General features: G+C 37.9%; 15 protein-coding genes and 1 long non-coding RNA gene across 43 annotated transcripts in view; 10 read left to right on the top strand and 6 right to left on the bottom strand.

The window, feature by feature from the left end:
* Positions 1-21,642: 21,642 nt before the first annotated feature.
* col27a1b (collagen, type XXVII, alpha 1b) lies at positions 21,643-94,727 on the top strand. Of its 2 annotated transcripts, none has more exons than XM_017452503.3 (61): positions 21,643-22,085; positions 25,933-26,003; positions 28,994-30,279; positions 33,886-33,939; positions 39,829-39,882; positions 43,287-43,340; positions 43,539-43,592; positions 51,649-51,693; positions 53,991-54,044; positions 56,586-56,630; positions 57,623-57,676; positions 58,346-58,390; positions 60,440-60,493; positions 62,194-62,238; positions 63,280-63,333; positions 63,871-63,915; positions 64,853-64,906; positions 64,991-65,044; positions 65,153-65,206; positions 65,624-65,677; positions 65,966-66,019; positions 66,342-66,386; positions 68,241-68,294; positions 68,472-68,516; positions 68,637-68,690; positions 68,868-68,921; positions 70,877-70,930; positions 72,130-72,183; positions 75,637-75,690; positions 76,198-76,242; positions 76,618-76,662; positions 76,782-76,835; positions 77,154-77,207; positions 77,683-77,736; positions 78,016-78,069; positions 78,157-78,210; positions 78,322-78,429; positions 80,285-80,338; positions 80,436-80,543; positions 80,637-80,690; positions 80,803-80,856; positions 81,065-81,121; positions 81,233-81,286; positions 81,392-81,445; positions 81,528-81,581; positions 81,691-81,744; positions 81,872-81,979; positions 82,085-82,192; positions 82,302-82,409; positions 82,497-82,550; positions 83,399-83,461; positions 83,560-83,613; positions 83,713-83,748; positions 84,027-84,044; positions 84,695-84,730; positions 84,891-84,917; positions 85,053-85,118; positions 85,219-85,387; positions 88,005-88,114; positions 90,249-90,467; positions 91,211-94,727. In XM_017452503.3, the coding sequence occupies exons 1-61, from the start codon at positions 22,033-22,035 to the stop codon at positions 91,355-91,357; spliced, it is 5,085 nt and encodes a 1,694-aa protein (XP_017307992.1). In that variant the 5' UTR covers positions 21,643-22,032; the 3' UTR covers positions 91,358-94,727. The 2 variants fall into 2 exon arrangements, with proteins under 2 accessions (XP_017307992.1, XP_053530502.1); XM_053674527.1 differs by lacking the exon at positions 21,643-22,085 and adding an exon at positions 23,669-25,821.
* Positions 94,728-98,627: 3,900 nt separating this feature from the next.
* Positions 98,628-111,610, bottom strand: LOC108256015 (spermatid perinuclear RNA-binding protein). 6 transcript variants are annotated; one of them, XM_053674350.1, is made up of 18 exons: positions 111,358-111,608; positions 110,126-110,195; positions 109,886-110,048; positions 109,571-109,773; positions 109,116-109,275; positions 108,523-108,667; positions 107,463-107,557; positions 107,056-107,151; positions 106,761-106,872; positions 106,559-106,656; positions 106,355-106,460; positions 106,206-106,268; positions 105,981-106,099; positions 105,559-105,693; positions 102,443-102,583; positions 102,249-102,354; positions 102,027-102,071; positions 98,628-99,401 (listed from the first exon to the last, which is right to left on the bottom strand). In XM_053674350.1, exons 3-18 carry the CDS (start codon positions 109,904-109,906, stop codon positions 99,301-99,303), a joined length of 1,746 nt encoding a protein of 581 aa, XP_053530325.1. In that variant the 5' UTR covers positions 109,907-110,048; positions 110,126-110,195; positions 111,358-111,608; the 3' UTR covers positions 98,628-99,300. The 6 variants fall into 6 exon arrangements, with proteins under 6 accessions (XP_053530325.1, XP_017307960.1, XP_017307962.1 ...); XM_017452471.3 differs by having other exon boundaries at positions 106,206-106,271; positions 111,358-111,607; XM_017452473.3 differs by having other exon boundaries at positions 106,206-106,271; positions 109,886-110,029; positions 111,358-111,607.
* A 67-nt stretch (positions 111,611-111,677) lies between these two features.
* LOC128628931 (uncharacterized) lies at positions 111,678-114,947 on the top strand. Its single transcript, XR_008393208.1, has 3 exons — positions 111,678-111,809; positions 114,035-114,153; positions 114,558-114,947. It is a non-coding gene; the product is annotated as an uncharacterized LOC128628931 (long non-coding RNA).
* Positions 112,703-120,009, bottom strand: cfap157 (cilia and flagella associated protein 157). 2 transcript variants are annotated; one of them, XM_017452479.3, is made up of 9 exons: positions 119,787-120,009; positions 119,026-119,297; positions 118,653-118,806; positions 118,197-118,464; positions 116,979-117,109; positions 116,364-116,514; positions 116,097-116,275; positions 114,490-114,621; positions 112,703-113,063 (listed from the first exon to the last, which is right to left on the bottom strand). In XM_017452479.3, the coding sequence occupies exons 1-9, from the start codon at positions 119,927-119,929 to the stop codon at positions 113,015-113,017; spliced, it is 1,479 nt and encodes a 492-aa protein (XP_017307968.1). In that variant the 5' UTR covers positions 119,930-120,009; the 3' UTR covers positions 112,703-113,014. The 2 variants fall into 2 exon arrangements, with proteins under 2 accessions (XP_017307968.1, XP_017307970.1); XM_017452481.3 differs by lacking the exon at positions 114,490-114,621.
* Positions 119,452-131,698, top strand: sh2d3cb (SH2 domain containing 3Cb). Of its 4 annotated transcripts, none has more exons than XM_017452470.3 (11): positions 119,452-119,617; positions 123,829-123,868; positions 124,594-124,722; positions 126,020-126,435; positions 126,583-126,659; positions 126,748-127,235; positions 129,712-129,827; positions 129,941-130,112; positions 130,191-130,302; positions 130,754-130,954; positions 131,150-131,698. In XM_017452470.3, the coding sequence occupies exons 2-11, from the start codon at positions 123,842-123,844 to the stop codon at positions 131,317-131,319; spliced, it is 1,908 nt and encodes a 635-aa protein (XP_017307959.1). In that variant the 5' UTR covers positions 119,452-119,617; positions 123,829-123,841; the 3' UTR covers positions 131,320-131,698. The 4 variants fall into 4 exon arrangements, with proteins under 4 accessions (XP_017307959.1, XP_053530324.1, XP_017307958.1 ...); XM_017452469.2 differs by lacking the exon at positions 119,452-119,617 and adding an exon at positions 122,102-122,256; XM_053674349.1 differs by lacking the exon at positions 124,594-124,722.
* A 137-nt stretch (positions 131,699-131,835) lies between these two features.
* Positions 131,836-141,677, top strand: tor2a (torsin family 2, member A). The gene is made up of 5 exons (XM_017452533.3): positions 131,836-132,583; positions 134,791-135,056; positions 136,622-136,797; positions 136,976-137,103; positions 139,370-141,677. Exons 1-5 carry the CDS (start codon positions 132,439-132,441, stop codon positions 139,612-139,614), a joined length of 960 nt encoding a protein of 319 aa, XP_017308022.1. The 5' UTR covers positions 131,836-132,438; the 3' UTR covers positions 139,615-141,677.
* A 14,745-nt stretch (positions 141,678-156,422) lies between these two features.
* ptrh1 (peptidyl-tRNA hydrolase 1 homolog) lies at positions 156,423-162,404 on the bottom strand. 6 transcript variants are annotated; one of them, XM_047149791.2, is made up of 7 exons: positions 162,230-162,403; positions 161,982-162,098; positions 161,777-161,841; positions 159,907-160,126; positions 159,657-159,756; positions 156,877-156,922; positions 156,423-156,783 (listed from the first exon to the last, which is right to left on the bottom strand). In XM_047149791.2, the coding sequence occupies exons 2-7, from the start codon at positions 162,049-162,051 to the stop codon at positions 156,508-156,510; spliced, it is 777 nt and encodes a 258-aa protein (XP_047005747.1). In that variant the 5' UTR covers positions 162,052-162,098; positions 162,230-162,403; the 3' UTR covers positions 156,423-156,507. The 6 variants fall into 6 exon arrangements, with proteins under 6 accessions (XP_047005747.1, XP_017306685.1, XP_017306686.1 ...); XM_017451196.3 differs by lacking the exon at positions 161,982-162,098 and having other exon boundaries at positions 161,777-161,909; positions 162,261-162,404; XM_017451197.3 differs by lacking the exon at positions 161,982-162,098 and having other exon boundaries at positions 161,777-161,909; positions 162,288-162,402.
* A 713-nt stretch (positions 162,405-163,117) lies between these two features.
* Positions 163,118-173,869, top strand: LOC108256010 (selenocysteine insertion sequence-binding protein 2). 2 transcript variants are annotated; one of them, XM_017452460.3, is made up of 18 exons: positions 163,118-163,248; positions 163,671-163,753; positions 163,873-164,071; positions 164,281-164,353; positions 164,465-164,667; positions 164,785-164,875; positions 164,958-165,082; positions 166,106-166,246; positions 166,393-166,476; positions 166,549-166,659; positions 168,319-168,442; positions 168,639-168,805; positions 168,906-169,056; positions 169,201-169,345; positions 169,481-169,701; positions 170,187-170,341; positions 172,123-172,291; positions 172,639-173,869. In XM_017452460.3, the coding sequence occupies exons 2-18, from the start codon at positions 163,707-163,709 to the stop codon at positions 172,764-172,766; spliced, it is 2,334 nt and encodes a 777-aa protein (XP_017307949.1). In that variant the 5' UTR covers positions 163,118-163,248; positions 163,671-163,706; the 3' UTR covers positions 172,767-173,869. The 2 variants fall into 2 exon arrangements, with proteins under 2 accessions (XP_017307949.1, XP_047005746.1); XM_047149790.2 differs by lacking the exon at positions 163,118-163,248 and adding an exon at positions 163,314-163,512.
* A 3,834-nt stretch (positions 173,870-177,703) lies between these two features.
* Positions 177,704-191,591, bottom strand: prlrb (prolactin receptor b). The gene is made up of 9 exons (XM_017451230.3): positions 191,397-191,591; positions 186,126-186,297; positions 184,763-184,895; positions 184,001-184,170; positions 181,011-181,192; positions 180,698-180,839; positions 180,272-180,365; positions 179,578-179,647; positions 177,704-178,581 (listed from the first exon to the last, which is right to left on the bottom strand). The coding sequence occupies exons 2-9, from the start codon at positions 186,190-186,192 to the stop codon at positions 177,904-177,906; spliced, it is 1,536 nt and encodes a 511-aa protein (XP_017306719.1). The 5' UTR covers positions 186,193-186,297; positions 191,397-191,591; the 3' UTR covers positions 177,704-177,903.
* A 4,435-nt stretch (positions 191,592-196,026) lies between these two features.
* malt1 (MALT paracaspase 1) lies at positions 196,027-208,552 on the top strand. Of its 2 annotated transcripts, XM_053674302.1 has the most exons (17): positions 196,027-196,538; positions 198,614-198,777; positions 200,198-200,325; positions 200,861-201,008; positions 201,795-201,973; positions 202,239-202,335; positions 202,464-202,517; positions 203,457-203,480; positions 203,587-203,610; positions 204,582-204,785; positions 204,908-205,085; positions 205,270-205,341; positions 205,453-205,580; positions 206,559-206,708; positions 206,861-207,015; positions 207,152-207,271; positions 207,430-208,552. In XM_053674302.1, exons 1-17 carry the CDS (start codon positions 196,387-196,389, stop codon positions 207,877-207,879), a joined length of 2,427 nt encoding a protein of 808 aa, XP_053530277.1. In that variant the 5' UTR covers positions 196,027-196,386; the 3' UTR covers positions 207,880-208,552. The 2 variants fall into 2 exon arrangements, with proteins under 2 accessions (XP_053530277.1, XP_053530278.1); XM_053674303.1 differs by lacking the exon at positions 202,464-202,517.
* A 1,235-nt stretch (positions 208,553-209,787) lies between these two features.
* On the top strand, positions 209,788-217,903 carry emb (embigin). 5 transcript variants are annotated; one of them, XM_047149798.2, is made up of 9 exons: positions 209,788-209,967; positions 210,856-210,918; positions 211,176-211,365; positions 211,934-212,013; positions 212,294-212,421; positions 215,119-215,218; positions 215,324-215,407; positions 215,527-215,551; positions 216,298-216,764. In XM_047149798.2, the coding sequence occupies exons 1-9, from the start codon at positions 209,865-209,867 to the stop codon at positions 216,323-216,325; spliced, it is 801 nt and encodes a 266-aa protein (XP_047005754.1). In that variant the 5' UTR covers positions 209,788-209,864; the 3' UTR covers positions 216,326-216,764. The 5 variants fall into 5 exon arrangements, 4 of the variants coding, with proteins under 4 accessions (XP_047005754.1, XP_017307704.1, XP_017307703.1 ...); XR_001810184.3 differs by adding an exon at positions 216,835-216,973 and having other exon boundaries at positions 209,789-209,967; positions 215,119-215,407; positions 216,298-216,399; XM_017452215.3 differs by lacking the exon at positions 216,298-216,764 and adding an exon at positions 216,835-217,903 and having other exon boundaries at positions 209,789-209,967.
* A 418-nt stretch (positions 217,904-218,321) lies between these two features.
* mrps30 (mitochondrial ribosomal protein S30) lies at positions 218,322-223,493 on the bottom strand. The gene is made up of 5 exons (XM_017452212.3): positions 222,891-223,493; positions 222,653-222,798; positions 220,869-220,974; positions 220,007-220,183; positions 218,322-218,658 (listed from the first exon to the last, which is right to left on the bottom strand). Exons 1-5 carry the CDS (start codon positions 223,465-223,467, stop codon positions 218,399-218,401), a joined length of 1,266 nt encoding a protein of 421 aa, XP_017307701.1. The 5' UTR covers positions 223,468-223,493; the 3' UTR covers positions 218,322-218,398.
* Positions 223,494-224,852: 1,359 nt separating this feature from the next.
* hint2 (histidine triad nucleotide binding protein 2) lies at positions 224,853-227,592 on the top strand. Its single transcript, XM_017451210.3, has 5 exons — positions 224,853-225,011; positions 225,159-225,299; positions 226,902-227,006; positions 227,090-227,162; positions 227,289-227,592. The coding sequence occupies exons 1-5, from the start codon at positions 224,916-224,918 to the stop codon at positions 227,378-227,380; spliced, it is 507 nt and encodes a 168-aa protein (XP_017306699.1). The 5' UTR covers positions 224,853-224,915; the 3' UTR covers positions 227,381-227,592.
* Positions 227,593-230,717: 3,125 nt separating this feature from the next.
* On the top strand, positions 230,718-244,449 carry LOC108255920 (long-chain-fatty-acid--CoA ligase ACSBG2). Of its 4 annotated transcripts, none has more exons than XM_047149860.2 (15): positions 230,718-230,817; positions 232,125-232,187; positions 232,327-232,613; positions 233,119-233,390; positions 234,371-234,459; positions 235,570-235,690; positions 235,901-235,981; positions 236,995-237,144; positions 237,312-237,479; positions 237,725-237,906; positions 238,011-238,244; positions 238,971-239,188; positions 239,433-239,572; positions 239,738-239,981; positions 243,106-244,449. In XM_047149860.2, exons 2-15 carry the CDS (start codon positions 232,135-232,137, stop codon positions 243,195-243,197), a joined length of 2,331 nt encoding a protein of 776 aa, XP_047005816.1. In that variant the 5' UTR covers positions 230,718-230,817; positions 232,125-232,134; the 3' UTR covers positions 243,198-244,449. The 4 variants fall into 4 exon arrangements, with proteins under 4 accessions (XP_047005816.1, XP_053530534.1, XP_047005815.1 ...); XM_053674559.1 differs by lacking the exon at positions 230,718-230,817 and having other exon boundaries at positions 231,957-232,187; positions 243,106-243,241; positions 243,335-244,449; XM_047149859.2 differs by lacking the exon at positions 230,718-230,817 and having other exon boundaries at positions 231,958-232,187.
* An 8,079-nt stretch (positions 244,450-252,528) lies between these two features.
* On the top strand, positions 252,529-261,980 carry LOC108255404 (solute carrier family 13 member 2). 2 transcript variants are annotated; one of them, XM_047149799.2, is made up of 12 exons: positions 252,529-253,298; positions 255,541-255,669; positions 255,754-255,890; positions 255,975-256,183; positions 256,699-256,879; positions 257,428-257,550; positions 258,330-258,539; positions 258,888-258,991; positions 259,787-259,905; positions 260,179-260,340; positions 260,433-260,570; positions 260,671-261,980. In XM_047149799.2, the coding sequence occupies exons 1-12, from the start codon at positions 253,197-253,199 to the stop codon at positions 260,803-260,805; spliced, it is 1,749 nt and encodes a 582-aa protein (XP_047005755.1). In that variant the 5' UTR covers positions 252,529-253,196; the 3' UTR covers positions 260,806-261,980. The 2 variants fall into 2 exon arrangements, with proteins under 2 accessions (XP_047005755.1, XP_017306832.1); XM_017451343.3 differs by having other exon boundaries at positions 252,530-253,298; positions 259,766-259,905.
* A 160-nt stretch (positions 261,981-262,140) lies between these two features.
* The window catches only part of LOC108255926 (uncharacterized protein YwnB), a 5,187-nt gene continuing 3,501 nt past the window's right edge, over positions 262,141-263,826 (bottom strand). For all 3 annotated transcript variants that reach the window (XM_017452298.3, XM_017452296.3, XM_017452297.3), the window contains exon 5: positions 262,141-262,793. In XM_017452298.3, the coding sequence (XP_017307787.1) occupies positions 262,636-262,793 (158 nt within the window). In that variant the 3' untranslated portion in view covers positions 262,141-262,635. The remainder of the gene's footprint in view (positions 262,794-263,826) is intronic.

Here is a 263,826-nt window from a genome sequence, read left to right as displayed (position 1 = left end):
CTCCTACTCAAATTTGTACTTGCACCTGTTTCCCTTATTCTTTCTTATTTAATCTAAAGCAAGAGCACCTCTTCTACTTAATAAGAAAATAAAAATAAACCAAAACAATAAGCTGTTCATGGCTTGTCATGTCCAAGTTCAAATTTGAGGCAAGTGTGTTGTGTCAGCCCCATTAGTGCCATCTCTCTCTGGCTCACAGCCACTACTGAAAAGAAAATGTATGGGTTACGCATGTAACCCTATTCCCTGAGAAGGGAACGAGACGTTGAGTTTAGCATAACACTATGGGGAGCGCCTCTTGCACGTGACCGGCATCTGAAGCTTGTGAAAATCATGCCTATTTATAGGTCTGACATGATCAGGTGACATGGCAATTAAGCGTGTCGCATGATATAAATATGGCACCTGTGAACCGCGCCATCAGCCTCTATTATCTGAACCGAAGACTCAATTCACAGGTCTGCCCTGGTATGACAAAGCTACGCAACGTCTCATTCCCTTCTCAGGGAACAGGGTTACATACATAACCTAGACGTTCCCTTTCAAAGGGAACTTCGACGTTGCGTTTAGCATAACACTATGGGAACGAGAATACCCACTCCGTCATACCGAGGGTACGGCCTGTTCAAAAAGACCCAAGCCCGAGGGTCACTGCAAGACACTCGAGCCCGGGGTGGAATGAATAGCCAGGCTGTAATAACGAATGAATTTGTGTGGTGTAGACCACCCTGCAGCAGCACACGCATGCTGTAAGGATACCCCTTTAGAAAAAACCTTCGCGGAGGCGACCACTCTAGTGGAATGAGCCCTTATGCCCAGAGGCGTAGCGAGACCACGCGCCGCATAAGCAATAGAGATTGCTTCCACTATCCAATTAGAGATGTGCTGCTTTGACACAGCATCACCTCAACTGTCCCTGCCAAAGCAGACCAGCAGCTGCTCCAACTTACACCACTGGCCAGAGCGGTGGATGTAAGTACAGAGAGCCCTTACTGGACACAGCAGGTGCATTCTCTCTTGTTCCGGTGTGAGGAATGGAGGAGGACAGAAAGCCTGCAACACCACAGGGTGGGCAGCCGATGTAGGCACCTTAGGAATATAATCCGGCATAGGATACAGGAAGGCCTTGGATAATCCACGGGCAAAGTCAAGGCAGGAAGGGGCAACAGAGAGAGCTTGTAGGTCTCCTACTCGCTTGAGAGATGTCAGGGCCAGCAGAAGAGCTACCTTTAGAGTCAGAAGCTTCTCTGAGGCTGACTCTAAGGGCTCAAATGGGGTCCCTGACAGACCTTACAGGACCACAGAAAGGTCCCAGGAAGGTATTCGCAGCCTGCAGATGGGCCTCAGCCACCTGACACCATGCATGAACCTCGAAGTTAGAGGATGTTGCTCCACAGAGGCTCCATCAACAGGGGCATAGCTGGCCGAAATGGCAGCCATGTAAACCCTGATTGTAGAAGGAGCCCACCCCACTGAGAAACGTTCATGTAAGAACTCCAATAATGTAACTATTGTGAAGTTCATTGGGTCTAGGTGACGTTCCTCACACCACAGGACAAAAAGCTGCCACTTGAGGGGCATACAATTTCCTTGTGGATGGTGCTCTAGCATTGAACATGGTCTCTACAATCTCAGTTGTGAGACCAGAATCTATGAGCTGGTGCCCCTCAGGGGCCAGACCCACAGTTTCCATAGTTCTGGCCAAGGGTGAGAAATCAGCCCTCTGGCTTGAGACAGTAGATCCACTCTATGGGCTCAAATGGGGCACCTAACAGACCTTCCAGGACCACAGAAAGGTCCCAGGAAAGTATGGCAGATGGGCCTCACCCGCCTGACACCACGCATAAACCTTAAAGTTAGAGGATGTTGCCCCACAGAGGCTCCATCAACAGGGGCATGGCGGCCACGTAAACTCTGATTGTAGAAGGAGCCCACCCCGCTGAGAAATATTCTTGTAAGAACTCAAGGACTGTAGCTACTGCACAGTTCACTGGGTCTACAGTGGATCCCTGCAGATGGTGATCTTCTAAATAGTGCCATCTAGCAGGGATATTATCTCTGAGAATCAGAGCAAGCAAGACTAATACCGCATAGGCCTTGCCCACCAATGCCATGGTGGCCAAACACGGTGGCTTGGATGGCAAAGCCGGCCCCCTAATTACCTACTTTTGATGGAGAGAGGTAGCTCGCAAGCGCCCCCTCCACCTTCAGCATAGCTAAATAGCCATGCCATTCATGCCCCACAATGACCGAATAATCCAACATCGTGGGGTTATAAATATGGCTTATACATGGTTTTCTCCCAGAAGCCTGATATTTTGCACTTGTGGAAGAAAGGGGAGTTTCTGCAGTTTGAGGGATTTACTTTCACTGTGGAGAAAAAGGCTCATCCAGCCTTAGTAATCACTTCAAGCAGCTCTTTATATGCTACTCTCAGTTTTTAGCACATCCTTCTAGATAGAGCAGCGCTCGTCTCCGGCTCCTCTTCCGGATCCATAAGAGATCCCCCGAACCCGAGACGGCTAGCTGCCTCCGCAGCGGTCGGCCCAGATCCGCGAGGCTCTGAAACCCAACTCACTTCAGCTTCCGAGACGAGCACGAGTCACGAGCTGAGCTGCTTAATGTAGACATTACCATGCACAGCCTCTTGAGGCTGCCATCGCATGCTACATCCCTAGACACTTGCACTACTCCCCGTGATGAAATGAGAGCAAGCCTTAACACACTTCCTGAATTCTCTCACTCATATTTTTCTCTCTCGCTCATTCCTTCTTTTTCTTCTCTTTTTTTTTAAAGGGATAGAAAAGTTCTGAGATTTTGAGAAAAGATAACAGGGAAATGATGCGTCTTTTTGTTTCTTTACGCAAACAACTGACATGCAGTTTTTCGCTGAAGATAATAAAGGCTGATGGCACGGTGCCATATTTATGTCATGCGACGTGCTTAATTGCCACGTGACCCGATCATGGCAGGCCTATAAATAGGCATGATTTTACACATGCTTCAGATGCCGGTCACGCGCGAGAGGCGCTACCCATAGTGTTATGCTAAACGCAACGTCGAAGTTCCCTTTGAAAGGGAACACACATACAGATATACTATAAGTAGGCTGCCCTTAAAAATACATGGGTAAGAACGCCTACTCTCTGTCCACAGGTGATGCTTGACCCCTCTGCCACACACCCCCCACCCGACACAATCCACAAGAGGGCAAATCTGCCACAGCCAGGCAGATTCACCAACTGACAAATTGCTAGCTTGTTACTACTAGCTATGACAACAATGTCCAAGATACTGAATTATTAATTGTGTTTAAATAATTTTTAATCTTGTGTATAAAATAATATGATAGGTGGTGGGGGATGACACATTGAGGAAGTTGTGACTTAGAGCCCCTAAATGTTCAGAAATGGTCCTGATGGCATGGATCCAATGTTCATGCTACTTGTACCACTTCCCCAGCCAGAGTGACACACACCCCACACTTCACTACTCTGCAGCAGGACACATCCACCATCATAGTTTAATAATTTAATTAATATTTTCATAAAACTCAGCAATTCATCCCTAAAATGACTAACTGCCACTTCAACACTATATGGTTGGCCCTGGAAATGTATTAACAGTGACACCAGAGGATATTTGTGAACATCCCTATGCACACACCTCACCTTCAACAATCATTCCCAATGCCCCACACTGAATTGAGGTCTGGTTCCAACACAGGTCCAGCAAGTTCTGATATGTACTCCCTTGGATAATCACTAGTACATTCCTGCTCGATCAGGGGAGGCTTGAGGTGAGTCATGGATCCAGACCAGTGTACCCACTTGAAGTCCATGAGGTCCCCATTACCACTTCCAGTATTCCCATTTCTGTGGATGCTGCCAGGTTTTCCTCCACCAGATGGAAGGCCTTGTCAAGGGACGCTGGCCGGTGGCACTGGACCCACTCCACTGTTCCTGCCAGGAGTCGAGTGCTCCAATATTGCTAGATCGAGGATGCCACTAGATGGGTTGTCAAACTCCATGACCATCAGGGTCCTAAAGCATCAGGGATGTTCTTCCGGGGACTGCCAAACCTGCTGCAGCCCTGCCTTCTTTTCTTTACACTCTGGTACACCAGCTACATCCATGACAGCAGCTGCTGAGCAGCAACTGGGCTTCCCCCAACAGCAAGGGGAGGCGGCGTAAAGCCCATTCATCCTCAGGCCATCCCTATGCAGCTGCCACATGCTCGAATGGCTCCACAAAGGCCTCTGGATTGCCCATTGAGGACATCTTGTGAGCATCACAGACAGGCTGACTGGAGCAGCCACAGATGGAGGAGCTCCAGCTGGAGGAGCATTTAGTTGCAGCAGCATCTGGAGCATGTCTGTTTTCAGCCTGCTCCTTAGCAGTGGCTTCGAAATGCTGCTCTTGTGAGGAGTGGCTGCAAACAATTTTGCAAACAATATTGTGGATGTCTAAATCATTCATGAAAAAGTGTCAGACAACCTTCATGGTGTCCAACAATACTATATAACTGAAGCAAAGCTTCTCACATATGACATGCTCCTCCTACAACCAGTCAAATCAAAGGCAGTAATGAGGAAGATTCACCAACTAATAATAAATAGGACTATCATTCACTGCTGAGAGTTATCATGCTTCTCTACTGAGCCACATACTGTAACATTTTAGTCCAAAAACTTAATGTGGCTGGCAACACCCATCATCTTGATGAGAGCCACAATACCACCACTAAGGCAACAGTCAGTTTGCCAATTCTAACGGAGATCTTTGAACAGGATCCTGTGAGATCTAATGGAATAATGACAGAGCCAGCCCCAAATAACTTTCAGAGGGGAGCCTGTCATAGTGTCATATATGATCAAAAATGGTGGTTGACAAAGGCAATAATGTTTAATCCATACCATCAAGATGATCAAACTGAGTTGTTTCCCTCACATGGGCCGAATTTAGATCTCTTTCAAAAACAAGAAAGAAAGGATATTTGATTCATACCTCTTGAAGATATCCTGCTTAAACTAATGGAACCATCATCATCTGTCCATCTGTCCATCTGCCAGGACCAAGGAAATATACCGCATAACCTTTCCACTGAACTCAGCAGGAGCATGTGATTCACCTGTTGCCAAATTTATACTGATTTATATAACTCTCTGTTAGTTTGAACAGGGGTACAGCAAGTAGATTTGCTGCCTCACAGCTCCACGGTCCCTGGTTCAAACCTGAGCTCAGGTTATTGCCTGTGTGGAGGTTTGTGTGTTCTCCCTGTGTACTGCCATGCCAGTTTCCTCTGGTTTCTCCAGTTTCCTCCCACCTTCCATAAATGTGTCAGTAGGTGTAGTAGTATGATATGCAAAAATGCCCCTAGATATGAATGTGCGTGTGTATGCTGCCCTGTGGTCAACTGGTGCCCAATCAAGGCTGTATTTCTGCCTTACGCCCACTTTTCTCAGAATAAGCTCCATAATCATCATGATCCAGATCAAGATAAAGCTGTTATTGAAGATGAATGAATGAATGTATAGAGAATTTCCACAAGTACAGTGATCCATTTTAAAACCTGCTTTTTCATAGCATTTGGAAAACCTTATTCAAAAGTGCTCAGATGAAAGAATTATTATAAATTGTTTTAAAGAGAGAAAATCATGTATATAAGTGTCAGGTAATGTCGAGACAGATGCAAGTACATGCTTTTTATTAACCAAAAAAGGGAATTGAACAAAACAAGAGCTAAGGAAATGTTGCATAAAACACACAAGCTACAGGCAGCAGAAGCTAAGCAACTCAACAGAGATAATGCAGAACTTATGTAGGGACACTAATCAAGGATGGAACACAAAACATGGGCCTGTGGCAGGGTCATGAGATCTGTTGTAGTCTGATGGGGCTGATGGGAAATGAAGTCCAAGGTGTGCATCTCATGGCTAAAACCAGCACTGGCATGACAATCAGTATTGTTTTATTTCTGAAGTGTTAAATGTAAAAGTGAACAATTTATAAACATCTAAAACAAGGACATTCATAGTAGCATTAAAATGGATAAAAAGTGAAATATGATTTGTTTAAAAACATGTAGATCTAAATTAGAAGTTGTAAATGTATTTACCTCTGTAGTTACTAATTCCCCAAAATTAGGAAACTGCATTCATAATGTGGTTCAGCTGGACTAGACACAACCAGGCCTGATTACTGCAAACCCTGTTCAAGCAAATCAACACTTAAATAGAACTTTTAAAACAACGGTTAAGCATGGTGGAGGGAATGTGATGGCGTGGGGATGCTTTGCTGCTTCAGGGCCTGGGCGACTTGCAATAATCGAGGGTAACATGAATTCTGCTCCCTACCAGAAAATCCTAAAGGAGAATATCCGGTCTTCAGTCCATAAATTGAAACTCAAGTGCAACTGGATTATGCAGCAAGACAATGATCCAAAGCATTTGGATTAAATCCTAGTCCTATAAGTAACTGAAAGACTCAGGTATCTGAAGCGTTTGGTTGCTGTTAATGCTGCTAAAGGTGGCACAACCAGATGTTAATTTTAAGGGGGCTATTAGTTTTTCACATTGGTGATAGGTGTTGGATAATTTTTTTTTTTCGCTTCAATAATAAAAAAAAAATTGTATTGTGTGTTTCCTCAGGTTGACTTTGTTTTATGTTGAATTTCATTTGAAGATCTAAAACTATTTAGTATGAGATATACACAAAAATAGAAGATATCAGGATTTGGGCAAATACTTTTTCACAGCACTGTATTTGTGTCGAAAAAAATCACTATATATGCACGCAAAGCCAATTTTTCCCTTTTAAAAGAGATCCAAACCTCAAGTTTATTTTTTTTCTATTTATTAAAACAATTAGATAAATGGAACAAACATAATAGTGGTTTAACTTTATTTATTTATTTATTTAAACCAAAAAAACCCCGAAAACCCATTTTTATAACAGGAATGAACATTGGGTAATTGGAATGTGTGTCCATATGTGAGCATCCCTGTGAGTGTGCATGTGTGTCCATATGTGAGCATCCCTGTGAGTGTGCATGTGTGTGGGTTTTTGTGTGTCTTTGTGTGTGTGTGTGTGTGTGTGTGTGTGTGTGTGTCTGTGTGTGTGTGTGTGTGTGTGTGTGTGTGTGTGTGTGTGTGTTCAAGGTATGTGCTATGTGCTTGTAGTTCTTCAGAGCAAAAAGGTGGAAAAAGAAAAGGGGTGAGAGAGGGAAGGAAAGAGAGAGAGAGGAGTGTCTCACTCCTTCTCCTGCAGCATGCCATGGGTGGGTGTTTCTGGCTCCTGCATAGTATGGGTTCTCTCCATCTTCTTCTACAAAAGGTATGAAAGACAAAGACAAAAAGTTGAAGATGTTATGCAGGTCCTCAGATCTCTGCATTGACTACCAGTACCGAAGATCAGTTTGAAAATATTCTTGCTTCTCTACAAAACACTAAATGGTTCAGCTGCAAAAACTCTATCTAACAGTGTTTTAGCTAGAATTGCATTAAATTCATGAAAAAAAAACTTGCGGGACTTTTTCTAAGAAGCCTTCTCTTTATATAAGTAACAGGACTGAAAGTAACAGGACTGCATTTTTAGCATAGAATTACCAAATACATGAAATATAGCCACATGGCATACATGTTAATAGCACGAGGACACAGAGCACATTCTAGTGATTTACCAGAAATTAGTAAAAATTCTAAGTAAAAAGATCTAAGAAATTATTTAGGTAACAGGACTGTACACTGAGATTGACCTTCTCAGTCATAGTCACAATATCATCAAACATACAGAAAAGAAAATGACAGAACTTACTTTTGGTCTTCCCATGGCCTTCAGAAGATCCAGATGATACAATGTCCTGGTGAACATGTGACTTGTGAAATGTGTTTGGATAGCAAGACTGAGTGAAAACCTGGGGGCACAACTAAAATGTTTATTTTAACTAAAATATTATGGATTTCTTATGGGAAATAAAATATTTAAAGCATAGATGAGATTACAAAACATTTTTTTTTTTAAATTCTGAAGGATTGGTAACAAATGCTATTTTTTCAATGTTCTAGGTAGTTTTTATTTATGTTTTAAATGATATTTTATTTCATTTGCAGTTAGATTAGGGTGCATAAGAATAAAAAAAATGCACAATAATACAATGTATTTTTCAGGTAGTTTTCCTGCATATTTATACATATAACGTCCTGGGGACAAAAATGGCACCCAGTCTGTAGAATGGCTCAAAAATGGTGCTGGGGCAGAACATCTGTGTGGAGTCATTAGATTAGATGATTGCTTTGGAAGGTTGTATAATCGCCCAGGAATAGGGAACTATTTTACAGGACAAGGTGCTCTCCATTAAAAAACAACAACAATGTTACTTCATGTTCCCACATTGTAAGATGATAATGATCCAATAAACACTATAAAACAAACAAAAGAACAGTTTTGTAAACATCAAAATTAAGTTAAACACATTCCATGGCAACTCCAAACATGAGTGTATAAGAAGTTTTTTAACACAGAAGGTAGATTTTACTTCTTTTATCACTGGAAAGGTCCAGTTTCCGATTCAGGAATGGAATCACAAAATGATAGTGATATAATAACGTACAGTACATTACAGCATAGGCATTGTTCTTCAGTGATGTTACTTTGGCATCCTCTATGAGCACTGTCATTGAGGTCAGATGGTCACAGCTGGAATGGATAGAGAGCCCCAGGAAACCAAATACAACTAGAAAATATTCTAAACATACTTTTTTTTTTAAAGCTCTTTTGGCTGATCTGACATAATTAAAATTCATACTGCATTGTACAGGTAAGTGTCAGAAATCATGTAAATTAGATTATTGACTGTACTTTCTGTTGATTGATGCACTCCACAGTACAAGCTGAGCAGGACCAAAGACAGAAATTCCAGTGGAATACAAAGAGAACATTGTTTGATATAAATGTCCCAAATATTAATATCTTAAGAGGTTCTGAATCCAGGATTTGTCCCAAAATGTGGATTTTTCTTTACAACCACAACTCTGTATAACCTGAGAGAAAAAAAATCATTCTTGGCAGTACTGAAATTACTCAAGCATATGGAAATAATAAGCAATGATATGTTGATATGCAGAACCACATTCAGCTCTCTTAAGCCTAATTTATGGTGTGTAATCTTTTGTATATTTTATATCAGGAATTCCCAAAATAGGGGTCACTTTTTTACAAATAGGGTTGTGAAAGAAACCTTTTGTTTTACTTATTTATTTATTTAAAAAAATCAATATAACAAACAAGTGCATGTGCAATTGTGCCCTGCGATGGGCTGGGGTGTCCCCTGCCTTGTGCCCTGAGTCCCCTGGGATAGGCTCCAGGTCTCCCTGTGTAGGATAAGTGGTACAGAAAATGGATGGATGGTTAGATGGATATTACAAATATTGCTCAGAGTTTTTGTGCGACTATTTTGAAATGTTGCTTCAAGTCATTCAGCAAACTGTATTTAAATTAATAATGTGCATACTATTTTAGTCTTTTTTTATTATCCTGACAAGCTGCACTAGCATAGAAATTCAATAAAAAAATAAACAGATTTCTCAATCCACCTATCTTTGATAGTTCCTCCTTCTGTTGTACCCCATTGTAACACCAGAAGTGGGACAACAGAAGTCAAGAAAGTGAACATATAAATATGCTGGACACATTTAATGCATGTGGATTTACATGCCCTTATGAATTTTAAACTGTAATAAAATGTGTAAGGTGGTCCAAGTTTGGGGTCACAGAAAATTCCTGATATCCATGTGGCCTTGTGTGGGGGAAAAAAAGTAGGAACCCATAAAATTTGGTTTATGCCATCTGTGCCATATACAGTGGTTTTACACGTAAACTAACATCAAACGTGGAGTTGAATGTAATATGGCAGACAATTTGTATATACAAACATCCAATTTATAAATGCATAGAACATGCTAATATAACAATGTTAGCACATGTGCATAATAAAACAATTAGGCCATTACTTGTAACTTGGAAACAATTCTTTTCAACATTTGTTTCATCATGGCATGGCAATGCTGCATCATTAGAGACTGGGAGGAGGTGGATGCTGATCAAAGCTTTTCACAAAAGTAATTTCTTCTGCATGTTGAAATTGAGCCTGTCTAAATTACCCCTGGATTCTTTAGTCTGTCAGGTTGATCTTCTTCCCTTAATCCCTGATATGGAACATTGCTGAAGACCTGGAGAGTTGAAAGACGGATAGTAAATGACATGTATTTGTCTCTAAATACACTAGTGTAATTTATTTGGACATTGGTTGTGTTTGTGGTAAGTCTTACTGTATATTCATCCAAAATGATCATGTTTGAATTCATGCTAGAGTTGATGAGAGATCTATCTTCCTGAAATTTACAACCCCAATTCCGAAAATGTTGGTACAGCATGGAAAATGCTCATAAAAACAGCAAGAGTGATTTGTAAATGTACTTTGACATGTATTTAAACAAAAAATGTATAAAGACAAGGTATTTGATGTTTTACCTAATCAACTGCATAGTTTTCTGAAGGGAAACATTTTTTGACATTGATGCATGCAACACATTAAAAAAAAAGCTAGGACAGGGGCAATTTAGAACTAATACATTTACATTTATGGCAATTGCCAGACCCCCTTATCCAGAGCGACTTACAGAAGTGCATTAATAGAGATGTGACAAGTTGAAGTAATAAGGTGATGTGAAACAGGTGAGGCAATCCTCTAATCATAGTATATAAGGAGCCTTCAAAAAAGCCTAGTACTTCAAGAGTAATGATGGGTCGAGGCTCGCCAATCTGCCAACAGATGCGTCAGTGAATAATCCTACACTTTGAGAACAACATTCCCCAAAGACAAATCAGTAGAATTTTGGGCATTTCACCTTCTACACTGCACAATATAGTTAAAAGATTCAAGGAATCTGGTCAAATCTCAGTGAGTAAAGGGCAAGGCCAAAAACCAATGTGTGTAATCTCTGATCCCTCAGACATCACTGTCTTAAAACCATCATGAGTCTGTAATCGATATCCTGACATGGGATCGGGAATACTTTGGTAAAACTTTGTTAGTCAACACCATTCACCACTGCATCCACAGATGCAAGTTAAGGCTTTAATATGCAAAGCAGAAGCCATACATCAACACTGTCCAGAAGCGCCGCCAAGTTCTCTGGGCTCGGTCTCAGATGAGATTGGACAGTAGCACAGTGGAATCGTGTTTTGTGGTCCAACAAGTCAACATTTCAAATAGTTTTTTGGACAAAACAGCCGTTGTGTTCTCCGGGCCAAAGAGGAAAAGGACCATCCAAGCTGTTATCAGCGTCAGGTCCAAAAGCCAGCCTCTGTCATGGCAAGGGGGTGTGTCAGTGCCCATGGCATGGGTAACTTGCACATCTATGATGGCACCATTAATGTGGAAAGAGATGTACACATTTTGGAGCAAGATATGCTGCCACCCAGACATTGTGTTTTGCAGGGACATCCCTGCATTTTCCAGCAGGACAACGCCAAACCACATTCTGCCCAGATTACAAGCACATGTTTGTGTAAGCAGAGAGTGCAGGTGCTAGCAAAGACTGTCCCAACTATTTTGGAGTGTGTTGCAGTCAACAGATTTGAAATGGGTGTATATTTTCCAATTCACAAAGTAAAACATCAAATAATGTGTTAATAATGTGTTTTCAATATAGTACAGAGTGAACTGAATTTTTAAAAACTTTTCTCTTTTTTTGGCATTTACCATACTGTCCCAACTTTTTCGGAATTGGGGTTGTAGTTGAAATGTGCATTTTGAAGTGTACTCTTGAAGTAATAAAACATCTAAAGAAAACCTAATATGCCATGAAAATGTTTATACATCTAAAAACATGCATCTAATCACAAACAATATTTCCTGAAATGAAAAGACTTCTAGTCTTCAGAGTTATTCCTGGCCTCAGATCAGTGAATCCTTCCGTCCTGACACAAATGAGATTTCAATCTTTCCTGAATAGAATTCTGTTTCAAGAGTCTTTCAACCTCTTGGCCTGGAGCCACTGGATAATAAGCCTTCAATGAGTCTTCAAGGTGTTCCTGGATATGTTTGAAGAAATGTTTTGTACCTTTGAAAGATATTGTGTCCTGTTCACAAAGAAGGTTTCTAATGATCTCCGGGTTTTGGAAAGGTTGTCAGTAAATACAAGCCAAAGCATTTTATATATGAAAAAGAAAAAGATTCCTAACATATGTATGAGCATACTGGGTCACAAAAAAGGCCTTGTGTGTTCAAGAACACAAACTATTTTAAAATATGGGTCTCTTTTCGTCATCGTCTCCTAACAGTGGAGTGTGATTACACGGAAAGTGAATCCACCCATTTAGTCAATGGACAGTTGTCTGGGTGGGGTGTGTGAAGAGTTTGGCATGAATTCCTCGGAGTCGGTGAGCAGGTAGTAGACAACAAACATGTCCTAGTAGCAGGCGGCAGGGTAATTTTCGAGGGTGTGTTTGAGTAGTTTGGTGGAGCACTGTGTTTGCAGAGACCGCAACAACTGGACCTAGTGTCAGGACACTGGAGCTTGTGTTTGCCCCCTTTCAGCTAACTCTGGGCTTTTGGCCCAGGTAAAAGCTAATTTGTTCTGGTTTGGTCAGTATGAGCTGGATGCTGTCAGAAATGCCGCTCTGAATGAGGCTTCAGTCCTCATGCTCAGCTTTAAATATTTGCTTTACAAGGGTGATAAATAGTGCATTAGCCATAGCTAATCTGCTTTTACATTTCAGAAGGTCCGGGCTTGAATTCTTCAAAGCTCACCTGTAAAACAATAGATTGTACTTATTTTTATTTTTTTGTAAAAATGTAACACATACTTGGTCTCTTAAAAAAATTCGACAGGAATGCACCTCACCACTGTTTTTTTGTGCTGCACTGCATTCTAATGATGGTATGCCAAACAGAAACCACAAGTCTACCAACATTTACAGTTGCAGAACCCAGGGCAGAGTATCATGTTGTCAAATTACATTTCCGGGGGAAAACATTATTGGTTCTTTTACAAAATTTGCCTTCCATGTCTTATTTAAAGGTTTAGTTCCAAAACTTCGCTGATGACACATTGCACAGATTACCTCTCTGATCCAGAGTTTGCATTGTTTTCTGTGCCAGTGATAATATGGTATCTATACTTTATTACAGGTGCATAGAAACTAGGGATGTAAGTGAATACGAATACATTATTCGGAATATGTTCTAAACAGATTTGAATACAGATGTGAAGTTTCACAGGGCATCTGGTTAAGACTAGAGGACCGGGATCCCTTCATGCGGGTGTGAGCGAGTGGTCAGATCTGACCCTCATGGGACAAAATAAAAACATGAACCTGACACACTACACAATACATTCACATTGTTCCTTCATTCACCCTTAGTAAATGGTCAGGGTTATAGCTTACATTTAGCTACTAGTTTGTTTATATTTTGGAAAATATATTGAACTAAATTTGTTAGAAAATATTGCTGACAGGTACAAACAAAAATAACTGTGTGAGTAGGATTTTTGTATATTTTTTAAACAACAAAGAATTCACATGCACATCTCTATTTGAGACCAATTATGAACAGTCAGAACTAGAGTTCACAGTTAGTTTGAGCAAACTCAGTTTTTTCTGTCTCAAAAATGGTGGATTGGTTTTTAGCGGTTTTCATCACCATGGTTACTTACGCTACAGAGCTAACCTGCTCAGGAGCAGGTTTTATTCTGGGTAAGAGAACTCAAACCCAAATGGTCCAATTAGCTGTGATATAAAGTGATATAAAGTTAACACTTTAGTGTTTGTGGAGGATTCTGTGTAGCTCAGAGCCCAAATAATAATTAGGGCACTTTAAAGGGAAATAACTTTTAGGGAGACAAAATTCCCTGGCTTTTCCCAATGAACACCTGTACGAAAGACATAGATTTTCAGCAGATGGTATAGTTTATTTATACCAGTTTCTTGAGCCACACATTGAACATCTGGCACACTCTTACTGTACCACAAACTGTATGTATTGCTTTGCCATTCTTTGCGAGTGGCAGCCTACATATTTTCATGCGGTGGCATTATTCCTGTCCTAAAATATTTTTACAAATTGACATTTATTTTATTAATATTGAATTTTAAAAAATACATTTAAATGAAATTACATGAAATATGTTTGGGTTATAAATGTTTAATCTGTTTATTCTCATTGTGAGGTATAAAGTAAAACTTACACATTTACACAATCAGCAATGTTCCCAAGCTTTGGCAGCCGCAACGGTGTTGCTTTTTGTGGTTAGTGTAGGTTTAGATTTCTCATATTTCCACAAAATAATTTTTTGCTCTTCAACCGAAAAGTATGCACACCTGCTTCTTTTCCACGTTGGACACCGTTTGCTGCAAACGTCTGGCTTTTATGTGCACACACATGAAGGGTAAACATTGATTCAGGGTTAAAACCTAGGTTGACTGAAAAAGTTAAAACTCAGCATCATGAAACTTATTAACCTTAATTAACCTGGATTGAATTTGTTTGGTCTGGTCAACTCAAAACTTACTCTGCAACTCTAAATTTGTTCAACTCAATTTGTGCAACAAAAGGCCTCTGGCATTTCTACCTCTGTTTTTTTGTCAGTGTTTCTGGGAGCGTAGTGGTATGGTTCGTTAAAAAAAAAAAATCCCCCCAGAAAATCCCCTTTTTGCTTTAGGCCATGCCCACATGTGGTTTAAATACAAATACAAATACAGATATGGATACGGATATTTTGAGTACTAAACAGATATAGATACAGATAGTGGCACTGTGCTACACCCCTAATAGAAACTCATGGAGAGATGAAAAACTTCCAAAACAAAACGGATATGATTCAAGACATTTAGAGACTCTATTGCTGAGTCTGCAAATTCTTTTTGTGGGTCACTTCAAATAATTTTCTGCAAACCCAGGACAACCAGCTAAAGATAGCAAATGGAGACTCTCACCTTTCATGAAAAGCTTCATGGTGGGTTTGGATGAAGATGAGAGGAGAACCAGGCACTCGTAACATGTATCAGCCATGTGAGATCCCCATTGGCTGAATGCTGAGACTTCTGAGGAGGAAGCATTATGAAGGTCTGATTTATGAAGCTGTGAGTTAGCTTTAAATAAATAAATAAATAAATAAATAAATAAATAAGCCCAGATGATGTAACAACACATTCCACTTAGGTGTTGAGATAACTGCAATGAATTGTAATTTGGCCACATTTGGCCAACATGTTTTTTTTTTTAATTATTAGTTTATTTTATTATGCATAGTTAGGGTTTAAGATGAACCAAATTCCTCATGGGAATATGAATGTGGCCTAGCGTTTTCATACAAAGAACACAAATATATCTGATTCATTATGTATTGTGTGATCATTGGGAAATATCACAGCAGTAAATCATGGCTGAAAAGCCACTAAAATGGTTTGTCCATGTCTTTGAGTCTGAAACATTAAAAAAAAAAAAAAAAAAAAAAAGTAAAATACAAAATTCTAATGTCACAAATCTCTTAAATAAGGTTTGTGATTGTGGGTTCTGTAAATCCTGTTTTGGTCAGTCTATTTTCTTCCTTTGCCAATGTAGTGACTCAAACTAATTTGCATTAGTCCAAGTATGACCTGAGAATGCATTCTGTGCTTAACTATGACATTGCTCAGTTTATTTTGGGCTAACTACCAGAACAATTACTTCTTCTGATTAGAAATTCTTGATTATATACTGTATGTAGATAAATTAGGGGTAACAGCTATACAAAAGACCCTTTGCAACAGCCTGAAAGTAAAAACTCATTTCCAAACTGCCAATCTGCCAAAACTAACTGTATAAGGGCTATTCTAGCATAATTACATAATCATATAACATTTTTATGCCTCTGCCATTAGGTGGTGAAGGCATTATATTTTTGAGCTGTCCATCCACCCATCCATTCAATGTTTTCATTAGCACAATATCTTAAGAACAAGTGGCTGAATATGTCACAGATTTCCCCTCACATTAAGTGCATATGAACTGCCCGAACTTCCGGGTTTTCAGTGACTATTTACTTTGGCACTTGTGTTTTGTTTTGATTTTTGTCTTGTAAATAACTATAGTCCAACTGTCCCAGTTAATCAACTGTAAGTATCGACAGCTGCAAAATGACCCATAACATATATTTCAGTACAATATAATAAGTTATAATGTACTGTGTGCAAATATATATGAATATAGTGCAGTGAGCTGTACAGTGATTCTGGGATTTCAAAAGCATCCACTAGGCATTCAAGTCTATTATATGTACAATTCTTCAGTTTCTCAATGAGACAGTGTGTCCTAGGGCTTTGGTACACAACTTTTCCTTATCTTTTCTCTTTGGAATGAGTGGAAATGAGGCAGAATTTGATTGCCCGTAGCTAATAATACATTTCTGACAGCTTTCTTACATTTACATTTATAGCATTTGGCAGATGCCCTTATCAAAAGCAACTTCCAGAATTACTTGAATGTCATATTATCATGCAAGTACAAATAGGTCAGGGTCTTCTTAATGGCTATCGGTCTTGTACTGTGTATTCCCAAACATGCACTGTTAGGGAGTTGCATGAGGCAGAGGTGTATTGGTGTGATGGTTGAATTAAACAGACATTATGTAGGTGCTGCCCTTATACTTCTTCTTCTTCTTCTTCTTCTTCTTCTTCTTCTTCTTCTTCTTCTTCTTCTTCTTCTTCTTCTTCCTCTCTCTCTCTCTCTCTCTCTCTCTCTCTCTCTCTCTCTCTCTCTCTCTCTATCTCTCTGAAAACTGGTACTGTCACACCAATTTTTCATAAAATCCTCCACTGATTCTACTGCTGTTAGTAGTTTCGGGCTCATCTCTAACTTTCCTATTCTTTCAGAAAACTTTAATGAAAGGTATTGTAGTGGCCTCTGCAGAATGTATTTGTATTAATAGTTACTCCTACGTGTTCCTGCTTATACAATTCATCACTGAATCCTATGTTTTTCCTACCTCACTGGTTGGTAATTACAGATCTTGTATTTTTTCCCCCTCATGTTATTCTACAGGGCTCTCTTTTGAGATCTGTTCAATTTTTCATCTACATATTCCTTTATCATTCAGCTGTGTGGTTTACAGTTTAATTTCTACACTGATGACACACACATCTATCATAACAATTCAACCCACAGTTTCATTTAGTTTTGCATAGCCAAGAGAAAGAATATATTAGATATATAGAGGAAAAATATAGCATGCATGTATCATACATCATATATTAAATACTATTTGTACCATCTACACACATTATTAAGCAGCAAGTGAACTGTCAGTGGATTTAATGTTATAGCTTATCGGTGTAGTGACAGTGGTTATATTTGCCTTTATAACCTGTGAAAGTCTGGTTAAAAGCTAAAAAAGCTAATTTTGCTTTATCATAATATCTATAGTAGCTAGGTATTCAACACAACGAGGGCTATACATTTTCCTGATAACATTTTAACAATACTCAAAGTACAGTATATACTGTACTGAAGCATATGTTTGTTCCCAGTTAACTCTAGGCACTTGAGAACAGCACAAATGAACCAAACATGGGCAAACAATTTTATTAATTTGAAAACTCAAATATAAAAATTGAGGGCATGAATAAAGTATCATGATTTTGTGATGTCCACTTAGTATACTGTGGCCATACTTAACTAAATTCTGCACATAATTTACATTGTACATGGACATTGTGCACAGGGTTTTAAAAAATATACTGGTCACAAATTTTCTGGGGCTCCATTGATATTCCAGGTCTTTTTCCTGCTCTAAGTTTTCACGATGAAGACACTTCTGCACTATACTCTATTGCAGTTTCAGCTGGTCAGATTACTTAAAGGTTCAAAAGTGCAAAATCTGCACACAGAGCTATTATTATTTGTTAGGAATCCAGTGTGGTCTTTAAAAATATACATGCACAGTTGATGATTTAAAAACATATGAATATGTATGTACAACCCCAATTCCAAAAAAAGTTGGGACAGTATGGAAAATACTAATAAAGACAAACAGGAGTGATTTGTAAATGTACTTTGTATTTACACAAAACATGTATAAAGATAAGGTATTTGATGTTTTACCTAATCAACTGCATAGTTTGTTTGAGGATAAACCTTTATTTTGAAATTGATGCATGCAACACGTTCAAATTTAGGGGCAATTTAGGACTAATAGCAATGTGAAACAGGTGAGGCAATCGTTTAATCATAGTATATAAGGAGCTTCCAAAAAAAGGCCTAGTAAAGGCTCGGCAATCTACCAAGAGATGCGTCAGCGAATGATCCATGACTGTGAGAACAACATTCCCCAAAGACAAATCGGTAGAAGTTTGGGCATTTCACCTTCTACAGTGCACAATGTAATTAAAAGATTCAAAGATTCAAGGTCTTATCTGAGATGGACAGTAGCACAGTGGAATCGTGTTTTGTGGTGAGTCAACATTTCAAATCATTTTTGGACAAACCAGCCACTGTGTTCTCCAGGCCAAAGAGAAAAAGGACCATCCAAGCTGTTATCAGCGTCAAGAACAAAACCCAGCGTCTGTCATGGTATGGGGTTGTGTCAGTGCCTATGGTATTAAAATGACAAAGTGCATGTTACATTTACATTGCAACACCATATTCATAATACATTTATAATAATCTTAACAGCCTTAAACTAACCTTACTTACCATAAAGCACAACATGATCGACATAACAGACAAACCAAATGAATACTCAGTTGCAAATCAACAAACTATCAATGAAATGTACACATGCTTCCAAATATTAGGAAGATTATAAAGACCTAGGTCAAGATATAAACAGAACTAAACAGCATTTAAATCAATGAGCTCGACTGATAAGTTGTCCCATTCAAGGACACACTGCCAGTGAGGCAGTATCATGTATGCCTACATGTACTAAATTGAAAGCAACCCCTGTACCCCTGTTCCATTCTGTTTCAACGGTTAATAAATTACCGTCTAATGACTTTTATGTAATGTCTTTATTGGCTGGTTTGGCTCTTTATTTGATTCTTTGAAAGTCTGAATATTTTGAATTTTATATACAGTATGTAAAGAGAACTGAAGACAAACGAACAGCCCAGTGGGGCTAGCACAGTAGTACATGATACTTAAAAGCTTTCAAATGCACTGACCACAATTCAGGACAATCTTCTAAATGAATGAGATGGTAAAGGTGGACTGCACCACAGGACAACATCTGTTGCCTGGAATGAAAGAACGTTTAGATAGGCTAATATGTGGTTTGTGGCCCTTCCTGGCACGACCAAAATGGGGGCAGCCCACAAAGAAACTACTGTACTTGTGAGAAGTTGATTGATATTTCAACTAAATTTCCTGTTTACATATGGATAAGGATAACTTTTCATACTCACACAAGAGCACAGCTGAAGTGGATATTTGGGGATACTCTGTGTACAGGTTTTTTTTTTTTGTTTCTTAAATTAAGGCTCAACTTGTCTGAAGATCAGAAAGCTGTGTAGCTTTCTGAAGTGTAACTTTCCAGAAGAAAATCATCTTGACACTGGACACTGATTAGTTTTGTTAACAATTGGAGCCAATTTTATAGCCCACCAGTTCATTCTATACTAGTCAGTTTTGAGTGGTGACTTCACTGGTGGACACTTGTATGGTGGTTTTCACAGTGTTTTGATTAATACAATTGAATTTCTGGCCACACCACTGCAGGAAAATCCTCTCATTTCCAGCAGACATTGGACTTATGATATCCGCTGTGGTACCAGGTCATAAATAGCATCTGTCTTCCATTATTGTTCACGAGTCTGGAATAAGAAACAATACAGCTCCGATCGACACCTGTAAGTGGTTAAATTGATGCCTGTTTTCTGTTTCTTAACTTGTAAGAACATTTTGTATTAGTTTGTTATTTATTAATCCCTCATGTTTTTCATGAGATATTCAAAGAATTTCATATCGATTTTGCACATCATGCACAACTGGAAATGGATATTAGATGTAAGTGGAAACAAGATAACCTGTATAATTTATCCTAGAGTATGAGCGCATTGACTCCAAACGGAGGTGAGACTGAAACAGCCTTCCGACGTGCATCATGCACCCTGCTCAGGTTCAGCACTGAGATGTGAGAGCCCTCTGTGTCTGATGGAGGGATCTGGTTGCGTCGGGCTGAATTGGCGCTCTGTTGGGGCTCTGCTGCACACTCTCACTGCCTGTTTGTTGAGGTCGGGTCAATGAGGGCTCTATTCAGAGGAGGAATTTCACAGTAAAGGACGGCAGTAGCACACCCGAGTCATGATCAGGAAAATGTAGCTTTGAGCCAACTCATGAGAAAATTATTGTTGTAAAAAAATTGTTGTAAGGGTAACTGGTCATTCAAAATGAAATGCTGTAAATGTATTTAAGTTTATTTATCAATTAATTAACAGGTTTATTACCAGGCCCAGGTACATTAAGATTCATTTCACATGTTTAATTCGGGATATGAGCAGCATAGTGGTGCAGCTGGTATCACTGAAGCCTCACTGCTCCAGGGTTCCCAGCTCGATCTTGGCTTTGTGGAGTTTTGCAAGTTCACCCTGTGTCTGTGTGTGTTTCCTCCCAGTTCTCCAGTTTCCTCCAAGCTCCCAAAAACATTCTAGTAGGTGGACTGGCACTACACTAAATTGCCCTAAGGGTGAATATGTGTGCGCATGGTGCCACACAATAAACGGATGTCCATTCAGGGTGCATTATTGCATTGGATCCATCACAAACCTGACAGGAGTCAGAATACAAATTTAACATCATTAATACACACTCATTTACAAAATCATACTGATGTCATTCTGAATATTTCTTCAGTAATTGCTCTGATTTGAACATAGCCTACTTTTATATCCATCCGTCCATCCATCCATTTTCCATACTGCTTATCCTACACAGGGTCCCAGGGTCACCTGAAGCTTATACCAAGGAACTTGGGGCACAAAGTGAGCGACATCATGGATGGGGTGCCAACCCATTGCACACACATTTACACACAATGGAAATGCCAATCAGCCAAGAACACATCTTTGGGCTGGGTGAAACCGGACTACCTGGAGGAAATCCACACAGCACAGGACGAACATGCAGGTTCCGTGGAGGTACGCACGGTGGAGGTGGAGATGGAACTCGAACCCCCAGAGGTGTGAGGCAAGCATGCTGGACACTAGGTAACCATACCCCCATAAAAACCACCCACCCCCGCCCCGCACTTTTATATGTAATCTCCAAACTCCTATATGACGTAGCTTCTATCCAACATAAATGATGATACAAGAAGAAGAACAAGAGGCTTTTATTTATAATACTACATTACATAAACAAACAGTTTATCAACATCAACAGCATTTAGTCTGCTTATTTTGGCCCAGTAAGGACGAAAGCTGTAGTCTCCTTCTGTCAATAACAGATTCTTATTGAAGCTGCTTTCCTGACACCTTCCGTTTTGTTTGCTGAAAACATGAGTGTCAAATGAAAGAATGAGAGCTCGTGTGAAGGAAACGCCGAATGAATGGTTGTTTGTAAGAAGACACACCTTCTGGGGAACTTGTAGTAGCACAGGCGAGCGGGTTGTCTTTCTCTCAGTCAGTTGAGGGCGACAGAGGGAGGCGAGCTTCTCCCTCCTTCACTTAACGGTCCTTTAGCTTCAGACATCGACTCGCGAGCTTCATGTCTTTTTGAGAATCATGTCTTCACCGAAATGGACTTATCTTTTTTTGCTACAGGCTTGAGGAACGCTTCCTTTCTCATGGAGTGGCTAGTGAAGGAAAAATCTTGCTTGGGCACTCAGGAGGGAGTACGAGCTGTAGACGCATACTAGCGCACTTCCACACTTTTCCGTTAACTTGAGAACCTCGTCGAGAACTTCAGGGGATTTGGGGGCATGGAAATGCTTCCCACAAAGCTGTCATGTCTTGGCTGTAGTAAACCCTTTCAAAAAAGAATGAAGTAAACGCAATGGAGCCGGATAATGCCCCGCACTCCAAACTCAGACAGGCTGGAGTCGGGGGGTGAGTATATCCCGAAATCAGTCAATATCAGGAACTTCATGTCATATCAGTGCAGAGTGTGATGTTTACACAGTTACACTGTTACCTGGCACTGCTGTCATGTGTTTATCAAACATCACTGAGGAACAGCGGAATGGATCAAGAGCATGCTTTATGTTTCCAGTGCTGTCAAATCTGCGGCGCCCGCAAATGAATGAATGAAAGATGGAGCTCAAAAATGAAATAATACATAAAGAAAGAAAGAAAAAAATCAGGTCAATCATGTGTGAAGTGAAGTTAGCTGTTCTAGCTGTTCTGTCAGGAGGGGGTTGAATTTATCCTGACATTTTGACATTTTATCCTATATATATATATATATATATATATATATATATATATATATATATATATATATATATATATATATCTCTGTATTTACCCTTGTGAAAAAATAGAATAGAAACCCTCATTGAATGTGTAATGGTTTTAATGGCTATAATGGGAATTGTATTGTTTTTAATGGAAACTGTAATGGTCCCTTTGGGCCTCTACTGGGAATTTGTTGCATTTTATTGGTGGCATGTTATGTCTAACGGATACCATTAAGGACCAAAATGGTTTTAATGGTTAGCTGCTGGCTTGTAATGGTTTCTATTGGTTTTGAATGAAAGAATTGTTATTCCCAGGAGTGTACGGAAATAAACACTGCTCTTCCGTGTCACTGGGATGCTTCCATCAAGGTTACACCTATACACTGTAAAACATGACAGCCCCATTCATTTCTGTGAGCTTCTTTCTTCTCGTTAACGCCAGTTGTCATGACAAGTTTTAGATATTGAACTCAAGTATATAAGCTTTCAAAATTTCAACTGAAAGTAATCCATTGTCTTGACTTAGAAAGGTTAACAAAGGTTATCTTCAAGTTGAGATTACTCAGGTTTGTAAGCTTAACCACCTGAAATGTTTTACAGTGTATCATTAGTAGTATGTATCATTATACCTTTAAGGTACATAATTGAACCTTAAGGACCACCCTTTAAAACTTTAGTCTAAAACCTAATTAAAGTTACACTACATGCAACTTCCTGAGGTCAAAGATACCTGCTAAAGATATAAAGGCCTACCCTTGATGGTAAACACACAAGTGACAAGAAAAAGTACAGTTTGGTACCTTGATTTTTACATACAGATTCATAAATCATTGTGCAATAACATCTGATTATTTACTACTTCTTTTTTATGACTCTACATTTGTGTTTTTACAAATTTTACACATTTTTGTTATTATGCATAAGAGAACAGGTTAAAGATGCCTACTGAATGAACATTATCAACAGTAAACTGTTCTTCAATGTTCCTTAAGAAGGAAACCCACTGTTGTTAAATGGCTAATGGTTTAACATTAGCTAGACTTAATGTTAATAATGTTAAGTAACATTAGAAAGTTAATTAACATCAAGTTAATTGACTTAATTAATTACCAACAAGTTAATTAACATTATCTTTCTAAAGGGAGTCTTTTGTAAAATAATAATAATAATAATAATAATAATAATAATAATAATAATAATAATAATACTCCATTGCTATACACACTCCATTGCTCGTATAGCACTTTAGCTTCATAGTCTTAGTCAGATTTAACCACCCTGTTTTGATCCTGAATTCCCTCTGGCAGTCAGGTAGGCATTAAACTGCGGGAAAAGGCATGAGGATGACTGAACAAAGGTGTATACACCAGTTTCCCAATCCCAAGTGCACATTTACATGTTTTCCTGCCCCAAAGGTACAGGAGACAACTCATCGGCTAATGAATGTAGGTGTGTTAGAACATGTGAAAGGCTCGTTCATTAGACAATTTTCTCCAGGACCTGAAATGGGAAACGTTGGCAGACAGCATACATGAGGATGTGCCAATCTCAAAATTACTTTCCATACCGACTATTAACATCTCAACGAGCTAATGGGAATGGAAAAGCAATGTGATGTCCAAAAAAAATTTTTTAACTGGAGCTTAGTAAGATAAAGATTTTAGATTGAACTTAATTGCAGACATTTGCTCCATAAAGTGCAAATCATTGGCTCACTGTTGGTCATTTACTAGGTCACTGGTATGTTGAAATACCTGTTCTCAGGTCACTTCCTCTTGGTTTCACCCTTAATAAGAGGCAGCTGATCAGTTTCTGGCTGCACTGTGAACAGCAACAGATGTGCGGAGTTTAGAGAAAGAGCTGCTCTCACTGGCCTTGCTGCTAGCCATGTGCTATAGTATTCTTGGAGAGTTGTGGACAGTGGCTAGTCATTCAAATAAGTACTGTAGCACTGCAGTCCAGGCTGGAAGAGGTTGCACTCAGGACTGTTGCTGTATTTGGGATGAAGACAGAGCTGCTGCTAAGTACTGCTATTGGAGCCTTTGGCAAACTTTGGACACTTTGTCTTTTATTTGATTTTATGAGGCATTTTATAAAAGCAAAGACACCTGATGCTAGCATCCAAATATGCTATTGTTGGCCAGATTAGCTGTTGTTATCTGAGTATGACAAAGGAGAAGGATGGGTGTAAGTGGGCATAATCAAAGATAGTTGGTGTTTCACATCTAACCTGAGTATTACTACAATTATGCAGTATAAACATCACCGTAATACATGTTCATAAGACAAATTCCTGCAGGATGCATGGCTCTCATGCTTACATTTATTCTAAAATACAGTCAGCAGAAGAATTATAAGGAACTAAAATTAATACATAAAATAAATAAAACAGGCACTGGCTGATATTTTGAACTGAACCATATGGGGACTCAGTATAGTTCTGCTTATCACAGTGTTGTTGTTTTTGTTGTTGTTGCTGTCCCCAAAAAAACAAAAAAACAACAACAAAAAAACACAGAAATATTGGCACTCTCACAATAAATCTCCTTAGAGAGAACAGCACTGAGCCTCTTCCTATAATCTAACAAAGTTGGAGACATTTATAGAGGGCTCTTGAACATTTAATTTCGAACTCTATTCTTGTGTTCAATAGGCCTTAAAGCCACAATCTAAGATGGCATTTACAGAATATTCAGTGTTAATCTGGAGGTATGTTTGATTCATTATCTTGCTGAAAGTTTACTTTATGGCCAAGGTTTAACCTTGTGGCAGACAAAACCATGTGTTGACCTAAAATATCCTGGCCCTTTCATGATTACTTTTCATGAGAGCCTCTGGACCAACAGCCACGCACACATACAAAAAAAGCTCCAGCCTCCTTCTATTGAAACATAATAGGGTAGATGAAAATTGGAGTGATAATTAGTAAATTCTATGCCAACATTACTGTTACTAAACATTAAATAGCAACCCTCAGAATTAGTATACCAAAACCCAAACCAAATTGGACCAGACGATTTGTATTGTTTGAGTTCTTGGCTCTGTGTCCTGAAGATGGGAATGATTTGCAAGCTTAAATGTACTTACATTAAATATATTTGTACCATGTTGCACTTGAGTGTCACTGTGTATTCTAAGGTTTGGAAGTTATTGCTGCTCGCAGCAAATTTCGATAATGGTTCGCAGAAATGAATGAGTTGCCATGTCAGATCCAATAAACAGTTTGTGCATTTGAGAGATGAGTCCAGAATGCACTTTTAAGTGCGGAAAATTGAACACATTTTATTTTCATTCCAGTTCCAGGAATAATCATGGAAGTGCAGGCAAAGTGACTGGAATAGGACTTTTGCTTGGGGTTGATCGATGATTCTGCTTTGGGATAGAATGTGAATATTATAGATGTTCTTTTTATACAGTGCTTCTACACTTTAGTTAATTTACTGTCAAGGATTTTCCAGAAATTCTTGATCATTGAATAACTTTATTTTTTTTCACAGGAGAATCTTATTTGTCTGCACGGTCCTCTACTGTACTTGCTATCTAGGGTTGGCCCAGGTGCAGCTTGAAGGTAAGTCTTTTTTTATCTTTTCATACACTGTAGTCACATTCAGTTGGATGTAACTTTCATTGAAATTTGTGATAACTTCATTTGTGCACCTGGAATTCATATACTGTACATTGAAATGAATGTACAGTATCTGTGGTTGAAATGATAGTTTGGTGTAGCTGGAGCTTTACCACGTTTCAGCTCCAGGTTTGTGTGGACCTTTGCATGTCTGCAATGTTCCTGGATCCACCACACCCCTTAACCACGATAAAGTAATTACTGAAGATTAGTGGTATAGCTTTGTGTATTTAAGATTTTGATGTGCATAATACCATCTTGGTGCATGCAATTAGTAACACAAATGAAAAATGAGAAGACTTTTATTGCTGTTGAAATTAGCCATTGTTCCTTGTTTCAGAGTTAAAGCCGAGTACTGTAGACACTTCTGTGATCATTCAAATACGCTAATCTATAAAATTACAAGTTTATTTTAGTGTTCCATGAGTCAGAGGTCAGAGAGGTAGCCAATGCTACTGTTTTTTCCGTGGACTACTGTGGTCCACCTTTGCCAGTGCGAACAGTGGTTGGATTTATGCAGAAGCCTCAGATCAGGTCTGCTCTGAGTCTATTTGTTTAACTTCAGAGCTTAAAAAGCCCTCGCTTCAGCACGAATATGCTATCCATCCATCTCAAACTCACCTGAAAGTAGTCTCGTGCTCAAATTCAGATGGCAACAGGGAGAGCCAATGTGAATATTTCTGCATTTGTGGCCACAATGAAAAACAGTCCATGTGGAATCATTCTGTGGCTTATTTAGAGGGTTAGTGAGGAACTAGACAGGCCAAGTCAAGATGTCTGTTTCCATATTTCTTTTCGGAACATGGTGGTGTTAACCATGTTTTTTCACCAAACTTAATCACTGAATATTTTGTGCAGCTAAGTAGCTAGTAGTTTAGTGTAGCAACATGGGACACATCTGGGTAGAACGTGATTTCTTGAAAATTTGACTGATATGTTTGCTCATGTTTGTTTTAACCTTATGTAGGAGACCTTAATGGCTTAATGGACTTCCTGCCACCCTCTAAGGTTCAGTCATCTCCACATCTGTTCTTTAGATACTGTATCCCATGTGGGGGGTCATATCATTCATTATAATGAGCATTTGGCCTCGCTTATCTCTAATGTATTATAAATTCTTACTCATATGTCATATCTCCAGTAGTAAAGCAATTATTGTTGACTCACAGCTGGTCAAATGGCTGACCACAAATTCCCATGATAATGTAACATTTCATGCCAAGTTCTGTTTTTTGTTTTTTTTAATATCTCTGTGAAACATGGTGGAAAATCTAACTCATGGCATCTTAAAGCAATTAACAGATTTAAAATGGTACCACTTTAAGCTTTTATGTCTAATGCTGATGGTCAGCTCATGAAAGATGCTTTTGTTCTGCTTGGAGTGTAAGGTTGATTTTTTTTTCCATGTGTGGGACAGTTCATGGAACATGTTCTCCCACTATTGACCGAATTTTCCCTATTGCCCACGACCCATAACCCTGAATGACTTATGATAAGACTGTCTTTGTAAAGCATGGATAGGGAAGGCTCTAGCAATGCTCTTTTACTGTTAGACAATGCTTCAGGATTATTACTTATTCCAATTTAAAAAAGCAGTGAGTCCTCAGTTTTGACTGATGTTAGTGAAGATATACAGAGTGTCTTTGTGTTTTTGGTTCTGAGACTTGGAGTGCTGAGCTAAGCAGTTCAGATGTGGTCTTTAGTTTCCTATGAATCTACAGACTTTCTGTGGAACATTGATGTCTGCAGCTAGACCTGCAGCCCAGATGCTCTTATGTCTCCTCCACTGCCTTTGGAACATGTCATGTTACCCATGACCCATACAGACAGAATTCTCAGAGTACTGCTTTGAATGTAGCGTTCCTGGCAGCTTTCCACTCATTTATTTGACTGCTAATTCCTGTACTTCAAGTTTTGCTTTCACAATAGGCCTTGTCTTAATTCATATCTGGTTCATATCGTATCCTAAATCGATATCAGGTGTTTCTCAGCTGTTTGGCAGATGATATTTGTCATCTATTTCTGGATTACAATGATACGTGTTGCTATTTTATAATTTGCTCCCAAATGGAGTGAATGCATGCATAATCACCAATACAGATTTTATCATTGTTTTCTGCCTTTCTCTTTCACTCACATACACACATTCCTCATTACAACCGACCAGTTTACAAATGGTCTTTGCTTCTCAGGGTGGCCTTATTTGAGTCTGTTTTCAGTGGGGAGCTGTAAGGCTAAAATGTATAGCTGTTACATAATCAACACAATCAAGCTGTTACAGATGTAGAGTTCAGTGATGTATGAAGTATGATAAAAGGGCTCTGTCTTTTACAGAGTGTAATTTCAAGCTGCCAATCTTGTCCCATATTTCTCTGATTAGGCATAATGCCATATTTGTTTTTTTATTTGAAATAGCTTGCTGGCTACCTATGGTCAAATAACATCTGCCCTGATTGGTAGAACAAATTTATTACTCCATTTCCATAGCATAGTTCTGTCTTCAAAACTGTTGATTTGGCTGAAATTCGTAATTATTAGTGCCACATAAAGCTGATTCTATATTTATTTAGCAGAAAATTGGCATTATATATATTATCACTTCATATTTTAGACATAAGAATAAAGTTGATATACAGTATTTCAGCCAGTCACCTCTTAAGTGTTGTATGAAAATTACTTTACACTTCATACTGATATGTCATGATGCTGCATATATTCTTTTATTAAAGCTAAGGGTCCATATACTGTATCTTAGCTGCAGCTGAGCTTGTTCCAAAATCAGCCACTGGGACTATTCGCTATATATTTGCTATATATTCCTTTGAGGTTTTATTTAAAGATTTTAATTTCAAGGTTTTATGTAACATCTGACCCCTTTTGTTTTGTTTCGTTTTTTTTTTTGTTGTTTTGTTTTTTGTTTAAATTTTTTTTAGATGTGGATATCCTCCAGAAGCTGGGCCTGGTGGGAAAAAGACCTTCATCAGGGACACGATCCACTCCATTAGGCGTAATTCCCTTCAAGTCAGGAGTTATCCTCACCCAGCGGGTGCGAATCGAAGTGCCTGTGAACACAGTGGTGCCAGTCCCACTGAGCACGGAGTTCTCCCTGATCTTCAGCATCTGCTCACATCGCATCAATAATGCTTTCCTTTTCACCATTGTGTCAAAGAGGAAGAGACTACAGCTAGGGGTGCAGTTCATCCCTGGGAAAATTGTAGTCTATGTTGGCCAAAAGAACTCTGTATATTTTGAATATGACATTCATAATGGCCAGTGGCACAACCTGGCTTTGGGCATCCAACCCCAAAGGGTCACTTTATATACTTCTTGTGGGAAGACAAGTGTACATGCAAATTTGCATTTTAAAAATGAGGAAGCTCTGGATCCAGACGGCTTCTTTCTTTTAGGCAAAATGAGCCAGAACTCAGTGCAGTTCGAAGGAGCCATCTGCCAGTTTGACATTCATCCTTCTGCCAAGGCAGCTCACAACTATTGTAAGTACATTAAAAAACAATGCAGGGAAGCTGACACCTATCGAGCAAACCTACCGCCACTTTTGCCACTGCTGCGCCTGGATCCCAATATCTCTGTCACTCTACGGACCCCGATGACCATAACTGAGCTAATCAAAAAAGGTTTTACTCCCAGCCTGTCACAGGATAAAACAAGGATCAATACTGAAATCTCAGGAGGAGTTAATACGTCCATTCAAATGACATCCCAGTATGGTTCCTTGTCTTTGTCTGTGCATGGAACAGTACCACCAAGGTTGTCCAGACCAAACCTTCAGATTCCCACACAGGCCAAAACACCAACTGTTACCCCCTTCCTTAGCACCAGCGTATCCCAAACATTCCCCAAGCCCACCCAGAAGAGCAGTCCCAAAAAGGGGGTAACTATAAAACCCCATAAATCAAAAGATAACTACATGCCTGTCACAGCAAAACCAACCATAAAGAAGTTAGAAAGTGTTCAACCTTCAGCAGCTACCAAACCGTCCAGCATTTTGCCCAACTCGAAAAGGCAGCTGACTACTATAGCAGTGAAGAGATCCATTCCAGAGGTGACCACCTTTCAGTACGCCAAGCCCAACTCTTTTGCACCTGTCACCCCTGCAGCAACAGATGGTTTTCAAACATCTGACCTGGAACCGACACAGTTTTCCTTCCTGGCTGGACCACCTGGACTACCTGGACTAAAGGGAGAGCCAGGACCACCGGTAAATTATTACAATCTCTGTGAAATAAAACCAAAATGTCTCTTTGCACATGTTGAGATGTAAAATGGTGAAAGACTGTCTTCTTCCTTTGGTTACGAGTCAAAAAAAAATTCAGCTTAAATATTTGTCTTTAAAATGTAGGTATATCCTTTTATGTTCTTTGTTCCTCTGAATGAATGGAAAGGGTTTTCCCCAGGAGCAGTGCACGCTTATGTGAAATTTCCGTTCTAACATTCTGCTAAGAAATGATCTGGCACATAAAAAGTCTTCATCAGCCTTTTGGCATCTATGCTGGAGGATTGGCGTCCAGGCGATAGATTCTTTGGAGTTTAGGGAGAGTGAACCATTTTGAGGGAGGGTCAAAGGTAAAAGAGCATAGGTAAGAGCAAAGGTAAAAGAGCTATGGATCTACATATACATCATCAAAGTTATCATCTCACTCTTATTATACCCCCAGCATTATTAAATTCTCAATTCTCTTTAGTGAGAAGATGTTGATTAATTTTGTATAACAGCAGCTCTGACAGTGGTTCAGGTGGTGATCGGATTATATTGATACACTTGTTCTAATATTGTTTCTATAGTAAGAACCCATTCACAGGGGCTTGTATGGTAGACTCTCCAAGACTAAGACTTAGTTAACTAATTAAAATGTATAATTGCTAATACCGCAAATTGTTCTGTTAAGAGATGTTTATTTAACATTTATGGAAGGAATCTCAGGTGTCAGATGTCAGCGCTTTGTAATACTTATGTGAATGGGAATGTTTTCCACCACTGGAGAATCTACAGGACAGGAGTTTGTGCTTTCAGATTTCTCAGTAATATAACAAGCTGCATTTTTTTGGCATATTAACTTTGAGAGAGAGAAACAAGAGAGGTTGGTGAGCAAACAGTTGTTTATACTCAATGTAAGTGACAACAGGAATCAACTTGTTTCACATATAGTCCACAACATTAACTGTAACTATTAGTGGTTGAAAATCATGACATGTCATTCATTGTTCATTGTAATTGTTAGCAAATTGCTGTGGTATAAGTGGAGTAAAACACAAAGGGGCATGCTGTTATAGTAAAATAATCCACTTTGGAGTGATGATGGGCCCCATCATACCACCCCATCATTGATTGTTTTTGTCCTGGTCACCATTATCTGTCTACCAGTCTGACGTGAAAGTCAATACAATAATGTATACTTTTAGCAATAGGTCTACTACATATATGGCCATAAAATGATGAGTTGTAATTGCAACATCAACACCAAAACCCTAGGACACACGACCTCTCTCTTGAAAGTGCAAAATGTTAAAACGGCTTTTAAACCAATAATATATTCGTCTTATAGCAGACAGCTGAAACTCCATGGTATGTAGATAATTTTTTCCTACCCCAAAACAATGTCTTATGGTATCCAGATGGCAGACTTAGCACTTTGATTATTTTAAGAACCTGTGAAATGTGAATTACTGGCCGTAATCATGTGTTTTTAGGCCCATGGTGTTTTTTAACCTTAATATGTAGTGTTTCAGGTTAGATTAGGTAACAAGTAGAACTTAACCCTGATGCAGCACTTAATAAGTTGATTTGAGGACTTTTGAGGACTCCTTCCATTTTTAATACCACTCATTATGCATGGTTTCAGCAATGGTATAACATTGTCTGGATGAAAAGTATAGTATTGGCCCTGGATGGAAACTTCAATGGTGTCATCACTGGTGCATTTGAACATTTGGTGGTCTTGGTTCAAAACCCGTTTAAGTAATCCTGTCAAAACTGTGCAACATTGACTGGTGATGTATCTGGCTATAGCATGCTTACACTCATTTTCCCATTGTTAAATGATGAAGTCACTGGGCAGGGGTTTAGAGAACTTTGAAGGCTGTGACGACCACCTGATGCTGCACAGCCTAAACCAGCACAATGTTACTCTTAACATTGACGCTGGATGAGTGAAGCGATGAAACTGTTAAACGAAGTGCATGGGAATTTGAGCTTTATAGTATAACATCTAACGTTTTAACAGTTGTGAGATCGACCACTGTGACCAGGCTAAAATTCCAACCGTAGTCTATACACCTTCCAGTTAAGGTTTTGCAGATAGAGGGCTGTGTGTAAAATTAAAGCCACTGCTTTACATCCTGAATTACCTGTCATATTAACTATGACCAAATCAGCGAGAAACAGATGTTCTTGTCATTGTGATTGGCACACAGCTGAGTGCTTACTATTGGAGAACCAGATTCGCAGAGAGAGCAACTACTGTAGGCTGGGTTTTTTTCCTGTCCTAATCTCTGCATTTTTTCATGGAGAGAGAGAAAGAGACAGAGAGATATCTTAATACTGTTACTCCAACGAGGAACTGTGCCACGTGGAAGAGGGTCGGGGGCTGTCCTATTTTCCTCCCTCTTTTCCCTCCCTTCTTCCCTCTCTCTGCAGATTCTACAACATGGAGCTTGTTAGGCAAACCGAATGTAACGAATGTTACATGATGGATGCAAGAAATAATGCTAAGAAATGTTTGACTATGCTGAAGGTTTGCCTAACAAGCTCCATGTTGTAGAATCTATAGAGAGAGGTATCCATTTTTTATTTAATTTTTTTTTTTTACTTAATGGAAACCAGGAAGTCTGTACACATTGAGAATCTTCCAGATTCCTACTACTCGTTTTGAGAAATATTACCAGGTATTGTTTTGTTTAGAGATGGACAGATGGAGATATAAATTTCAGAATGTTGTAGGATGTTGCCTGAAAGAATAATAGTTTTACAGCTCCTAGGCCGAATAAATTCTTCCCACATGCATGGATGTGGACTTCAGTTAAGCATGAGGCATTAGATGTACCACAAGCTTTTGTGAACCACAATTGCATTATGGCACTTGAACTAAAATGTATAGCCAGCAATATGACATTCAAGCATCAAGCATAATCCCTCTCCTTGTATCATTTCTGATGGGAAAAATGAAAACAAAACACCAGCCTCTGGAATAAAGGCACCTGATGTTTGAAGGCTGACCTCTCGTTAGATGTGACCCTTTAGTGCTCAGTTATTCCATGTGTGTAATAGGTTTAAAGTTAGATCATTGTCCATAATTAACAAGCGTGCATGTGGCTCTAGCCAGAATTGTTTGCCAGGTACAGTATATGAGGCAGACCTCAGTATAAATTTAGGGGTTTGGCCTCAGTTTACTGGCAACAAGGGGAGTCCCACGTTGGCTCCCTTACACTATATTAAATCTACAAGTGACATAGTCTAAGGAAAATTCCACCACTCTGGGGCTAATGTTCAAACAGCATTTCTTAACGTACAAATCAAAATGCGTGTTTTGATTGTGATTTCATTTTTCATTAATTTAACTTATCATTCTGCATGAACAACAGAAGCACACCTAGATCAATGTTTCATGATGCTGTAAAATTCAACCCTTAAAATTTAGGACACTTTGGAAGCAGTTCCTCACTAACTATGGCGCAAAGCCATCATGCAATTCAGGGATTTGTGCTCTGTGGGAGAAATCACTAAATGTCAGCAGGTAGACATTCAGCATTTAACAGTCTTGCTCTGCATCACAGTATGACTTTTATTTATTTATTTTTTGTCTTTTAGGGACCTCCAGGGGACCCTGGGAAGCCTGGATTTCCAGGGAAAAGAGGGCCTCGGGTAAGTAGCCCCACTGATATGTGTTCCTTAGTCATGCCTTAGAAAAAAGCTATTCAGTGTTTCATCAATGAGTTACTTAAATTAAGCATAACAATACTGGTCCAATGGCGATATTTTAAGTGTTACAGCAAATGGGATAAAATCGACACACCCCCTCATTCAAAGTCATTTCCATTATCCTGAATGCTCTGTTGGGGGCATGGTGGATTAGTGGTTAGCATGTTTGCCTCAAACCTCCAGGGTTGAGGGTACAATTCCTGCCGCAGCCCTGTGTGTGCATGTGCATGTTCTCCCTGTGCTTTGGGGGTTTTCTCTGGGTACTCCGGTTTCCTCCCCCAGTCCAAAGACATGCATTGTAGGCTGATTGGCATTTCCAAAAGTGTCCATTGTGTGTGCATTTTGTATGTGATTGTGGCCTGTGATGGATTGGCACCCATGAGTCCCCTCAAGCATTTGCTTCAATGGAAAGGATAAGTCTCAAGGAAAATACAGCATTTTAGACTGATGGTACACTTAGTCCATGACCTATTGAACTAGCATGAGGATGTGTTTTGATAGAGACTGCAAAGCATTTCTGTGAGTTGCTCTGGATAAGGGTGTCTGCTAAATGTAAATGTAAATGTAATTGTCAATGTAAAAAAATGCCTATAATTTAAATAGGGAAATAGAAATAGTATAGAATTTTGAATATTGAATATTCAAGATATTGAACATTTTCTTTTATTTCTTTTGTTTGAAAATTTGCACATTTCTAAAGCTTTCTTTTGAAAAGAAATTTATAACCAAGATCTCAGACTTTTGGACCCCACTGTATATTTAAAGAAAAAGAATATTTGATCTTACTTTTTTGCTCTTTGACAAATGACTCATGTGCTAAAGTAGATATACAATAGACTAGAAGAGTAAGAGTATAGAAGTAATAGAAGAGTGTAGTTATCGGATATCAGCATATCAGTTGATATCCGCATATATTTGTTCGTTTGTTTTTCTTGGACAAAGGCAACAAGGACTTACACTTGTCACCACATAGAAAGTGATAACTAGTGAAGAGGGAAGAGCAGAGATAGGTCAGCAGTTTGAAGAAGCTTCCCAGTGTGTAGGTTTGAAGTCTGAAGGTTGTGTGTGTGAGATACCTGCCGTAACCCTTTCACAGGGCCTCTCAGGGCTGCACTGTGGGAACCCAATCTGCTATACAGAAGAAAGGGGCCATTGTGGTTGTCTTATTAAAGGCATTTAAAGCTTTGCTTGTGTTCACCAGCTTTGTGGTTCCTCAAAGAGCATGGTCAAGAGGCTCTGGGGAGGTTGGCTTGATAATTGGTTAATGTGGAAACTGCAAATTTGTTGAATCGTTGAAGAACCGTTAAGCCTGAAAGGTGATGTTGAAAATGAAGCGCCTCTTTGTTGATCATTTTTCAGCTAAAACTGCTCTGCCTGGTATTTACCCTGTATGGAGAGTTTGGAATACAATTAGAGCACAGATGCAATTCTTATGTGGATCAAATGCACATGGCGGCACCCTAATTATTTATCCGGCTTTGAAACAGTTTGATTTAAATGAAACCATCTCTCTCTGAGGGTCCATGTTGGCATTACTGCCAATTTTCAAACCTATTTCGAATATGTGTCATGTTTGGGTTTGTTTTTTTAGGGGGGTTGGGGGGTGTTTGGTTAGGCAACTCATCACAAATGCAGATAATGAATTTGGACTCTCGTTTTGTTGTATTGGGTGCTGCATTGGGAATGGATGATGTATGAGAATAAACTTGCATTCTTGCATGAGAATAAACTTGCATTCTTCTAATGGTTCAGTACAGACTGTTGTGTTGTGTTGGACAGACTGGGAGAAAAGCTGTACCCTCAGGAGCCATCTTAACAATTGAACTTCACCCTTGGTACCATAGTGAGATGAAATGTTACTTAGCATGTGGTTAGAGCTTGTAGCTGGCTGGTGTTGGAGTTTCTTGAACTCTTATTAGATTGTGCTTCACAGCAGCTGCCAAGACATCCTGTAAAGTATTTATAGCTTATTATAACAAGTGAAGTACAAGTATTTACTGAATAGTTTACTAACATTTAGAGTAGCCATAATATATCGGTTGATTTGATCTAAATATGGAAAATGCTGGTTGTTTCAGTATTGAGGGACTATTTCCTCATCACTGCTCTTATTCAGATGTTTCCAAAGGGATACCCCAGGGGCGAAGTCTAGACCAAATATCATTCAGTTGACATGGCCCTCTCAGCATTAATTATCACATAGTATTATGAATCAGGGACTAGTGCATGAGATATGTCTTGAAAAACATTGTACATGCCCCTGACTAATAGTAAAAACATTACTTAAAACCAGAATTTCTGCTTTTTCTGTATTTAAAAAAAAAAACATTGGCAGACTCTGCTTCCTCCTGACTTTATTGATGTGATATTTTCCTATGTTGGCTCAGCATATTGTTTGCCATACACCGCATTTCAATTTTATGGGCAGATTTACTGATTTTTCTTTTCCTTTTGGATTGAGTGTTTATGAGCAGAACAGAGTTTTGAGAGAAATGCGAAAGCACTGCATGAATGTGGTTTTCCTTCATCAGAGTTCCATCTTCATCAGAGCTCTCATGTAGCCTCAACCCCAAGCCTTTTGGCTAATGAACCATAAATGTGATCGTGCACGGTATTGTGTTTTGTTATTTTTGCAGGGTCACTGGAGAATACCACTGTTATTCTTTATAACATTCTTTGCCAAGTCTTGATATGGTCCATACATTGTTAATGTTTATAGACTCTTTCCTCATTTGATTGTATCATCCTGCTGAATAATGTCACTAAAGTGGGTTTCCGGGTCATTTGTAAAGGACATTGCTCCATATGTACAGTGCGCACCACTGTAAATCTGGCTTCTGTTTCCATTTATCATGACGCTGGAGATGCTGTGCCAGTCTGAATAGATTTCCGAAGATTAAGCAGTTCGGAGAAAAATGTTTAGAGCCAACCTTATTTAAGAAGTGGAAAAAGTTGTCCTTTTTCCATCACTTTTTCTATTCGATTCCAAGAGGCCAGGTTCCAGCAGTCTCCCTCGGGTGCTTTAGCAGCTCTACATGTGTGGTGTGCACTTGAAAGGATTTAGAGACACAAACCGGTGAAATATATGAGGTGAAATGAGATGCCCGGGTGTTAGCTCACACTCCTACCTGGACAAATTGCGAGATGGGAGGGCTTTCTCCGACTCAACATTGTAAAGGAACATCACTCATGGGCCCGTTATGTTTTTTCGTGTGCAGTCATGCCATAAAAGAAATATAGTTTAAAACCAGATCTTTCTCTTTGGCTCTCTGTGTTGGCTAACTGCTGCCACATGCACAGCATCTAAGCAAATTGCAGTATCTAGAGCAATGTGGCGAACTGTTGAATAAGGAGGAGGAAATCTGTAGATGAGCTCCTGGTAAGCATCTCCATATGGCGAGTATGTGCAGAGTCAGCAGTGGAAATGTGCTTCACTCATGACTTTTCTGTCTGGGCCAGAACAATTCAGGACAAGGAGGATTAATAGCTGCATACACTAATCGCTCTTTGAGGCTCTCCTCGTCACACATTGATCTCTGTTTTCTGCTTCATTCTACTTTGTTCTAAACCTCTGTACTAGGTACATGGCATGTTCACATTTCACTCTATAGTGCCTCAGGATCACCGCAATTATTGGGTTTGACAGCCGCTGGTGATTATTGCTTTCATTTTCTCTCGTCTATTATGTAGGTCATCAGAACATGTTCTCCGTCTCTCACTTTCTCCCCCCACCTCCTGCTCACTCTGTCTTTCTCTGCCTCGTGTGTGGGAGAGGTGACTGAATGCAGAAAATCACATCCATATGCCATAATACAAACAGAGGGCCATTTTGCATATGTAGCACAAAAATGTTCATGCTCACACAGACGGAGATTGTAGATCAGATCCGACCTCCCCTAGACTTTGAGCTGGGAATGACGTGGGTTTTGACGTAAGACAGATCAAATATGTGAAAGCAGCAATTAAGCACGACTATTTACTTGTTTGGTTAAAACACATTTTCAAATTCAAGGGACACACGAAAGCAATTGTATGATTAAATGACAACTTGTACATACAAAGATTGTCAGCAGAAAGTTTCTGGTTATTACCCGGGTTATTATCAGGTTATACCGCAGACAAGACCTTGTGTTATGAAAGCGTCTACTGTGCTTGTGAGTTTCTGAATGGAACCGTTTAAACATGTTGTACTCCTATAAACAAAAAACATTCTGCAAGCTTTTAACTGTGGACATTGGACAGTGCTAAAATATTTCACATCCTAAACCACATGCTTGCTGATTCAAGCTGTACCAGTTAAATTGAAATAGAGACCTGAGTAGCACTTTACTAATTGGTGTTATTCTTAGGGCTACACGACACAATACAGACTGCAACTAAAGGGCAAACCTTTTATTTTGAAAAACAGGTCTCAGTAATAGGTGTTCATTGGGTTGCATGACACCTGCATACTGTAGGCCCTTAATGACAAATAACGTGAACCTGCATGAGAATGCATGGTGGCACAGCAGGCAACTCAGGTTAGTGTCTCTGTGGAGTTTCTGTGCACATTTCACCATGTAGGTTTCCTCAGAGTTCTCTGGTTTTGTCCCACCTCTCAATAACATGCCTCTAGGACTGTGTGAGGACTGTGTGTGCATGATGCCTTGCAATAGACTAGCATCATTGGGTGTGTCCCTGCTTCACACCCAGGATAGGCTCTGGATCCACCATGACCCTGACCAGGTTAAAGTGCTCACTCAGGATGAATGAATGAATGAATTAATCAACACGAACATATATAAACATTAAAACTTACATGATTCCAAAAGGCTCGAAATGTTGTAACATAACACCTGAGTTTAGTGACATAGAATTTTATTGACGTAAGGTTGTGTTCTGACACTTTCGCAACTGGGTTATGTTAGAAGATCATGATACCTGCCTTTATATCTCACTGTACTACTGGTAAGTCAGAGTCAGATAATATGAGGTACCTTACAAGATGTCAATTATTATAACATTCTAACATAAATCAGCCCAGAAAGTGTAGTAACACACATCGTGTGTGACGTGTCATGTGACTTAAGTGTTATACTAGCATGATGTCTACATTTATACTGATAACCAGCCTGAAAAAATTGACAGTTAAGCCATTTGGAATAAATCATTATTGAATGTTAATGCAGGTTTGTCAGTGGTCTTGAAGGGTTTATTTAGCCCTATGAGCACTGTGTTTCTGAGATCTGCAGGCTTGAAAGTTCTAGTTACTTTTCAACGTTTCATTTTTCCCCTTTACGAGAAGCTATACTCCAGCCTATGGTAAACGATCTGCACTTCTATAGCGCTTTTTTAACCTTAGCACTTCTACAAAGCACTTTACACCGGTTCTCATTCACCCATTCACATACACACTCACACACCAGTGGTAGCAGAACTGCCATGCAAGGCGCTAGCTTCCCATCGGGAGCAACTTGGGGTTCGGTGTCTTGCCCACGGACACTTCGGCATGTGGAGCCTAGATTAAGATTGTTTAAAGCTTTTTAATCATTCAATTTGAGAATCATTAATGGCATACAAGAAAGCACAAACACTGTTAGTTGCATGCAGTGTAACTATGCACAATGCTTGAAAATCCCACAGGATAAAGACATGTCAGAGTTAAACAAACAACAGCAGTGCCAGACACTGTTTACCCTCTATTCCCTTTCTTTTCTCCTGTAAATCTTCTCAAGGGGAAGAACAATAGCCCAGGTCAAGGTTCACGGCCCTGTCTATGTTTCCTGCAGTAACAGAACTGTAAACATAGAGGTGATGGCACAAATCAAATGTGAATATATGCTTGTGTTGCAGGGTCCTCCAGGTCCACATGGAATCCCAGGTCGCCCAGGGCCTAAAGGACTCAAGGTTTGTACTTCTGCATGTCTAGCTGTGTGCTGTAAACAAATATTAATCAGTAGTTGCTCTTTTCCTGCTCAAAATGGCAACATCTATTATCCCTGGTACTAAAATACAGTGCATTTACTGTTTAGCTCTTCTGAGACTCGTATATTTCGTTTTTCATATGAAAGCATCTTCAGGAACTGCTATAAATTTATTCAGTATCTACTGTAAAAGTGTAAAAGAGTGAGGAGTGTAAGAGTAGGGGTTAAAGGAGTTAAAGGAAAAATCAATATTTAGAATCAATATGTGATCTTCGGTGATGCAATAGATTTATTTCAGGATTCAATTCTGATCTGACGTTTTTGGTTTCAATTTCTTTCATCAAAAAGGTGCTCTACGTTCAACTAACACAATGCTGTTGGACTGCGTGCTGATAGTACGGCCAATGGGAAGTCATCTATTCATAAAGTGACTGATGCAGCAGCACTTTAGTCTTTTAATATGTCCAGCTGTCTCACCTCCTCATCTGTACACTCTGCTGAAACAGATCAGATTCAAATGCTTTAACTTTCAAGCTGTTATCACTGTCTACACCATCATGCTTATAAATCACTAACTAGACAAATTGATTGTCTGCCATAAATCAGAGAAGCTGGATTGTATTCTGAAACTTTTTGCTGTCTCCACTATCTCTACGTTGGCTTTCTCATTAATATGACATTGAAGGTCAGTGAACAAAAAAAAATTAAGCTCTTGCTCTTTTGTTTTTAGGAGCTAAAAGTAAAATCATATTTGAGATAGTTATATATTTTTCTCTTTTTTAAATGCCAGTGAGTCATGAAACTACATCATCACCCAACAAATCATTACCAGACTCTCTAATCACAAATATTTAAACTTTTCAAATAGTTCAGACTTACATATATCTTTTTTTCCAGTTCTATTTATCTATCTCATTTCCAGCTTTTCCTAGTATTTCTATATATGACCGAAATATTTCATCTGTAACAGCAAGTTTTCTGTCACTTCGTTTCATGTTAAGCCACTTCTTGTAGCACACACACAGACCAATTTCTCAAGAACTCTCTTGGCTTGATAAAAGCCAACAAGTGTACAGTTGCTGTGAACCTTGTGTCCTGAAATAAAGACACACTCCTTCAGGTCAGAAAGCTATGATCAGCCAGAAATGTTTTAGGGATAATAGCCTAATAATTGTAATACTAATCCAAACATGTATAAGCTTTGACCTATTTATAGCTCTACATTATGAGCCATTGCATGTATGTGACTGTTATCAGTCTTGACTTGCAAAACTAAAATTACTTCTGAAATAGGTATACACCATGTTCCTGTGGTTAAAGATGCTGAAGCGATAATGAGAGCATGGCACTTTTGTCCGGCAACTAAACAAGCAAGCACAAAAACAGTTATTATGCTAGCTTTGTGGTGAGTTTGACTGAATAAAACATGAAGACTGAGAGGAGACATGGACACTAATTCAGACTGCCACCCATTGCCTGAAAAGGCAGAAGAATGTGCCTGGTGATTCCCGGTGTCTTTGGCGAGCGTACTGTAACTCTTTCTTGCAGGCATATATGGGCGACACTCTTGTATAAATAACGGACTTGGGTTCAAGAGCATTTGTTGGCCATGTCGCTGTAAACTGCCCTGGAGATTCTCAATGGTAGAAAAGCTGCCTTACAGTTTTCTGTCACTGCTGTTAGTAGTCTGCAGCTCTTATAATGCCGGACTTTGGAATGAAAATAATGCATATCCAGTGCTATAATACAGTAGCACAGGGTATATGGTATGTATCATCTTAATATTGCTGTGTTGGCCATTGTAAGAGTGGTATATGAACCTTGTTTCATCAAAAATGAGTGTGAATTCAAACAAATGGTTCAATTGGTTTGATTTCATACAAAGTTATAAGAAAAGGTACAAACTTTGAGTCCAATTTGCTGTCTCCTCTACTTCTGCATTGAGTTTCTCATTAATATGACATCGAATGTCAGTGGAAAATGCTGAGTCAGGAAAAGAAAGGCTCTTGCTCTTTGGGTTTTAAGAGCTACAAGCAAAATCTGACAGATATCAATTATATTTGAGAACTTAAAAAAATTCTCCTATTAAACGACATTAAATAATGATAATGCATCTTCCAACAATAGTTAATAGTTAATAATTACATATACTTTTTTTCCAGTTCTATTCATCCATCTTATTTCTTAATTCCTCCAAGTATTTCTATACTTAACCTTTGTTAACATTTCGTTTGATTTAAGAAATGCAAATTGTTCAACCTCAAATGGTCCAAATTTGTGTTTCTGTGGGGTTTTGATGAGTCACAGGATTCACATGATCCATTTTATTTATTTATTTATTTATTTATTTATTTATTTATTTATTTATTTTACAGTAAACTCAGGCCTGGATTAACATCCAGATTGGAAGAGTGCTGTATTGGAAAAGAATCAATAATGGGGTGGTGTGAGGATTATTTTCAATAACAGCATATTGAAAATTGGCTTATTCCTCTTATACCACAGCAATTTGCCAAAGCTAATTAAATATTTATTTATTAGAAGGTGACATGTCATACATTGCATTTATAGTTATGTTTAATATTGTGGAATGTCAGCAAAACTATTTAGTCCAAGTTCTCAATTACATTATATAACCATAAACAGTCTGTAAAGAGTCAATAAACAGGACAGAATTTTTTTATTTGTCATGTCCCTGAGAAATTGCAAAGGACACTACAAACTCTTTCATTATAACACTGAAGACTCTTTCCAAAAATGCTAAATATGTCTCCATATGGACAAGCTCGTTTCAACAATTGCAAACTTTTTTAAAACCCGCTTATGTGGAGTGTCTTCCATCCAAATCCCTGTGAACATTGTTACTATAGACATGATAATATGTGAGTAATAACTGATTTTAGAATGATTTCATTCATATAAGTCTTGCACATGAATCTACAGTCAGGGCTGAACTGTACCCTCTGACCAATCATATTTGATTATTCAACAATGGTTTAGTCCACTTGGTTTTTAATATACTGTATGCCAAGGCATAATTATGATTATAATAAGTAATAATAATAACTGTATGTAATGTAATAGTAATAACTGTAGGATGCAATGTTGCAATGTCACAGTGACTTGGAGATTATATTCAGTGATTGATACTGCTCTTTGTGCCATTAAGATTCAATAGCCTGCTGATATTTTTTTATAATAATTGAGTAGTTGGTCTGATATGTGAAAATTGTCATATGATAAGATATTTAGTCTATGACTTGCAGATCAAAAGTGTGCATGCACATTTGCAATATATCTCCCTATGTCGGAGGCATGTTTTACACACACTTACAGTACACATGTATCCTGTAAAAGCCTCACTTGTTTCCTGTTTGTGTGTCATAGGGAAGAAAGGGGGACCCTGGACTCTCCCCTGGCAGAGCGCCAAATGGAGCAAAAGTATGCACTTCCACTTGACTCCTAATGTAGTAGCATTAAGGCATTAGGCAATGTATAGCATTGGGACTTGCAGAAGCGTAAACAATGGAAACACAGATGTGTATAAACTTATATTAGTGCCATCCATGTGTATGCAATTTGTTGTATATTATTGACATAGTAGTTATAAATGTTATGTTATGACATTCACTTTTTCAGGGGGACCCTGGGATAATGGGACCACCCGGACTACCTGGACAAGCCGGTCGACAAGTAAGGAAATTCTTAACTAACCACTACTTGTGATTTCACTCTCCAGGTGCTTGGAACATTTGATTACCCTTAATGGCATGTGTGTTTAAGTTTTCCCAACAAACATCATAGCTGTGGAAGAAATCCAAGCATATATTATGCTATAGTGGGTTCTCAGACCCATCTGTGTTGTGGCATATAAATCAAAGCCGGTAAATGTTCTCCAGGTTTGTGGGTGAGTGATTGCATGTTATTTTATGTTTGGGTTTTTCCATGAAGAGAGGCCTTCTCCGTGATTCAGGCCAGTGTGAAATCCCATTGACTCATCTGAGTGAGAAAGATCCCAATTCAGTGTAGAACATCTGCATTGCGGTGGATGTTTCTTCTCATTTGTTTGGATGAAAGCCTAACAGGCTCCATATACGGCGAGCTGGTGTTCTCTGTCATATTCTCTAACACAGTGGCCAGCTTATGACATCATAAAATTGTGAAATGTACATGTTCATTATTTCACACACTGATTAGGGGTCATTATGCCTGGCAAATAATCTGGCTCACTCAGCACCTTTTTGTCAGCGATGATTGATGATGTCAGTCTTTTTGCAGCTGCATACCTTTGGGTGAAACTTCCCTGTGATACCTATAAAATTGCATCATTATTTCTAAAACCATCCCCTGTGAGTTGTAATTTGTCGTTTATCAGCTGTTAGGGAATGCGATTCTTTCAGTGGTATCAAATGAGCCAACGAGCTTCGTGCCAGTGTAGAAAAGTCATCAGTCATGTTTTTGAGATCATATTAACAGACCAGCACTGGACAGCTTGAGAGGAAACGACTGGTTCCAGCCGGCCATTTTTTGGACTTGAATGCTGAGCGACTCCGCCTGGCGTCATGCCTGTTGCTCGCACTCCAGTGTCCTCTTCGTGCTCACTCTCTCTCTTTCAATGGGGAAAGTAGGATTTTTGTTCCTAAGGATTTTCCAATTTCATAGTCTCATAGATGAAGCAATATGTCATTTGCAGCGGGTCTTTTCAGAGCCTAATGCATGTCCAGTGATGTTTTATAAATACTCTTTTGCATGTAGTAATGCTGAGCAGTGCATAATGACGCACATCACATTCACACGGCAACCTTTTTGAGTGCCAATATGTTTTGAGGCAAAATGACTGCTTGAAACATTGTAAAGTAATGGAATTACCTGGCTGCCTTGTTGCTCACATATGTCCTTAATCACAAAGTTGCAGCTGAAAAAATACATTAAAAGCTCGTGGAAAATTACTTGGAGACACTAGTGCTGCTAAATTACCACTGGCACTAAACACAAGATTATTCCATACAATCCCCCTGTCTAGAGAAGAAGCCATTTGAATGAAAAAAGATGGCACGTGAGGAGCAGACACTAATCAGGGTATAGAGAATGTATGGAGCTGGATGTATTTATCTGCATTGCTAGCTGACAATTAGCTGGAAAACAAATGGTCTTGATTACCAATTGTGTATGTCTATGGATAATTCTTCAGACTCTTTCGCACACATTCTCAGCATAAAAGCAGATGTCTTGTCTGGCAGTGAGAGACAGTGTTGTGTAATAGGACAAGCGCAGGCTAATAATGTCTGTTACAGTACAGTGTAGTATTCCACACTTTTTACTGCAATCTGACTCACTGAAGGCATTTGGAGCTCAGTGTGTCATGCACTTATATGCCACTATATAAGGTAAAAGGGGGATTTTTTTTTTTTTAACGTACTCCTATTGTGAAAGCCAAAACATGACTCAGAAGTATTTATGAAATGCAGATGGAGCAAAAAGAACATCATTTTGTGCTTATCTCTGTCATCCTGATCCAGGATCAGTTGTGCTGTGTCAAACTGATTGAATTTCAGGGACTACGGTGCTGAATGCTGATCTCAGACCAGTTGCTTTACTGAAACATCCTGCTGACAGTTAGCCTCATGGCCAGGCTTAAGAGATATCCTCAGGCTTCATTGAAAAATGGGTAAACACTGAAATGAAACCAGATCAGGGTCACCAACAGAAACGGTTCAAACAAGAGGAGGGGGCAAGCTGACATGCTGACTAGTTTTAGTGTGGAGTTATTTGAGTGGCCAAGGCCCAGTGGAAAGCACATAAAAATAATCAACACTCCTGGGGTTTTAGATGGTGGAAACCATGAAGGAAGCTCACAAATGTGTGGGCAGAAAAAGAAAAAAACTAAATTCTTATGAGACTTACACGTATAACCGTGATTCGTTCCGCCTCGCTTTTGCATTTTTACAATAGTGGGATTTCCCTCCTTCTATTCTTATGTGAATTGGAATACACTTGACTGAGGGGAATGTTGATGTATAGATAATGTTTTGTAGCTGTTAAGGAAACATGAACAAAGGCTAATTTGGTAGGTGTATTACAGCCTATCCTTCTTTTAAGCTCCTATCACACACTCGTATGCTGACAAAACAAAGCCTTGACTTAAAAATGTGCACATGAGTCATGCTAAATCGGGTACTCCGAAACACATGCTGGAGACCTCTGTAGGTGTCTGTCTAAACAGTCGCGACGCAGCTGTCTACTATCAGCTATCATGCCACTTCAGCTTTCCTCAGGCTGTCGCTTGCCCTCGGTCTCACCCTTGTTGCTTTCCCTTGTTGTTTATCCATTCAGATAATCACCCTGATCTTTGTTCTTTCTTCCTCCAATCACAGCCCCTGTTCTAATAGAACTCATGAGTAGCCATAAAACCAAATGTCTGCTTTCAGCAAGGAAAAAATAGACACAAGTGCTGGAAAGTGCTGGTCTGAGTCAGCAAGTCAGAGGTGAATGATCATTTGGGAGGAAGATGGAGCCAGAACGAGACATGCAGAGGGAGGAATGTGAAAAGGAGTAAAAAAAAAAAAAATATGTAAAAACACACTCACTCACACACACACACACACACACACACACACACACACACACACAAATGAAAATCAGCCAAACTATGTTCCCATTGTGTCTGATTTTTAAATGCAAGGAGAATTTTATGATATGAGATATTATAATACTGTCCATTTTAGTCTATATACTTTAGTAGAATAATCCACATATTTTAATATTAGACTTAATACTATTAGAGAATTATTCATTTGATCTTTTTCCTAGATAATATTACTTGGAGTTATAACTCTAAACTACAATCTAAAATCCTTTTAAACACTACATTCGTGTCAGAAATGGGTAGGAAATGTCAGTCACTATACCTCACCATAAAACACGCTTTTAAAATGAATGATCATCAAAAAGGAGCTAGAGTCACTGCAGCTCATTGGCAGGAGATGTTCTGTATGTTTCATGGCAGAAAGGAGTTCATATCAGGCACAGTCCAGTTTCAGTGTATCATTTGTAAGCAGCAGGTTGTTAGAATCATTGTCTGCCTGTTTTATCAGGTCTTGTCCATGTGAATGAAAGCACAAATTTCTGAGGAAGCGCAAGAACTCACAGCCAGGGATCCATCTTGTCTTCATCAGCTGCACTCAGAGCAACAGCATTCAGAGCAAATCCAAGTCGTTAAAAGCACCAATTTATCAGTTTGCTGTAGAAGACAGAGTGCCACACTCACAAGCTCTGCCAAGATTCTGGTCCATGATCTGGATTCCATTATCCCACACACACAGATATTCACACACCTTATACTCTCCTTATACTGAAACGACATGCAAAACACACACCAGGAAAATGCACACATGCCAGCCTTAACAATTTGCTAGGCGTAGAAGATAAGTGTCTTTCATTATTAAAAAAATATGCAATTGTTTGCAAATCGCAGTGCTCCCAGATTTCGGGATTTTGCGATCACAGAAATTGATGAAAAATCAAGCAAACTCTGCAATATTCAGAAGAGCTTGCAGTTTTTCTGTTACCACAGATTTTCTGCAGATTTTGGCCAAGATGTGTCATCACATCACAACACACATTCAGCCAAAGCTGTGGTATAACGCAAAAATATCATATCACAATTTTAACATTTTGCATTACAATATATCATTTTGCTTTTTGACATATTTGGACAAGCAAACAATTGATCCTCTTTGTGTGATAAATGTAGGGGTGTACTTACTTTTTCCATGTGATTTATTTTTTGTTCATTTAAATTGTGAAAACTACTACAAAATGTTAATTTTATGTGTCATTTGATAGAGTGTATCAGGCACTTTCAAAGAGGATCAAATGTTTGCTTGTCCAAATATGTAAAAAAACAAAAACAAAAAAACAATTTCCATGTGGTGTACTTATTTTTTCACATGACTGTAGGTTCATAGATGTTTGTCAAACATTTATTTTATTTTTATTTTTTAAAAAAGGTATTTTATGACAGAATGGAAAGAAAGTGAAACACAATTTTTTTTAAATGTCCAAGCAGTTACTAAGTAACAAAGGCATTCTAAAAACACTGAACTGATGATATAGATAATATTCAGATGCCATATCATGATATTGCTCAGCTCTACCCTCAACTCCTCAGTGTCTCTGGCTTGCAACACTAGAGGGCTGTTTCAGTCTGGGAGATAAAAAATTGGCACTGATGGTTGTCCTGGACTTTCTCATTTTCTTCTCCATTGCTGTGTAGTTTGGCATGGCTGGCTTCGCCACTTTAACTCTTCTCATGGGACTGAGGTAGCCTTATATATACAGTGTATGTACATAGGTGCATCTCAAAAAATTAGAATATCGTGGAAAAGCTAATTTTTTTGCGTAATTTAATTCAAAAAGTTGAACTTTCATATATTCTAGATTCATTACACATAAAGTGAAATATTTCAAGCCTTTTTTGTTTTAATCTTGATGATTACAGGTTACAGCTGATGGAAATAAAAAATCCAGTATCTCAGAATTTTAGAATCAAGAATTTATAATACAGAAATGTTGACTTTCTGGAAAGTATGTTAATTTATGCACTCAATACTTGTTCAGGGCTCCTTTTGTATGAATGACCGCATCAGTGCGGCGTGGCATGGAGGCAATCAGCCTGTGGCAATGTGTTATGGAAGCCCAGGTAGCTTTGATAGCGGCCTTCAGCTCGTTTGTATTGTTGGGTCTGGAGTCTCTTGTAGATTCTCTACGGGGTTCAGGTCAGGCGAGTTGCCTGGCCAATCAAGCACAGTAATACCATGGCCAGCAAACCGGTTACTAGTAGTTTTGGCACCGTGGGCAGATGGATGGAAATCAGCATCTCCATAAAGCTTGTCCGCAGAGGGAAGCATGAAGTGCTCTACAATCTCCTGGTAGATGCTGCATTAACTCTCGACTTGAGAAAACAGAGTGGACCAACACCAGCAGATGACAAGGCACCCCAAATCATCACTGACCGTGGAAACTTCACACTGGACTTCAGGCAACTTGGATTCTGTGCCCCTCCACTCCTCCTGCAGACTCTGGGACCTTGATTTCCAAATGAAATGCAAAGTTTACTTTCACCTGAAAAGAGGACTTTGGACCACTGAGCAATGTTCCAGTTCTTTTTAAAGGCTCAGGAAACTTTTGCAGGTGTTTTGAGCCATTATTTAGCTGATTATAGCTTCTCAGGATGACATTTCTGTAATAAAAAATTCTTTATTCTAATATTTTGAGATAATCTTTTTATCCTGTGTCATTCCACTTTATTGCACATAACTTTATTTACGGACTTTAATGTTGTGAATTCTTTATATTTGCGGATTTCTTGAGTTAATACCGATGTCTGGTGAAAATTTCATGTGAATAACCTCATTGGAAATATATTTACTGAAATAAATGTTGATGCATTCAATACTTATTTCCCCTATTGTACATCATTCAGGGATGGACTGAACATTGTTCTTTGTCTTCATCTCCACAGCAATCATTTCCAGTATAGAGATGTTACACACTGTACATGCTTGCTTTGATCAGTATTTCACCCCTGTGCCAGCTTATTATTTATGTTGTTATTTTGCTTTGAAAGGAGGCTACCATAATTGCATGGCCTTTCAGGACCTGTGTGTACTTAGTAAAGAGATTTGGCCTCCCACCATGCTGTCTTGTGCAGTAATTTGCTGTTGATGGATTGATTGGCATTGGCAAAGTAGCAGCTGCAGGGTGTGTGTTTGTGCAGGCGGTAATCCTCATCAGTGTTGGAATGCTGAGACATACATACAGCAGCCACAACTATGAAGGCCTGATGCACTGTCTGTTCTAGGTGTAGACAATTCCTAATACACATGTTGTCTGCAGCTTTCTTCCTTACTGCCTATATATATATACACACACACACACACACACACACACACGTAAACGGTTATTACTTCTTCTCAAATATAAATGTGCCAAAAAAAAATTAGGTGCCAATTTACATTTAAAATCATTGTTTACATACGCATATTTGTGTTTAAATAAAACCATCCAGTCTCCCTGTGAGTTCAAACAATCACTTTCAATCACTTCCTTGCACTTGCCTGTGTTGCTCTTTTTATATGTACACTATATGGCAAAAAAGTGTGTGGACACCTGACCATCACACCATATGTGTTTTTTGAACATCCCTTTCCAGATTTAATCCCCTCTTTGCTGGGAAGGCCTTGCTCTAGATTTTGGAGCATGTCTGTGAGGATTTTCCATTCAGCCACAAGAGCATTAGTGAGGTCAGGCACTGATGTTGGGTAAGGAGGCCTGGCACACAGTTGTCATTCCAGTTCATCCCAAAGGTGTTCAGTAGGACTGAGGTCTGGGCTCTGTGTAGGCCACCCATGTTATTCCACTCCAACCTTGGCAAACCATGTCTTCATGGACCTCGATTTGTAAGGAAATTCTAATGCTACAGCATAAAAAGCCATCCTGTACAATTGTATGCTTTCAACTTTGTAGCAACAGTTTGGGGAAGAAGCACATATAGGTGTGATGATCAGATGTGTACATACTTTTAAGCATATATTTTTTGCTCATGTTCATGCTAGGTGCCAATAATGGAGGGCACTATATACTAGCAATGATTTTAAAGTATTTTTTGTGGGTTTCTGGGTAAAAGGGAATTACAACATGAATGAATAATTTCAGCTACTGTTAGTTTAAAACAGTGCCTTGCATAATTCTTCAGAATGGTTTGATTTGGTTTCTTGGCACCACAAGAAAAACCAACCTTTTTAAAAAATTTAAAACACACCTCTTCTAGTTCAAAGTTTATCTACCCAAACTTACTTTTAATTACTGTGAACATGAAGGTGATTACAAGTTACTCTGCCAAGGCACACACTGCTGCGTTGCTTCTTAATCGAAAACAGTTCATTCAGCAAGGCTTACCCGAGTTGGTTTTTGTGACTTACCAATACAATATTTGCGTGATATTTTAAATGTTACAAAATCATATGCATAATTCTTCATATCTGTACATAATTATACATAATCCTCCATAGATGTCTTATTGCTCATATTTTAAGACCCTCACGTCATTTCCCTAAGATTGATTGTGCACTAAAGCAAGCCTGCACAATTCACTAGTGTACTTAACAATGGCTTTAATGATGATGACCTCCAGAAGCTCAAAGAATATATGGGGAACTGAGTTGACTCTCCAAGTTCTGGATGACATAACATAAAATCTTCCTCGGGAGAGTTTAAAGGTGCATTCTGCAATTATTATGATTGGAAAGTGGCTCCAGATCTGCTTATAAGGAATAACTGTTCTGTACTTAAACAATCATTGAGTTCCTTACCACTCATTGCTTTTCCATTGCTGGAAAGATTTGTAACAGGCTTTGTACGGGTCAGTTTTGCATGTTCTGCATGGAAACTACACAGTGGGCTCAGTAGGAGTTTCCTTTAGAAGAGTCATGATCTCCGTCTGGTGCTGAGTTACAATCAGCTGACTCAAGCCATTTAATGGGCTTTGTGGTGATACTCCTACAATGTTAAAAAAAAAAAAAAAAAAAGATCTCACTATTCATGAACAGCTCTTTATGAAGATAACAGTTTTTCTGTTTTTTCCTCTTGTAATTATAGTCATTCAGCTCCTTTTCTTGGGCCCCTGCTGATGACCAACACTGTTTACTGGAATGATCTCTCACCCTATTCTCATTTTTTCTCTCTTCAGGGACAAAAAGGTCATCCTGGTCCACCTGGCCATCCTGGAGAGCCTGTGAGTTTTTAATACTCCATTATCTTCCTTTATGTATAACATTTCTGTTTTCACTTCAGTAGAGAGATGACATCAAATAGTTCTGTAAACTCTGTAGAATGTTGTCCAGCTACAGAGACAGTTTTGATATAGAAGAATGGACAGAAACAAAACCACTGCATGCTAAAAATCACTAAAGATGCCATAAATGAATATGTGTAGCTATAATCGGTTTGGCCCGTTAATATTAAACTTGGCCAGACTGCCTGGTTCTGTGTGCTTTCTTTTAGACTTTATAATGGACATATTACACACAGTGAATACTTGTGCTTCAGTACTTTGTTACACTTTTATAAGACTTTTTTTATGTAAGTTTATGTTTCTTAAAAGTTATAATAATGCTAGTGCTCTTTAAGTAGCTTTCCATTGCTGCGAATATCCAAAACATTTTTGTCAGAATGATTCATAGCCCTTACTTAGTAGATAGCATACAATTTCATATAAATTCTTTCCTTGCACAGTAATTGCATTTGGCTTACTAGCCCATACAATACATCATAAAATGACATTCATTGGGTGGCATTACAAAGTTCCATAAGCTGAAATAATAAAATGTACATATAAATTATAAAACTTAAATGCATTAAAAGAATAAGCCTATGTCCTTGGTTTTGGCTACTTCCAAATGCACCTATACACATATATGTCATGTGAAAAAAATAAGTATACCACATGGAAATGGTTGGCTTTTTTTTTGACATATTTGCACAAGCAAACATTTGATCATCTTTGAAACAGCGCCTATTAATGAAGTTGATATACTTGAACAAAACCACAAGGAAAAGTATCATTTTCAATCATTTATTCAATAGAAATATCAATAAATGTGATATTCTTCTGTGGAAAAAGTAAGTACACCTTTGGCCTCAGAAGCTAGTATTGCCAACTTTAGCAGAAATAATTTCTTTAGAAATGATTCCATAACCCTACATTTCTTCCTTTTGAGCAATTCATTGTTAGATGTGCCAGATCATTATCCTGTTGAAAGGTCCACTTTCAGTTCAACTTCAACTTTCGGACAGATGGCCTCACATTATCTTCAAGCACGCTTTGATATGATGCAGAATTCATAGAATTCATCAATGAATGCAAGCTGTCCAGTCCCTGAGGCAGTGAAGTAACCCCAAACCACAACATTTCCACCACCGTGCTTCACAGTTGGTATGAGGTGCTTCTCCTGAAAAGCTGTATTTGGTCTGCACCAAACATATCTGCTGTTACTGTGGCCAAACAACTTTATCTTTGATTCTTCTGTCCAGATCACATTATTCCAAAAGACCTGGTCTTTGCCTATATACTCATTGGCAAACTGTAGTATTGCTCTAATGTTCTTTTCATACCGCAAAAGCTTTTTTCTGGCACAATCCCAATGTAGGTCAAATTTGTGCAATCTCTTTCTGATTGTAGAAGCATGCACGTTGACACCAGTTGCAAGAATTACTAGCAGATCCTGTGATGAAATTTTGTAGTTCTTGGAGATTTCTTTTTGCATCAGATGTTCTGCTCCTCGGCTGAACCTGGCCAGTCCTGACAACCAGTCCTGGAGAAATTGGCAGTCGTTTGAAATCTGCACCAGATGATTTTCCTTACAGTGGAATGATGTATTTCAAATAATTGCCAGACTCATAGACATCCACAACCATTTTTCTGAAGGCCTTACGGAACTATTTAGATCCTGGCATGATGACACCACACACCTCAATAGCAAAGGGAACACCAGACACTAAATGTGAGAGTTTTAAATAACAGCTGCACTCCCTAAGCAGGTTCTAATCACTGGCACCCAATCTTGAACACCTGATTATAGTTTTATGGATTTGAAGGTGTGATAAATGTAGGGGTGTACTTACTTTTTCCATGTGACTGATTTTTTTTATGTATCATTTGATAGTGTATCACCTGTATTAATAGGATAAAATGTTTGCCTGTCCAAATATGTAAAAAAACAAACAAACAAAAAAACAATTTCCATAGGGTCTACTTGTTTTTTCACATGACTGTGTGTGTGTGTGTGTGTGTGTGTGTGTGTGTATACATATAAATAAAATGGGGAAAAAGCTATTTAATATTAGGCAGGTGAGTGACATGTAAATTTACCAAAAAAAATCATTGCTTTCCTCAGCTCTTTCTACATTTCTCATAATTTATTATTTATAAAAAAAGTGAGTTGTTACTACTAATCACATATGTATTGGGATGAATTCATCTTTTCAGTATTTCTGTCACATCAGTCTCTTTCTTTCTATACCATTCTTCAGGGAGACCAAGGGCCAGATGGAAACCCGGGTGCCAAAGGTTATCCTGGCAGGCAGGTGCAGTAAATTTCCTGTTGTGCTGCTGGCTTGTACAGTGGTCTTAGAAATGTATGCACAAAAATTCTGTACAAAGCTAAAGATAAAGCCATCAGCTCTTTACACATGCTCCATGTTTGACATTCTATGACATGGAAAGTAAGTTTGTCTTATAGGCAAGACTGACACTACACCACATCATGCCTAATCTTCTTTGAACAACCTTAGGCATGAATCACATTCCCAAGCTCTGGAACATTGTTTGGCACGTCTCTTATGGCAGCTCTCAGCATGATAATTTGTGCTCTGGTTCATCCTCATAGACTCCAAACTCTGCACATCTGGCGCAGTGATTTGAGTTTGGCTTTAGTTGAAATGTTTATTATAGCAGAGATTCACAAATCTGGACAATACTACTGCATTGATTATTAGACCTGCTTTACAAAGGCCAGCTGGAGTGTTGGCCAACATGGCAGATTACAGTCATACTGTTGTCTTCGGTTTAAGTGAAGATGCTCTGTGATTTGAGTTTGTTTAAATGTACCTGAGCCCCATATGTGAAATGCAGAAGAGACCCAGAAATGTTTCTTTCCATGAACTGCCCCCTATAAGTGATCTCACATCCACAAGATTTACCATAGTCACTATAACTACAACATTTCAGTGTTCCAGAGCGCCAGTCATTTACATTGTGGCCTGCTTGAATTGGCTTCTATTAGTGGAATTGTAAATATTTGAAAGAACGTTATATGGAACTTGAGGTGGTGTTGATAGGAAGTAAGGAAACATGGCTGGAGATGAGGTTTGTAGTTTACAGTTATCAGTCTATTCTTGTTTAAAAAAAAAAGCCACGCTGGTTTTCTACTACAACTTTAATAAAAAACAGACAGTTTGCACATGACTCTTTGCTTCATCAGCACAGTTATGTTTCTCATTACAGCATGCTAAGATCAGCATTGGCTTTGTCAAGCTTGATTAGTTCTCAGACATTGCTTTATTGTGCATGGATTGCAATTGCATTAATGTTAAAACATTTGATACACTTTCTGATAAATATATGACAGTAGATATGTGTGGCGGTCTGAGAAAACCCAGCCAATGGCATAGTTGTTGAATTCTGGCAAACAGCCTATTAGGGTTTTTGGGGTTTTCTGCCTGTACCATACTTTTACCCCATAAATATACTGTATTTTACAAAAATTATGTGGAAATTTACTTTTTAACCTAGTCTATCCTGCTGCAAATGTGTTGTGCAAGGAGCCAGTTTAACAATTGCAAAGGTAAATGTAGTCAATCTGCCTAAAGATGTCTAAAACCTTGCTAGTTAAGTGTTATTTCCTCACAGAGTGAATGTTATGCTTTGATTGATATCTAACAAGTTGTTGGATACTGAGTTGTCATCAAGAAATAGACATATATCTGAATAATTTAGTTTGTAATCAGACATTAGCTGTCAGCGTCAGTGATGATGGAGCGTGCCGTGAGCATGGAAGCTTTAAATGCAGTTTTGTCCCTTGTTCACCACTTGATGGGGTTTCCCAGCCCGCTACACATTTATTAATGACTTAAATTGCTTGATGTGGCTCAACAGAGCACAACAGAAAAGCATTTGCCATGTCCTCAGGAGACTGTGGGTCCAAATCCCAACAAAGCCACAGCCATCCATGGCCAGGAGTCAAGGGAGCAAAAATGGCCATGCTACAGCTTTCTGTATGTAAGAGGGTAGATGGCACTATCCTCCAAGTGTTATGTGGACTGTGAGACAGCAGTTTGTAAAGACGTGGTTGGCCTCTTCGAGGAAACCCACTTGGTAGTTGTCATATGATGGGGAAGAGCTGGATGGGTTGGCAGGTGACCAAACTGGGAAGAAAAATTATCATTTAATAATAATAATAACAAGAAGTACAATAATAAGAAGAAGAATCACAATAATAATAATAATAATAATAATAATAATAATAATAATAATTGCCTGACCCTGCATACATTAATTATATAATATTAGACTTCACTTTAAGTAATCATAGGGTTTCAGCAAAGATAGCTATAAAACATTAAAGACAGATGTGGACTTAACATTGGTAGTCTCATGAAAGATAGACTGAAATGAATGCAAATGCAGTTAGTTTATTAATAGAGCTGACAAACTAATCCAAATCGTGAACCAAAAGTCATAAACAGGAAACAGGTAATAATCAGGTGATTAGCAAACCACAAAAATCCAAAAACCAGGTAGCAAAACAAGATCAAGACCAGACTGTCAATACACAGAATGAACGGCTTGGTAAGGTCAGGTAAACACACTATTTATGGTGATTGGGAACAGGTATACATGATTAGAAATCGGGTGACTGTGAACATTATAAAGTTCATGTGTTTTGGGAGGTGTAGTCTGGGGTTACCATGTTTGTAGGCCACACTGCATTCTGAGAAGTGTTGTTTCTTGACAATACTGGAGTTGACTTGACAGGCACCATTATCCTAATATCGATGTGTGCATAGTATTATGAATGATTTCAGCTGAAAACCCAAAATGCTACTTCACAGTTTTGTGTTTTGTAGGGGTTGCCAGGGCCAATAGGAAATACAGGACCAAAAGGAGTTCGGGTGAGTGACTTCAAGGAAGTCAGTTCTTATGTATTTCCTGTCTTTGGCTATAGGAAATCTAATGTATTATACTAAATAGATAGTTGGACTCCAGGGCAATAGCATACACTGTGCTAGATCTTTGCTTGCTTTTCTTGTTCATACAATACATAGTGTCTACTGACATGAGTGCAATTCATTTTCTGGACCCTTTAAACATATAACCCAGTGTCTTAAGATATATTTATTTTTGGATGATTGCTAAAACATAAACAGCTCCTAGTCATTAGCCATATTTTACATTTCCAGTCCCTTAAATAAACCCAAGTTTTACAGAATACTGCATTATTTAATGTAAGAAGCTTTGAAATCATAAATCAGCAGTCTATTATGGTTATGTAGAGAAGCACAAGACTGTAAACATCTTATATTTGCCTGTTTTTGGTAGTCAGAGTTGATTTCCCTTATAAAAGTATCAAAGTATAACATTTTATTAGTTCTATATGTATATAGTATGCCTGCATTATCAAATGTTTAAACACATGCACACACAGTTTGGAAGATTGGTTCAGAGTAAGATTTACTCTGTGATGACTCTTGAAACTTTGAGAAAAAGACATAAGATCGTACTGTACTGAGACAATGCACAGTTTGTTTGGTTGTCTTGTCATTTCTGTATATCTTCCCATGAAGTTTCATTACATATTGTTGTATTCATTCATGAAGTCATCATAACCATCATTACTGTGTCTTTAAACCCAGTGCCACCCAGCTGCCCAGCCTCAGTGATCCCTGGCGTGAGGGTATGTGCCCTTGGACTACATCGTGGAAGCCAGCACCATGCAGTCCATGGGCATATACACTTGCCTCAAGGCCTAGGTCTTCATGAAGAGTCACCATAAACTGAGGCTACCTGCTGGACTTCTGTAGACTTCATCTGAGGCTTTAGTGTAGCTCCAGACATTAGAACCACTCATGCTAACAATTCCTCCCATCATTCTCTCCTTTTATAGGGTTTTATTGGAATGCCAGGGCTCTTTGGTCTCCCAGGACCTGATGGAGAAAGAGTGAGTTTAGTCTTTAATTTTGACCTTTAGCCACACACATGACATGCACATGACTCTATCAGTAGCATGAGAGTTAGCAGTTAAAACATGTTCTAGTGCAATTTTCGTACTTATTGAAATTCTGAGACACTGAATCACTGATACTGCAACCTTTTTAATCCCAATCATAACATAGTAAGGAATAAATTTCCTCCAGAAACATGCGGTAGAGAGCCCTGGAGCAGAAAGTGGCAAGTTTTATTGGAGAAAACCTTGTGGTTTACTTTATTCCCATGAGCACTTTACTCATTTAGTCCAGGCACTGTAGAAAGCTCATGCTCATGCTGAGGGGCATGCTCAACTAAAACCACACAGACCCTCCCAGCAACGGTGGGCACTCGTCACTCTCCCAATATTTGCCCATGGTCTTTGTGCTGTCAGAATTCCTACGGTGTGGGAATTATAAGCCTCTCAGGAGATGGAAAAAGGTCTGCCACGGATTAGCCAGATCAGCTCTCCCATTTTCAGGCATGGACAGAGCGAGCGTGCTGTGCTCTGATAGAGTCTCTTTTGTGCAGGAAAGAGAGCGTTTTCAACAAAGACTCAGCACATTACATCCACGATGATCACTGATTAACTGACTCCCTTTGTTCTTTTTTTGTTCCCCCCCCTCACTCTTTTTTTATGCAGGGTACTCCTGGTGTTCCTGGGAAGAAGGGCAAGATGGGTAGGCCGGTAAAGTTTTCTCTCACCATTCTCTCTCTACAAGTCTCTGTGAATGGTGTGTGTGTGTGTGTGTGTGTGTGTGTGTGTGTGTGTGTGTGTGTGTGTGTGTGTGTGTGTGTGTGTGTGTGTGTGTGTGTTAAAAATCACAGCAGTGTCAAGTTCTGAGTTGGATTTCTTAGCTAAGATTTTATGGATGCTTGTTCAAAGACCATACAGTGTTTCCCGGCTTAAAATGACTTCCGTGTGTCTATATGTCCCCACAAGACATCATTGTAAATCAGTCCATGTACTGCCGAGACAGTTGAGTCCTAGTGCTTGATGGCCAAGCATTTTATAGCCTTTGATGCTGCCTGGATTAAGAGTCAAAGTATATGTTGTTTTAAGGATCCTAGCCATAGAGCTGAAGTGAATGAACTGCAGAATTTAACACAAAAAAAAAACCCTAACTAGAGCTCTGTGAGAACCTACAAGTTTTAACACTGTGGATTTTTCTGTAAATGACAGTTTAAGAGAAAACTCAGTAAGCATTAAGTATATATCCAGATGTTAATTATAAACAGAAAACTGATGAAAGCAGGCAGTCTTTCATAGCATCACATTCTCATTTTTGTGAGTCATCCACAGTGCATATCCTCCTCCTTCTTGAATCATACACATGGGCTAATTTGGCAGTAAACTGGGTCATTTTCTTATCTATTCTGGTCTGTTTTTGGCAGAGAAATGACAAGCGAACAGCACTTTCTCCTTTCCATTTTAACAGTCATTACATGGAAATGACCATTTTCTCATGAAACAGCATGTTTTGAAAATGAAAAGTATTCTGTTTTCCTGGCGTTTACAATTCTTCATCTCAGTTCAGATTAAGAAAAAAGAACACAACTTTTGTCATGTTTTGTAACAGAGAAGCGGTTCCTCAATGCTGTGGTGTCTTCTCATATACTACTACAACTCAGAAAGATGTCTGAGATATTCCTATGCCATATATGTCCTTTATGAGACAAAGCGCTCTGTGTGGTTTGAGCGTGGCCCGCACACATCCAACAAATGCCTCCGTATGACATCACGACCCCACATTGTAAATAATGAAATAGTAGATGGATGTGAAACCGTGCTGTCAGCAGATCCCTCTTTCTCACTTTTTTCTCCATGCACTTTGTCAGCCTAAGGAAATACACAGCCAATGGTATTTCCTGTATGGCAAAATGACAGAAATGAGCATCATTACGACAAGCCTTAGTGTTTCACCACAAGTCACAGCACGGTAAAACATTTTAGTTAATTATACATGCTGTCAGAATTTGCATGCATTACTCGTCATACGGATGTCATTCCTATATTAGCAGTTTATATATATATATATATATATATATATATATATATATATATATAAAAATATATATATATATATATATATATATATATATATATATATATATATATATATATATATATATATATATATATATGTATGTATGTATATTGCCCTCTGTGTGTATTGGCTTGTATTAAAGATCAAAGACCTGCTGAAATACTCATTTAAAGCTGAACATGCAGTATTTATCCTCTACTCCAGTTACATCTTGGCAACCACACTAGTTCTGTTAAAGCCATTTTAATTTTCGCTCACGCTGCTGTTGAATTGTGTATTCACATGCAGGGATGTTTTGTACTGCAAGTCAGGAACATAAGTGCTTTAAAAGAATATAAGTCTGGACCAAGAACCTCCATCATTAAGCCCAGTGTTCCCAGGACAGGCTCCAGAACTGGATGAAGTGGATACTAAAAATGAATGAATGCTTAATATAGACTCCAAACACGTCTGTTCCAGTGACAGCTTGGTTGAAAGCTTTTCCTTGGGTTCCTAGTGATGTTGCGCTAACCTACAGGACATCAATTTGATTTTAATTTGAGACTAATTGTGGTGTCTGTCCTTAAAGAATGAAGATGTTGGTTTGAGGACTGATCCTACATCAGAGCCAATTGGGCAACGATTTGGCAGATGCCTGCTCAGTTGTAAATATATTGCAGTGTCTCAGTGCCTCCCTTTCCTGTGTTTAGGGCTTTACTGGGGATTTTGGCGAGCGAGGACCACCAGGGCCTGACGGAAATCCAGTGAGTATCAATATTCTGTGACCTGCAGATATCTGAATTTACTATCTGTAGCACTTTATAAGGTTCTATCAGACCTTTTTTTTGTTTGTTTTTTTTTTTCCAAAAATGAGTTATAAGTATGTATACAAGTAGGACACTGGATATATGTGAGAACTTTTACACCAACATTTTGCTTAAATATATGAAAGAAAAACAAAGTTGAAAAGTTATATCTGAACTGACCTTTCATTGACAACCTTTGACTTAATGTCTTAAAGTATCTTAAAGTAACAAAACCGACAGGTAGAACTATATAATCTCATAGTCTTGATTTCCCATATAATAAGCAATCTGTACTAATTGCCTAGAGGTCACACAGAGAAGCAAGGATCGGATTTAAACACAGTATTAGTATTAGATATATTTAGATAACAGTATGATTACTCAACAGCCTTTAACTTTGGGCAAGACCATCTTAGCCATAGGGCTTACATACGGGTACCTAAACTTTGAGCTCTATGAGAACCTGCAGACTTTAACACTGCATATGTTTCTGTAAATGATGGTGTAGGCGATAACTGGTAAGCGCTCAGATGTTACAGTGATGGATAACAGTATAATAACATGATTACTGAAAACACTTTAGGCTTTATCTTTGCTTAAAAGACCAATCCAGGCTCCCTGACCTTTTATTGCACCATTCCAGCTTGTCCTGCACCACTTCTAAAAGCCAAACTGAACACAGCAACCACCACATGCCAATAAATACAACCACTAACTGCCACCACAGTCACACACACACCAGGCTAGTCAACGCCATATCACCAGTTCCAGAGCAGACCTGGAAACACTCGTAATGAGAACCGCAGCTGTCGTTACTGGAACATGCCACAGAAAAAAAATGGTTTTGCCATCTGATAGATCACTTTACTTCTAATGACTTGTTCATAACTTACTTTTACTTTTTGTTCCATGTTTTATACCTTGCCTTTGATTATGTTACATATTTGATTTTTTTTTTATTTAACCCACTGATAACTGCATAATTCCTTGATTCATTCATATTCCATGACAGCATTCATTCATATTCAGATTGAGAATATCCGATTTTTATCATATCTACAATGAGCATGCTACACAAGATATTTTACAAATGCACACGTGTAGAGTAAATACTTTTTTCTGAAAGTAATGAGGCATTTAGCTTAAGGCATTTAAACATGAGCTTCAATAGAAACATTACAGCAATATTCTGACTGACTGATTCTGACCCTCTTGACTTTTTTCCCCTGTGTAACCTTAAACTTCCTTTTTACTCCTTTCCTCTCAATCCCGCTCCTTCATTCACAAGTTATTCAGTAAGGGCTGCCAACCCATCTCCCTTCTTTCAACTCACATAAAAAAATAGGAGAAGGAAAACACACACAGGGGATGCTTTTGGCAATAGAGGAAGTAGAAGTGGCAGCTAGCAGCAGGCCAGGCACGCAGCAAAACAAGTCTTTCTCTGTGCTTCACAGCAGCCTTCTGTCCAGGGCAGATACGAGCCACAGATTAGTCTGTTATCAGGGGAGAGAGACTGAGAGAGACACCCCTGTGTCACTCTACTCTCGCCTTCTCTTTATCTCTCAACTCAGGCCGGCCTCAGAAACTCTGAACTTTTTATTCAGTGTTTAAAATAGAAACTAACGATTCTTTGTTTCTGCATTCTGCTCTCTCCATAGGGAGAACTAGGTCCACCTGGTCCTAGTGGGGTACTTGGCCTTATTGTGAGTATAGCTGTGCTTTTATATAACTCTTTAAAAATTCTTATAGAGTCCTTATAAAATTTCTGTCTTTTGTTATAGTCAGTCTTTTCCTTGTTTAATACCAAATACTTTTTCCATTCCAAATTCAGCTATAAATCTGTTTAACTTTTGTCAGATATATGAATCGTGTAGTCGTCAGCAGCTAGAAATGTACTTTCTAGAGCACAAAATGCCATATTGGATGTGATTTATTAAGTAAGGATTAAAACATGATGGGGTGTGCCGTTATAGGAAAATAATCAGTGGCATACACTAATCAGTGAGTACTGCGATGCTATTATCACACTGAAGTTGATTATTTTGCTTTAACAGCACTCCCTGGAGTGCTTTATTCTTCTTATCCCACAGCAATTTGTCAGTGATTAAACTGATAAAGAACAACACATGATACTTTGTATCCATCTGTAGTTATGTTTAATGTTGTGGAACATCCAGTAAACAAGTCAGTTACTGTTCACACGTACATTATAACATCTATAAACGTTCATAAAATCCAAACTGAGAATTACACATTACAATGTTATACTGGATTTTGACTATTTTCCTTAGTTTTGAAAAATAAGATAAAAACCCAGCAAAAAAATATGCTCATTGTCTACTTAAAATATAAATGTGGCATTAATCAAAGGTTTGCAATCTTCACTTTCTAAACAACGTTTCTGTGTTTCTATTAGCTACAAAGGAGAAATCATTCGTATATAAATAGCAACACGTATCTTGCGGAACACTGATGATAACAGACTGGACTTGGATCTATATATCTAATAATAAAATAACCTCTTCTACTTACGAACAAAATTGTGGGATCAAGTAAAAGTTCGGAATTTGCACGTTTGATAAACGGGCAAAAAATAATGAATATAGAATTAACAGCACTACAGTGTTTTGTTGCATAGCACTGTTAATACAGAACTATACATGGTCTAATATTTGTGTATTTGTGTGTGTGTGTGTGTGTGTGTGTGTGTGTGTGTGTGTGTGTGTGTGTGTGTGTGTTGGCAGGGGGACATGGGACCTCTTGGAATCATGGGTCTTCCTGGGCCTGATGGACCCAAGGTAATTAATTAAACATCTTCTCAACTGTTTTATTTGGACATTCAATGAATCACATCTATGTTTTATACTTTCCAAGGAAAACAACAATAAGGTAGTGTTTCATCTTCACTGAACTGCAACTGTTAGAATTTCTTTCAGGAGGACACATTAGGCCTGAACAAACACAAGCACACAAAAGTCTCATGATGAGGTGAAACTGATCCACCTCCAGGAGCGCGATCTCTAATCACCGAATTGTTTTTGGAGTTAGGAAGCTCAGTGTGCTCGTCTCACTTTAGATCGTTTCTCACGCTGTACTTTTCACATCAGTATAATCTAATCTATCCCATGAATTTTTGGGCAAAGGAACGAATATTCCATGCAAATCTATTATTTATTTATTTATTTAGTCACCCTTCTTTTAGACTAGCATTTGTCCAAACCATCACACAAAAACAGTGATTAATGCTCTTCTGTTTTAAGCTTTAGGACATTTGTGATTTCTGTTTGAGGGAATGAAAGAGGTGTTCATCCTTTACCTCAACGTTGTTTTTTCAGGGGGTATCAGGGAATCCAGGAGAGCCAGGACTGAAAGGTGATAAGGTGATTTGAATACAATTTATTAGCTTGTATACATACTGCACATAATATGTATGTGATGTGTCCTCACAAATTTTAAAATCCATACTTTTGCAAGCTTTATCTCACTTACACCATCACTTACAGTTGTTCAAAGAAAGGTTTATGAACGTATGTTTTGCTTTGCATTATTGATTTTGAAATACTACTAACTCTGTAGTAACTCTAACTGATGTGTCTAACTATGTGTCTATTATGTCTAACTGATGTGATAAAAATTAATGTCTGTGCTGACGTTAATGGGACATCTAAGATATGCAAAAAAACAACTAGTATGTCATATACAAGCCATCACACATAATAGCAAAGACCAAAATATGTGTTTTGGGGATCAATCAAGCTAGACCAGTAGTGACCAGACAGCCCCAGTAAATCCACATCTATCTCTGGTCAGTCACTGAGTAAGAGCTCCCAATAAATGAATTAATGCACACCTGCCAGCCAACCATAAACCTTTAGACCCTAACTATGAACTGCTGCAAACCTATTAACCGTGTTCAGCATTTGAGCCCATTATGTTGTGTTAAGGTCTGGCAGCTGAGCTCGGGCTAAAGAATGGGACATTTGTGCTTGATTAATAAAACATGGCGTTCATGACCACCCCAAAGCTTTTCCATTTTCAAAGCTCAGACAGCAAGATGGCAACCAGTAAGCCTGCTTTTTTCCTGTGTCTGCTGCCCCATTGCTCTGCTGTGTCCAGCTGGCTATGATCCTGTCTGCCCATAAGATAGAGTGTTTCATAACACTGTACTGTCAACATGTCTGCAGTCTTTTCCCAGCTTCTCAGTGTTGTTTTTAATGTTTTGGGATAGAACATAGTTGTCCATTGATTCTGCATAAACATCATATGCTTTCCACAGTCCTCGTTAGGGATGTGACATCTGGCTCTTTATTTTGTCAGGGGGAAATTGGTTTGCCAGGAGAGCCTGGAGAGCCTGGATTCCAAGGTGACAAGGTATTTAAGTTGGCTCCTTTCACCTTTCTATATAACTGTTTTGTTGCTAATGAATGTGACCTAATAATCTCTTGAAATGTTCAGGGTATTCAGGGTTTGCCGGGAATGCCAGGCATCCGAGGGAAGCCAGGGCCACAGGTAAGTCATTGCCAAACATTACCTAGTAATTAGCACAATGACATATTTCAGGTCTAGATAAGTGGGGAAAGTGGACATAAATCATGCTCTTTTTCTGTATCCTTTTAGGGGAAACCTGGAGATCATGGACCAGATGGTTTATCTGGCCCTCCAGGCCCAGAGGTAACTGTAGCATTCAAACATGTTGTCCTATAGATGAAAATACTTGGCACTTTAGAGAAGTATTCACCCTATAATCACAAGATCATGAATTCTAACCATGCCACAGTTATCGATGGCCAGGAGTCAAAGAAAGCAAAACTGCTCTTTCTCACCCTTGTCAATCAGAGAAACACTGGCCAATATGGGGCATCAGTGAGCTTTTGTTTGTGGAAGAGGGCAGTTAATACTTTCCACAGAGTATGTCACGCTGCCCTGTGATATATGCTGTGTGGCTTCATGATCCTGGTTGGTAGCTGTTGTGTGATAGGAGAGAAGTCGCTTGTGGTTGGAACTGGCAAATGACAAAATTGGGAGTATATTGGATTTTTTTTTTTTAACAGAAAAAGGCCATCCAGATTAATGTTTTTTTTTCTTCAGGGATTTCCAGGAGATATCGGACCACCAGGACAGAATGGCCCAGAAGGCCCAAAGGTTTGTTACTTGTTCCTGTCACAAACCTTTCCAAATACTACCGTTTCATCCTACCTAGTTTATTATTAAATTATGGAAGTCAGCATATTCTGACTCAAATTATTCTGAAGATGTTTGATAATTTGGTTATTTTAATGTTTCAGTGTATGATTATTAGTTGAGTGTTTGTCCAAACGTAACAAATGTTTCAAACTTAAACCATATACATTATCAACACTGGTCATTTATACATTGCTAGCAAACTGTTTCAGCAGCTCAGGTGTACTAAACGCAAAATATTTTCTCCAGGGGAAGTCAGGAGCGACGGGCATACCTGGTCCAAGAGGAGCACCTGGACTTGAGGTTGGACCTTTTCCATGCACACAATGCAATATTGTGCTGGTATTAATCTGGTATTATAGGATTTTCACACTAACTGTTCATTAGGGATTTACACCAAATTCTTTTGTTTGGGTGCCAGTTGGACACCATGTTCTGAGGACAGATATTTTACAGACTTAGTATGTGGGTGGACTAGTTTGTCATAAGAATCATTCACATGTGCACTTTTAAGATCATTAACTGGCTGAGGCTCACTCATAGTTTAAAACCATGGTTTTGTAAAAGCTATTAAATGTGGTTTCAGTGAAGCAGTCTTTTGATTGGTTCCATTCTGGTTCCTCAGGGAGATGAAGGACCAGTTGGACCTGCCGGGCCCCTAGGACTGGAGGTGAGTGCACTCTGTACACTGCTTGTAGCACATTTACCACAAATCAAGCCAATAAATCTAAATTGTAGCAGCAGCATGAAATTGCCATTACTACTTAGCCATGCTTTAAAGCAGACTCAAGGTGGTTAGGAAAAACTTGTAGCAAAGCTATTAGAGCCTTCCTCTGCCATTTTGGGATACTGTAACACAATTTCAGTGTGCATTTTGTAAAGCTTAAGAAGATTGGATGTTGAAGGTGGTTCCAAATTGTAATTTCCTTTCATTGAGTACCTGTAGAGTCCAAATCGAAAACACATGGACAATGGAGGAAAGGACAGAGTTTTTTTTGTTGTTGTTTTTTTTTGGACATTTAATGTAAAACCCAGTCTTTATGTGTGCTGTCTAGAGCACAAGTGGCTTATTACAATTTATGCATTGTGTAAAAGTTATTAAACCCTGACCATTTTATTCGTATGTGAGAACAGGTTGCTTAGGAAATTAATATTGCTATTAAAATATAATACATGAGCACATGGTAAAGTTATTGTTTGTTAAAGTATTTCTGCTCAGGGATCCTTTTAATTAGCTGTTATGTCACATCAGTAAATCTAGTTCAATAATCATTTCTGTTTTCAAATCACAGTTTTTTTTAGAATATTTTTTATTCACATTCTAAGCAAACCTGGGCAATAATGTAAGAGTCAAGACCTGAACTTTCTCATTTGATTTCCCATTACATTTGTATCCTGCAGTGTACAGTAATGTAGAGTGAGGGCCCTGGGTGTCCTGCTTATATATACGTCCAAAATGTTTGCCACCCTTGATGAAAATGGGCAAAATGTCACACTGGGTAATGTTTTGACCTCAAACATGCTATATAGTTTTAAATATATATATGTTTTTGAAATACAGAATAAGTTTTTTCTTCAGACAAGAAATAAGCAATTATCAAAATTATTGGTAACCCTCTGGTTAATATTAGTCGATGCCGCCCCTGGAGAATACAGTAGACCACAGGTTTTCATTAGAGTTCATATACAAAGACGGCATTACAATTTTGTGTTCCCACAACCACAACAATTGTGAAATATCTGTCTTAACCTTCTGGCAGAGGTAACCAGGTTATAAGAAGTTATGAGCTGTTATGAGAATAGTTTTTGGTAGAGGAAAAGGAATGGTTTCTCCAGTTGTTTCGGTGGAAAATTTTTAGTTATTGTTTGCTTGGAGGTGTGCCAATAATCTTGACTTGACTGTTTTTGTATGATAATACAAAAAGGAAAGATTATGAAGTCTTGATCAGCCTGATGTGACTTTGGTGAATTGTGCTACTCTTTAGTATCTTTCATTTAGATCTGCTCTGAATACATCGGCCGAACTTTGGACCTTCCCCAGATTCAACACAACCTTCAGAATAACCTGGACTTAGTCCAGACCCAATTACTTCCTCAAACTCTGCATGATAGATCACTAGTAATGATGCATTAAACACTTCCAGTATTCAAATCTACTTCAATCAAAACCAAATAGACCACAGCTTAAGATGGACCAGAGGCACAGAAAATTTAGCTAATGAGGAAGGGAAATTCAACATTAGCTGTTAGCTGTCAACACAGAATTGATTCATGCTCCAACATAAGCACAGCGGACTTGTGATCTGTGAGAGAATGGAGGCCACAAGACAGCTTGACACGTTAATGCTATGGTTGTATTCCTGTGCATTTATTTCTTTAAAGCCATTCCCTGGAGGGAGCTGATATGGTTGTGGATGGTGGAGGTTGGTGTCTGGTACAGCAGCTAATGAAATGTCATGGAGGTCCAGGTGTCTAAAAGAAGGAGAGAATCCAGTGCTATAGGTCATTTCTGTTTTTTGTTCAGGGTAGGCCTGGGACCAAGGGATTCTCAGGAAAACCAGGAGCAGATGGGCCCCAGGCAAGTTACCAGAATTCATATTTATGTGTACAGTTTCTCTTTCGGTTAATAGTCGTCTCGTGGATGCCCAAAAGACACTATAATGCACGACACTGACAATTGATCAGATATTTTCTTTTATTAACGATACAATGTTTACATAAGTGCATGAAACACTAACTAGACCATCTACTGTAGGGCGAGCCTGGAGTAACTGGAAATGTTGGGATGCTTGGAGAGAGGGTAAAGGTTTTTTTCTTTCTCTTTTTCTTGTACAAATATTTGCTTGTTGAAATGTTTTGGCTGCCTGCATATATTTAATGAGCTTATGTAGATTTATGATGTTTTATATATGTTTTGTAGGGACTTGAGGGGTTTAAAGGGCCTCCCGGTGAGACTGGGCTTCCTGGAGAGAAGGTCAGTAGGTCTCCTTAGATTTTTATCCAAGCAGTTTTGGGTCATCTGTTGTTTCATCTCTCTACAAACGTTTCAAGACATGTTTTTGTATTGCCTTGGGTTCTTGTTTGTATCGTCTCTTTGCACAATGTGCACATCATCTATTGCAATGTTTATTGTTTGTGTTTGTCTTCTTAGGGAGCTCGGGGAGAGACTGGGCAGCCAGGGCCACCTGGAGAAAATGGAGCGATGGTAAGGAGTAAGTCTGGATCTTGTCTCTGCTCTCAGGGGCATCTCTTTTTACTCACTCAGGCCTTCTCATTTATTGTAGTGTGGCAAACTACTGTAGAAATGGGTTTAGTGTGGGAAAATGCTGGATCAGCTGTTTTACAGTTCACCAACAAGACCATGAGTCATTTCCTTTCTATGACATAAGGAAATTATAGCCATTTCTTTACACACTGTGAGGAAAAGTGGTTTGGCACTAAATTCAAAGTCATAACAAAAAAAAAATACAATGCAGAATCCCAGAGGCAAAATTCAGAGATTGACAAAGTTTGACACATCTAAATGAACCTTTTCAGGATAACTACATAGTGTGTGGTCCAAAAAACCTGACATGAACCTTTCACATAAAAAAAAAAAAAAAAATTGTACACTTTCTGGAACATTCAGTTTACATGTGTGCATTTAATAGTATTCATTTTGAGTTGATTGAATAGATTGTGCTTGACTGTGTGGACAAAGTAACTTTTGCACATTTTTTTGCTTTTCAAAAACACAAAATGACATTTTGTGTATACCTGGCTGACTAAACAACTTCATCCGTATTTCTAGGGTACTGTGATGTAATGCCTTTGGCCAGTATTCTTTTCTTCATCTGTGCTTGAAAACCTTATCCCTCATTACACAACAAGGAACATGGAACAGACTGTGCAGAGATTAGAAAGACAGCCAGACTGATAAAGTGCTCAATATATATCCCCAGTATTAATTGGTGAATTTAATGAAAAGCTCTTAATAAATAGACTCAATTGGCTGGAAACAATTTGCAAAGTTTTATTTAGTAATTGTTATTTAACATGATTGGGTATAAAAAGAGTATCTTAGAGAGGAAGAGTCTCTCAGAAGTAAAGATTGGATGGAATCTGGATGGAAGCATATGTACCTGTATATACCTTTCACCATTGATGGTGCCTTTCCAGATGTGCAAGCTGCCCATTCCATAGGCACTAATGCTCCCCCCATACCATCAGAGACTCAGGTTTTTGAACGGACATGGCGTCTATGGTTTCCAAACCAGAATTTCAAATTTGGATTCGTCTGACCACAGAACAGTTTTCCACTTTGCCTCAGTCCATTTTAAATGAACTTTGGCCCAAAGAAGATGGCAGCATTTCTGGATCATGTTCACATATGGCTTCTTCTTTGCGTGATAGAGCTTTAACCAGCATTTGTGGATGGCACGGAGAACTGAGTTCACAGACAATGAGTTCTGGAGGTTTTTCAGAGCCCATGCAGGGATTTCCATTACAGATTCATGCCTGTTTTTAATGCAGTGTCACCTGAGGGCCCGAAGATCACGGACATTCAATATTCATTTTCATCCTTGTCCCTTGCGCACAGAGATTTCTCCAGATTCTCTGAACCTTTTGATGATATTATGTACTGTAGATGAGATATTCATAGTCTTTGCAACTTTATGTTGAGGAACATTATTCTGAAATTGTTCCTCAAATTGTCAAATTGTAGATGCAGTTTTTCACAGATGAAAATGGTGAACCTCTACCCATCTTTAATTTTGAAAGACTCTGCCTCTCTAACATACTCTTTTTATACCCAATCATGTTACTGACCTGTTGCCAATGAACCTCCAGCTGTTTCTTTTTAGTAACATTTACTTTTCCAGCCTTTTGGTGCCCCTGTCCTAACATTTTTTAGACGTGTTGCGGCTATCAAATTCAAAATTACCTTATTTTTTCCTTAAAATGGTACATTTACTCAGTTTAAACATTTGATATGTTTTCTATGTTCTATTGTGAATAACATACAGTATGGGTTTATGAGATTTGCAAATCATTGCATTCTGTTTTTATTTGCATTTTACACAGTGTCCCAACTTTTTTGGAATTGGGGTTGTAAGTTATTGAAAGGTGCACTGCGTTACTGGGTTATTTCAGTATTGTTCTAATGATTGTTATTTTTAGGGACACACAGGAATACCAGGTGAGAGGGGACCACCTGGACCACCAGGAATACCTGTAAGTACATTATAAGAAATGATTCGTCCTGCAACTCACAAACAATACAAATATAAATAATGCAGATTTTCTATGAGTTCAAAAAAAAAAGAGTCACCGATTATGTCAATTTATAATCACTATTAGAATTTAAGTGAAAAAAATCATTAAGGAATTCAGTGCTTTAAATTTTATCTAACTGTGACCCTAGCAACCCGCTTATTATCTGTCCGGTCCGCTGCTCCACTTCCACTGAAAATGTTCATAAAACGAGAATGTGGCTGATTCATCCATTTTTGACCACTACGTGTAATAATTATGACTTTAAATGTGGCAATGAGCCTACTTCCCCATGATTTTCTTTCAACCAGTGTTCACTCAGAAATGTTAATTAGGATTTCAGCTGAATTTAAAATGTATGAAGTTGAGAATGACCCTATGGACAAGTCATGACCAAATGAAATAATATTACAATCCTTCCTGCCCCTCTTTTATGGGTTGTTCCACAAAAACTGAGCTTTACTGAACCTCATACAGTGCTTGTATACAGTACATGTCTTGAAATAGGCATCTGACGTGTCTCCATGACTATCTCATATACATGCCAGCAAAAGTTTCCACAAACAACATCACCATGTCTTCTGTGTCCCTTTGAGTAAACCAAAGAAACAGGTCCCTCTAAGGTTCAAGCCTGTTTCATTTAAAACAAGACACATTTTGACTGTAGGAAGCTCTGTTTATGTCCAAAAGACTGCACTGATATTGACCTTAGAGAACCTGAATTTGACCTGCTACAGACTCTCAGATAATACTGACACCAACTACCTGGTTTGAACAGTAGTATGATTGATAGACTTTGTAAATCAAACCCCAGACACCCACCCTTCTGCTGTGTTAAGCTTCGCTGCTTGAGCTCTCCAAAATGTTGACATCACTCTAGCTCTGACAGGAAATGCCTTTCAGAGGCACTCTGGGGAGCCTCAGCTGAGAGCAGTGAGTGCAGAACAGACAAGCATAAACATAAATACAAACCTTTGAAGGACCGAGATTTCACTCCACAGCTTAAATTTGGTCAGGTTATGTCCTGTATTTAAGCACACTTGACACGCACTCACTGGGTCTGGACGCAGTGTTTTAAAAGAAGGTTCTCATGTTTGGCTGCATCAACGTGCCATTTATTTTTTTTCTCTTATTTTATCTTTTCTCTCTTGTTTCTTCAGGGCCCTCTTGGTTCTAGGGGTCTCAGTGGCACTAGAGGACCCAAAGGCAGAAGGGTAAGAACCAATATCCAGTTACTAATATTGCAAAAGTCACATATTTTATGCACAAAGAGGCACAGAACCGTGGTGTGCTGGTGTCAAAATAACCAGGAAAATATTTTTAATCAGTCAAGATACACTAATATTAATTGTAGAAGCCATTTATGAAGGTATTGAGATCCTCCCGCTGGGTTGTTTTGTTATCATTGGGTTCGCTTTATTCCTTAAGTTCTAGGAGGCTCATTTGGTCATTTACCATAGAGTGATCAGGTTGAGTCATTTTGGGTAGAAACACATCTTATGAATCATCTAGTGGTCATGTCTACCATTATAGGTCTTGAATAATGGTGTCATTACTGTAGCTCTGTTCTCAATGCCACAAAAAATATTTACTGTATTATGAAATTATTAATAGTCTCATTCATTATTGGAAATGAATAGTATGCACTTAGTTTCAAATTGGTTTGAAGATAGAGAGTAATACACAGTGTGGGACAACTCTACTGCAATAACTTTTAAAATCCTTTAAAAGTTTTTCACAGTGGTCTCCAGTAATGGTAATGACTGTAGTGAAAATAAAAATCCCATTAAAGAACTCGACACATTGACGTTTTATTCATTAATTGCGGAAAATTTTACTTTGCCATTTGTCATGCAGGAATGTCTTGCAAATACATTTATACTCAATTGAAAACTAATATCTCCAGATGCAGGGATTCCTTAATAGTGAATCAGTATCTGTTTAATAAGATAACACCACCAACGAGGTCCTGCATAGAATCAAGAGGAGTGTCAGTGAGAGGGCAGGCTAATAAAGGAAATATGGAGGTCTGGTCTTATCTTATAGGGATGTTTTCTTCTAACAGCCTTGAAACATTTGTATATAATATATGGTAGGCACTTTGATGAGTGATTTGCTTCTGGGTGTTGTAAGCTTGTTGTAAGCATAATGTACAGGACTGTAAGGGAAGAAAATACTAAATACATACTACCAGATGGTCTAATTGTCTGTATTCAAGGCATGAAAGAAGTGCAATTCAATCATCTGATTTATCATCATCATCATCATCATCATCATCATCATATATCCACAGCAACCACATTATTCAATCAGGGACGTGGTAGATCCAGAGCTTATGCCAGCAGTACTAGGCCAGTCCATCACAGGACACCAAGCACACAAACATTCACACACTTGGGCAATGTATATTTTTGAACATTGGGAAGATAACTAGAGAACCTGTAAGAAATTCCCACATACAAAAGGAGATGTGAAACTCCACACAGACAGTAGCCCAAGCATAGCATCAAACCCAGGACACTGAAACTGTGAAGCGGCAGTCCATCCATCCATCCTTCTTCAGTAACTGATTCATCCTGGATGGGATCCCAGTGGATCAGAAGCCAGTTCTGGAAACACTGGCCGCAAGACAGGCGAATTCACCCCAGACAAGACGCCAGTCCATCGCATGCCTGTCATCATCAATTTCATTTATATAGGGTCTTTTCTTATAGCACAAATCCTTTTGTGTTAAGCTCCAGGGTCCCCGATGCTGAGCTCAGGTTATACTGTCTTGTTAGATTTGGATGTTTGCCCCGTGGCTGCATGGGTTTCCTCTGGGTTCTCCAAGTTCTCCCTCTCACATCTGAAAAACATGCAAGTAGGCGGACTGACAATGTTAAATTGCCCCTAGTTATGAATGAGTGTGTGAACGTGTGTGTGCATGATGCTTTGTGGGGAACTGGCATCCCATTCAGAGTATATCAAAGATCCATTGCAACCTTGGCCAGAAAAAAGCTTTTACTAAAAATGAATGAATGAATGAATGAATGACAAACAGAAATCAGTAATAGAATAGAGGGTCTGGGGAAGTCAATTTTGAAATATAGATAACAAGCAGTAGTGGGCCAAGGACCAAGCCCTGGGGAACACCATTTTAATCGTAATGCATTTATTCATACAATTCACACTCAAACTCCTCTGTTGATATATGTGTTTATACTGTACCTTCAAATGTACACAATATTGAATGTGCTGTTGATTAAACTTCCTTCAGTAGCAGTCTGCACTGCTCCATTTACTCAGACAAACACTTTGATGGCCTGCTGATTTCCAGTCATGACTCTCATCGGTCAATATATTCTCATCTTCCACACAAAGCCAATTCATTAATGTGGCTACTACAAATACACAAATCAAACAGGGAAGCCCTTTAGCCCTCACATGGTATATTCGATGGAAATGATGTTGAACGACCACTTTCTCTTCCTGCCAGATATGTGGCTAGATTTTATTGTCTCATCTCTTTCCAATGTGCAATGGTAGGTTTTTTTGTTTCCCATAGACACAGTGCTCAAAGAGAGACTGTCTCCATTTGGCATGAGTTATTGTACCATATCCCAATATTTCTGCACTCCTACACCTAGCATTAGCTTGTGTCATTTACTCTTCACTTTCAGTGCAATTCAGTGCAATTTACTTTGAATTTTCCTACCTTTGATCTCTCTGACATTCTTTACACGTCACTTAACCCATACAGGGTTTTCACTACTTAAACATTTTTTTCTTTATAACTGGCATATTGGAGGTGTCACTTGAGCAACTGGAAACCCTTACCTTTGAACCTCAATGCACTCTTTCTCAATTCACAGTGAATCCTTGAGGAAGAAAAAGTCCCTCTTTTTCATAAGCAGTATGCTGAGTGCAAGTGCAAATGTTGTGATTGGCCCTCTGAAAGGTCAGAGGTCCCTCCAAGTGACATCAGATCACAGAGAACCACAAAGAACAGAGGTAGCAGTGTGTGTCTGTCTAAAGAACCCAGTGTGGTTCCCAAAAGACATGTGGTGCTTTTAGCAGAGAACCACATGTCTGTTCTTCTGCATAAACCACTGTGGCTGCAGCCATAATAACGTCTCCATTCATCACTCTTTCCACCTTCCAGAGTGAAGCAATCATTGAAAGTCGTAAGAAATCACCCGGCTTCTGTGTTGGTTTCATGACTCTTGTGAATTACTGCAATGGAAATATAACAGTAAATGTCCATTGTAGCTAAACTTCCATGATGTCAGCAGACTAGTGTTTTACACTTCTTGAAAGTTGCATTCATGCCATATGTGTGTGTTTTGTGCACTCGGACAGTGTACTGAGTCAGAATCCCAAATCACTCCAGTGTATTCACTCCAGTGGACTGTATGCACACTGTACCTGGTGTGTCTGGGTATGTTAAGCGTTGACACATGGTTATAAACACACTACATATATATTTAAATAATTACATCCACTAGTTCCAATAAGTCTAGAAATAGTGGTTTACATTCTTGATTCAGTGACCTGAGTAACCCTGCTTTCTCCATGTTTGTATTTGCAGAAAGTGAGCCCTCTGCTGTTCACCTAGTTATTTGCCCATCTTTTCTCTCTCTCTCACATCTTAATCCCACAACATTCTCTGTGCTTTCTTTGTCATACAGGGGCCAAGGGGGCCTGAAGGACCACCTGGGGAGAATGGGTCAGTGGGGCGCAAGGTATTTTTTTTTATATACTAGACCTTTTAGCATAAGATGAATTAAAGTTTAGGATGTCTGACCACACTGCTGAGCACCACAGGCTAGTTTGACATGAGGTATATTAAAACAATAAAACAACTAAAACAACTCTGGGCCATGCGTTACAGAGATTTTTTTTATCACAGGTAAGGGTTTTGGAGTTCCTAAAGCCCTCTCACATGTGATAAAAACCACTGTAACACATGGCCTCGAGTGTCTTATTGCTTTCATAAAATGGTGACATATGATAAACAATGATTCACAATTCTTCTGCCACAGAGTGTAGTCTGTTAAGAACTTTCGGCTGTACTGTAACCGTAACTGTAATTACGGTTTGTTTTCCATTTTATAAACGGATTCAGTGTTTCAATAATCTGTTGAAATCTGTGTCACATTTAAATGTCTAACCTGACAATAACATCTCTGTTAGTTTTCATAATTGAAACCTACTGCTAGCTCATGGAGAAATCTCCCCTGTCTCTTCAGGGTCTGGATGGTCCACCAGGGAAATTGGGTTTAACAGGCCAGAAGGTATGATGGCACATTTTTGATTCCCCTTCTGTTTGTTGTGCGGTTTTGCTGCTTCCACATGTGCATGAAAGTCTATTTGAAACTATCCGATTATGCAGATCATTCTTTTTTTCATTGGCATTGAAGGGGCTGCCAAGATTTTGTGGCTTACATTAGCATCTGTTTTGTTATAAATAGAATATTTATACTCTCAGACTCAAGAATAGACAATGAGACTCATTACAGAGTTGAGGCAACTCGAGCCCTGAGAGGTTGCATAATAGCAAGCCAGGTCGTAATTCCAATTTGGATCATATAGCATTGTGTATTGTATGTTTCTCCTTGGCATGGCAAATGGAATCATGGACTGATCGCTGTGTCTATGTCTTCAATCAGGGAAAAATCGGTGAACCAGGGGAAGCTGGACCACCAGGATTCCCAGTAAGTAATTGGATCTCTTTGGAGCATGAACATAGCCATAGAACAATATTAGGTACTAAAATAATTAAGTGCTCAGTTTGAGATGTTGATAAATCCATTAAGACTTACTATATTTATAGGGTATCCAAGGACCCTCCGGAATACCAGGAGCAAAGGGAATCCCAGGAATGCCTGTGAGTCTCTTGGGAAATTGTTTGCAGCTTGTATACATATAATGATACATCTAATAAACTGCATCTTAAAACAACTGGAGCTTGAAACAAATCAGTAGGTTAGCAATACAGAGTTTGCAAATAGATTTTTGTTAGATTAATTTTTAGTGCTTTAGGTTATTTGGAATTACTTAGAAAAGAAAACACTCATGTAATTTATCTAACTTCTCCTGCCATGTAATTTTAACTAAGCTTGCCTGCTTGAGGGTATGTTTGAATCATTTTTACTACTATGTTAAGAAATAAAATAAATTCCCTAATAATTTGGCTTGTTTACAGGGACCTTCAGGGCCATCAGGAACAATTGGCCCTTTGGGTGAGATTGGCTTGATGGTAAGGTTATCTTGAATATCATTTAAATATTTATACAGTGAAAATGATCTCCAGTTAATGTACATAACAGGATAGTGAATATTTCACACCCAGTATAATTGGTATCATTATACTAGTATAACCCAGTATAATTCAATCTACTCCCCTGTTACTGATCTTTCAGAGGGTGGAGGGGGGTTGTTAATTTCCATACAGCATGTAGTTGCCACATTAGAAATTCTCTTCTTGATTCCTATGTACAGTGTCATATTGTCATACAGGACTAGATGCCTCATTACAGGCTTTGCTTATTGGTATAATAATTTAAAAATGGTAGCTCACAAGCCTTTCAGCATTTCAGCACTTCTGCTTCCAATTACCCGCATTGTACAACACTCCAGCACACCAGTGAAGTAGAACACTTTCAGATGTGATTAACTAATGGTTGGTAAATTCCAGTGTGGTTTCATAGGCTGTTTCCTGTTCTGTGTGACAGGGCCTACCTGGAAAAGTCGGGGAAGTGGGCTTACCTGGAGAACTTGGAGAGAAGGTGAAGCATTTATGCGGTTTGCCATTTATACTCATATAATGTTAATTAGTCATATGGACCTCTTTGTATGGGAAAATATACACTATATAAAGATTAATTGGTTCCATAATAGAGCTATGAAACATGACCAGCAGTAGTAGTCTTCACACATTGATGCCTTTGGACTGCTGATTCTAGATCACTAATTGTAACACTCTTTCCCAGTCATTTCTACATACTTGGAATGAATTAATTAATACACTTGTGGCAATGACAAGTTCACATGTACACATTTTCTAGGGAGCTGTTGGGCCTCCTGGAAACATCGGTGAACCTGGCTTGATTGGAATAAGAGTAGGTTAATTCAGTGATCATGAAATACTCAACTTGTGCTCGCTCGTTCATGCAGATCAGTAATAATTAATAAGTTTCTCCTTGTAGGGCGAGCATGGGCTCAGCGGAGAAACCGGGCAGAGCGGCCTTGATGGAGCCAAGGTTAGAGAAATCCATTTATAACACCAGCATGTGTTCAAAATGAGCTGCAGAGTTATTCCTCAGGCTAGCGTAGATCAGTTTGATCAGTCTGAATTGTTCTGTTGCATGCAGGGCGAAAAGGGGGACATGGGAGTAGAGGGCGAGCAAGGAGAAAAAGGAGAAATGGGACTGAAAGGAAAGGAGGGGCCACCTGGAGATCCTGGCCTAGTTGGCGTCAGGGTAAGTTATTTTTGGTGCTGTTCTAATTTGGGTTATCTTATTAGTGGTGTTCATAGGGCTACAGGCTGTCTTATGACACTACGACAATGGCTGTTAAGATAAGATATCTTATTTTGCTGCTGTTCTAATTTGTGTTATTTTATTGGTAACACTTTATGTTCATATGGCTGCATGACACTTTCATAACAACTGACATAAATCTATGCAAACAAAGCCTTTTACCAGTAAACAAGTAATGTAACAGCTAAGTCAAGTGACATAAGGCTGGCACTTTTGGTTAACATAAGATTGTCTTATGACACTATGGTATATTTTGTCAACATAAGGTTGTCTTAGGACATTGACATTTTATAATGATAATGAGTCTTTATTGGTCACATATACAGTAGAGCACAGTGAAATTGTTTTCTTCACGTACCCCAGCCTGTCAGGAAGCTGGGGTCAGGGCGCAGGGTCAGCCATGATACGGCACCCCTGGAGCAGAGAAGGTTAAGGGACTTGCTCAAGGACCCAATAGTTGCAGCTTGGCAGTGCTGGGGCTTGAAAACCCGACCTTCCGATCAGTAACCCAGAGTCTTAACAGCTAAGCCACCACTGCCCGACATAAGGTTGACATAAGGTTGTCTTATGATACTATGACCCTATTTGGACACATACTGTAAGGTTGTGCTATATCACTATGCCTCTATTTGTCGACATATGGTTGTCCTTTTTTCCTGCTGTTCATATTGTCTTATTGGTAACACTTTCTGAACGGTTTCCATCTGGCTACATTATACTTGCACAAACTTTTCATAACAACTGACATAAATCTACGCAAACATTTATAAAGCCCTTTTCCTATTAGCAGCAGCTGTCATAAAGACTCTTTCATTTTGTTGTCAGTGTTGATGACATAACAGTTACATCAAGTGCCATAAAGTGGACAAACTATTTGTTGACGTGAGATTGTCTTATGACATGGACTGTCTTTGTCAATATACTGTTGTCTTATGACAGTGATACTTTTTTGTTTACATAAGGTTGGCTTATAACATTATGGCACTTTTTGTAACTGTAAGGTTGTCCTATGACTGCTACTTTTTGTCAACATGAGGTTGTGTTAGGACCCTATGAAACATTGTGTGGTGACACTATAACTCTTTTTGGGACATAACATATAATGACACTATGACACTTTTTACATAAAGTTAAGATGCTGACATTTTTGGTTGACTATGATACTGTGACACTTTGTCAACATAAGGTTGTTAAGACATTTGGAGACATATGGTTGCATTTTGACACTATGACACTATGCCGTGACAAGGTTGTTTTTAGGACACTGGCACTTTTTTGTCTATATAAGGTTGTCTTGTCTTAGGTTGTCTTACTATCACACTTTTTGTTGACATGAGGTTATCTTAAGACATTGTGACACTTTTGTGACATAAGGTTGTCTTATGATACTGACACTTTTTATTGACCTAAGGTTGTGCGATGACACTTTCTGCACTGACTTACATTAGATATCTGACTTTGTAGCTCAGTGTACTTCTGGTAGGTTTGTGTCACATATTGGTAATGACTTGACATTAGTTGTCAGGTGAAATTAAAATGGTAAAAGGATGCACTTTTAAAGGTACACACTTCCCAAAAGATGCTTTGCGGTGTCTCTGCACTTGATAGTAATAATTATGAATAAGAAAAGCTGCTGTGTAATACTGTCAGATAGTGAAAGCTCTCACTACCCTTAAGTAAAGTGTTACCACATTTTTTATATGAAGGCAGATTAAAGGGCAGAGTATCTTATTCAGTGAACTCTTCTGTCGTGTAAAATATGTCAATTTTAACGATGCTGTATCTCTGTGATCAGGGTCCTGAAGGCAAACCTGGCAAAATTGGTGAAAGGGGAAAACCAGGAGAGAAGGTGGGATGTTAGCATGATGCTGTTTATTATTTCAGTTCACCCTTTCTGCACTTTGTTTATTTTGAATATACTATAATGAATTTTGGTTTTGCTCCAGGGTCACAAAGGTCACCAGGGTCACATTGGCGAGACTGGACCGGTTGGTGAACGGGGTCCTGTGGGTTTCCCAGGATCAAAAGGAAACAGAGGAACCATTGGATTTGTGGTAATGTCACACTTTAAAGGCTGAATTACTAACAGAAGACTACAGCAGCTTATATTTCTAACTAACCAAATTTGAATGCTATTTAATTTTTAGGGTGCACCAGGAAAAATGGGCCTTGAAGGAAATCTGGGCCTGAAAGGATATGAAGTAAATGTCTTCATACAAGCATAACAACAGCTATTCCATTAATTGTATGAAGTCATAGGAATCGCATTAGTACTGTATGTCTCATGTTGTCTTTATTTGACTTTGACTCTAGGGACACCAGGGAACTCAAGGTCCAATTGGCCCCACAGGACCAAAAGGTGCAAAGGTAAATTTTCACATATACTGTAGCTGATAGTGTTGTGGTTGTCTATAAGTTGTATAGAAGTAACCTATGTAACTAAAAATAAGATCATTATGGTTGGAATAACAAGCTGATACATTTTTTTTTTTTACTTTATTGGTATATTTTTCAGTAGTCACCTTTGTCAAATAATTTAATTAAATAAAATGAATGGATTTTCTACTCTCTGCAGGGTGAACCAGGGGATGATGGGAAGATTGAAGGCCCTGCTGGTCCTCCAGGTGACATCGTGAGTCAGTCTGATGGGTTTTAGCATGGATGCTCTTGTTGCCATTGTTATTGTTATAGGGGGATTCTACTGAGTTCCAAACAGATCATTGTGTGCTTTATTTGGATTCAGGGCCCTGTTGGTCCAAGAGGGGTCAGAGGAGAACCAGGTGACCCTGGCTACCCAGTAAGCACAACGCTCCTCTGTCAAAATAAGTACTAGATCTGTCACTTAAAATTGAGCTTTAATGGCATGAATATTTTCTGACAAAATTGTTTTGTTGGTTGTCAGGGTCAGCAAGGAATAGATGGAGAAAGGGGCAAACCTGGAGCTCCTGGATTACCTGTAAGCACATGTACATTAGATGTAAATCATGTCATCAGCAATTTCGTTTGGTTTATTTCTAATGGTTGTGCTCTTGTCACAGGGAAACCCTGGTCCAAGAGGCATTCTGGGATCCAAAGGATCCAAAGGCGATCGAGTGAGGACAGTTCTCCATACTGTTTCTAATATTGTCGTACCACATTCTGTGTTTGGCAAATTACATCTATTAGGTTATGTTAATCAAATTGTTTTTTTTTCTTTATCAGGGCCCAAAAGGCAAAAAGGGTGCTCGAAGTGAATCTGGCAGCAGAGGGCCTCCTGTAAGTGTCAGTCTGATGCCTGCTGTAAAGAAAATGTATAATAGAACAGACTGACTGGTCATTTTAATAGAGAAACCATAGAAAACTATGATCAATCATTCCCAAACATGTTTTATTGTATTTTTAGGGTCCTATTGGTCCCCCTGGTCCCAGAGGTGTCGTTGGTCGAGAAGGACCTGAGGGAAGTCCTGGCATGGATGGAGCTCCTGGAAAAGATGGGCCTAAAGGAATGCCAGTAAGAACGTTGATGTATTCTCTATAACCTTAGATTCATGCAAATTGTAGGTTACCTGATTGTTTACATTTCAACTCTGCATCTTCTCTTGTGTATTTGTGTTAGGGGGAGCAGGGAAGTGATGGAGAAGTGGGTTTACCTGGAAAGACAGGGCCACATGGCCAAACAGGGCAACCTGGCTTACAAGGGAGTCAAGGATCCTTTGGACCAAAGGTAGTCAAATAGGAAATAATCCATACAGTGACAGAGAAGACTGTAGTGTCAGCATATATACTGTAGATGGCAATTCTATGATCTCTCATGGCTCTTCTTGCTTTGTTAGGGTGAGAGAGGCCCACCAGGTGAGATTGGACCTATTGGCAAGCGTGGAATCCATGGAACCATGGGGATGCAAGGGAAATCAGGCAACCATGGAGTTAAAGGCCAACCTGTGAGCGATAAAAAAAAAATTATTTTTACTGGACAGTCGTACTCATTTTTCAGAGACAGTAAAATGTCATTTGTGTTTTTTCGCCAGGGCGATCCTGGCGAGAGGGGATTGTCTGGACCTCTTGGACACTTTGGACCTAAGGTGAGACCTCTTCCAGTCCTTTCTGATTATATGTAATGCATGTGGGTCAAATGCAGAATCCATATTCACCATGGCTTCTCAAGCATCCAGTGATAGTATTTTCCTGCACTCATAAATACATATAGAAAGTCAATAAGATAGTTAGTTCGTTAATGGTTTATACATTTACCGTGGTATTTTAAAGCCTATCGTGATTTGCTCTCATAGCTTTGGCTTTTATTTGATTTTAATATTGGTACTTTCCGTTCATCTGAGCCAAAGGTAAATCATTCCCCAGATTGATTTACATGCTTAATTTTCATTTTAATTGTCATCTTGTTTTGTGAAATGTTGGTAAATGGTCTTTTAATTTAGGGAATTAGTATCTGGCAGAGCCTGCACAGTCTGAATGCGCAGGTGAAGGCCAGCTGTGTAAATATAGGCTTACACATGGAGTCTGTGCACACAATTATTCACCCAAACATTATGGTGATTTGATCATTGTATGATGGTGACTAATTAGCTGCCGCTAGTCTGTTTCAAGTTCTTTTCAGACAGGTATGTGTGACTACTGTGTGTGACATAGTTTAGTTAAAGGGAAAATTCACCCAAACATTGATAGTGTGCCTAGCAACGGATAACGGCTGAAGTGATGACATCACACTAACTGTCAGTATTAGTATCTATTCATTATTAAACATATTAACATTTATTTAAGCTCTTTAATCATTAGGTAACAGACAGTATGACACAATCAATACCATATACAGTACAGTCTGATATACTGTGTATGATCTAATGTAAGCTGGCAAGTGGATACATGAAGTCTAATTTGAACTTGAAATGGAAATAGATGTGTTATTTTATAGGGTCCACCTGGTGATGCTGGTCCTGCTGGTATCCAGGGACCACGAGGACCACAGGGTTTGATGGTAGGGACCACTATGAGCTCATTTATAACAACTCTAATGAGATATCCCACGGCTGCTCTGTCAGCAATTACTGCAGGCATTTCTTTTTTTTTTTTCAGGGATCGAGAGGTGCCATCGGACCAGTTGGAATCATCGGACCCAGCGGTTATCCAGTACGTGCTACAAAATCTTTTTATATTTCTTTAGATTTTACTGCAGGGGATGTTTAATGTGTAGCACACAGTCTGAAATAACTCACCTCTGTCTGTTAGGGACCTCACGGGGACAAAGGAAGTCGAGGGGAGATGGTGAGTGACCCATCCATGGGTGCTTTCCTGTATATACAGGTGTGGTGTTATTTTGGGATGTGTGCAAAAAAAATTAAAGCCTAGTGCTTACTCAGTGCGTGCTGATGTTCCAGTAAAAAAAATAATGGATCCTCTGTGTGTTTGGGTTAATTTCAGCCAGGAGCAATATGACAGTTATAGGAAATCATCACACAAACATTGGTTGTTAGTATGATGTGCAATGAGCTGTAAAAGTATATTTGATCTCATATTATTTTTTTGTCTTCTGTTTTGAATAGGGGGTACCAGGACCAAGGGTAAGTTTATTTAAATGATGCATAATTTGACTAAGATTTTAACATGAACTTTTTTACACTGACTTGCCTGTTTATTGTGTACACATTAGGATTGGGAATATTTAAGCCTCCTATGATTCCACGCTGCAATCATGAAGTGATTTTCGGTTCTCGATTCTACACTTTTTTACTTTTAAAAATATAAAGCAAAATGCTGTACCATGGCTACAGACTGTACAACACTTAGCAAAAGCCCAGATTTTGTGAACCTGTGTAGGATAAGCGGTATGGAAAATGGCTGGATGGATGGATGGAAGGACATTTGTCTTGATATTTTTGGTTAGCGGACATTTCATAAGCCTCTCTTACCAGCATCACACACAATAACATCTGGCACTGTTGTGACGAGAATGGTCCACCACCCAAATAATATTCAGACAGATAAGATGGTCTGTTTACACTGATGGATGGGGTAGAGATGGTTGACAAACTGTGCATGGGAACAGATGCAATCATAAATGGCAGATGTACCTGGTAAATGTCCAGTGAGCTTAGATACACTTTAGTTGTACCTAATAAACTGGCAACCCATAGTATGTCAAGTGTTAACCTAGATCTTTTGCAAACATATGGAACTCTAAATGAACTCATGTTGTGCTGGTCTTTTTTAGGGCCCTCCTGGACCTCGTGGCCCACCGGGACCCCCAGTAAGCACATTTATAATTTATATACACTGTGTAGTATAAGTCTATAGTTATATAGATATATACAATAAATATATAGTATATATTGTATATAGTATATACAATAAATGATCACTTCTTTTTTTTTTTATCTTCAATGGTTTAACTGTACTTTGGTGTCTAGGGTCCCCCTGCTTCTTCTCTGTCTCTTGTAAGTATATTTCTGTGTATATTCCAAAAATGTTACACACTGGGGAGGTCCATGTAGCCTTGGCCCACTGTGTTTTAATAATTATAGGGGTTAAGCATTTGCACAAACACTGCATTTTTCATTGTTCTGGTACAGAAGAGTGAGGCACTTGGTGCTGCTTTTCAAGTCATATTTGATTCCTACTCTGCACTGAGGTCTGAGGTGAGTCCCTTAAAACATATCTTAAAAAGGGCTCTAAGAACATATTAGTTAAAGTAAGGAAAATAGAAAGATCTAAGCATGTCCATCTTCTGTGCTTCAGACATACTCAGACATAGACATTCCCATGCTGGACCAGGGAACCGAGATCTTTAAGACCCTTCACTACCTCAGTAACCTGATCTACAGCATCAAGAACCCACTGGGAACGCAGGAGAACCCAGCCAGGATGTGCCGGGACCTGCTGGACTGTGAGCACAGAGTGAAAGATGGTAAGGAAGCATCTGCACCTTTAGATTTCCACTGCTAACATGCCACCTCATTTATCAGTCTTTTAGTAAAGTTGTGTTTAAATGTTTGCGTAAGCCAAACCGAACTGAAATTTTTCGCCGGATTTACAAAAGTATCAGGAAGGCTGATTTTCTTCGTACTCGCGTGCATATGTTAAAGTACAAAGCATTCTCTCCGCAGCTCATTTGCATTTAGTGGCACCCACATTGAGTGATTTTCACTAAGTTCTCTCGATGGTATTCTTAGTCCCTCTAACCTAGTGAACTGGCATGAGGATGAGTTTTTGATAGAGTCTCCAAAGCACTTCTATAAGTCGCTCTGGTTAAGTTCATTTGCAAAATGCTGTAAAGGTAATAAAAATAGCCTAAGTGTTTTAAACTCACCGGTATATTCGATATATACAGTGCTGTGAAAAGTATTTACGCCCATCCTGATTTCTTCAGTTTTTGTGTATATCTCATACTAAATTGTTTCAGAAATGAAAACAAAATATGAGATAAAACAAAGGGAACCTGAATAAACACAGAATACAGTTTTTAAATGATAATGTTATTTATTGAAGCAAAAAAGTTATCCAATACCAACTGGGCCTGTGTGAAAATGTATTTGCCCCCGTAAGTTACCAATTCCCCAAATCTATGAAACTGCACGAAAACCCTCCAGTGTGGCTGTACTAAAGTAGTTCTGCAAAGAAGACTGGGACAAAATTCCACCACAGTGCTGTGAAAGTCCTAGTCCTAGTAAGTGAAAGACTGATCTTATCTAGTTATCGGAAGTGTTTGGTTGCAGTTATTGTTGCTAAAGGTGGCACAAGCAGATTTTAAGTTTATGGGGGCAATTCGTTTTTCACATGGGTGATAGGTGTTGGATAACTTTGTTTTGCTTCAATGAAAAAAAATACTTATACAAATACTTTTTCACAGCACTGTAAAAGTGCAATAATCCCTGCAAATTATATTATTTAAATTCAATCAAGTTAAAGTTTACACACACACAGGAGCATGTGAAGAATATGAATTTTTCTGAATTTACAGCATTTTCTTGTTCATGTAAATCATTGTGTAATTTCTTGTGTAAACACAAGAATTTCTTGTGTAAACGCTCGTACGAACGATTTACACATAAATCTGTTCATCTCCAGCTTGATAAATGAGGCAGCTTATGACCCGCAAACAATGTAGTTGCATACAGTATCAGGTGTGAACAATTCATATATTCATTAGCTATCCCTCTGGGCAAGTGAAAGCTCCAGTGTGCTTGCCCAGTCCCATGTTGTACAGTACTTGCCTGGAGGCATAATTAACTATGCTAAAAAGTGGCAAATAACCTAATTTAACACAAGTATGATGAGCTAATTATGTGCATTTATACAGACGATTGAAAATAAGCGAGTATTTAAATCCCTGGCAGAGGGCAATTTATGTAGCCAAAGTACACGATAGGCCTCTTCATTCAATATTAGTGCCTCCCCTCACTAATGCTCTTGTGGCTGAATGAATAAATCCCCACAGCCAAAATCTAGTGGAATGCCTCCCCAGAAGAGTGGAGACTGTTATAGCAGAAAAGAGGGGACCAACTCCATATTAATGCCATGCCTTTTTGAATAGGATGTTTAACAAACACATACGGGTGTCATGGTCAGCTACTTTTGGCCATATAGTGTATTTCTCCTCTCCTAATAATGTGCTGCTGATGAAGCTTATCCCCTGTGTTTGCACCTTTGACAAAATGTTTTTGGCTAACATTTCAGCTATGAGCTGTGGCGTTCTCTCGTCACTAATAAAAACATTACTTGAGCGTGACTAGCGCCTTTATTATCGCTCGATGAAGTGTTAAAATTCGACTGTGTGTTGTGCTAACATTAGAGTTATATAACAGGTTTAGATTTTGCACTGTACTGTATTTTCCTCAGTTTTGTCACAATTTCCACATCCCGCTTCTGGAAATAATGTCCAGCATCAATGCAAGCCAAATAATATGCCTAGTAAAATACTTCCTATGGCATTGAGGTGCTTTGCGTTACCAAGAAGTATAAAGTCAAAAGTCAATAGGGAGTAGAGTTCTTTTCTCTGATTATTGGAAGAATTGTCTGCCAGGGCAGGGCTGCCAGGGTATCAGTGGGTTTTATGCCATATTGACAAGTTTTGAAACAAGGTTCTGGCTGAAAAAAGTAAGACAGCAAGTGGTGTTTTTTGGCTAGTTTAAAAATAGTCCATGGTCACCATGATCTTGCTTTATATCAAATAATTGTAATTAACTTGAATTAATTTGATAGGTAAACAAACAGGCAAACAAAGGGAAACTGTAAGTACAGACAGTGTACCTACAATGTACAGAGCTATTTTTTTGTTGTTGTAATATATATTGCAAAGATTGGGATTAAGGAAAGGGATTATGGAATGGATAATGGCTGAACCATGTGATAAAACAAATAGTTGTATTGGAGATACAGCAAATCAGACATGTGTAAGCACCATGGTGGCCATGTTTCCCATGCAATGACTGAGAAAACGTTCCCCAGGCTAGATATTGTCGACCCATGAACATTGTTTCCTGAATTACTAATTAGAACTGTGTTTTTTTGTAATTTGTCTAAAGGCACTTATTGGATTGACCCAAACCTGGGATGCTCCTCTGACACAATTGAAGTCACCTGCAACTTCACAGGCAGAGGTCAGACTTGCCTGAGGCCGCTCACTACATCCAAGGTAAACGCTCATTACTCTTTTAAATGTAATATTTCTTTTGTATTTTCATATTTAGAAACTTTAAATGAATACTATGGGTTTTTCAAGCTGCTCTCTACCTACTGCATCTGTGTAACTTTGGGATATTTTCCTGTGGAACCCTTTTTTAGTTTAAAACACTTTGAAGACATCCCTTTAATGTCTGTTTTCTTTGGTAGTTTGTAGACACTCCCTATGTGTAGCCTATGGAAAATAACCTTCTTTGCTTTATATACACTATATGAGCTTGCACAGAAAGCTGACCCACTTAGATGTATATTGTATTTTGTCAGAATGCAAACTCAAAGGTTTAAGTCTTAGAAATAATGTTTTGTTATGCTAGATGAAGAATTGTGACTTTAACTAACAACTTTTGTTTCCACTGGGGCTTCATTTCATTTGGCTACTCACTTGGACTCATCTTTACTTTTCATCTTTTCCATTTGCACTCTACAGAATTTCCTTGAGATCTCAAGGGTTTATTTGTCTTAATGAAGGTAGATCTCCTGACAATACACTTCCTATTTTTATAACTTAAAGTTTGTGTTTATTATTATGGGAAAGGATTTTTTGCTTCCTTTAGGAACCACAACAGCAATCCGTCTTTATTGAACCTAGGGAATTGAATCTCTTAAGGGATATGTAGATTAAAACTGTGTACACTGGGTGTAAGCAATTACAATGGATATAAAAATTCTACACAACCTTGTTAAATGGCAGGTTTTTGTGAAATGAAACTAAGATCAATCTTTTCATCAATGTGAAATTATAACATATAAAAATTAGGTGAAAATAATAAGAAAGATTTTAGGGAAAAATAAGAAAAAGAAAACAGCTACAATAACCTGGTTGCACAAGTATGCACACCCTTTTATAATTGGGTGCACATTCACATTCAATCTCATGTTCAAAAGTAATTATCATACAGCTGTCACCTTTATTCTGATTAACCCCAAACAATTACCAGCTTTTTCTGTATGATTTTCTTGACATCTCCTTGGTTTCATCCGATTCCTGAAGCCATGCTCCACAAAGATCTCGCAAAACATGCATGTTATCTCACTTGTTGAAAGGTCAGGAAAAGGGTATAAATTAATTTCCAAAACATTATATATACCACGGAACACCGTGAATGCCATCATTAAGAAGTGGACAAAATGGGCTACCACAGTGACATCACCAAGAACAGGACATCCATCCAAAATTTACAGAAGAACAAAACAAAAACTTACCAGGGAGGCCACCAAGAGATCTACGGCAATATTAAAGGAGCTGCAGGAATATCTGACAAGTACTGACTACTCTCTGTATGTGAAAATAATCTGTGGTATTCTTCACATATCTGGGTTATGGGGTAGGGAGGCTAGATGGAAACCTTTCTCATAAAAAAAAATCCAAGCCCAACTAAATCACCCCAAACCATGTGTCAAAATGTGTTATGAGACCAATTCCAAAAGGTTTAATAATTCCATAATTTCAAAAGGTATGTTTGATGCAAAAAACACATGACCAAAATATTACAATACCCACGGTGCAGCTTTGTGGTGGCAGAATCATGCTTTAGGGCTGCTTTTCTTCAGCCATAACTGGGGCTTTTATCAAGGTAGAGAGAATCATGAATAGCTACAGATACCAGCTGATTTTAGTGCAAAACCTTCAGGTGTCCGTTAGTAAACTGAAGATGAAAACGGAATTTCTCCTTTCAGCACGACCCAAAGCATACATCCCAATCAACAATAGAATGGCTTAAACAAAAGAAGATCAATGTTTTTGAATGATCTAGCCAGAGCCCAGACCTGAATCCAACTAAAAATCTGTGGGGTGATCTGAAGCAGGTTGTACACAGGAGATGCCCTCACAATTTGATGGATCTGGAATGTTTTTGTAAGAAAGGGTGGAAAAATATTGCCAAGTCAACATGTGCCACGCTGATAGACTCTTACCCAAAAAGATTGAGTGGTGTAATAAAAATCAAACTGATGTGATATACTCTAACCCAAATGTTCACATTTCTTCTTACTAACTGAATATACTGTGTGCCCCATAAATCAGGCTTTAATCCATAAATATAACCTCTAGACATTGTGACTAATGCTGTTTATATGTTGTGCTGCAGTTAGAGATGGGTGTAGGAGTGATCCAGATGAACTTCATTCACCTGCTGAGCTCAGAGGCAGTGCAGCTTCTCACCATCCACTGCCTGAACGTGTCTGTGTGGGCAGAAGGGGCATCCAAACCTCCATCCCACAATGCTGTGAGCTTCAAGGCCTGGAATGGAGAGATAATCAAGGCTAGAGGACTCATTCGGCCTGAACTGCTAAAGGATGAATGCTGGGTAAGCTCAGATTGAACAGCATAGAAAAGGTTATATTTGTACTAAATGCTGACAGCACATAGCATACTTTAAAATGCCCAACACATCCTATCTCCATCTCAGTTATTATCAGATTATACCATAGTGCTGTTGAAATCTCAATTCTCATTGGTCAGAAGGTGTTTACCAGCAGCTCAGACAGAATTGCTGGCTATAATTCAAATCACAGATTTCTATGAATGTTTTTGTTCTAATATGTTGTTTCTGAAGTAATAACTTACACAAGAACTTGTGTGGCGAACTCATGGATGTTCCACAACATTACTATTAACAGGTCAAATGTGTGATGTGTTGTTTTTTTTAATAAAGAAAAATATTTAATCAGTGGTATCTGTTGTGGTATAACAGGACTAAAACACTTCAGGAGATGCTGTTATTGGAATCAGGGTGGTTGGTTATATTTTGCTTGTCTTGTCTTGTCATATTTTGCTTAATATTGAGGAAAACTGATACATAAAAACTCATTACATGCTTGGTGATCATGCTGAAAGCAGATGGGTGTGTACAGGCATGAGTGATCTTTTCATATTGTATATTTACCAATTTCATAGTATTCGTATTCATTTTTCCTTTTTATTTCATTATTGGTGGTAACCACCTAAGTGCCATGTTGAATTAATAACTTTACTATTGTTTAGTATTGTTACAGATTAATATTGTTATTGCTGCATATTAACACTTGCTACCACTCCACATTTATTCAGATGACAGACGGACGGTGGCATCAGACCCAGTTCCTTTTCCAGACACAGGAGCCCAACCTGTTGCCTATAGTCGATGTGCTGAACCTCCCAAACAAAAAAGCAGGCTTTAATTATCACCTGGAGGTGGGGCCTGTGTGCTTCATATAGAGGACAGAAGGAAAGAACAGAGAGGAATAGGACTAAAGCTTTGTGCTCTGTGATTTTTGGGCTCTCACTGCTCAGACCTGGACTGCAGACTCAGCGTGAAGGAAAATGAGATCCAGAGCATCTTGAAAGTAAACAAGACTTCTCAAGCTGGAGGCTTAATGGACAAAAAGCTATTTTCTTTAAAGGACTACTTTTTCTCTTCAGCTGTTTCTAAAAGAAGACTTAAAAGAAACTTTGAGCAATCCGTCTCAAGCTGCCAAAAGAGTTAATTTATTCACACATTTGTGCTTTACGCACAAGATTTCCTGTTACAGATGGGTGCCGAATTGTTCAACACATATTTGCATTTACAGTACTTATTTTGTATCTTTTTTTTTTTTTTTTTTTTTTTACACATGAACATATGTATTTATATGTGTATGTATATTTTTTGTAAAGTGCAATGTGAGAAAGATTTTGTTGTATAAAGGGAAATCCTATATTTGGCTGTTCAAGTGAATCAAGGTTTACTGTCACTCATATTGACTTTTTTCAGGTTTGATGCATGTGTGTGTGTGTGTGTGTGTGTCTGTCTGTCTGTCTGTCTGTCTGTAGGTCTTGTTCTAATGATACTTGGTGGATATTGGATTATACAGTCCCATTTGAAAGAATTGGAATGGCAAGGCCAATTTCTTTAGGTTTTTTTGCTATAAACTGAAGACATTGGGGATTGAAATCAAAAGTTGAATATGAATTGATAGATCAGAATTTCAGCTTTCATTTCTTGATATTTACATTTACATTTATTCACTTAGTAGACGCTTTTATCCAAAGCGACTTACAAATGAGAAAAATACAAGCAAAATATTACAAAAGATATTACATCTACATGTGTTAAGCGACTTAGAACATGGCAGCTTTGGTGGCAGACCACCTAATTTATAGGTGAACAAAAGTACTGGAGTAGATAGTTTTAAAGAAAATTCGAGTAAATAACACTTCGTATTTGGTTGCATATCCCTTGCTTGCAATAACTACATCAAGTTGGGTGATCCACTGTTGCATTCTTCTTTTGTGATGCTTTTTCAGGCTTGTACCACAGCTTCTTTCAGTTGTTGTTTGTTTTGGGTGGGGGTTTCTCCCTTCAGGAGGTGAAATGCTGCTCAATTGGGTTAAGGTCTGGTGATTGACTTGGCCAGTCTAAAACCTTCCACTTTTCCCTTAATAAAGTCCTTTGTTGTGTTAGCAGTGTGTTTTGGGTTATTGTCTTGCTGCATGATGAAGTTCCTCCCAATTAGATTGGGATGCGTTTCTCTGTAAATTGGCAGACAGATTGCTTCTCTAATCTTCTGAATTTATTTATTCTACCATCACTGCTACCATAATGAGTTACATCATCAATAAAAATTTGTGAGCCCATTCCACAAGCAGCCATGCAAGCCCAAGCCATGATACTACCTTCACCGTGCTTTACTGATGAGCTTGTTTGTTTTGGATCATGAGCAGATCCTTTATTTCTCCACACTTTGCCCTTTCCATCACATTGGTAGAGGTTAATCTTGGTCCTAGAACTTTTTGTACTGCTGATGAGTGGTTTGCATTTTGTGGTATGGCTTCTATGTTTCTGCTCTCAAAGTCTTCTTCAAATGGTGGATTGTGATACCTTCACCCCTGCACTGTTGAGGTTGTTAGTGATGTCACTGACTGCTGTTTTTGAGTTTTTCATCACAGCTCTCACAATGTTTCTGTCATCAACTGTTGTTTTCCTTGGCCAACCTGTTCCATGTCAGGTTGTTAGTACACCAGTGGTTTCTTTTTTTTCTCAGACCATTCCAAATTGTTGTATTGGCTATGCCCAATGTTTGTGCAATGGCTCTGATTCATTTTTACCCTCTTTTCTCAGCTTTAAAATGGCTTGCTTTTCTTCCATAGTCAGCTCTCTGGTCTTCATGTTGATTTATCCTTTTTAACAACAAATGCAATCTTCACAGGCAAAACCCAGGTCTCAAACCAGGAGTAGACATTCACAGCTGTTAATTGTTTAAACAATCAATCTAACAGGGAAAACTTGTGCAACAAGAAACCCTTGAGAATTGGCCTTGCTATTCCAATACTTTTAGAGGGGACTGTATGTTAAGGTCAGGAATAACTGTGCATGAATATATGCATCAACACATACACATACACTCAACATACACATCAACACATAACTCATGTAACTTATCAGGTTTAGTTAACATTGACGGAGGTGGTTTCAAGCTTGAAAGTATCATTAAATGTCTACCTCCAATCTCACATTTTTATGGTGCTCTAGGAATATCAGCTTTTAACAAATAAAAAACTATATGCGTCTTCTGTGGTTGCCTTTGAAATATAGTTTGTTCTGTCATCCAACAAGTGTCTATAGATGAAGTGCCTTTTTTTTTTTTTACTTTGAAAGGGAATATTTTTGTATGAACAGAAAAAAGAAAAAATAGTGTCCTTTTTATATGCCATCTTGCCTAGAACATTTTTGATGTATGCCTTGTGTACAAATCCTTGAATTCTGCTAAGAGCTTAAGAAGAAAAAAAGAAGTGTTTTATGTTTTCATACTTTATTCAGCGTGAAAGCTGGATCCATCCAGTGTTTTATTACCTGTACTACTAAACATGGTCTACATATGAATCCCCATTGCTATAAAATAATAATCAGAAATGCAATGTCTCCTTTTGGCATGTGATCCATAAGCCCTGTCTGACTGCACACGTGATCATTTGACATTAAAAAAGTGCTCTTAATAAAATGTGTCTGTGCACGAATAAGATACACACTTTTCCATGGATCATTCTAATTGAAATTAAGGGCACTAAGCCGTTTTTCCTACAAGTAGCTCTTAAAGCTGCACCCATGACCCTGATTAGAAATGTATTTTTATTCAATTACATATTTTTTCTTTTCTTATTCCCGCCAATTCTGACCAACTTAGAGATACATGAAATATTTGTGGTGCGAACAGCTTTATTGTGAGCCATGTTATCTCAACATGAGGGGGTGTTCAAGGCATTTTTGTTCTATTGTGTGTACATTTTAGGTTTCTGTGTTTGTGTGCTCCTTTTTACAATAACCCATGTGTGCTATGACTGTATTTTCCCCCCACAAATACCCAAATTATAGCCCTCCATGTCTGTGAATGTTTTCCATTTCTTCCGGTATGTTTTATGGATGGAATACCTCATGTTGCAAACCAAGGAATGTTTTTTTTTTTTTTTTTTTGGTCTCCTGAATTTGTGAACAGAAGGTTGAAGTCATAATCATAATCAAAATCCTCCTCATGTCTGTACCATCCTGAATATTCCTCAGTCATTTCACCCTCTTATTTACCTCTGAATAAACAGCTGGGTGGTCAGTAAACGTCTATTCTATTAGTTAAATTGCATTTCCGTCTACATCCAGACCCTAAAGATGAGCTTTGTAAACTAATGCCACAACTGCTTTATTCCTGCTATTGAGTATCAACTGTTTTAAGCTCATTTCTACTTAGTAGCCAGGAGGGGTTGCTGCTGCATCATGTTAATAATCTGTGCAGTGCACTGACCATTTCCCATTTTTATTTTGTGATAGAATAGATAATAGAACAGAACAGACATTTTCCAAAGAAAAAGGAGAATATAATTCAGTGACTGAACAAAATGTCCAAATACTCACACACTGTTGTGGATTACTTTATTGACGGTGAAACATGGTTTCAGTGGTTTCAGGGATGGATATAAAGCATAAATAATATCAGCTAAACCGCCAGGCAAGTAAAAGCTCCAGTGTGTTCCCCTGTTTTGTGAGACCGTAAACTTACAATAACTGACTAGCCTTAAAAATTGTAGCTATGTAACATAGTAACCTATTACCATCTAGTTAGCTAGTTAAGTGTGTTAATACAAGGTAAGGGAAACAAATGAGTATATGTAGCATGGTAATAGCAACCAATTAAAAATTCCTTGAGCTGTTAACTGATTATTTAATTATGAGCAGCGTGACTCCGGTTGATGAACCTACATGTCTGCTGGGCAACTCTGACTAACAGGCTGGCTAGTGATACAGCCACCCCATTTCACTGCCAGTTTTTTCCAGTAATATTACACTGAGAGTATATTGTGTTCAGTTCTAATACCAGATTACATCTGCTGCATAATAGCTTGTGTAGACCTCTCAGCCACCATACTTTATTATGAGTGAGTACAGTGTGGAGCACCCTGGGGAAGCATTTACCCTCATCAGCAACAAACACAGAGATTGAGTGGCTTTGGGAAGGATGAGAAGGTCACTGCTCTGTTGCAGGTATTGACGGAGCTAATTGAGGACTGACCGGACTGAAGTAAGATTGATTAACAATCTCTGATCTGAGATGTACAGGCATGTCCCTGAACACCGTACTGGGCTTTTATGACTGAATGTGCATAATGAATGGGCTGAAACACCAGCATTGTCATCTTTATAGATTGTCATAAAATTGCACTCATAATCTGGGCATTATAATAGAAATTGCATTTGAACTAAATTCAGAGGCTTCAGTCAAACTCCTTTCTTAGACTTAAAGGTGCTAGAACACCATTTAATATTGTCTTATTACCACAAATAATGTGAAAATAGTTGACACTGTAGTACTCAAGACTAACATGGTGTTTATATATATATATATATATATATATATATATATATATATATATATATATATATATATATATATATATATATATATATATATATACAACATTATGGCTGGCTTTTCCAAATTTAGTTATTTTTTTTGCTGGAAACAAAAAAAAAAAAAGCCATTTTGCTATCTATAACAAGCCAGCTAAAGCTGATACATTAACAACGAAAGCTTACACTGCTTGTAAACTAGCTCCAGTAACAAAGCTAATTTAAATTAAGCTAGCTTGCCCTTATTAAGCAAACTAGCTACTTGTAACCAATGAGAGTGCAAATGTTTTCCAAATAAAAATAGCTCAGCCCAGAGGATAAGAAAGATGGTGGAGGAAGTTATAAAGGCAAAGGGTAGGCAAACAATATTACAGAATATTTATATAATTCAAAAAGAAATAAGTGATTTTTAAGTGAGTTTATTTTCCACTATGAATATCTTTAAAAAAAAAAATAATAATAATAATAATAAATAAATAAATAAATAAATAAATAAAATCATATAAAAAACTAATTTAATTACATGTGCTAATGAGGAACATCTGTGAATCCTAACATACTACATGTTTTATTGGTATTACTTTTCTTGCACTCTCCTGTACATAGCTAAGTTAGCTATCTCAGGTAACAAAGCAAAGGCTGCATTGCTAACCATTTGCTAAGCTAGTAAGGGTTCTAAGGGCTGTTGGGGCTTGTTGGGATGCTGTAACCCTGGTATTGTGAAGTTAAGATCCTGTTTCTTGGTTATTGTTGTTTTGTTTGTAAATGTTCTGCAGCTTTTAGAAATGGGGTTGCTGTGTGTATATATTTTGTATGTAGATTTTATTTGATTAGCTTGTGTGGATGTCCTGTAGATTTTATACAGTTAGCTAGGTGTTGGAAGATTAGCTTGCAAACTAATTTTAATTAATTGTGCAGGTCATCAATTTTTGAGTGGTGCTTCATGTACATGGGCATGGATTTAAGATCTGGTTAATGCTTAAAAAAAATCTTTGCACTTTACCATTAACTGCCAGAGATCTACTTCCACCCAATGCCTCCTCAAATACTGTTAACAGAGAGAGAGAGAGAGAGAGAGAGAGAGAGAGAGAGAGAGAAGACAGTGAAGTTCAAGACCAAGGCATTTATCAGGACATTTATGCACATGACATTCAGCTGAACAAGCAACCATGCAGTCATCACTTTCTAAGCCTGATATAAAATGTGTCCCATCCCACATCACACTGATTTTTGCCACTGCTGCATAGTCTGGCCTCCTGTGTGCCCAGTGTGTGTGTGTGAGAGGACCATCTGTCTGTGGAACGTGAAGGGAATGAGCAGAGCCTTGTGCCATAGTAAAGAGAAGAGGTCTCTGCGCTTTACTGAAGCTCATATTTCTACTATACAATATGAGATGCCCATTAATGTGTCCTCTTTCAAAGTTCCCCATAAAGCCTTTAAATTACACCGTGTTTGTATGTGCTGTTTTAATGTAGACTTGTGTATTCAAATCTTGTTACACTGATTGGAAATCCAGGGACATTTTTAGAAAATGCATCGCGAACGGATATTCCAGCAGGAGGGACCACCAGGACACTACAGGAAATTCAGTCCGGGCCAGTTCAGCTCTCATCATGGCTGTGTTCCAGTTTAGAGGAATGCTTTTTCCTTTTGCCTTGACTTCTGCAAAAAAGAGCTCCTGGCAGTCTGAAGTACCATATTCTCATGCTTAAATAGCAATAGTGCCGATTTTGCTCTAGTATTGTCACTAGTATAGTCTAGTCTAGGGTCTGTACCCCTGCTTATTCATGTAATTATTCAGTCAGCCAATCATGTGGCAGCAGTACACTGATTAATATATTGCACATTCAGGTCAAGAGCTTCAGTTAATGTTCACATCAAACATCATGAGCAATGAGGAAAAAATGTGATATCAGTGACTTTGACTGTGGCATGGTTGTTAATGCTAGACTGGTTTAATTATTTCAGAAATTGCTGATCTCCAGGTATTTTAACACACAGTTAACTGTTAATGCACTCGTTAAAGAGTACATAGAGTGGTACAAAAAAGAACAAAAACTTCCAGAGAGTGGTAGTTCTGCAGACAAAATCATCTTGTTGATTAGCACAGGCTAATTGAAACTGGACTGTTAAAGATTGGAAAAAGTCTTCAACTGTCCAGTCCAAGTGAAATAATCCTAAAGAAATTGAATGTCTGACATACTCTTTTAAAAGCACAGAGGATGTCAAGGGGGCACACACATTATGCCGTTTGCTGTCAGTCATTTATTTAATTACATGATCAGTCACTCAACACCTGTGTTTAAATTGCTAACTTCAAAACTTCCCAATTATATTTTACTTAAACCTCAAGTGTGGCACAGCATGAGTTAGGGGACCTGTCAAAATCTTGACACTGCCTTGAATTGTATTTGCAGAATGCTCACCTTACATAATCTTACAGTACATCTCCTCACCCACTCTAGTCTGCCTAAAAATATAAGACCCCACACACCTGACTCATAAATTACTCACAACCCCCTACCCTGCTTCTTTTCAGTGCATCGAAAAGATGCTTCCACATCCAAAACCAATGTGCAGTAATAGACTACAATACAATAGACTATGTCAAGGTTTAATTAGGACAAATGCCAAAATCATTGTTGATAACACTGATAATGATAATTTAATGATGTTATACAGTTATTACGTGAATACAGTAGGTACATTAACACATCCACAAACTCACACACCACATTTCAATCACATTTCAATCGTCATAGAAATATTTGTGCAGTCTTTATTACAAAACACTGTATGTATATGTAACTATCTGCATTTACGTGCATACCGTTAGTTTATAACATGGTGTTGGATTAAGTATGTGCCATGTTGTGGATGAAGGAACTAAATTACACTGCACTCCATTTGATACATTTTGTCCTAGTATAAATACAATATTATTCATTTCAAATACAAATATACCATAAATTTTGGACTTACAGCATTATGGAATATTGTCTGTAGCCTATCAGCAGTGCATCTAATTCATTATTGCTAATAGCACTGATAAAATATTGCTTACTGTGAAAAATATGTATTCACAAAGACCATATAAACGCAGCATAAATGCAAACCATTTTTTTCATTTATGTCTTGAGTTTCCTTGAGTTTAACAGAGGATACTACTGATCCATGCTAAAACAAGGAAAGTTTCCTCAGTACCAGAAAATGACCCTGTGTTAAGTAATAATGATGGTGAGTCTGGTCAGGCCACACACAGCTACAGGCCACTTCAGACAGAACATTAAATGTAAAAATCAGGGCAGAAATCCTGTGCTCCCAGGTGAAGAAAAACAGGAGTGATGGTCTGCGGAGGGCAAACAGGACCGTCAAAATACAAAGCACCTGTAGAGGGGAGAGAGAGAGCAAGAGAGAGCACTAACAGCTACACATGTGATTTGGTTTTATATGTATGTACACACACACACACACACACACAGAGGATATGAACACTCTCACATTGCCTCAAATGAATCAGGACATCAAATTAGAAAATACCTTGTATTAATTTTATAATTTTTTTCTAATGAGGTGCAATTTCTCCACAGAAATATAAGGAATTAACAATCATCAAAAAAGGGAAAGTTTAAACCCTTACAATTACACTTTTTAAAAATATCAGATTTAGAAGTAGGGTTGAAAGGAGCGGAAGGGAGGAGGAAAGATATGACATGGAGGGTGCATGGGTCGAACATGGAACATGCAGGGTACAAATCTACCCCCTACAAAAAAAGAAGAAAATAAAAAATACATAGATTATTACAATGAAAACGTGATAAATGACTATGAATGGGGATGAGTGAGACTTAATAATAACTGATCAGAGGAAACTACTGTTGAATATTTTAGGAGGGAAATCTAAATCCTAAATCGATTTCATCTCCACATATCCGAGCTCAACTCAAATTTGAATAGTTCTAATGTTTTGTTAGCTGTACACAGAGGGTTCAATTACACCAAAACTCCTGAGGGTCCCACTACTGGCCAGTGTGCGACCAAGTGGTGACGCAACACCATAACTCTTATTTCTGTGTGTTTTAATATGCTGTATTGCAATTCACAAGTAATTTTTTTTTTTTTTAAAAAGCAAGCGCATGGTAGTGCAAGATTATAACAGCAAGGCAAACGTGTTTGTGTCGAATTTCCCTAAGAAGAAATCTGCACCAGATCTGGTCACAATCGAGTGTCAGAAAATCAAGGTGATACAGACCTACTAACTATGAAGGTGTTCACCTGAGTGAAAAGCTGGGGTAAACGTGAATGTGGACAGCTTGTACAAAAAAGGACTCTACTTTCTGAGGAGGTCCTTTGGAGTGTGAGGTCAGCCGCTACAAACATTCTACCTATGCTGCTGAGTGCTGGAGCGGCATCACTACCAAGGACACAAACAGGGTCAACAAAATTAAAAGAGAGCTGGATCAGTCATGGGTTCCAGACTGGACACAGTGGAGATGGTAGTGGAGAGGTTTGCTTTACCGAGCGGGAGGTTACTCCTGCCTCAGGGCAGAAAGGAGCACTTTCACAGGTCCTTTCTCCTTGCAACCATCAGACTGTATAGCTCCAAACATAACTTCTCTACCTGAGAAAGCACGTTGATTTTTCTGCACTACCTCTTGTAGGATAGACATTATATTTTAAAAATTTATAGGAGCATTTTGTCTGCCAATTTACAGAGAAATATATCCAAGTTAATCAGGAGGAACATTATCAAGCAGCAAGACAATAATCTCAAACACACTGCCAACTCAACAAAGGACTTCAACAGGCTGGGGAAAGTGGAAGGTTTTAGACTGGCCAGACCTTAACCCAGCATCTCCCTCACCTGGAGGGAGAAAACCCACAAAACAAACAACTGAAAGAGACTGTGGTAAAAGCCTTCACAAAAGAAGAAACCAACAATTTGGTGATGTCAATGAGTTGCAGGCTTGATGCAGTTATTACAAGCAACTGATATGCAACCAAATATCAAGTGTAATTTACTTTAACTTTTACTTATCTGTTCCTATACTTTTGCTTGCCTAAAAATTGGGTGGTCTGATACAAACTATTCTATGTTTTACGTTGTTTAACATGTCTAGATGTAAATACCAGGAAATAAAAGCTGAAAAAAGCCTAAACTTTCGTTTCATATCCATCTTTTGATCTCCAACCCAAATGTCTTTGGTGTATAACACAAACAAATGAATTGGCCTTGCCGTTCCAATAGTTTCCAGTAGTTCCAAAAGTTATATTCTGACCCATTTTGCATATAATCTATACTCTGTTTAATTATTTAATACAGTTTTGTATACTGAATAGTTTAAATAACCTGCATACAAGTATATCTTGTTATATTCTGTCTTATTTTGCACATTATATGCTTCAGTATTGTACATTTGTGTATTTTGGCTTATTTTATGTTAATACTCTCCTTCTGCTATATTGTCGTTTCTCTGCTGCTGTAACACTGGAATTTCCCACCTGGGATTAATAAAGTGTTATTTTATCTGATTACACAACAATAATACAATAGTCGGGGTCATAATTTCATAAATATGTCTAGTAAGGCCTATTGCACTGTTTATTCTATTCTAGTAATCAAACTGTATCATTTAATGACCAAATACAGAGACTGTGCTAAAATGGCATAGAATGAATTGATAAATGAGGGAGATTAGAGCTGCATATCCTTCAGCCTATATTAACTACAGGCATGAACACACTTATTGTGAGAAGAGCGAGAATCCAATTGATTAGTACAGAGAGTGCAAATAAAAATGAAATAAATAAAATGAAAAAAGTCTGTGAAAAATTATTTGAACACACTATAAACTATGGAACATTTCATACCTACAAAAGATACTCCAATAATATACTTAGGAACTATGTGACGAATTTTTTGATGACAAAAAAGTGGTGTACACAAATGGAAAGACAAAAACAGGAAAAAAAATAGTAATGCTCTATGGACTTATCAGACAAGAGACCTACCGTGTGGTGGAGGCACCACTGGACCATAACCATACGGGGTAAAGCCTGCAAATAAATGCACACACACACACAGACACACACACACACACACAGACACACAGACACACACACACACACACACACACACACACACACACACACAATACAACATGTGTCTGTGATGGTCTAGAAAAACTATAATGACTTGCATTACATAAGTGAAAAGATTGTGAAAATATATACCTGGTGTAAAATACGCAGGGGCTGGAGGAAAAATAGGAAGTAGTGGCCTGGGTATTGTAACATTCCTCTTTGCTCTGGGAAGTCCATTTACAGCTGATGGACTCACCTAAAAGAGCATGAAAAAGAACACATAATGCTGCAACATAATATCAGTAAACTCTACAAGGTTTGGAGATGTATATGCCTGAACTTACTTTTGTATATGGCTTCTTCCTCTTATTGTTGTTTGCATTGTGTGCTGAAAACAGCCTTTCTATTGCTGCCAAGGCTGCGTTTGCCTTTGCTACCCTTTTATTAGGCCCACATCCTCTGAACCTCAGTCCATCCACTTCCACCTGATATATAGCAGTAAAATAGAAGCTGTATAAATAAAACAGAAGCCCAGCACTTCAGAGTATTTTATATATACATATATATATAGTGCCGTGCACTAATACTTGCACCCTTGTTAAATAGGCTGTGAAAAATTGTCTTTATTGTTTAACCTTTTGTTTAAAAAAAAAAAAAAAAAAAAAAAATCACAAAAATACTCTGCTCTCTGGAGATCAAACAATTGCAAACAAAACACAGGTTTATAAAAAAAAAAAATAATAATAATCTTGGTTAAATATAGGTGTGCAACAATTATTGGCACCCTTCCCTTTGCCAAGAGTCTTCTCCTATAATGCCTGATGAGGTTGGAGAATACAAGGGATACAATGGCAAGGGATCGGAGATCATTCCTCCATACAGAATCTCTCCAGATCCTTCCAATTTCAAGGTCCACGCTGGTGGACTCTCCTCTTCAGTTCACCCCACAGGTTTTCTATGGGTTTCAGGTCAGGGGACTGGGATGGTCATGGCAGGACCTTGATTTTGTGCTCAGTAAACCATTTTTGTGTTGATTTTGATGTATGTTTTGGATCATTGTCCTGCTGGAAGATCCAACCACGGCCCATTTTAAGCTTTCTGGCAGAGGCGGTCAGGTTTTTATTTAATATCTGTTGATATTTGATAGACTTCATGATGCCATGTATCCTAACAAAATGTCCAGGTCCTCTGGCAGAAAAACAGCCCCAAAACATAGAAGATCCACCTCCACATTTAACCGTGGGCATGAGGTACTTTTCCATATGGCTACCTCTCTATGCGCGCCAAAACCACCTCAGGTGTTTATTGCCAAAAAGCTCTATTCTGGTTTCATCTGACCACAGAACCAGATCCCATTTGAAGTTCCAGTAGTGTCTGGCAAACTGAAGACATTTGAGTTTGTTTTTGGATGAGAGTAGTGGCTTGTGCTGATGTAGGTGACTTCAGATTGTAGTTTTGGAGACTTTCTGACCCCAAGATGCAACTAACTTCTGCAATTCTCCAGCTGTGATCCTTGGAGATTTTTAGGCCACTCAGACCATCCTCCTCACAGTGTGTTGAGACAATAGAGACACACGTCCAATTCAGGTTGATTCATAACATTTCCAGTTGACTGGAACTTCCTAATTATTACCCTGATGGTGGAAATGGGCATTTTCAATGCTTGTCCTATTTTCTTATAGCCACTTCACATTTTTTGAAGCTCGACAACCTTTTGCCAAACATCACATCTATACTCTTTGGTCTTACACGTTATTATGAAAGACTAAGGGAATTTGGCCTATGTGTTACCTCATATTTATACCCCTGTGAAACAGGAAGTCATGCTTGAAGAATTTCCATTTCCTGTACCTGTTTTTCAGTCACCCAAGTGGACTAAAAAAAATGTAAATATCAGTGGGAATATACTTCAAATATATTTTTCTCATATGAATTCATAGGGGCGCCAGTAATTGTTGCATACCTATATTTAACAATGATTTTTTTTTTTTGATAAACCTGTGTTTGCAGTTGTTTGATATCCATGAGAGCAGAGTATTTTTGTGATTTTTTTTTTAACAAAAGATCAAAAGGTTAAACAATAAAGACAATTTTTCACAGCCTTCTTTGGTCATATTTACCAAGGGTGCCAATATCAGTGGAGGGAACTGTGCGTACACACACACACACACACACACACACACACACACACACACACACACATATATATATATATATATATATATATATATACACACATATATATATAAAACACCTAAAAAGCTGGACAGGCCAAGACACATCCCTTTGAGACCTCTATGACCTCTTTACATGAGTAAACTGAATCCCATGTAGACCAATTACAAGCTGTGTATGTGTCTTATAGTGGAAAGTCAGAGCAACAGGAGTTGTGTTTCACCCACTGGCTTCATCAGGTTTAGTGAATAGTTCGTCCTAGTTTTGTGGATTATAAGGATTTAATCGTCTCTACATGATTTTACACTGACACAATATCCAGTGATGTTTATGCTGATTATATTACCAGACCTAACAACCTTTACAGATTTTGTGTAGGGGCTCCACAATTTAACATCGGAGTATGCTATTATGAGCCGTCACTCAAAAATATACCAAAAAGCACCATATCTTAAATGTTTTGTGCAAGTGTTTTGAACTCTCTGATATTAATTGACATCGCTTAGAATCCCTGAACCTGTCCCCCATCTCACATTGTCTTGACTGGACACGTCAATGGACGTCAATATACAGTGTGTTTGACTTAGCTAACATTAGACAAGTATATAGTTAATATTAGTTAACTGTGTATATTTATTACGGATGTCACAGAATAATTGATGGAGAAAAAAAGATGACAATTTTGACCTAAAATGCAGATTACAGGGAAAATGTTATGTTTTTTTGTTTGTTTCTTTTTACTGTTTATTGCAAATTACTGCAGAATAATGTAAAAATCCTCTATCCAGGTGGGTTTTCACAGTTGCCACTGTCAGCAAGCAGTTCCATGCTCCAAAGCTGTTAATATTATATATATTATAATATTAAAAACTTTGCAAAAAACCTACTTCACCCCCTCAGATAAGTGTTGAAATGTTTTCAAACTGAGACATGATTTTCAAAAGGACATAGCAAAATCTATCTGCATTATTATAGATTTTTTTTTTGTTTGTTTATTTCATGCATGGTGAATATATTCCATTTGAATTTTTGGCATTAACATAGGTGATGCATAGGAAAAAACGTAGTCATGTAAAGTCACGAAGCATCCAAGTCATACAGCTGTCACACAACATGCTAGAGACAGATTTTAGTGTAATAGACATGGGCAAAAAAACCTTTTATTTTGATCTACAAATATAATATTAGAAGCTTTCCCTAAAATCTTATGTGTTTCATTGCACTTGCAATGAAATGTACTTATGGATACATTTTGTAGAAAAGTATAAGTGAATATTGCTGCCACCTCGATAATGAAGCGCTGTTGTTGGTTCTCTCCATTTTCAGTGATGAGGTTATATGATAGGCCTCTCCTTTTCTCATTTAGCTCCATTACTGGGTTTTTGCCCCTGGCTGTGAGAACAGGGCCCTGAACTTTAACCTAAAAACCATAACAAACATTATAACACTCATGATATTCTATAAAGAACTAACACCACTGTCTCAGTATGTGTGAGCTCTGTTCACAAAGGACATTACAATGTCATGAGATAAGGAAATTTATATGAGTATTTTCGACTGAGTTATACAGGACATTATTGTCACACGTGACAGCAGTGATTTGGACACGATCATTCCAAGCTGATTAAATCGATCCAATTGTGCTACCTAATGGGAAGTAAATTGTAAGTACACATAATTGTTCATATTAACAGAATCGCTTTTTACCTTGGTTGATGAAGAGCCATGTATGGATTTGTTGCTGGAGCTTTTGGACAGAGTTTCCACTTTTCCCTTACAATCTGATTTGCCATTAGATGTTAATAAGCCTGCACCAATACCTGAGACTAAACAGCATTGCACAACCGTTAAGGAATCTTATATGGACAACTTAACCCATGCGTTTTAAAAGATTCAGAAAATAAAGCAAGAACAAAATGCTAATATGCTTACGGATCTTCTTGCTTTTAGGTTCGTCGGCAGTTTCATCTTCATGGAGTCTTTTCAGAGACGTCCCTGCTGAACAGTGACTCCAATTTCAAACACGTCTACAAGGAATGTGTGAAAGATCGTATTATACTAAATCACGTCAAAACACCAACCTTCTCCGTCTGGTAATTTTGGTTCCGCTGCAGGTTTAGCTGTAGGAAGAGGATCCACCTCTAGGAACCTGTGAATCTGTCCAAAAGCTAGAAGCCTTAGCGCATGCTGAGAAAAATGTACAGAACATGACTTTATTTTTTGGTTCAAACAGTTCATTCAATTTTCCCACATGACATCTTTGTCCCAATGAGGGAGTTTTTAACCTGTGCAGTATAGGTAAGAAGTTCAGCCTGATCGTTCATCACAGCCGACAAAGTGTCTACCTCTTCTTTTTCACACGGGTCATGTAGTCCAGGTCCACCTGAAGGGAGAAGAAACTGAAATATGTAGTTATGATTCCTATTCACATCCATATCCATGTACTAACCTCTGATAATGACCAGCTAGCAACTTCAGGGAACTTACCTGGCAAGAAGATGCCTGAGGAGATACATTCCAAGACCCGTCTCAGAGTTTCACTCGGTCCGAGTGGCCTGTAACTCGTAGCAAAGGCCTTTTCACAGATCAGCTCAACTGGCTGGATAGACACAATATGTAGAGTTAATCATAAAAAAAAACCCCAATATAATTATTTTAAAAGAAGACAAACTATGCAGATCCTAATACTGAACTCTGAGATTTCTCACAACAGCAACAGAAGACAAATGCCTTGCATATTGTCATTGAAATCTAATTACATTTTTATACATTTTATACTCACCCATCCTTTAAGAGGTGCCCAGACTGGCCTTGTATTGCATATATCCCTGAGGATCCGCAGAACTATGAGACAGGATCTCTTCCCACTCAATCTGACCTGAGGAAGTCAGACCACAGCTTAATAAAAAAGTATTTTAAAAAAGATGTACAAATATGGGACAAAAGCAAAAAATGTCATGCAATTCAGAAGCATAAAGCAAGGAGGAAAGGTGAGTGCCGCAATAAAGGTAAAGAGTGTTTCAGTCAGTTTGGGTCATTCAGAGGTGGAATGAAAGTTGTCTGATTTTGGGAGCCTGAAAGGACAGTGTTGGATTTTTAATATCAAATTGTTCCAAGCTGTGAATTGATTCTTGTATTTATCCATGTCAAAAGGCTACAACAACCAAATAGTGCAAACTGATGGCCAACCTGGAACCATTTGGCATGGCGCAGAGAGGCCAGAGCAAGCAGGCATCTCTGCTGGTCCAGCAGATCAGACGGATCTGTCACTTTTGTGTTTTCCACTGGTGAGAAGAACAGAACAGGACACACAACAGATTCGCCATGAGCTTTTCTGTCAGGATGCACTGGCAGAAAAGTGCAATACTACAGTTAGGATCCCACTGATCTGACTGAGTTAAAACATGGTGGAGAGTAGTTATTTCATGCAACAACAAAAAAAAGTCAGATTTTTGTCATTTTTTGCCAACTCAAGATGCAGATCAGAGGCTTGTGCAGTGAGCAGACCAAATGTGTTCAAATAAGCAAGAACTAAAAATACTAGCATGAGCTCTGAACCAGAAGCCAGGAAGCTGAACCCCACAATCACCATGAAGTTTGTTATATAGCCACATTTCTGTTGAGGTGTGCGTAGGTACAGCAATTTGATTCTACTCATTTGTGCTTCAGCAATTTATCTACATGCTGGTATTTTTTGTCACATTTGGTCATGTTTATGTCATCCCAGGAAATGTCCTGAGAGAACAAATATTCTAACAAGCCCAACTGTGAGAGCTCATTAATATAAGCTGTAAGATTAGCAACAATACAATGCTAGTTCACATCACTAGTGCCCTTAGGAAATAAAAAGGATCGTGCCATATTCCCAAAAAGATAAGCGAGAAGAGGGAAAAATCAATGAAGTAAATGCTTCTGAAAAATTTGTTAAGAGTCAATTCCATGGTGTGATATGAGGGTGAGAGGAGGGGAAAAAAGGAGGAAAGAAGGGAGCCCGGATCCCAGGGCTCCCCGACAATAACACACCAGCTGCTGCGTCAAAAGAAACAAGAATCCGGTAGCACCAGGCACGATGCCAAGACAACTCGAATGTCAAGTTGACTCATCAAGAAGCTATATCAGCCTCCCTTGCTGAATCAATACATAAAACTACATAACAATTTGATCAGCGAATGATGGTTACTGTGGGCTGTACAGTATCTGATCCTTTTTATCAAGGTTGCTTAAGTTATGTGGTCGGAGTGGCTGTTACCTTGGTTTTTCTCCAGCTCCTGGCTTTTCATCTGCATTGACGTAAGGATGACCCTCAGAGGCAGATCAGGTCTGCTGCTTTTGAACACTAGAATAGCTGCTTCTGGAATGCAGGGCTGCACTGTGTGCTCATCCTCAGACAGTTTCTGCAAAGGAGGAGAGGACAGAAAAGACACAGCTACATACCTTATAGCCCATAAAATGTTACAAAGTTAGCTCCTTTAGCAACACATTTGTTTATACGGTATAAGTGTACTTATGGTAGGAAGTTAATACAAGTAATCAAGTTAGCTGATGGTATAGTCTAAAATGAGGTAGTAAACCTAAGACGCAAAATGGTTATGTCGTTTAATCAAAGCCCAGTATAAATGGGCTGTTTTGCAATTAGACTCATTTTCTGCAGCTTAACTACGTCCACTGGAGAGTAGCCGATGGCTAATTACATTCCTGAAGTAAGTTGCTTCACTGAAGCATTTCAGGCAGGTTGGTTATTTTGAGAAGAGCAATACACCAGCAGCAGTTTCAGTCCAGTTCTAAAGGAAACAATTGCTTGCAGAGGTCTCAGGGGGAATGCTCGAAATAAAACTAACAAACCTTCATCTGCAGTGGCAAGTTGGTGCAGATCGTGAGAAGCAGATCTTTAGTAGGCTTTTCTCGGCAGAGCAAGACCAGCTCTAGGTCCATCAGACCCTTGATGAGGAGGCCTTTAGCCACAGATCCAACACGCATGACGCCAGCCAGAGGCCCACCACACCTAAACAAAAATGACTGGTAGATTAGAAGATTCTGAAACAACCTCAGTTGGAAAATGCTACAAAGAAACATGGGAAATAATTCATACATACATACATACATGCATACATATACACACATATATATACATATATATACATATACACATATATATACATACATATATATACATATACACATATATATACATATATATACATATACACATATATACACATATATATACATATACACATATATACACACATACATATATATATATATATATATATATATATACATAAGAAGGAACTAACTTTGAGTTGGGTTCTGCAGGTTCAGCAGATATAGGAGCACTATCCTTGGTGGAATCAATTAGCCATTCGGAGACGTACTTTAGTCCTCTCTCCACCGCTGACACCAGAGACTGGACAGCCTCCAGCTCTTCAGCTGATGGGTACACGGCTGCGTGTTTGGCCATCACATAACGATCATTGTTAGCCAACGATTCAGGAGAGCACTAGACAACACGCACAACGTGACAGTGTGACATTAGGATAAATGAACAGCATTACCAATAAATGCGAGCACATGCTCACACACAACCAACAAAAAGGATCAGTGTAACTTACATCAGCGCTCTCCACCATCATGGATTAAGCAATGTTGATCAGCGTGTTCCAAGACAAGCCAAAGTCTTCATTTATCAACCGTTCACATCAACGTCAAACCTCCCTTGTGTGTTTCTGATCCAGCTGGAGAATTTCAAGGCCAATCTGAGAATAATGAGCAAATCTGTATATGCAGGTCAATATTGTTAGGAAAGAAAATGGCATAGGAGTGTTAAGCAAGATCTAATTCATAGTTACTACCCTGCTGTTAAATCCAGTTCAGTCTGTCCAGTCTTTGAAACGGTAGACCATCTTTGCCAGATGGTAAGTGCTGGTACAAAGAAAACAGTTACTGCTAAATTACTGCTACTGATGCGACATTGTTGACATAGCAGTAACTAGCTATGAGAAGGCAGTCTCGGAAGGTGTTGCCTTTTGGGCATATACCATGTTTTATGATAACGATCAGGCACTTGAGGGGAAAAAAGCTGCCACTAGTCTGTTTTAGCTAAGATGTAGACAGTAGAAAAGTTTACACACACACTTTCATATTAATTGCTCTACATCTTTTTCATAGAATTGATTGCATTCATTTTTTCAATGAAAACAGTACATTTTAACATAAATACAATATACAAAATAATCTCAGTCATCATTGAGATATTTCAAACAGACAATTTACTCAAGGTAAAATCTTGTTCTTTAATACGAACCTAGTATTATGGTTGAATTATTAATTGTATTATCATCACTTATGTAGTACACATTCATTTTTTTTTTTCAATGTTTGACCTCACTAGAATTTTAATCCAGGTTATGACCACAATCGCAGTTATTATTTCTAAGAACATAAACAACAGAAAAGCAAACAGACATTCTTAATCATCATTTACTGATCAAAAGAAGTTGGAAAATAAGCAAAGACTTGACCAGCTAGGGATGTGTTTTGGCAGCTAGTCAGACCAAACTGGATATTATGAAGAGGGGTATTCTTGAAAGCTATAAATTAAAACATAAACATTTAGTAGGCTATTAACCTGAAGCAAGGTGAGTTCAAATTATAGTGTCATGAGGAAGCTTGTGTGCTTCCATACCATTCTCTCATTTCCTGGACCATTTTGTTTTCATAGTCATATAGGTCAACAACAAAAAAAAAGTTTAGGTTTAGGTCACATCCTGATGGTTTTGGAAGCTTTTCATTTGGTCCCAGCAGCTCTTCCATATCTAGCTAAATGAACACCCTAGCTTGGATGCAAGAACAAAAACATAAGCACGAAGCTGGCGATTGAGTCAATGTGTAGCCTACATTTGAATCCCGACCAAGTTGAACCGCAAACAGTAGCGTTTAGCAGTGCGTTGATGAAATGCTGCAGCGTTGACTCACAGCCATCACCAGGAGTTGACAACTCGACTTAGAAACCGCGAGCAAACTACAGCAGTACAACAGTGTGAGGTGCATTTCCTCCTGATCTGTAGCTCTGAGAGACGCTTACCTGCTAGAAACAAACGTGCACGCGACACAATGCCTTGTCTTTGTGTGCGGAACTTGCTGTCGGCGTGGATCATGTAATAAAGATCCTCGGATACGTGCTGATGATGGCAGGCTGGTGCAGTAGGCTCTGCGTGTGTGTGTGTGTGTGTGTGTGTAGATGAGATGATGAGCTATACAGTATGTGCGCGCGGGTGGGCGACGATACCGCAGCCGCAGCGCGTGCGTTCACGCAGCAGCACAAGTTTCACGTGTCGCAGCTTGGTGTAATACGAGTCCATCTACTGCAAATAAATGACTCAAGTTTGGTGATGGGAATGCAGTCCTCCCCTTAATTTCTCATACAAATGCTTTCCACAATCATCACCCTGTAGTGTAAATCAGACTGGTGCAGATAACAGAGTGTGGAGTCTCAGTGTTTCCACACACATACACAAAAAACGCTGATGAAAACGGGTAAGTCTAATGGCCTACTGAATATAGCTCTATACTCATGCATTTTTAATCCCTTTCCCGGTGGTGAGACATCCAGTGAGGATTGATTTCACTTCAGACCAAGTGGAGGAGAACTTAAGGTCAGAATTGTAAGAAAAAGGTCCAGAATGTGACTCAACCCATCCTTTCTAATAGGGGTGGGTTGTTTTGTTTGGGTTTTTTTTTTTTTTTTTGGTCAAGTTTTACAATCATTCTAATGCCATAATCTGAAACAGGACAACTTTATAAAAATAAAAATAAAATAAGATCTCCCTCTTCAAAAGAAAAGGGGGGCTATCCCCTTTGAATGGTGCTTCTTAGGACCTCTGAACATCACAACCTGTACTTTTGTATTGTTTCATAGGACAATTAATTTCTTTACTCTACAAATCATTTATTTGGCCTGTAATATTCATGCTTCATCATTTGTTAATGCAACACCAGTATGAACTTTAATCGTTTTGACAACTGGAAATACATCATGAAAGAAAACCGCTTCACAAGGAAGAACTCAAGGTCACTGAAGTATACGTCAATGTTAAGAGAATCAATCTTCCAGTTTACCAATATTCATTAGAAGTACTGAATGTCTATTTTAAGATGTTTGGCAGGGGTAGGCCCTGTAGCCATAATCATGCAGTATATCCACCAGATTAAAACTGTAATGCTCTGTTCTGCCTGGATAATCCTTGTGTGTCATAACTCTGGAGTGGTTTCAGGTTTGCACGCAATAACAAACAACACTGGCGTGCGAAGTGACAAAATCTTTAGCACTCTTCTCGTTATTCTTTTTTCTTTTCTTTTTTTCTTCTCTTAAATGTATTCAATCTTTTTTACTCAGCTATACCTCCAGGACTGAGTAAACACAAATCCTCTGACAGCTCAAGATCAAGTTTATTCTCAAGAACAGGTTCTACAATAAAGGATGCCATGCCGCCATCTAGTGTTTATATTTTATCAGTCAGGACCAAATAAAATTCTAAATAACATGATGGAGATGTAGAACATTTACAAATGACATAAATGATTGATCAGACTGTACAGAAGTTGTCTGTGTTTTTCTCACTCATACCCTCCACACACAATTATAAGGTGATGCCGTTGTGGATCCAGAGTGGCTTTTCTTGCTTTAAAACGTTGCTTGACTTCCTCTGACAGATTCAGGCTGCGGGGGAAGAGTGTCCTTCTCAGCTAAAGGCTTTTGAGGTATCATTCCCTTTTTGGCTCTTCTGTTTCCTATGGGAGAAACAGAACAGTTTTAGCAAACATTCTCTAGAACAAATTCTATGTCAACTCCATTATTATTGACACCCTTCAAGAGGTTATGGGAAAAATATATTGTATGACGTATAGATGCATCCATCCATTTTCTATACCGATTATCCTTACTGGGTTGCAGGGAACCTGGAGCCTATCCCAGGGGGCATGGGGCACAAGGCAGGGGACACCCAGGATAGGGTGCCAATCCATCGCAGGGCACAATCACTCACCCAATCATACACTACAGACACTTTTGGACATGCCAATCAGGCTACAGCGCATGTCTTTGGACTAGGGGAAGCACTGAGAGAACATGCAAACTCCACACACACAGGGCTGCGGCACACACACCCTGGAGGTGTGAGGCAAACACGTATAAATTAAAGGATTAAATTTTACACTCAAACAATTTGACTAATTTCCTTTACTGAAAATAATTTACCTCATTAATAAATTATAGTAATCTTTAAAAACATGTAGCAGCATTAGAGGCATCCCTAAAAATTAATTCTCACCTGTGGGTAAAATTATATTTTTAAGCTCAGCAGTGGATCTGAGGTTAGCTAGCTAGGTTTTTTTGCATGCAGTTTGACGCATTCCTAACCCAAACATCATATTGTCACCTAATGTTTCTGATGTGATTATTATGAGCAACATTTCTGGGCTTGGTACATGTGTGTGCTATGACAATTCTTTGGGGTGCTAAAAGTGGACAAGTTCCCCCAGCACCATAATAACACACTGCTCAAAAGGGTGCACAAAAGAGGCCCTTCCTTAAAACAACCAACAAAATGCAGTGCATTACTCCATCAATCATCATTACAACTCCAATATCTTGTGTTGGGGTTAGAGAAGACCAAACTCAAGCTTCATAGCGTTGGCATGTCTAACAATAAAAAATGAGACTGCATGCAAGGATTATTAATACATAATACACTGTTTTGCAGTTGGTGCTACAGCAGAGTTCCTTGTGAACACTCATGGCATCAAGAATTCCACTTAGTACAAGAATATTTTAGCCCAAAATGTGGCTGTCTCTGCCAGGACGTTAAGATCTTTCACCAAGGTAATAGCCTACAGTAACATACAGTACATCCGACTCAACATAAGAATGGTTGTAATCTCAGCCTGCAGATTTAACCTATACTGAAAACTAAGAATAAAGCAGCTAGGCATGCTCTGTATGAAGGAAAAGTCTAAGATCCCTCTCAGTGCTGTAATCCTCTCCACATGTTCAGGCTTAAAATATCACTCAATTCCTCAATTATTAAGTTTTAACTCATTTTCAGGAAGAATGCCAAAAGTTCTGGGTTAGACTGTAGATCCTGTAATTCTTCCTTTTATTTTTCCATTGTGCATCCTCAATATTTATTAATGCAAGTTTTTAATATGTATAAGCTACCTTTGCAGACTTTTGGGGAGGTGTGGTCTTTTGGACATAACAATGTTTCTTGTGTGTGTTTGCTGTAGGACGAACCCCAGGTCTCCAGGCTTGATTTGAGAAGTAGCCTTCTGTGAGGCAGCTAGACCTGATCTTCATGAGTAAACAAGCAAAAAATGAGAAATATGGCAGAGATGACATCATTGAATAACACCTCTCAGTTTGCAACTATAAGACATTATCCTCTAATTCTTTGTTTGGAAAAATGAACATTAAAGTTAAAAGTTTAAATCTTCTGCTATCATTTAAAAATATTGTGTGTTAGTTGCAGTAAATGATCAAACTATGAGAAAAATGCTAGAATGTGTAGGACTAATTTGACTAGTAATTAGACTAATGTGCTTTGATGCAATATGTGAAACACTCCTGTGTATTTTGTTGGTTACTTGGCTCTTACGGTGGTTTGCAAAAGTATTCAACCCCCCCAGAACTTATCAGGTTTGTCTGAATAAAAAATGATATATACAGATACTTTTCCTTGAGTATTTTTATTGCAAACTCCTCTGACACTGAATATTCAAAGTCAAAATTAATTATTGGTCAGCAAGTATTTCAAAGAAAATCAAAAAATGAAAAACGAGGCTTGCATAAGCATTCAACCCCCCAGGTTCCAGGAGCTCCAGATGAAAGATATCATCTTAACAAGGACACAAACTGTATACTTGGCCATCACCTCTGAAATATTAAAACAGCGTTGTCATTGTCATTGAAGAGACAGGTATGAAAATGAAATGAAACCATGGCTCAAGAAGAGCCATAGGAAAGCATGAGAGTGGCCCAGTGATGATGTGTTTTTTGGTGTGATGACATCTAGATCGAGACAAGTGTGGTGCAAACCTAACACAGGGCATAGCTCAATTAGCACCACTCATACAGTGAAATACGGTGGTGGCATCATCATGCTGTGGAAACGCTTTTCAACCTCAGAACCTGGGTTTCTTGTCAAAATTGAAGGGACAATGGAGTTATCAAAATACAGGGGAATATTTTAAGATAAGATTACATTTTAAGATAAGATTACAAAATTACTGCTTCAGTCTACTAAAAAAAACTACAGCTTGGAAGAACCTCCATCTTTCAGCAAGACAATAGTCCCAAACACCATGCCAAGCCAATACAGGAGTGGGTAGAAACAAAAAGGTGAATGTTCTACAGTAGCCAAGTCAAGAGAACCTGTGGCACTGTTCAAAAAATGCAGTAAACAATGAACATCCAACCAACCTGAAGAACCTGGGGCAAATCTTCCAGGACGGATGGATAAAATCCCTGCCAAACAGTGTGCAAAGCTGCTAGGAACTTATCCCAACAGACAGTTTTACAGCAGCAGAAGGTGGTTCTGCCTAGTACAAGGGGTTGAATACATACTCAAGTAGCCATTTTGCAAGGTTTTTTTTTAAATTATTTTATCTATTGACAAATAATGAATTTTGACTTTGAAAGTTTACTTTAAGGGTATATTGTTTTGCAATAGAAATACTGGATGAAATGATCCATATAAGTGTCATTTGTTATCCAGAAGAATCTGATGACTTTTAAGGGGGTTGAATACTTTTGCAAGGTATATATACCTCTCCATGCCTGCTGCTGTTATAAATTCATGAGAGTCTTCTGTTGTAGGGATGAAGTGAGAGGGGGCAGGGCCTTTGCTGATGGCTGCAGCGCTGTCCAATACGGCCAGCAACTTCTGCATCATCTGATTTCTCCGGGTGAGGGTCTGCACTTCTGCGTCCTCTTCTTTAGGCACCTCCTGTAATAGCAAAACTAATAAAACTCTGTTCAGTGAATTTTTATAAATCAGTTTTATTATACCATGACTGCCTGATCATTTACATTACCCTCAATGCTTCCTTTAAAGCCATAGCTGCCTCTTGGAGGACTGTCTCAACCCGTCCTCGCCGTGTCCTCTCCTCCTGAAGCTCTGTTGTCAGTCTTGCAGCTTCTGCTTGATTTTGGTTGAGACTGTCCACAGCAGATTCATGTTCCTGTCTGAGATATCAGTCAAGCCAATCCTCAGATATAACAACTACAACCAATGACCATTTAATGTGGATGTGATAATGATATAATAGAGCATATAATAGAGTTCTCAAACAATTATCCCTGGCTAATCCTACTGGGATGTTTTGTAGGTGAGAGAAAATAGATAATAACCAGAGCTTATAATAAAAACCACAGAACCCTGATGCTATGAAGCGGCGTTGCTACCTGCTACAACACCGTGCCATGATTTCATAATTTTGTGCTATGTATATAATGTACAGGCTATTTGTATATAAAGCACATTAGGTGAATTTTTCCATCATATTTATTTAAAGGCACCATTAAAGCTTTTAATTCTGCACTTTCCACTTACAGAACCATTATCTAGTCTTATTAAAGATTCTTATTAAAGATACTACGCTCTACAGGAGTGTGGCTGGCATAATTGTAAACCCATTCAAAACTCAAACCTGAGTGCATCATGCTCTTTCTGTAGCATGGAGTGATTGTTCACCAACTTTTGGTGTTCCTGTTTATGTCTGGTGTAGTCCTCAAGTTCAGCATGCATTTGCTTGCACTTCTCCGTTAACTGCTGTATCACCTTCCAGGGCAAAATAAAAAAAGACATATATATATATTTAATCAACCTTTTTGTTCATTTTAGTGTTGCCCATGAACGTACATAAAAGAACTCATCAGTCCCTCCAGGATTTCACAATTTTAAAATCGCACAAATTAATGCGAACTCCGAAATCAAGCAAACTACGAAATATTCGCAATTTTAACTTGCAATTTTTCAAAATTACCGCAGATTTTCTGCAGATTTGTCCAAGCTTCATCATGTGACCTCATCACAACACAAATTCAGTCAAAGTCCTCTTCGATTCACGTGCATCGAACAGGAGTACAGCTAAAGGGTCTCATTTACCAACAAACATTAATGAGAAAGACCATCCATCCATCCATCCATCCATCCATCTTCAACCGCTTACTCCTTTTCAGGGTCACGGGGAACCTGGAGCCAATCCCAGGGAGCATCGGGAACAAGGCGGGGTACACCCTGGACAGGCTGCCAGCCCATCGCAGGGCACAATCACATACACATTCATACACTGATGCGAAAGACCGTGCAAAACAATTCTGTGCAATTGCAATTTGTAGTTTTCCACCAAAAAGCAAAAAAAAAAAAACAAAAACAAAAAAAAAACCTGAAGTTGCATTGCACATTTTGAGGGGAAAAAAAAACGCAGTCAAATCGAGCCTTTTTGGCTGCAACAATCACAAAAAAATCTCTGTGAAATCCTGTACGGACTGACTCATGGCAATTAAGGATAAATAGTTAAAAGGTATACACAGCGATTTTGACAGCTTATAAAGACACAACCTCTAAAGACAAGCCTCAAAACACACACTTAGTCTAGAACACTGTAATACTATCCCAATAGGGGAAGCTTTTTAAATGTACAGGCAACATGATTGACAGGAAGCTATAAGATGCCTCGTAGTCCTAATTGGTTGAATGTTGCTAGTCCATTTGTTTTCCCTTGTGTACTACAGTTGATTTTCCTCTGTGTGTGTGTTTTATTGACAGCTGCCAGAATGTGAGGAAAGTTGTCAGATATTACAAAAAGTGTCTTTAAACATTTCTGACCATACTTTCAAATATTGGGTAATGTGTTTGAAGCAACCTTTTGATTTGCAAGACTTTTCCTGGTCATCTCATTCAATAACGGCTCCATGATCTCCATTTCTCTTTTGAGTTTTTTCTCTCTGGCATTCAGAGCATCATTCTCCACCATCAGCTCTTTGCACCTGTCTGAAATCTGCCTGAGTTGGCTCGTCACTAACATATTCTCGTGGATTGCCCTCTTCGTTGTCTCTGGCATCTTTTTATCCGAGACTTTGTGGAATTCGGTAGCGACGGCAGCTATGTGCTGCTGCATCTCTTTCTTCAGTCTGTCCGAGAAGAGAAAGGATATGTTTGAGAGTCAAAACCCAGCTGTAGTAAAATGTGAACTGCTTGCTCTGCAGTATAGCTGGAAACTAATTGTAACGGCTTGATTTGAAGATTTTTTCCTTAAGGAAAATTTGCATGTAAGGAAGAACATTGAGCAGTAAGGTTGTTTATTCATCATCACACTGACCTGTAGTTGTCCAGTACAGCTTTCTTCTCCAGGTTGTAGATGACAGTTTGGTGCTCTTGCTTCTGCAGCTCTAGTTGTTCTTTCAGAGACTCCATCTGACCCATAAGTTCATCCTTCTGCATCTGGAAATCCTCGAGAGATGCAAGTTTTCCCGCTGCCAACAAAAAACAAGGCCTGATCTGAGGATCCTTGTGAACTTATGTAAATACTCTGATACACCATATTATCTGTGATAAAGGTAACTGCTAACCAGTCAACTGCACAACAGAAGGCTGGATACCAAGTTTACTAGCATCAGACATACTTTTGTGCAATCAAAAAGATACTTTGAATCTAAATGAGTGGTGGCTTGGTGTTTTGTTTTGTTTTTTACCTAGGACCATGTTCTCAGCAGTAAGTCTGTCCTTGGTCTCTTGAAACTCACTGCGGAGCGCGTTCAGTTGCCTGTCAAATGATTCCTTCTCTGCATCTTTGGCTGCTTGTAGCTCCTGAAGCTTCTCTAAGATATCAGTGATCTCATCCTCTTTTTGGGCCAAGGTACGCTTCAGATAGAGCACTATGTCTCTCTTCTCTCTCACTACATTATTATAATCGGTAGAAAAATCCTTCTGGCGAACCTCCAGCTCATCACATTTGTGCTGATACCTTTGAAGAGAAGGATAAAGGATTGAGCATGGTGATTGTTTGCAGAGGGATGCATTTCCGGTATGACTACAATGAGTCAGTTTTCTATGGCATGAGGTGTGGCAGCAGGTTAATTATTATGCTTTGCAATAGACTGCGATCTAAGGTCTTGGTTTCCTTCTAACTTCCTTGTGCGCACTGACAGAGAATGAACAAACAGCAATTCAAATTCACCTAGTCTTATCAGTTTATTAATAACAGACAGTAATTATGAATCCATGCGTTTCCTATATTGGTTTTGGATATTGAGTAACAGTCTTCTGATTCCTCAAACTTGTCAGGTAAGTCTGCATACCTATACTACAGAGGACTATATGGCTTCAGGCTAAAACTTCTTACAAAGGATATACAATGTCCCGAGTCAGGAAATAACTCTATATTCTATACACAGAGCCTGTTTCTAGCGTCCTAGTGACTATGTTTTTGCTAGCTAACTCCAGGTTTCCTCACTTTTCCAGTCGCTCCTCTAAATCTCGTATTTGAGCCCGGTAGAATTCTTTACTCCCCTCGGATAAGGCATCATCTGGAGCGCTTTTCTCTCCGAGAGTAGCTGTTCTGTCGGCATTTTGCTTTCCACCTTTTTTAGGAGGCATAGTTATCGCTCCTACTGTCTAATCAAGTTTAGAGAAACTCGGCAACAATAAACAAAAGCAGAGGTTGCCCTGTGTTACCAGAGGGGGGGGGGGGGGGGGGGGGGGGGCATGACGTCATCGCAAGAGAATTAAAGAGGTGGAATGTAGACCTGCTAGCCTGAATATGAGATTATTAATAGGCTAAATAAAGATAGTGTAAATGCTTTCATGTATAAAATCGTTCAATTTTACCAGTGGGGTTACTCTGGGGCGTGACGTCACTGCAGTAGAACGCCGTAAGCCATTACACGCATTTAGATCATAAAGTTTATTATATTCTATCTCATATCTAGGCTACTTCAGTGTAATTTTGTGTAGATTGAGATCCAAAATAAGCAAGCCAGAGGTGACATTGGCAAATAAAAACTCACTGAGACATTAGGAAGAAATCTTGACTGAAAAAATAAGAAATCCTGTTCTGGGGATTAAACATCACTTTTCCTACAACTGTGTGCTACAAAGTCAAGCAAGTTTGAGTGTGCATCATAGTCTGTGTGATTACAGTTTCAGTTCTGAGGGAGTTCTGAAATATACAGTATCCAGGTGAGATTATCCACTGAAGCAGGGGTGACACTTGGGCATAAAGTTTTGAGAGGTGCAATTCTTTATCTATGTAGAGTTAATTAAGTATCTAATATAGTTAATGGATACTGCATATCACATAGGTTGGTAACCTTGTATAGGTTATAGCCTATATTTCTCTAAAGAATGCTATATAGTCAAAAAGTTGTGGACACCTGACCATCACATTCCAGATTTAGTTCCCCTTTGCTGTTATAGTAACCTCTATGTTTCTGGGAAGGCTTTCCACTAGATTTAGGAGCGTGGCTGTGTGGATTTGTCCATTCATCCACAAGCGCATTAGTGAGGTCACTCACTGATTTTGGGCGAGGTGGCCTGGGGTGCAGAAAGTGTTCCAGTTCATCCCAAAGGTGTTCAGTGGCTCTGTGTAGGCGTCTCAAGTTTTTCCACTCTAACCTTGGCAAACCCTGACTTCATGGAGCTCTTTTTGTGCACAGGAGCATGGTCATGCTGGAAAATGTTTGGGCCCCTAGTTCCAATAAAGGGAAATTACAACATACAAAGACATCCTGTACAATTCTGTGCTTTATGGCAACAGTTTTTGGAAGGCCCAAATATGGGTGTGATGATCAGGTGTCCTCAAACTTTTGGCCGTATAGTGTACCTAATGCACTAATGCATTGGTGCAATCTAATGGTGGTGTGGGAAATAATAACAGTAAAAGAGGTTGTGTTCTTTCTCTGAAATACAGATGCCATTACAGTCATTTGGTCTGGTTCTGACAAAGACACTCTGTTATGACGTTAATGGTCAGAAGGGAGAATGCGCTTGAGCTCTGTACTGAGGTCTATAGCCTACCCTCTGCTCGCTCCAGTAGCTCGGACAAAGCCATGGCTGTAGGGTCTGTTTTACAGCTCATTTTCTCATATGACAAATATGCAAGAAATGTTCCATTTCCACAGTGATAAAGTTAAAATTTCATAGTACCATGAGTGGATAGGCTACCTAAAACCTCCCCAGTCAATTCATTAAAATTCCTCTATGTGCTAGCTGTTTAGAAGTTCCTGCATGCTGTTTTTTTCACATTCGTGTACGTTTTATTACACTCCAGCAGGAACACAGGCCTACATAGTTTCTCTCTCTCTCTCTCTCTCTCTCTCTCTCTCTCTCTCTCTCTCTCTCTCTCTCTCTCTAATCAAATATTTAACAGGAAAAACAATGGTTTAAAAAACCCCAGTAAATAAATAACACTACTAATAAAAGGCACAAGAAAAAGGAAAATAGGACAAAATATATTAGTTGCAGTAATAATAATAATAATAATAATAATAATAATAATAATAATAGATAGATAGATAGATAGATAGATAGATAGATAGATAGATAGATAGATAGATGAGTGGATGGTTGGATGAATAGAAAAACTGTGACAAAGCTAAATAAATCACAGTGGCTACGTCCAAAACTACATAATTGCGTAATCAATGATATCCCAATAGCAACTATTGCAACTGTTATTTAGTAACTCACTGGAGTTATTATGATAATATTCGTTTTTGAAGTTAACCAATAGCGTTGCTCGCGAGCAGCGTTAACCCCGCCTCCTGCGCTCGCGGAGAAGCGGAGTGACGTCATTGGCGGGGTTAGAAGAAGCGCCGCGCTACAAGTGTCAAATCTGGCAGAAGAAACCAAACCGCTTCTGCACCTGACCATGCCATTACCGGAGCTTAATAAAACTCCACTGCTTCGTTTTATTATTCCGTAAGGTAAGATCCTGACGTGTAAATCCTGATATTTAATCGCATTTGTTTAATCTTTAGCGGTCTCCATGATTGTCACTGCGCAACAGACGGGTGTGTGAGTAACTGTGAGTAACTGGTGTTTGTTTTCAACAATGGGGAGCAGAGATTTCTGGAACTTGTGTAATCCTTGATCTGATCTTGTTTGTGAAAACTTGTAGAGTGTGGCATTACACTCTCTACTCTTCTGGGAAGACTCTACACCACACACACACACACACACACACAGAGTATACACAGTGTATACATTCACATCACCTGCTGTTTGGAAGGTAGCCAGTTGGATCTCATATGGGAACTGTAAGTAGGAATGAGAATCTGATATGTGTCCAGGGAATATCCGTAATGTACTTAAATATAAATAGAGAGTGAATACAGTGCTGGTGCAATATGCAGCTGTTTCTCAATAAGCTTTGTGTAGAGGTGAACGCTTCGAGATGTCCTTGGTACAAAGCCCAAGCTTGTAACTGTTTATAAACCTGGCGCATTAGACTTAGACCTTGATTTATGCGCTGACAGAGTTTCCTTTACCGTGACAGTTTTGTCAGGGTGACATTTCATTTCTCAGACTGCCTGCTGACTGTACAGGTGACAGCTTTACTGCTGTCACATTCTGTATCATTTTCTGTCTATGACAGAAAAGACAACCTTAAATTAGCCCTTGAGCCTACAAGATGTTACTACTGCTATTTCATATTTTACCTCATAGGTCATGCAGAGCTTTGGCTGTTTATGCTATGTTTACAGCAGGACTGAGCGCACAGCTTTGTCCAAACACATCTGTAAAGTGTTGAATATTTTCCAACACTGGCTGCGAACCAAGTGCATTGCTTTTTATAAAAACCAAATGCTGTCTTCATTTGGTTGTAAAACTCCATAAAAGAAATGTTGCAATCGCAAAAATATCCAGCCAGTCCATTTTATGTCTTGGAAGGGTCCAAATGCCAACACAAAATCAAATGCAAGATATTCCTAACCTTGTGTGGTTTATTACTGTTTTATTTGACAAAAGACTAAAAAGGTTTTAAAAATTTTTTTTAAAAAAAACACTGAAGGAGCCAGTTATTATTATAGGTATTGAGGTTAAGGTTGGCGTCAGATTTCGGCAGTAGCATAGCATTAATTAGTCACATTAATCATTATTAATGCAGTGGAAGGTCCTCGCAAAATTAGTAAGACATGTGTGCGTGTGAAAGTTTGAGAAAGATCATTGCTGTTACTGGGGGCTGTTACATGTGTCTGTGTCTAACATAACACTGGCTAAAACTATAAATGTACTGCATTGCGCAAGTCCATCCCTGATGCACAGAGGATCCAAATGGTCATGGGAAAGAGCAGCACAGGCTGTTCCTCAGACGATTTCCTGTCCTGCAGCCCCTGGCATCTTCACACAAAACACTGTCAAGCCTGCACAAATATGTGCACATAGGCTTATGCATGCCATATTATTGAAATGTTTTTCTGATATTACTGATTTTTTATAACATTGTATATAAAATCCATGTTCAAATTTTGTTGTTTTTTTTTCCTTATCCGTAGTCATTTGGATTCCATGGAAAACAGAGGTGAATATGTAATGGTGAGCATGTTTCTCTCTTTTTTTGGCTTTACATTCTGGTTTCTTTTTAGCATCTAAGAGAAACTGTTGAGTGTTTGTTGTACTGAAATTCCTTCACACAGCCTCAGACACAAGGAAGAATCTGAGGTCTGAGCAGTGAGGCTCTAATTGAGTTAAGATGCGTGACACAAAAGGGCTTGGATCATTGCCAGTATGCTCAGAATGCTAGTAGTCAGCCTGGGTTTCTACAGACAGCCACCCACTGTTGATGTGCTTATTTTATTGTAACTGAAAAAGTGGGATGCTGGCTTTTATGCATGGAGTCCTCATCTTAGGAGCACTGATAATTCTTCTCAGCAGTACTGTCTGGATCTTTTTTGACTACATAATAGTTAATCAACCTTTAGGGCGTGTTCCCAGTTTAAATACTCACAAAATTAATGTTCATCATTGATGTATATCAACATATCTTTGTTTTAGGGTACAGAGCAACCCTCTTTTGTGCCCCTTGAATGAGTCCATGTAGTGATGCTTTAGATAACCTACTGCTTCAGTGATATATTGGCCCATTAACTAGTGGAACACAATGATGTCACCATAACAACTGGCTAGTACTGTAGATGTGAGGAGCCTGTCCCGTGAGAAGGCTAGCCTTGCTCCAGAGAGCATAAACAAGCACAGAGCTTCTGGTTTCTTTTGGAAAAATGGTTTCAAGACAGGATCTTTATTTTTTTCTCTTCTGGAAGTTTTCAAAAGAGACGTGCCTGTTGGACACCGCATCAGAGAAACTGAGGAAAGAACTGGAGGAAGAGCTGAAACTCAGCAGCAACAACATACAAAGTCATGGCTGGTACCATGGACGTATACCTTGGGAGGTGCGTTAGATCTTTACACTGGGATTATATTAGTTGAGTTTTCAGCTTTCATTTGACTTGAAATGCATTTGGCCAGTTTTCCAGACATGGCTTTACAATCTAACATAGCATATATAAAAATTGTATAATAACTTGTACCACAGCACTGTTGAATTCTTAATTCTGTAGTAGAAATTCTGGTCAGAAAGTGTGGATTCATTGTCTATAACAGTACAGCTCTTACAATAGTTCCAGCTGTGATTCAAATTACATATTTATATTAATGCGGTCCTAGAGATATGTTGTATATGTTTATGTAGGAAGTAGGCATTCACAGAGACTTGTATGGTGGGTACACCACATAATCTAAAACTAATAATAAGCTGATTAAATAATGTGTTCTTATAACAAAGAAAAAAAATATAACCATTGATATGGTGAAAATTACACTGAGGAGACATTTATTTAATATTTATCCGATGAGTCTCATATGTTGCTCTTTGTAACAGTCAGTATGTTTCTGTCATGGGAAAGTTTTCAGGACAGACTTTTCTTTTTTCTTGGTAACATGCTGCATTTTGATTACTCTGAGAGAGAGGAAAAGAGAGGGGCTGTTGAGGGAATGAATGTTTATAGCTGCTGTAACATGGTGATAACAGGAATTTAATACTTCAGACCAATGTAACATAAATGGTTATAAGTATGTGCCGTTCATAAACAAAAATTTTTTTTTAAATGTAATACTTGGGAAATTGCTGTGATTTATGAGGAACAAAATTACAGAACAAAAATAATGAACTCCAGGGTGGTAACAGTAATTTCACTTTGTTGCATCACACTGTCCCATTGTTATTTTTATTTTTTTTGCTGTTTTTAACAGCATATCGTGTTATTTTTTTTTCTGCACTTGTGTGCCTACACCATGCATTTATAACTGCCTCCAACCTCTTGAGTATTCTCTGAGCAGCTTTTGAGTCCTTTCAGTTACAATATTAGGCTACCATATCATCCCGCAGCATGACTTCCTGTTATTTCTGGTATAACTCTACCAGAATGCTTTGCAAATATTTGCTAATGTATCTGATATAATTCCGCCAGAGATCATTCTCCAGATCAAGTCTGGATGATGAGATAGCAAAACCTATTTTTCAGAATTTTGTTCTGTTGATTTTATCCTGTTTTGGATCGTGGTCTTGGTGCAGGATACACTCACAATAAATTGTAAAAGTTTTCTTTCATTCCATTAAAAAACCCACAAGGAAGCCAATTTTATGTTTATCTTGGGAGCTATAATGTTTCAATGTTTTCTGCACTACAGGTTTCAGAGTCTCTGGTGTTACAGGATGGGGATTTCCTGATTCGCGATTCTTTGACCAGTGTGGGAGATTACGTCCTAACCTGCCGCTGGAATCAGAAGCCCCTTCACTTCTTGATCAGCAAAGTTCTGCTCAGATCCTGCGACACATACACACGAATGCAATATGTTCTGGAAGGAGAGCAGTTTGACTCCATTCCAGCATTGGTACATTTCTATGTGGGCGGCCAGACGCCACTTACCCAACACAGCGGGGCACATGTGATTTCCCCAGTCAACAGAACTGTACCAGTGCGTTATCTGGAGACAATGTTTGGTCAGACTAATCAGGAGGTGACACCATTAAACTCACCTGTTCACAGGAAGGGAAGTCTAGTAGCGACAGAGGCTCTGGCATTTGAGTTAATAACCCCTCAAAGGTGAGATGAACTATGATAAGGTACTTAAATATGCACTGATCAGATAACAGCAAATGATTTGGTTTCACTTTTGCTGTCCAATGTAGAGCCATAGATACTGATATGGTTCAAGTGATATTTTGGTGTAATTTCACTCTTTTCTCACAGGGAGGCAGTCAAGAGCTTCGTTGGAAGCTTGGAACAGCATGTTGTCGTGACCTCATCCCCAACTCCACTGAACACAAGTAAGTGTTGTTATCTAGGGTACATAGTGTCAAAGTGTCCGGAACATGCTGCGTGCTTAAACTATAACATCTGTCCTCTGTTTTTCAGTCTACAGACGTAGAAGAAGTCCATCACGCAATAGGAAGTTTGTTGTAGTCCCATCATCGCCTGTTTTGCAAAGACCCAACACCATGCACCTTTGTACCTCTCCAACTGAGAGTGCTGTCATCTATTTGGAGCCTACAGACAACATGTGGTCTCCCAGTGCTGAGTCCAGCCAAAGCACTACTGCGGACCCCAGTGACATGCAATCCAACACAGGCATTTATCCACACAGCCTTGCTCATATAGAGTCACCCATCAGTGGACAAGAGGACCAGACAGTGCCGGGTTTCATGGACGAGGACAATGAGGATTATTTAATGCCACTTGTAATTGAAACAGCCTCCAGTTTCAGACCCAGCATGTACCAGTCACCGCTGCTCCCTGCAGAAAATAAACCACTAGAAGCAAGAGTGTTAAGGAGAGCAAAGGAGGTGCTTGTTGATGCTGATACAAAGACGATGGCCATGCACATCACCAAAATCGACTGCATGGTAGGACTGTTCATAGTGCCCACTACTGTGTATACATTATATGGCCAAAAGTATATGGACACACCCTTGCATACCCTTAGAACAAAATTACAAAGACAAAAACATTTATTTATAGCAACAAGACACTTGGTGTTTCAGGTTCTTCATTAACACAAGTAACAAAAATTGATAAATAGTGTATGTTATATGTATAGTAGTGTATGATAGTGTTGGAATGGCAAATCCAGTTCTTTTGTTTTTTTATACACTGGAAACCTTTGAGATCAAATATGAATAAGATAATAGAGTTATAGATCAGAATTTCAGCTTTCATTTCCTGATATTTACATCTAGATGTGTTAAACAACTTAGAATATGGCACCTTATGTGGCAGACCACCAAATTTTGGGTGAGCAAAAGTATAGGATGGTCTGTTTGGTTGCTTATTTGCTTGCCATAACAGAATCAAGCCGGCGACCCACTGACATCACCTGACTGTTACGTTCTTCTTTTGTGATGCTTTTCTAGGCTTGTACCACATATTATTTATTTATTTATTTATTTATTTACTTACTTTTTTTTTGGGGGGGGGGTCTCCCTTCAGTCTCCCTTCAGTCTAACTTCAGTCTCCTTTCAGCTTCCTTTCAGTCTCCTATTCAGGAGGTGAAATGCATACTCAGTTAGGTTAGTGTCTGGTGATTGACTTGGCCAGTCTAAAATCTTCCACTTTTTTCACCTTGTGAAGTCCTTTGTTGTGTTAGCAGTGTGTTTTGGGTTATTGTCTTGCTGCATGATGAAGTTCCTCCCAATTAGATTGGATGCATTTGTCTGTAAATTGGCAGACAGAATGTTTCTATAGACTTCCTTGTATGTTTTGGATCATGAGCAGATCCTTTCTTTCTCCAAATTTCCATCACTTTGGTAGAGTGGTTCCAGAGCTTTTTGTGGCTCACCTCTGTATTTGGAAATTCCAATCTGGTCTTCTGATTTGTACTGTTGATGAGTGGTTTGCATCTTGTGGTATGGCCTCTATATTTTTGCTCTTAAAGTCTTCTTTGATGGGTGGATCATGATACCTTCACCCCTGCCTTGTGGAAGTTGTTGGTGATGTCACTGTCTGTTGTTTTTGGGTTTTTCTTCATAGTTCTTACAATGGTTCTGTCACCAACTGGAATTATTTTCCTTTGCTGATCTATTTGATGTATGGTTGTTAGTACACCAGTGGTTTCTTTCTTTTTCAGGACATTCCAAATTGTTATATTGGCTATGCCCAGTGTTTGTGCAATGCCTCTGATTGATTTTAACTGTTTTCTCAGCTTCAAACTGGCTATTTTTTCTCCCATAGACAGCTCTCTGATCTTCATGTTGGTTTATCATTTTTAACAATAAATGCAGTCTTCACAGGAGAAACCCAGGGCTCACAGTTTGAGCTATTAATTGTTTAAACAGTCATTCTAACAGGGCATACCTGGGCAACAAGAACCACCTGTCAGTCATATGTTACAATATTTTTGATCACTTGAAAAATGTGTTAGTTTAAACAAAGGGTGCCATTTTCAAGTTGTTTGGAACACATCTAGATGCAAATATCAGGAAATGAAGTCTGGAATTCTGATGTATCATCTCATATTCACCTTTTGATCTCAAACCCAAACATATTGAGAAAAAAACCTCTTTTCAGTCAAAAACCAAAGACACAAACTTTTCTAATTGTATATTGACAGTCTGACAGTTAGGTGATCTGGGCTTCACTTTTTCGCATTATACATTTTTTATTTCATCCACTTCAGAATTCAACATTTTAAGCAATACATGAATCTTTTATAATGCAGTGCTGTAGGATTTATGCAAAAATTGTCAAATTACATGAAAATAAATGTTTTATGTAGTGTGTAACTTTGTCTTTGTGTAACATGAAAAAGACCAGAGAGAAGGTTTTTTTTTTTTTTTTTTTTTTAAATCCCAATCAATTTATATTACAAGGTATTAGTTTGTCTTTACTAACAACAAATTTTATGCATGGTCTATGAAATATGAAATGAACTTTCATCTTATCTTTTAATAACTGTCTTTACTGCCTTATATAGAAGCATTTACAGCTACATTTATTTAAGCAGCCTGTGTCTCAACCGAATGAACAGGAACGGAATGGATATTTCATAGATGTTTCAAAGCTTTATGAATACGTTGTTAATAAAAACAAATTAATAACTTTCAGATAAAAGTAAAACTTTCATTTAGCATCTTAAAATCTTTCTCTCTTCTATATAAAGACAAGTTTTGATATAAGCTTTTCATAACTCATCCAGCATTGCATTATAAAGGGTTATACAATTCCTATGGCTTATGGGTGTATTGTGTAGGCCCAGTGTAGGTATTAGGAAACGGATATCAACCATTAAATAGGATTAGTGAAAAAATATATAGCTTTAATTTGTAAAACATTTGAGTCCATGTTTGCACATGCTAGACTCTTTAAACCAATTTTATTATCCAGGTTGCTCGCATATTTGAATTATCCGGTGAGAATACAAGAGGGATGGCTGTGAGCTCGGGAATGGAGCTGCTCACACTTCCACATGGTCACCATCTCCGACAAGACCTGCTGGAAAGGTATATTAATGCACTCGGTACTAAAAAGCACCTTGCTCCTGACACAAGATTTAAAATACCTTAAAATAAACATAAAATAAACAGGACTGCGTAAACACAGTTCCCTTCCTCAGGTTCTATACCATGTCCATCATGCTGGCTATGGTGCTGTTGGGTTGCACGGGCAGTGTGGAGGAAAGAGGTTCCCTACTGCACAGAATTATCTCCCTGGCATCTGAGCTGAAGACTAACTTGGGCAACATGTTTGGCTTTGCTGCAGTTATGAGAGTATTAGAACTGCCACAGGTAGAGATAAAGCAGTAAACAGAAGAAAGATGCTTTGGTGAATAGGCAATAAATGTAACACATCCATTCCATCTCTAGATTGTTCGGTTGGATGAGACGTGGATTGCTTTAAGACAACAATACACAGAAAGTGCAGTTCTGTATGAGAAGACCTTGAGGCCTTCACTGAAGAGAATGAATGATGGAAAAGGTATTATCAAACTCTTTAACATGTAGCAAAAAAAAAATACTGAAATTCATCAATTTAGCTTTGTCTCCTATTGTCTGCAGTTTTTCTCTGTTTAACCTTATGTTCTGTTTACTATGTTCTTAGAAAAAGGGGTCCTTGAAGTGTTCCTTAAGTGATTTTAGCATCTTAAAGGGTTTCTGGTTTGGAATCCTTTCTGATATGAAAACACTCTGTTGTAGGGTTCTACATCGAACAACCTAAAGACAACCAAACAACCCTTAAGCATTCTAGATTTGGCTTTAAAAAAAAAAAAAAAAAAAAAAAGACATTTAGTAGTCATTTAGTCATTTAATATTGCTCCAGAAGATTTCCATATTGTCCCAAACAGAACAGAAGGGTTAACACATTTAAGGGTTCCCACATTTAACAGAAGGGTTAACTCACTCACTCTCCCTTCATATTTTCTTTCAAGAGCTCTGTGACCCATCTGAGACGACTGTTCCTCATGTGCTCCCTCTGTTGCTCCTGCTTGAGAAGAGTGCTGTGATTCTTGAAGAGTCCTGGGAGAGTCTCGACTCTGGAATGGATTCTGTGCTGTGTCATTTAAATTCTGCTCGTAACATTGCATGCCATGGAGAAACCTACTCTTCTAATGCCAAGACAAAACTACAGGGTAAGGAGAACCTCAGTCTGTGTATATCATTAAAACATGCAATAATATTTGTTATTTGAAATCCCATATGTGATTGCGATTGTCATTTGAAATATATGAACTGTTCAGTACATGTATTTTTTGTTTGTTTGCTACATGTGTTCATAATGTATAAACGTGCTAAATATGGAACTAAGGTCACTTTCGTACGTACAGGTCTCCATGAGCAGCCAGACGTACTAGAGGTTTTCCTGACTGAGTTCCAGATGCGTCTGCTGTGGGGGCGCCGGGGAGCAGAGGCGAGCAGGGAGGAGCGCTATGAGAAATTTGACAAAGTGCTAACAGCCCTGTCCAACAGACTGGAACCTTCTCAGCAGGCAGAATGATACACACTGTACATGTCTCACTCTGAAACATGTATCTTTCTTTCTTTCTTTCTTCTTCTTCTTATTTTTATTTTTTTATGAATGCCATGGGCTTACATAGAGTGATGCAACTCTGTATGGTGGAATAACATTTCAAATTCCTTCAAACGTTTATATGGGTTTGTAAATAATGTAGATAAAACTACTATTCGGATTTGTATTTCAAAGTATGATTAACATTATTTTGGTTTACTTCTGTGAAATGATCAGTCATTTCTTTGAGTTGGATTTTAAATTATGTTTATATTGTTATAACCAATATATGCGCTTATACTGACTATTTTTTGATGTCACAACCTTTTTATTTTCTCAAATTAAAACCGGCTCAGTTGTGCATCCATATACTGTGTGTTTTAATCAAACATTGAATCACAAAACATAATACACCATATGTTCATCTCAGGTTTTAGCAGCATAAACAATATTTATTGAAACAGACACACACAAAACCACCATATGCTCGGGGATATTCGTAGTGGCAGGTGTTGTTATAAATGATACAGGAAATTATACAGGGTCTAATAAGACCTTTTTTGTTTCAGCTTTGCAAATACTAGTTGTTTTTAATGCATTTCAAAATGGCATAAACATAATGTGTGTAGTATAAACATTATCTCCAAGCATGTTGATATTATATGAATATCATCAAACAGATCTGTCGATATAATGCAAGCTTTCGCGTCTCTCTGGGAATAATATGTGCAGAGGAGCGAGTCCAGTGTATGAAATCATGCTGATTATTGAATCATTTTAATTGATAAGCTAGACAATTTGCATTTAATAAAATTGTGTATCAGTTGTACAGCACATGATTTCCTCAGGCTCAGACACTTTAATTGACTTCTTATCTTAGACTTTGTAACTGGGTGCCAACGTGTAGCGTATTCACGACCAGAGAGAGTGAGTTATGACAGAAAATTTATTATAGTTTTTTTTTAAAGTTATTTAATACTATTTTAGCGACTCGGTGTTTATTTATTTATTTGTTTATTTTTAAAGCTTTGGAATGTACACGGAGTTTGAGAAGCATGGACAGACGCCCCCTAGCGGATAAATAAATCCTCCATCCACTACCTCGCCATGGATCTGTGGTGTAACCGAGTTATAATGATATTTACAATGTTGTTGATATATGGTCTATCAATAAGTGGTTGTTTTGAGATGAAAACGATATATTGCACAATAGCTGACAGCTGTGACTGCGACTTTAAACCAAACATACAAGGTACGTACAATGAATTAATGCAGTAAATATTGGACTTAAAAGGTAGCTAGCATGCTAACTGGGTAACGTAACAGTTTGGCTTTCTCTCTTAGCTAGCTAATAAGACAATAAGTCTTGCTAGCTTTACTCCGTATAACAGTTGTTTTTTGTTGTTATTGTTGTTGTTTTGTTTTTTTAAGGCTCCAAAAATGTTAATTTTGTGTATGTAGCTGATAAATAGGTTTTCGCGTTGTTAGCTGTGTTGCTAGCTACAAAATTGTAACTCAGTTGCTATTAGGTAGCTAGCTGGTTCATAAACGAAGCAGTGCATCAAACAATAGCTAGCTGGCAGTTTTTAAGGACTGTCTAAATATCGTTCCTGTCCAGTGGCTCTAAGTCTTAACAAGGAGTAAATGATCCACAAATACAAAGCAAAACTGAAACCTGTCGAAACTGAATGAGCTCATTTCTTCATGCTAAAACATGGGTTCACAAACTTATTGCACCACCTCCTTTAACTGTAAAATAAATCCCACGGACCTCCTGAGTACAGAGTGGTTTTATGAACATACTTGAACTTTTCAAATATTAGACTCTTTTGTAATATAAACAGTAATATTCTGGATTTTTATTTGTGCCATAGTGCTGTCTGTTCCTGAACTTTCCACATTAGGTTCAAGCTGTTCATAGGTCTGGTTGTGCTTAGGGTTAGGGTTAGTTATTGAGTTGAAGGACTAAACCGATTCATTTCAAGTGATCAGTCAAGATCTTCATCTTCAGTTTATCCTGGTCAGAGTTATGGTGGTTCTGGAGCCTGTTCCAGGAACAAGACACACTCTTATTCACAGCTAGATCAATTTAGTGTGGCCAGTCGACCTGTGTGGATGCGTGTGGAAGTGGAAGGACACCCTTGTGGACATTGGAAGAACATAAACTATACAGACAGAATCCCAAATTCAGGATTGAACCAAGGACCTGTTCAGATTGATATTATTCTGTTTAAACATCTTTTTCTTTTTTTAGGATTCCTCCATCAGGAGGAAAGCTATTGTTATTGTCAGTATTCTTCTTGTTATTATTCTCATTATCTCCCTAAAGTGCCCAATAACTGAATGGTAAAAAGTTTTGAAATTTGGCACATTGATACTAGAGGACATGAGGGATTCCCACACCATAGATAGCCCATATCATGCCCAAAATCTGTCTGATTTTTCCCTCTGCCCATAAGTCCAAAATGTCTGAAAATTGTTATACATGACTTATTTCTCATGGGGAACAAAAAAAGCCATAGGGACCCATAAAGTCCGCCATGATGGATTTTCCAGTACATTTAAAAATTTGTCCAAAACTACAAAAATCTTCTCGTTCTGAAGCGTAGGTCCGATTGACTTGAACTGTGGTACGTACGTGTGGGATACATGTCTTTATATACGTTGATAAGCAATATAGGAGCAAATTAAAATTGGCCGAACTATTCGCATATTGGTGAATTGACAACTGTTGCACATATTTCTTGTGTGCATAAATCAATGGAACATTAACCCATGGACTAGATCTGAGCCACACACAAAGAGAACACTACAGTATGTTACAATGTGTGATGGCAACCTCATATTTCCAAAAACAATGCCATTATAAGGAATAATTATGTATCGCTAAGGCTAAATTGATGCTTTACACATCCGCTAGTCTTAAAACTACTCCAATTCAATAGCCAGTTCATATCTAAGAAATGGGTGAATGTAAGATGAAAAATAGATTTATTGCGAATAAAATACACATGTTAGGCTAAATGCTAGTGCACTCTGCCAGTGGATGTCTCCCTTCCTCCACAGTCCGTGCATGCTTCAAAATTCTCATTGCCTCCTGATTTATCTCTACAACGATCATTTGTGGAAACCTACAACAATGAACTTAAAATCTGGCATTGATCCAAATGTGTTGAGATGTTGTATCTGTGGGATACATTTGTCTACCACGTCGATTTTGAAATGGTCTGCAATCTTGAGGAGGAATCCGCCATCGCTGCTTGCAGCTATATTTTCATTTAGTACCGCCCTTCAGAAGCTACGTAAGATGTAATTATCTTACGTATTTTTCATTATTATTAACATTATCCAGATTCTGCAAGGCGTATGTAACCTTATGACCTCGACTGTATATGCTTCTGCTCAGGAAAACTAGCCTAAATAATCCATCTATTGCTGTTTATTTCTGCCTTCACACAGGCTTGGAGTGGGACCTTTATAAAAATCTGTATGGGCAGCATCTGGTGCAGGACATTGTGTCCGAGTCAGTGGCAAGCTTCCTGCAGAAGCCGAGTCCGGAAAGGCCGCTGGTTCTTTCCTTCCATGGAGCATCAGGCACTGGAAAGAGCATGGTGAGCGCCATGCTGGGCCGTCATCTGTATGGTACCGCCATGGGCAGCCCTTACATCCATCAGTACGTGCCCACACTGCACTTTCCGCTCACTGACCGCGTGGAGCAATACAGGGTATTGCATTTTTATTACTTTTAGACCATTTTTCATGTGTATCTTTTGTTAGGTCAAGATGACTCCAAACTACTCGAAAAAAATGGAGCCATATTAAAAATGATTATGTTAATGTTTTTCTTAATACAAAACAAAACATTGTTTTTTTGCTTCTGGGTACATTTCATTGTACCCAGAAGTCTGATATTTCAGATCCAATACTCCCGACTTACAATCTAAATGTTTTCCAGTGCTTCTATTGGGAAATTATGGATGCTGACAAACAGCTAATGTATGTGTGTAATATTGTGGAATTTGATAAACATTATAAGCAGACATGCATTTATTGCTACAGTATTACAATATTTTACATTTTAATTTCTTTCAAACACTTTTTTGTCCACCAAGTGCCTGAAAATATAGGAACACATTAACGTACATTTTTTCCCCCCATTTCTTGAGTAATGTTGAAAAGGAAGTGGTAGAGTTAGTAGTCTGTAACATCAGGTGTTTTTACATCAGCAAACTTGAGCAAGGAAGACCTCACCCAATTTTATGATTGGGAATACTGAACCATGTGACCACTCAGTTACACATTTTCTGACCTGACGTCATCCTTTTCTGAAGTAAAATGTCCCTCTTAGAAAATTCTGCATCGTAAAGTTTGAAAAAAGGTGCCACAAAATCGAGCATTCTTGGCCACAACGATCGGGGAAAAAAAACTGAAAAATCCTTCACATACTGATTGACACATTGACTTGTGTAACATCCTCAGCTATACAACAATCAGAGAACGTAGCAGATCCATGTTACACCATACCCACACCAGCAACAACCTGCATAAATGATGGCACGTTTCATGTAAAAAAAAAAAAAAAAAAAAAAGATTCCTTTGACTGTAAATTGGGGTATAGCATAGGCATACAGCATGTAAATAAGGGACTAGTGGGCAGGCGCTCAATATTCAATCACTTTATCCATAATTAAAGTCACGGGTTCTACAGTAAGACTTCCCCAAGAATATATGCATAATGCTTCACTGATGACAAACCAACCAGACATCTACCGACTGTAAAATATAAAGGAGTAACAACTTAAGCAGTGTTCACAAAGGACTTCCTGGAATCTGACAAAAACCCACCTGTTGCCATTGATTTGAATGAGAAAGATGTGTTTATGCACAACATGTAATAACACATCACTTACTGTTAATTGATGGAACATGATATGAGTCAGTTAATAGAAGACAGGCTGTCAAGACTTTAGTCATTAACACCAGTGTTGTGGAAGAGAAAGAAGAAACTATATGTGGATATCTGATATCTGTGCTAACACAATACTGAAAATATGCACGTGCAGCTCATGTAAGTCTTGGATTGTAGCACAAAAGCTTTACATTTCATTTAAAATCTATATCCACATAAACACACCTGCAAGATATCAGCAACGCATATTAGTGCATATATTAATGCTAAAACTTTTTTTGTGAGCAAAGATTTACTCTCAGTGTTACTGCTTGTGAAGCCTTTATGTTTAACTTAAATTGCCTCTTATGTAACCCGTTTGCTTTTTGCTGTTGTACGCAGTCAGATTTGAAGCACTGGGTACAGGGGAACCTCACAGCCTGTGCTCGCTCTGTCTTCATCTTCGATGAGATGGAGAAGATGCCTCCTGGAGTGATTGATGTTCTGGAACCGTTCCTCGGGCCTTCACATGTTGTTTTCCAGACCAACTACCGCAAAGCCATCTATATTTTTATTACGTACGTCTTACTGAGTGACTCAGTGTAACATCTTGCATCATGCAAAGTTGTTGTAAGGATAAGCAGAGAAACATACGAAATGAGACTTGTTGCCGTTGGTGATGTCTTGAACAGACTCTACTTCAGCATCATTGTGGCGCCTGCTTTTCTGATATGATGTTTTCTTTGCTCTGTCTAGTACGGCAGGTCAGGAAGTCATTAACAAAGTGACCCTGGAGAGCCGACAGGCAGGACGAGACAGGGAGGAAATTCAGGCAGAGCCACTGGAGGAGGCTATTGCAGACGCTGTATACAACAATAAATATAGTAAGTGTGCAACGCCATACAATACAGATCAGACCCGTTTTCTTAGGTTTTTAACTGAATGTAGGGAATGCACTTGAGATTAGTTTATACTGTAATCTGTTCAAAAACGGGTACATGGTCCTGACACATCCTGCAGAACCAGAATATAAATTGCCATAGGAAACACTAAGCAAATGAATACAGGATAAAAGTTTCTGGAATTATTCATCAAGTTTATAATGAGATGAGGTGGTATATTTTAATGTAGCTTTCTTCCAAATTGCACATTGTGTATAACATTACAAATGGAGAATTAAGTCACTTTTTAATATGTCATTGAATATGATTAGAAGGTTTATAACATTATTAATGAAAGTCTTTGCAAATGTATTTTCTTGCTAGCTAAAACCAATCTGCTTTATTAACCCTTAATTGCATATGTATTGTCAATCATTATTACATATTTGACCCGGAGTGTATATCTAACGTGGATGGATCTCTAAATGTCGTAGTATTTTATTAACAATTACGAAATAATAAAAACCAGCATATTTCATTATATTTTGACATTTTATGTGTCAATAAACTGATGCATATATATATATATATATATATATATATATATATATATATATATATATATATATATATATATATATATATATATATATATATATATATAGTTCTTATATATATATATATACGCTCTTATAATTCACGCACTAAAATAGTGAAAGTATTGTAGCATTTTCATTCAGTTGTTTCAGTCACCATAACATCTCATTATAAACTTGATGAACCAAATTAAAATCATTACAGTAGTTTATATTTTCGTAATTAAAGTCATTTTATCATCTATAATTAACATGGTCAAAAACAATATTATCTAGTAATACTATGATGCGCCAGCTTCCCCCGGAGCTTCCCCCGGTAAATTTAGCATCTGGCTCATATTCGGGATCTGGATCATTCGATATGTTACTCTCAATAGGCTACTATCGTGTTGATAATCATAAAAATCAATATTTTGTTTGCTGACAACTTCATCATCAGATCCACCATCAAACTATGCTAGTATTTGATTAGAAACTTATTCTGCAGTAAATCGCTGTTTTACTGTAAAAGTTTTGTAATGTTTCTTTTATGTCTGGGGTAATTATGATTGACACATTACATCATCACTATTTACCAAATATTCCCACCTCAGGAATTAAAATGAATTGCACGTATTGAGCCCGGAGAAATTCAATATTGTTGCGCAGAAAAATGTACTTACACTATTAGGTATCTCGGGTCGGTAGCGACCCTATAACCTTTTTACAATAAATGAATTATAAAACAGATATTATTCAACAATTTGATATATTTTTCTTGTTATGTTGTTGATAATAAGTAGATAGAAATAGAAATAGTAAGAAGGTGGAGGTCTAATGTGAAAAAATTTACGAGGGGGAGGGTACTGGATGACATCCCAGGTCACTAACGACCCAAGGTATGTGTTCTATACAATATTTGTAATATACAGTACTGTGCAAAATTCTTAGCCACCTATTTTTTAGTACAAACTTTATAGATTTTTATTTTATGGCTACATTATCGGGTCAGTACAAAAACATTTTAGATGTCCACACATTACTTTTTCAACACAAAATTAAATGTTACATAAAAATGTTCGTATGTCAGTAAAAGAAGCAACATATTAAGTGGTAAGAGACACTTTTCAGACAAAAACACAATGAAGGCTGCTGGATTTTGCTGCAAAAATAAGAAACAAGTGCAATAGTTAAAGTCTCCAGTAGAACTGTGTCTGCTTCTGCAAGATGCTCAATAAAATTTACAGCTCATTTCCTTATAAAACTGCACTAATTCTACCTGAGACTTTTTTTTTTAAGGTTGTCACACCAATTATTGCCTTTGTTTCATTTATTACTGTTTACTGCTCTTTATAATATTTTTTTTTAAGGAGAAACAACATTATTTTCATTATTTGTGAAGGCACCTTTGCTCTACAGTGTTTCTTTGGATGTGCCTAAGACTTTTGCACAGTACTGTACCTTCATTAATTCATTCGTTCCTACTCTAGGTGAGGTCATATTAAAAATGCATAGATCTATAGGGCACTATTTATGCAAGATGTGAGTCATTTCCAGCAAACTATTTTTTAAAAAAGAGTGGGAACACTGAAGTATCTTAATACAGCCTGATAAACAGGTTGGGGGTTCTGGAAAATGAGATAAACTTTATCTGGATCGTTTTATTAAGCTTCTGAATGAACTTTGTTCCTTAGGTGGATTCTACCATTCGAAAATAATCTCCGCAAAGAGAATAACCCACTTTGTGCCCTTTCTGCCCTTGTGTCGGCGACACGTGGAGCGCTGTGCCCAGCGGGACCTGTGCCAGCGCGGCGAGTGCCAGCGCAAAGATGTGTCAGCGGCAGTAGGGGGCGCCATGTCCTACACACCACAGGATGGGCAACACTTCTCAAGCACTGGCTGCAAACTGGTACCTGCTAAAGTCAATCTCTTCCTATGAGCCATGGGAGTGATAGGAGTGGACATAGCAGGAACATCGGACCAGCTGGTGTTCATCTGTGCCAGTGCGCAGGAGCAGATTTTGCTTTTATAAGGACACTGCTTCTGCATGAGCAGGCCCAAAAATCCGAAGTACAGTTCGGAAGACCGACTCTAAGATAAGTTTACAGAAACTAATAAAATGCTGACCATCAGGGAATCAATCAGTTTATAAAGATGCAGGACCTTGCGGGCGAGGGTTGCTTCTATGAAACAGAAAGTATTTCTGTGTGTACTAAACACACAGCAGTTCTGCTGTGATCATTGTAAGAGAACAGATGCACAGAGCTGCAGTCAGCTGACTGGACAGATTTGTTCAATTAAAAGGGAATAACTGTCTAACTGCAAGATTTTTTTAGCTGACTGTACAACCTTTAAAGTGTTGTTTATAAATCAGAAATATTGGTGAATTTAATTAGTGAGATTATAGAAGGAAAATGATACCAATCCAATGTTTGGACATACCTATTATCAATCATTTATTTATTATTTTATTACTTTTGTCTCATTTTAGCATGCTAGAAAATTATACAGTCACCAAAAAACTGTTTTAAGTTTTATCTGTTCACCACTTTTGTGTTGGATGGCATGTCCAGTATTTCAAAATTTAATTCAAAAACTTATACACAGCCATTAATAGTGTGTAGCTATTTGGATATAAATTCACTTCAATCATATGTCTGCAGATTCATAAACATGTATTCAATCAGTTTTGTGAAACTTTTGACTGATACTGAATATGGCAAATGAAATACTGTCTTTTACAATAAGTGCAAATATTCATTTGTACTGCTCGAAAGTGAGATGCCTCGGTTCTTCTTTTATTGTGGATTTTTAACTCGTGTATAAAAATGAAGATTATTGGAATGTTAATTCCTCAAAGCATTGTATGTTGTGGACCATTGAGATAAGATAAGAGTATTTTTTTTAGGCTAAACAGTCTGAAATGTCGTGTGAAATCGCTGGGCTTTCGATCAGACGAGCCTCTGTCTCATTGTGAAGACTGCGATCAGCCACATACTGTGTCAAAAAATATGTCTTGGTTAGGTATGTAAACAAAGTACTAATTTAGCCTCACAGTGCACGGTTTCATGCCAAGCATCTGAGAAGCTTTAACAGTTCAAATTGGGACTTCTAATTCAACTGTGCTATTTTTATTCCTTAAATGTACTGATAATACAAGCTGTCTTACTTGAACACAGTACTGAACTGAACTCAAAATTCTTTTTTAGTGTTTTTTTTTTTTTTTTTTTTTGGTCATCATGGGCAGAATTGGCGAATGCTGTCAACATTATCACATACACTATGTTCACTTGGTCCATGTAATTTACACTACCGCTCAAAAGTCTGGAGACACGCCACTGAAATGTTTGTCATGATGTTAAAAACCTTTTGATCTGAAGGTGTACGATTAAATGTTTGAAATTTGTGTTGAAGACAAAAATGTAATCGTGCCAACATAATCATTTCTTTCATTATAAAACGAACATTTTATTTACAAAAAATTTTTTTTTTGAAATGGACGACTCATTCGGACGAAATATTTGGAAAAGCAGCCAATAAGAGTCCAGCATGGTTGGGAAGTCCTTTAATACTGTTTAAAAACAACTAGGGGAAATTCCTCAAGAAATCGGTTGAGAAAATTCCAAGAATACATTTCTGGAAATTCTAGGTAAAAAAGGGCTTCTACTTTGAAGATGCTAAAATATTAAATTATTTTAATTTATTTTGGATTTTTTATTATTTTTTTATCACAACATAATTCCCATAGTTCCATTTGTGTTACTCCAGAGTTTTGATGACTTTATTATTATTCTAAAATAATAATATTTTAGGGGTGGAATAAAAATAAAGAATGAGTTTGTCTAAACTTTTGACCGGTAGTGTATGTTGATTTATGCTGATTTCTCTGTCAGGGCTACCGTGTTATTTATTTGAGCTGATTTAATGGGCGTTAACGAAGTGGAGAAAGAAATAATGTAATGTGCCTGAAACAGATTAAAACTTGAAAATCTTTTTTGCCTACTCATGGGTTTGATTTCTTCAGTCTTCATAAACCGTTTCCCTTCATCACATTGTCTGCTCAGAGTGTGTGATTGTGCTTGCTTTTCACATCTCCCATGATGTAAACTCTTCAGTGAGTGGATGAGTTAAGATGTGCTCCAAATACAAAGTATGTGAGGGGAAATAAGTTTTCAGATACTAGTGGTGTTTAATATACTTTCTGGGCATATAATATCCACTTTACATTTGTACACAATTTCACAAGGTTACTTAAATTTCCCAAGGTTACAATGGTCTCTATGATGGGCTCGCAATTTCAAAATTTTCCATAAATCAAGTTAAGAGATTGGCTAGGCCATGCAAGCACCATCACCTTCCTTTTTTTTTAGAAACCAGTCGTCAGTTGTTTTGGCTGTTTCTGGTAACTGTCTTGTTGAAACGTCCAGTTTCAGTTTCTTTGTCGAGGAGATCAAATTCTCCTGTAATATGTCCTGGTACATCACTCCATTTATGTTTCCTTCGAGGACGTGTAATGCCACAGTATTACTTGCAGAGAAGCAGCTCCATATGATGATTTCTCTCACCTCCATACTTCACTGTGGGTATGGTGTTCTTAGGAGCAACCATTCTTTCTCCAAACAAGACGAGCTCTGAAGAGTCTAAATGCTTTTAGACACGTGTATGTGCTTTTTATTTAGCAGAGGAGTTTTGCATGAGGTGTTCGAATGGATATGATTGTGGTGCAGGTCATTGAATATTGTTCTCTGTGTAACTGTTCTTCCTGCTGCTTTCAGGTTGCCCTGCAACTCTTTTCAAGTGACTGCTGGCCTCTCACTCTTACCTTCTTTATCGTTATGCTGAGCGCGCATTGTGAAATCCTGTACAGTGCACCTGTCCAGGGACAATTAGATGAACTTTCCACCTGCATATTATCAAACCAATTGTATGGGTATAGTAAAAGTCAAAGGGGGTGTGTAAATCTGAAGTGGATATATGCACTGGACATCTCTTAAACAGAAAGACAAAAGTATTGGCATACTTATTTCCCCTCACTGTATGTCACAGCAATCACAGATCTTCTCTCTTATTTCAAAGATCCTTGATTTGTGTAGTTGCAGAAAACAGTATGTCTCTGTATCGGTTTAAAAGTGTGTTTAATCCTCCTATTATGTTGGGGGGAAAAGTTACATCCATTAAGTTTTGGGTCAAAATGACTTCCACAGAGTAAATACACATAAAAACAGCAAAGAGCAGCTTAAAACAGTAAAGCTTTATTATGACTTGTCTGAGACCAGCCATAAGAAGAAATATTTGAATATTAGTTCATGACCCTAAATGAGGAATGCCAAAAGATTTAAAAACGAAAAAGAGAGATTAACCAGTATATCTCAAATGTGGAAATGGGTCAAATTTTCCCATAACATAATAGGAAGGTTAAAAATATGATTCCTATGAAAAGCAGAAAGTTCCTAGAAACTGTAACTTCATGATTCTTTATTAATATCATCCCAGCTTTCATCACTAAGGGATGATCTTTGGTCAGGACCCCCATTTTGCCAGCTGCTGCAGGAAATTAGTGATTTCTCAACAGGAAATGAAGAGGTGTGAGATGTTGTGTGGTGGTGGTCTTATGAGCTGGAGATTCAAGCTGACTTAAAGCTTTTTTATAGAAGGACCTATACAAAGGTTTCTTAGCAGAGGATAAAGTTCTTACAAGTTAGCTTTTCTCTCCATTACACCTGCATACAAAAGCCTAGCATAATACCCACTCTGACAACTTCATCAGTCCTCATCTTTATGTACAGGGAGGAAGACCGCAGTGAAGCACCTCACTCTGAATGCCCTTTCACCTCAGGGTAGCGTTTAAGGAAGGATTTTCCAATGTTGCAATGTCCTTACAAAACAATCTGGCTGGGATAATACCACTGTGACCCCTGTCCACTTCTCCACACTTGGTTTGACCCTTGTGCACCGGTTCACACGCTCTCCAGGACGGCTGTCCTCCCCTGGCCTCTGGCCCGTCCATTCACACACCTCTCCCTTCCATCCCAAATCAGGTTTAAAAAGGCACCTCACCACCTCCCCCCAGCAACAATGGCCCACAGCTTTCCCCTCAACATCTGTGAGTTCCCCTCTGTCTCCTCATTTTCTCCCTAACCGCTCCATTATTAGGTCCCTTTCACTTGTAAATGTGGCTGGTCACAGTGCTGATGCTGCTTTCATATGCGTGGCCGGGGTCAGCGTAGAGCCAGTGGTCGGCCAAGGGGTGGGACAGGGGCTGGAAGAGGCTCTGTGTGGCCCAGGGACGAGTGAGCATCGCCACAAAGAGGGAAATCCTTTTGAGGTGCAGTCAGTCGGGACGGTTGGCAAAGGCAACTTTTGCTTTCCTCAGCTCAGAGCTGTGCTATGGTACAAAAGTGTGTTGAAACACTGCAAGATAACTATTGACATGCAGTTTCTCTCACCTAGGACTCTGTTATGGGACACTGTCCCTTTCCATTTTCATCAGCCAATCCAAAAGTGTTCATTAAGCACCATTGTAAAGGCCAGTATTAATTTAGTCTCACATTGAAATGTTTACACTGTATCTATCCTTTGTGTGTTCATTGGGGGATTGTATGCCATTTCGTTTCCATTAACGCAACAATGGGTGGTCTTGGTGGCAGTGCAGTCTCCAGGACAACAGGTGAACAAAGGGTGAAGGGAGGAGGGAATGCTGGGAGAGGGCTGGAGGACGCAGTCAGGATGCCCTTGGCCTCTATATGGTCAGTAGGGGATATGGGCCTCTCAAGGACATGGGAGAAAATGACTGTCAAAACAGGTCCCTCTTCCTATAGCCCAAAATGATTGATAAGCATCCGCCCCTGAGGGAATCCCCCTCAAAATATAAGGAAAAAAAAAAAGCTTTGACATTGTCACATTTCTCTCTTTCCAGATGATATATTGCCTCGTTTACTCTCAGGAGAAGTCGCAATGATAAGAGTATCCATTGGCACAGCAGTAGGTCAGCGTTACTTCTCATTTCAGCTCACTGACTCTTTGCATAGAATGAGGTCGTAAACCTTTCAAATCAGCACTGCTAGTGCTGAGGAATAACATCTGTGAGGGGGTTCATTCTCTTTTAATGTTGTGTATATTAGTTTACGACTGAATAGCTTTAGGAGAAGTGAATGATCATTTAAGGAATAGTGGCGTGTGCATTATTTGTTATATAGCATGGTGTATTGCAATTAATGACATTGTGTAAGTATATAATAAAATTATTGTCTGGAGTGCCAATCAGGACTACCTGCGGATGCCAGGTTTGTGGTGCCATATGTAAAAAATATTACTATAGAATATTTATGTATATATGTATGTTTCTTTCCAATATTTATGATATATTTTTATTCCTGGAACTTAAATGATGAGGTGTTTTATATTAAATGAATTATATATATATATATATATATATATATATATATATATATATATATATATATATATATATATATATATATATAATTTTTTTTAATGTAATTGATTTTATTGTATGACCTTGGAACTGACTTAATAAATGACTAGCCAGTTCTAGAACTGCCTTAGAATTGGCTATTCATTTTTTATTACAAATAACCAAAAATGCACATAGATAATAAATATAGAGAGGGTGTCCAACTTCAGTCGGGACAGGTGTAGGCCTACAGAGATTTGTGCTTTCCCCTCTTCTAATACATCAAATTCAGCCCAAGATGGTTTTGATAATTAGCTGAATCAGGTGTGTTAAATGAGATATAATGAATAAACTGCAGTGCTCCACTGGTTCTACAGGACTGGAGCTTCACACTATAGTGTGCATAGTCTATACTGAACTATATATAAAGGTAGGAACCAATGTAGTGTGGAACAGTAGCAGGAATTTTAGACGGGCGAAAAGAAAGTGGGACACAGGAAGCAGAGAGCCTATACAGCTCTGTATCCTATGTGTGAGTTGGGTTTTTTTTTTTTGTCCTAATTTTGTCTCAGGGTCATTTTCATTTGATGGTGATTGACTTTTATTTGTAATGGGATGAACAATTAATTGATAAATAATGAGTATGAATTAAATGTTAATAAGGCTAATTATACAAAGGTACTGTCAGTCTTATTACACCTCTGTTCAAGTGGAAGACAATGTCTCTAATAGGCTGCATCTCCAAAAGTGTAAAATTGTCATTTTCTAATGCACCCCTTTACACAGATCATTGGGAATTACAATTCAGTATGCATTATTAGTATTAAAAATGTGGCATCTTGCAATAATTCAGAATAGTTTCAATGATGATACATTTATTAATTTTTTTTTAAATGAAGTTTAAATGTGTGTGTGTGTGTGTGGGGGGGGGGGGGGGGGGGGGGGGCTGATGTAATTGCTCCTAAAAAGCAATACTGATAATGTAATCAGTAGCCTATATGAATGATCAGAGGTGAATAATCCGTTTTCTGAATATTGATACTCTTTATTTTTGCCCATATACAATAGGCTTCTATTTATACTATACTATATTATTTGTGTTATTTTTCCCCCTAATATATATTAATATAGCTCTCTCATTGACCCAGAAAATCTCCATAACACACCGAATAATTAAATAAAACACGAACATTCACTGTAGGTCAGTATAAAGTAAAAGTCTAGGGTTTTGTTTGTTTGTTTGTCTGTTCGTGTGTTTGTGTGTAGTTTTAAATTCATCACCAGCAAACTATTATTCAAATTACGAACCAATAAACCATCGAAATAAACAAAACATCTGCATATTTTCAAATTAGGCTTTATTTTACAATATTTGATGTAAAATCGCATTCATGAAAAAAAAAAAATATATATATATATATATATATATATATATATATATATATATATATATATATATATATATATATATATATTGTGCAGGTTTAAAATATACACTATTTTTATTTATTTTTTTATTTTTTATTAGCGCAATATAGCCGATTTTTGTCCCGTTATGTTTTAAGCCAAATAATCTGACAAATGTGTGTAGGCCTAATCTGCTTTAATCCGATTGTATTCACACGCCTAGTTTAGCCTACTTAGATTCTTTCTCTTTATTCAGTGTCAATAAATGTGACATAATTATTAAATCGCCCCCAAATAAAACCCACATATTTATGAGATGCATGCTTGTTCTATTTGCGACATTTCATGCATTATAAATATATAATAATAATAATAATAATAATAATAATAATAATAATAATAATAATAATAATATAGGGTACATATATTAGGACAAATTTCGCAGAAGTGAGAAGGGAGAGTTACAAAAAATAGTTTCTTTATTTATTTAAATACAAAAGTGTGTACAATATTGTTAGGTCTTTTAAGCTATTCACCGTTCAAAAAAAATCTTGCTAAATTTACAGAATCTTAAAGTATAATTTATGGCATGAGAACAACAAAATAATAAATACAAACAAATCAAATCCGAAGATGTTTTGTTTAATACACATCTAGTGTATTGCAAGATGTGCAAATCATTTCCTTTTTTTTTTTTTTTTTTTTTTTAAAGTGTGTAAACCTTTAAGAAATTAGATTTGTGCACATGAGCGTGTTTTAGTAGTCTGGCTTTAACAAATTCTCTCAAAAACATTCTACAGTGTTTCAAGCGTTTTCTGATGCTGAAATATTTTCCTTCTCAGACATTTTTACATCATAGCAGTTTGGACATTTTTTCCTGCACATCAGTAAAAGGCAAGGCGTGAAATAACATCATGTACACCGTGTGAAATGATGAAGCTGATGTAAACAGTAGCCTACATTTCAGGTGAGGATTGTGTAGTTTGTGCGGAAAGACGCAGAAGTGTGAACCAGCAGCAACAGATGTCCATGCACAATTCTCGATTTACAACTCGACAGTCACAAGAATTGCGTTTGGACAATCAGTAGCTCAGGCTCATATACACCGCAAAGACAGCACTCTTAAACCAAAAGCATTCACAAGCACATTTCCATGGGTTATTAGGAAGATTCCTTGACACAGCATGGAAGTAAAAACAGGCCTATAGAGACCCTATCTGCAATAGGTAATATAGCTAGGTAAATGGCTATTTTTTTTGTAAAAAAAACAAAACAAAACAACAAAAAAAAAACATTATTCTGTTCATTCATTATCTAAAAAATTAAAAAATCCATCTTGTATTATTATTATTATTATTATTATTATTATTATTATTATTCGTTTCCCAAAATCCTGCTGAAATAACTGAAAATTACTTTTTTGAAAATTTATATTAAAAAATGATATATAAATAGCCTATAGGCTATATTTAACACAACCTAAAATATTATTTACGCACTGTAGGGTTTTGACGCAAATCCTAATCCAGTTCTAACTAATTGTTTCCTGTGGAAGAATATATCATCATAAAATCATAATAATAATACATTAAAAAAAAAAAAAAAAAAAAAAAAAAAGGATTTTGACTCTGCATATGAGATTTGGTGATTTTTTACCAAGCGAATTCGTTTCCGTGGAACCAACCATGCATTTCGTTCTCGTCGACCCATTTATTCTTTACGAAATATGAACACGGTGGATAAAAAGCTGAGTGGAGATGATTGTTAAAATGCTATACTGAGCATCCCATGTGTCGGTGCTGCAGCGTCGCGAGCCGTTAGCCGTTAGCATCTAGCACCGGAGAGCCGTTCGCCATTTCTGCACCTGTTAAAGATGCTCAGTGTCTCTGTCAGCACAGCAAAGCCTGTTTCCCCGGTTCTCCAGCACGCGCCCGAAATTCCTTGAGGCGTCGAAATCAGATCCTTATCTCTAAATCATCTGGTGCCGTGAGACCGGGCAGAGGGGCAGAGCAGGGGGGAAAAGTTCTTCAGCGCATTCCAGGTAAAAAAAAAAAAAAAAAAATGCGTTAGTGCTCGGTGTGTAGGCTGGAAGTGGAACAGCACAGAGTTATCCCAGACTGAAGGAGCTCCCTTGCACGAGGCGAGCTATAAAGCAACAGGAGAAAGCAGCGCGAGCGGATCCGTTTCAAAGGACGCCAAAGAGACTTCCGACGTTGACGCGCGCGCGCGCACGCGAGAGAGAGAGAGAGAGAGAGAGAGAGGCGCTGGTGCTCGCATGGTACGAGCTTTCAATGACACCATTAAAATGGCCATTGTCAGGAAGAAGGGCTGAAGCTGCTCTGTTTCATTGAGAGCCGCAGCTGCCCCTTAAAGCCACAGAGCAATTACAATCCAGCACTGTACACTCGGTGCCAATTACGCATTGTGCAGCGCGGTGACGTTTGCCTCTGCTTCTGCGCCCCGTACAAAAGGATTACCTGACACTTCCTCCACAAAGAGAGCTGTTCTTTAACAGTTTGTATAATGGACTGGGTTTTGTTTTGTTTTTTGTTTGTTTGTTTTTACACGCGCGCATTAACGCGTTTTAAATGGAAGTGTCATTCTGTAAAGCACTCATGGTTAAAGCGTGCTCCCGGCCAAGCTCTTCATATCATCAGGATTGGATTTATTTGTTAATTTGATTTATTTTTGTAATCTTCTGTGATTTTTCGTCACACACACCCACACACAAAAATCGAGTTAAATGATATATTTTCCCGAATCATTCGATTGCACATTGATTTCACTTCAAGTCTAATCAATAGGCTTTATTGTCATTGTCATTCTCTTCTCAGATAGATGTAGCCTAGTGTTAGGAACGAAATGTATAGGCTGTATAGTTCCATTCAGAATCACTGACAGAAAAATATTCAGCAACAGTCAGTAAACACAATAAATACAAACAGGGACTGATTTACTGATTTGGGGGCACTAGGCAAAATATAGGAATGGGACCTGGATTTGAGTGTTTTAACGTTTATATTTAAATTTTCAGCATAGCTTGTTTAGCATTAATAATTAAATAAACATATATATCATTTGCATTTTTAGGGGGCCCTTGGGTTCTGGGGGCCCAAGGCGGTTGTCCAGCTTTGCCACCCTGAATGCAAACAATAGTGTATACAATACACTATAAACTATACACTAATCAATGCAGCAAACAGTAAACAAACATTGCACAGTAATATTGATAATGCAAACACTGTTAATAATCCTGGGCAGCAGTAAAACATGCAATGTAACTTGTGCTTGTGGATTTGGTAAATATTTAGTCTCTCGTGTAAACTATCTAACAGTATTTCGAATTTAGTTTATATAACCCGTTTCAAATTTTTACTTAAAGTTGAACCATATTAAGATATATTTTTTTTTCTTACATGAAACTTTATGTGTTCGGCTCGTTTCCTGAATATAAAAAGGACAAGTTTACTTTTTGGTGCATTTGCTATAACCCCCTTGATAATTGTATTACACTGGTTATGTTCTGATGGTTTTAACCTGAGAATAGACCGATTACAAAGGAAAAGTGTTGAAATATCAATTAAAATGAATTTTTACAAAAATAAAACAAATATGTGAATTTGCACTCTATATATTATACATTACCTTTGCACTCATACCTGATTACAGAAAAACGGATAGAAGACATCCCTCGGTTTAAGAATTTTTTGTTTTTGTCTTTACTATTTCCCAGAAAATATAGATGTATTCAAGGGTTTTCATTTCAAATATTACTTTCTGTCTCAGCCTCCCGAAAAGTCAATATGATCAGTAAACAGCAAATATCTAGTGCTATGTAACAAATGTAACACAAAGGTTAATCAAACACTTTTAAAACTGTACACATTGTCTATAAAACAGATACCTTTCTAGCATCTGAAAAGTTCTTTGTTTACCCCTTCAGAGTCCCTCAAAGGGTTCCGTGAGCTTCCTTTGAGAAAGCTTTTAAGTAGAACCATTAACCATCTAAAGAACCTCAGAGGAACGATTTTTGCACATAGGTAAATCAATTTAAGATTTAAGTATTGAGGTGTGTGTGATTGTGACATACACTCCATAATAAAAATGGTTAAGGGTTCTTTAGTTGGTTCTCTGTTGTTTCCCAAGAGAGCCCCTTTAATCAACACAGTTAAAAAATGTTTGCACAATTCCCACTTTAGAAATGAAAGAGAAATTAATATAGCGTTAATTTGTACAAGGCTTAAATGTTAGATCATTATAATGGAATATTTATTACAATCAAATAATTACACAATAATAATTGAATAATGATCTATTGAATATTGAGTAGTGTACAGTTGCAACTTAAAATCAAAGAACTCGCTTAATTTTGTTTGTCTGCTTTTGCAAAAGTCTTTATCTAAACTGTGGAGACCTCCAGTGAGACACACCAGACTCTCTACTGAATAAATTAGCAATTTTCTATTAGCCTAGTGTCCAGCCGGCCCATGACCTCTGACCTCGTAGGGAAGGATTGGTGAAGTATGATTGATCTGACCAACGTTGCCACTCACTGAAGCTGGGAAAAGTGTGTGAAAAAGAAAAGCTCAAAAGAGTGTTTTTTCAAGGCTCTGAAGTGAGAATGCAAGAGATCTATCATAAGTATTAGAAGTGAGGCTTGTTTTCCTTCCACTATTGTCTCTTTTAGTGAAGGAAGGGCTTCAGATGTCTGATCTTGAGTTTCATTTAGATTTACTGCTAGACTTTGATGAAACGCACTGGTTTGAAAGCTTGCACACTTCATCATGTGTTTCAAATGACTAAAACACCAGCTTGAATGTATGAGTGCATGTTATTGATGATTTGGATTACAACACATTTGGCACCAAAAGAGTTGCGTGAATATATAAAACGCACTATCTACATGCTCGGAAAAAAGGTTTAAAGCTATAGAATATTAAACGGTTCTTTAGTTTAGATATATAAAACCAACAGAGGATTCTGTGTTTAATCATTTTATCTTTAAAAAAAAACCCCACAAAACTATCTATCCCAAGAACCGGTGATTAACTTGTGAAGGGTACTTTCTACGAGTGAAACATGGATAAATGGCTGGTGAATTACTCATGTTTTGCTGCTGCAACAAATGAACATAAACCGAAAGATTCTGAACAAAGGAATTAACTGTGCTTCTAGCCTGTGGTTCATCTACGTTCTTTATAAAGGTTGTTTGGATAGTTAAGGGTTTTACATCAAGAACACTCTCAAATAGGGAAACACTCTGTTTTAGGGTTCTTTGTTTTTAGAGTTCCTCCAGAGGGACTACTTGAAGGTGCTAGATGAAACAGTGTGAAAAAGGGTCCAGAAAAGTGATGCTACTGAAGAGCCATTTTTAGCTTTCAAAAGCACTTTTCCTTGAATGGATTTTTAACCATTTTTGTTGGTGTCACAATAAACTGATTGCATTATAATTATAATTGCATTGGCTCAAAGGAGTAAGTCTGGGTGAATCGTACTCATCTAAGGGGTTTTCTCAGCTCTACTTCTCCACAATGAGTAACAAACAGCTTCATGTTGTTTGGATTACTTGGATAATGATTATGTTTTGCTGTGTTTTGCTGTTAGCCTTAAAAAAGAGATTAGTTTCTCACTCAGCATTTCCCAAAAACCTTCAAGCTCATATTAATGAGAACTCCAGTGTAGAGGTAGTGGAGACAGCAAATGTTGGACTCTATAACGTAATGCAGTTTCTCTAAGTTACGGCAGAGACTCGGCGCTTGTATCTATGAATAAGAAGACAAAGGTGATAGCATTGATGGTGGTATTAACATGAAAGATGAAGCTTTGGAACCTGATCCGTTTCCGCAGTGTATACAGATGAGTATTTGAGGGAGCTGGACAGATTAAAAGACTAAAGCGCTGCTGCATTGCTCTCTTTAGGAAAAGATTAATTCCTACTGGCATTATCAGCAGGTAGTCAAACAGCACTGTGTGTAATATGGGAAAGGAAAAAAAAAATAAATTTTTTTTTTTAATAAAGATTATGCAAGTTGGCCAGGGTTGATTTTTCTTTAAGTCTTTAAATTTTCTGTATTAACTGCTACATGACATTCAGAATGACCCGGATAACGGAAACCTCCAGAGAAACAATGTGTAAGGTATTAAAAATTTATATAAGAACAACGGTGCTTTATACATGGGTTTTTTCCCCCTCATCTTATCTAAGGGAACTTACAATGTGTTACAATGGCTTAGATGCATTGAATAAACCCCAAAGTTATTGCTGTTATTCAAATTGCCAATTACTGCTAGCAGATGATAGTGAATCCATAATGAATACATAAATGAGCCATAAAACCTTTTCTCTGCATGGCCATCCAGGCCTAACACACAGTATGTTTTTCCTGCTGTTATTTCCTGATACTTCTATATACCGGTCCCCTCATACACACTCATACATGTTCTGCACATCCCCTCAGAAACAAAACACATGTGGAATGTACTGAGTAAAAAGTTGTTTTTAAATGGACAAAAGAATGTGTACTTCCATTTTACAATTTAATTTTAAAAATAATAATAATTGTTTATGTGTCAACAAGACAACAATCTAAATCAAAAAATCAAAATCAACAGAAAAATAGTGTTTCAGCAAAGAACCAAAATCAAGTCAAAGTTCTACTTCCTTATATTGTGGACCACCAGGGCGGTTTACTTTGGAACTAGTGGAGCATTCTGCCATTTGCTTATTTAACTGTCCCAGTACCAATAACAAAGTCGTCACCTTGTGAAACCATGTGAATAGATTATGAACAATCTGTTCATCTCTCATCTTGCTGAGTAGTTGAGGAAGTGGATGATACAAAAAGGCGGACCAACTATGACCAAATGATCCTTTGCTGTTAAAATATCCTCCACTCTTCATGGAAAGGATTTCCACTAGATATTGGAGAGTGGCTGTGGGATTTGTGTTCATTCAGCTACAAGTGCATTAGTGAGGTCAGGCACTGATGTAGGGTGAGGAGGCCTGGGGTGCAGTCAGTGTTGCATTGTCATGCTGAAACAGGTTTGTGCCTCTTAGTTCCAGTGAAGGGAAATTGTAATGCTACAGTATACAAACACAATCTAGATAGTTGTGTGCTTCCAGCTTTGTGGCAACAGTCTGGGGAAGATCCACATATGGGTGTAATATCCACATACTTTTGGCCCTATAGTGTATTTATCAACACATTTTTTTCGACTATTTGTTAATTGTAATAATAAAGAAGCACCTGTGAATCGCAGCATGCTAAATGTATGTTTTGTTTGTCTTTTTTTTCATTTTGTCCTAAGACATAGATTCCCAACCCTGGTCCCAGAATATCCCAGTCCTACAAATTTGAGTGTTTTCTCTACTCCTAATACAAATGATTAAACTAATCAGCTAATTCACAGCCTTTCCTGATTTGAACTGAGAGTGTTAGAGCAGGGAAAACACTAAAATGTGCATGACAAGGGGTTCTCCAGGACCAGGGTTAGGACCAGGCTTGTCATGCACTTAGTAGAAGCACCTTTAGATTTTATCACAGCATTCAATCTTTTTGCGGAAGAGTCAGTCAGTTTAGCCCATCTTGATTTAGCAGTTATTTGTCATTCGTCATTTGCAAAAGCATTCTAACTCTGTCAAATTGGCTGGGTATCTCCTGTGCACAGCCCTCTTCAGGTCACCCCACAGAGTTTTGATTGGATTTAGGTCTGGACTTTGGCTGGACTCATTCCAAAACCTTGAACTTGTTTTGGTGAAGCCATTCCTTTGTTGATCTGGAGGTTTGCTTTGGGTCGTTGCCATGCTGAAAGGTGAAATTCCATTTCATCTTAAGAGTTTTAGCAGAAGCCTTAAGGTTTTGTGCCAAAAATTGACTGGTTTTTGGAGCTATTCATTATTCCCGCCACACTGATTAAAGCCCCAGTTGCAGCTGAAGAAAAGCAGCCCCAAAGTATGATGCTGCCACCACCGTGCTTCCCCATGGGGATGGTGTTCTTTTGGGATGTGCTGTGTTTTTTGTGCCAAACATATCTTTTGGTATTATGGCCAAAAAGTTCAACTTTGGTCTCATCACACCATAAAACATTATCCCACATTTTTGGGAGATTGGATGTATTTTTATTGATTTTTTATTTTGTTATAAAAGGCTTCTGTCTTGCTACCCTACCCCACAACCCAGAGATATGAAGAATTCAGGAGATTGTTGTCACATGTAGGGATCAACCAGTACTTGCCACAAATTGCAGCAATTCTTTTAATGGTGCTATAGGCCTCTTGGCTGCCTCCCTGAACAGTTTTCTCCTGATCTTCTCATCAATCTTAGAGGGATGTCCTGTTCTAAGTACTGTCATTCCATATTTTCTCCACTTGTTGATTATTGTATTCACAGTTTCATGGTATATCCAATGGCTTGGAGAAATTTTTGTAACCCTTTCCTGATATTTTTCAACAGTAATGAGATCCTGTACCTGCTTTGTAAGCTTGTTCTGGCCCATGGCTTTTCCAGTTGGATGTTACCAAGAAGATGTCAGGAAAATCCTACAGGAACAGCTGTACTTTATTTAAGCTTAATGAGTCACTTTAATTGATCACAGGTGAATACTAATTAGTATTTAACATGAGTTTTAATGTGATTGGCTGATACAGAACACTGAGACATTCCCTATTATAAAACAGTGTGCACACTTCTACAAGCTGGGTATTGGGAGTTCTTTGTTTTTCTTTTTTCCCCAAAAACATTTCTGAGTGTTTGTCACTTTGTTTCTTTTTTTTTTCTTTTTCTTTTTTTAACATCACCATTTTTCAAAAACCTGCCATTTTAACAGAGGTGTGTAGACTTTTTATATCCACTGTATGTAGAATCCTACAGAGTGTTTCTCTATCAGAAAGGGTCCCAAGGAGAACCCCATTTACAACACCAAGACTCCTTAACCATAAAAAACCCCCGTAAAGATCACTTAAGTATATTATTTCTATATTATTGATGCAAGTGAACCTTCTTAAAAGTTTGTATCATTCTTTATTTGTCAGTCTGAGTACTGAGTACTAGTATTTATTCCATCCCTCACATTTAGACATGTTCTTCTTCGTACAGCTATCGCTCACTTGTTTCAGACGGTAGAACTGGTGTCTTGCAGCACTTGCCACTGTTGGTTCACTGTCAGTTCCTTTATCAGCTCTACACTCAAATTGTATTCACTCTCATTTTGTTATTCACTTTGGATAAAGTGACTGCCAAATAAATAATGCCATTGTAAAATACACCACTCTGGACAAACCTTAAAATACAGCAGAGGCTTTATTGAAACCGTATACAGCAAACATACAGTTTCAATCCGGTCACCCAAATAAATTAAGAATCTGTGTTCTAAATTTAAAAAATAAAAAAATTTAAAAAAAAAACAAAAACACAGCAATTGAATGGAAAGATTTTAAAATAAGGGCTAGTCTCTGTTATTCCACTTGTGGTAAATATAGACAAATAAAGTCAGGGCCAAACACTTGACTACTCACAAAATGTGCTATTGATATATAATTCTTCACTAGCAAGATATACAGCACTGAAACCATGTCTAATTTGGGGGTTTAAAGCCAATAAATGAATACATTTAAGAGGAGTTGATGAGTTATTGGTCTACTAAACTGATTTTTTGGTACAGCTCACTTGGCATTGGACTGAGTACTGGCTGAATGTAATGAGTCCTGTTGCCTAAAACCAATCTGACACCCCTGGTTTAACTAATACAAATTTTTACATTTTTTTTTTTTTTTTTTTAAAAACCTATCATATCTATTTTTAATAACTGCATTATTATCATCAGAACCCTAAAATAAGTTATATTGTTCTCAGGAATGAGGAATTTATCTGTATGTGTTCATTATACCCCCCCCACCCCACCACAGACACTTCTCACCCTGCTGTATATCCACTTAAAACAGAATAGTCATTTATTCAATTTTACAATACAAACACCCACATTCAGCAGAGTCATGAGTTTATAATCGTTAGCTTATTGGCAGCTGAGGTCAGTTCTGTGTGGCTTTTCCTCAGGTTCCTGCACTGCGGAAGGTGTCCTCTCTTTCCTCTTTTGTGTTGCTCTCCTGCCCCCTGCTGGAGTTACTTTGAATTTTTGCTCTGTGATTTGCGCCAATAAAAGTTCCACACTTTGCTCCATTACAGAGCTTAAAATGGTCTGCTCTTCCTTAGAGAACCGCCCCAAAACATGTCTGTCCACTGTTGTGTTTCCTGAGGGTCGCCCGATACCAACTCGTAGCCGTGGCATAACCTGGCACAAGTTAGAACACAGTAGGAAAACTTCAGAGTGACCTTTGGTATTTTTTTTTTCTGATATTGGTTGTCAAATAAATCCGAGACTTACATCAGTATGAAGGCAGTCGATACAGGACCGGACACCGTTGTGACCCCTGTCAATAAAACAATAAGAGAAGCTCAAGTGTGACTGCAAGTACAATCATATTTTATTGTATAATCAGCACCTGACTCACAGATACCATTAGGATGATTAAAGACCACTAGCTTAGTGCTAACACACTAAATGTTTGCATGGGACTATTTAAAAATAAAAAAATAAAAATCCCCACTCCCACATGCTCCTGAAGGAATTCAGACCTGCTCCCTGCTCCCACAGTTACTATTTCTGATTGTACCAGCCATTGATATTCTCTAATAAATGTAGTCAGTTCTAGTACTCAAAATATAAAGAAATAAATAACTGATCTGTATGTGTGCTGGGAATTTATCTGTATGTGTGCAGGGAAATATTACACTTTGAAGATTAGTAGCTGAAAATGACAAGTTACTTCTGGAATGACGGTGTATTCAGTGAACAACACATTTATGAAAGAATGTCAGTCTTTTCAGCCGTTTTATCACTAAAGAACTAAAGAGAGAGGTGAGTGGAGGTGTTTACTATAATCCAGTGACCTGCACTGATTGGAAAAGGGAAGCTCTGATCATCTAGGACTACGTTAACATGTACGTGAAATTCCGTGTAACGTCTATATTCAGGTTGCAGCCATATTCTGAATACGATGTTTAAATGCGTACAGGCATCACAATATTCCTGTATACATGGTTGTTGTAAGTATGTCTGCATTGCCATTCCTAAATACCGAGCCTACAGATAAGCACGTTTTAGCATCCACAATGCGTTGAGGACTCAACATGTGCATATATTCTCCTTTCAGTGGATTTTCTGAATAAGGTGTTTACATGCAACAAAGTTCCAATTAAAACAGGGATATTCCAGGGGTGGGAATCATAATTTGGAGAATATTGTCTTAATCTGAATCGGGCGATCGGATTGCGGCGTTTACGTGACCCAATACTAATCAGAATAGTGCCAAATTCAGATATCAGAGTATTGATGTGCCTGTAAACGTAGTCTATGTCAAGACTTCCTATTAACCTTCACTATTACACATTTTCAAAAATAATGTAGCTTTTATATTTGATATGATATAATCAGGTTTATCGAATGTCTATGAATTAAAAAAAGAATAACATGACTAAATCCATGAATAAAAGTTTCTAATAATTTTAGTGTACTACCCTAAAGGCTAACTCAGATCATTAAAAAAAAATTGTTCTGCACTAACAACAGCACAAAAATGCAATTCAGAGACAGAGACAGAGACAGACAGACAGACTCTGGAAACTATTAGAGGATTAACAGTGGGATGCCTCATGATAATGAGTGTAAACTGCAAACAGGTGAGAATGTAACAGGGAACCATGGTGACAGCTGGGTATTTGGGTCTTTATGCAATCTAGTGGTGAATCTCGGGATTGCTATGTTCAGATGTGAAGGTACGTTCAAGCTATGCGTTCCTACTACTGGTTGCCATAGTAACATTTAATCAGTGGAACTAGTATTCCACTTTTGACAGTGAACCAGTTTTCTTGCCGCTAAAATGAAACATTCTGGAGGGACAGTGTTTGTATATAAAATTCACCAGGGTATATATGCATCATATCCTACAAGATGAAGGAGAAGCAGTGTGGGCTCTTTGCCACAGTGGCCATCTATATGCAGCGACAGCCCAAGCACTGCATCCACGAAAAAATTCGGATTCGCAGGCAGCATGGCGGATCACATGTGCTCTACTGTCTTCACTCTCATTAGTCTTCGCTGCACTAAGTCGCTCCAAATTTGCATAAACTTTTCTCAACTTTGGTGCGTCGCTGGACACGCCCACATCCAGTCGCGAGCAGTCGCTGTCGCTCAGTGAAAATGAATGGAATCCGGTTGCTTTGTCGCTGCAGGTGTGAATGTATCTTGACACGTACACGTAGGATGATGAGGTTAACTGTTATACAGTATATTACTATAAATCTTTTCTATACTGTATGTTGTTAACACATATGAATACTCTTTCTGAAACCCTATATTTTTAGCATGTTTGGTTATACAAACAATAGACTAATCTTAAATACTATAAAATTAGAAAATGAAATTAAATCATATCTGTAAATGAATAGAAAAACATGTGTTGGGGTATATTTTAATGAAAATAACTAGGGTCGGAAAGCGTCTGGATCTGAAAACGACACACATTGGTCTCACAAAAGATGCACTTTCCATGAAAGAAAACTTTTAATGGCCTTCTCAGGCTCCTGTACCATTCGCATTAACCCATCTGGAATGATCAGCAGTGATAATACTGGCATATGCCATTTCATCTCGGATTTGTTTAAGGGCCCAAGTTTAATAGGTGTTTGTTTACTTCTATGTAAAGTATAAGGTGTCCAAAAATCTCCATACATAGGGGAAATTAACATTTTTAAAATAATGTACATACATAGTTTATATTATTATTATTATTATTATTATTATTATTCTTTCCAGATAGCCTTTAATCACGCCTTTGACAAATGAAGAACGTATTGAAATCGTTCTCGTGGCTGGATCGGGAAGCTGTCGCAAGATTGCGATGGATTTTAACAGGAAACATGGCGAGCACATCACACACGGCACCGCTGCCAAACTTATTAACAAATTCAAAAAGACCGGAAGTGATGCGGATGTCCACGAACATCCGCTGACGCAGGCATGACCGACGTGGTGCTGGTATACACAGTCCCCCATGTATGGAGACTTCTGGGACACCATGTATTTAAAACAAACGTGTTTCTGACCTTGCACTTCCTCCATGTTTGATGGCAAGCTTCCCAAGTGGTTTGTCAAGTTCATCATGTACCAAGACGATGTGCTCGGGTCGAACAGAGAATTTGCTTGCTGAAAAGCAATAATCAAGAGATAATTCACAGATGTTTGGCTGTGCTATGTAAACATTCGTTCTGCAATACAGTGATGCACTCATAAATTTAAATTGTGAATATTAAATATATTCTTTAATAATTCATGTATGAGGCAGCTCTCACTCACCTGCCTTCGCCACACTCACACCGTTCACATTCATGAGCAGTTTTGGCCGGAGAAGCACGAGTTGTGTGTCCTGATAAACTGAAACAATAACCTCTCCTGACAGGTGTCTGTCTGATTTCCACTGATCAGACACTCCCAGGCGCTCTGCCAGTGCTGCGATCACGGCCATGCCGACGCTGTGCCGTGAGCCGGTCATACCGGGGTTACCGAGCCCTACCACCTGAAAACATAAGATACACAGATCAGATCAGTGAGGTCCTCCATGAAAGCTTTACTCAGCTCTGAACTGTTCATCGGTCTGGTCTCAGTAAAAGAAGGAATAAATTAAATAAGAAATAAAACATGACAGGGCGTTCTGTTATAGGAAAAGCAATCACGGATAGGGTAGCGTGATGGTGCCAACTTTCAGGTCATTTTCCCAACCCGAAGTGTTTTATTCCTCTTACACCACAACAATTTGGCAACAACTAACTTTTTAACTTACTAGTGATTTATTTGTCATATTTTTGACCTGTTTATAGTTAGTTCCTGTTATCACTTATACTATAGCAGTTATTCACTAAACCTCTTTCTTTCTCTTTCTTGACGTTAATAAGACCAAAAAAACAAATTGTCATGTTACAGAGAAACCGGATGACATAAACTCCTATCCCGTGATTGTAAAAACTTCCTAACTGTTACAAAGTGCTGACACTGGAGATTCCTTTCCTTAAACGTTACATAAGCGTCTCCTAACATAACATGTCATCATAGCAGTAATTACACACCTTCCTTCGTTAAACAACATGTGTCTAAATCTGTTTATTATTAGTCTTAGATTATAAGTTCCAATCTCTATGATTCGTAACAAAAGAAAGAATAGCATAAAAGAACAGGCAAATGAATATAAACTTATCCTTTATGTTACAGCCGTACTACTGTCAGAGCATCAGGCACCGCCATAGTTCATTACGTTTCAACTTATCACAGGTCAGAGACTTTATTTATTCAATAATATCAAACATTTTGGAGAATTAATACATTTGTTTACTTACTTTTAAGATATGGTGAACCTGTTGTACATTTTGTTTACAACCAAGTTGAACCTGTTTGGAGCCGTGTTTCAAAGGTTAATCATGTTTATCATTTAGGATTATTTAGGTCTGTTCAGTCATACTTTTCCTTCATTCAAATTTTGTTCGAGACATATGGAAGTGTGACCTCGAACACACCTCTACAGCTCAGTAGTGCTGTGGTATTTAAAAACACACACACACACAATAGAAACCATCACAGAAATTCTAATGGTTTCCACTACAAATACCATTACAGCCCATCAGTTAACCATTAAAACCATTATCATTACTGGTATCCACTGGACATAACATGCCACCAATTGAAGGCAACAGATTACCAGTAGAGACCCTCAGGGACCATTACAGTTTCCATTAAAACCAATACAATTCCCATTATAACCATTGCAACCAATACAATTCCCATTAAAGCCATTAAAACCAATACGATTCCCATTAAAAACCAATACAATTCCCATTATAACCATTACAACGAATACAATTCCCATTAAAACCATTAAAACCATTACAATTCCCATTAAAACCAATACAATTCCCATTATAACCAATAAAACCAATACAATTCCCATTATAACCATTAAAACCAATACAGTTCCCATTATAGCCATTAAAACCAATACAATTCCCATTAAAAACCAATACAATTCCCATTAAAAACCAATACAATTCACATTATAACCATTACAACAATACAATTCCCATTATAACCATTAAGACCAATACAATTCCCATTATAACCATTCTATATGGGTTTCTGCTACTTTACTCAGCAGGGAATGTAGAAAACAGACACCTACCAGTTTTTTCCTCCTGGAAGTGCTGGCTGTTGTTTCACTGGACATCTTCTCACAGTGTAAAGTACCTAAAGGGCCCAAAAGCACTCGACTGACCAGCTGTGTTATGATCCGTCTCATAAGTGACATGGGGAAGCTGATGAAGTGTGACACACAGGTCCAGAGTGTGAGTCTACTCATTGATGTAAAGCAAAGCTCAGGAGATTACCTTCAGTTACATCAGCAGCTGTTACACTGTTAACAAATACAGCTTCATAACACCATGTGAGTCCACACATTCATAATTCAGTACAATTCTTCGATAATCAGCCAAAATGTTCCTTTTCTAGTTAAAAAAAAAAGAAAAAAAAAGCCACATGTAAAGAACGTGACAGAGGTTAATATGACCGGAAAACAGTGGTTGCCAGACACCACACATTAACAAACCCTAACACTGTGAGCAAGCATTTCACCTACATTTGAATGTTTAAAAAGATTTCCACCTTACAGTTCGTCACTTCCGTTAATCTCGTACCCTTTGTACTGCATTTTCTCTTGATCAAAGTCCCGCATTAAAGCTGTAACACAGACACCTATTATTCTTTTCTCAAGACTTGGCAACTTCACACAGTACGCCATCAGACAGATCACGAAGAAAAGTAGCTGGGAGACGCTGAACCTGATACCGCCCTCTAGTGGTGGCGCATGAACATTACAAAGCACAATACAATGAGAAAGTAAAGTCAATTAAATAAGTAAAGTCACTTAGTAAAGTAAGTAGGTAAATAAATAAAGCACGTAAATAAGTAAGTAAAGTAAATACAGTGGAAATAAGTAGTCTACACACCCCTGTAAAAAATAGCAGGTTATTGTGATGTAAAATATCAAAGCAAGATAAATCATATCAGAAATTTTTCCTCCTTTAATGGTATATAATATAGCACCAAACAAAATTCAAGTGAAAAACCAACAGGATAGATTTCCATCTTTGGCTAACGTTTTATTTTATTTACTTACTGTGAATTAAAACTAGTTTAACTTGACATTTGTGTTTATTATTATTGTTGTTTATTGTATTATCTCTCTATTTTAAGCGAATTATTTAATTTTATTAGTTGTTTGATATTTTAAAAAGTCGTTTCACATCCTTGTCTCTTCCCCCATTAATTTTCACTGAACCTGGAGCCTATTTATTAATTTATTTGTTAGTTTGTTTAATGGTTAATTATTTTAATTACTATTTTAACATTATTCTTTTTTTGCATTCTTGCATATATATATATATATAGATATATATGGGCTATATATAGTTGATTTATTGTACACAGTAGAACGTGTGTAAATTTAGCATTAGCCACTTCCGGTATTTGTACTTTTTCAAAATACGGGTTCAACAGATGGTGGTGTTATTTGTCTGCTGAAGTTTGACCTGACTAGACAGATAGTTGTAACTGCTCTTACCGGATATTTATCGTTAATATATTGCGGTCAGATATGTAAGTCAGAATCCAGCCTGTTAAAAGACAAATGTAATTCTGACATTGTGTTTGTAGCTCGCTAACTGCAGACTGAGAGATGGCGCAGTATTCAGATTAAATGATTTTCTTTAGCGTGTTAGCTAACCAGGCTACCGTGTCTGGGTTTCTCAGTAAGACAGACAGGTTTTAGCTCACAACTGCAAGTCTAGCTAAATATTTGACATGTATATTAAAGATAATAGCAGCCAGCTAGTCACGTGAACCAGCTGGCTGTCTTGCCAGGTAACTTGTGTTAAGGTGTTACTCAGCTTGTTTTCAGTGTGAGGAACAAGGATAGGAGAATAATAAATAAATAAACTGAGTGACACTCGAGCAAACATGTGCAGTCTGTTGTGATTTCAGATGATAACCTTTGACCTTGTCCTCCTTCTCTTCCAAAGCCTGATAACGCCTGTGGAACAGAAACATTCAAGACTATGACCGACCCAACACAAACTATCAAAATGCAGGAAAGCGTGAGAAGGTGTGTGTTTTGTCCTGAATATATTATTATTATTATTATTATTATTATTATTATTATTATTATTATCTGGCATGAACGAACATTCAGATGTCTGACTTTTTCCTTGGTTTGTGTTTCAGACCCTTATCACGAGATCGACAGAGCTGGTCGTCTACTGAAAACTGGTTTGACAGAAGACGGCAGCCAGGAAGAACAGACAGTAGAGGTTACAGCGGACCAAAGGGACTCGTTTCCAGTAGCTTCCAGCATCCAAGAGGGAGCAGGAGTCTCCACAATGACCCCACCCAAAAGGGAGCCACATCAGAGCTCACTGGAAAGGTGCGTTTCGGTCCGTAGCTCCTCTTCAGTCGCTGTAAATGTTGTGCATGACTTAATACTCAGCTCAAAATAATGTCCTTGTGCTCAATAGCATGTTTTCAGTTTATTCAACAACAAAAAAAATGTGATGCAACCAACAGTCCTTAAAGGATATGATTTGGCTTTTCTTTCACTTTGGCATTTCTTGTTTGAATGATTTAATCTCACAGCGATCAACGCAAAAATCTGAACCGCACAATAAAAGAAGAATAAATGGAAGATCATCAGACACAACCAGAGGAGGTAATGTATTAAAGGAGGACACCCAGGAATACATGAGGTCCTAGACAAACTAAATAATCTCTACCACACTCCTTTCTGTTTTTCTTTCGTTCTTTTTTTTTTTTTTTTAAGGTTATAGAGGTACCAGACCTGCTCTAAAATCCGAAGAGAGACCCACGTCTCAAGAGGTTGCGAAAAGTAGCACGTTTGAAGTGAAACTGTCTGATTTTCCTGAGCTGAGTGACTTCAAGCCACTCGAAAGCCCTGAAGCTCGACTGTGCTGGGGTTCAAACAACTCGTCAGCTCTTCGTGATTCACCAGCAGCCACCGTTAAGGTGCAATGGCAGGCAAAAAAGATTCACAGGAATGCTCGGACATACCGTGTTCCTGGTACTTATACGGTTAAATGAAAAGCTCAGAGTAAAATCTGATCTTGTGTTGATATTCTTTAGGAGACGTCAGGACATAAAGGACCAAAACAGAAACCAATACAGCACGTCACCTCAACAGAAAAGACTCCGCAGAAATCGACTGCCACAGCAGGTCGAATTGACATTTTTATACCACTCTTTATTAGGGTGCTTTCATGGAAGTGTGTGGTTGTGTAACATGTTACTTTATATAGGTGCAGATACTGAGCTTGTGTTACCAAACCCTTATGGATCACCAGCAACCTCCTGGGCCAGCATTGCCTCTCAGCCTCCTAAAGTCACGCAAAAGAGTCCTGCCGCGCAAGACACATCCTCTCAGGTAAAGCGCACTTTTACCAATTAGTCTGTTTGCGAATTCTGAAAATAGACCCGCTTTAATCTTCCATTCACTGATGAGAGGTATGGTGATGGAAAGTGTTAAATGAAACATTTGCAAGTACATGTAGAAAGCATGGGAATCAACCAAAGGAGACCTGGAGCTGGTGTTAAATAAATAAATAAATAACCACACAGGTAAATATTATTAATGCATTAGATTTTAAAATACAAATACTATTTCAAAACATCAGTATTTTGTGAACTTTGTCTGTATTTGCATACAGTCAAGGTCATAATTTTACATACACCTTGTAAAATCTGCAAAATGTTACTAATTAAAAAAAAAAAAAAAAAAAGAGGTTTCATAAAAACTGCATTTAGTTTTTTTTATTTTATTTAGTTCTGCCCAGAATAAGCTATTTCACAGATGTTTACATACAGAATAGACCACAAAACATAATACTAACTGAATTTACACAAATGAACCAGTTCGAAAGTTTACATACGCTTGATTCTTAATACAGTGTGTCATTTCCTGGATGATCAATGACTGTTTTTATGTTTTCTGATAGTTGTTCACGAGTCCCTTGTTTGTCCTGAGCAGTTAAACTGCCCACTGTTCTTCAGAAAAATCCTCCAGGTCCTGCACATTCTTTGCTTTTCCAGCATCTTCTCCATATTTGACCCCTTTCCAACATGCACTGACACTCAGGAAGGCAACTTTTGAACAGGGTGATCAGTGCAAATTATTTTTATTTTGTTCATTTTTTTTTTTTCTTCATTTAGTACTGCCCTTCAGAAGATATTTACATGTTTCCCAGAAGACAAAATAATAACTTCCACCGATCATCCTGTTCAAAATTTTACCTCCATGACAAACATAAAAACAGCCGTTGATTATCCAGGTATCAACACTTTGTGTGTCCCAGTGGAGCTACAGCACACTGTCATTGTAGATACTGCAGGAAATGGATTGATAATTACAGGATAATATTAATCATTAGATTTGACGTTTTCTATCTAGGATGATGTGTGTCAGGGAGAAGGTGAACAAACTGCGAAGAAGAAAAGGAAGAAAAAGAAGAAATCTAAAGTAGTGTGTGAGAATGGAGAGCAGGAGATACACAATATGGCACTGATACAGCAGGAGCCTCCCAAGTTTGAGGTGAATAATTAGATCATTATCTCATGCATTTAACCTTATGTCACAAAAAGGCATGTATGTTTCATTGTTTTGTTATTTCATGCTTGACATGTTTGTTAGTGACACCAGTTCAACTTTAAACTTTGCTCATATAATTTTGCCTTTAGGATGAAGAGGAGTTTCCGGATCTCTCTCTTGCTTCTGTTAATCCAAGCAAAGGACCGAGGCGTTCGTCAAATACCAGAATACAGGTAATGCCTTTAAAGTAAGAAGACACTGACTGATGCATTGTTTGGTCCTCACTTTTTGTCTCTGTTACACAGGAGAATACTGGGACACCTGAGAAAGATGGGTTGGTTCCGCAATTTGAGAATATAAACAAAAGCAAAGCCATTGACGCAAAGTCTGGGTCTGCTGTTTCAAAGAAAGTACAGGTTAGATGTGAATTTATTATTACTTGGTCCATTGTATATTTGGGAAGATTTTCTAACACACAAGGTAGACAGGTCCATAAGTATTTGGACAGTGACACAATTTTCGTAATTTTGCATCTGTACACCGCCACAGTTGATTTGAAATGAACATTCAACAAAAATATCGCATTAATCGTTTAGGAATTTCGGCCATTTTTTACAAAGTCCCTCCGTTTTCACAGGCTCAGAAGTACAAACTAACAGAAATATTAATATAAGGATTATTTATAATACTTTGATGCAAATCCTTTGCAGTCAATGACTGCCTGACGTCTCGAAACCATTGACATCACCAAATGTTGAGTTTCCTCCTTGAGATCCTTTACCAGGCCTTTACTGCAGCCGCCTTCAGTTGCTATATGTTTATGGGTCCCTGACTTCAGTTTTATCTTCAGTAAGTGAAAAGCATCCCCAATTGGGTTAAGGTCATCAGACATTTTTGAACATTTAATTTCTTTGCCTTAAGATGTTGCTTTGCAGCATGTTTTGGGTCATTATCCATATGTACTGTGAAGCACTGTCCTATCCTTTTGCAGCATTTGATTCAATCTGAGCTGAAAGTATATCTCTATACACTTCAGAATTCATCCTGCTACTTGTATCATCAGTCACATCATCAATAAACACCAGTGATCCAATTCCATTGACAGCCATACATGCCTATGCCTTAACACGTCCTCCACCATGTTTGACAGATGATGTGGCATGCTTTGAAAAATGAGCCTTTCCTTTCCTTCTCCATACTTTTCTCTTCCCATTATTCTGGTACAATCCTGGTTTCATCTGTCCATGTTCAACACCTTGGCAGGCTTTTTTAGATGTTGTCTAGCAAAGTCTAATTTGGCCTTTCTGTTCTTGAGTGTTCTCAGTGGAAATTACGAGGAAACAGGCCACACCTGGGCATTAAACAGCTTGTCAGTCAAGTGTCCAATTACTTTTGAGCCTGTGGCTCAAAAATGGCGGTAATTACTAAATTGTTCATTCATTATTTTTGTTAAACCCGTTGAATTAAAGCTGAAAGTGTACACTTCAATAACATATTGATTGCTTCATTTGAAATTCATTTTGGTGGTATACAGAGGCAAAATGATACAAATTGTGTCACTGTCCAAATACTTATGAACCTGACTGTGTAACACTAAATCTAATGGGTTGATGAAATCTTTAGTAGTACATACAGAGACGCTCAAACGAATACAGGGTAAGCTAAAATAAAATATCCAGGGTGGAAAAAGAGAGAAAGAATCCATACAGCAGTTCAGAGTAATCTGCTATTTGTTGAGATTTATTAATGACCATATGTTGGCAGAAATATACTGATTCAGTCTCTTGATTAACTTGATAAGCCATATGCTTTGCGACTTATTATCTAACAACCCTAGTTCTCAAGAGGGGTCTGTGATTTTATTTTATTATTTTCTTACAGTGGGAGAAATCGCAACCCAGCATTGTCGGTTGTTATATTTGTTATCTAGTACTTTTGGTTATTAGTCACTTTAATTGATTGGTTTAATCTAAACCTCAACAGCAAATAGGCTAACACACAATGTCAACTTAAATCTAATGAGCATTTATGTTAAGTGTTGTATTCATGTCACGTTATATTTATCTCATCACCAGCCAGTAGGTCAAAAGAAGAGCAAGGCACTTGTTCAGCTTGACCTAGGGGACATGCTGAAAGTTCTGGAGCAGAAACAACAGTCTCAAAAGTCCAGACAAGATGTTAAACCACTAACTCTTACAGGTATTTCGGTGAGGAGGGCCATTCGGTTAGTTTAATTGAATTACTAGATTCATTTCCAAAGCTCTTAGGCATATTATAAGTACTCTTGGAATACTCCTTCAATAATTTAGTGTTGATATTTATAATTAAAAATTGATTAACTTTAATAATTTATTGTTATGCTTAAAGTTTGCTATTGCCCCCGTGTTAAATTCAGTAGGAGGAGCCCTACCAGTTGTCCACAAGGACCCAACAGCTCAAAAGAAGCATTCATGGCAGCAAGAGAGGATAGCACACAACCCTTTGGATTCCACCTGCCCTTTAGTGAAAAAGGGAAAACAGCGAGAGGTGCCTAAAGCTAAAAAGCCTACACCTCTTAAAAAAGTACGTTATTTCTAGCTGTTTAATTATTTAACAGTCTAAAGGACCTGTAAAGTCTTTCGTATACTGTACCACACAATCCTGAATCGCATGCACTGCACAGGTCATTTTAAAGGAGAGAGAAGAAAGGAAACAGAACCGCTTGCTAGAAGAAAGAGATCCGACACGAATGACTAGTGAAGCCACTCAAGAGCCACAAGCCAGTGAGAATCTTTCTGAGAGCAATTCAGCGCAGCACTGTCCTGAACCAACAAGTAATCATGTCTTTATGTCCTATATACATACCTTTCTGCGTGTCTATTTCAAATCATCATGTAGATTTCAACCATTGCTATTCGTCTTAAAGGAATCATTAGGCGTAATAGCATTGATGACCTATGGGTTCATTTTGATCTCAGGTGACCAGAGTGGTGCTGAGGAGGCTGATCAAACAGGTTCACCTGAAGACCCGAAGAACCTTGAAGAAGATAGCGCGCCGTCTAAAAACTGGGATTCAAATTCCAACCCCAGTCGTCCGAAAATCCATAGCAGGAAATTCAGAGAGTAAGGGCTGAAAAATGAATTCTTCACAAATATCAGGTTAATGCATGAAACCCAGTGGTTATGTACTTATATAAAGGACAATCTGACCTAAATATCCAATCAGATATTTAAAAAAAATCAATTTGACTTTGACAGCTACTGCAGCCAGATGCTAAGCAAGGATGTAGACGAGTGTGTGACTGTTCTGCTGAAGGAGCTGGTCAGGTTCCAGGACCGGCTTTACCAGAAAGATCCCATGAAGGCCAGGATGAAGAGGCGGCTGGTCATGGGTCTCAGGGAGGTGCTGAAACACCTAAAGCTCAGGAAAGTCAAGTGTGTCATCATCTCTCCCAACTGTGAACGTGTACAGTCTAAAGGTATTCGGACAAACAGACCTGTTTAGTGTGTGTGTGTATAGATTAGAACGTGATGTTCAGTTTGTGAACCTATTACTTCTCTTAAGATACCTTTACAATATATTCTCTGTCTGCTGCATCTGTAGTACATGTGAGATTAGAGCAACAATACATTTTGACAGATATCCCTATACTGAATCCACACCTAATAATGGCAGTTGTCGGGGGCATCATTTAACTGGTATCACGTGATGGATGTATTGTTGCTCAGAATTATGTTATGTTCATGAGCTTATTAGATTTGACATGGATTCTCTTCCTAGTAGTCTAAATTTCAGATAACCGTCTGTGTAGTTTAACTAAATTTGCAGAATTAATAACATTTATCACTTGCATTAATATTAATAACTGGGGGGGGGGAATAAACCAGACAAATAAACAAAGTAAATGGTTTTCCGTGTGTATGGATTCTAAAGACATTCACATTTGGTGTATTTCCTGTCCAGGTGGTCTCGATGAAGCTCTACACACAATCATTGATACATGTCTGGAACAAGATGTTCCTTTTGTCTTTGCCTTGTCAAGGAAGGCTTTGGGTCGCTGTGTGAACAAAGCCGTTCCCGTCAGTCTGGTGGGCATCTTCAACTACGATGGAGCACAGGTATGGGCGGTTATCTCCTGCTTCCATTTCAGTACAGTTCCACAATTGGAAGCCACGGTAGTCTCTTTCCTCTCTCCTCTATAATCAAACACTGTCAAGACTAAATGTAAGTATATTAATAAGTGTGCTACATTTTTCTGCAGCAATATTACATTTAAGTGATCTGTGGAACATTCACACTCTTTATTACTCGTGTTATATATACACTTTATTAGGAACACCTGCTTGCAGTTATCCCATCAGCCAATCATGTGGCAGCAGCACAGTGCATACAGTCATGCTGATACAGGTCAAGAGCTTCAGTTAATTTTCACATCAAACATCAGAATGGGGAAAAAGTGTGATCTCTGTGTGTTTGACTGTGGTTGTTGGTGCCAAAAAAAACATTGATCGAACAACAGTTCTGTGGGTGGAAACACCTGTTGATTAAAAGAGGTCAGAGGAAAATGACCAGACTGGTTCGAGCTACCTGGAATGGATATAGTAACTCAAATAAGCACTCTTTACAACCGTGGTGAGCAGAAAAACATCTCAGCACGCACAAAACATCAAACCTTGAGGTGTATTTGCTGTAACAGCAGAAGAACTCATCTGGTTCCACTCCTGTCAAAAACAGTCAAAAACAAGAATCTGAGGCTATCATGGGCACAGATTCACCCAAACTGGACAGATGATGAAGATTTTAAAAAATCCAGTCTTCACCGGTCCAGTTTGGGTGAGCCCGTGCCCTTGATAGCCTCGGATTCTTGTTCTTGGCTGTCAGCTCAGATCAGTCTGGTCATTCTCCTCTGATCTCTCTCATCAGCAAGGTGTATAAGCCTGCACACAGGATGTCTTTTGTTTTTCTCACCATTCTGTATAATTTCTATAGACTGTTCTATAGACTGTTCTATAGAAACTGATCCCAGGAGATCATCAGTTTCTGAAATACTCAAACCAGCCATTCTGGTACTAACAACCAATGCCCCAGTTAAAGTCACAGAGATCACACTTTTTCCCATCCTTATGTTTGATGTGAACGTTAACTGAAGCTCTTGACCTGTATCTGCATGGTTTTTTGCATTGTACTGCTGCTACATGATTGGCTGATTAGATAACTCTAATACAGGCATTCCTATTATAAGTGGATGGCGAGTGTGTATGTAGAAATGCTTAGACGAGTATCGTTCAATTGCTAAATCAAGCCTTAGGACATGCAAATAATAAGCTGAATATTGTTATACTGTCCATTTATGTCTTTATAAAATATACATAGTTAGAAAAAAAATTGCTCTTGCAGTTTAAACATGTTTATGAGAAGTGTAATGTAAATGGTCTCACAAAGTTTCAGAGTACTGAAGTGGTCTATAAATTAAATTGTTATGAGTCAATTGTTGGCACATATTTTAAATAGTAAATATTTCTGAGCTGATCATACGCTGCATTAGACAGAACAAGATCGGTTACCCATTGACTTGAACTGAGTTTCTAAATCAGCTAAAGTAATGATGCTTGTTCCTCTCAGTTGCCTGAAATGTGCATTTCAACACATCAGTGTATTTAATGCACATTAAAGGTGTATTTAATGTATACACATTTCCCTATTTTGCTTCTCAAGCACTTCTGTAGTGCATCCCGTAGTGTCCTTATGCTTCTCTAATACACCCGACTCAGCTCCTGAAGTAATGATCAATATTGGGGCGGGGAGAACAGTAAAATGGACACAGGACACATATAACTTGAGGGTCCCAGCAGGGAAAGTATTGGGAAATTGTACAATATTTGTCTCATCACCCACACAGGACCATTACCACAAAATGATTGAGCTCACATCACAGGCAAGGAAAGCCTATGAGATGATGGTTTCCAACCTTGAGGAGAGTGTACAGAAGGAGCCGGGAGAGGAGAATGAGACACAGCAGCTAATGGAGCCGCCATTAGACACCCCGGAGGCAGAAGAACCAGAATACAGTAAGATTTAGTCTTTTTAGATAGTCCTTGCTGCAGAACCAAAAGTCCAAGGACTGGAGCTGGACCTGCTCCAACTCCTCCTCTAACCCTAACCCCTAACCTGTATGAAACGATGAAATGCATCAAACATCGAACAACTCAACTATCGCACGTATCCAGCCTGAAACGCTCTGAGATGTCTCCTCACCTGGACTTTTGGATCGACTCCGCCCAGGTAGGACGAGTTAGATAAGGTCTGACTCCACCCCCTGAACTTGGTTCTGCAGCAAGGGGCGCTTGAGTATTTTCTAAAAATATTTGTAAAAATGTTTTTTTCTTATAGTCCATGTCCTTGTGTATTGTTTTAGTTAAAGTTTGGAAGAAAATGCTGGAGAAAGACTACAACCACCAATTCCTGCCTTTCGAGGAGCAGTTTGCTTCAGTGACCATCAGCGCAGATTCAGACAACCATCTGCATGACCTTGGAGGAAGCTGATCATTCACTAATGGAATAAAGATTTGTGAATAAGGGGGTATAACGATACACAAAATTCTAATTTGATACAACGCGATACAGTGGTGTCTCATTATGAATCATGTATCAATACAACAAATGTAAGCATTGTGTGAATATGTGCCTTAGATTTCCATTTGATTCAAACATTCAACATTATTGAATTCACATTATGTGAATAATGACAGTGGTTGTGTGATCCATGCAGATTCTCAGCAGCATATAATAAAACAAAAGCTGTGAATTAGAATGTAACAAAATGAACACGTGTCTAATTAAACATTAGCTGTCGGGCCAAGCTGGGAAGACTCCCAAGTGGGCGTGTCTGAACTAAAGCACTGGGTTTTTATTTATTATTTATTTTTAAAATCCTCGTCGTGTTTTCATTCCCCTTTTTTAACTCCTTATGCTATCAGTCAAAGGCGAGTAGCTCCCTGTAGCACTAGGCTAGACGTGTTTATGAATCCTGCATTCTCCACCACCGACACAGAAGGATGATGTCGAATGTGTTTGTAGTGAAAACAGTCCACATCTCCCTGTCCGTCAGCGTTATAACTTACAGGGAAGCCAAAGTGCTCCTGTAAAAGACTTGGGGGAAATTTTCACAGCCCTTGCTGCTTTTCTTGAAATAATATGCTAGTACGCAATTAAGTGTATTAACTTGTGAAAAATAGTGTACTTAGGATAAGCACACTATTGATTTTAGATAAAGCGGAAGCAATTTTTTCAGAGGAGGGAGTAAAAAAAATTATTACACCTCATAATGTAAGCATTATTTTAGGAGAAATAGCCTACTTTTATTATGTAGCATGTTGAATGTATTTTTCAATACACAGACGTATCGATTCGAGAGACTTGTATCGAATTATATGATGCGATGCACCATATCGTTACACCCCTACTTGTGAATTAATTAAACACGATCACATGATCTTGAATATTTTTGTCGATTTAAATGTTTACAAATTTGCACAAGAAAATATGAAAACCTGTCTTATAAGTAAATGAAGTATCACTGCCTCTAAATTAATGTAGCCGATGAGCAACTTGTTTTCAATTCCCATTAAAATATTTAGATAAAACAAGCTTAACATCTTTTTATTTCTCCTGAAGCACGTTAATGTCATTGTAGGAATCTTGTTGATCTTGTATGAGTCTGGGTTTTTTTTCTTCTCTCTTTTCCTTCTCCAAATGTATAAATCAGCCATATGTGTAACCCAGGGTGCAATATATGTCTGCTGGACAGCATCTGGTCACTCTTGCACCGTGTTCTGTGCATCATCATCTGGTGGCACTGGCCAATAAACGTTCTATTACAATCCAAACCATGCTGTGAGTTCAGCTCATCTAAGAATAAACCAGTTGGTCTTAGATGGGTTACAGAGGTTGAGGCATATCAGTTGCTAATGTCAATGAAAAACAAGAAAGCACATGTCTAGTAGGCAAAGGAGCATTAAAACTGAACCACTGAGGTGTCTGGTTGGATGACCCCAGGTTCTTTTTGCACTATAATGATGAAAGGTCAGAATTTGTGGCAAGTAGTATATCTGTATTACATCAAGAGAATCAGACCCTATCTCACTGATCAGGCTACACAGCTACTAGTCCAGGCTCTTGTCATATCAAAACTGGACTACTGCAACGCACTACTCTTGGGCCTCCGAGCCAGCTCCATCAAACACGTCAAATGATTCAGAATGCAGCAGCATGTCTTCAACCAGCCAAAAAGAATCCATGTCACACCCCTCTTCATTTCCCTCCACTGGCTACATGTAGCCGCCCGCATCAAATTCAAGGCCTTGATGCTCACGTGCAAGACCTTGTCTGGAACAGCACACTGCTACCTCAACACTCTCCTTGAAGTTTACGTTCCCTCACGCAAATCTGTGATCGGTTAACAACCGACGCTTAATAGTACCTACTCAATGTGGCTCGAGGTCCCTTTCCAGAACCTTCACACCAACCGTCCCTCAGTGGTGGAATGAACTTCCAACCTCAATCCGGACAAGAATTTGTCACTATTTTCAAAAAACTGCTAAAGACCAACCTCTTCCATGAGCACTTAACTAACCCCTGAGACGCCAACCCCCACATTGTTTAAAAAAAATAAAAACTTACTCTGGCACTTACACCTCTACTCTGCACACTTTGCTTTTCGAGAACTCAATTATAAATCTTGTATGGTAGCACTGCTTGTATTGTTCTCCGCTTGATCTATCGCTTTGCTTGTTTATCCTCATTTGTAATTCGCTTTGGATAAAAGCGTCTGCTAAATGAATAAATGTAAATGTAAGTAGTAATGCTGCATTTGGCTGAAGGTTGTAACTTGTAATTTCTAACTTCTGACTCGCAAAAACAAACAAAATGTTCCTTCAACTCGGATGGTCTACTCAACATCCGAGTTCAGCAAGTGACATCAAATTGACAATGAACAGTAAACAAGGTAACAACTTTTACTTTCAACGAGTTATACTATGTATGCAAGTATTCACTTTAGATCAATCAACATATAGGCATACACACTTGTTATGTCTATAAACACTGACTACACAGTTTGCTGTTTTGAGGAGGAAATTATACAGCGCTCATCACAGCTGGCTAGCTTGACGCTAACAAAAGATCAACTTGGAGGCATCAGTGTTTTTTTCTCACTTTGTAGCTTGAATGCACAGAGTTCAAAAAAACTTCATTCTGAGATCCTACTTCCAAGCCTAAGAGTCCATGGAGCTTGTTTGGTGAGAAAAGTGCTCGCTGGTGTGACGGTGTGGAAGTGTTTCCTTGGCAGACACATTCCCTGGCTCCAGAAGAATATCAGAATCATATTTCATGTCCGAACATTGATTTGGTCAGCAATAAGATATAGTCACGTCAAGTCCACGCTCAAATGGGCACTTCCAAAGAAGATAACACTCCATGTCACAAGGTTTCAGAAACATGGAAGTCTGTGTTTCATTCATTTCATTATTGATGTTTTTTTTTTTTTTTTTTTTTTGGTGTAAACCTGCAATGCAATAATTTCTGTATTGCACACCATTCTTGCACATCTAACACCTTGTAGAATCCATACACTGGTGAATTCTTGCTGTTCTGAGTCACAAAATGCACTAGATAAGTGTGTCATTATTTACAAAGTCATTATTATTATAGGCTGTAGCAAAGATATTTCCACACTGTAAAAAGTATTGAAGTCTATATTATCCTTACATGAACCTCTAGCACCTTTTCCAGTATAACAAGCAAAACCTGAACAACAGAGTGGCTGTTTATTAAAACTGGTTATGGATATAATATACAATAACATTGTATTAGCTGGGATGGAAATAATTAATTGGCTGGAAAAAATGTTGTACTCACATTTCTCTGCAAAACTTTCATTCTTTCATGGTAGTGAAGACTATACTACAAAATTTAAGCCTATGCATTTTCATAGATTTTTTTTTATGTATTTGCACTTAAAGGCACCCTGTGGACAAGCGTTAAGCTACCAGAGAGAAGAAACATACAAGTATTAAGTATCTGATGCAATAAGTGAGCAAACTCACAAAGCAGCTCAGTCACGAATTAAGGAATGGGTATGCTTGAAGTGTTTTTCCTCTTATATGTTTTATCAGTTACATATGTCATATGTTGTATCAGTTATAGTTACATTTAATGTTGTGGAAAGTCTGCATCACAATTTAGTTCATGTTATCGCTTGTGTAAAAGCAGCTATAAACAGTCATACCCTCCCCAGCTTCGCTTTTAGACAAAAAAAAAATAAAAAATACTCTGCTTTTTAAGTTACTGAAAAACCAGAAAGTGCCCTGTTACAAAGCTCTGACACTGGAGAGTCCTTCCATAAATCAGTCCATACAGGATTTCGCAGAATTTGATTGTTGCGGCACAATGCTTGATTTTGCTGAAGCTTTTTTCAAAATGTGCAATGCAACCTGTGGCGTTTTTTGTGCTTTTTTTTGGCAGAAAACTACTTGTATTGGAGAAATTGTAATCGCAGTAAATTGTTTTATATGGTCTTTCACAGTGATGTTTGTTGGTAAATGAGACCTTTTAGCTGTACTCATGTTCCACGCTTTGGCTGAATGTGCGTTGTGATGATGTCACATGACACGTCTTGGCCCAAATATGTGGAAAATCTTAGTTAATTTAGAAAAATTGCAAGCTCATCCGAACACTGCGGAGTTTTGCTTGATTTTGCATTCATTTCTGCGAGTGCAAAATCATGGAGGGACTGATAAATGTTACAAAAAATCATCTTCTCCCTCATATCAACAACTAGACCTTTATTTTTGATATATAATATTATTTAAGGTATTTATCTAAATAGCAGCATGTTTTTATTTTGTTTATTAGTTTGAGATTGTGTGGCGTTCGTGTGAATTTGTTGTTACTATAGAAAGATCATGCGTTACAACAAACATATTAATATAAACCTGTGATTTGAATTACAGTTGGTCAGAACTGTCAGAATGGCTGTTTTCGAAAATGATTCAACACCTTCTGACCAATTAGATTCGAGGCATTAAGCGCTCTGTGGAGTACATAAATATCCATCCATCTTCTATACCGCTTATCCTTCCTTCAGGGTCCAGGAAGCATGGGGCACAAGGCGGGGTACACCCTGGACAGGGTGTCAATCCATCACAGGGCACAATCACATACTCATTCACACTCCCATTCATACACTACGGACAATTTGGACATGCTAATCAGCCTACCATGCATGTCTTTGGACTGGGGGAGGAAACCTGAGTACCCGGGGGAAACCCCCAGGGCACGGGGAGAACATGCAAACTCTGCACACACAGGGCCACGGTGGGAATCGAACCCCCAACCCTGGAGGTGTGAGGCCCACGTTCTAACCATTAAGCCACCGTGCGCCCCGTACATCAATATCATGCCAGTCTTTTTCATTCAAAGTCTGTTGTTAACAAAGCAAATTTTATCTGTGGCAGGTCTGATCAACATACAGGTATTAGTACTATTTGTATTACTAATAACAATGCACAGAAACATTCACAGAGATGTACCAGCTGGAACTTCTGAGATATAAGTAAGAAAAAAGCCAGAATTTTGATCATGGGCCAAATCTCAGTTCAAATTTCCCAGTTCAAAACATATCCTACAATGCAGCCACGTATTCCTGAGTATCTGTGGAGTCTTTAGCTGAGGAAGTGGTTTCGTTTTTGATCTTTTTGCTTGGATCATTATCATTGTTCGTCTTTTTGTGTCTCTGAACAGGGCTGTTGTCCTTTTGGATCACAAGGACAGTTTCTCGGTAAATCCCACTGACTTTACTGTAGTCTTCCTCTTGTTCTATTATGAGCATCTGCTTACAGTCGGCTCTCTGCTTTTGTTCAGCATACTCCATCAGTCCATCATTCTGCTCAACATTCTGCTCAACATTGCATGTACAGCTGGTCGGAGAGCTCCTTGCCATGCTTTTATGAGATATGACACAAGGGCCATTTTGGTAAATGTCAGGTTTATGCTGAGTCACATTTGAGTGTTGGGATGTGTTTAAAGCTGTAGATTCAGGATCCGAATCTTGACAGTTGTGTGCTGGTAATTTCCATTGATCACTGTGATCAGTGATGTTAAGCTTATTCCATGTCTTCTGATTGGATGTATTCTGGTCTGTCACTTGTCGTGACTTGTCCTGACAGGCTTTACTTCCAGGATTCTCACTGGCTTCCTCACTGTCAAGCACCATTAGATACTCCACCTGATCAGGACACTCTGGTGCTGGGAGGATGCTCTGGAAGTTGCAGGTACTGAATATATCTTCTGGTTTTACTGTCTGTGAATGATAGCACATAATATATGATATTGAGGTACGAACTTATTTAAGATTATAGCTATGACAATATATCTATATGACGGTATATTGTGATAGAACTGTAGTAGTTATACCGTTAGCGTTGTGCATAGTGTAAAATGGGATTGATAGGTGGGGGTGCTATACTTTTTTCAAATTTGCCAACAATTGGATTAGATGTTATTACACAATTCTCAACACTGATATCATTAAAATATATTGCTTCTGTTGATATTTCTGTTCTTAGAACTAATACCAAATGTGTGCCAAAAACATCTTGCAAACACATGTGACAGTGAAGCCTAGTAAAATAAAATGGAATTTTGCTTTAATTGCAAATATTGTATATGTATGTTTATACTGTATGTATATACAGTTATATACACAGCAGTGAACAATAAGCTTGCCTGCTTGCTTAAAAATTCAGAGTGAGACTACATTACTCATTAATATTCTCACCATTGTGCCATGTTATTATTACATTTCCTGAACTTTGCTTCATTTCTTGCACTCCCCCATATTTTGCCCGATTATTATTACTGGTTAGACAGTACAACCACATTAACATTACCTCCAGCTGTGACATGTGCTTGAGCTTTTTAAAACACGATAGGCTATGTTTTAAAATATAAAAACATACCAGCAAAAGTCAAAGAGAATGGGAGGTTTTAATGGGAATTAAATGAAGAAAAAAAAAACAACACATTTCACTAGTCAAATCATTTAATGCTTGTGTGCCAGTACATGTCACTTAGTGCCACCTTGAAAATGTGATTTTATAAGCAGATACACTGGTATCCAAAAAATGATGAAATTGGCCTGTATGGTTATCAAACTATTAGCTTTTCCATCAGTTTTATTAGTTTTAAAACACCAGACCAAAATAGTTATATGATGTTTTTTCAGTCTGAATAAAAGCTAGAAATGTTTATAAAGCTACACTGAAATTGAGCGTATGCTGTGGAGATTTTGTACTACCTTTAAAACGTGCCTATCAAAGCCTGTGATCTTTGGTCCTGGAACAGGGGGAAGTAAGAAATGCTTAACACTGGTGGAGAGAAGAAGCAAAACATTAACTTAAATGAAAGGTTTGACCATAAATTTACATTATTTCCTTTTTAAGCCAAGTGTGCTTGATCAACCAAGACAGTGTTTAGTTTCATTGTTTGCTTTAGTTGTTTTGTATTACAGCCAGAAAGCACAGTATGTGAGGATACATTTCCGAATAAAATAATGTTTAGTATTCAAGCTGTATTACTTAAAGAAAAGAAGAAGAAAAAAAACAGTGATAATGTGAATTGAGGACCTTTCCATAGCGTTCATTACTGTTGGCAACGCAACCTTGCACCTGAAGGTCAAAACTATAAAACAGTATGACCTTATATAATAGCTTGATTGATTGGTTAAACTTCAGTTAAGTAGAAATTCAGACCTATTCCTTTAAACATTAAAATATTCTGAGACTGTAATAGTAAAGAATCACAAGGCAAAATGACTGCAAATTAATTCAAGATGTGTATATGTGCTGCCTCTATATGCTTATGAGTTAGTTATTCTGTTGCTCGGAGAATTTATCTTTTGCATACATATCCATAAAACAACATAAATCTTGTAACTATATACACTATGAATTGAGTTTTGAAGGGGAAAAAAAGAATTGTGCAATGCTTACTGTTTTCTTTTGGCTGTTAGTATTCCAACCATTACCAACACAATTAAGGCACTAATAATAATGAAGATCAAAACTGGCTTCTCTTTTACTGAGTCTGCAAAACAAAAGTGAAAAGAATTCAGTTTGATTTCATTAATAAAATGCAAATTACAAATATTTCAGAAAACTGTAGGAAGTGCCAGAATCAAGATTAGATGCATGAGTCTACCAATAAGAGACATTTCTTGGAACATCAACGTGTTTAACGTCAAAGTACCAGTATTCAATATGGGTTTGCATTGTGTCAAATATCCTAAGCAAGGAACATTTTACAGGGCTGTGATGGGAGATATATTTGTTTACCATCCTTAGGTCAGATAGAATGTATGTTAGAGCTCAGCTTGAATAAATACAGAACGGGTGTGTCACACTGTGCTCAGCTCTTACTGTTTGGTATTTGGATGAACACAGGAGGAGTCCACTCACTCCACAGGCCTTGGTCTAGTCTACAGCGCACTTGGATAGTATAATTTCCTCCAGGTTTGGGACTGAAGATGCTCAGTTCCTTTTGCTTACCAACATTGTACACCTATGAAACAAAAATTAAGGTCCGAATGACCCCGTTGAATCAATCAAAGGACAAAAAGATTTACTAACTGAGCATAATTGCAAATAATGTTAATATTTAAATGTGATCAAAATGAAATTAGATTAAACTACAGGAAGATGCAATGTCATTACAGTAGGATTTGGGACACACCTCCCAATAACTGACTTGCTGCTGGCCCCCATGCTCCTGTTTTACACGCACTTCATATTTGAGAGTAACCCAGCCAGAACGAGTGTCGATGTCATGCGCGGCCTCCCACTTCACCACAAAATATGGGTTGTCCTTCATTTCCATTAGAGTCAAAGTCAAGTTTCCTGGCGAGTAAGGCTGGACTGCATGAAAAACAACAATATAAATGAAGAAACCATAAAAAGGCCTATAGACTTTTTAAACTAGCCAATGACTTGGTCAATAACAAAATGCCACTGTTGTCATCCACAGTAATTTAAGTGGCCTGGCTAGGATGAATTTAAGCAGTTTCAATTAAATGTAATTATTTCAACTCATGTTTGGTTGTGGCTCTACTTTTGGCACACACTAATATATAACATGTACTGCAGTACTATAATGAGTTATAATATATACTGCTATATATGACAGACGTGTTGTTTGAGGAACATAATCAATGACAGGGTGGTGTGATGTGGCCCAACACAAACTGGAGTTAATGTTGCCACCCCAAAGTTGATTATTTTTAGAGTTGGGGTACTCGAATCCCCAGATTCGGACTCGAGTCTGATTATGAATGGACATTTTGGACTCAGAAATTTTTCTGAGTACAGTCAAGTCCCCATCATGTGTAACATGTAAGGAAAGATAAAAAATAAATAACAACATAAAATTAAGATAACAAGATATGAATTAATATCTCCCTTGCTGAACAGGGGGCTCATCAAGCCGCCTCATCTTGCGTGTACCGAACTGAGTTCTCTTTAGTGGCTTATCACTCTTGGACGGTCAAATAAATACACACACATCATGTCAAAATGCAGGTCTGGCCAAGTATTTATGCAAACACAGTTGGTTATGCCATAAGTGGATGTAAACAGTTGGGAAAAAATTGGAGGTGTGTCAATACAGTATATTGGATCTGTGCATTAGGTCTTAAAGTGACAGCAGTCTAGTAAACCTGCTGCTGTCTGTGTCATTAATATTAATCAAACAACAAAAGAGAAAATCACTCATTCAAACATTTGACTGAATAACTTCAGTAAATTTAATAAGAATCACTGTATATGTCATACAGTGAAGTCTATCTTATTTTACATTTAATTGCTCTATTCAATTTCCGTAGTATTTCTTACTTGAATACATACTGATAGACCTACCTGAAAAAACATATCGTTATGGTGAAATAAGATTGTAGTCATATCGCCTGCCCTAAACATTAACGTTTGGTGATTCCAGTCTTGAATCTCATGTAAAATGTGAAATGTACTTCTTAATGTAGTAAATATCACAAACCCTGCTGGTAGGGATTTTGTGTTCAGAACAGCTGTGTTCAGAAATGAGTTTGTTGTGATTCATAGACAGATTAAAAGCAGTAATAAAGAATGAAGCTTGATGTTATGACCTGTTGCTAAATGTAAATCTAATCTGTAGTCTCTCTCTCAGTCTATATAACTGTGGGGGAGACACATCAAATAATTGAAATGTCAACTCGGTCTGGAGGACACAATATAGTGTGATACAATAATAGAACAGGTTCATTTGTATTTGTATGTACTTGTAATATAATAGTTCTACGTATACCTCTATATCCCCTTTTTTCTTCGAAACCACTTTTTGATAGGAAACTAGTTGAGGTGCTGATGACATGAAATAAAAATATTAAATGCAATGGCAAGATGTAATAGTGATATTTTTGTTACATTTATGTTGCCATTGGGTTGTGAAGGTTAAAATATTCATTTAACAGCTCAGTGTTGAGTTTAAATTGCAATTTCAAATCTTTTTAAAATTTAATTACTTTCTGCACTCGGCCGAACTCGACTCGGACTCGATTGGACCCCTTTTGGACTTGGTCTCGATTCGAACTCAACAAAGGTGGACCCAACACTAATTATTGTACACCAACAGGATGTCCTGAAATGTTTTACTCTTCTTATACCATAACAATTTACCAATGCTAACATTTTTTTTTAATTAAAGAAAGACACTTCATACTTTTTTCCATTTACAGTTACATCTAATGCTAAAATTCCAATTGTAGCGATAGTTTGAGAGCATTACTACAGCAGAGATACCGACATCATCACCGGACAGGACAATAAATTTTGACTTAAAATATGACAGCTTGTCAGATGAAGATGGACAGGAAGAAGGGAAGCACCAGAAGAACTTAACGGAAAGGTACAAATCATTATTATACAATATTTTATTGTTTATAGAGCTGTTGTATGAAGCAGTCAAGCTGTTATACTGAAGTGCCACTGTTCACTCTTGCTCATGCGATATTGCTTAATTAGAAGTGCATTAATATACGTGTGATTTGCTTTACAGCCAGAACTACTATCCGGGCCACAGTTTATTTATAGAAAATTAATCAACGCCTTCTGACCAGTCAGAATCGAGAATTCAACAGTGCTGTGGATATAATATATAATGTATATAATGTGGGTTATCCAAGAGAGATATGAAACAAGATACATTCCTTTAAAGGTGCAATGACATTCCACTTTATATACATCTAATTACATCAGACTATATTCTCTTTCTAAAGTCTCAGTACACAGATTTCCGTGGTTATTGCACCCTGTATACAAAGCAGTCAATGTATTACACAGTGTTACAAGGGTCAGGTTTTATTATTCCTGCATTGACCAAAAGAGAATTACCAGCCCTGTCTTACTAGCCATATTGAGATGTTTTTAAACTCATCGAACTAAAAGCACAATTATTGTACTTATTCTGTTTAGCCTACATAAATTGCCTCAAGAGCGTACCCCCCCGCCTTGGTAAGCCCAGCTTGACTGGAATGACTTTTGTTAGCAATCGTAAAAGCGGTGCCCTGGAGATGTTAATACATCACACTTTATTATGTAAATGCTGAATACTTTAACAGTATTAACCGATTTGAGTGCTGTATTGAATTCCAATTGACTAACACACATACACACACACAGACAAAATGAACTGACCGATATCCATGATGTCCACTTCTACTGGCTCAGAATAGGTGTTGCCAAAGCTATTAGAGGCCATGACTGTGATATTATAAAAGATCCATATAGATGTGTGGGCTTTGTCAAAGAAGCACGAGTTGTTCCCTGCACTGTGGTAGTCTGGACATTCAAAGACCTTTTCAGATCTGCAAAAACAAAGAAATTAATATTCAAATGAGAGTAAATAGTATTTTTATTTTAAATGTCAGGTGATAAGATGTATATTTGTACAGTATTTTTGTGACAAGAGGTGTGCGTTTCTTGCAAAATGGGTCGAAATGAGTATTTATTAAACATTTAAAACAAAGTTTTCACAACTTGCCATTTTAACATGTATTGAAAACATCATGTGACGATATGCTTTTAATAAAATTGGTTCTGTACACACTTATCCTGTATGCAAGTTATATAATTTCAGTGCTGGCACTGGACATGTTATTCTCAAACTTGTCCTGAGGGCTGCCATGGTTTACCGCCATAAGAGGCAAAAACATTCACGACCCATGTTTAAACATTAAATACGGGAATGCCCATCAAAATCAACAACCATTATTTATGTTTGGGGTGAAAAGTGGGACCATAGGCAATATGCAAATTGTTAAGACCACCTGAATTGTGGGAAAATTAAATAATAATTTATTATTTTATTATTCATTTATTATTTGCTCCATAATAGTAAATAATTAAGGAGCAGACTGAGTTGCAGACTGAGTTAAATTTAAAACGTAACCCTCTTACCTCTCTTTTCTGTAAAATAGACGGTGAGTAGTTGGTAGTCCACCAGTTGATCCAGGCTCCCACCAGCAGCTGAAGGTCTCCTTATCAGGAGATCGACAACCTGTAAGTTTGGGTCGTCCTGGTGGTGAGTGACCTGTGTAGCCCCACCATACAGAATAGTTACAATCAGCCAGGGGTGGAAAGTACAGTGTCAAAATCTTACTCATAATCTCACTTCTACTTTTAATCGTACATTAAATGTAGAAGTGTAGACACAGAAATGTACTGGAGTGAAAGTCAAAAAGTTTAAATCTCCATTTAAATAAGTTTAAGTAGAACAGATCACTAGTTCATCTAACTCGGGCAAACCTAGAAACTGGTTTGTCACTAACATGCCTGCAATAACCCTTTTTGGAATGAATGATTAGGCACATTAGCAACTTAACAAACAACTTTATAAAACTTAACTAGCTAGCTAATTTAACTAGCCAAATTTTAAAGGTAAATATTTATTTTCTTTCTTTTTATTTATTTATTTTTTTTTTTTACATGAGGGATATATGAGACATCCCATTGTGTACGAATATGTAACTCCAGCAGAAGTCAACATCTTACTAAAAAAAAAAACTAAAAAGGTTTGTAACAAGAGATGTGACAGGTACTCTGAAAATGAATTTAAAAAAAAAATAGTACATAAGTACGTTCACAGAATGCAATTACTCAAGTAGTTTCCACACTTGAAATCAGGATGCCATGTATGTAAAAACATCTGGTGTAGATTATAGTAGCAAATTGAACCATTAATGCATCCATTTACTTTAAAATGTGTTACAAGCTGTCTGTATAAACTATTATTTAGCATAATACTGTATTTTTTTAAAAAAAAAAGGACATCATAGATCATTTGTTGGCAATTTGTCAACCCTCTGATTTTAGTTTTCTATATTATATTGCGTCCAAATCCATAATATGTTACTGCTCAGTTTTCGTCACATATTGCTGCTGAGCCACAATGAACGCCATATGCTTCGACTTTGCCTTTAACATCCACCACTGACAAGAAAACTGGCAATTGATTTTGATTTGCTTTTTAAAATCCAATGACACCATGTTCCTGTCTGTACTGTGAGCAGTGGTTTATGCACAGCATGTCCAATCCAATTTACTCCATTTCCATTAGAAATATGAAGGTTTGTCAGGCAACAAGCTGAGTGGAACCCTAAACTGTTTACACCTTTAACCAATGTTTCTAGGTGTGTGTTGTGTCTGCTCACATAGCAAATCCAGATAAATTAACAGATAAAGTCATCTGGAAAGCCGATTCTTGCATTTCTGATCTATGCATTTTAACCTCCTTTGCTGCAGGTTAAAAACCGTCACTCACACACACAAGGTGGAATCCAGTAAAGTAGGAACACTGCAGCCAGGACTCGTGAAGCATCGCTCTGCATGTTGCTTGAGGCCCAGCTGGGGCACAGACGCTCGTCGGGTTGAGGAGGTGTCTACATGGAGCACATCACCAGCTCAGCAGGACTGTTTTGACACCAAATATCAGTCTAGTAGTGGAAAACAAGCATTTAGCATGTGTAAACACCACTGCAATTTGGCTTGAGATAAGCCAGGGGGGCAATTTTCATCAACAACAATAAAGAAATCTGCTTGTTGGATTTGTAAATGTTGGAGCAGAACATTCAAATATATAAATATTGTATAATAATTAGCAGTAAGTGATAGTAGTTATTACTGTATATCTTTGGCACTGTATTATTATTATTGCACAATAAAAACTGAAAAATAAAAGTTGCATTATGGACATTTATAATGCATGTACAGTGCCTTGCATTAATATTGATCAACTAGTAGTGTTACAACCTGGAATTGAAATGGGCTTAATTGGGATTGTATGTCATCAATCATAGAGTTTGTTACAGAACATACCTAAACAGACAAGATCATCAAAGAGCTATTAAAATGTCGGGGGGGGGGGGAAGAATCAGTCATGGTTCGGTTATAAAAGATATCCCAAATTTTTAATGTATAACACTTTTAACTCCATTATTTAAAAAAATGGAATAGAACGTGCCATCCAAACATATCATCCACCAAAATAAGTGACTGGGTAAACAGAGGATTAGTCAGAGAAGCAATAAAGAGGCCAAAACTAATTATTGATTGTACACTCACTGTACACTCACTGTACACCTTCACATTCAAGTAATTATCTAATTAGCTAATCATGCAGCACCAGCACAATGCATAAAATCATGCAGATACAGATGAAGAGCTCCAGTTAATGTTCACATCAAACATCAGAACAGGTGCAAAAAACAATAGCAATAACCATATCTGCATGATTTTATGCACTGTTATGCTGTCAGTTGCATGAATGTATGGGGGTACAATTCATGTATTTAAAAAGAAATATATAAATCTGTCAATCTACAGTAATTTGCTTTGGATGAAAATGTGTTCTTGTTTCTAATTAATCTCACAACAAGAATGGACACATTGTAGAGTTTATTGTTTATGGGCACATGGAAATGTCCAAGCCTGTTGTATATGCAAAGGCAGTGGAGGTATGGAAAGCCCAGAGGTATACCCTCCTTTATAGAAAAAAATTACAGAATAATCTTACAGGCCTGTGAAAGATGGCCTAGAAAACTGTTTTTTCCACAATGGTTTTCAGATACAGTGCTGTCAAAAAGTATTTGATTTTTTTATTTTAAGTTTTTATTTCTTTTGTTTTTGTATATCTCTCATATCAAATAATTTTAGATCTACAAACGAAATACAACATGAAAAAGGCAACCTGATTAAACACAAAATACAGTTTTTAAATGACTGAATGTTATTTACTGAAGCAAAAAAGTGATCCAATACCAAGTGGGTCTGTGTGCAAATGTATTTGCCCCCATAGTTACCGATTCCCCAGATATCTGAAACTGCATTCAGAATGGGGTTCAGTTGGACTAGACACAAACAGGCCTGATTACTGCAAACCCTGTTCAATCGAATCAACACTTAAATAGAACTTTTTCAATAGCATGAAGTTGGTTAAAAGGTCTTACCCAGTAACACACTATGCCAAAATTGAAAGAAATTCCAGAAATTATGAGGAAGAAGGTGAATGAAATACATCAGTCTGGGAAGGGTTACAAAGCTATTTCAAAGGTTCTGGTATGCCAAAGAACCACAGTGAGAGCCATTATCTCCAAATGGAAAAAAAACTTGGCACAGTAGTGAACCTTCCCAGAAGTGGCCAACCAAAATTCCTCCAGGAGTACAGCAACTACACATCCAGGAAGTCACAAAAGAGCCAAGGACATCATCAAAGGACCTACAGGCCTCTCTTGCATCAGTAAAGGTCACTGTTCATGACTCCACTATCAGAAAGACACTGGGAAAAAATGGCCTCCATGGCAAAGCGAAAACCACTGTTAACCCAGAAGAACATTAGGTCTCATCTGAATTTTGTGAAAAACACGCCTTGATGAGAAGGAAAATATCCGGTCTTCAGTCCATAAGTTAAAATTCATTTGGATCAAAACTATGCTCCAAAGAATAGAAATAAGTCCAACTCTGAATGGTGTGGCACAACCAGATTTTAAGTGCAAGGGGGCAATTAGTTTTTTTTTACTTCAATTAAAAAATAAAATAAAAACTGCATTGTGTTTACTCAGGTTGCCTTTGTTTTATGTTGTATATTGTTTGAACAACTAATACTGTTTAGTATGAGGTATACAGAAAAACAGAAGCAATCAGGATGGGGACAAATACATTTTCACAGCAGTGTATGTTATACAACAGCTAATTACCCATGGCCAGCAAATGTACGTTCACTAAACACTTTATTAGAAACAACTGTACACCTACTCATTATCTAATTAGCCAATCATGTAATGCATCAAATTTAAGTTACATATTTGGTCCCTTAATACTAATCAATCATTGCTTGAATGCCACAGTGTATTTGAGTACTGTTGCTGAACATGGCCACAATTTATCCATCTCCTTATGGCTACTTCCAGCATGATAATGCACCATGTTACCAAGCAATGGTCCTCCTAGACTGGTTTCATGAACATTATAATGAGTTCAGTGTTCTTCAGTGGCCTTCCCAGTCAGCGAATCTGAATCCAATAGAAGACCTTTGGGATGTGGTAGAACAGAAGATTCACAGCATGAAAGTACACCTGCAAAATCTGCAAATGTGTGATGCAATCATGTCAACATGGACCAGAATCTCAAAGGAATGTTTCCAACATCTTGTGGAATACACGCCATGAAGAGTAGAGGCTATTATTAGAGCAAAGGGAGGCCCTACCCAGTATTAGTAAAGTGTTCCTAATAAAATGCTCAGTGAGTGCATATTTGTAAACTTATTCAGCTAATTCTGTCTGGAAAAAAATCTTAATGGCCAAAGGAATGTTCAAACAAATCATATGCAGTCTAAAAATGGAACCCATTGTCATTAATAGTTGTTTATCCTGAAGAGGAAGTAAAGTACAAATTAAATTTAACTCTCTGCTAAGAAATATTTAATCCTAATAGCTTTCAGCTCACAGGGTTGTAAAATAGTGGAATGTCTAAGTGATCACATGATATGCTCAGGTCCATGGAGTAGTTCCCATAGACTACAAGCAGAAGGATTTCTCTTCTCTTCTTCTCCATTCTTGACATCATGGTGTATACATTTATCATGTAAACCCAGTGTTTTCAGCTTATGGCACGGACAGCTGATGTCAATTAAACATTTACACAACAAAAATGATGTCACCCTGTCTCTCTTTCATATGCACATACCCACATGTCTTCTGTTGCTTCTCAAATAATCAAATGTGTGAGTGAGCATTCATCTTTAAAAAGGTATGAATTATTTACCACATTGTGGCACTAATTATTTAGAACTCTTTGGCTTATACAGAAGAGAAGGGCAACATTTACAAGTAGCCTGGCTGAACCAGGACTAACCTCAAGTCCTCCAAAAGACATTGTCTGTAGGTTGCCTGTAATCACAGTTACTGCATGATTGTATAATCACATATTTATATTGTGATGTGCACCTAATATATGCTGAAACAGTGTGCCACTGCACAAAACCATGTACTAAATAGCCTGTCAAACTCTTATATAATATATTCTAACTATTAATAAAACAGTAGTATGATCTACATTTTAGTCTGGTAGTTTTTGGTTTGGGACAGAGCCCCAAAGAAAGAAGCTACATCTCAAATTACTTAATTTATGCAATAAGCTATTAGTATGAGTAGTGTGTTCACACTGGAAACTCTATTATTAATACCAGGATTAGACACAAGAACATGCTAGTTTGAATAAAATAAAAATAAATAAATAAATAAATAAAACTACTACTACTACTACTACTACTACTACTAATAATAATAACAATAATAATAATAATAATAATAATAATAATAATAATAATAATAATAATAATAATAATACATTTCACTAAGTAAAAAATGTTTTGGCATGTTAATTAGTCATTTAAGTCCAAGGATCTCAAAGTGAGATTCAGGAACCTTCAGTGGTCTGTGAAGCATAACCAGGGGTTAAATATTTAAACCATTAAAATAATTTACGTTTATTATTAAGTTTAATATTAGCCAATTTGACTGTTCAGTTGAACTGAATGGGTTTCCTCAATAACTTAATAAGAAAGGCAGTCAATATATATTTTCAATATTCATATTAACAAATTGTGTAATGTTTTAGTGAATGTTCAGGAATAAAATTGCTAAAGTGCCAAAATATGATTGAAAATATTTAAAGAACAAAGCTATATTTGATTAGTTGGATGATATGGATTATGGTTATGTTGATTTTGCTGTATATATAAATATATTATTTAGGCTGCACAAATTTTGAAAACTGCTTATTTATATTTAATAATGGCTGAACTGAAATACTTCAAAGAGTATGTTTGGGTAGTAGATGGTCAAGTAGCCTAAATAGTGTACATAGTGTAAGTCTAGTAGGACTATAGTACACAGCCAATGACTTGTTAATCCTGGACTAACAATCATAGGAATAAAAAAAAAAGTCACATAATTGTTTTACCAGTGAAAATTCTAATAACAATACAATTTATTTATTTTTAACTCACAAGCATTTAGGTACACTATATGGCCAAAAGTATGTGGACACCCGACACTTATATTATATTATATTATATTTTTGCCTGGTAAAAATTCCATTGTTCCTTACACACACAATTATTTACTACAATGAAAGGATCGCATAATAAAGACTTATATATTTATGAACCCAAGCACAGTACTACTATTTGCAGTATGTGCAGTACTACAATTATTACAGTATTATTATAGCAAGTTGTGCAGAAAACCAAGCAAGTCAAAAACAAATAAACAATCAAAAGAAACGCATGAAACAGACAGCCAAGGACTTCAAATGCCCACATCCCAGGAGTATTAATAAAATACGGAAAACAACTAAGCCATTATATACATTTACACACATGTAGATCATATTTTTACATTCATTTCCAACTTGCATGATACATAACAGCGAATGAAAGCACACTTCACATCTGGTTAGAGGAGAGAAAATAAACTGAGCCATATTTAGTACACATTAAAAATGTGACATTATGCAGTATAAATTTTTTGATTACCGTGCTTATGTGTAGATGTCAAAAATCCCCCAGTATCCAGCTGTAGTTTCTGAAAAAGCCAGTGAACTGCTGTGTGTGTGTGTGTGTGTGTGTGTGTGTTTGTGTGTGTGCGCACGCGTGTGTGTGTGTGTGTGTGTGTGTGTGGACGATCAGGGAAACAGTAACCAGTGGGTCCTGTGGAGTCCTGAAGAAGGAAATGGGGACAAAGTAGCAAGGAGAGAAAAGCGACACCTACAGTCCCTGTCCTGAAATAATCCTTTACTGTCCGACCCCGCTGCATTTAACACACGTTTAGCAAACCATCTTATATCTACAGAGCACATTATCATGGAATAAATAAGATATTTTTGAGAACCCTGGTAAATCAGAAAATCATTACCTGAATAAACCACTGTACTGTACATTTACTAGTACCTTTAATATCCATTAATCTTGTTAATTAAGCTGTAAAGCTGGAGGAAAGTTGTTGCTGTATAATCCAACATTTCTTTAGCTTCATTAACTGGATTAATGCAAATGTACCAGTAAATCGCCATGTTACTTCTGTATATGGCCAAACATGCAGGTCAGTTAGTTCATCAGTGGGCAGTTTAAGTTGTTCAGTAAGCATATGTTGAAATGCCAGTTCACAGTGTAGTGATTAACTTCTAAGTACGACATATTTATTTGGAACCAAAACTTAACTTAGGCTATTCATTAGTCAGTGGATAAATAACAGAATAACAAGCTATTAATTAGCTACTCTTGATGCAAAATGTTACCATTATTTTAAGGCAACTAACGCATTTAGAAAACATGTATTGATCAGTGTAATCAAGTAATAAGGAAGCTTATTGAGGCGAAATGTTTAGCTACACATACAGGCTAAAGACATTCAAACTCGATTTTTCATAATTCCACGTATTCCATGTTACCATAAATTCACTGTGTTAAGTGCATAAGGATATTTACTTTATATCCATAAGAGGTCAGTTTAAGATAATAGCTATAAGACAGATTTATTTCAGATTTAATGTACTTTATCAGAATTACAGTGGGTCAAATGTTCACATACACTTTGTTGTTATTTGGTGGCATTGCTTTTTAATTGCTTGACTTTGAATCAAATTCCACAAGCTTCTCGTTTTTGTTTTTTTAGCTGGGAATTTTTTTGCCCATCTTTCCTGACAGAACCAGTGTAACTCAGTCAGGTTTGGGAACCTTTTTGCTCAGACATACTTTTCCAGTGCAGTCCGCAAATTCCCTGTGGAATTTAGGTCAGGGCTTTTCCAGCAAAACACCCCCCAAAAAAACATGATGCCTTTAATATGATGGATTTAAAGCCTTACTCTTTTTCCTCAATACACAGCACTAACCATTATGAGCAAATTGTTGTTGTTTTTTTTAATGAAATTTCTGTTTCTTCTGACCAGAGGACACACCTTTGAAAGACTGGTGATCACCTGTGTTTTCAATTCAGTGACGTGCAGTGAGGTTCGTGGCTGGGGAGGCCTGACTCTTTCAAAGTCAGATTTACAAATATATGAATTCAACAGAGTAGCATAAATTCACCATTCAACTGGCTGCTTACACATTGACTACTGGTTATGTTTCAAATCCCATATCAGCATTCTTTACACACACATAGGTAAGGTACATATTTGGGAAAAGAAGAATGTTAAATTTATAGCAGCTCAGAAAGAGCGCATTTGCTCTGCACCCTCCGTGTGTTCTTAATTTGCTATCACAATTCATACAATTCAATACAAATGAAAGTGTATATACAGTCCACAACAAAAAGACAAATGTAGTTTTATACTTTAAAATAACTTAATTTTTTTCTTAACCTTTTTTATATAATTTTTTTTATTTATTATTAAAAAAGGGCTGGTCTTTTATTTTTGTCGTGGACTGTATAGATAGCAGTGTATGCATGGTCTTACCTTTACTTGTCTGTCATTACTCACATCATCAAATACCAAAACTTCTCCCTCACTTCAAGGATACCTCACTTTTAGCCACATAACGCAAAATGTCAGATCTGGGCTTTATTTGTGACATCCGTTGTCTCGTCTACTTCTACAGCAACAAATAGGGCTGCATTAATCTCCTTTTTTTATATATAATTTCTAATCACATCACTTATTGCTTCAATTAAATCGTTCTGAATTCTGTTTGATAAGCCAGAAAACACAGTGGATGTCTCCAAATGTCTAGCTAACCCATCATCTTTCTCAGCAAAAGCATGTAATAGTTCTACATAGTTGCCACGATTAGCAGAGGTTGTACTCTCATCGTTAGCATGAAATGCTAATTGCTGTTCGGCTAGGAAACAAGTTGCATTAATAAGGTCTTTTAAAATTTCTCGTTTTTCCTTTACCTTAACATTGTGGATGCTAATATTTAGTCTCTGTTGTTTGTTCAAAGCCAAATCTATCCTTGTGCTTCCAAAAGTTTTTAAAGCAATTTAGCTTTGAATGCGAGTAGTTGAAGTTCATGTCTGCTGAGGCTTCTTGGTATATTTTTCAAGTCACAAAATCCCGTTGTAGTCCAGACACTGTCAATCGTTGAGAACAAAAGGCAGGGAAGGCAGAAAAGGCGGTTTCTCGTAACACAACCACACAGCCAGTGTTTTCGGGTGTACCACACCGTTTGAAAAGAGCGTGTTATCTTCTGTCCCGTGGTTTGAAGCAAATCTTTTAGCTCCGGCATCGGTCTTCCATTATTTATCACTTCCAGTTTTGATTGAAAGTCCAATTTTGAGAAATGTTTTAGATTATATAAATAATCTTCCATTTTTACAGTCAGGGCATAAAATAAAAATGACTGATGCGGTGCACTTAACTTACTCTACTTGACTTTTTTTTAGCTATTATATTACCCACAATGCCATTTGTCTGTAATATGTGAAGAGGAACAATAGCAGAACAAGCCCGTATGCTCACACACGCCCCCTTCAGTGAGACAGAGGTACTGGCTGCCTCCTCTTCTGCTTTTTCACTATGGCGTTATGTCAGATCAGCAAGACTAATGTTATACACATACGTGAAATACATGACCTAGACTATGGAATGTGAGGACATATAATAAAAGTGTGTACAAACATTGCATTGGTGACATACAGAGAGATCAATTGCACTTGTTCAAGTTGAGCAAAAAAAAAAAAAAAAAAAGAGCAGCTCAATCCAGTTTGTGAGGGATTGCGCAATCCAAGAGGAGGCTCAGCTCGTCTCTGCCTCCCTTCGAGTCTTTCCCCGTATTTGAACAGGAAAATACACAAATTCATCGATACTGACTATAAAAATCATTGGAATTATTGGAATCATACAACAATTACATTTCTATCACAGATCAGTGGACAAATATTTATTTATTTTTTTAAATCATTATTTGTTTTTTACATTTCATGATGACACAGGGGAGGCACTGCCTTCCCTGCCTCCCCTGACCGCATGTCACTGTTTCAATTAGCTTACAGTTGTTTATACAGATGCTTGTCGTACCTTCATTTGTTGGAAATTGCTTGTAAAAAGAAAACAGGCTTGTGAAGGTCCACAATTTCTGGCTTAGATTTTCCAAGATCAAAAAGGCAATGTCTCTAAAAACAGGCCCTTTTACAGCCAGAATTGCAATCCTAATGAACTTGTCAATGTTCTAAAAATCATTACATCCACTTCTGGAACCTTCAGTCAACCTGTTGTATGTAAACTTCTGACCCAGAGGAATTCTGATATAGTGAATTAAATCTATAAAAATCTGTCTCTACCTGATTGCTTCAAATTACCTTGGATGCGAACAATTATATCCCCTAATTTACTTGCCTAAAGAAATGTATAGTGACTTGAAATGTGTAGAGTTGTAAAAACTAAGATTGTATGTTTATAGCTTAGGCTTTTGTCAAATTTTGCTCCTTATCTGTACCAGTCTGACCAGTTTGACTGTGTTTTGGCAGCTGGTAGCCAGTCAAGCACCTCATAACAGCTGTACTATAATGCATACATTTATGTACCTATTCTTACATATCTCTATTTCATTATACTTACTTCATAACATATTTTGTTAATCCATAATTAAGGTTAGTTTAAACTCTTATCTATATCTCACGGGATACTCATTCTATGAATATTCAAATTAGCCACGCCCACAAACTTGAGGAGGGAAATACGTTATCATACATAGCCTATAAAGTGTGTGTGTGTATATATATATATATATATATATATATATATATATATATATATATATATATATATATATATATATGAGATGCAGAGTAGTACTCCACTAAGCTATATATAGCCTAAAACATGTATTAAAACATTATGTATATATATATATATATATATATATATATATATATATATATATATATATATATATATATATATATATATATATATTTTTTTTTTTTTTTTTTTAATTTGTAGAGTTCTTGGTCCTTTATATGTGGTGTTTGAAGGATCCTGGGTCTTGAGTAGAAATGCACCTCCGTCAGAGAGAGTCTAAGTTGAGGAAGTGGAAATTTAACACGCATACAGAGGCTCAGTTACAAACCGCTGCTTAGTTTCTGTGTAAGTGCACTAAGAAGGGTATGGAATAATGGTTACTGCAGCCTTTGTAGTGGATCCTTATGTAGTGTAGTGAGTTATTTGGGACTGTGCCATGTTCTGAGGTATATGTGGATTTCCCCACCTCGACCCGTGCAAGGAAACAGCAACACTGTTTCACCTGTACAATGGTGATGTGCAACATGTTTGGGCTTTTTGTTTTATACCTTCTCTGACTAATTTCGGATGCTTGTGCTCTTTAAAACCAGCTCGTTCATCGCTCGACTAATGGCGGGTCTTTTCGGTTTTGCGTTTAAGATCTGTTTGACATCTTTTTTCGACATTTTACGCTAAACTCTACAGTACACCGAGTCGTTTCCGTCCTTAGCTGAGTGCGGTTCAGTCAGATTCTCTAAACGCACAGGCCCCGCTCTTACCCGAGTAACTTATACCAAATTATCAACATGTCCCAGGATTATTATGACGGTTCACTGAATATAAATGCTCTAAAAGAATCAGTGTTAAAAAGACTCGGGGAGGCTCTTGATAAAGCAAACAGCAAAGGATGGCGAAAACTCGGGGAGACTGTGAACAGTGACCGGCGCTTCAGAGTCAGGTAAACACCTCTATCACTACAACAGACAAATACCTCTATCACTACAACAGACAAATACCTCTATCACTACAGCAGGTAAATACCTCTATCACTACAGCAGGTAAATACCTCTATCACTACAACAGACAAATACCTCTATCACTACAGCAGGTAAATACCTCTATCACTACAGCAGGTAAAGACCTCTATCACTACAACAGATAAATACCTCTATCACTACAACAGATAAATACCTCTATCACTACAACAGGTAAACACCTCTATCACTACAACAGATAAATACCTCTATCACTACAACAGGTAAACACCTCTATCACTACAACAGGTAAACACCTCTATCACTACAACAGGTAAATACCTCTATCACTACAGCAGGTAAAGACCTCTATCACTACAACAGATAAATACCTCTATCACTACAGCAGGTAAAGACCTCTATCACTACAACAGATAAATACCTCTATCACTACAGCAGGTAAAGACCTCTATCACTACAGCAGGTAAACACCTCTATCACTACAACAGATAAACACCTCTATCACTACAACAGGTAAAGACCTCTATCACTACAACAGATAAACACCTCTATCACTACAACAGGTAAACACCTCTATCACTACAGCAGGTAAATACCTCTATCACTACAGCAGGTAAAGACCTCTATCACTACAACAGATAAACACCTCTATCACTACAACAGGTAAACACCTCTATCACTACAGCAGGTAAATACCTCTATCACTACAGCAGGTAAATACCTCTATCACTACAGCAGGTAAAGACCTCTATCACTACAACAGATAAATACCTCTATCACTACAACAGGTAAACACCTCTATCACTACAACAGGTAAACACCTCTATCACTACAACAGATAAATACCTCTATCACTACAACAGGTAAACACCTCTATCACTACAACAGGTAAACACCTCTATCACTACAACAGGTAAATACCTCTATCACTACAGCAGGTAAAGACCTCTATCACTACAACAGATAAATACCTCTATCACTACAACAGATAAATACCTCTATCACTACAGCAGGTAAAGACCTCTATCACTACAACAGATAAATACCTCTATCACTACAGCAGGTAAAGACCTCTATCACTACAACAGGTAAAGACCTCTATCACTACAGCAGGTAAACACCTCTATCACTACAACAGATAAACACCTCTATCACTACAACAGGTAAAGACCTCTATCACTACAGCAGGTGTTTAACAGCAGTCTTCAGTCCACAGCCAGTGTTACTGTAATTATCTCTCTCTCTCTCTCTCTCTCTCTCTCTCTCTGTGTGTATCTCTCTCTGTGTCTCACTGTCTCTCACTCTCTCTCTCTCTCTCTCTGTCTCTCTCACTCTCTCTCTCTCTCTCTCTCTCTCTCTCTGTCTCTCTGTCTCTCTCTCTCTCAAGTCAGTTCAACAAGCTTTATTGGCATGACCGTATACATGTACAGTATTGCCAAAGCATTACAGGAACGTAGAACTGTTGTTAATAAACATTGTGTAAAAAAGAACAATGTATACAATGTATAAAAATGTAAACATATAAAAACAACAAAAAAAACAACAACATAGAAGACAAGCAGGGCTGTGTGTGCTTGGGTGTGTGTGTGTGTTTGGGTGGGTTACTCACTGTCCCTCAGGTTGTGCAGATACGTACTGTCCTGCTAAATCGCAGCTCTCCTTCATTTCTTCTAACAGCACAGGCAGTGTGTCCATGTTGGGCAGATGGGAGAACTGGGGGGGTGTGGATTGAAATTTTTTAAAAAATATATTTTAACATAAGTGTTTGAATGTATTACACTAGTTAGAAAGTGCAGCTCTGTCTCCACTGTGTTGCTGTTGCACTGTGTGCACACTCTCTGCTCTGTAGGGAGCCATATCTCTCTCACTCTCTCTCTGTCTCTCTCTCATTCACTCTCTGTTCTCTCTCCTCTCTCTTTCACACACTCTCTGTGTTCTCTCTCTCTCTCTGTTCTTTCTCTCACACTCTCTCTCACTCTCTCTCTCTCTTCTCTCTGTCTCTCTTTTATCTCTCTCTCTCACTCTCTCTCTCTCTCAGTGTGGGGGACATGGAGATGTGCTCTCTGAAGGTGTTGGAGTTGGAGGGAAGCCCATCCCGCAGTCTGCTGAGACTCATGGGAGACCGAGGCTGCACAGTGGGGGACCTGGTGGAGTTTCTAAAAATGATGGGACACACTGAAGCCCTTCAGTGTCTTAAATCAGGTACATTCATTTATTCCATTATTCATTCATTTATCCAATGTCCTGGTCCATCGTTGTGGGTGTTCCAGAGCCAATCCACACTGGGAGTGAGGAGCTAATACACCTTAGATGAGAAACCAGCCCAACACAGGGCACCATACACACACACACACAGACAAATACACATGTGCTTTCTCACTTAGGGGTTATTATTTGACCAGATCAGCTTGTTTTTGGGAGGTGGTTGGATTCCAGAGAAATCAGGTATATTTTGAATTTGAAATTCTGGTTTGTTTGGCAACGCTAGTAGACAACTCGGTAGCATATAGTGGCCTCCACTAATATTGGCACCCTTGATAAATATGAGCAAAGAAAGCTGTGAAACAATTTTCTTTACTGAGTAACCTTTTGATATTTTGTAAAAAAAAAAAAAAAAAAAATTCACAAAAATACTCTGTTCTCGAAGTTGAAAAATGTGCAAGCGTAAAGACGACAAGGGCCAAATTGGTATGGTGTTCCCTAATGTCAGTGGCTTCTTTCAGCAGGATAATGTGCCCTGCTACACTGCAAAAAAAATTCAGGAATGGTTTGGATTTGCCCCCAAATTCCCCAGATCTCAGTCCGATCAAGTATCGGGGTGACAGCAGATAGTACAATTATAAATAATTCCCGTCTATAAATGTACTAATACTACATGGTCAAATAGTGCAGTTGTGTAACCAGGAAAATCCATTAGAGTTTTTACATGAAGTCTGTTTTTTGAACATATCCACTGATGGAGACTTAGGTGCAAAACTGTTTGTTGTAATTGCAGTGCTAAAGCTATAATAGCAACTGTATTATAACTTAGCATAACTGTTCATATGAATTGCCATCTTTATGGTTTTTAAGTGGTACCATCCTCAGCAATCTCAATGATCTTTAGGCTGCATGTAACTTCCAACTGATGAGAATAACAAAAATAAGAGTTTATTTAATACATTTCCTTTTCCACACTATTCAGAATAACAAATGGCAGTGTTTAATAAAGGTCATTCAAAACAAAAACAGGACGCAGCAAAATGTTAAACTGCAGTTTGCCACATATGTTTTCATTTACAAAGAAATATTAAAATAAGGAAAATCTAATCACTAATGTGTTTTTGCTTTTATATATATATATATATATATATATATATATATATATATATATATGTGTGTGTGTGTGTGTATATATGTGTATGTGTGTATATATATATATATATATATATATAATATATATATATATATATATATATATATATATATATATATATATATATATATATATATATATATATATATATATATATATATATATACAAATGTTGTAAAGCTCCATATTGATCAAACACAGATATGCACATGATAACCAAGCAAGCTCTATATTTTGCTTATGAATATTTTGAATGGCTGTCAACAGGGATTCAAATCATCATCCAGCCTCAGTCTGTGGCTGTGATAGTTGGGCACAGAGTTCGCCTCAGCTGCTATGCTGCAGCCATCTCGAGCTCCGCCGTGCAGTACCAGTGGTTCAAGGCAAAAGAAGAGGTACATTACTAGAGGAAGTATTTGCGAGTGTTATACTAATCAAAATACATACGTGGGTTTGAATGAGAACTAAACTCAAAAACATTTTTCACCATATGTACATTGTATATCAGAGTATATCATGGTATACTAGACATATCATAGTTGGACATATATCATAGTGCAGTATATGACATGTTTATACACATATATCCATATCGCATGGAGACAACATAAGGCATTATAAAATTGTATGAGATAAATGCCAAAATCAAAGTGCCAGAATTCTTTGATGAGGGTAATACAAAAGCAAAGAAAAATAAGATATTATAAGAGTCACAAGTACAGCTTTTAGCATGGTTAAGAGTCACAAGTACAGTTTTAATAGATGTTGTAGTGAATGAGAGCAATTTTATTGTATTTTGTACTGCTAACCCCACCCCTTTCCTGAAACATAACATTTTATATCATTTGGTTTCCTTTAAGTACATTCTTACAAATTTGCAATCATGGCTTTCATTCAGTATTACCTTTTTTTGGCATTTAATTCCTTCAGGTTCCTGGTAGTTCCTCTTCAGACCTTGTGCTGAGTCCTGTCCAGCTGAGAGACGCTGGCTTCTATATCTGCAGGGTGAACTGCGGTGACTCCTTTGAATTTAGCCACTGGGTTCAGGTGGATGTGCTGGATGTCATGCCAACATATGGTAAGCAACTTGATTGCTCTGCACAGTTAGGAAATATTCTTTGCTACATTATAAAGAATTCCCTTTTAGCTAGCGTAATAGTCTGCAGAGAATATGTAGACAGTGCAGTAACACAAAAAGATCAGTATAGGTAACATTCAGAGGCATAGGTGGCAGCTCAGTAGGTGTTCTTTGACTCAAGAACCCTTAATATATCAAATCTATACTTAAGCTCAATTAAACATATTTACAAAAGGCCACCCATACAAGCACTATTCCAGGTTATGATGTACATTTAAAGGCAGTGTCCCAAAATGCATACTGACCTACTAAACAGTACAGTAAAATAGTACACACTTTAACATAAAAAAAAATCTGTATATTAGTTTGAGCTCTCAGCTCCTGGATCAGTGTTGAGAACATCACCGTGCACATATAGATGGCAACCTTAGTTTTGCTTATTCTGATACTACAGACAGAAATACACCGCATTTATGCACAAGTATTTCCCATTAGAATGTTTTGTGGGTGTACATTGTATTTGACATATCATTTCTTAGTGAGAAGATATCTGATTTTTTTTTTTTTGGTCAAATGGGATTTTGCGCATGTTCTTTAGCTGGTTATATAATGTCTTATATTGTCACAAATTTGTCACCAATGAATTTCACAAGTTGGTGCCTATGTTCAAAGTCTAATTACAACAAACAAAAAAATTACATTGTAAGCTCACTCCAAAAAAATAAATAAATTTGAGGTAGTTTGATGTCTGCATAGTAATTTATGAGGTTTTTTTTTTTCTTTAAGGGTTGATGTCTATTCCATCCGAGGGAAGGCTGAGAGTAGTTTTACAGCCCAAGCCTCAGTCTTTGCTAGTGGGAGATGCTCTGTATCTGGAATGCGGAGCTGTGGGAAAACCGCTGCCACGCTACCAGTGGTACAGAAATGGGGCTCCTTTAAAGAATGCCACCAAGAGGAAACTCAGTGTAAGAGACGAGTTAAGATCATGCACGTACTGTACATATAGGCTTCCTTTACGTATGTTTGTGTCCAGCTTCTCTAGAAACTTGTGGCTCAATAGCTAATGTGAAGCAAATTTGCTGGGTTACATATTATATGAGTGTAATGCAGGTTATTGCATTATTATTGCATAAATAGTGTCACTTTTTTTTTCTTCAGATAAAGGCTTCGTTATAACATATAGGCAATCGATTGAGTGGAAAATAATTATTTTATTGTTTGTTGGATTAGATCCCATATTTGATGTTGGAGCACCAGGGACGATATCGCTGTGAAATCTCCTGCAACAACGAGCGGACCTGGAGTAATGAAGTAGACATCCTCGTAGGTATGGCAGCTCAGAAATACCTCTCAGCCTGATTTAAAGTGATTAATAAAGCCTACCTGGACTATTATAGCATAGCTCTACCATCAACCTTATAGAGTTCAGTCCTCAAGTAACTGCTCTTATTCTAGTAAAAGGGCCGAGGACAACCTTCCAGTTTTCAGGGGCAACGGAATGCTCTGAAGGTATTAAGTAAGACATAATGTCCCTCCTTCCTCTCTCTCTGGGGATTTTGGTCATTTACTCCATTCACCCAATCTGAATCTGGACATCTCTGAAACCAGTTCTAATCAACACATACTTGGTGCAACGTTATTTCCATGCTTTTTTGTCAATACCCTCGTCAACACTCTTTTCTTATTTTTCTGCTGACTGGTGGGATGTGGTAGCAGCAATAAAAGATCCCACTACGGAGCTGAGCCTCTGTTCAAAAAGCAGGATATGGTGGTGAGGAATAGTCATTTGTGTGCGTGCATGCATGTACCAAACCTGAAATATGTTTTTTTTTTTTTTTTTTTTTTTTTTTTTTTTTTTTTCTTTCACCTTTGAATTCTTTTAATCTCTCATTTCGTTGACACTTTCAGTGCATGCAAATATGACTCTTAGAAAAAAAACAATATCTACTGTGGATGTTTTAAGCATTCTGTGGTTTGTCCATCTGTGGAGACCCTGAAATAACCCTAGAACCGAGTGTTTCTCCAGCAGAGAGGGTGCCAAGTAGAAACGCTTTAGCATGCGAAGAATCCTTAGCTACCCAGAAACCCTTAAAAATATATATTTTTTTTTCTAAGAGTGTACTAGATACATCTATTTCTAAATAATGAGATAAGAAAGCAGGAAACCACTGGATAAGAGTTTATCATTCATCTAGACGTATTTGCGTAGACCAGACTTTCCTGTTCTCTACTCTTGCAATGAAAGGTCTTCAATTAATGAAATGAGCAAGTTAATTAAACAAGAATTCAGATTTGCATGTCAGTTCTGATATGGGCTGCTACTTTTTCATCTTTTCCTGCTTTGCTTTTCTCATTGGAGAAATGAGAAAAATTTTTCTCATGTCAAGTCATATCGAAATCGTATTTCAAATACTTCTTCTTTTTTTTTCTTTTCTTTTTCTTATACAGATGACTTCATAGCCATTGGACAGTGTAAGTGTTTTTCACTTCTACAGTTATAGACTGGTTAATCAAAACCTGCACTCATGTTTAGTTATTTTTTTTTCCATAATGGTGTTTTTGTGGGTTTCATTTTCAGATAACAGCCTCGAGAAGCCTTATGGTAGGTAACGTAAAAATTCAGTCCACATTTTAGTGTAGCAGCATGTAAACTTCCTGAGATTTAAATATGCAAAATATATACTAGATTGTTTTTTTAGTGGAGTGATATTCCATTAATGACGACAGGTATTAAATATTATTAATTCCACACCACTGTTGAATGCTTGACACTGATTGGACGCTGTCATTTCTGTAGTAACAGCTACTTGTATGGTTAAATTCTTAGGTCGACAAAATCTAAAACAATCAATAATAGATGCATTAAAAAGTGTCGTATAAGCAAAACATTATAGTTTATATTGTAGTGATGCATACTATTTATTTTACATTTGTGGAAGGAGTCTCCAGTGTTAGTGATGCATGTTTTTTTGTCTTACTAACTTTAACTATTATCTTGTTAACTAAAGAAAAAGAGAGGCTGGTGAGGGGATGACTGTTTGTAGCTGGTATAACAGAAACAATATTGTTCCTTAGACATTTCACAAATATCAATATAAAGAATGCCATTTTTTTAAATGAATAAAAATTGTGAAATAAAAAAGCGTTATAAGGCTGGTCACGGAGCCTGTAATAATCAGTCCATACAGGATTTTGCGTATTTTTTTTATGTGCGATTGTGGCAAAAAGCTTGATTTTGCTGCATAATTTTTTCAAAATTTGCGATGCAGCTTGCAAAGTTTTTCTGCTTTTTTCGTGGAAAACTACTCGAATTGCATGAAATAGTTTTGCATGGTCTTTTGTTGGTAAATGACATCATTCAGTTGCATATGAATCGAAGAGAACTTTGGCTGAATGCGCGTTGTGGTGATTTCACATGATGCGTCTTGGCCCAAATCTGCAGAAAATCCGTGGTGAAATTACAAGTTCCTTAGAATATTGCCGCAAAATTGCGAAATGCTGGAGGGGCTGAATGATGCCACTTTCTCAAGGTACTTCTTTGCATAATTTGAACACCTTTTGTTTTTGTGACAGCCACAGACAAAGTGGCCTTGCTGATAGGGAACATGTCTTATCAGAACCACCCCCAGCTGAAGGCGCCCATGGTGGATGTGTACGACCTCACCAACCTGCTTCGCCAGCTCAACTTTAAAGTGGTCTCACTGCTGGACCTGACTGAGTCAGAGATGCGCAACGCTGTTGAGGAGTTTCTCTCCCTGCTACACAAAGGCGTTTATGGTACTGCAGCCTCATACAAAAGTTGTAAAACCTTTGAAAGCATTGCCTAATGAGTCTTGGACTAAACTCAGCTCTCCATTATTCAGGTAAACTAATGGTTAAAAATATGTTCCATTGTACAGGCTTGTTGTACTATGCTGGACATGGTTATGAGAACTTTGGAAATAGCTTCATGGTGCCGGTTGATGCCCCAAACCCGTACCGATCAGCAAACTGCTTGTGCGTGCAAAGCATTCTGAAACTGATGCAGGAAAAAGAGACCGGTCTCAATGTCTTCCTTCTTGATATGTGCAGGAAAAGGTAAGCTGTAATTTGTAGAATTGTGTAGCTATAATGGTAAAATAATTGGTTACAACCAATCCAGTGTTTGTGTATTTATATGTGAATATAAAAATATTCTTTAATACCTCGTTACATATTTCCTCTCTATTTGCTCATAAAGTTTCATCTTTCTGTACTGTAAATGCTGTAAATGTCCTTTCAGAAACGTTCATGATAAGGACATGCCAAATGTTATGCTCAAGGTCACAGCCAATATCGTGTTTGGTTATGCTACGTAAGTGTCAGGTTTCAAGCCATTTTTTTGTCATTTCTGTGAAGGATTAAATCTTAAATGCAGAAAATTTGGTCCAGAAAATCTAATTGTCATAATATCTTATCATTGAAGCTGTCAAGATGCCGAAGCTTTTGAGTTAAGCTCCAGCGGATTCACCAATGGCGTCTTCATCAAGTTTCTAAAAGAGCGCCTCCTGGAAGATGAAAAAATCACTGTGCTCCTGGACAGTGTGGCAGAGGGTGTGGAGATCTTACTATATACTGTACATTTTCAATGAGTAAATAACATTTCATTTTGAACCGATGCATTATGTAAAAAATAAAGCTTGACAGTGTGTGCTAGTCAGCATCCGGGTAGTGTGCTAAAGCTTGGCATGCTGCAGAGCTTCACATGTTTTATTCCTCTTATAAGACAGCAATTTGCCAACAACTGAATGTTAATTTATTAATGAATGATATACTTTTTAACCATTTATAGTTACGTTTAATGTTGTTGAACACCCAACGAGACAAGTTATCACATACAGATGGCAGCTATAAATAATTGTTCCCTCATCAGCCTTCCTTTTTTCTCTCTCTTGAAGTTAGTAAGACAAAAAAAAACTTTTGCTGAGAAACCAGGAGCAACAAAGGAAAGAATTGTCCATGGTGGAAAACTTACTCACCGTTACAGCACTGACACTGGAAACTCCTTCCATAAATGTTACATCCCAGGGAGGGCAATGACTATCACATGCTTCCTCCGAAACACATGAAGCCAGTTGACTGCATCTTTTTGAACTGCTGCACACTCGGGAGGAAAGCGCTATCCCCTCACTTCTGTAAATCGTGAGCTTACTGGTACCCATGATTGGCTAGTGTTGATGTAATTGATAGGAGATAGCATGGTTAGTTTTGCTCTCTTGGGCTCCTGGCCATGGGTAGGTGTGACATCATCAGGATTTGAACTTGTGATCTACAGAGGATAGGGTGAACACTTTTTTCTGTTTAGGCTTGGATTATGCGGAGCATTCGCCTATAACTTAGCCCCTTCTGACCAATCCAAAAGCATGTAATGGCAAGATTACATGATAATCTTGTGACAGAAATCACTAACTGATGCTAAAAGATCTTGGTAATTTTGATAATGTCTAATAAGAATAGAATTTGGTTTAGAGTGGTGTTATTCTGGCAAAAGCACCATTGTAACTCTTAATGTGTTGTTGTGTTGTGTTGTAGACATGGGCCAGTTCGATCCCACTAAGGGGAAACAGGCTCTTGAGATCCGCAGCAGCTTGTCAGAAAGACGCTCCCTGACTGACCCAATCCTACCTGGAGAGTGTTCAGACTTGGTCCAAGCTCACAGCCTCCTCTGGGCTAAAGCACACGGTAAATTATTGACCAAAAAAACAAAACTGTCATCAAATCATGAGACGGCGACTGTGTTATTAAAGAGATGGTGGAAATTCTGGCAGAAAAAAATATTATGTATATCTGAAGAATGCTAATTTTGTGTTTATTTAATGTTTATTGCACTTCAGAGCTACCAGAAAGCATGACTCTGGACTTTGAATGTGGCGTGCAGCTAAAGATGGGCTTTGCGGCCGAGTTCTCCAATGTGCTGGTCATCTACACCAACATTGTAAAGAAGCCAGAGGAGATGTCCTCATGTCAGGCTCACCTCATCAACCTTTCAGTGAGCATATGGATGATGTTTCAGTACATTCTGTCCAAAAGAAATTAAATGAAAAGTTGTTTCATGTGTTCAGTTTGCTTATCAGTGAAAGTTTAGGCAACAGAAAATGGTGAAGCATTTGTATCTGTTCCTGCAGGACCTCGACCCTAAGATGATGAATAAGGAAACCCCAGAGGAAACAGGAAGCTACCTGCTCTCAGAAAGTCTTCCCCAGCACTGCCTTTATACCAGACTCAGTTCCCTACAGAAGCTTAAGGTAGGACTCATACGGATCATTGGGCTTGAAAATAAATAACTAGTCGTTGAATAAGAATGCATTACTCATCAAAGTTGTTCGACACGCTTTGCAAATTACTCTGACTGTGTCACCTCTCTTGACTAAAAGCATTTTCCATTTTTTCCCCCAACCCACAGGAGAACCTAGTCTTCACTGTCTGTCTGCAGGCTGAATTTACATCTCTAGATGAGCAGGTACAGTGGACCAAAATGGTGGACATCGGCAAGCCCCTAATAGCAAAGCTGGACCTGCACCGGCCCACCAGGAGGAACAGCTGTCAGCAGACATGCCTCATGCCCCATAGCCCATCCACCAGCCCAAGCCCGAGCCCAGGAGCCGAGCGACTACTTGGGACCCCATGCCACCACCCACAGTCCGACAGCCCCTTCCTTCACGTCTGTGAGCCCTTACACGGAGCCACTGCGGCTTACGGAGACTCTCTGCACAATGATTATGCATATCACTATGAAAATAATTCATATTCACCTTATATGCCTATACCCAGTGTGCCCATTGAAGCTACTGAAGACATTGAAGATATGCAGAATAGATTCATGGACAGCTTACATTTATACAACCAGCCTTGAACTTTGGGGACTGGGACAAAAACTGGAAAATGAAAATATTTACTTACTTGTAAGACATCTTAGATTATGTGATATTGTTGTGTCAGCTGTTATATATAAATTGTGACATTTTCTGTTAGACAGAATGCACTTTTATATGGTAGGCTATATTTTGAATAATATTTTAATCTGATGGTGGTTTACAGTCCTTACTCATGTATGTAATAGATGAACAAATTAACCCATTTATACTAACGTATTGCTGGTGACCATTTAACAGGTCTAATGTATTTCCCTAAATGTTTGCATTGTTGTTGATAAGGAAAGCTGCATGTGAATGATGCTACATTGCATCATTAATTAGAATATATTCTAAATAAGTGACTAAGCAGTCACTTGTAAGGCTGTCATTGTACTTTATATATATAATATATATATTAGTTATAAAAACAGTATCTAAGCAGACATATTACTCAAATTAAAAATATATAGATTGTTCCTTTGTTTTGTAATAAAGCTAACTAGTATCATGTCAAATGAACTTCAGTACCCAGAACACAATGCAGCCTACAAACATGGCCACCATGTACGACAACACCCAGCAACTACAGAGACTGTCACATTCAAGTTCACACGCTTGTCTTACATTTTGGATTATCTTGCAGGTTTGATTAAATACAGCTGTTTACCTGCATTTTCCACCTGGCAACTAGATGCAACTACTCCCTGAAAATGACTGAATGGGTGTTACATTTACTCATAGGCTTAAATTAGTTAAATGGATAAGAGCATAAGCCATTTCACAAAAAACAAGAAGTACGCAGATCAAATAAAGAATAGGTTTATACAAGCTTCAGTTGCTGTTCACATCAAACATCAGAATACAGAAAAAGTGTGATATCTGTGTCTTTAACCGGGGCGTGGTCCCCCCCCCCCCCTTCAGCTGTCCAGTTTGCATGAGTCTGTTCCCATGATTGACTCGAACGCTCTGATGCACTAAATGCACCCTCTACGTCTACGTCTGATGGAGGATCAGTTTTGTTTTTTTTTGTTCAAACTGTTCTTGCAGTTTATGAAATACTCAAACCAGCCTATCTGATACCAACATCTATGCCACAATCAAAGTCACACAGATCACACTTTTCCCCCCATTCTGATGTTTGATATGAACATTCACTGAAGCTCTTGGCTTGTATCTGCATTACTGTATGCATTGTGCTGCTGCCACATGATTGGCTGATTGGATAACTGCATAAATGAGCAGCTGTACAGCTGTTCCCTGTAAAGTGCATGGTGAGTGTTCATTTTTATCCAATTCTAATACTTTTATTACGAATGTAATCAATTTGAAATGTAGTTATTTATTTATTTAGCTTTAAGGTCATCTGCCACAGGTCAATATTATCTCCCATACCACTATTCTAACATTACATTGTATTATATTAAATTACCTTTTATAAGCTCTACATTTATCTACCACGCTTCACCGCTTCTGATGCCAAAACTTTGGTGTATTTTGGCCATTTATCAATTTCATTCAACAAAACAATATAAAATGACATTTTGGAACACTTAAAATTTTATTTTATTTTTTAAGGGAAGGGGAGGGGGGTATAAACTTCAGTCCACAGATATCAGAAATATATTTGGACTTTGTAATTATGCGCCATTGTTCCCCACAGATATCCCACAACACACTGCTTCTTTGCTGAGAATGCTACGTGACTTGAGCATGCTGCAGGATCATTTGATACAAGCTGCGCTCTAGCTAGCTGCCTCTATCCTCATGATTCATTTAAAGCAAGCAGATCTCACTGCTGCCGAGTCACCATGGCTGCAGAGAGAGAGAGAGAGAGAGAGAGAGAGAGAGAGAGGGGAGGGGAGGGGAGGAGAGGAGGAGGAGTGTGAGAGAGGTTGAGTGTGTGTGCGTGTGTGTGCGCGTGTGTGTGTGCAGTACAGAGGTGCTGTAGTCTCACCAGTCCCGCATCCGAGCAGGAAGCAGTGAAATGCCTCAGTCTGGACAAACACAGAGGAGCTACAAGAGAAGCTTTAATGTGAATGCTATGCATTTGCTTCTTGTTTTGCTGTATTGGGAAGGTGTTAACACAGGTACAGCAGCTATATGTATATTTCCTAAGTATAGGCTATATATTATTTATTCTATAGTTACATTTACATTGATTCATTTAGCAGACTCTTTTATCCAAAGCGGAAATAGAGGCGATATATCAAGTAGAGATCAAGCGATATATCAAGTAGAGAATCTTTAGAGTACCAGTAGTGTTATCACACAAGATATTTCACTGAGTTCTAGAGAAGCAAAGTGCGCAGATTCGAGGTGGAAGAGCCAGTGTAAGGGTTTTCCTTATTATTATTTTTTTTTAAAAATTATTATTATTATTATTATTATTTAATAAATGTATTTTTAATAACAATAAGTTAGGGGTTAGTTAAGTGTTTACGGAAGAGGTGGGTCTTTAGCCGGTTTTTTGTTGTTTTGTTTTGAAGATAGTATGATTCAGGTGTGTGTGTGTGGGGGGGGGGGGGGGGGGGTGTGCTGTTCAAGGTCTTGTACGTGAGCTTCAAGGCCTTGAATATGATGCGGGCAGCCACAGGAAGTCAGTGTTGGGAAATGAAGAGGGTTGTGAAACGTGGTGTGACATGGATTATGAAATTTTCTCTACATTAAGACTGAGGAAGGTTATTTTAGCTTTAGAATCTGATGCTATGACCTTCTAAATAGAGTAGGTTAAAACTGTGTGAACAGATATGTCTCTATATATTAGATATACTACATTTGGAATGAACTGATGATACATTTATCCTTAATATAACACAATAATACTATTCTTAATACTTAATCCAATCCCTTGGATTCATTACTATGAAACTGATTTTGAAATATGAATTACAGTAAAGGGAATAACTAAACTGTAACACCTTGCCTTTAACTATAATGTCATTTTGTGTGTGTGTGTGTGTGTTTTTTTTATATAGAGACCACCTTCTCTCAAATGACTAACGATTCTGATACAACACTTAGGACTATAGTACATAAAGGTAAACTGTTTACCCTATTTAGATCCTTCTGTAAACTTCATGTAACATTTGAGTTATTAATTAAGTATTTTAAAATTATATATATATATATATATATATATATATATATATATATATATATATATATATATATATATATATATAGCATGGTAAAAATGATATTAAATGTTAATTATCATTCATTATTTTTCATTGTTGTCGTTGGTGATGTCCAGAGGCATATTTTGCTCATAAGTCTGTAATCTTTCAACACACAGGTCAAAGTCATGCCACTGTTGAAGTGCTTGAAATCCTGAAACCCCAACGCATAGAGCTTTTGTGTAACCTGACTGACATCCCAAGTAAACCCTCAAACATAACGGGCTTTTGGAGAAAAGATGGTGGTGAAATTGAAAACTCCCAACAAACTATTTACAGGCACAATGAACATTATATCCTTAAAAGGATGTACGTATGAATTGGATTAACTCTTTATTTTCACAGTGTATTACTCGATACCTACTATTCATTATTTACTAACTAATAAAAGCAAATAAAAGTGTGAGGAACCCAAATCTGATGAAGGCTTCAGGGTAGTTTACTGCATTAAACAATGTAGTCACGTCACCGTAAAAAGGTTTTGAGGACTGTGTTAGATGATTGTAACAGTAATTTAGGCTAATAAATGTCGATTGTAAATGTATAAATTTACAAACAAATGTATTTATTCTGTCAATGTACTATACTTATTAACTCTAGTTAATAAGTATAGTACATACTCCAAGCAGAGTATAAAATCAGCGTACCACGAGACAAAAAAAAAAGAATAATAATCAGCGGCATGTCTAGAACTGTAGATAATCTGAAACATTGTACATTTAAAGGTTTTTTGTGTATACAGGTATTTTTAAAGTGCCCAGCAGACAGCATTCTCCTGATATGTTTACACACTGTTTAGATTGCACAGAACTGTCCTATATTTGAAATGATCAATGTCAGTTATAGTATATTATCACACTATTTTACTTTTTTTCAGCTTTAATATCCAGGAAAGTGATCTAGGAAATTACTCATGTATCTTCGGAAAGGAGGAACAATTTACTTTTGTTTTAAAAGGTATGTTGGCAAAAAGCACAGTCATGTTGAAGACCTACCACTTTTTATTCAAACCTCCACCTTTACGTACCTCTTCTTAAATCAGAGGTACTAATAGGGGACTCCCTGCACTACACATATCCTGGCTCTAATGCAGTATAAACCATTCAAGTACTCCACAATCAGCCAGTGTGTTTAATTTGTTACACTGAATCAGAGAAAATTCTAATGTTACTACTGTGAAGGTCATGTGAGTGTAATAAAACTAAAAACTATTCTGAACTGTGTTTGTTTTGAGTAGTGCCTGCCATTAAAGACAAGCGAGACAGGCCCATAGTGAGCTATGTTGGCGATTCAGTTGTATTGGAGTGTGGCCTCAAGCGTGAACCGAACACCTGGGTATGGTACAAAACCAATGATACTGACAAGGTAACATACTGTCCATTTATAGTAGTTATCTCTAAGCACTGTAAGTGTAACATATACTGTAGATTGCTTAAAAATTCAATATTGCACAATATTGCATCACCTGCATGAATTTGTATCCAATTTTAAATAATAAAATAAATAGCAAACAGGACACTCTACTACTTGTGGATGAATGGAGTGAGAATGGAGTCTCTCTTTTGAGAAACTTTTGGCACCCTACGATTAATTTGATCAGCTCTAGTGACTAGGCTATACTCTAGGAAATTCTGGATTGTAAACAACCAAATTTGGGTAGCTTTCATCCATACAGCTGGATAAATATTGGTTAGTTGGGTTAATTTAACCCAGTAAGATGGGTTATTCATTTAAACCATTCCAAGTGGGTACACATTGACCAATATAATGGGTTAATTTTCTATTGTATCTAAACAATGGAAGGTAATGGTAGGTACATGGTAAATACTTTCCGTAAACATTGGTCCTCATTAATCTTTTCTTAGTGGAAAATTTTTAATGCTGTGAGACATTCTCACACAAAACGCCTCCAAGTCGTGTGTGTGATCACGTTTATACATTTTTAAAATGTTTAGATGTTATTGTAAATCCTGTTTGACTCAACCAAACTCCATATTCCTTAAAAGCTATATTCCTATTAAAATTCTGCTCATATAAATGAAATGATTATTTGAAACAAACACACTAATGTACATCTACACAGACTTTTGAATGCATATGTGGTATAAACTTGATACAGTATCTCACAAAAGTGAGTACACCCCTCACATTTTTGTAAATATCTGATTATATCTTTTCATGTGACAACACTGAAGAAATGACACTTTGCTACAATGTAAAGTAGTGAGTGTACAGCTTGTGTAACAGTGTAAATTTGCTGTCCCCTCAAAATAACTCAACACACAGCCATTAATGTCTAAACTGCTGGCAACAAAAGCGAGTACACTTATAAGTGAAAATGTCCAAATTGGGCCCAATTAGCTATTTTCCCTCCCTGGTATCATGTGACTTGTTAGTGTTACAAGGTCTCAGGTGTGAATGGGGAGCAGGTGTGTTAAATTTGGTGTCATCGCTCTCACACTCCCTCATACTAGCCACTGGAAGTACTAGCCACTGGCACCTCATGGCAAAGAACTCTCTGAGGATCTGAAAAAAAGAATTGTTGCTCTACATAAAGATGGCCTAGGCTATAAGAAGATTGCCAAGACCCTGACACTGAGCTGCAGCACGGTGGCCAAGACCATACAGCGGTTTAACAGGACAGGTTCCATTCAGAACAGGCCTCGCCATGGTCGACCAAAGATGTATGAGTGCACGTGTTCAGTGTCATATCCAGAGGTTGTCTTTGGGAAATAGACGTATGAGTGCTGCCAGCATTGCTGCAGAGGTTGAAGGGGTAGGGGGTCAGCCTGTCAGTGCTCAGACCATACGCTACACACTGCATCAAATTGGTCTGCATGGCTGTCGTTCCCAGAAGGAAGCCTTTTCTAAAGATGATGGACAAGAAAACCCGCAGACAGTTTGCTGAAGACAAGCAGACTAGGGACATGGATTACTGGAACCATGTCCTGTGGTCTGGTGAGACCAAGATAAACTTATTTGGTTCAGATGGTGTCAAGCGTGTGTGGTGGCAACTAGGTCAGGAGTATAAAGACAAGTGTGTCTTGCCTACAGTGGTGGCAAACCAACACTCCCAACATGGTGGTGGGAGTGTCGTGGTCTGGGGCTGCATGAGTGCTGCCGGCACTGGGGAGCGACAGTTCATTGAGGGAACCATGAATGCCAACATGTACTGTGACATACTGAAGCAGAGCATGATCCCCTCCCTTCAGGCAGTATTCCAGCATGATAATGACTTTTGACTTGCTAAAGAAGCTGAGGGTGAAGGTGATGGACTGGCCAAGCATGTCTCCAGACCTAAACCCTATTGAGCATCTGTGGGGCATCCTCAAACGGAAGGTGGAGGAACACAAGGTCTCTAACAACCAGCTCCGTGATGTCGTCATGGAGGAGAGGAAGAGGACTCCAGTGGCAACCTGTGAAGCAGTGCTGGAAAATAATGGTGGCCACACAAAATATTGACACTTTGGGCCCAATTTGGACATTTTCACTTAGGGGTGTACTCACTTTTGTTGCCGTTTAGCGGTTTAGACGTTAATGGCTGTGTGTTGAGTTATTTTGAGGGGACAACAAATTTACACTGTTACACAAGCTGTACACTCACTACTTTACATTGTAGCAAAGTGTCATTTCTTCAGTGTTGTCACATGAAAAGATATAATCAAATATTTACAAAAATGTGAGAGGTGTACTCACTTTTGTGAGATACTGTATATTCAATATCTTTGTCATTTGAATACAAAATAGTAGAACTTCAAGGCCTTTAGGAGTTTCTGAGTGTGAATTACACACCACTTTTTGGTTTTATTTTCGTTACAACTATTTTCCACTGAGGAATTTCAGAAAATCCATGCTTCGTTAATAATGGCAAATGTAATTGGTTTAAATCTAGTATTTGCAGATAATAATGTTCACAAGATGTTTTGATACTCATCTTTATATAGTTCTCCTCAATAGTAATTGAAATGTCATTGCGTGTTATTATACGTACTATAGTATGTATTATATGTTGAGAAAATCACAGACAAATCAAAATGGCTAATATGTGTATCCATTACCTAGGAGCTTATCAATGCCACTGCTGACCCCACGCACTACAAGATCCACTTAGACAAAAATATCACCAAACTAACCTTGCTGAACTTGACTTTGGAAGACTCAGGTAAATACACATGCAGTGCAGTTTTCGATATCAAACCCACCGAGTCGCACTTGGACCTCAAAGTTCTGTCCTTCACTGAGCCACTCAAGCCTTTCATGATCATAGCTGTTGAAGTCGTCATCCTCGTCACTCTCATCCTGCTCTATGAGAGACAGAGCCAAAAACGGAAAGGTTCCACTGGAACCACAGGTAGGCTATAGAGACTCAGTGAGTGTGTGTTCAGTTCTCAGACAACAAATATGCCTGAACAAATATGTACTTTTAGTGTGTTTTAAATTGAACACTAATGTCTTGTCTTAACTTGACAGAGAACGGACTGTATGAACATACACCGTGAGTATAGCTGTGTCTGCATATGGCTTTCTTTAGGCTTGTTTAACACAATAGTAGTTTTGTAGATGCCTTGAGATCTCATGTTCAGGTTGAAAAAGTACTAAACATTTTCTTTCTATTTTCTTTAAATTATCTGTCCATCAAAGCAACGTTTTTTTCCCTGCAGTTTCACAGTTTTTAAGGAAATGTTGGTGTTTTTGTGAACTGTTTAAGTAAAATATTTCCATCTTTGGATAAAACCCGATAAAGAACAGGCAGTGTTTCCTGAAGGCATCACAGCACAGAGATCCTTGTTAAATGGTAGAGCAAGCATCACATTAAACACACTTTCTGTACCAGTTAATTAATAAATTAATTAAGGCATTGCAATGTCACAAAGTGACCATATAAAATAGTATTTTATATAAACACCATTATCATATGGCTGTTCCTTGGAATCTTTCCCCTGTGTTACCAAACCCACAGACAGGTAAACTGACTGATGGTGCCAAATCATTCCACCTACAGTATTTGGGATAAGAGTGGAGTAGAAATCAAGGATGCCGGCCACAAGCAGCAATATGTGGTCTGAATGCTGAATTTTGTGCAGTGCAGACAGAATCAATGGGAGGTGGAAATCTGTATTTGTTGGCCAGTGCATCCTGACTAGTGGAGTATTTAACTCCACAAGAGAGAAGCACAGTCAACAGTTGGTTGATTTATGGAGCTCCAAATAACCAAAAATTTATGAAATACACTCACCACAGTTGTGAACAGATTGAAAGGAGAAGTTAAGAGATGATGGGAGTCGATTGCCAAATTTGGAGGACGGGTTACCTGTAGCTCCAAACTCACAAGCTGTTAGACAGGTAGGTCCAAGGTGCACACGTTCCAACTTGTGTACGAGGTGAGAAGAATAAAGGTAACAATGGCCGTATGACAACGATATTTATATTGAATAGTACATCATATGGTCACTTCATGAATTTGTTGAAGGTCTCAGCATGTGCGCACATGCTAAAGAAGGTATCCTGGCGATTCCCAACACCCCTGATGGTTAGGATGAGTGAAATAGAACATAGATCTTTTAGAGAAACTGGAAGCACAGATCATTTCATGGTTGCCAGGACACCATTTTAATATTCTGCATAAGCTGATGTTCTAATCTATAGCATGTGTAATTGTTTGAGGCTTAAAAGTGTGTGTGTTTGGGGTGGTGGTGGTGGTGGGGGGGGGGGGGGGGGGGGGGTGTTGGGTGCAATTTCTCTAGACATTAATCAAATTATATTGCTTGTTTGCTATAGGACACAGGAAGAGAACATCACAGAAGATGGAGGGACCACAACCAGACAGAGGAAAGTGGAGAACTAACATAGCCATTTCATTCGTTAGTTATCTTGCTGTTTGACATGCTCCAAAACATCCAGCACACTAAAGTTACATATCACTTTAGTATTATAATGTAATAAGAACAATAAAAGAACATATCGTCCTCTTGAAGAAATTCGGGTGCTATATTTAGAACAGTGTACATACTATAAACTAGTCAGGATCACTATGCTTGAATCCCATGCACAATACTACAACATAGTGAAGCAATATTAAATAAATGATATAATATAGTATATAAATTATATAACAATAATAAACACAGAGTCAAAATGTTTGTCCTAATGCTCTCCGTGATGTGATGTTTATTGTGTTTGACTTCAAAAATCTAGAAGAACTCCACAGGGTTCCAGGTTGTGTGAAGATAATTTCTAAAGCAATTAAAGCCATTTAAAAATGTGAAGCTATACAGTAGAATTGAATATTGAGCTTTGGACTTGAGTTATTGTACAGAAACAGTAACATCTGCTTAGCGTTCTGGGGACTTTCCATGACTATAATGTTTAAATGTCATATCATTGACTTGGTTGCTTTATTAGCAGACCGTTGCTTATTTCCTGTTTTTGGGGTTTTCAAGCATGTGAAAGCCTCATAAGACTCTATAACATTTCAAATGGCTTTTTACTATCAAAGGTAGTAAAAATATACTACCTGCAATAATATACAGCAAAACTACCAGTATTAAATGGCTTGCAGTTAGTAAATATTTTTCCTTATTTTCAATGATTATGATTCAATCATTTAAGATCAGTTCAATGTGAGTTTTGCTTACTCATGGTCTAATGATGATTTTGGGTTTCTGTCCTTGATGATGTCTTTGTCAAGGAGTTTTGTCTTAGGTTTTTCTTTACTAGCATTGGGTATGTTGCTTGCACATACATATGAATATAAAAGCCAACTTTTTCGAACTTATGTTTAGACTAAGAAACGATGTATCGCCCAGGTGGTCTTTGTGTGCATAATAAACCATCTATTTGACTTATACCCTGGCTCTTGGTCTCCTGATTCTTCAAGCATCTTACTTCTGGTGTAGCTGAAGCATTTTGATATCCAGAAAAAAATTTACATCACAGTGTAATGTAAAACAGTGTTTTTGCGTATCGTTGTATTAAATGACAGCTGGGACGTGACACATCACTAGCATAATAAAGTCAAAATGCTGTCTTACCCGCATTTACATGTGCAATAATATGACAGCCTTGTGAAATAGGCTTTGAAGAATGTTCAAGAATCCACCGCTCCAAACTTACTAAACATTTAAATTATAATTCATGTTTTTAACTTTAATTAAAAATAAAAGGTCATCCAAAACCAGTCATTACATTACACTGGTATTTAATTGATTTAATTGTGAATGTTTAAATTGCACATGTGCTCAATTTCAAATAACTGCAACACCAAGTGGCGCATATTATATTATATTTATTTTCTATTAGGAAAATGCCACCAGATTTCCACACTCAAGCTCTCTTGATTAATTTATGGCTTGTTCAGCAGAAACTTTACAAGGAGCTTAAGCACATCGTCATCCCAGCCGATCACATCTCCATCTGTGATTCTTTCGTAGAGGCGCAGGCTCTCTGTGCCCCAGCACAGGTTCTTACGTGGGTTGTCGGGAATGGAGAACGATCTCAGGGCCAGCGTGTTGAGCTGATAGCAGAAGAAAGAGAAGTACTGTCCATCGGTGATCACAGCCTGAGACACAAACGGCCTGCTCACATCCTGTTCACTCCAGAAACCTAGAGAGAAATGCAGAAGTGTCGAGCATAAGACACATCTTTCATTTTGTTTGTCCTTGATCAGGTGACATTTTGTGTACTTCCTTTTTCCTCCATACTAGTTCACTGTATCGTATTGCATGACAGATACCAACCTGCAAGAGCGAGTCTAGAAGATGATTCCTTCAAGACACATGGAGCCACTGCATCCTTTTACTGCTAATGTACAATCACGAGCCTCTATGAGCTTGTATATGCAAAGGAGGGTAGATATTACTTACTTCTGAGTGTGTTACACTGCCATGTGATGCAGTGTGAGCAGCAGTTTGAAAAGAGATGATTGGTTGGCTTCATGTATCTCAGAAGAAGCTTTCACACGCCCAGGTTGTTAGTTGTCATGTGATAGGAGAGAACTGGGTGGTGGGTACAAACTGGCAGGTGGCAATCATTTAGCGTGCAATGGCCATTAGAAGCCGGGTCTTGCTCAATACAGTCACTGTTTTATCAGTCTGTACAGGATTTCGCAGAGGGTTTTTTTTTGTGATTGTTATGGGCAAAAATGCTTGATTTTGCTGCGGCCTTTTAAAAAAAATTGTGATGCAACTTACAGAGTTTTTTTGTGCTTTTTTTTGCAGAAAACCACATGAATGTGGCCTTTTGCAGTGATTGTTGGTAAATAAGACCTTTTAGCTGTACTTATGTTCGACGCAAGTGAATCGAAGAGGGCTTTGGCTGAATGTTCACTGTGATATGTCACATTACGCATCTTGGTCCAAATCTGCTGCAATTTAAATGTTAATTTTTTTTATTTATTTTTTTTAAATTGCTCACTCCTCTGAATATTGCAGCTCTGCTTTGATTTTGCATTCATTTGTGTGATCGCAAAATAACGAAGTCCTTGAGGGACCGTTTTATGATCACTCGTTGAAAATGGTTTGTTTAACTGCATTCAACAATTCAAGTAAACTTCAAAAACTCTAATCCATGTCTAACCTTTAGGTGTGAAATCTAATCTTTTGTTAGATCATATTAGAATTAAAAGGTCTATAGGTTAGTCAATAGAAATTCACACCTCCAGTCCTTCACTGGATTAGAGATTGAAAGTTAATTTGCCATAAATGATTTTTTACACAATCAATACAAAATGTCTGATATAAACAGAGTTCAATCCTGACATTATAAGTACTGCCTTTAACATGGAAGCTGATGTGATTGCTCATGATGTCACACAGAGAAGTTAGAGCTTTCCAAAAACTTGCCAATTATGAGTCTGACTTAAAGATTTAAAGTCATAAGTTCATAAATCCCATAATTGTGACGTCAACGTGAATGGAAGATCATAAGAAATACAAGCGATATATAAACTCACCCTGATACATGGCCTGTGCTCCTGTCCATGCAAAGAGACTTGCAATACCGTTGGCCCTCAAAAACACCTCGATATGATCAGAGAGGTTTTTTTTAATTAGTTTGTCCCGGCGGAACTTATCAGGGACCATGTGGAACTGTGTGTGCCCATAGCAGCAGGGGTCTTGCAGTTTAGCACCTATGCAGGTTTAAAAAATAAATAAATAAAATAAAATAAAATAAAATAAATAAATTTCAGAACAAGACTGTTGAACATTTCTGCATAACACTGACACAAACTCATCTCTAGATGAATGGGCATTTCATCCAACACATATATATAGTGGCTTCCAAAAGTCTGTAATCACACTGAAAATCAGGGATTTTTAAAGAAATTTAAACTGGAAATAAACGACGCATTTAGAATTTTTAAATATTTACAACAAATAAAGTAAAATGTTCAATATCTTGAATATTTAATACTGAAGATTCTGCACTATTTCTAAGTTCCTATTTAAATGCAAACGAATGTGTGTTACGGACCACTTTAACTGTTTAACACAAAAGTTCAGGTTCTCCTCATGCTTAATTCTCTTCTATTGAAGCACACATTCAGACGACGCTCTGATGGATTCGATCTAAAATGGATCAGAAGGTTTTGCACAAATCCTGATCTGATCCTGATTGGAGTCTTTGCCAGCTTGTGCACACTGCCATTAAAACAAAAATGGGACATACCAAATACTAAAAAAATCTGAAATTCAGTTAAATATTTCAAAAAAGATTTTAGTTTTCATTCAAGCTGTTATGAATAATATAATTTGTCATGAAAAGAATGCAAAAGAGAAGCATTCTTTGTATATGATCATAGAAGTCATACAAACCTGTAGAGATATTATTGTCATACTGTCTCCGGAACAAAGGGAGGCAATCAGGAGCCAACTGCATTACTGGCACTTCAGCAGCTACCTCTGTCTCAAGTGGCACAAACTACAAAGAGACATTCACTGAATCACTATTTAAGACACAACTGATCTTACAATGGAAGTGAGTTTTATGATTTTACAGTGTATATCGTACAAGATAGATTTTGATCTTCAAACGAAATACAACATAAAACAAAGGCAAGCTGTGTAAACAATAGTTTTTATTGTAATTTTTTTTTTGCAACAATAACAAAAGATATCCAACACCTATCACCCATGTGAAAAACTAAATGCCCACTTAAACTTAAAATCTAGCTGTGCCACCTTTAGCAGCAATAACTGCAACCAAATGCTTCCGATAACTGAAGGTTTCACAGCGCTGTGGTGGAATTTTGTCTCAGTCTTCTTTGCAGAACTGCTTTAGTTCAGCCACACTGGAGGGTTTTTGAGCATGAACTGCCCGTTTAAGGTCCTGCCACAGCATCTCAATTGGTTCAAGTCAGGACTTCGACTAGACCACTCCAAAACTTTAATTTTGCTTTTTTTGAGTCATTCAGAGGTGGACTTACTCCTATGCTTTGGATCATTGTCTTGCTGCATAATCCAGTTGTGCTTGAGTTTCAACTTACGGACTGAAAACCGGATATTCTACTTCAGGATTTTCTGGTAGAGAGCAGAATTCATATTTTCCTAAATTATTACAAGCTGTCCAGGCCCTGAAGCAGCAAAGCATCCCCACACCATCACACTTCCACCACCATGCTTGACCGTAGGTATGATGATCTTCTTTGTGGCATTCTGTGTTTGGTTTATGCCAGATGTAACAGGACCCCTGTCCTCCAAACAGTTTCACTTTCGACTCGTCAATCACGAAGCATTCTCCCAAAAGGTTTGAGGATCATCAAGATGTGTTTTGGCAAAATTCAGACGAGCCTTAATGTTCTTCTGGGTTAGCAGTGGTTTTCACCTCGCCACTCTTCCATGGATGCCATTTTTGTCCAGAGTCTTTCTGATAGCGGAGTCATGAACAGTAACCTTTATTGATGCAAGAGAGGCCTGTAGGTTCCTTGATGTTTTCTTTGACTCTTTTGTGACTTCCTGGATGAGTAGTTGCTGTGCTCTTGGAGGAATTTTGGAAGGTCGGCCACTTCTGGAAAGGTTCATTACTGTGCCGAGTTTGTGGTTCTTTGGAGTCCTAGAGCCTTTGAAATAGCTTTGAAACCCTTCCCAGACTGATGTATTTCAATCACCTTCTTCCTCATAATTTCTGGAATTTCTTTCAATTTTGGCATAGTGTGTTACTGGGTAAGACCTTTTAACCAACTTCATGCTATTGAAAAAGTTCTATTTAAGTGTTGATTCGATTGAACAGGGTTTGCAGTAATCAGGCCTGGTTGTGTCTAGTCCAGCTGAACCCCATTCTGAAAGCAGTTTCATAAATTTGGGGAATTATTAACTACGGGAGCAAATACATTTTCACACAGGCCCAGATGGTATTGAGTAATTTGTTTGCTTCAATAAATAACTATCATTTAAAAACTGTTTTGTGTTTGCTCAGGCTGCCTTTGTTTTTTATTAGATATTTGCTTTAATTTCTGAAAAAAAAATTATATGGGATATAGACAAAACCAGAAGAAATCAGTACAGGGCAAATACTTTTTCAAAACACTGTACACTGGCATGCTGATTCTGTGTGCAGTTATGCATTATCAAAGTGAGGAAAACCTTCTGAGAAGATCTACCTCAGGGAGCTGCTGCCGGATACGTATCTGGCTGTGAGGTCTATCATCAATCTGGAACCTCTGAGGCTCGACTCTGCCACGCCGGTGTCCTCTCGGAATAGTCCTCTCTCCGTTCACCCAGTAAAAGTTGACATAAGGAGACAGATCTGTAATCAGACCAACCGTTTATTTACTTATTTAGCAACACACTACTGGATGGATGAGAATTATACAGCATGTTAATGATCAGGAGTCTTACCAAAATTAGACAGTCGGAGCACAGGATTTCTGCTGGCCAGTGAGGAAATGAGCCCAGACACAGTGTTCATCAAAAAGGGTGCAGCAAACTGCGCCTGCTCTTTCTGGAGGAACGTCCTGCCTTTCTTCATGTACCAGTGCTCCTGTAGGAGACTGTCACACACTGTGGAGCACAGATCAGACACCAGAGTGTCCTCCAGCTCAGCAGTGCTCATCTTCTCCGGAAGACCGGGCAGATACGCGGTCTTGGTGAAATGCTGGTACCATTTATCCGCTCCTACAGCCGGAGTCTGAGGGTAAACCACATACTTCATGCGCTGGATACGGGTGAGAGCCCGGATCTTCTCCTGTGGCTCGACTGTGCGCAGCTGCTCGAAGAACTCCAGTAACACTCGCCTTTTCGCTGATTTACTCTTAGCTGTCCGAGACGGTAAAAGCGCTGGATATAACGGGTTCGCTTCTGTTTCACTTTTAACTTGTACATTTCTGGTGCAGATCACACGCGATGTCTGAGTTGATAAAAATAACTGCAAGGGTAATCTACTGCACGCCGCCATGTTGGTTTTTTTGTATCTCATGCAACCTAGTAGCTCTTCTTCTTCCACTTTTAATGGTGGTTGACAAATCTAGTATTTGGTGCATTGTCGCCACCAACTGGACTGGAGTGTAGAGCTGTGCGTGTCGAGAACGCTCACCGGCCACTTTAATAGGAACACCTGCCCATTCATGCAATTATCCAACCAGCCAATCATGTGGCAGCATGCACTTCATGCACATACAGGTCAAGAGCATCTCTGTGTGTGTTGAGTTTGCATGTTCTCCTTGTGCTTCGGGGGTTTCCTCCAGGTACGCTGGTTTCCTCCCCCAGTCCAAAGACATGAAGTGTAGACTGATTGGCATCTCTAAATTGTCTGTAGTGTGTGAATGAGTGTGTGTGTGTGTATGTGTGTGTGTGTATGTGTGTCAGAGACAGATTGTGTTGGTGGATGTGATCTCTGTGACTTTGATGGTGGCATGGTTGTTGCTGTCAGATGGGCCAGTTTAAGTATTTCAGAAACCACTGAGCTCTTGGGATTTTCACAGATGACAAATTCTCTAGAATTTACACAGAATGGTTCAGTGTGAAAGAGAATTACCAGACTGGTTTGAGCTGACAGAAAGGCTTTATAAGAACCACTCTTTATAACTGTGGTGAACAGATAAAGCATCTCAGAATGCACATGTCAAACCTTGACGCATATGGGCTACAAAAGCAAAATGATTAAAACATTGGGTTCCACTCGTGTCAGCCAATAACAGGAAACTGAAGCAACAGTGGACACAAGGTCACCCAAACTGGACGGTTGAAACCCCCCAAAGAAGTCAGAGTTTAAGTCAGAATTTGGCATCAGTTGACCCAACCTGCCTTGTGTCAACAGTTCAATTGGTGCTGGTGGTGTAATGGTGTGAATAATATTTTCTTGGTACACGTTGGACCCCTTAACACCAGTCAAGCATTGTTTAAATCCCACAGTCTATCTGAGTAACATTGCTGACCATGTACATTATTTTATTTGCACAATTTTCCCATCTAATAATGTCTATTTCCAGCCTGATAATTCATCACGCCACAAACCACACAAGTCATCTCAGACTGTTCTGTCTTCATTGTAATTACTTCAATGGCCTGCCCAGTCACCAGATCTATATCCATTTTGGGATGAAGGATATTACAGAGGCACTTCATAAAATTTTGATTGGTTTATGTGAGATTTTGTATTTAAAATGGCATGAAATTATATATGTTCATATAATGGCATGAAAAAAAATATAGAACAGTGCACGGTATTTTCTTACCTAAACAATAAAGAAATGAAAGATTCCTTTCACTTGAAGGCGTCTTTACAGTTAACTCAATTCAAATTAAATATTTTAAACAAAACAACATTGCAATGAAACACCAGGCAGCTTGCTTGCCTTAACGTCACGTGACTCTGTTGGCACTGCGCATGCGTGTAGGATATGTGGGCGAACTGGAGTGAAACATATGAACTTTGCCATGATCTTGCGCACTGTTATACAGAGACGAGGCTTATTCTTGCCTTTTGTGTATAATTTACAACGGCGAGCTATAACAGTCCAGGTGTTTATATATTATTATTTATACAGTCAGTATTTCCGGGTTCTGTAAGGTTACTTTTCGTGTTAGCACAGCTAGCTCGTTATGTTAGGCACTGTTAAAGTGCTGTTCCTCTGTTGCTTTGACTTGTGCGTGTTGTGTTTGTCTCAGAACCTCTGCCTGTCTTCACACAATGATGAAGTTCACCTGGCGGAGGAAGCCAGCAAGAAATATGGAAGTCCTACTCCGACTATATTTTCCAAAATTATTGACAAAACAATTCCTGCAGACATAATTTACGAAGATAACAAGGTAACTGTCATGAACACTTTTTTCCAAACTAGTGACAGAGGCAGGATATAGTTTATAATGTTATTTATAAGCACAATAGCTCAGCAATCATATACACTGCATAAATAAGGAGATAATTATCTACCCAAGGTATTAAGGTGCACCTATTATGGTTTTTCAAGTATTACATTTCATGTAGTGTGTTATAGTGCTGTTTGTGAATGTGAAAACGTCTGCAAAGTTTCATAGCGCACGATAAACGGAGTTTTCGACTCCCAAAAGAAGGAACCGATTCTGAACAGCTGAAACGAGTCATTATTAATTCCACACTTACTTCCTGTACTAACCTACATAATTTGGTAACAAAAACCCACCTCTGGTCTTCATTGGGTGCTGTCTGACAGCAGTTGACCAATCAAAGCAGAGTATGCTCTCTGAAAGGGGGGGGACCGGTAATGCTGCAGTTTAAATTATGTGCACGTTAAAGTGTTTTTTGACCTTGGATGCATATAAATCTATTATTAGACCTCTAAAACAAAATAAAGCATGTTTAAAAACCATATTAGGTGCACTTTAAGATAAACAAGCAAAAGTTGTTGCAAAAACAATTAGGAAACACCTTGTTTGCCTTTTAATTTTGGCACATTTGCAACTGGGCAGAGGTTTGGGGGGGCGTTCACCTTAAATGCCCTTGGTGGGGTGCAAAATGCACAGACAGGGTTGTCTGACCCCCCCCCCCCCCCCCCCTTTTTTTTTTAGAGAGACTAGAGGTGTAGGTAGGAGTAAACCCACAGAGACATAGTGAGATCATGCCAAACTCCACATAGGTAGTGATCTGTACTTAGGCTTGAACCTTGAGGCCATGGTGCTCTTAGGTGGAACTGCTGCAATGATTATTTGTGAAAACAAATAACATTTGTTTAAAATGACATTTTACTCTTTGGGATCAGCCGATTCTCATTTTCTATCATTTTGCCATAGTATCAGTATTTTGTCTCCTGTTCCTCATTTGTGCTTAATTTTAATTCGCTTCTTTCCTACTTGTTAGAGGTCGTAGATTTTACCGATAACTTGCGCAGTACCTGCTGATAACCGATTAATAAAATTTTTAAAAAATTGATATTTTAAAAATTTATATTCAATGAAAACAAAGTAAAATATTGTTGAACTTTATTACAAAAAAAAAACATACAGAATGTACCAGGAAAATGTACTGTAATTTTTTTTAAATGAAATAAATCTATAAACATTAATATATATTAAAGTAAATAAAAAATATGCATCCATACTGATCAAAAAATGTAGCACTCCAAATAAAAACAGAGACATCCAAAATGAACAAAATTAGTCAGTGATAGTTTTTATTTAACATCTAGAGGCCGCTCTCGTTCTGTGTAATGATGACAGCAGACCGTTCTCAGACGCTCACACAACGGATGAATCCGGGAAAAACTATCGGTGTGGATTTTTACAAAACTGATCAATCGGCCGACCTCTACTACTTGTTACTATTGTTTATTTAACATGACACATGGGGCTTTTTCATATTAATTAAATCCATGTTATTTCCACTTCTATTGAACTTGATCCTCAGATAATGCACTGCTGTAACATCTCTTTCAGTGTTTAGCATTTCGGGACATCAGTCCCCAGGCTCCCGTGCATTTCCTGGTTATTCCCAGAACTCCTATCCCAAGGATAAGTGAAGCTCATGATGACGATGCACCGGTTTGTCTCTCTGTGCTCTATTCTTTCATTTTGTTGTATCATTCACTCTGAAGAAATCAGTGCCTTTATATTTTTTCTTTCAGCTCCTTGGACATCTCTTGGTAGTAGCAAAAAACCTGGCGAAGAAAGAAGGATTAAGTGAGGGATACAGATTGGGTATGTTTGTAGTATTGAGCATAACCCATTATTCTTACCATTATGTACGTTTTAGAAATATTTCAATTTGACATTTTTATTCGTGGTGATCATATAAAGCTTACAGACTGTGCGTTTCCGTTACAGTCATCAACGAGGGGAAACATGGGGCTCAGTCTGTGTATCACCTGCACCTTCATGTCCTTGGAGGGCGACAGATGCAGTGGCCTCCAGGATAGATGACCACTCCATCTATTAGTATAACCGTGAAGAGGACATATATTCAATTTACATAAATAGCTAGTTACAGCATATCAAAAATAATAGAAATGATAAGATAAAGAATGAGGCAAGCAATATGGTTTGTTTGTTTTGTTTTTTTCTTCTGAGAAACAAACAGAAATGATTGTCCAAAATAACACAGTAATAATAAAGTAAATATATTTTTAAATGGGTGTTGCAGATTGATGGACTATGGAGTATGTGTTCTAAATATTTCAAAATATTTTCACATTAAGTTTTAAAATTCTAAACTGTACCGTTAGTGTCAACATGGTGGAGTGTAACCTCACTGCTCAGTCTATTATAGTTAATATTGAATGTTGCTCTCGAACAAGAAAGTTGCTATTGGTGCATTACGTGTCACTCCACAAATGCCTAACTGCAAAAAGGCATTTGACCTAGTTTCCTCTGACATTAAACCTGTACCAAGCTACCCCCAGTGCTCGGACATTTTATCCGGTGCTTGACCCCACACATGGGCACTGTGCCAACTAATTCATCAGTTCCACAAACAATAGGAAGAAATAAATACCCCCATTTGACCCTCAGCTTCCTCTGATCTTAAGCCTTCTACAACATTTCAGCTCATGTTGTTTGTGTAGTAACAGTATTGCTTTACTATATTTACATTTATGTGTTTGGAAGATGCTCTTCTTCAGATAGTACACGCAAGGCAGAATACAGCACAGAAATGAGCAGTTGAGGTAGAAGACAAAAAAAGCCCTTAAATTTATTCAGTTAGCAGATGCTTTTATTCAAAGCAACTTACAAATGAGGAAATACAAGCAAAGTGATATGTCAAGCAGAGAACAAAACAAATAGTCCTACAATACAAGATTTATAATTGAGTTCTAGAGAAGCAAAGTGTGCAGAGTAGAGGTGTAAGAGTCAGAGTAATTTTGATAATTTTTTTTAATAATGTGGGGGTTAGCATTTCAGGGGTTAGCATTTCAGGGGTTAGGTAAGTGCTCACAGAAGTGCTCTCCAGACAAGGTCTTGTACGTGAGCATCAAGGCCTTGAGTTTAATACGGGCGGCTACAGGAAACCAGTGGAGGGAGATGAGGGGTGTGACATGGGTCCTTTTAATAGTTATGATCAAAAATGTGCACTATTAAGTCTTAGTGAGGAATAAATCTTAAGAATGACGTATGACAGTGACTCACCATTACTGTACTAAGGCCCAAAAATAGTGCACAAGAAGTATGCAAATCACAATTAATACCAATGCTGAATTCACCATATTAAAAAAACAAAAACTACAGCTTGATTGCTGAGTAAAAATATCAAAGCATAATGCAAGATGTTTGGATGCAATCAATCACTATGTGTTGAAAAAGTCATATTATTTGTAAGAATGTTTTATTTTTTTAATGTTTATGTAATAAATTGCTAGAATCACATATTCGTTCACTATTACTCGGCTCATAGCTTTAAGCACTCAGACTTGCCTATTCATCACACAGATGGTGGATTCGATTGAGATCTGGGGAATTTGTAGGCAAAGTCAACACCTTGAACTCTTTACCATGTTCCTTGAACAATTTGTGTACTGTGGCAAGACACATTGTTCTGTTGAAAGAGGCCACTGCCATTAGGGAATACCGTTGCCATGAAGGGGTGTACTTGGTCTGCAACAATGTTTAGGTAGGTGCTACATGTTAAAGTGACATCTACATGAATGCAAGGAGACAAGGTTTCCCAGAACATTGCCCAGAGCATCACACTGCCCCTGCCAGCTTGCCTTGTTACCATAGTGCATCCTGGTGCCATCTCTTACCCAGGTAAGTGACGTACACGCACCCGGCTGTCGACATGAAAAGAAAAAGGAAATGTAAAAGAAAATGTGATCAGACCAAGCCACCATCTTCCATTACTCCATGGTCCAATTCTGATGCTCACGTGCCCATTGTAGGCGCTTTCGGTGGTGGACAGGGGTCAGCATGGGCACTCTGACCAGTCTGCGGGTACATAGCAACACATGAGCAAGCTGTGATGCACTGTGTGTTCTGACACCTTTTTGTCATAGCCAGCATGAACTTCAGCTACAGTAGCTCTTCTGTGGGATCGGACCAGACGGGCTAGCCTTCGATCCCCATGTGCATCAGTGAGCCTTGGGCGCCCGTGACCCTGTTACTGGTTCACTGGTTATCCTTCCTCAGACCACTTTGGTACGTACTAACCAATGCATACCGAGAACACCCCACAAGACTGTTTTAGAGATGCTCTGACCCAGTCGTCTAGCTATCACAATCTGGCCCTTGTCAAAGTTGCTCACATACTAATGCTTGCCCATTTTTCTTGTTTCCAACTCATCAACTTCAAGAACTGACAGTTCACTTGCTGCCTCATATACCCCACCCCTTGACAGGGTGCCATTGTAACGAGATAATCAACGTTATTCACGTCACCTGTCAGTGGTTTTAATGTTATGGCTGATCAGTGTATGTTTATGAAACAGTTGTGACTGATCATTGACTATTTTCCTATAGTAAAAAGATGGCTATAATGTTTTTTTTTATTTAATTTAATTTTATCAGTACAGTATTGGATTGTATTGCACTAGCTTTCCCTTCTCCGCCTTGCACGTTATCTCCTGGATAAGATCCTGTGTTTTACACAACCCTTGGTCATTGTAAATGAACAAAAAGACCTTGAACCATTAGACCATTAAGTGATAGTAATGTTCCTTTAATTTATTCTACTGCAATGTTTTCTTAAATTCAATCATTTTAATTGGAAACTATATTTAAATAAAATATAAAGATAATATAGGAGACAAGGTATGACCATGGTCATGATGCATGAGGGCATAGGAATAGATACAAGTAAGATAGCATTCAAATGAAAGGTAAATCTGAATGAAGGAAATAATTTGATAAACTAACAATGTCTTTTGTTTCCAAAGAAAGATCACGTTATAGGCTATTATTCAGAGACGATTTTAATGCACTAATTATTCCAGTTCATATAAAGATTATAATAGTTACCAATAGTAATATTAACAATACTAATTTGATTGAATACCAGACAGTTTGTGAAGAGCAGATGGAAACATTTCTGTGTCCACTGGGAGATGTATCACCCGTCAACACCCCAAAGAGCATCCTAGCCTACTAAACAGTGTGTTGATATAGCACACCACCAATTACTGACTTTGCACATCGCCATGGCGACATATACTACTGTACTAAATAGCATGCCACCTGCGGACCTCGCGCTGTTATAACCTACCCGAACAACCACGTCACGTGACAGCCTTATACATGATCCCACAATCTCCAGATAATAATTCACTCTGTCTCTCCTCAACCTCCAAGTGTGTACCTGAACCTAGTGCCAAGTCATCTGTATCTCTGAATAGTTAACACAAAACGAGAGAAATCCTGCCAGCTTGTAAGTATTGCATATGTTTTTCCATTAAATTTGTATTGTAATGAATCTGTAAATTAACATTGATTTGTTCAAAGAAGTAAACAAGGCAAAGTACAGATATATTCTCTTAAACATAGCCTTAAATGCGTTAAATATGAATAAATATTAGCTGTGAGTATAATACAAGGAAGTTATTCTTCTGTGTAACCCTTAATGATATTAATGAGAGTGAAGAAATTAAAACAAAAGCTCAGTTAAATTAGTCAGTAAACAATGTTGACGCTGATGTATGTCCTGTAATGCCATGATGTCATCTGTTTTTTTGCGATTATAAAACAAAACAGGTTTTTGTAGTTCAGTGTAGTATGACGGTTATTATTGATTGGTTAGTATAATGTACTAGCTGTAAGAATGAAACAAATGTGCACAGCATCTGTGTCTTATAGCATGTGTGACCTCCGTACCAACTGAATGTGAACTCGAGTGAACTATTAAGGACCCCTGCCTTATTTCCATAGTAATTCAGTTTCTGCATGCTATTGCTGTTACATTTCACTTTGCACGTTGAATGTGGTCCACGGCATGTAGCAGTTTGTGCAAAAGTCTATTCGAGAGCAGACCTCGATGTTGCCACACCAGTGTTGTAATGAAGAACTTTGTCCTTTTGCCCTCTCACACTGGTGATGAGGATGTAGGTTACAGACCCACCACTGAAATGGGAATTGGTTGGTTAAACCATTGGGAAAGAAAGCAAAATATGTGCCCTTGCTGTCCAAAGTGTGCTCAGGTCCCATCCTTTACAATTTTCATGATCTTCTGTTGAGCAGTTCTCCTGCTCATCTATAATTGCATTAGCTCTAAACATCTCTAGATGGCACCACTGTTTTACGTTTTCAGTTTTCGGTGAATGTCCAACCAATTGAACATGAACTGTTTTTAAGCAAATATTCACATATTATCCCACTGTCCTTGAAGTGGAATGGTACTGTGGTGAATAGATATGGGTGAAAGGCAGACTGTTGACAGTGAAATACACCATGCCAGCTTCTAGCACCATGCTTTCATCACTCTTCTGCTCCTGACTCAGCATTGGTTTACTCAACACACAATGTCAATGTGTTGCAACAAGATGCTCTCATAAAAAGCGCACCATTAGAGTTAAGTCGACTAGTATTTAGGATTAACAGCAGCACAAACCTGGAAGCTAACTTATTTGGTTCAGATCTTATTCTTATAGTTTATACTAACCGTGTTTGCAAATATTTTGTAAAGAAGAGGCTGGACTTTTTTCTCTAATAAATGTATTTTTTTTCTTTGCTATTTTAAAGCGATTCCGTAATGTCAGTCAGTGGACCCAACCTTTCAACCACCTTGGAAAATAATTCGGAGAGGTACGTAGACTTGTTGTGTATTTTTTTGTCTAATCTATACATAATAATTAAAGAAATAACATGGATTATATGTCACGTGTTTGTCGCCAAGTGAACAATGGTAATCATGTTTCTTTTGTTGCTCTGCTGCTACCTCTAGCACTATAAATGATGCTCAGCACCATCTGAGAGCAAAGCAGGCACTCCAAGACTCCAGAGCACAACCTAACGGCAACTGTATGACTTCTTTAATGGGAAACAATATCATGATCCCGGTGGCAGACAAACTGAAAGAGATCAGTTTATCAGATGATTCCGGGATTGACAGCCCAACTGGAGATGTGAATTCTGAGATTTCAAGGAAGATGAAAAATGAGGAAGCATATGTCGAGGGTTTTGAGGAAACTGCAGCTGGTGCTACTGGTGGAGGGGCCTGCAAGACTGCAGGTAAAATTCAGCATTTATGCTTGTTAATGTCTGCATCAGAGTGCTGATAAGTGCTGACATTTCTGATAAGCGCTGACATATCTGTCCTTCAGCAGAAGTCAAATCAACAAAAAGTACTATTTCATTATTGATGTATTTAGAGTTGCTGTAAATTTAGAGCTACTATAAATGATTATGGATTTATTAATAACATTTGAAAAGCAGGACTACACAGCATCCTTATTATCTATGTGTGAGTGCAGAATTTAACAAGCCAGTTTGTGTAACTTGGCAACAGCCTCGCCTACATTACGTTCTCACAAACAGAAACCTGATTGGTGCAATCAGACATTCCATATCCTTCCTGTAACCCAAGCTTGGACTAGCTTCTAGATAAACTGGTTTAGAATTATGTGGCAGGTGTGAGTTGACAGAAGTGTAACCATATTTTGATGCCTCTTTGAATACCTTTTTGAAAGCCTAATTATGCCGAAGTGTTGTCCCAAATGCTGTTCTGGTCCACCAGATGATGAATCGATCGCATTTACAGGGGAAGTGCGCTTGGCTCCAGCCGAGCAGTTCTGGTGTACAACAAGGGATGAAGCAGTGAAGCTAAGGATGAGTGAGTCGGGTCCAGGCTCTGAGCCTCCTCTTACCATCCATCAGATGTTCCAGTGGACGGTGGACAATTTCAGCGATCACCCAGCCCTCTGCTCAAAGGAGGACGGAGCTTGGGTTACACTCACCTATAAACAATACCAACACCAGTGCCGGGCTGCAGCCAAGAGCTTTCTCAAGGTACGAGTATAATAGAAGAGAATCTTTATTGTCATTACACAAGTACAGTGAATCTGGGTTTGCAACTTCCTTAGTAGATGCTATATAAGATATAATACATAAAGAATATAATAAAAAATTTTTTTAAAAGTATGTATCCACTGTATGCAACTGCAGCAACAAAGTAATGTTATAGACAGTATAAACAGTGTTTAGCAGTAATTGTGCAACAGCTTAGATGTACAAAGTAGCAAAAAACAAACAAACAAAAAAACAGTACATTATGGGAATGTAGGTATGGAGTCTTCAGAAATAACACAATGTGGATAAATGTATTATTCCCTTAGAACTGAGGTTATTAACTTTAGCAGCTGTCATTGTTTTGTAGTGCAACCCTTACTGTAGATGTGACAGTGAAAGACAGTTTCTTGTTCAGATGAGATATTCAAAGTGCACAGATTATATATAAAGATAGATATAGTTCAGAATTTGAGGTAAATTCAATGCATGTCAGCTCAACAGACTTTATTTAAAACAGCCTTATTCAATATCACCTCAATTCTCTTTCAGCCTTACTGGCTACTAGATTTTCTGTGTATTACCAACTGACTTAATACAAACGTTTTGCTGAATACATTTACAGTTCAGTTCTTTTACCCTCATAAATCTTAATGTGTCCTCAGCTCCTTTGACACTGGATAGACAAGATTACCTAAACAAGTTTTCTCCTTGTAGTATCCTGGCCTCCAAACTAAAGTATTTTGTAACCCAATAAGCCCATAACATCACAAAGAACAAATACAAAGGAACCTACAGTCCAGTTTGGATAAAAAGGATCGTTTAAATGAAATGCTGAGTTCAGACAACATAAATGTAAACTTCTGAATTTAAACACAGTGTAATATTTTTGCATTTAAAATAAAATAAAAAAGCTTTTGCATTAGTGAGCTGAAACTAAAATGCGTGTGTGTGTGTGTGTGTGCGCGCTTGTGTGTGTGTAGTTGGGACTGGAGCGCTTCCATGGTGTTGGAATTCTGGGATTCAATTCTCCTGAGTGGTTCATTGCAGACATCGGTTGCATCATGGCAGGGTACTACTTATATTCCTGTTCTATATTCACACATATTTCTTTGTTCAATATACATATATGTCCAAACACGTTTATATACAGGACATACAGTTATGTGCAAGAGTTGCGGCATCCCTGACCAAATCACATATTTTATTTATTTTTGAAGTAAAAAGAAGTAAACGCAACCTGTGCATTTAAAAAAAAAAAAAAAAACAAACAAAAAAACTGCAAATGTTAAATCACAGTTACTGTATATTTGATGAACTTTAAAAAAAATAATTAAAAAAAATAGCAAGACAAAACCCCCAAAACAAATAATTATGACGTGTGCAAAAGTTCCCATTGTAGTATGAGACCTTAATTAGTTAGGAATCATTTCTCAAATATTGTCATTAGCATAATCATCATCATAAATTCCCTCTGTCTCTTGAAACCTTGTGCTAAAACTCAACAACTATGAGCTCCTCTAAGCAGATTACAGAGGATTTAAAATTGGATCTAACTGATTTCTCTAAAGCACAGGAAGGCTGTAAAAATGATATCACAGCACTTCCATCTCCCAATTACCACTGTCTAAAATCTCATTAAGTAATGGCATTTAAGAGAAACTGTGGAACCCCAATGCAAGAAGTGGAAGACCAAAAGGGAGCAATCAGATAGAACTACCTGCAAAGCAAAAGCCCCAAATGACAGCAAGTACCTGCAGGAAGGTTTAGATGACACAGGAGGTACATTGTTCTACTCTGCAGTATTGCTTGCAAACATGATCTGCGTGGAAGAGTCATCAGAAGGAAACCTTACCTGTGACCTCATCATAAATGTTGACATCTAAAGTATGCAGAACAATATTTAGAGAAACCAGAGGCATCTTGGAAATAAGTGCCGTGGAGTAATGAGATAAAACTTTTTATCTATTATACATTAACATTTGCACACAAAAAAAGTATTATTATACAAATAATTGCAGAGGTTGTGTTTACTTTTTCACTTTAAAAAATCAACAAAATATGTAATTTGGTAAGGAGTGCTGAAACATTTGCATACTGTATATGTCAAGCTAATATATGAAAAAGCATGCATGATGTAGTCATAGTTAAAATAATGAAAGACCATTGTTTTGTTCTTCAGAGGCCTTGCTGTTGGAATCTACACCACCAACTCTCCAGAAGCCTGTCACTATGTGGCTTATAGCTGTGAAGCCAATGTTTTAGTGGTTGAAAATGACAAACAACTAGCAAAAATCCTCCAGGTATTTAGCTGATAAATGTATTACAGTTACAGAAACCCAGTTTCCAAAAAAGCATATGGGGCACAATATCCCTACCAATGAAAAGATTTACAACTGTAATGAAGAAGGGGGGGGGGGGGGGGGGGGGGGGTTGGGGGGTGGACTATTCTGTGATAAACTGCAATTGAAATAAACAAGTTTTGCCAATTGCTGCCAATGTCTGTTTCCCAGGTTAAAGACCAACTACCACATCTGAAGGCAATTGTTCAATACAAAGGAGAAGTGAAGAATAAGATGCCAAACTTATACACGGTAGGCTTGAAGTTAAATAGCACTGCCTATGGCACAGTGGCATGTAAATGAGGTACTCGTACATCATGGGTCAGTCATTTGCAAGGTGAGTCAAATGACCTCCTCATGTAACAGTAGGTGGCTCTTAGCCATGTTTAGTGATGAAGAGGTCTAGAGTCTAAAGAAAGCTAATGAGACTATTTACCTGCTAACATTAATTTCTCCTTATGTGGCTACTATTAAAATTATTTTAATCATTGTTTTTGGGGCAGTGGCATCCACGGAATTTCTTTAACTCACAAACATATTTATGAAGTTCCTGGGGTGTTAAATATTTACTTAATATATTTATAATTATTGAATATAATAATGCAATGTAATATTATTTAATATACAGTTAGTATTTATAGACAGATCAGTTGTATACATGAGTTTATTTGATTGTTTAGATAGTGTCATATCACATCAAACCAGTGACTACAATTCCCATCCTGCACTGCGGCCTAAAAACCTGGCCGTCATCGACCGCAATTTCCAGAATCACAACCACAGATTAAAAGGACTTTCACTGTGTTCGCTTTTTGCTAAATATACACTCAGTTGCTGTTTGTCTCGGTTGGTTACCAAGTCTTGATTTTCGAGTTTTGAGTTTGCTTACGTTTTTGACTTTATCTCGTTGACTTTTGTGCTGTTTGCATGACTACTTGACCTCTGCCTGCCCATGATTATTGTCTTCTGCCTTATCTTTTGGACGTGTTGTTTGATTAAATTGTCATACCTGCACTAGCTTCTGTCTCAGCCTCCATAACGTGACCGAGAGAAGCAAGTGTGACAGCCACATTCTCTAGATGAACTGTAGCAAGTTCTTCAAGATGCTTGGAATATTGCCAGAAAATTTCCTCTTAAAACTACACGATAGTCTAGCTGAAATAGCTGTTTCGCTTTTAAAGGGAAGGCATATCGGAAAATATTCATAGCACACAAAGGTTCATGTGATACTGATTGCACAACTGATGAACTGTCTGTTCTTTTAGTGGGCTGAATTTATGAAGGTTGGTGAGGAGGTTTCAGATGATGATTTGGATGCAGTAATTAACAGTCAGAAGGCTAATGAATGCTGCACCCTGATCTATACGTCAGGAACCACAGGAAACCCTAAAGGGGTTATGCTCAGTCATGACAATGTAAGTAATAATTTAACTGCTTTCATGAAAGAGTACTGAGATATCCTTCAACATAGCATTGTTGGTAACAACTGTTAAAAAGCAAATAAACTTTTTTTCCCCCATGTTCAAAAGAAGAGATTAGGTTAATTAATACAGTTTTAATCTGGTGCCCTTCTTCTGGTCAGATCACGTGGATTGCAAACGCATCAGGATCTGTGGTCAATCTAACCAAGGGGGAGGATTCTGTAGTGAGTTATCTGCCCCTAAGTCATGTGGCTGCCCAAGTGAATGACATGTGGCTCTGCATTAGATTTGCAGCCACCACCTATTTTGCCCAACCAGATGCACTGAAGGTTAGCACTGTATTTAGTATTGTATTTATATAACTGCATTATTTGTCCTTATCAATGCAGATCAAATTTAAGGGAAACATAAACAATATTATTAATTGAATTTAGTTTTAGAAGCTAGCTATAATGCATGCTAAGAAATTGCAGTGATCGTACAGGAGTGTATGATGTACTATCATATTGCAGATGTCACACAGTTGTTTTCTGCTAGAGTAAGTAGAGGTGGGATAAATGTTGTGTCCCTGCAGGGTTCTTTGGCCACCACGTTGAGAGAAGTGCATCCCACAAGCTTTTTGGGTGTTCCACGTGTGTGGGAGAAGATGCAGGAAGCAATGAAAGACATCGGTTCAAAGTCTTCATTCATGAAGAAGAAAATTGCAGATTGGGCCAAGGGTATAGGACTTCAGGCCAGCTACAACACAATGAACAAGTATGTTTTTTCATAAATCATTACCTTTTAGGGGTATTTCTTAATGTTTCACATATTTTACAGAAATATGTGAATGATTAATGTACTTATGCTCTGATCTCCAGTAATCCCTCAGTGCCCTGGGGCTTTATGCTAGCTAATAGCATTGTCTTTAAGACGGTACGTGCTGGTCTTGGGCTGGATCGCTGCAAGCTCTGCCTTACAGGGGCAGCACCAATCACTAAGGATACACTGGAATACTTCATGAGTCTGAACATCCCCATCTATGAGGTGTATGGCATGAGTGAGAGTACGGGCCCTCACACCATGTCCTCGTCTGACAACTTCCATATTATGAGGTCTGTCCCTTAATTCACTTCCTGTAAATGCCTTAGATTGTTTTTGTTTATTTTATGTCCACAGTAGGGTAATCCTCTCCACCAATAGCTGGTGTGTGGTGGGCGTTCTGGTGCACTATGGTGGCTGTCGCACCATCCAGGTAGATGCGAAACACTAGTGTTGGTTGAGGAGGACCCCCCACCCCACCACCTCCAAGCCTTTTTAAAGTGCTTTTAGTGCCTAGAAAAGTACTGTCTAGATTAATTAATTTTTCAGTGGATCTACCTGATCCATATTCCCCCCCCCCGTCCCCCGAAAAATTTACGTTTCACCACAATAGCTGCTTTCCTACCTGGCCATAAACTCCTTGAAAAAGGATTTGTTGTAAAATTCAAAACTGACATACTGTTTAAAACGTTTGCACACATGCAATCTGATTAAAAAATAAATAAATAAATAAATAAAAATAAAAAAGCCACCTGATAACAGCTTTGTCTTTAGGAATGCATAAAATATTGTAGCATGGTGGCTGCTATAATCAGATGTTATTAGTAGGCATGTAAATGCTCTGTGATAAAATATGTTACTGAAATTACTTTTAAAACAATGTGAACTTTTTAAATATGGCCTATTACAATCCACCATACACCATGAAAATGCTCAAGTTGACTTATAATACATGCAACCATAAAGTTTATTCATAATATAATATTAATATAATAATATTTTATAATATTTTCCAATAGCTGTGGTAAGGTGATACCAGGCTGCAAAACAAAGCTGGACAAGCCAGATGCAGATGGCAGTGGGGAGGTGTGTTTCTGGGGCCGTCACGTCTTCATGGGCTACCTGAATATGCCCGATAAAACCAAAGAAGCACTGGACTCAGAAGGCTGGCTGCATTCAGGAGACTTGGGAAAGCATGACACAAATGAGTTCCTTTACATTACAGGCAGGATAAAAGGTAGAAAAGATTACACTGTAGGTTTAGCCTGATGCATTCATTACTATGACCAGATGGTTAGTGGCATAAGGGTATTAGAGATGCCAAATTTGTCTGAATAATGGCTCCGATTTGTTGTAAATTATTACTAAAAATAGGAAATTTCTACACCTAGCCTTGGATTAACTTGTATTGAGAACTTGTTGTAGGTATTACTCTTGCTTATATATCATTTTTATTTATTTATTTATTTATTTTTAAACAGAGCTTATCATCACTGCCGGAGGCGAGAACATCCCACCAGTTCCCATTGAGGATGCAGTCAAGGAGGAAGTGCCCATCATTAGCAATGCCATGCTGGTGGGAGACAAAAAGAAATTCCTCTCCATGATTCTCACTCTTAAAGTAAGACACTCAATATGGCATTCATTACAGAGCTTTCCAAAAATCACTCCATCCATAAATGATAACTGCCTAACTGTAAAAGGTTCATTTTTAACAGCTTCGAATAAAATGCATCTTTAAGCTCTCAGTCACAAAATTCAAAGTCAGACTGTTTACAATCCACAGTGTAAGGTTGATGACAATGGAGACCCCACGGACGAGCTGACCCCAATGGCTGTAGAGTTCTGCAGGCAACATGGTGTCATGGCAAGCAAAGTCTCGGAGATCATCAGCAACAAAGAACCAGCCATTTACAAAGTCATCCAGGAGGGTGTGGACAGGGTCAATGCCAAGGCCCCCTCCAATGCTCAGAGGGTCCAGAAGTGGACGCTCTTATCGAAGGACTTTTCGATATCTGGAGGGGAGCTTGGTAAGGACTTGTAAACTAAGTATATGCATGACTTTGATTATGCCAGAAATGGCAACAGCCTGTTTTTTTCAGTGCATATGTCTTTCTGGAGGATAATCCTGTGAACATCAAATAATTTATGTATACACACATTTGTATTTATATAAAAAAAATTGAGCTCCCCTGTGAAAGTCTTGACTATGAGGCAAAAAAACAAAAACAAAAAACATAGTACACTATTCAAGTAGGAATGTTTTGGGTGTCAGCAAACAGCAAATCCAATACACCAGGTATTTTATTATACAACTCGATAATTATAATAATAATGCACATAGATGGACAACAAAATATATTAGCAAATAATTGCGGTATAGAGAAGTTTAAAAACTTTGTGAGATTCACAAGTGGGTAGCATTTCTTTATCCACAGCTCCAGGGTCCCTGGTTTGATCCTGCGTTTCGGTTACTGTGTGTGGAATTTCATGTGCTCATCCCATTGGTTTCCTCTTGGTTCCCCAATTTTGTTTATTTGTTTATATTTTACTTCAGCTCAAACAAACAATCTCCAGTTTAATTTCTACTGAACATTTCTGCTGAACATTCCTGCTGAACGTTTCTACTGAACATTCCTGCTGATCATTTCTGCTGATCATTTCTACTGAATATTTCTGCTGAACGTTCCTGCTGATCATTTCTGCTGAACGTTCCTGCTGATCATTTCTGCTGATCATTTCTGCTGAACATTTCTGCTGAACGTTTCTACTGAACATTCCTGCTGAACGTTCCTGCTGATCATTTCTGCTGAACGTTCCTGCTGATCATTTCTGCTGATCATTTCTGCTGAACATTTCTGCTGAACATTTCTACTGAATATTTCTGCTGAACATGTCTGCTGAACATGTCTGCTGAACATTCCTGCTGAACATTACTTTTTTCTCCCTTCCCTTTCCCAAATATTTCATTGAGAATAAAAAACAAACCAAGCAACACTCAGCAGAAATCGTTCACAGTTTTTTTTTCTTTTTATACTAACAAAGGAAAACGAAATTAAAAGTACAAACATCAAAAGCAAACCCACCCCCGCGCCCCCCCCGGCTCATCATGGTTACCCAATAACTGTCATTGGTTATATAGATATTGTAAAACCCAACAACAGGCACAAAAATTTAAGTGGGAAGTGTCTGTAACTCCATAAAAACTTGTCCGTACAACCCCTCATCGTATACCTTATTTTCTCGAGATTTAGAAAAAACATTATTTCCTTTAGCCACTGGGAGATAGATGGATATTTAGCAGACTTCCAATGCAACAGTAGGGAACATCTTGCTATAAGGGATGTGAAAGCAATAATATCCTTTTGTATCGAGTTCAGTGGAACTGAGGCGTCAGGAATCCCAAATACAGCAATCAATGGGCAAGGCTTTAAATCTACCCTAAGAATAGTGGACATGATGGTAAAAAAAAAAAACAGACCAAAAACCATGGAGATCAGGGCAGAAGAAAAACATATGGCCAAGAAGGCAGGGAGAGCCATGACATTTATCACACTTGTCCTCTACATCCGGATATATTGCAGAAAGTCTCGACTTGGACAGATGGACTCTGTGTAAAACTTTGAACTGGATAAGTCCAAGACGAGCACAAGAAGTGGTAGACTGTACCCTCCCTATAGCATCTTCCCAACACTCCTCACTTATCTGTACTCCTAACTCCGTTTCCCACACATTCCTAATTTTGGTACTTGACTCACTACCTAACGCCAGAATAAAATCATATATCCTAGAAATCGTTCCTCTCTGATGTGGATTGTTTGAAAACAAGCTTTCCCAAGCCTGTTCAGGAGGCACAGAGGGGAAATCAGAAAAACATCTAGAAACAAAATTCCGAATTTGAAAATACTGAAAGAAATGCGTCACAGGGAGCTCATAAGTAGATGACAGATTGGCAAAGCTATCAAAGACACCATCGGCATACAGATTTCTAACTTGTTTAATACCCTTGTCATACCACACTGAGAATGTGGAGTCAAAACACGATGGAGGAAATAGATGGTTGTTGATTAAAGGACCCAAAGAGGATGCACCTAAAAATTTAAAGTGCTGTCTAAATTGATACCAAGTCTTAAGTGTGTTGAGAACAACTAGATTATCAGTATATAGGGAGAGTTTTGTAGGTAGAGAGGAATAGAGTAAAGCAGGTAAAGAGGATTCCCCACAAGAAGATAGTTCCAATTTAGACCAAGAAGATCCAGGAGATTTAACCCAGTAGCAAAGTTTATGAATGTGCGCAGGCCAGTAAAAGAATTGAAAATTGGGTAATGCAAGTCCTTACGAACCCTTGGTGGCTTCCCTCCCCAAATAAAAGTACTAATTATCTTATCCAATGAGTCGAAGAATGATTTTGGCAGAGAAAGTGGAACTTGCTGGAACAAGAAAAGAAACTTCAGTAATATATTCATTTTGACGACATTGATCCTGCCAATTAGAGAAAGGGGTAAGTTACCCCAACTCTGAATGTTGGATTTAACCTTTGAGTTAAGGGGAGTGAAATTAGCTGATAAAAGATTAGTTATTGAACATGTCATGTTGATACCTAGGTATTTAAACCCTGACTGACTAAATCGAAAAGGTAGATCTGACTGTTGGAGAGAAAATGCTTCAGTATTGACAGGAAAACAGTCGCTTTTGTCCAAGTTTAATTTATAACCAGAGACAACACCGAAGGACTCCAGAACACCCAAGAAATTGGGTCCCCAATTTCCACCAACCTCCCAAAACATGCCCGTAGGTGGACTGGTTACACTAAATTGTCCCTAGGTGTGCATGAGTGTGTAAATGCGCATGGTGCCCTGCAGTGGACTGGTATCCTATGCCTAGTATTTCTGGGTTTTAGGCTCCAGATCTAGCACGAGCTCCGGAGTAGCAAAAAGCAGTTACTGAAGATGAATGAATTAATAAGACCCTAATAATATGCCTGAATGAAAGAATAAATCCTAAAGGATTCCATATTGGACTTATAGCTTATTACAGAGCATTATGATTGTTTTGAAGCTCATATTACAGTTTAAATACTAAATGCATTCCTCAGTACATTAACTGGTCTTACAGGTTAGATGACATTGTTTTCCTTGTGTGTGACTTTTTCAGGTCCTACTATGAAGCTCAAAAGGCCAGTTGTCTCGAAAATGTACAAAGAAGAAATTGACAAGTTTTATGACTCCGCTGACTTGAGGATGTGATAAGCTGGACAAAAAAACATCCACATCCTGTTCCCTTTGCATTGGTAAATAATATATAGGTCCCTCCAGGATTTTCACAGAAATTAACGCAAAATCAAGACAACCCCATGATATTCACAGGAGATTGCAATTTTCAGAATTACCACAGATGTTCTGCAGATTTGGGCCAAGATGCTTCATGTGACGGCATCACAATGCACATTCAGCCAAAGCCTCTTTGGTTCAGGTGTGTCGAACATGAGTACAGTTAAAAGGTCTTGTTTACCAACAAACATTACTGCGAAACAATTTAGTGCAATTGCAAATTCGTTAATTCAAGTAGTTTTTTTTTAAAAAGCACAAAAGATTGGAAATTGCATAGCACATTTTGAAGAAAAATAAATGAATCCGCAACAAAATCAAGCTTTTTTGGCCACAAAAAAAAAAAAAAAAAAAAAAAAAAAAAACCTCCATGAATCCTGTATGGACTGATATATTGGCTTTTCCTCACTCCACCACATACATAACTACCAGAAATGCTTCTCTCACCTCAGTGCATCTGAATGTGTGTATAGCACTTTCTGCTGCTGCTTGCAATTTTTGTACATATTTACCTTGATTATAGCTAAATCTAGTACCTGCAACTTTGCACAAATGTTTTAACTTGCTGTATCTGTAGCAATATTTTTACTACTTATAAACTGCCTTAAACTGCCTTAATTCTTTTCAGATGGCATCAATTGCTGTTTGGTAAACCACTGAGGTGGCACACGTTTAGATTATCTGCACCTGAAGGAATAAATTGACATTTAGTAACTAAATCATGATGTATAGTCCCAAGTGAGCTTGGACTATGGATGGATAATGGATAACATTTTGAATAAATTATTTATACTTCTTTAGAATTTATGGTTACGGGCTTTGTGTAAACGCCTCACAATAGGAATGTAGTAAAAAAAAAAAATAGAGCCTGGGAGTGACTGTTTTACTCTGGTCACAGTTCAAATTCCGAAATGAGGTTATCTACATCTTATGTAATGTGTGTGTTTCATGCTATGCTATGATTCCGGTAACACTGAGATGTATATCATTGCATTACACCCAGGTCTCGTGTTAACGTGTCTTTTTCGTGTACTCAAAGAAATATTTAACTTCTAAACATATATATTTATGGTCTTTCAATTGATTATATTTTTTACAAGAAATCTTACACTTCACAAATAAAAACAAATTTAAGATCTGTATTAAATATAGGAATGTCTCATAAATGCCACTGTATTTTTCCCTTTATTCAATACATAGACACTGTTGACTGTTAACAGGTGCAGGTGAAGAACGAGATCATGTTCATGTACACATTCTCACAATGTAGTGTGGCTCTGCAAAGAACGGCACTGTGTTGCCTCTATACAAAAGCCAGGAAACAGATTACATTGCACTCTCATGTTCGGAGTATTCATAGTTGCTAAACCTGTTTCAGGCTCATTGTCTATTAATGACAAAAAAAAACTTCTCCTTTATGCCTTATTATATTGTGAAACATTTTGGCTCAGGATTTGCATCTCATTTCATATTGAAAGAAAACTACAATTGTTAGTATCATATTACAGTAATTATGTGTACAATAGTATTGGAGCAGACAAGTCATTCTTTCAGTAGACACAGAAAGCTACAATACTTTTCAACTATGCACTTTGGCTAACTAAGAGACTAAATGTTCTTAAGGTTTTTTTGTTTTGTTTTGTTTTACCATATAACAAAGCTAAGTGTAAAAATACATGTATTTTTACACTTTAATTACACAAATGTGAGTTTATGTAATTAAAGTAACAAATTCATAATGAAATTATGTAGAATCAGGGATAGTAACAAACATGAGTGTGTTAAATTTTGCCTTAAACTCTCAGAAATAAAAGGACCAAACTGTACTTTTGCATGTCAATGGTCTGGAACCATCAAGGGGACATATTTTGTACCTTCAGTATGATTATTTAACCTGGAAACCTTTGTAAGGTACATAACTGGACTTTAAGGATCTTAAGACCTTAAGGATGATAAAAAGTAAAATCAGTGCTCTTTGATGGTACCACTTGAGACAAAAGGGAAAGTACATTATTTCTAAGAACGTACACACAGTTTAATATAATAATACAAAAATATTATTAAATACAATAATGGGATTATATGCTGAGAAGATTCAAACATTGATAGAACTTTTGGTTAGTTTGCATGAAATTAATACAGAGTTAAGAAGGATGGCGACACCTGCATGGTACATGATTATTTTTATAAAATGATATTAAATGTGAAAAAAGACCATATGAATTATTGGCATTTTCTACCATTTGGCAATTTGAAACTCTCTGATGCAATACTCTCTTTCAAAAGGGTAGTAGTTGGCCTCGTAACTTCTCTTTCTCAACAATCTGATTATAGCTTTCCTGATTAGCAAACATGGAGACAACATGCCCTCTGATCACAATCTGCAGCACACCTTCCCACAGAAAAGCCATGGGTTGAGTTTTATAACAGCCCTTTCACTATTGCCTCAGCTGTGCTCAATGAAAAAAAAAATATTGGAATAGGACTGAATGATTATGTCTGAAGATTATAATTTTGACTGTATGAAAAAGACTGAATTGTGAACGATACCATGTTGGACATGTACTTCAGTCAATGGCTTGTATAATATTTTAATGTCAGGGTTGTCACAAACGATAGGCTCCAGGTTCCCCGTGACCCTGAAAAGGATGAGCGGTATAGAAGATGGATGGATGGATGGTTGTCACAAACAAACAAACAAACAAACAAACCTTGGAGAACCAAATTGAGACCAACATGGGTCCGGTTGTAAGCTGACATCCATTACAACAAGACAATTTCAAGCTTGAAATGAATTTTTAAAAATCTAGATAAACATGTCTAGAAATAGGCTTAATAATCTTATATTGTTTAACAACATTCTAATAAAGGGAAATATTAGTTAAATTTGCCTATACTCAAGATATTTTTACTTGCCAAGATTTTCTGCAGGGCTTGAACTCACTGTCTCAATAGTGTATATTGTATAAAGGTGATTAATTTCAACATTTAAATAATTATTTAAAACATTATTTACTGAAGCCTGGCGATCCACATGTGGGGTCAAAAGTGTGCTTATGAACTAATGTGCTCTTTTGTTCAAGCCTGCACTGATGCAGATTCAACACTGATTTCTTCCCCAAAAAACTTCAAATGTCGCTAGAACAAATTATAGCGGACAGTGCTGAATGGAAAGAGCAACATGGCGCATTTATCTATTTTATTACCTGTAAAATAGTCATCTAAAGGACTCGTTACTTTAGTAAGAAAGATATACATAGGACTGTGTGCTTTTAGGATACTTGATATATGTTAAGTAATGTGAATGCATGTATGGATTCTTTGAGTTGAATCAAGACTGGGTTTTAGAAAGAGCTGAGTCGACAGACTCTGCCATAATCAATACCGTGAGATCTTTATGAATCTTTGTGCAGGCCGATTGCTTGATTTTATTATCATTTTATCACCTGTGAGGAATTTAGTCATGAGTCTGTAGACTTGCCAAACCATAAAACTTTGAAAGAAAATGGTGAATAAACTAAATAATATTAATAGTTTTAATTAATAAGATCAAACATACAAGGAGATCAGCAGTTTCTGAACTGAATTTGGCATCAACAACCATGCAATGGTTAAAATCACAGACATCAGACTTTTCCCCCATTCTGATATTTTATGTGTACATGAACTGAAGCTCTTGACCTGTATCTGCATGATTTTAGGTGTTGTGCTACTGCCACATGATTGGCTGATTGGATAACTGCGTAAATGAGCAGCTGTACAGGCATGAGTATCTCATGGTTCTTTTCAAACTGCTGAAAGAAAACATTAGAGTGGAGGATATCCCTGATGTATTCTGATATAAACTGTCAGATAATCCTCATACTCAGCAACAATAAAGAAGCAGGAGGTAAAAGGTTTACTGCTGATCTCTAGTGGTCATCATTTCAAATTACAAATGGTAGTGGTGGTCAATGTGCTATTAAACTTTATTATATACTGAGATCACTCCTCAATACAGAATATTTCCAGGTCCTCTCTTGTAGACTTTCCTTATCAGCACACCATACAGGTTTTCAATTTGTTCAGTTTCAATTTGCTCATTTCGAATTGGGAAAAACAATTGCAAGCATGAATATTTCAAAAGGTTTCTTTCTTCCCCCCTACACAATAAATCAAACCCAAGCATCAACACTGATCTCTTATAACGACAAGAAGGCCTATGTGAAGGAAATTAAAAGCCTGGAGAACTGGAGAGAGTTAGATTTTTGCTTCTTCAGCATCAAAAAAAGGCTAAACAAAGACTAAACTCAGAAATAATATAACTGTCTGGTTGTGATCAGAATAAAAGGCAATGTGAAAGGTGACTTCATTCCCAATGAGATTTCTCTATGTTCTATACAACCTTTCTACAGTGTCGTTATGCCATTAAGTCCTAGTTTCCAGCGTTCATTACAGCACGGGAGAGGAAATCTCGTTCATCAGATGTGTGATGTACATCTAGACAATCTGATAACAAACTACACAAAAATTTATGTTGAGAAAATTCAGCTTGCTCTTTGTTCCCAAATAACATTGGACCAGATCAATAGTTTACATCATCTGCCCAGACGTATTTAATCTGTATTACAAGCACTGAACAAGTTAGAGGAAGAGAACGTGTAGCTTTACTGTTCATTGGAACTTTATTGCTTATTTGGATCTGTCTTGATTCATTTTCATATTCAGGTTTTTTAAAAAATGTATTTTATTATGATTCATTTTATTATTATAAAAAATTCATTTTATTATGATTTTTTATGAAGTACCTTCAACATAAGAAAATAAAAGCACATCACCTATTTAGATTATATCTATGATTAAATCCACATTCAGTTAAGAAATGAAGCTCATGTTAAAGCTATTTCTTCCACAGATGTATTCAGAAGAACTTGATGACCAATTCCCTAGGCATTGTGCCTCAATTTAAAATAAACACTTACATGCAGATACAGAAAGTATGATATTGTGCACAGAGGCAAATGTTAGGCAGGGATATGCATGTGTGTGTGTGTGTGTGTGTGTGTGTGTGTGTGTGTGTGTGTGTGTGTGTGTGTGTGTGTGTGTGTGTGTGTGTGTGTGTGTGTGTAAGAACACAAAGAGCTCAGGAAACTCGTAGTCAGAAATAATCACAATGCTTTTGTTTAAAAAGTAATTCAGGGACCTATTACCACAACGTAATTAAATTTGTGATCTAATTTATTGATTTGATTAAATATTTAAAGTTTTAAACATTGTTTTGATGAGATGTGTTGACATAATAATGTTGATAATTGCATCAACTTAATATTGTGTGTAATTTAAACTGAAATTTCTGCATTAATTGATTTAAAACAAAATTTAAGTTAAGTAGTACATTTACATTTACCTTTATTCATTTAACAGACGCTTTTATCCAAAGCGACTTACAAATGAAAGAATACAAGCAAAGCAATCTATCAAGCAGAGAACAATACAAGTAATGCTACCATACATGATCTATTAATTGAGTTCTAGAAGAAAGTAGTAGCTTAACGAAATTAAGTCTTGATAACTTCAAGTCACTAATGTCAAGTCCCCTCCCCTACCCATTTAACATGTGTGGACAGTTATGACTGTGTTAGAGGACCTGTAGACTGAATAAATACTATACAAAGGACGTTTCAATGTGAGTATTATTTCACTTACAATTAAATTATACTAAACAATGAATTTGAGACATATTCTCAATTGTGATATGACCAATAGTGGGCTCGTGTATAAGCTACTCCTGCTAATACAGTTGATGGACCCATTTTTCACTACTACACGTAGCTAATGCTAGTCATATTTAACAGTGTAATTTGAAAATCTACCCTTTAGTTTACCGTAGCAGTGGAAAAGAATGAAAAAGTTTCATCTGACAAATCTGCTCACCTAAAGAGGGTTTTTCATTTGGGCTACAGGAAAGAAAAGCATGATTACATTTCTATTTATTCGTGTAAACATCAACTACATTGTGTAATCTAATTTCATGTATTGATACATTTATTTATTTATTTATTTAATCTTTTGTCATTTGCACACATTGCCTTCTAGCTCCATTGTAGTCAGTTTGCTCTTGGAGCAGAATTAGCAGCCTTTGGACTGTGGATAGTTCTATGAGAGAGATAAAAGTAGTAGACGCAGAGTGTTTCTTTTTTGTCTATTTCACTCAGTGCTTTTATGTCTATAAATCCTGCAGAGATGTTAGGTATGATATTTGTATTGTAAATCACACCGGATTTTAGTTACTATTGTTAGACAACTTAAAGGTAGTCATTTTTCCTGGTTTAAAAGGCTGTATTCTTCTGGAGAAAATCTAAATGGAGCAACGTAATTTTAAATTCCTTTTAAATAATGTGAAAAGAAAGTGTTTGTGTGTGTGTGTCATGCTTTTGGTTGGTTGTGTACGGAAATTCATTATTAATCTTTTGCTTATTTTTTCACCAGCTGTGAGTGTGTGTGTGTGTGTGTGTGTGTGTGTGTGTGTGTGTGTGTGTGTGTGTGTGTGTGTCATAATTTTGTTTGGATGTATGTGTATGTGTCTGTGTGTGTCATATTTTTGGTTGGAAGTGTGTGTGCTTTTATAGACAGGGTCGTATGCATGCATGTGTCTGTGTGTGTGTGTGTGTGTGTGTAATGCACATGACCATACTATGTATGAATACATTCTATGTGAAAGAACTTGTGTGTTTGTGTGTGTGGGAATGCACCAGATTTTAAGTTTACTACTGATAATAATCAATTACCTATGGCCTAAATATTTAAACAGGTGTCTTTTATTCTGATTGGTCAGGGGTGTGTGTGTGTGTGTGTTTGTGTGTGTGTGTGTGTGTGTGTGTGTGTGTGTGTGTGTGGAACACACCGGAACCGGATTTAAAGTTTACTACTGATATGTATCTTTAACTTTGTCTGTCCAGATAATGACGTTGGTGATGACCTTTTTGACCTAAGCTTGTCAAAATCAATGATTAATCTATAGCTAAGAACATGCAAGTTTGGGAATAGCTGAGCGCATCGTCGGCACTGAGCTCCCTGACATGCAGTCTATCTACAGCAGGCGGTGCTGGACCAAGGCTAGGAAGATAGTGAAGGATGTAAGCCATCTGAACAGTGGATTATTCTCTCTGCTGGACTATTCTCTCTGTTGCAGTCAGGGAACTGCTTCCATTCACTGAAGGTCAATGCAGAGAGAACGAGGAGGAACTTCTCCCAACAGGCCATTTGGGACCTCAACCAGGAGAATACCTAGGACTAGTGCTTGGATTTCTTTGCACAACATCCACACCTGCTACATTTCTGTTAACATACCCGTATTACCCCATATTTATAATAATTTTTTAAACATGCTGGCAATTTCACTACAACTATATCAACCCAATGTTGTACAGCATTATATTGCACAAACAACTCCACATAACTGCATTTATTCCAAATATAGTCATACTGTTGCTGCCACCTATCTTTTATTTCCCTTATATTATATTTTTATATTTGTCCTTTTCTACTTGTTTACAAGTGAATTTTGATTTATGTAAATTCCATTTTTATGCCACATTCATAGTGTGTGAGTGTGTATATATCTGTGTGCATGTGTGTGTGTGTGTATGTGTGTGTGTGTGTATATATATATATATATATATATATATATATATATATATATATATATATATATATATATATGTCGATATGCAGATGTGTTCAGAGCAATAAACTGTAATGTCTGTAATGTAAGATGCCTGAGACAGTGCTACAGGGAGACAGGAAGGACAGCTGATCGTCCTTGCAGTGGAAAATTACTTTATTTGTGGGGCTTTGTTTCGGAACACCCTTTGGCAGCACAAGTTGGTATATGGGTAAAAGCATTCAAAAACATAACTCCTACCAAAGAAACAATGGTGAGTAAAAGCTTTTCCCTATAGACCTGGAGTTTTCCTGTTATTGGGGTATTTGCATGCATGTAGGTTTGTTGATTGTTTTTGTTTCATTTTATTTTTCAGTTCTGAGATTACTTTGTACGTGAATGCACTTTCATTGTCACTTGTTGTCAGATCAGTAAGTACTCAACCAGAGAAGAGCGTTGTATGGTCGGCCCAACCATAGTTACATCCCAGTGACAGTTTGACAAAGGGGGCATGAAAACAATATAATGATTGTTGTGTGTACTACACAACGTGTTCATCTGAGTGCACTCCAGTCATTAAGTTTAACATTTATTATATTATGTAAAGTGAGGAGGTGAATCAAAGACCACACACACACACCTGATCCTTACACTTTATAAACTCAGCAGAAAAAGAAAAGTTCCTTTTTCAGGAGACTGTTTTTTTAATGAAGATAATTTTGTAAAATCCAAATAAGCTTTACAGATATTTATTGGAAAGGGTTTAAACAAGGTTTTTCAGGCTAGTTCAATGAACCATAAACAATTATTGCACATGCCCCTGTGCAGCAGTACTTAAGACACGGACAGTTTACAGGCTTTAGGCAATTAAGGTCACAGTTACAATAACTTAGGACACTATAGAGACCTTTCTACTGACTCTTAAAAACACCAAAAGAAAGATGTCTAGGGTTCCTGCTCACCTGCGTGAAGACATGAGGACTGCAGATGTGTTCAGAGCAATAAACTGTAATCTCTGTAATGTAAGATGCCTAAGACAGTGCTACAGGGAGACAGGAAGGACAGCTGATCGTCCTTGCAGTGGAAAATTACATGTAACCACATGACCCCCCCAGACGTGATTGAGAACTTGCAAATGCCTTGGTGGAAGAGTGGAGTAACATCTCACAGCAAGAACTGACAAATCTGGTGCAGTCTATGAGGATGAGATGCTCTGTAGTACTTAAAGCAGCTGGAGGACACCAGATACTGACTGTTACTTTTACTATTGACCCCCCCCCCCCCCCCCCCCCCCCCGCTCCCTCCTTGTTCAGGGACTTATTATTCCATTTCTGTTCATCAAATGTCTGTGAAATTTGTTCAGTTTATGTCTCAGTTGTTGACTCTTTTTATGTTAATACAAATATTTACACATGTTAAGAAATTTGCTGGAAATAAAAGCAGTCGAATGTGAGAGGACGTTTCTTTTTTTGCTGAGTTTATAATAAGTATCTTAAGCACAGTGGTCAACATGTAGGGGCAAAAATTCCAACCCAGAGTATTGATTGAGTAGTTAGAAGACACATTAAATTCTGAAGTATTGTAAGTTTTAGAGCTTTTATATGATATTTATATATTTATATAAACATGTGGTTTATTGTCAGCAAAAGCAAGGAGCTGATAGTTTGAGGAAGCAAGAGAGGGCCGGGAACACCTCCCTCAATGGGGCAGATGTGAAACAGGTGACAACATTTACATTATATGGAACAGTTAATATCTAACTTTCTAAATCTCTAAGACTATAAACCACTTGCTTATACAATATAAAGCTCCAACACTTACAATATTTCAGAATTTAACATGTCTTATGACTACTTAATCAATACTCTGAGCTGGAATTTTCCTGTTTATTTGTGTTTTTCTCTTTATTTTGAACTTGAACTAGTGCGTCTTTGTAGCTTGCAGAACTGTAGCTTCTAACTCATACAAGAAATTCCTTGAAAAACAATTGAATTTTTTGGATGTTGTATAATTAAACAGTACAAAGACTCTTTTCTCTGGAGTTGGTTACATAGAGCAGAATAGTGTACATAACATTCAAATGTGTATCTGTTCTTAAACTTTATCTGTGGCCCCACAAATAAAGTTAATGTTTAATTATCTCTGCATGTGTTATATTTATCGTGTGCAATAGTCTATCCTTAATGATGTCATAAAATGTGTCATTTGATCAAAAGCGTTTTGCACTAAGGTGCTCTCTTTTGTCTTGTACACAAGTCACTTGATAAATCTGGATTATGGCGAAGAGTATGAAACGGCTGTGGGATTACAGAAATTATGTGATCACCATTACGACACCTTTTCTGATCCTGCCTCTACCTCTTATCATCAAGACTTCGGTAAGAATGTCTGTGTGCTACACTCTAGAAACAAATGTTTAGGCTCAACAAAAAAAAATTAATGCAACAGTTTGCATCAATCATTTTGAGTTGTGACAACTTCGAATGAAATTAAGTTCAAACAACGAACTACATTGGGTTAGAGAAATTACCTCTACAATCAAATATATTTTCAATTAACACTGAATTAATAATTTCATTGCATTTAATGCAGAAATTTCAGTTTAAATTACACACAATATTAAGTTGACGTAATTATCAAGGGTTGGGGTTAGGGTTAGAGTTACTCTTCAAAATAATGTTTGCAACTTAAAATATTTAATTAAATCAATAAATTAGAATTTTTATCTTGCAACCATACATTTAATTAAGTTGTGGTAATAGGTCCCCTGAATTACATTTTAGAGTGTAGACCTTAGCAGTATAAAATACTTAAGTAATGTGTTTGCTGTAGTTCCTGACATTTTAATATACATTTCCAATTTTAAGTGAATGTATTGCAGATCTTGGTCAGGATTCATGTTTGGAATTGCATTAATGTATTGTCTAATATATTGTGTGAAGCATTTTGTTATTATTATCTCCATGTGTTCTGATAAAAATCTGATAAATACATGTGATTATCTCTCTTTGTTGGGGCACAGCTAACAGCCAGACAATTTATGTTAAAATGCCCTGCATTGTTAGCAAGCAATCTTTGGGTTACTTTCAGTGAGACAAGCATAACTTTTAGTCCATGGGGTTTGGGATCAACTTATAGGCAGACAGTTCACTTTTAGCAAGCCTAGAAATCACTGCAGCTACTATCTGAGCATCCTCAACAGACGCCAATACCGCACATGACATCCTGGCTGAACCTAATTAATTAGTTTATGAATGAATATTTGTGATGTGCCTTGAACAAGCAAAATCTAAAAATATGTATGCTTTATATGTCGGTATATAACCACCATTTGACTACACATTTTAAGAAGTTTTTATAGTATACATATTCAAGAAATGCTCATTCGTAAAGTTAGTTATCAATGGGTATAAAATGTAATTGCACCGTCTAAATATACTCAAAGGTGGTTACTGGCTTGAGTTTGACTAAGTAAAATGTCATTGGCATAACTGCTCTGTGATCATATGTTAGCTGATCACTTTGAGACAATTTCAATGCTTTGCACAATTATACACTATTCTTATCAGCCCATGTGGTTAGATTGTCTAATATTATCAGGGCATTCACTTCTGCTCTCCTTCTTATCACTGCAGTGTCGATTGAACCTTTCACATACTCTGTTGTTGTTTAATAGAGCTCTTTTCATCAGCACAATAATCAATTACCACAGTGAGAGGAAAAGTTTCTTCTTTATCAGTATAATGCAATGTACAGTTTTCATTCATTCATTCATTCATTCATTCATATAAATTGCTCAGTTAATATCAAATTTCTTTAAAAAAAAAAAAAAAAAACATGTTTAAGAGTAGTCTCTCTGCATTTCTGTGGTCTACTTTAATTTGGTTAGTCACTAATATACAGAAAACCTTATGCTCTTGATTTAAGGAGGTGCTGGGTTAGTTATCCAGCATACGAATAAAATAACCTTATCAATATGTTGCAGCAAAATCAAATATTTCGTCAATCCCCCTAAAGTCAAATCATTAACAATGTACTGTACATCATTAAATAAAGTCCATAGGTTTTGTTGTACTTTGCAATTTTTAAAGGAAGGAACTACAACACACTGAACCAAACAGTCAACTACTAATGGATTGTGTATCTATAGTGTATCAACAGATGGTGTATTTCCTATAAAACCACCTCTGGGGCATGCGTAGGAAATGTGTTAACACTCCATAATTACAAGTCTCTAACTTTCACCACTCAGTTGTGCAGCAAACTATGAATAATTAACTGCAAGATGGTTAAATCAATCAATCAATCAATAATGAGAAATAGTTGATGGGCTGCTTCATGACAGTCTATAGCCTCTGCCTATTTCACAGACCTTGGAACTGGCTTAACCTTCCCCACTTCCTCACCAGGAAGACGTGATAAATCCAAAGTGTATAAATCTCATGAATGGAAGAAAAGCAATTAGATGGGACTAAAAAAATAGGTTCCATTTTGTTTTCTTTTAAAGGTGTCATGTTTTTTTATTTTTTATTTATTTTATTTATTGATTGATTTTTACAATTTGGCTATTGCATCCAATTAATGGCATTTTGTGTATATCAATATGTGGTTGCATTGCAGGAGGCTAAGTGTGGCTTTGTGTTCATCCTGATGATTGTGTACTGGTGTACAGAGTGTCTGCCACTGGCAATAACTGCTCTCCTCCCTGTTATGTTCTTCCCTATGATGGGCATCATGACAGCTGAACAGGTGGGAGACCAATGCCCAACAAGTCTTTATTTCATACATTTGGAGATTTCTGGAACTAACTTACTGTGTGTGGTTATTTTGCAGGTCTCTATCCAGTACTTCAGTGATACCACCATGCTGGGAGTTGGTGGGTTGATGGTGGCCATAGCTGTAGAACAGTGGAATCTCCACAAACGCCTAGCCTTGGCCATGGTTCTGGTGGTGGGGGTGAAGCCAGCATTGTAAGAGCCTTTTTTGCATGTCCACCCTTCTTTGTTAAATAAGAAATCTTTCTGACTGTCTTTTTTTTTCTCTCTATCTCTGAGGTTAATGTTGGGGTTCATGAGCACCACAGCCATCCTCTCCATGGGGATCTCTAACATAGCCTCTACAGCTATAATGCTACCCATTGTGCGTGCCATGATTGAGCACCTCAGTAAGACTGAGGCAGAGGTCGAAGTGAGGGAGCTACAGCAGAGCAGGGAAATGGGGATTTTACAAGTCCAAGAGAGCAAGGACGGAATCTGCAACATACGTATGTAGACATGGGTAGAATGTTTAGCGCTACCATTTAGACTGCTATTTAAACATATACACAGAAATACTCTCACATTAACAACTTTACCTCATACAGATCAAATGTGGTCTCATTAACTGACATTAATTGAGCTAATCAATTATTTTGAATAGTTTTATATAAAGTGACAAAGACTGCTCAGCAGGAGGAAACCTAACCTACATTTGTTTGTTTTTTAGCGCTTCCAAGCTCTCATCTTTGAACTATTGTTTTTTTCTGGACTTTCTTCTTGATTGGTCCACTTCATTTCTCCCCTATTTTTCTAATTTGCTTAGCTTTCAGATTCAGTCCAATCTGACAGTCACAGAGTGTATTTTTCTCAGAGTAACTACTTTATTGATGCAACGAGAATTTAGTCAATGATGCATTCGGAAGTGTTAATTGTACAAGTCTGATAATTATTCCCTGTTCTCACAACTGATAGATAATTTAACAGATAATTTGATAATCAGAAACACCTCCTCTTCCTGTAGAGGTGGAGCCAAGTCCTGAGGAACTGTTAAATGCTGAGCAGAGGAGGCTAAAGCACGACCAGAAGTTTCTGAGTCTCACAAAAGGAATGAGTATGAGTGTGTGTTATGCTGCCAGCATCGGCGGTACGGCTACACTCACCGGCTCCATCCCCAACCTCATGCTTAAAGGCCAGATTGACAAGTAACAGACATATTATCACATCCTAGATATGTTCTTTCAAACCATCGTAACTATGGATGCATCAATACCATTTTTTTTAAGTATATGTTTTTTGATACTTGTCAATACTGATACAGATACTTGTACCATGAGTAACCTTGAAATTCACAGCACCATGCATACATCCCTAATGGCCACACTTTCTAAAACTGCTCTTTATTGAACTGTTTAGACACCATAAGATGTGTTACTTATATTGTAGGAAGATGCAGTAGTTCCCCCTCCTGATATTTTCACAGAGCAGAGTTTGCAGTCTGCTATGATCAGTAATTGTGAAATACATCCAGATTGCTGTCATTTCATGTCATCTGTTTATTAGTGCGACAGTGTACACTAGGTTTATGTCACATAGTATCATGTATTATCGATGCTGATATCGGAGCATTTAGTACAAGTAAATGAGTATGGTATCGATACCAATATCAGAATCGATGCATCCTAATATATTGCATTAGAAAGTATGTGTCTGCAGAATCACCTCATGGTATACTATGTGTATATCAATGCAGGACATTTCCAGAGAATGGGGATGTGATCAACTATGCCTCCTGGTTTGGATTTTCCTTCCCCAACATGGTGCTGATGTTGATTCTCTGTTGGCTATTGCTGCAGTTCATGTATTTGGGCTTTAAGTAAGTTACTAAGTCATACACAGTTCTGTTCAGAAGTTTACATACGCTCATCATGAAAATGAATATCATGGCAATATTGGGCTTTCAATTATTTCTTTGAACTGTTCTTGAATTCTTGAACTGAATTAATAATCTAAGGGTTCGTATGTATATTTTGACCCTGTATGTATAATTTTGGTCCTGTGTTGATTACAGAAAACCCCAAATGAATTAAAAATTATGAACTAAAATTCTTTCTTTTATTATTATTATTATTGTTATTGTTATTGTTGTTGTTGTTATTATTATTATTATTATTATTATTATTATTATTATTATTATTAAATATGTATGTTGTACAATCATTCTGCCCCAGAAAAAGAACAGTTCAAAGAAATTATTGAAAGCCCAATATTGCCATGACATTCATGTTCATGACGAGTGTATGTAAACTTCCAACCGCAACTGTATTATGCGTACAAGTCCATCTATTTTGCCATGTCATTGTTAGTATACATTATAATAGTTACAGATTTAAACAAATGTGTTATGAGGGATAAAAAAAAATTGAGAGGCTCATTGACTGCCACAGTCATCACGTGAATATTGCTAAAAGATTCTTTGTAGTTATTTTCTACTGATAGTGCTACTGTGATCACATGCTACTCTTCTATATGGCTATGTGTATGTCATAACATATAGTATTTACTGATTCTTTAAAGTGCTGCCAAATAGTATTCACTTTCAGCTCAGTTTTAGCTACATATTTTGTATCTGAGGTTGTTTTTGTCAATCTTCAGTATGAAAAACACGTATGGTTGTGGAATGATCAGGAGCAGTCAGCAAGAGGCCTATCAGGTAATAAAGTACGAGTTCAGAAAGCTCGGCAGCATGAATTTTGCAGAGTCCTGTGTAGTCATGCTTTTCATACTGCTGGTTCTGCTGTGGTTCACGAGGGAGCCTGGCTTCATACCTGGCTGGGCCTCGCTACTCTTCAATCAAGAAAAAAAGTGAGTGCTCTCACTTTATGAGCTTATGGTTACAGGTTTTGATGTAGTCATGAATCACTCACAAGATCATAACTACAAAAATATAATAATAAACTAATTCATGTTTTGCTTTGTGAAGTGACGTTATTGTTCCCAGGTCCATGTAGTAAGGCTTACAAGTTAATTCACTTAAGACTTTAAGTCAAGAGGTGAGAGTAGGATAGGATTTAGAGATACTGTAAATAAAATAAAATAATAAGTGCAACTTACTATAGTCTTTTACCGTCCTGTAAAGATTGTGTTTGGTAACTCTTTAGCTTCTATATGATTGGGTGTTGGTAGTGACCAGTCCTTCATTTTTTGTTTCAGGTTCGTCACAGATGGCACAGTCTCCATTTTTGTAACCTTTATGTTTTTCATAATACCCTCCAAATTTCCAAGATGTTGGCATGCTGGTTCTTTAGAGATAACTGGTATGATTTGTTTGTGATCATCTTACATCATTTCTGGTGACACTGTATTTATATAGGGTGGAATGGTGCCTGCCTCACAGCTCCAGAGTCCCTGGTTCGATCCAGAGGTTGAGTTACTGTCTGTATGTAGTTTCTGTGTATGCACTCAAACATTCCAGTAGGTGGATTGTCTACTCTGAATTGCCCCAGGTGTGAATGTGTGTGCATGGTGCCTTGCGATGGACACAGGTCTAAATAGGGTGTGAATAATGCAAGTTTTAGTCAAGAACAATGTGCAAAATATTATATGGGTACCTATATAGTACACAACACAGCAATATCAGCACCAACAAAAAAACTAAATTATACTGTCTGACCATCCAGAATTCATTCATTCAGCTTCACTAACCTCTTTGTCCTGGTCAGGACTGCAGTGAGTTCAAAGCCTATCCGGGTAAAACTGGCCACAAAGCAAGAACACACTCCACACTCATTCAGTGCCAATTTACTAGCCAGCACACCCTTTTCACTGGTAGAGAGAGACCAGCGATCTGGAGGAAACCCACACAGACCTGCAGAGAACATGCAAAACTCGTGAACTAGACTCTAGAGCTGTGAGGCATTAACAAACCCTATTGCTCCATTTAACCAACACTATTTAAAATATTCATCTTTATGACTTATGAAGTTGGCAATTCAAATAGATCAAAGCACACAAATATAGCTCCCTAAAATCATGGCAGCATCAGTTTGATATAATATCTGACACTTATTGTGTGTTTATATTCATTGAAGTGTCGACCGATTCACTATTAGGCGGGGGTGAAGTAAAGACTCCTGCCAGCCTGCTAAACTGGGATGTGGTGCAAAAGAAAATGCCTTGGAACATCCTGCTGCTGTTGGGGGGAGCTTTTGCACTTGCTAAAGGCAGCGAGGTACATGCTTCTCCTCTAAAAGTCACTGACTTCACAATCATACTTGTTAGACACAGTTTAATAATCTCAGCAATTAATTGAGCTTACTTACAATACATGTATATATCCTTTTGCATGGACAGTATAGCAGCATGAAATGTGAATATTACAGCAGACAAAATGATGCATTAGTGAAAAGGAATCAGATACAAAAATAAAGAATTTCATAACTGAGTATTTGTAGCCAATATTTGTATGAAGATACACTATAGTGAACCAGGCTTGTTTGTCTAGGTATCCAACCTGTCTTTCTGGCTTGGACAAAATCTCCTGCCTCTGGGGAACATCCATCCAGTAGCTCTCTCCTTTGTGCTGTGCCTTGTGGTGACTATGCTCACTGAAATCTGCAACAATGCCGTAATCAGCACTGTTTTCCTGCCTATTCTGGCTTCCATGGTGAGATGAAACACATACATACACTTGGTGAAAATGCAAAAATAAAGATTAACTGATATGTTCATGTATAATTGGTCCTGTTGCATTACCAGGCAACTGCTCTTAAGGTACATCCACTGTCCATCATGCTGCCCACCAGCATCAGCTCCTCATTTGCCTTTATGTTCCCAGTGGCAACACCACCCAATGCCATTACATTCAACTATGCCAACCTCAAGATTATGGACATGGTGAGGTCTCACCACTCAACTTTCTCTTGTTGGTGTGTTTAGTGTTTAAGCTTTTCAATACTGTATGTAACAAGAATATATGGCTGTAACTCCATTATAGGCAAAGCCTGGACTTGTACTGAACCTGCTGGGGGTAGTCTGCATTAACTTTGCTGTCCAGACTTGGGGTACAGCAATGTTCCATTTGAACGAATTCCCTGCATGGGCTAACGTCACTACCTCCCAGACTGCATAACTGAACACTGCTTCCTGCTTCTGCCAGCCTATCCCTGAGCACAGGAGAAGAAAGAAGGAGAGCAACACAGAAAGCACAAATTACCAAGGATGCGAACTGCAGAAGGGATGGATTCCAAAGGTGGAGAAAGCAAAACTGTCCAGTTTTTATAAACCGTAGACAATTTTGATGACAGAATGATTTAAAGGACATTATTCTGTTCACATACTACACTGAGTTGCTTGTTTACTGGGTGCATTTTCCTAGAGGCATGTTGTGCTGGGCATAAATTTACCTGAACATGGATTCTATAAGGTGTAGGAATGTTATATCATCCAGAAACAACTGTTCTTTGCAGCTAATATCAGTGATGCTTGATAACATAATTGAGACCAGGGCAGTGAGCAAGCCACTGAAGCATGTAAAATTCATGTTCCAGGAATCATAAAATCATACAGTGAGTATACACCTTTTTACATACAGATACACCATCCCATTCAAATCTTTTTTCCAGGAGGTGTCAGAAGCCCTAACATCCCACATCATCACATTGCCAACACTGTCCTGTACCATACACACATAGAAGAATGGCTCTGGAGAACACAGGAGATGCGTTTTCTTTTGCTTAACTGATGACATTGGTGCTCAAAATGATCTTTGCCTGTTGAAAGACAAAATTTGTGTGATCTGAAATGCATTCCAAAGTTAAATTCAGGTGCTTCGGGCCAACAGTCGCATACGTTAGCGTCGCAGTCAAAGTTACTAACGTGAATCATTTTGCCAATTCCAACTCTAACTTGAAGGTAATGCTAGTAGAAATGCCAATCTACCGGATTTATACAAAAACAACACAATCTTGTGATGTATGGCCTGAAATATACACCGCTGTATATTTAAATTATTTACTATTTATTAAACTTGCTCCTTAGTGAAAATGAAGAAGTCATGTAAGCACGTCATCAATACTTATGGAAGAATTCACAAGCATATGGAATATGGACAGGACTCCATATAAAGTTCTAATTTATAAGTAGCCCATGCTAGAAGTAGTACAAGCCAAAATATTATCCACTTTTTTTTTGCTGCAAAATGCACACACATAACATCACACACATGTTACTGTTTGTCATCTTCCAATGTTTGTTATGCCCTAATGTCAAGATCGTTCACAATAAATTCCATGAGTTTTACAAGTGCATCGTGTTGTTCTGGGCAAATCTTGCAGTGTGGGGAATTAAATATATATATATACACACACACACACACACACACACACACACACAATTTGGGTAAAGGATTTGACTCTTAACTGAAATCACTCATTTCCCTATTAATGACTTCAAGGACTACTGGAAATAAATGCAAATATTTATTTTTAAGAAGTCAGAATAACAGACTATGACACTAAATATAATTTATAATATCCAAGTCCAAGATGAAATTTTGTATTTGGTTTAGCTGTATAGGACATTCTAGTGCTACAGAAATAAAAAATTAAAAAAAACGGGCGGGGGGGGGGGGGGGGGGGGGGTCTCTTTTGTATGTTAATGCATCCGCACTCATTTCTGTATTGGCTCTTATGTACAAAATGACAATCTTACCATTACCCTACCTGGCCTACAGATTATTATCATTCATTTGCAAACTAAAACCCAAGCAGAAACTTAATTCAGGAAATTCACAAAGTGGCAGAGCATATAATAAGTATTTCACTAATATGATATGTATAAAACATTTAAGATTAGTTAGTGGTTTATTGACAGCATTTGAATAGAATACATGAGAATCTCTAAGTTTGCTTTAAAAGTGTTTAAATTCCCTTGCATTGTCAGCATAAAGCATGCTTTTAATTCACTTGGTGATGATAGAAACTGCTTTCTTTATCCAGGTGTTGTTGCTGAGCAGAGAGAGCATGAAGCGAGCCACATCTGACCTTGATACAGTCTGGCCTATGGGATAGTCGTTCTCATCAGGCACATAGTAACCTTCATGGGTCAAGAATTCTTTGTCTGTCAACAGAAAAAGAAAAATAATGAAAAATACACTGTAGGGCTGAATTTAAAAGTCCTTTAGAAAGTCCAAAATAATGACTTTCTCTGGCGATCCAAATTTAGACAATTAGGCTATGATTAATCTCCATGGACAGAAAGCTGTGAGGTTCACATCACTAGCCAATCGTGTGAGACTTTTCTGTGGCAGAACAAGGAGTTCTACAGCATAAATGTGAAGCATACAAATTCAACGGTCTATACTCTGACTCTAGCAGTGATCCATACCTCTGTAATACAAGGTAAATGTATGTGCATTCCAACAGTGTATTTTTCATGTGCAGTTGAAACCAGCACAAATAGTTATGGAGACCAAGCAAAGGGGCGTATCAAAGGAAAGCAAAAAATGCAAGCTTTTATTTAATTAATTCACTGCTGAATTTGGATGTTGGGAGAAGATAATAATGTGAAAGTACTGTTTGCGTTTTCTTGTGGAAATTCCATTTCCAAGGATTTTTTTGCCTCTTTTATGTATTTTCTAAGAAGAATCAAGTTTTCTACACCCAGTTAACCATGGAAAAGACTTGCTGGAATCTAAAAAAAAAAGAATCCCTCTAGATCAGTGGTTCTTAATACCCCCTAATATGGACTGACTTACAATTTATTCAATTGTCTTTTTTTTTTTTTTATCAGAGGTATGACAGCCCCTCGTATCCCGTCAACTTGAACCCTGCTTCCATTTCTGTGTAAATGAGATGTGTAAATGAAAGGACAGGTTCATTTATGTACAGGATTCCAGGAACTGCATGATAGCTGAGAACCATTACTGAATGGAGCTTATCACCCAAAATTCAATTTAAACAACCTAGAGTTCTGGAGTGATCAAAGATATTTCAGGGGTGGCCATGACCACTCCAGGTCACAGATTAGTTCCACCCTGTTTGAACCGCTGCCATTTTACAGAACCCAGGTTTTTGATTAATGATCAACCTGCTACAGCATTTTATCTCTCAGTAAAATACCTCAAACTAAAATACATTGCACAATAAAATGG

Source organism: Ictalurus punctatus, chromosome 22, assembly GCF_001660625.3.
Source record: "Ictalurus punctatus breed USDA103 chromosome 22, Coco_2.0, whole genome shotgun sequence".
Classification (NCBI taxonomy): Eukaryota; Metazoa; Chordata; class Actinopteri; order Siluriformes; family Ictaluridae; genus Ictalurus; species Ictalurus punctatus.
The sequence above is the reverse complement of the archived record's forward strand: the minus strand, read 5'-3'. Positions and strand labels throughout refer to the sequence as shown.

What these genes read in the sequence shown, in the direction of transcription:
- col27a1b (XM_017452503.3), top strand. Translation starts at nt 22,033, where the DNA reads ATGGAGCCGGATAATGCCCCGCACTCCAAACTCAGACAGGCTGGAGTC. An exon ending in CTGGACAAGCCGGTCGACAA is followed by an intron (nt 43,593 to 51,648) that starts GTAAGGAAATTC and finishes TTCTCTCTTCAG; the next exon opens with GGACAAAAAGGTCATCCTGG. An exon ending in GTGGGGTACTTGGCCTTATT is followed by an intron (nt 62,239 to 63,279) that starts GTGAGTATAGCT and finishes GTGTGTTGGCAG; the next exon opens with GGGGACATGGGACCTCTTGG.
- LOC108256015 (XM_017452471.3), bottom strand. Translation starts at nt 109,906, where the DNA reads ATGATGGTGGAGAGCGCTGAT. An exon ending in ACCTAAAAGCAAGAAGATCC is followed by an intron (nt 106,100 to 106,205) that starts GTAAGCATATTA and finishes AATGCTGTTTAG; the next exon opens with TCTCAGGTATTGGTGCAGGC. An exon ending in AACAGCGCTTCATTATCGAG is followed by an intron (nt 102,584 to 105,558) that starts GTGGCAGCAATA and finishes GCTATATATCAG; the next exon opens with GTGGAAGTGGATGGACTGAG.
- cfap157 (XM_017452479.3), bottom strand. Translation starts at nt 119,929, where the DNA reads ATGCCTCCTAAAAAAGGTGGAAAGCAAAATGCCGACAGAACAGCTACT. An exon ending in AAAGAGCATGATGCACTCAG is followed by an intron (nt 116,515 to 116,978) that starts GTTTGAGTTTTG and finishes CTGATATCTCAG; the next exon opens with ACAGGAACATGAATCTGCTG. An exon ending in CTCCCCAAAAGTCTGCAAAG is followed by an intron (nt 113,064 to 114,489) that starts GTAGCTTATACA and finishes TTTCTCCCATAG; the next exon opens with GAAACAGAAGAGCCAAAAAG.
- sh2d3cb (XM_017452470.3), top strand. Translation starts at nt 123,842, where the DNA reads ATGGAAAACAGAGGTGAATATGTAATG. An exon ending in ATGGACGTATACCTTGGGAG is followed by an intron (nt 124,723 to 126,019) that starts GTGCGTTAGATC and finishes TCTGCACTACAG; the next exon opens with GTTTCAGAGTCTCTGGTGTT. An exon ending in GAGTATTAGAACTGCCACAG is followed by an intron (nt 130,113 to 130,190) that starts GTAGAGATAAAG and finishes TTCCATCTCTAG; the next exon opens with ATTGTTCGGTTGGATGAGAC.
- tor2a (XM_017452533.3), top strand. Translation starts at nt 132,439, where the DNA reads ATGGATCTGTGGTGTAACCGAGTTATAATGATATTTACAATGTTGTTG. An exon ending in CTTTAAACCAAACATACAAG is followed by an intron (nt 132,584 to 134,790) that starts GTACGTACAATG and finishes GCCTTCACACAG; the next exon opens with GCTTGGAGTGGGACCTTTAT. An exon ending in ACCGCGTGGAGCAATACAGG is followed by an intron (nt 135,057 to 136,621) that starts GTATTGCATTTT and finishes TGTTGTACGCAG; the next exon opens with TCAGATTTGAAGCACTGGGT.
- ptrh1 (XM_017451196.3), bottom strand. Translation starts at nt 162,391, where the DNA reads ATGGCGTACTGTGTGAAGTTGCCAAGTCTTGAGAAAAGAATAATAGGT. An exon ending in ATTAACGGAAGTGACGAACT is followed by an intron (nt 161,910 to 162,260) that starts GTAAGGTGGAAA and finishes ACACTTCATCAG; the next exon opens with CTTCCCCATGTCACTTATGA. An exon ending in TGTGAGTGTGGCGAAGGCAG is followed by an intron (nt 159,757 to 159,906) that starts GTGAGTGAGAGC and finishes ATTGCTTTTCAG; the next exon opens with CAAGCAAATTCTCTGTTCGA.
- LOC108256010 (XM_017452460.3), top strand. Translation starts at nt 163,707, where the DNA reads ATGACCGACCCAACACAAACTATCAAAATGCAGGAAAGCGTGAGAAG. An exon ending in CACCAGCAGCCACCGTTAAG is followed by an intron (nt 164,668 to 164,784) that starts GTGCAATGGCAG and finishes GATATTCTTTAG; the next exon opens with GAGACGTCAGGACATAAAGG. An exon ending in GCACTGTCCTGAACCAACAA is followed by an intron (nt 169,057 to 169,200) that starts GTAATCATGTCT and finishes TTTTGATCTCAG; the next exon opens with GTGACCAGAGTGGTGCTGAG.
- prlrb (XM_017451230.3), bottom strand. Translation starts at nt 186,192, where the DNA reads ATGCAGAGCGATGCTTCACGAGTCCTGGCTGCAGTGTTCCTACTTTAC. An exon ending in CTGGATTCCACCTTGTGTGT is followed by an intron (nt 184,896 to 186,125) that starts GTGAGTGACGGT and finishes GGGGCTACACAG; the next exon opens with GTCACTCACCACCAGGACGA. An exon ending in CTAACAGCCAAAAGAAAACA is followed by an intron (nt 179,648 to 180,271) that starts GTAAGCATTGCA and finishes TCTCTCCACCAG; the next exon opens with TGTTAAGCATTTCTTACTTC.
- malt1 (XM_053674302.1), top strand. Translation starts at nt 196,387, where the DNA reads ATGTCCCAGGATTATTATGACGGTTCACTGAATATAAATGCTCTAAAA. An exon ending in CCACCAAGAGGAAACTCAGT is followed by an intron (nt 201,974 to 202,238) that starts GTAAGAGACGAG and finishes TTGTTGGATTAG; the next exon opens with ATCCCATATTTGATGTTGGA. An exon ending in CAGCCTCGAGAAGCCTTATG is followed by an intron (nt 203,611 to 204,581) that starts GTAGGTAACGTA and finishes TTTTTGTGACAG; the next exon opens with CCACAGACAAAGTGGCCTTG.
- emb (XM_017452213.3), top strand. Translation starts at nt 209,865, where the DNA reads ATGCCTCAGTCTGGACAAACACAGAGGAGCTACAAGAGAAGCTTTAAT. An exon ending in CATTATATCCTTAAAAGGAT is followed by an intron (nt 211,366 to 211,933) that starts GTACGTATGAAT and finishes ACTTTTTTTCAG; the next exon opens with CTTTAATATCCAGGAAAGTG. An exon ending in AGGTTCCACTGGAACCACAG is followed by an intron (nt 215,408 to 215,526) that starts GTAGGCTATAGA and finishes TTAACTTGACAG; the next exon opens with AGAACGGACTGTATGAACAT.
- mrps30 (XM_017452212.3), bottom strand. Translation starts at nt 223,467, where the DNA reads ATGAGATACAAAAAAACCAACATGGCGGCGTGCAGTAGATTACCCTTG. An exon ending in TGACAATAATATCTCTACAG is followed by an intron (nt 220,184 to 220,868) that starts GTTTGTATGACT and finishes AAACCTGCATAG; the next exon opens with GTGCTAAACTGCAAGACCCC. An exon ending in AGCACAGGCCATGTATCAGG is followed by an intron (nt 218,659 to 220,006) that starts GTGAGTTTATAT and finishes ATTTCTCTCTAG; the next exon opens with GTTTCTGGAGTGAACAGGAT.
- hint2 (XM_017451210.3), top strand. Translation starts at nt 224,916, where the DNA reads ATGAACTTTGCCATGATCTTGCGCACTGTTATACAGAGACGAGGCTTA. An exon ending in TAATTTACGAAGATAACAAG is followed by an intron (nt 225,300 to 226,901) that starts GTAACTGTCATG and finishes CATCTCTTTCAG; the next exon opens with TGTTTAGCATTTCGGGACAT. An exon ending in CTCATGATGACGATGCACCG is followed by an intron (nt 227,007 to 227,089) that starts GTTTGTCTCTCT and finishes TTTTTCTTTCAG; the next exon opens with CTCCTTGGACATCTCTTGGT.
- LOC108255920 (XM_047149860.2), top strand. Translation starts at nt 232,135, where the DNA reads ATGTCAGTCAGTGGACCCAACCTTTCAACCACCTTGGAAAATAATTCG. An exon ending in ATCGGTTGCATCATGGCAGG is followed by an intron (nt 234,460 to 235,569) that starts GTACTACTTATA and finishes TTTGTTCTTCAG; the next exon opens with AGGCCTTGCTGTTGGAATCT. An exon ending in CATTACAGGCAGGATAAAAG is followed by an intron (nt 239,189 to 239,432) that starts GTAGAAAAGATT and finishes ATTTTTAAACAG; the next exon opens with AGCTTATCATCACTGCCGGA.
- LOC108255404 (XM_017451343.3), top strand. Translation starts at nt 253,197, where the DNA reads ATGGCGAAGAGTATGAAACGGCTGTGGGATTACAGAAATTATGTGATC. An exon ending in TTCATGTATTTGGGCTTTAA is followed by an intron (nt 257,551 to 258,329) that starts GTAAGTTACTAA and finishes GTCAATCTTCAG; the next exon opens with TATGAAAAACACGTATGGTT. An exon ending in CACTTGCTAAAGGCAGCGAG is followed by an intron (nt 259,906 to 260,178) that starts GTACATGCTTCT and finishes TTGTTTGTCTAG; the next exon opens with GTATCCAACCTGTCTTTCTG.